This window comes from Brachyistius frenatus, unplaced genomic scaffold (genome assembly GCF_029030835.1).
Source record: "Brachyistius frenatus isolate BFR_SWC_R1_liver_20210118 unplaced genomic scaffold, ASM2903083v1 Contig_15, whole genome shotgun sequence".
NCBI classification, from domain to species: Eukaryota; Metazoa; Chordata; class Actinopteri; family Embiotocidae; genus Brachyistius; species Brachyistius frenatus.
In genome coordinates this window covers 1,622,022-1,881,772 of record NW_027210614.1, presented here as the reverse complement: position 1 = coordinate 1,881,772, position 259,751 = coordinate 1,622,022, and the positions used below count along the sequence as shown (strand labels likewise).

General features: G+C 40.2%; 9 protein-coding genes across 17 annotated transcripts; 5 read left to right on the top strand and 4 right to left on the bottom strand.

Moving 5' to 3' along the window:
* Nucleotides 1-6,112: 6,112 nt before the first annotated feature.
* polr2m (RNA polymerase II subunit M) lies at nucleotides 6,113-22,368 on the top strand. Its single transcript, XM_069693399.1, has 19 exons — nucleotides 6,113-6,528; nucleotides 7,285-7,365; nucleotides 10,618-10,713; nucleotides 11,771-11,935; nucleotides 12,055-12,147; nucleotides 12,260-12,373; nucleotides 12,482-12,634; nucleotides 13,235-13,360; nucleotides 13,582-13,710; nucleotides 14,165-14,259; nucleotides 14,840-14,945; nucleotides 15,499-15,582; nucleotides 15,795-15,901; nucleotides 15,994-16,644; nucleotides 18,810-18,831; nucleotides 18,959-19,077; nucleotides 20,079-20,675; nucleotides 20,835-21,057; nucleotides 22,225-22,368. The coding sequence occupies exons 1-19, from the start codon at nucleotides 6,451-6,453 to the stop codon at nucleotides 22,366-22,368; spliced, it is 3,183 nt and encodes a 1,060-aa protein (XP_069549500.1). The 5' UTR covers nucleotides 6,113-6,450.
* A 36,496-nt stretch (nucleotides 22,369-58,864) lies between these two features.
* On the bottom strand, nucleotides 58,865-81,646 carry aldh1a2 (aldehyde dehydrogenase 1 family, member A2). 2 transcript variants are annotated; one of them, XM_069693521.1, is made up of 13 exons: nucleotides 81,395-81,646; nucleotides 73,375-73,479; nucleotides 72,681-72,821; nucleotides 72,164-72,293; nucleotides 69,997-70,058; nucleotides 69,155-69,283; nucleotides 67,483-67,596; nucleotides 62,928-63,030; nucleotides 62,091-62,275; nucleotides 61,790-61,954; nucleotides 61,229-61,386; nucleotides 60,157-60,231; nucleotides 58,865-59,909 (listed from the first exon to the last, which is right to left on the bottom strand). In XM_069693521.1, exons 1-13 carry the CDS (start codon nucleotides 81,509-81,511, stop codon nucleotides 59,837-59,839), a joined length of 1,557 nt encoding a protein of 518 aa, XP_069549622.1. In that variant the 5' UTR covers nucleotides 81,512-81,646; the 3' UTR covers nucleotides 58,865-59,836. The 2 variants fall into 2 exon arrangements, with proteins under 2 accessions (XP_069549622.1, XP_069549624.1); XM_069693523.1 differs by lacking the exon at nucleotides 81,395-81,646 and adding an exon at nucleotides 81,198-81,262 and having other exon boundaries at nucleotides 58,868-59,909.
* A 3,210-nt stretch (nucleotides 81,647-84,856) lies between these two features.
* aqp9b (aquaporin 9b) lies at nucleotides 84,857-98,103 on the top strand. The gene is made up of 6 exons (XM_069693520.1): nucleotides 84,857-85,024; nucleotides 85,852-85,978; nucleotides 89,026-89,163; nucleotides 89,327-89,445; nucleotides 90,776-90,993; nucleotides 95,490-98,103. The coding sequence occupies exons 1-6, from the start codon at nucleotides 84,923-84,925 to the stop codon at nucleotides 95,647-95,649; spliced, it is 864 nt and encodes a 287-aa protein (XP_069549621.1). The 5' UTR covers nucleotides 84,857-84,922; the 3' UTR covers nucleotides 95,650-98,103.
* Nucleotides 98,104-101,807: 3,704 nt separating this feature from the next.
* On the top strand, nucleotides 101,808-110,958 carry lipca (lipase, hepatic a). The gene is made up of 9 exons (XM_069693369.1): nucleotides 101,808-101,889; nucleotides 104,673-104,851; nucleotides 105,107-105,286; nucleotides 105,426-105,543; nucleotides 105,710-105,943; nucleotides 107,217-107,459; nucleotides 109,171-109,285; nucleotides 109,722-109,940; nucleotides 110,683-110,958. The coding sequence occupies exons 1-9, from the start codon at nucleotides 101,808-101,810 to the stop codon at nucleotides 110,834-110,836; spliced, it is 1,524 nt and encodes a 507-aa protein (XP_069549470.1). The 3' UTR covers nucleotides 110,837-110,958.
* Nucleotides 110,959-112,886: 1,928 nt separating this feature from the next.
* On the bottom strand, nucleotides 112,887-139,455 carry adam10a (ADAM metallopeptidase domain 10a). The gene is made up of 16 exons (XM_069693519.1): nucleotides 138,509-139,455; nucleotides 134,422-134,572; nucleotides 125,849-125,967; nucleotides 124,260-124,418; nucleotides 121,333-121,433; nucleotides 120,837-120,995; nucleotides 119,846-119,938; nucleotides 119,386-119,569; nucleotides 116,863-117,026; nucleotides 116,556-116,739; nucleotides 116,319-116,469; nucleotides 116,034-116,217; nucleotides 115,814-115,925; nucleotides 115,430-115,650; nucleotides 115,152-115,278; nucleotides 112,887-114,652 (listed from the first exon to the last, which is right to left on the bottom strand). The coding sequence occupies exons 1-16, from the start codon at nucleotides 138,558-138,560 to the stop codon at nucleotides 114,546-114,548; spliced, it is 2,268 nt and encodes a 755-aa protein (XP_069549620.1). The 5' UTR covers nucleotides 138,561-139,455; the 3' UTR covers nucleotides 112,887-114,545.
* Nucleotides 139,456-144,349: 4,894 nt separating this feature from the next.
* mindy2 (MINDY lysine 48 deubiquitinase 2) lies at nucleotides 144,350-162,512 on the top strand. 2 transcript variants are annotated; one of them, XM_069693518.1, is made up of 9 exons: nucleotides 144,350-145,337; nucleotides 145,728-145,785; nucleotides 148,916-148,980; nucleotides 154,596-154,754; nucleotides 155,302-155,404; nucleotides 156,623-156,765; nucleotides 157,696-157,869; nucleotides 158,990-159,181; nucleotides 159,740-162,512. In XM_069693518.1, exons 1-9 carry the CDS (start codon nucleotides 144,426-144,428, stop codon nucleotides 159,923-159,925), a joined length of 1,992 nt encoding a protein of 663 aa, XP_069549619.1. In that variant the 5' UTR covers nucleotides 144,350-144,425; the 3' UTR covers nucleotides 159,926-162,512. The 2 variants fall into 2 exon arrangements, with proteins under 2 accessions (XP_069549619.1, XP_069549618.1); XM_069693517.1 differs by having other exon boundaries at nucleotides 159,737-162,512.
* A 1,782-nt stretch (nucleotides 162,513-164,294) lies between these two features.
* On the bottom strand, nucleotides 164,295-176,093 carry sltm (SAFB-like, transcription modulator). Of its 2 annotated transcripts, none has more exons than XM_069693515.1 (20): nucleotides 175,949-176,093; nucleotides 174,713-174,800; nucleotides 174,549-174,604; nucleotides 173,827-173,854; nucleotides 171,738-172,476; nucleotides 171,097-171,140; nucleotides 170,863-170,972; nucleotides 170,618-170,767; nucleotides 170,388-170,500; nucleotides 170,157-170,308; nucleotides 169,952-170,052; nucleotides 169,787-169,843; nucleotides 169,526-169,677; nucleotides 169,241-169,421; nucleotides 167,864-167,988; nucleotides 167,115-167,288; nucleotides 166,620-166,931; nucleotides 166,378-166,516; nucleotides 165,801-165,955; nucleotides 164,295-165,710 (listed from the first exon to the last, which is right to left on the bottom strand). In XM_069693515.1, exons 1-20 carry the CDS (start codon nucleotides 176,081-176,083, stop codon nucleotides 165,599-165,601), a joined length of 3,123 nt encoding a protein of 1,040 aa, XP_069549616.1. In that variant the 5' UTR covers nucleotides 176,084-176,093; the 3' UTR covers nucleotides 164,295-165,598. The 2 variants fall into 2 exon arrangements, with proteins under 2 accessions (XP_069549616.1, XP_069549617.1); XM_069693516.1 differs by having other exon boundaries at nucleotides 166,620-166,922.
* A 1,667-nt stretch (nucleotides 176,094-177,760) lies between these two features.
* On the top strand, nucleotides 177,761-205,749 carry rnf111 (ring finger protein 111). 5 transcript variants are annotated; one of them, XM_069693511.1, is made up of 16 exons: nucleotides 177,769-177,843; nucleotides 178,159-178,221; nucleotides 181,769-182,728; nucleotides 186,490-186,622; nucleotides 194,595-194,749; nucleotides 196,434-196,628; nucleotides 196,827-197,191; nucleotides 197,782-198,025; nucleotides 199,094-199,457; nucleotides 199,551-199,676; nucleotides 199,845-199,962; nucleotides 200,491-200,571; nucleotides 201,572-201,667; nucleotides 201,951-202,037; nucleotides 202,438-202,541; nucleotides 204,198-205,749. In XM_069693511.1, the coding sequence occupies exons 3-16, from the start codon at nucleotides 181,846-181,848 to the stop codon at nucleotides 204,313-204,315; spliced, it is 3,069 nt and encodes a 1,022-aa protein (XP_069549612.1). In that variant the 5' UTR covers nucleotides 177,769-177,843; nucleotides 178,159-178,221; nucleotides 181,769-181,845; the 3' UTR covers nucleotides 204,316-205,749. The 5 variants fall into 5 exon arrangements, with proteins under 5 accessions (XP_069549613.1, XP_069549612.1, XP_069549611.1 ...); XM_069693512.1 differs by lacking the exon at nucleotides 178,159-178,221 and having other exon boundaries at nucleotides 177,761-177,843; XM_069693510.1 differs by having other exon boundaries at nucleotides 177,769-178,221.
* A 672-nt stretch (nucleotides 205,750-206,421) lies between these two features.
* Nucleotides 206,422-256,671, bottom strand: myo1ea (myosin IEa). Of its 2 annotated transcripts, XM_069693507.1 has the most exons (29): nucleotides 256,394-256,671; nucleotides 240,613-240,756; nucleotides 239,457-239,546; nucleotides 238,534-238,628; nucleotides 234,085-234,172; nucleotides 232,426-232,515; nucleotides 231,198-231,329; nucleotides 230,772-230,906; nucleotides 230,355-230,487; nucleotides 226,824-227,020; nucleotides 226,623-226,703; nucleotides 225,992-226,078; nucleotides 225,824-225,907; nucleotides 223,911-224,078; nucleotides 222,794-222,879; nucleotides 219,986-220,067; nucleotides 219,650-219,756; nucleotides 218,345-218,443; nucleotides 217,950-218,094; nucleotides 215,316-215,430; nucleotides 215,056-215,225; nucleotides 214,803-214,948; nucleotides 213,190-213,336; nucleotides 212,926-213,083; nucleotides 212,295-212,384; nucleotides 212,003-212,207; nucleotides 210,658-210,693; nucleotides 209,478-209,647; nucleotides 206,422-209,399 (listed from the first exon to the last, which is right to left on the bottom strand). In XM_069693507.1, exons 1-29 carry the CDS (start codon nucleotides 256,394-256,396, stop codon nucleotides 209,323-209,325), a joined length of 3,360 nt encoding a protein of 1,119 aa, XP_069549608.1. In that variant the 5' UTR covers nucleotides 256,397-256,671; the 3' UTR covers nucleotides 206,422-209,322. The 2 variants fall into 2 exon arrangements, with proteins under 2 accessions (XP_069549608.1, XP_069549609.1); XM_069693508.1 differs by lacking the exon at nucleotides 210,658-210,693.
* Nucleotides 256,672-259,751: the final 3,080 nt, after the last annotated feature.

The following is a 259,751-nucleotide window of genomic DNA, read 5'->3' as shown; positions in this document are numbered from 1 at the left end:
TGAATAGGAAGGTTAAAGTGATCAGAAATAGTTTTGACCTGTGGTTAAGGAACTATTCAGATGTTAAGTAGGCTATAGGTTTTAACTGAACAATCAAAAGTAAACTCATAATGCAGTATGGTTTATTCGGAGTGTTTTTAATATTAGAGAATCATGTTGATTTTGAATATATACTGAGCATTTTGTTTCTTCTTAATGAATACGTGAAGAAAGTCTACTAGTCTAGTTAAACTATTTCAACATGTTTCTAACAAATATACTCATGACAGGAACTTTTTACAAATGAGCGACAGAAAATGTCACCATATTAAAAAATATTCACCAAGGTATTAAAAATAGTTAAAACAGGTTGAAGTTCTGTCTCTGCAGTGGCAGATTGTGAACCAAATACTTGATAAGATGAAGTTGTTGTTTTTTACCTTGTTTGCAGAAAGTAAACTGTTATAACGAGTTATCAGACAAATATATACAGCAGTAAAAAGAACAATGTTTTCACATAGAAGTAACAAATAACAAAAAAGCTAAATAGTAAAGTTAAGTAAAATTACCTTAAAATTGCACCTACAAACAGTACTTGAGTAAATATGCTTTTTTTACATTTCACCACCGGTTTTGACCGAGTGTGTAATGATCATCCTCAGGTCAAATCTGTCTAGGGTGAAAGCAGCTGTCAGTAGCAGCTCTCTTTCACTTTGTGCTCAGCAGGTCGGTATTTTTCCTGCTGCAACGAAGCATATGCATCCTGTGTTTCACCTTCCAGCGCAGAGTTTTGTCCTCCTTTATTCTCAGGGGTAAAATAGCAAAGATTTCCAACATAGAGCAGGAGCACACAGTTAAAGTGTTACGTATTTCAATATAGATTTCTATGGAGAGAACTGTTTTTACTTTCAAATTAAACAATATAAGAAAAGACACATTAAATCTACTTTTATTGAAATTAAAATCATGTTTTATCTTGTAGAAGTCCCAGTTTAAAAACTTCACATTTGTTGCTGACTACAGCAGTAAAATGAGGTGAATAGATGGGGCTCTCTTATTCCCACTGGCTGGCAGACTATTGTCATGAGGGCATGACCTTCATTTGTTGCTATTCTGTGTGGAACAAACAAATCAACCTTTCAAGTGCCACAGCATTATCTCTCTCTCTCCTGTGTCAAGCCAAGCAGTAAACTAAAAGGGGCTGCAGAGCTGAAGAGGGAAAAGTTGTGTATACTTAACAAGGTGATCATTCTTGGGATTCCTTTATGTGCTTGAGTGACTTCAGCCAGAGTGTCTGCTGGGAAATCTAGAGGTGGACAGCTGAGAGAGTTGTCTTCGAGGGGAGTTGTGGGTGTTTAGTGATGTGAAGCAGTGGATTTAGAGTTTGAAAAAGATTATCTTATTCACACACAGCTCTCTGTTTCACAGTGCTGAATAGAAAACATTCAAGTTTTACAAGTCTTACAATCAATCATCTGTACACAGCTCTGAGGAAAACAGTGAAAATGAGACAGTGCCATGCTGCCCCCTAGCTGAGAGGCGCACAGATACCAGATTTACTTTGGGTAAAAATGTTGTTTTTACTAAGAGCTGATAGATCAGAAATTATTTTTTTTTAAATAGAATAAATATGATGCAATATGATTACCCAGCTATATTTAAGAAAATAATGAGGATAAATTTTTTCACAAAAAAGTAGTGACTCTTATTGAACTCGTCTGTTTCTGTGTTCCATCACTGTTCTGCAGGTTTGAGCATTGATAATGAAGAAGTAAACCGTTTGTATGTGGGAGTGATGGCTGGTTTTAATCACCCTGTTGAGCTGTCAGGTTTCTGCAGACACACAGAGACATAAAGGGTGAATTCTCCAGCTCAAACAACCCTGTAACCTCCACATACTTCCATCCTGATGATTACTAGCTTGCTTCAAATTCAGCAACCTTTATATTCTGCTGTTCTCTGACTTTATTGATCACATTGTTAAACCAACAACCACAATGTTTAATTGTGTTTTTGTTTTAAGCAGTACTGCAACATCAGTCAGGATCTGAACAGGGACAACAGAGTAAACATCCGGAGGACGCATCGGGCGTTGAATGTTTCAGTACAGCAGGACAAACCTGCTTACAATGTTTTGTGTTTTGAGTCATTGTCAATGGTTTTCAAGAAGTTTTCAGATCCTTTATTTAAATAAAAGAAGAAATGCCACAGTTCAAAAATAGACCAAGCACTGTATTATTAGCAACGGTTCTTAAAGTATTGTAAGTAAAAGCATGATATAATGATTAAAAGTAGCCTATACTATCTAATACTTGTAATATTGTAGTATTATATAAGCGACCATTGTGTTTCGTTAATATGTTATTTGATACACTAATGAGTAGTTCCATAGTAAAGAAATCTTTTATCAGTTTTTATTACAGTATGTTTCATATGTATCATATTTTGACATGTATCTTAATTTGAAAAACAACAATAAAGGTCAAATAAATGTAGTGACATATGGGGCTCTACTCCACTACATTTATGTTTAAAGAAGCAGAAAATGGAAATCCCCCAGTATGAGCACCTCAAAACTGTACTTGTAGTTTATTGTGCACCGACACGTAAACACCATTACCCAGGGGGCAGCGCGCGACGCTCACCTGTTTCCTCGACCGCCTGCTTGTTTTTAGCAGCGAGTTACAGTACGGTGTCCCTGAAGGGTCAAGGTTTCACTGCGTTTTACACATCTAGACCACACCGGTCCTGGTCCAGATCTAAAAACTACTATACTTACAGGTCAAACCTGGACTCCATGATCATAAACAGTGTAGCTCAGAGCTCAAAGTCATTTCACTTCCCTTCATTGTCCTGGAGAAAAAAAAAAAAAAGTCATCCCCCTTGACCCTTTAGGGGCTCCGTACTATATAACTTTACATTAACTTCACAAAAATGTCAGCCTTTGTCTGGCACCACAAACTCAAAGAAAAGCACGAACAGAGTCAGATGAGGACCTTTGAACGTCAAATCCTTTCAAACCAGGACAAAATGTCGGCCGGAAGCAGCAAGCTAATGTTAGCACCACTGCAAGCAGCGGGGAGCCTGGTGATGTCATGTTAAAACACCTGCAGCTTCAATTCAGCTCGACTCCAGAACAGAGAGTGCCATATATGTAAGTAAATGACCATCCGGTTATTTTTTTTATTTTTTTCCTCTAAACATGTCTGCTACCATAAAAATCAGATAACAGAACATCACTGTTTACTGTTTCACCGAGTTCCCAAATTAAAAGCCCTTTTGGTTGTCCCCTTGATTATGTACAGTTTTTGTCGTGAACATCAGCAATATCTCCAAGTACCTTTTACTCAAAGGGGAAATTTACCCATTAAGATGTGCTGATAGCAGCCAATACACACCAAAGTAAATAAGGAGAGAATTGGCCCTTTTTTTAAATTTTTAATTTTTTTTTTTTATTAGTAATGCATGATTAGTTAATAGAGTTGATCTGTTTTAGTCATTTCAAGTATAACAACTATGAACTACCTTGTCATAAAATGTATGAGAATGTAACTATTTACCAAATAAATGTATTGGTGCATAAACTACATTTCTAAGAATTGGCAAGAAATGGAAACACAAATACCTCAGAAGTAGTGTACTGAGCTGACCACTGACTGAACTCCAGAAGCAATGCACAAACACTCCAGCTGTCATTTGTATTTGCTGGTTGCAGCACATTTCTGAAGACAGTGCTGCATTGTGACACTGTGTCATTTCATCACAGACCGCACATTTGCCTGTCAACAGCTGTAAAGGTGCTTTCTTTGTAGCAGTTACTATAACCCAAATTCCAAAGCTGCAGACAAGATGCTGAGTAGACATCAACCACTGTGGTTGGTTTCAACACCAAAATCCTGCACAAACAACTGGTCCCACACAGGAGAGAAGATCAAACACTTGGACTGTAACCTGCATGCAGCAGCTAACAACATGCTCACCTTACAACTATAGGGGAAAAATGAACTCTACTGTCCTTCAGTGCTAGAGAAAGTACTCTTACTTTACCAAAGTCAAATTGGCAATACCTTTCAGGAAAAATTGCAAGTAAAAGTTGTGCATTAAAAATGTTACTTACATAAAATGTGTAAGGATTATTAACAAAATGCACTTAAAGTATCAAAAGTAAAAGTATCTCAGTGCATAATAACTGATGCATTAATGTGTAACCAGCATTTAACTGTTTACGATTGATCAATCTGCTGATAATCAATCTAGTATGACTCAATTCAGTCATTTAAGACAAGGAAAAGTCACAAGTCATCCCGTTTAAGAAACTGCAATCGTGAAATGTGCACAAAATTAACTTCTGAAACTCAGTTATTAAAGTTTTATCGATCCGTTAATCTTATTCTGAAAAGTAACTTGTAACTATAGCTGTCAAATAATTGTAGAAAAAATAGTAGGAAAAAAAGGAACATTTCCCCATTTGTTCTATGGGTAAAAGTTAAAAGTACCATGAAATGGAAATACTCGGGTGAAGTACCTCCCCTGTGTGCTGAAGGACAGTTTGAGTGAATGTACCGTCTGCTGCTTTTCTGATTTAAGTTGTCGTGAAGGAGCTCTGTTCAAGAGCAGAGACAATGAGTGACAGTTTTCGCTCCTTTTCTGTGAAACTGTACGTACGCCGTAAACCTAATCACAAACAATGAGAGTATGATCCTCATTGGAGTTCAATATTGTATGTTTATGAGAGAGGACGTCCACATGGATTTCCACATGACATTGGACTTGGACAGATGCTGGGCCGGGTGACGGGGTCACTGATTGCAGATGCAAAGAAACACGATTTGTTTGACGTCCAGTTACTGATTAATTTCACAGTCCTGTAGAAGAACCTCCCATATTGTTCTCTTCGTCTTTGCCATACGTATTTTAACATGACGTAACCACAGAGATTTGTTGAAGAACAACATACAGCTGAACAAGCTCTTGCCAGGCAACTTTATTTAATACAGGCAAGTATTTAAACTTGATTGTTTGGTGACTCTAGTTTCTATTAACAGGGAGTGACTGCAGGACATTCAGAGGAGGAATGTGATCCGGCTGTGAGGATGACTGCCTGTCTCTCCTTGACAAAATCAGGAAGTGTGAACAGATGAGCATGAACTCAGAGTGATGTGTGTAGTGGTTTGGCTGTAGGTAACAATAATATTACAAAATAATGTGTGACGTGCCTTTTCATCACTATCAATAATTTATTAACTACAGCAACTCCTGTACCACAAGACGCTATCTGTATCTGTTGTATAAATAAGTTTATGACTTTTTGAATCAACATTTATAAGTTTATTTTAGTAAGAGTAGCAACAGCACAGTGCAAAAATTACAAATAAATGCCTTGCACTAAAAATGTCTCCTTAGTTAAAGAAATCTTAGCAATTGAATGGACTTAAAATACAAAAGTAAAAGTATCAATTTTATATGATTATATAATGAGATCATTATTCTACATGTATTGATATGTAAACAGGACACAAATGTAGAAGGTCAATGTGGAGGTCATTTTAACTTCTTCACAGTGCTGCGTCATTTAATAATGTTTCACGAGCTCCGAAATTGATCATTTGTTTTGTGTGTAAAAATTTTATGTGAAAAGATTGTCCAATAAATTTAGTGGAGTAAAAATCTCAGTATTTCCCCCTGAAGTGAAGTGAACTAGAAGTCGAGCATAAAATACTGAAGTGAAGTAGAACCAGCTCAGACTAGTATTTAAATTTGTACTGAGTTAATTTGCACCACTATTTGATAAAAGAACAAAAAACTAAGTTTTAAAGCTCATTAAAGCGCTGAAATAGACCACTAATATTCTGCAGAAATGTTTTTTTTTTTTTTTTTTTAAATCTATTATAACATTCATTTAAATGTTTGGAATGTATAACCTTCACAGGGAGACTTTGTTAAACTCCTGTGTGAAGTGAAGCGTGCTGCTCCTCCTGTTAGCCACTCCTGTTGATAAGAATTGCCCTACCTGTCCCAGCTCAAGTAAAAGAACCCGCCCTGTGAAACTCCTGCTCTCAGGGCAGCAGGCGCAGAGCAGGGAAGCAGGGGAAATGTGGCCTGACAGGTCTGATGGGAACGCAGAGAGATGCAGTGAAAGGCAACGAGGTTGCTGAGTGACTGTCAAGCCTGTCAGTCAGGTGGATGTAGAAGCAGTCTGGCAAAACAATGACATAGTTGTGTTTGTATTGCTGAGTGTTAAACTGGATTGCATTTGGTCATTTCACTGACAGAGGAAACCTTGGGGCCCCGAGGACTCCCCCCACCACCACCACCACCGGACTTAACAGAGTGGAATTCCCCTCCTCTTCCCTGGCCGGAGCTGGGGGCAGATGGTCGCTCTGAGAACTCAGGAAGGAGAGTGAGAGGAAGGGTGGGAGGCGGTCTGGAGAGGGAGAGGAAGACAAGCGAGGAGTGGACAGAAGAAGAGACATGCTCCGCTACAGTTCAGGCCGAACTGTCTCCACCACCACCACCACAACAGAGGATTCTCCAGGGTCTTCAAGTGAGGTAAGAAGTCCCAGAGAAGCCAGGACAGTAAAAGGTTCCCTCTGTCTCGCCCACTTCCCCTCTTCTCTTTCTCCTGTTTTGCTGAGCAGTGTTTTTTCCTCCCCTCCTCTGTTTGTCCTCTGTTGCTTTTAAGTCTGCAGCCACTTTTTTCTTGTCCCTGTACAGTGAAACACATTTTCTCAGTGCCGCCTACAGTTTTCTGTTCTCTGATCTTAGAGTTTGTGAGTTTTTGTTCATTGTAGGTTGTGTGGATGTGTCCACTTACACAAGCGTGTAATGGGAGCTGAGTGTTCAGGAGGCCGGACTGTCATGTTTATTTTAACAGCTCTCTGATAAAACGGGCCTTTGTACCAAAGCAGCTTTTTTTTTCCTATGGTTGTCTCATGTCGAATGACACAACATGTTACATAATATTCTGTGAACTGTGCACGGTGTGTTTGTTCTTGCAAATTTCAGTGACATAATGTTTTCAAATAACATCTTTCAAAAATATCTGATTGTATAGAATCAAACAAAATCACCACCTGAAGTGTAAACATTATGTAACATACACCAGTTTCACAGTTTCAGGGCATTTACATAAACTTTGTTTGCTTCTCTGTTGCCATTGCCTATAAATAAACCCACAGTGGATCATTGTCTCAGTTTCAGCGACATGCTAATGTAAACTCTTCTGTCTTTTCTCTGATGAGATTAAGCTAAATTCATTTGCTTAGAGAACATAATTTATTTGCCTTTTGTCTGTTTGTTTTTCAGAGGAGGATCCAACGCCTGAGGTTAACTCTACATGCGGGAGATAATGGAGACAAGGAGCCAAAAACTGCAAACTCAGACACAGTAAGTCTTGCATAACCCTAAGTGAAATTCTACAATTAGCCGTGCTGTCCGGCTTATAAATCTCTCTTGAAAGTCCTATTTAGATTTAGCTAAACTTTAATATATAGAGTTAAATTAAACCTTGAAATTCCTCCCTATCAGCTCAATTTGACTCAACTGCTCTGGCATGAAATGTACCCTCACCAACCCACTCTCAAAAACAGTGATGTGGGGGTATTAGTAAGCTTTGAAAATATCACCTTAATTCATCTCATAATACAAAAACCGTGAAGCAAAGCTGGTTGAGCCACTGAGATTTATGTGTTTTTTTTATCATCTGGTCCAGTTACACAATCATGACAGGCAGGCGTGTGCGTGTGATAATGCACACACAGCTGTTTCACATTTACTTCAAAGCTCTGCTCTGACTCTATTGTAAATTTGCACCATGCAACAGAAAATATTTAAAGATACAACAGCTTAGCTGGAGCTGTATTACCTCAAACTCTGGTAACTAGAACAAACACAGCTCATAAAATTTGTATTTGCTTACTGAAGGGCAAAATTACACTCAGACCTGTCTGTTAGTGGACATTGTGATTATGTGAATTATGATTGAGTATACGCTGCAGGCTGTGTGGGTGTTTGCTGTAGGTGGTTCTGCCCCACCTTTTGTTTGTGTTCAGGATTTGGTCCAGAAGCTGATGCCAGAGTTTGACAGTGAAAGTGTGAGAACTGAGCGCGATACTTCACTTATTGTTGGCTCGGAGGAGAATTTTTTTGGTCCTTTTCACGGTCAGAAAAAATGGTGGCCTGTTTTGTATGAATCTTGGCCAGGCAGCATGGTGTTCGTTCCGATAACACACCTCCACGCTCTCCACTGATAGCGCTGTGGTTATCTCTGAATGGACTTTCCTCTGGGAGGGCGTGACTGTAGGAGCTGATGAAAGAGAGCGGTCTGGTCAAGAGCAAACAAGTGGAGGGAAACACGCATATGCTCAGTGCTGATGTGTACTTCACTGTGTTTGGTGAGGATGCAGTCTGTCCTAGGATGGACATCAGCAGCTCGATCAAAAGAGTGGCAGTTCTTACAGATGTGATGAAAATGATGTGAGAAAATGTAGAGTAAATGAAATGGTCCATAGAAAATGAAACAGAATGATGAGTTGATGATAAGATGGAGATCAGTCTCACATCTGTAAAGTAAATATGTTGCTGCAGCCTACAGTTGGTTTTTCACACACACATTATTTCTTGTTTGTTTTACTTGTAATATTTGACACGTTTTTTTTTTTTTTTTATGTTTCCACTCAACAAAATTCTGCTGTTGGCTGTCGTTAAATTTTTAGAGTGAAACCTATCTTATCAGGAAACTCAGTGAAGGACTATATTTCTCAAGATGTTAATACTGCATCCAGAATCAAAAGCCACAAAACTTACTCTGACTTAATCACATGAAAATGAGCAGAAAATCATGAACTGTAGCTGATTCACTGAAGTACTCAAATTAACTGATGCATGAAATGTCTGTGAAACCGTAGGAAACTATATCTGAAGGCCCATGAGGAGAATCTGAAGAGTAATATCAGGGTTCAAGAGGTTAAAAACTCACCTCGTGCCCTCTTCAGCATCATTATGTATTCAGCTCTGAGGTCCCCGTGGGCGCAACGACTCTGCTGTTGTTGTAACAGTTCAAATACCTGCAGTGTTTAAAGGTGACACAGCATGAAATGGGCTCGATTCAACTGTCCAATCTGCAGACGTTTATTAAACTCTTGAGTATTTATGTCCCTTTTCAGACAAAATTGCCCCTGAAATTGTTCTGTCTTTAATCCCAGATGTAAGCCTGAGGGAAGGTCAAATGTAGGTCACTCAGGACTGTGATGAAGTTGAGACATGAAATTCATCAAGGAGGAAAGAAATGAGTAAAATATCCTTGTCAGAGATACCAGAGACACGATGTTTCAGCAGGAACACTGGTTGTAGTAGTTCTTCACCTTAAAATTAGAATAGGGTGTGTCCTGCAACCTGACACATCGTGGACACAATATGACCAGTGACTGACCTAGATAGGATGTAAAGCATCTGCTCTATGACACACACACAGGACACCGCATTGCTACGTTAAGATGAACTCCACCTGCAGCTTTGGATTTCATCTCCATAATGACTGAAAGTGTCTTCAAAGTGAACATGATTCACCCCAATGAAAGGGTCTTTGGGTGGTGACCTCATATGATCAGTGCATGTGCTGCAAACAGATGACACCGTAGGATGTTTGACACTGCACTGACATGATCATTTCAATGGGACGTCTCAGCAGTTTTTACTTGTTTACATAGTTCAGGTAGTCAAAAACATGTGGGAGCAGCTCAAACTCCTCGAGGCCACACAAGACAAAAGAAACTTTGTTTCCTTCCTCCAGCAAAATTACATGCTTGCTGCTTCACCTGCTCCACCACTGTGGTCAAATATAGGCATTGTAAAATTTCAAAGGGGCGGCACATAGCGCTTCGAGGAGCCGCTGCAGTGTTGTTAAAACATAGATGGTTGTACTTTCCTCCCATATGCTGGAATTCACATCCGCCTATTAGCAGGCCTTCAGCATTTCTCAACAGCTTGTCCTCTGTAGATGAAGTGGTGCAGAAATGTGAGGCTCGGCTCCGTCCATGAGACAACACTAGCGTCTTTGTTCTGGTTCCTCCTCACTCTTATCTCTGTGAGATGTGGAGACTGACTCCTCTTTCTCTGGGCAGTAGGTCCTGACTGGATGTTTATGTTGAGTGGAGGTTTTAAAAATATGTTTTTCTCCTTCTAGCTATCTATCTGTCTGTCCGTCTTTCAGTCCATCTATTTAGTTCAAAAGTTCAAACTCATCAACAGACATTAAATAGTGGAAAAGACAATCAAAGCACAGAAAAAAGTAGATTATTTAATCTTTTTTATATATATATATATATATATATATATATATTATTGTCTATGATACAGGCAAATTACTAAAAGTTGCCCCGCACCTCCACCCTTGAGATGAACACTGTGATATTCACATAAGTACAATTTTAAAACTGGTGCAAAAGTTTGTTTGCTTGCATTCTTGTTTAGAAAGCAGCTTTTCTACCTGTAAAATGACAGTCAGGTGCATTATTGCAACAACAAATGAGTTGGTGCTGTGGGATGTTTGCACAAAGTAAAAATCACACCTGGAACGAAGTGAATCGTAGACAACATCAATCTTGAATATTGGATTTTTTTTTTTTTTTTTTTCTGCAGGCTGAAAAGAAAGCTAAAGAAAAAGATGTCAGTGGGAAGAAGAGGAACGGGCTGATCCACAGAGAGAGGCCAGCTGGCAGCGAGACGCCTCAGCAGGTAGACGGACGCGTCCTCATCTTGAATAATAGGCATGAGACTGCGACGCGTATGCTGCCACTGCTCCAGCGTGTGTCACTGACAGTTAAAGTGGTTTCTGTGCATGTGCTCATTGGAGTCATTCATAATGTATTCACGGACTTTCAGCATGCACAAATGCTTGCAGGTGACTGGAACCAATTCCATGTCTCAAGTGCATCTGTTTAAGTCTTAAGAAGACATGCTTATTCATCATGGGATGATGGGAAATTAGGTCTTGACTTAATTCAGAATTAATTAGTTAAATAATCTATTGATTAGTTGAAAATTAAGTGGCTACAATTATAATAAATGTTAACCAGAATGATCGGGTTTCAGCTCCTTAAATGGTAATATTTGTTAGTTATCGAATGTTGAAATCATTTGAATAAGTTAAAGTGGGCTTCAGGAGATTATAATAGACATTTTTATTGTTTTACTTTCTATAGTCCAAAAGGATTTATTGATTAATCAAGAAAATAACACACAATAATTGAAAATGAAAATAAGCAATAGCTGTAGAATTGATTTCTCTTTCTAATTTCCAAACAAAACATTTGCCTCTTATTTATATTTATATTTATATTTATATTTATATTTATATTTATATTTATAGAAATGTAATCTCCACAATTCTGTAATTCATCTGTGCCCATGACCATAATTGTCATTTGTTATTTAGTTATTGCATTGTTAGAAGTGGCACACTGCTCCCGGTCTGGTGTGCATCTGTTTTCGCCGGCTATCAGAGGTACAATAGGCAGAAACGGCAGTAGCTCATGTACTGGGTTGCAGAAACATGACACCTTCAATACACTCTGCACCTTTCTTAGCCGTTCGTTCCCAACCTCCTGTTTCCAGTGCTCAGCAGCGGTGCTGGAAATACCTGATCGAGGGTACATACATAGGCATCCACACACCAAAACATGCAATGCACCTGCATGTGTGCACGCAAACACAGAGAAACAATGACACTATGAGTTAGCTTCAGCGGAGGGTGACTACAGAAACCTGACCGGTGTGATCCTGTCTCCCTCAGCACCTCGGGGACATGACCAATGGGGTGCCGGGGACCTCACTGCAGCATCATGGGCCCAAAGTGTACGGCGTTGTGCAGAGGGCAGGCTCGAACAGACAGCAGGAAGTGATGGCGCGCGGGTGGACAGTCAGTCACCTTCACGATGAGATGAGGTATATCAGAGAGGTGAGGGGAGACACAACAAACAACCAAGCCTTCAGGTCAATTTTTGTTTCAACATCACGCCATCTGTGCGAAGCTGTGTGTGTTGCTGTGTAGATAATACCTGTTTGTTTTGTATATAGGTGAGAGATTCTCTGGAGAAGGTGAGAGAGCGGATGTACGGGCAGTTTGGAGGAATGCAGCAATCGATGCAGAAGCTTTCACAAGAAATCAGGGTAATTAATTATGTAACAGCATGTGACCAGATGCTTAGAAATCCCTCAACAAACTACAAGATGTGAAGCTGTGAATAGATCTGAAATTTCAGTGTGCCATGTGTTTGTGCAGGCTGCCAACACACACCAGAGGAGCCTGCAGTCAGAGGTGAGGATCCGGACGGCAGCCATGGAGAAATTTGATCAGATGAACAGCTCCCTTATTTCTGCTAACATAGGCCTGCAGGTAACAATTCAAAATCCCTGAACATGTGAAGACCTTTTTTTATATGGCGCAGCTGCATGCTATTATAGAGAGGGTTAGCTTGTTAAGTAAAAGAAGTTTCCTTCGCAGAAATCACTCCTGGAGAACTGTCAGAACAGAGTGGAAATAAGAGATGAGGTGAAGAGTTTGCGGAGCACCTGTGAGAAAACACAAGAAAAACTCAGAGACAAGGAGCGAGAGCTGGCTGCAGCTCAGGCTGAAAACCAAACTCTGAGACTTCAGGTAATCCGGCGCACATACATAATCGCTTTGTATGTGACAACACACTTATTGTACTTGTTTACGCACACCCATGTACATCCACAGATTTAAAAACACAGTAGTGGAAGTGCCTGCTCAACAAATTCAAAGAGACAGTGTTCACCCAGCTGATGTCATGAGTGGGTGCTCAACTGGCCGGTGGCAACAACGATGGCGAGGCACAAGATGAACAAAGAGAAATACAGGAACGCTTCACATCTAGAATCTGTTATTCTTTACCTGATACTGCATCAGTTTTCCACCTGCGGCAATTTACAATGAAATCAAACTTCACTTATTGTCAAAAAGTCACAAAAGTTCTGAGAACTCGTCTCCTGTAGTCTGTGATGATAAAACAAGTAATGATCATTTTTCAATAGAGAGCAAATTGCCCACATTTCAAATAACGTTGGCATCTGTGAAATGCTAAATGAAGCAGCTTTGATGCAGCAGGTTGGCTTACATATCATCTAACTGCAGCCCAGCAACACATCAGCTGTATCTGCATCTTCTATTCTGGTGTCAATATGGAATAATCAGCTGACCACAGTCCTAATTTTCGCTGTGCTGTGGATTGTCCAGGTGGAGTCTTCACGGGAGGCCAACAGTCAGGAGCTGCAGGAGCTCTCAGCAAAGCTACAGAGGGAGTACGAGGAAAAGCTGCAGGAGGAACAACGGAAACACAGGGAGGAAATTGAAAACCTACAGGTCTGCATTCTTCACTCCTCATTCACACATCACTCTGTTTCTACTGACAACAGAAACCAAAACGTACACGTCAGAGACGTGTAACGTGTGATGAGACGCTGATCATGCTTTTGATTTTGACCCATTTTACAAAGACTGCTAATTTTTACTCTAAATAATAATTTAATTTAAATTCTTGATAGTGTGATGAGCCATTTTAAAAGCAGTTCCTGTTCATACAGGCTCAACTCGATGAGTACATCAGGCGACTGGAGGAAGCAGAAAGAAACATCCAGATCGCAGAGGCCAAGATTACTGAGAGGGACCTGAGGATTATTGAAGTGGAGCGTCTCCTGGACTGTATGGGAAAAGTAAGACACATTTTAACATCAGACAAGATATCTAATTACTTCTGCCACTCCCTTTGACCAAACACATGGTATACAGTATACTTTACAAGGTCTGTTGTTTATCTACGGCACAAATGTGTTCGAAAAATGAGAGCTTAGCTTTTACACGTGGCGTTGTGTTTGAAGGGATTTAACAGTTTGATATGTTTATCCATAAACATGTCGATAGTTCAAAAGAAAAGTATTGCAATTCATTTTGATCGTTAACTCGATGCCCCACTGGGCAGCTGAAAATATGTTACTTGTACATTTGACTGCCTCAAGCGACAAGAATGAAACATACTGTTTATAATAAATAAATGATAAATAAATATACCTTGGATTTAAGAATTCCACAATGCTCTGAGAATCATGATTTGAATTCAACTATTGTGTCAAAGAAAAACTGAAAAAAACTGTGATATAATTTCCACAGGAGAAGAGCCAACTGCAGCACAAGCTGCAGGAATGTGAACAGCGTCTCCGCTTGATGGAGCTAACTGACAAAACAGATGCAACTGCAGCCAAAAGGTACAAATTAAGGTCCAGAAATACAAACATGAGTTTGCCCCCCAAAAAATACCTGTAGGATCGATTTATTAGCTTATGGCAAAAAAAGGAACGCAGAACTCACGGTTCAGGAAAACGGGATGGGTGCACGGTTGTGACAAAAATGTAGAAAAAAGGCAGAAAACCGTCACTTGCAGAGCAATTTGCAATGTGCAATAATTTTCAATGTGGGCAAACAAACCAACGTGTTTCAGCAATAAGCTGACGATGGCTTACGGCTGAAACACGTTCGTTTGTTTTCCCTCAATAAAAATGATTGCATATTGCATAATGCTCTGCGAGTGTTGGTTTTCTGCCTTTTTTCTGATTTATTAGCTTTTAATTGGCTTTCAATCTATCATTCCTTCTTCGTCAGTGGATGGAGTTTGGTTGACATGGCGTCGGATGTGAGGCAGTTATTAGTCTTTGAGTTGGCATCGCTCTGTCAAACTGCTTTTTCCAACAATAAGAATAAACTTTATTGGCACTCAAATTTGAATTGATGTTTGTATGTTACTCGGGGTGCTGCAGCGTTGTGGGACTAAATGGAGGTTGTTTTTAGGTCCAAAGTGTTGCAGGGTGAAGTTGGGGATCTCCGTGAGAGAATCAAACACTTGAACGACATGGTGTTCTGCCAGCAGAGGAAAGTCAAAGGAATGATCGAAGAGGTGAGGAGGCTTTATTTATCCATGTGTAGATGCCGTTCAGTCGCATGGACGCGGCTCCTCTGCTCTGCCTAAGTTTTGATAACGGGAGTGGCCGACATATATTTATCAGCTGAAGTAATAGATGTTTGTTTGCCATCCAGAGTGTGGGTGGATTCAGTGCACACAGGAATATAAAACGTCATCCAACCGACAGTGGTTAAAGGGCGGGGTGTCTGATCCACATGTATAATTAAAATACCCGTTTGGTACTTCTTACAGTCATACTCATTATATTGGGCCAACAGAGACGGTATTCACTTAATACACTTCAAACCAATGCATTCTTGTGTATATTTTTTTCTGGGCGGTGCACAGCAGGTTATCTGAACGTGCAAAAATGTGATTGACGTGAATGCTTTCCATTCCTATCTGGCCTGTGATTAGCACCACATTTCTTGGTTATTTTCAGGAAACTACAGAGAAAATTATTCAGAGATTAGACTCTCTTACAGTAAAGCATTGCTGGCAGTAATTCATATACAGTCAAAACAAATGTTGTCTTGAATTTATGAAGGTTCAATCCCTGCGAGCTCAAGTAGCTCAGAAGGACATGTTCATCTCGGAGCTTCTGGACAGGATTGCCATTGTGGAGTGTGAGGTAAGACGTTACTGTGTGTTCACTGTGTGTTCACTGTGTGTTCACTGTGTGTTTTGATTACGGTGTGGTGTGGTAATCTATTGCATGGCTACAGTTGATTGACTGGTTTCCTCGTGTCACTGCACCTGTCAAATCACTTTTTTCATGAGAAGTGACTGCAGCTCTTTGCATGTATCTGACCTGACTGTTGTTTCCTGTTTTCCTTTTCCCAGAATAATGAATTAGAAGACAAGCTGAAGTATTTTGTGTCCACACAGAATAGGCCTCAAGAGGTTTTGGAAACCAGGGAGATAGGAGTAGACTGTGATCTGCTCCCCAGGTAGGAGGCATCATGTTAAGTAGCATCAGGTTGTATTCGGTGCTTCATTTGGAAGCAGTTTCTCATTCTGATGTCTAACTGTGCATCTGCAGACGTGAAGTACAGAGGCATGACGTAGAACCTTTTCAGGGTGAACCAACTCATCTCCATTCCATACACCTCCCATCACCAGTCCAACCTCCAACACCAGTGAAACATCCATCACCCAGTCCACCTCTATCACCCATCCAACCTTCATCACCCATCCAACCTTCATCACCCACCCAACCTTCATCACCCAGCCAACCTTCATCACCCACACAAAGGACTTTCTCTATACAACCCTCATCCCCGACACAACCTTCACCCTCTCCATCCATTCAGCATCCATTGCGCTACCTAACAATGCCCACCCAATCAAGGTCGTTCAAGCCTAATAACCCTCCACCCAGCAGGCTGGAGTCCAGTTTACTGAGGTACACTCCTGTTGAATACAGCCGTCTCCTGCAGTCTAGCCCCTCAGCACCTGGTGGGACGTTCTCCTACAACCACCTGTTTGATTCACAACCTGATGTGAGTCCGGTCCCGTCTGGGAGAGACGAGGTGGATGCAGAGACAAACACAGATACACGAGCAAGTTTAGAGCAGTCCTCTTCGTCCCCGTCCTCTTCATCACCGTCCTCTTCTCGAGCAAGATCAAGAGCACCTCAAGTTTATACACCATTCATGAAACTCATGGAAATGACAGCAAAGATTAACATAGAGTAATCTCAAAGCAAATAGTTTGACATTTTGGGAAATTCGCAAGCCAAGACTCAAAAAGGGGAGATAGATAGCAGTCTCACTTTTGCTGGTATCTATGAGGCCACAACTAGAATCTGGTTAGCTTATTTTAGCACAAAGACTGAAAACAGAGGAAAACAGCTCATCTGCAGGCTTTGTCCAAAACTAACAAAATGAGCTTCCCAGCACCTCTAAACCTGGGGAGAAGAGTAAAGGCAACAATTTACCTCATTATGGGATAATGGGAGCAAAAGCCTGAAAACTTGAGGAAGTCACTGCTCCCAGTCAAGAAATAGTTTGGTCTAGAAACTCCTAAATTTTTGAACTCTTCCTTTAAAACTCAGTTGCCTTAATTTGGTCTAATTTTCACTTTTATTATCTTTTAAAAAAAATGCCCTCAGTGACACAGAAATCAATGTTTTAACAGTCTGGAGATTGCACGTAAATATTTTCCTGTCGTGTGTGGAGGAGAAGGTGATTCTGGTTGATGATATAAAAAGTCTTGTGTGTTTTCAGCTGATGTTTGCACATAGATCTATTATTGATAACACATGTTGCTTGCTGTAGCGTGTAAATAATCTGATGCTGTGTACAAAAAGTTTTTTTTAGATAATGAAGGATTGTATTTCTTTTGTTTACAGTGAATGTAGCCTACTTATATTGCTCATGGAGCTAAAAGCATCCAGTCCTATATGAAGGTGAATATGGTATTGTGTGTATTTTCCTAGCATTTTATATTTGCTCTGTACAAATTAAATGAATATTATTTTGTTATTGTCACATTATGTACATAATATTTATTAACATGCCTCTGTGAACAGCTATCTGATACTGGTGATGGGAATGAATCTCTTTATACTGGCAACAGGGTAATATGATAACATAAGATTTAGTTTCTGTACTAATTATGAAACTGTTCAATCACTTTAAAGATATTAATGTCAATGAGGTGACTGCCATTCCTGAGCCAGGCACAAGTATTATCCAGCTGTTGTCTGTACTGCCACAACTGTGTTTGAAAAAGCTTTACGATGTGCCTTTTCCTTAATGATACATATCAAACTGCGACTAATGACGAGAGGCCGGCATATGTTTGGATAATAAAGACTATACTGTGCAAGTATCCCGATTGTGTCAATAGATGTCCACACTTACAAAAAGAGCTTTTAAAAATGGTTTGCAGTCCTTCCATTTCAAATTATTCACCCATTTTTACATAAATATCATGCACAAACACTAAAATTCTAAATATGGAAAGGTTTGATGTCTATACTTTGAGAAACTGTTTGGGCATTTGATGATATCAGTGATGAAAATCTGGGGATTCACAAAAAAGCTTTCCAACATCTCCAAAGCTGCATGTAGTGGATTAAAACAGGTGAAAATAGACATTTGGCAGAAGAAAAAGGAAAATGTAATTATTTGTAAAGTATATCAAATCATTCAGATGATAGCAGTACCAAGAAGTACTGTATATTTCCACTTGGATTTTGATTTAAAGGACGTCTCATGAAGGCCTCATCCCTGCTCTCATTCACTCTTAGTGGGTGAACAATCAAATGCTTGGTAAAAAGAGTTGACACCGAAAGATCATTTGGAGAAAAAATATGTTTTACAGTGTCTGGTGTGATCTGACTTTATGGATATGGAATTTAGATTCAAAGAATGACACATTTTGGAAAAGAAATAAAGTGTATGGAGACTTTATTCCAACTGAACGGTTGCAGCCAAAATAGATTTAAACTGTCTTTGAACTCCGATTGGGGTTGGAGAGGACACAGCTGGAACTCACTGGTTGAAGTTTGGGTCATTGTCTGTTGAGCCAAGTGAGAAACGGGTTGGCCCAGTGGTTGAAAAACATCCGCACAGGAAATGCAGCTGTGGAAAATCTGAGACTGTGAAGCCTGTTCAGACTAGAACGAAATAAACAGAATAACAAGCCCATCTCTAATATTCATATTGGTGCTAGTGACTACATTTGACCAGCAGAGAGCAGTAAGTCAGCGTCAGTAGCTTTACGGTGAAGAGTTGCAGTACAGCGTCCTGTCCAGTGGGGGCGATAAAGGCGCCACCTCCCTCATGTTCGATTTCCGCTCAAGAAGAAGAATCCTACTTTGAAATGTTGTTGTTGTCTCGTGTGTTGAAGCAGTAAGACTGACACTCAAGAGGTTTCAGAAGCTCTTTAACAGTAAAAGAATCAGTGAAGTGGCACTTTTTGGAGCCGGCTAAGTTTAAAGGTTCAATTTTTACCCGAGCTCGCGCCGTTTGTAAATGGCTGTAGCTAGCTGTCATTAGCTAACAGGGATGTCCTCGTCGTGGACAGCACCCCAGGGACAAGTGGGAGACCTGGGGAACCAGAGCAGGGAAGAGCTCCGGGAGCTGCTGCTCCGACAGGAGAACATACTCTCTAACAAGTAAGTTTAACACTCAGTTTATGTCCGTGAGAGGCACAGAAGTTCAAACATGACTCAGTGTGGCACTTCCTGGCGCGAGGACACCATAACAGAGTAGCAACATCACCAATGTCTTCTCTCTGTCCAATAATACGACCTGAAAACACGACATATAGAGTCGAGTTTTGTTCAGTGTGTACTGTTGAACATTGAACGTACCACAGATGTCAGCCCCCAAACCACTCTCCAATGTTACCAATACTGTATGTCAGCATGTCATGTAATAGTTTTTATTTTTTTATTATGGAAGGAGCAGACAAAATATTCTTCTCAACAAGTGTGATTATGCTGTCAGATCAGAGAAAGAAACAAGCTGAACAAACGAGTGTAAAAATATAACAAATGCAGATTCTTTCATACAAGGTCAGTTAATGGTTAAATGAGTTTGCAAGTTATGTAAAATGCATCTTGTTTTTGGAACAACGTCAGCACCACCATCATCATCATCATGTACACAAAATTAGAGAATACGTTTTGGAAGAATGATGTTCACTCCATCAGTAGAGTTCAAGACAGAATCGATGTGTCTGCTGAAAGATTTATGGTGGTTAATTAGTTAAACAAAGCATTGATCTCCAGGGCTGGGAGATGTGGCCAGAATCAAATATCACACTGTTTTTGATGTTATTGATATTGCAACAATGTTGTAGGGATGACTACTGGTGCTTTTGCAAAATATTTACATAATGAGATTTTTGATAAATAATCATCCGTAATGTGGATATAATGACGACGTGGGTGATAGAACAAGTAGAGTGGCCTGGTAGGTTCAGAAAATGAGATGACTTCATCTTTTCAGCCTTTAAAACCAGGAGAAGACAAATATTATACATGTCACTATTATACAAATGCCCAAAATCTAAGACAATATCTACTTTCATATCAAAATGTAATAAAATATTGATATATATATCGCCCTTGTCAAACATATATACTGAATAATTGCTTTGTGTTGTTTGCAGGAGGTTATTACAGTCTCTTCCTGACAAAGGAAAAAAGATCAAAGAATTTGCAGACAAAGTGCGTCTTGCCATTGAACACCGCAGTGAAGAAGAGAGGAGACAGAGTTTGGTTTGTGTTGCCAGGACAGAGTTCCAGTCCAAGTACCAGCTGGCTTTCACAGCCCAACAACGTGCTGTCTCCACCACACCAGAAGCCTCACACCAACACAGGCAGGATGAGGCTGCTGCAGGCGATGGCGCTGTACAGGAGAGGGAGGTCTTACCTGTCCCAGCTCACGTGCAGGAAAACGCCACTGCGGACGAGCAACAGGACACGCGTGTCTCCAGAGTGGCTGCTTTTGAAACAATGGAGACGGCTGCTGCTGGGGCATCTCTGAACTCTGGGGAAACAACAGAAGGTGACCTGGCGGAGGCCTTGGAAAGGGTCACACTGTCTGAAACTGGTGCTGGTAGCGAATCCAAAGACCCAATAAACAGCGGGGCGAGAGGCAATTACTTTCTTAGAACGCAGATACCAAAACAGCTTCCCTATGAAGTCATTCTGGAAAAAACACAGACATTTTCAGCCCCCAAGAAGCAAAAATTCAAACTAAACCAGTGAGTGGACTTTTTTTTATGATTACTTTTCTGAACCTTTATAACAACAAAATACTTAATTAATAATGCAGATTTTATTCAGAATTCAAGTCATTTTGTCTTCTTCTGTTCTTCTGAGTTATTTAACTGTAAATAACAGCTTATTATCTTTGTTTCCAGTCTACCTCATAGAAATGACATCTCTTCATCAGGATCCTCGTCACCTGGTCAGTCCTCTGAGGGCTCATCGCCGCTCAATGCAGAGGCCAGGAAGGAGCGGGACAGAAAACACCTGGATGACATCACTTCAGCCAGACTCCCTCCTCTCCGCCACAATCCGGCCCAGCTTCTTTCTCTGGACGAGTCGGCCGTCCTCCTGAAGGAACAAAGCAAGAAGCAGCAGGTCAGTGCAGCCGAGCCACTGAACACACTCACTCTTCTGTTGCACACAGTGTACATGTTAAACTGTAGATAGACGGACACGGTCGGACCCTTCAACTTACCAAAAGGACATTAATAGTCTTTGAATAAATATGTAAGGCTGCTCACCTTGTTGGGTGGTAACATGTTGAGCTAACAGTATTTGAATGCCTCGGTTAAAATCAGCCATAGTTGTTTGTAACATTGTACAAGCATTTTACAGACTTTGTGTTTAAAAAAATGAAATGCAACGGACTGTACTGATGTGGCTGTGCTGCTTCCAGTTCCAGCGAGACATGAAATAACAATCCAGAAAATCCAGCTTGTAACAGAGTAACACATTAGTTTTAAATGGCAAACCCTGCTACTGCTCAGTCACTCTCTGTTGTTCTATTAGCAGAATTATAGATTTTGTTGCGATGATCACAATCAATTTACCAGTAATGTGGATTTGCACATATTTTATTAGCCACCACAGTTCCTCATCAGATGAGGCTTTAATATGATGCACCAAAGGTTGAACAAGTTCAACTATTTTGCTGTACAACCTGCTATTTTTTTATTCAAATGAGTGAGAATGTGTTAAAATTATTCTGAACATTTATTTTATACAGTAAACAATAATACTTTCAAATACACATACGTTGTTTTTATTTCTGTGAACACAAAAAGTAACAATAATTATTTTATTTTTTTACAGTAATATGTATTATTTTTTAAGATCTTTATTGAATTTTGTTCGTCATGTTCAGAGTGTTTCAAGTGTATTTTAATAGATGTAAAATGAAACTCAGTTATTAAAGCAGACTCATTGATTTGTTGATTTTGCAATTAAAACAAATGTAGTATAATAGTGACTTGTAACATTTTCTCCTGTGTTTGGTTTTAAATAGTTAGAAGTCCACGTCAGGTCCCTCCATCAGCTCTAGAGGGCAGCATTCAGGCACCGTGTATCACTCCACATCCAGCAGTGACTTTAGAGCCAAACGTCAAACAGTGTGCTGTTGACAACTCACGGAGGCTGTTAAGCTTATTATCAGTCATACTTTTGTTAAGAGTTTAATAGCTATGGCTTTGCTGCTTTATAATAATGTGCCTGTTTACCAGCCTATTCATGTCAGTTTTTCCTCTGTCTTGTGTTTAATTTCAGGAGTTGCAGGCCAAGCTGGCAGCCCAGAAACTGTCTGAGGGACTGAAGATCTCCACGGGGAGCTACACTCCTGACGGTGGCCCCACGGCTGCCTACAGAGAGCTTCACGATGAAGGAGCCCAGCTCTCCTCAGAGGAAGACTGATCCTGGAAGGCCAGCTTGGGGGGACCAGTGTGACCTTGGCCCTGAGGGAAAGAGGCTTTGGACCTCGCGATCAGGACCCATCAAACAAGATTTTCACTCCAAGCGCAGGAATTCTTAAGAGAGGAAACCGTCTTTGCATGGTGTGAAGGAATAGTTGGTAACCCAGACTCAGCTCAGGAAACTGAATGGCAGGTTGAGAAGCGAGCTCACTTAAATGTCATTCAGTTTGTTTTGGGTTCAGTCGTTTCAGTGTCCTGCAGGAAGGGTAATACCTTCTGCTGGCTAAATGCTAAATCTGAAGCGTTTTTCACGAGGGCACTGTTTGTCATCAGGATACTGAAACTAATGACGTCATGTCTTTCTGAGCCTGAGAGTTTTGTGTGTTGAGGTTTTTATTTTAGCGTGTTAATAATTATACGCACGTAAAACTCATCAGCAGACTGTGTCAGTACAGTGGTGACTGTTAACAGCTTTGTCTGGAGAAAACACACGTGAGCCTGCAAATTGTTGTGCTATTTTTAAATGTTGAAGAATGTGTAACAGAACTGAATAAATACATCTGATTTCCCACCTGGTTGAGTTTGTGTAAGGTCAGGAAACAATCCAGTTTTACCCAAACTACAGACGCCATGAATTTCCTCATCAGCTTTCTCAGCATGAATCAAAAAAAAAAAAACCTGCAAGAAAATATCTTTCATTTGTCTTTACTAGCGTGACACTTCTCACCAACGAGAGCGTCAAGAAAATGTTTCCCTTGTCAACATTTAATTTGCTCTCCAATCTCTTCGTACCTCTGTGGTGCAAAGCTTAAACGTTTTTCTTCATAATTTTAATGACTTGAAACTCCGTTATACGATACAGCTTTAAAACGGCACTAATGGTGTTATTTGCTCGGTGCGCTGCTGAATAAAACACCCCCAGGTCACTGTCGGTGCGTCTCACAAACTGCCTTCTGTCAGCTGTAACCAGTGTGATGTTTTTATTACAGCGGGCTTGTGGAGAAGTATGATTTAAAGAAACTGAGCCAGCAGGAGACGGGAGTGTGAGGGCTGAAGGGAGCTCTGAGCTGATGCAGCCTGGTGTCAAAACTGATCAAAAACTGCACAGCGTTTGAACCGTTCCTGAGTTTTTATATGAATGAATCTATCTGCCACCATTAGTTGTAAATATAAGAAGAGAAATTGCATTATAATTTTAAAGTAAAAGTGTAATGTAGTATAATGTGCCATATTTTCAGGACCTATATGGATAAAACGGTTCGTGTTTGGGACTAAATGTACATTATTTTATGCTGAAACAAGAATCAAGTCTAAAAAAAAAAAAAAGGATTTAATGCACCACAAAATTGTGATTAAGTACCAGACTTGAGTTAACTTTGTTATTTTCCGCATCTGGATAAGAAAATTGTGAAGCAGCAGCACATTAAAACCGCTCTTTATATCTCTCTAACCTTAATATTTGTGATTAACGGTGATGTGTTGGCATTTTGAATCTGTATGTTCACTTAGAAAAAAGATCCAGTTGCTTTCTTTGCAGCTTATTTAAGTTACACAATTTTCTGAGTATAGATAGATGCGAGCTACTTTATTGTCAGGATTCCAACCCATTAATTGTTTTATGTGCAAAATAAATCCGCCAGGTGATATAAATTTCTAGTAAAGCTGTGGTCAGCAGCAGGCTCCGATATTCTAAAATCCTGCGGGATGTTATCAGGCAGGGATCCGTCACACACTTGATAAGATTAATGCCGGGTAGTGAACTATTAAGACTTGACACATCTGGACTGCATTTGGATCGTGTTGTTGCTGGGAATGGCAGGCGATGATGGGACGGCAGCAGGCTAATGCAATATGGCAAATACCGTTTCTCAACTTTGCTAATATGTGTTAGATAAGAAGTGCCAGCTACGTTCAGCATCTTTCCGAACTGCCTTTCCCATCGTCGGTCTTCCAGCTCTCACAGAGGACCGCAGGCCATCTTAATTTAAACAGCCTGATTCGGGGGTTTTAATGAGGGAGAAATGAGGCACCTTTTTAGGGGAAATGAGGGTGAGTTCATGCAGGTCAGAGTCTGGTGGTAGATGCTCCCTGATAACCTTTAGTAATTGTTGCTGAGGCATTGGTGGGAGATGAAAAAAAAAGAAAAAAAGATGTGATTGCTGTGTATTTAGACACTGTATCTGATGGGCTCCAGAGTGGCCCCGTGGTGACGTCCAATAACAAATACATGAGCACGCTCCGCAGAGGATCCTCATTGTGCTGGGATTAATTACAGCCTACCTTGCTTACATAGATTCAGAGACTGTTACCAATTATGGGGCACATTTTTTTTTTTTTTGCCGTAGATTTTCTCTGTGGTATCTGGCGTCAAACCTGACTCTGAACGTATGTTGATGCTGTTGAGGTGGAACCAAGCACACTCTATAGTCAAAGCTATTTTTTTTTCTTTACGTTGTCCATTGATGAGGAGGTTGTTTATACTTCAGTTTGAATCCCAGACCCCTTGACTCAGATTAATAAGCTCCTCATGAAGTAGTCTGCAAGTGATTTGCTCCAACTCTTGAGTCCGAAATCACACGTCCTGCGGGAATAGAAATAATTTGCTGTTTGGGAGGGGAAACTGGAATGTGATTTCAAAACTGCCTCTTCAAAGAGCAGTCAGCTCAGCCTTAAATTAGATGTACAGTATGATGTATAGACTGGCGTTAAACACGAGTTAGGCCCTCAGCAGAATGATTTGATTATATCTGCCAGGTTACAAAGTCTGAGCTCATGCTTTTTCCATTCCTTGATGTTTTTGTCATATTTTTTCAGGGCACATGAGGAGATGAAATAATGCAGCACACAGCAGCTTTCTGCAGATAAGGTTACAGCCTATCTTCCCATCCCAATCAGAACCAGCTCTCCCTCCTCGTACTGCACCAAAACTGAATCAAGTGAAAGAGGTTTTTAGTCAAGCCAGTGGTCTGTCACACGATCCCAGACTCAAACTACTCGATGGATTACTATGAAATTTTGCACGGATATTCATGCTCCCCAGAGGATGAATCCTAACAACTCTTGGGCTCTTCTGATTGATCCTTGATAGCAGCTATGTGGTGAAATGTCTCAATAATCATAGGATGAGGTTAGAAAAATATGAAAAAGACATTCATGTTGCTTTCAGGATGACTTGGATTAACTTTGTTGCTCTCCTTTTTCCCTCTTTTGACATCATCAGGTTGAATTTGTCACCATGTTTTAACACGTGGGAGACAATGCTGCTCATAGGTGTTTATTTCAAGTGTGAAAGGTGAACAAATGTTTCATATGCAAATGCAATACGCTGTGAATGACAAACAAACAGCCATGCATGTGTGACTTCGCCGTGTTACGGGTATGTGCGCGCGCGCGCGCGCGCTCTCTCTTGACAGGGCGACGAGGAAAGTAAACACTTTCCTGACAGGACAGAGGTGCTGAGGTCTCCAGTTATCTCACCATGAAATGTGTGTGTGAGAGGAAGCTTGCACATAGTTCATGTCATGGATGTTGACTGCCTGAGAGGAAGCATGATATGTGGCTGCAACTTTCATGAGAGCCCTGCAGCTGTCTCTCCAGCAATGTGGACAGGAAAATATTCCCCTACCGGTGGGTTAATCTATTGGAGGGGAAAAAAAGACAGAGGTGTCTGGAAGTGAGTGCTGGTTGTAAAACATAGCCATGGGAATGATTTATTGTATTTTTACATTCTTAAGATTGTTTTATTTTATTTTTACATTCAACAGACGTGAGCAGTTTATTGCACATGAATGCGGTCAGAGCACAGTATTTCCTGTGATCGCTTGTCTGCTAAATACTGAACTCATACACTGGCATTACAATAATTTCTGTTGAGTTCATTGTGGCCTGAAATGTGGCTGAGTGTTTCATAGAGATTTGGTTCAGTACATGTTGGTGTGGATGCTTTACCACAGTTTTGTCAGGTTTGTAGATGATGCGTCATATTTTTAATTCACTCTTATCTCACTGATATTCTGTGCTTGTGTAAAAAAAAAAGAAAAAAGTTTCTGCCTCTCCACAAAGATGTGAACGTAGAAGATTTTATATATATATATATATATATATATATAAAAATTTAAATGGACCTCTGACCGCAGAGTAGATATACACTCCATGTTCACTACAACATCCTGCTGCACATCAATACCTGTTGTTATCTCCATATACTCTTGATTCCATCGTTCTTACCAACTTCTGCTACATATTGGTCATTTTTACCAATCGCTGCTTATTAGTAACATGTTCTGTATTTCTCACTAAAGAGGTCTCAGAAAATGAAAATGTCTGTTATAACTGAATCACTACCATCATCTAACATATGCATAAGTTAAATATTTTTGTTTGTTATAGTCCCTTATAGTCTATCTGTGTGTGGTCACTGGCAGCCGTATCCGGTGTGTGTTTTTGTTTTTACACATGGTAAACTGTTGAGTGTGAAGATCTCAGCAGACCTGCCTTATTTCACACATTCAAATGTTGCTTAGGGTAAAGACCCAATCCTTTATTAACGGCAGTCCGTGTCTTATATCCTTCACAAAAGTCTTCTTCATCTCCATCTTTTTTAAAGATTTGGATTTTATGTGTATTTAATTAAGAATTGTCACTTTAACTTGATTATATTTTTGTTTCAAAAGGAGAACACATGCTTCTAATACTCAGCGCAGCGCAATAAAATGCACATGTACTGTTATTTTATTCTACACACTGCTGTTTTAAGTATAATACAGAATTTAATCCTAACTTTTTCCACCATTTTTTTCTGCCGATGGTTAATTAACCACCAGGTTTAACGTAAGCGCAGTAAACCAGTGCGTAGAGTTTCTGTGAGATAAGAATGTCACAACACAAGCATTATGTGTTTCCTTTTCCTTGGAACAATGTTTACAGTTCAAAAGCCATAAAACTGACCACAAATGGAAAAGGCATGGTATAGCTGTAATGAGTTATCCTTGTGTAGTCACATCTTGCAGCAAGCAGATGGACTATGTGTTTATCTTAACTCTCTCCAAGTAGTACTCGCAGAACAACACTGGATGGCGGTGGTGTATATTTGGTCTTTGTCTCTGCGGCTCGAGCTTCAAGTTATCAGGACATATCTAATTTTTTTTTAATTTATTTTTTTTTTAAACCAGTTGTTTTACTGACACATGGCACATCTTTGAAACTGTTTTAAATTTTTCATATTATCAAGAGCCATCTAACTATGAGGAACTTATATCGACCAGAAGATGGTTACAGATCGTGAAGCCAGAGTCGCCATCTCCCCCGGGAATCTGGAGAATCAACAGCTGTCAGCAGTTATTTGCGACAAAGAGCTAAAGTTACTGTTAGATTCCAGATAGTGAGTCTCCGTGTTTCAAAGGTGTGGGTCCCAGGTGAGGCTGCAGCCTTGCACCTGGCTGCTCAGTCTCAGCGCAGATAACAGCTCCCAGCCTGGACCCACATCTCTCACTACGCCGGGAAATTGTACAAATATGATCTGGATACATCTGTGCTTGAAAGCACTCCCACAATCTCTCCTTGGAAAGCTTTGCATAACAATCCTGAGGCACTAGAAAGAAAGGGTGGAGAGAGAGAGAGAGAGAGAGAGAGAGAGAGAGAGAGAGAGAGAGAGAGAGAGAGAGAGAGAGAGAGAGAGAGAGAGAGAGGAGGGAAAGGAGGGGTAAAATGGGTTGAGGCCCGTGATGCATGGTGTGGGCCAAGAAGCTGCCAGCATCCCAGCCGCTCCATGTCTGGCCTGGCACAGTATTAAGCAGGCTGTTTTGGGGCCTGTCAAAAGCTCATCACGGCAAGGAAGCCGTCTCTGTGGGGATGCTGCAGGGGTGCCAGGGCACGGCAGGGGGGAGAAACCAGAGACCCTGCCCGGCAGCTTGGTCATAATGAGGAGGAAAATTCTTATTCCTGTATCCCCATTAATGTTACAACAACAATGAACTTTTGTCCAACTTTTTTTTTTTTTTTCGAGCATTTTTATACTTTTCATTTGCTTTATTTTTTCCCCCTAATTTTATATTTGGTGAAACTGGAGCCCTCACCCATTCATTACAGTAAAATAATGTCATACCCTTCCATGTTGTAAGTCATATAAATTGATAGCTCTCTGAGTGATCTCTTTACTAAATGCCATCTTCCACATTTCCAATATGTGTGGAAACTGTTGAGTATCTAGGTGTATTGTATTCAGTAGTTACCTGATTATAAATCTGGGTAATATCAGAGCAATCAAGCAGCGCACCGTAGTTTTAGGTTTAATTTCTTGGCCAGTGTTGTTTCTGACATCAATCTAAAGTTGTCCAAAAACAAGGGTGGATCAAAGTAACATATGATTATTTTACTACGAGTGAAATCATGACTTTTGATTTCCTGACTAACAAACAGCAGAAGTGTAAATTCAGCTTTTTTGCATCCTGCAAATGTCACTGGCATTATCATGAAACGTAATCTCTAAAATATCAAAAATGTGCTGATGCCAAATCCTTGTTTTATGTTGCAGGTGTGAAATGGATCCTGGAAAGGACATTTTATTTCCCATGCAAGGCAGAGTCTCACAGCTCCGGTGGGTTTGAGTAGCGCAGCTCTCTGGGAAGTTCCTATTTGTTTGTAAAATTGTATTCATAAAGTCGGTATTGGACAGATACATTTGGCCCTGGGTCTTAAGTGTTACAACAATAGTAAAACCATGCAGTAAAAGAAGAAAAAAAAAAAGAAATCCTCTTCAGTCCAACAATTATGGGGCCTCTATATGGAGCAGTTGGCTCGTTTATATGCTGTAATGTTGTGACCATTCCAAGCCCCGAGGCCAGGTGTTTTTGATTGCAGTGTTGCACATTGGAGCGCACACTCTGCAGCACGGCTCTGGCCCCATAGGATGGTTGGATACAAGCATGATAAACCAGAGGAGACTGAGTGGGAGTGGGAGGCCCAGACTGTTTTCCTTATTTATTTATTAATGTTTTGTTTTCTCTGAGAGAAGCTGACAGACAGACAGGCAGCTACACCCTCTTATTAGATGACTTCCTTTGCTGAGTAAATACATTCCAGCTGAGATGTAACATTTCACTGTGCAAAGTGTTTTGGATAAACACACACAGACATGGACGACTTTGGATTTTATAGCCCAAAGAGGCCACACTCTGGATGAGTATTATCACTGCTGTGGGTCTATAGAACATAACTGAATAGACACAACAATGACTTCACTTTTATTCTATTAAAAACAACCAACATTTTCTATGTAATGTCTACTTCAGAATATTTGGGTGTGTACCTTCATCTTTAGATTTCCTTCCCTGTGAATGTTCTTCCAGTCCTCTGCTGGTTTTTGTTCTAAACAGCTCAAATGTCACTGAATCACATGTAATGTTACAGACTAGATTAAAAACAACCTGATTACAATCCTCCACTTTGCATTACACAAAACTGAAGTCCCTGTGAATAGTTAGTGAGAGTTGCAGGGATATAAAGGGACAGTGATAGTGTTGCCCTCTGGTGGTAGCATTTCTACCTGAGATGTGGCTTCAACTGTTCAGAGAAATAGATTTCAACATTTTCATATTGATGAGTAAAAAACATGGGTCTTATCTTTCTCCATTCCTAAATATTATATTAACATTTTACATGCCATGTTTTGCAGACCTGCAGGAATGCAATGCCACTGCTGGAACAAAGTCCATCTTTTATCATATCTAAATCACTGATTTAGACCGAAGGCAAGCACATGTGAAGTATTTGCCACACTCTTCCATTTTACTAAAAAACTTTGTATGTGCCAAGTTCAGCACAAAAGAAATCAGCAGTGAGATTGACATGCACAGTAAATGTGTGGCTTTCTGCACTAAGCAAAGGGAACGCTTATTAACTCGTCATTTATAGCTAACAATAAACTTGAATTAAAACTGAAGTTTACTTTGATGTCAGTGAAACGGTCATTACACATCCAAAGTAATGACAGTGTGTAGAGAAAAGGTTGTGATCACACATTTGTGACCTTTGAAATAAAAGAGTAAAACTCTCTTTGCACATGTCCCACCAAGTTACTATCAAAACCTGAAATCCAAACCAACCAGACCCCATTTAGATTTCTCCTGACGTAACAACAGTAATGTATGTGTAATGGCGGGCAGAAGATTTTCATTTCTATTGAGGGTGTGGTGTTATCCATGCAGTCGCTTGACTGCATTCACAAAGGCTGTTTGTCTTCCTGTTATTCTTACTTATCTGTCAGCATAAAACATAACAACATGACAAAGAGGGCCATGACCAATGAAGAATGGATCACACTCTGACAAACATTTACAAGCTGCATATGGTCCTGGTTCACTTGTGTATACATCCCTGTGTCAGGCCCTGCAGGTGCCACTGCACCGGGTAATAAAAAGCAGAGAGTGGAGGAGTCCTGGATGCAGAGTGAGGCAGAAGAGAGAACAGGGCCGCGCTCCTCTGTTTTTTACAGACATGCCACAACTGAACATTTATAAGTTCAGTAAGAGTCGATTTTATGGCAGAACTGTCGCTGTGGTTTGAATTTGGTTGTTCTGGTGTTCCTAACAAAGTGGCCTCTGAGTGAATTTGTACAAATCTAGAATCTAAACCCGCTGCGTGATCTTTACTGGCTGTGGTTTTGTTCTTAGTCCTACGATGCATACATGATGATTTTCAAACTGTCAATGACTAAACATGGTTTAAACATACTGACTAGACTGTGTTTAGTCAGTATATTATAAGGTCAGTATATTATAAGGTATATGTTAATGTTCTCTGGTTTGTCTCACAGCAGGTGCTCTGCTGTTTCAGTGCTTTCTGTCTCTGCAGCGCCGCAAGTGGTGACTGTCCGGTCTGACACACGCTGGGAACAGGTAGTAAATTCAACATGACTCAGCTGGGTAATTACTTTTGTAATTTTGGTGTCACCACTTCAAAGTCAAATCCCCTTCTGATGTGGTTTTCCCATTATTTTGTTCCCTGGGTCCTGTATACCTCACACACTGAGCTGGTTGAAAACAATGTCGTGGGAGTCTCCACATTTCTCTAGAGTGGGAAATTTAGGTTTCTTAATATCTTGTCTGAAATGTTTACCGTGATTCAATTCACTCTTGAAGACTTGAAGCCATCTTCTTTTCTCAAATGATCTTTCAAATCAAATTAAACCCCATACAAACATAATCCAGATAGGGCAAAGCGATTGGTTTCTGTGTGTAACATTGTTTTAAAGGCCCTACTCACCCACACAGGTGTTTTCACTTACACTGATTAGATCTCTGCTCACACTGAAGGTGGGTGGTGCTATGATGGGAATCATGATGTCACTGGGCTCTGTGTACTGACAGGGATGAGGAAAGTGATGATAAAGATATGTCCCTCCCTAACAGGTGCAACAAAGCAAACAGGTGAGTCTGGGCCAGTATTTGAGATGACTTTCCTCCTAAGAAGAAGAACAGCATCACTGCATTTACATCCACTTCAGCCATCTGATTACTGGAAGAAACCTGGTTACGACAGAAGTCAGGTACACACCCAGTTACTGTAAATATACATGCACACGTTGTATTCTGACCCTCCAACTTGATATGAGGGCAAAGCGTGCAATTCACCTGCAAATCCACTAGAGTGTAGTGAGTGTTTAGGGCAGCAAAAATAAAACTGTACTTGTTTTACAGAAATCCACATCATCTTCTTGTGCCCTAAAACCCAAGAAAAAAGTCCGGGTCGTACACACCTCCCACCCTTGCAGCCGACTTACACAAACTTTACTGCTTTTGTACTTTGTCTAATCACCTCTGTTGCGTGACATTTGTCACAAAGACATGCTACCCTCTAGTGGACTAGTGATTGTGTTACACACTTTGCTGATACTGGGCTGGACCGTCATGCATATTTTAACCCATAATAATCATATTTCCCTGATCCAGATCAAATCTTAACCATAGCGTTGTTTGCCCTGACAAACTATGTCATCCTGTGGATGAACTTCATCCTCTGTACCCATCTCCTCATCTCTGCTTGAAGCTAGCAGCTTGAGATTACATTACCTGCTACTGGCACATCACCGATCACTTGTGCCCAGCCTTTAAATTGGAAAAAAACCCAAACACAGCGAGAATACATTGTTAACATTGTTATAATACCGTTGATGTGGCAACATCAATATAGCTTTTTAATTGATAGGAACAATGATTAAGTGTCAAATCTGTCAAACATCATTGTTGTTTATCAGTCGATAAACAATGTTTAATTAGTAGAAGAATTTGTATTTATTGTCAGCATGTTACAGATGCTGTGTTCAAATGGAACTCGGGAGCTCGTGGTTACAACATAGGAAGTCGTGTGCACCATATGTTTGGCATTCAAGAAGTTAAGTTGTAAAAACACCGTTGCTAGGCAACGGCAACATGGACGGTGGCTAGAAGCCACAGAGGCTAACAATTTAGCAAGCTAACAGGCGGGTAATGCAGAAAATGCAGAGACACAGAGGGAAAAGGTGAGGCTGTTGGGAAGATCAATATTCTCATCAGACGTAGGCTGTTATCTAAATTCTGAAGACAAACTCTACATGACTAAAATTACAATGTATTAGCTTAACATCCAACTTCCATGTCCTCTGCCATTTCTGTAAACGCCTCAGCAAACACGTCACAGCTCGTGAACTCGAGGCTTACAGTAAACTTCGAGTTCAGAGGTTGTAAATACCATGAGGGGGTCGTTCATATGGACTCTTTCCGTGTACACGGAATATACGTCCCCCTTTGAACGCAGCAACACACAGGGATTTGACCTTTGCATTTGATCCATCAATGCGTAGTGAATACTAAGAGCATTTTTCCCTGATATGGCTTCCTATACTTAGTTTTAAATGGTGAGAACTGGGACCTTACTGTCTGTGTAAAAACAAAAATCAGTGAACTGAAAGAAGCGAAAAACCTGTGTGGAGCTGCACAGTAGGGCGTTAACTCTCAGTAGGTTCAGTAAACGTGACCTGTTTGGATACACAGTTGCTCCTGTATAATTATAACCATGTTTAATGCAGGTTTACTGGTAATTAGCATGACTATTATGGCTTCATTAAGTAAAAAAATAATAAAAGTTTGACAATATTTACTTAAATGAAAAACAAACACTTTGCCCAGAAGGAGCCTGTTGCGAGGAATGCAAACTGAAGGAAAACTCCCACTTACTCTATTTAATCTCTGTGGATATCCACTTTCACCTTGGCCTTGCAGGACTGGTGTGCTTCACTGCTCAGCAGCCTCATATAATACCTCACAGTGGTTTTGGACTCAAGGTGCAAGGTAATCGTAATTATAACTGTGTTGCTGAAGTGTGATAAAAGCAGGGCAGGCACTCTGAACACTCATTTTACGTCAGACTTGCATGTCAAGTGTGGCTGGTACGTGCTTGGAACAGCTCTACACTATATACAAGCGGTCCAACAAACTGCACTCAGCAGCCTGATCTGCTCTGTCTCATTTCTCTGGCACACCGAACTCCCTCAACAAATCATTATATTTCCTTCCCGCTTTCAGAAGTTTTGAAGGAAACGTTCGTTCAAGTGTCATTGATTAAGAATGATTTTGTGTTTTTATGACATTCTTTTTAGACGTTATAGTGTAATCCACATTTACGTGTATGATTTTACACATGACGCTGTTGTTTACATATGGACTAATACTTTACTCTGTTCATCGTTATTCAATAGACGTTACTCACAGCACTTCCACTTGCCAAACACAGGTGTGGTTAACAACATTAATGATGGCTTTGTTACATTTAGCCACTCCGATGCCAGGCCCGGGGCTCTGCTATTGTGAATGTTGGCTCACTGTCATGGCTTACTGGGCCACCTAAATGGAACAGAGCCATCATTAACATTATTAGTTACACCTGACAAGTCAAACTGACTGCTGTGAGAAATGTCTATATCAATGGCTGTGATCATTTCCAGTTTGAGCTGCAATGTCACATGTCGTCTGTCACAAACCTGAATTAACTTGCATTATGTATTTCCAACTCATATATCATTGAATTATTTCTCATTTGGTTCAGAAAAAAATGAACAGGCCTAAATCGAGTTGCTTGACAGCTCATGGCAATCCAACGAAAATTTAGAACCTAAAATAAACTTTTGGATTTTATATTCATAGGTCTGTCCATCAGTACGTTATACTCATTTGAAGTGGATGATTTTAATTTTTTTATACTAGCCGTGGATCATACCACTACTTTTACTGTAATTATACTTCTGTTTTTTAGCCTCAGCACACAACTGTCTTTTGTATCCCATGTTTCCCTCAAAAAGAAAAAAGTAATATTGGACCTAACTCATCAGATGGCCAGAGACAAAAATTCAAACCAATATTCATACTTGATGTACAGACATCTAAGTGCATTTCGGGTTCACAGTTTCTTCTACAGCTCCCAAGTGAAAAGATTAATTATTGCATTTTTTTTTTAAACGCTGGGATCGAAGAACACAGCAGCATCATTAAAAGTAGTTAGACTGGGAAACAGGTGTAAGGAATCACACAGTAAGACAAAGAGCGAACAAGCCAGCCAGCTTTGCAACCTTAGCTACCACTTCAGTTGGAAGTAAATCCAAAAAAGAGCACACTCATAATGTCACTAATAATCCGTGATTGTGCATAAAAACAATTAATATGCACAATTATCATTTAGGTATGAGGAGAAATCAAAAAGGGGGAAAGATGTAACCTTGGTAAGTAAGTTATGTCCCTATATCAAAATCTTTTTTTGCAACCAATGGTCCGTGCACACTTGAGATTTCTCCGTTCACCTGAAACTTGAGCAGTAGGGGTAGTGGGCAGCAACAATTGTTGTGTGGAGGGCGAGAAACGTGTGTTTTCAACCTGCTGTGAGCGGCGTATTGCCATGTTGGAGAACCAAAGTGCCACCTTGCCACAGTTCAGGTCATTTACGGCAAATCTTTTCCCTCAGATGCCTCAGAATCTCACAGCTGAACTGAAAGTTGACAATCTGAACCTGGCGGATGAATTCAAGGTGCACAACCCCGCGTATGTCAAAGAAAACCCACCTGGTTGTGCTCTTTTGACGTTCCCTCCTCAGTCTTGGACAGATGTTCAGACAGACAGACCCCTTTTAAAAACACTCGTCCGGCTCATTGCTTTATTACTGGAGACTTTCAGTATGATGATTTTCCGAGTGCGCTTTCTGCTCATGTCCGCGGTGAAATTGCAAATGCCATAGTACTGCTGGTCACAAAAAAGTGTGTAACTCAGGTGCAGTTTTTGACTAAGCGTTATAACTTGGAGTACTTTCTCACAAAGATTACAGCCTCCCCCTGCTGCGTGCATATCACAGTGCTACACTCCGAACCTTTTGATTGCCCCTTGTATTGTGGGTCAAAGTTGAACCAGGAAACTTTGATTCATGATTAAAACGAAGTGCCATCTTTTTTTTCTTCCTAATAAATTTAAACTTGAGGCTTGTTTACAACCTATAGACTCTAAAGATGTAGATTTGATGCCCACGCTATAACAATGAAGCTCAAGTTGTAATAGACTGAAGTTTTACCTAAAGAAAAGGGCACTCAAAGAAACTATTGAGCATAGGAGACATTACATTTTGGTTATTTGTGAAGGATGCAACGTACAGCGGACACCAAAATGACATCAAGATTACACTTTTCCATTTTCCATGTGCTCATCACTGCTGAGTAATGCTGGTTTACAAAGAAAATTTTAAGTTAAAATTTGAAAAAGATCAAAGACACTTTATATATACAGACAGAGATATAATACAGGCTGAAATAATTGGAGGCTTTTTCTTTCATCAACTTAAACGACTCTACACACAGAGAAGTTACTGTATGGAAAAGCTCCATGTTGTCTCAACCCTCTGGAGGTTGGCCTTTGGTCCAACCCAGCACTGGTACTAAAAGACCATCACACTAAACAGAAAACAAATAGCAATAAAGGACCTGGCAAAAGGAGAGAAGCAGCTGTGCCTCCGTCTGTGGCCCAAAGTCCTTTGAGAGTATTCTTTAATCCTGACACCTGCAAGCCATTTTATCATGATTTACAGTGGGGAAAATGTAGGCTGGGGGCAGGGAGGCCACCAGAGGAACTGTTTTCACAACAAATGATGAGGAACACACTGCTGTTCAGGCTAGGCATTTGTAGTTTGTTGTTCACTGACATATGGCGCTTAATCTGACAATGAAAGCTTTGACAGAAAAGACCCTGTATGAATGCTTATTTGTATTACTTGCTGTTTCGTATCTGAGAAGGGCAGCAGAGTAGAGCCCAGTGTGAGTGAATGAGCATTTAAAGTGAAGATAGAGGCAGGAGGTTAAGGGACAGGATACGGAGTTCACTTGAATAATCATCAGCAGGATCTCAGCAGACCAGAGCTGCACCGTTTAGTGTCTGACAGTCGCCCAGCTGCTCACCCAGAATATTTTGATATTATGGGATTGTTCATATCAATTCACATCCTGTCACTACATGTGTGTGACTTTACCACATGCTCAGTTACTTAGGGATTGGACATACGGATTGTGTTGTGTTGTGTAATGTAGCAACAATAATGTGACCAACACTGTTCAATGTGACGAGAGGGTTTTGTCCTGTCTAAGCACATTTTTGAATTTGTGTGTCAACATTATAAACAAAGTTGTTTCCCGAGATTGCAAGGATTTTGCAGTCTCCATTCAAGATTGTGAAATTAATTTTGAGACAAAATAGGCTGTTATTTATTCCTCAGCGGACAATTTGAACATTTTTAAGCCTTTTTTACACAAATAGTCTCTCCTAGGTTCTAGCCTTGTTGCCCTTTAAATACGACATCAACAATAAGACCAGAAAACAAAACGACTCTGAGGAACTGAATGAGTCAGAGTGCCCTTTAATCCCCAACTGTTGCAGGAATTCCTCAAACTCTGCGCAGTAAAACACGTTGTGTGCAGAGTCTTTTCTTTGACACTCGGCTCATTCAAACCAGAGAGGTGTGGAGGAAAGAATGAGCTGAAAGTGAGATCCTCTGGTTGCAGTGGCATCACCACCTGTTGAGCTCATTGTGTGTCCTTCATCCTGCCAGCTCTTTCACACACGTGCTCTAAAAAACACCAATCCTAAAGTTATAAATATATCACTCACTGTTTTATTTAAACAAAACCTGACCCTCTACTTCCATTAAGACCTTCAGAGAAGCAGGATTTTTCTCTTTTTAATTTTTTTTATCCAAATACATAAGGAGGAATGTTACAGGACTGGTACATAAGAAGATAAACAAAAGAAAAAAGAAATAAAAAAAGGCACAGCACTTAGATAATAAAAGACACATGGTAAAATTAAATAGTTATTGTATACATGGATGTGATTTGTGTCCCCAGTTCAGTCCGCCCTCCAGTCCAGACTATATTTAAGTCTCAGAGAGTCCAACGGTACCTTCCAATTCTGCAGGCAAAGATGAGTCTTTTCATTTTGTGTTTTCCAGAGTCGCAACCTTGGAGATCAGAGATTTCCACATGGAAGTAGAGGGAGGATCATCGCCAATCTTTCCTCATCAGCATTAGAAGGGATTTTTCAACACAGCGGTGAGTTTACCTCCATTGGAGATATCAGTAACAGAGATTTTAAAACTAAAAGTGTCTGGATGTGTGACCACATAGTTGAACAAATAGTCTTGCATTTATCTCCCCATACAAACAAAATCCCATGTGTCTCAAATCATGTATACTCACTTATTGGAGTGCATAAGTGGGTTCACACTGTCAAGTATAGAAACAAGCAGTGCACTATAATTACTTGGATGGTGTACTCAATTTGGTCCAAACATTGAGTATGAAACAATGGACACTTTTTTTTTACCCTCAACAGGTGCCATTATTGGCTAAGTAGCAGAAAAGAAGGGAGCACATACGTAAAGTATTTTCAAACTGGAAGTTGCAGCTGTTGCACTGCACAAAAGTGTTTATTTTTCAATAAGTGCCATCATACTACAGTTGGGCAGAAGCTATCAGTGTGTTTATTGTGTGCGTTAAAAATGAAAAAAAAAAATGAAAAAAAAGAACGTTCATTTCTGGGTGAAATAATTAAAGCCGGCCAATATGATAGGAGGTGATGCGTTCAAATGTTACGGTTGTTTCTGATAAGTGCAGAACGGCAGTGTGAGGTGTGAAACAATACAAACCTGTTGACATTCAAGTACTACAAAGTAAGTATACTAACATGTAAGTGTGCTTTATGTGAGTGTACTAAGGCGAGTACACAATTTGAGACACAGCTTTGAACTTTAGCACTGTACTTTTATCACATGACCTCTATCTCATAACTATACAAGTTTTGTGTTTTTTGCACATTTTTACAGTAACAAAAGAAGTTGAAGCTGATGCCAACAGGTAGAGTTGTATCTTTTCTTGGCTTATTCATAAATCTTCTATCTGAATAATATTTTTATTAAGATATTCTTAGTTCCCCATGGTTGCTTCTCACTGTACCCTGGGCTTCTGATTACAACGATTATGTTTCAAAATGTTGGTGACCCAACTGGTTAGGGCACCATGTGGGCAAAAATCAGCAGCTGAGATTCCACTTTGACTTCTAGCTGGCTGGACCTTTGTTGCATGTCATCGCTCTGCTGTTTCCCCACATCTCCTTCACTGTTTCACTGCATCTTTCCAAAAAAAAGGCAAAATGCCAAAAGACAATCTTGCCTTCAAGACTAGGATATGTTTTGGTTTATGGAGAAGCCTTTAGTCCAGTTGGAATTAATGAACTGACCTCTTATTTCTAAAGTGTTGTTTGTCTGAAGGTCAAAGTCTCCTGATAGCTTTTCACTTGTTTGCTTGCACTTGTTTCAGTAGTTGTGTGAGAAATGAAGAAGGAAAGTTGGCATGTTGCTTGTTGGGGTGTCAGTTTTAGAAAGTCTTCAATTTTATCAGCAGCACCCCCCACTATTTTATTATCAGAAAGGTGTGAGGGCAGGAGGTCCCACATGCTGTTTGATCAGCAGATACGCACTGTTTGAAGCAAAGTGATGCCTTTAGACACTGTAGGTCCTCTGACACCCTCCAAAGTGAAGATCTAAAATGTGCTGTGTGAGTGAAACTGTATGATTATTATGGCTATTACCCAACACAGGGTTTCTTAAGCAACAAACAACAACAGGTATCCCTGCCTCTTCTTCCTCCTCTGACCTCCTGATCACCAGTCACTAGCTAACCTGTCATACACTCTATTCCTGCAAAATCATGGGTTAGATGCTGTCTTTAATCTTTGATAAGAAAATCTTCCTCCTTACTCAAAAATGAAAAAAAAAAGAAAAAAGAAATGTGCCAAACTCCAAAGCTAAATTTACCTTCTTCCTGGAGATAACTCCATTTGAACCCTTTTCCCCTTCTGTACCACAAAACTCCCCAAAATCTGGTTTCATCAAACATTGACTTTCTGTATGCAATTTACTTTATGTAAAGTATTATTATTATTATTATTATTATTAGTAGTAGTTGTAGTAGTAGTAGTAGTAGTACTAGTGTCAGTCATGATGTCCCTTACCTCTGATGGAATATTCATGGCCATGGTAGTAAATTAAATCACATCAAACCTTTTTTTTTATTATACATTTGTATTTTCCAGGGTTTCATAACAGATTATCAAATAAAATATGTAGAAATGTTGCAGTGTTAAACAATTAATATAATTACGGTATCATAAATCCAAATGAGACAGAGAGAACTGTTAATAGTTATGATGTCTACCCAACAGACTTAAGGTACCTCAGCTGTAGTAATGAGAGAAAGGCTTTTCATCACAACACTGTGGCTCAGATGGTGAATCAGACATTCTGGGTGCCCTGCAGATTGTTTCTTTCCACCACTTCTCTTTCCCTTCCTTAACGAACTGTTGCGTAAATCACAGAAGTGCTGATATCATTCAGCCCCCTAAAAAAGTTCCATAACACAAAACATGTTCAGGACATTGGATTTCTATCTTGCGACCTGGAGATCTTTATCTTGCAAATTCGAAATGAGCCTGATGGCAGAGAAGGTTATTTAATATCATCAGCTGACACATAAATCAACCAGAAACAACCACAAAAGACCAAAAAAATACAGCAAAAATGCTAAGCTGCAGAGTCACTTACTGTTTTGTGAGGCAATCAGCAATTGTAAATCTGTTGTAGTGTATGCTATTAATTCTTTGTCAGAGTTTTTTTTTTTTATAGTTTTGTTGTAAACTTTTAGAGGAGTCTGTTATTCTTTGGCTTAGAGTCACAATAAACTCTCCATTAATAACAAAAACTGCATAAGCAAAATTGGTTGCTGTTTTTGGCATAGCAACAAGTTATGTTTAATGTCTTTTTTGGCATATAATTTCTCATTTGTTTGGTTTGAAAGCAAAATGTGATGTCTTATCTCACCAACACGTATTTAATGTTTTTATTGCTGTATTTTTTGGACTATATTTTATCGATTTGTAAATGAACAATTATGAACATATTTGGCTAAAGTAATAGATAAAACTAAGATAAATTAAATGTAGCACCATTCTCCTCTGGATTTAATCCCTTCTTCGCTTATATTCTCTATATTTTCATTAGTTAAAAGTTTTAAATTGACCCTCAGCATCATTGAACTCACCACAGGCTCAGCTCGGTGTATTGCTTTTCTTTACACACTTTTTTTTCTTCCCTCTTGTTTCCCTTTTCTCTTCTTTGAGCTCCCTTCCCAGAGATGACACTGTCATATTTTGAAACATCTCTCTCTTGGTTGGCATCGCTGTGCTTCCCTCTGTCTCTCTGTTTCTATTTTGTTAAGGACCACACAGAGGGATGACATGTTGGAGGCACATCCAGGCTGGGTGGCCCGGCTGCAGGAAAGATGTGGGTGACAGGATCAGCCTTCAACAGACTATGGGAGTAATGCGTGTAGACAGTGTAAAACCAGTCTTTTGGAGACCTGTAGAAAGACCAACGCTGGCAATTCTGAATAAATGCACATTGAAAAAAGAAGTAAAAAAAAGCTCTTTGGGAGCCTTGTTTTAGCTAAAGCCTCATGCACCGGACTCCCATGCACTGCTAATGTCTTTAAACATCCAGGCAATAGCAGTAACTCTAATCTATCGAACATTCAATTCCCACCACTCATTCAAAGGAAAAATCATTCAGCAGATTTCAGAAGCAAAAAAACAAAGATTAGGAAATTAAATGATGGCTTTTCCATGAAATGTTTTCACAAGACTGAACCTGAACTATTACAGATAAATACTAACATTTGCTGAATGAATGAAGCATTCGATTTTTAGAAAGGCATGTCCAATTTTACCTTTCCGGAATTCCCTACTTGTCCTTGTTTCTTAAAACTACCTCCAAATTTTTATATGCAGCATTTTTTTTTTTTTTAAACAATATATTTTTATGTCTGTTAATTTTTTTATGAACAGAATGCTGACAGTCATTTTATGTAAAATGGTGAAGGAAGTCTGGGAACTCCTCCAGCTGAGGTGTTGACTATTAAAACTCTTTGGTTCCTGCAGAAAATGCAGACGATCACTCCTTTCCTGATAATCAGCTTGTAGCATTTAGCTAGTACTTAAAAAAACAAATGGCCTTTGTGTGTGTGTGTGTGTGTGTGTGTGTGTGTGTGTGTGTGTGTGTGTGTGTGTGTGTGTGTGTGTGTGTGTGTGTGTGTGTGTGTGTGTGTGTGTGTGAGAGAGAGAGAGAGAGAGAGAGAGAGAGAGAGAGAGAGAGAGAGAGAGAGAGAGAGAGAGAGAGAGAAATCCACTGATGCTGGACTTTGTCAAAGCTGCCGAGAAAATAGATCAGAAGTGTCATCACTAACAGGCCCCTGGATCCCAGCGGCCCCTCGGCTTCTAAATTCTTGCTTCGGATGAAGAATGGTGCGACTGCTGATTGTTTATTTTGTTTCTCTATCTTGTCCTAGCAACCTCGTTTTAATGAGAGTGTGCAGTTGCATGTTAAGGTCTGGTCTCCCTTCTTTCCCTGTTAACTACTTCTGAGGCTGTGAGAGAAAGATAAACACAGAAAACACCGTTTGGTTTTTGTAACACCACAGCTGTGGAAATGTGGGAAGCTGGGAATCTCGTACGATAAAAAAATACCAAAACACTTCATTAAAATGGCTCAGTTCATTATGCAGTCCAAAAGTCTCTAGGTTGCACCTGAAAATCGGTTATAATGTTATTCTTAACTGCAGAGATAATGTGAGTCATGAATGTCCCAAGTGTAAACAAATCAATATGAAACTTCTACACCCACAGGCCTCCTATCTGAAGTATATTATGAGCACACAAAACATTTTCAGATTATAATAACATGCCAGATGAGGCGGATGGAAATAAAAGGGTGGATAGTATTACAAATGGAAAAAGAGGTACAGTTAATGAATGTGCAGACTTAATAATGGACAACAGCTTTAACATTTCAAACAAAACTGAGAAAGAAGTCTGTGCATTAGTGTTTCAAATAATCCTCTAAGCAGGGACCAGTTAGTTGGGACATGTAAGAGCCTATTACACATTATAGTGTATGTGGTTTTGTATGTCAAAGTAGAATAAAGCATGTTAACTCACTCTATAGCAGGGGGAGGAGAAATAAAGAAACTTTCAAACAAATATGCTGTCAGTAGACAGATAAAGACACAATCAGCAGTGTGAGTGTATGCGTTCCCGGGCACCAGTAGGCGGTCAGGTGGTCCTCTGTGCTCTCCAGTCAAGCGCCTCACCACCCCACCAACCTCCCCGATGCCATTGTGCGACACAGAAGCTGCATGACTGATGCAACAAAAGAGGAGACATTGATCTTCCAAGACAAGCTCTACTCTCAGCACACTGTGCTGTGTGCTAAAGGAAATGAGCTGATCCTCTTGAGCAGACCGCAACTAAGCTTGGCCTTTTTTTTTTAAACTGTAGTAGCACTTAATCAACAGCTCCGGGAGGAAGGAACAAAATAAATTTGTGTAACAGGCCTTGTAAGACCCAAGAAGACTGTGGTAATAGTCTGTAATGGAGCCTACTAAAGAAAATTCAGGAAACTGGAATATGAATCTCAAAGGTCAAGTTTTATGTTTAGTTACAATAATTTACTCGCTGCAAACACAAAACGTTTCATAACTTGCGGCCAAACACATATAGCACACTGCACTGACAGGTGTGGCATTTCTAGTGTACCCTTGAGCATGGTACTTCAGCTCACTTATCACTGCTTAATTCAATTGTTCCAATAAAACTATCCAGCTGCATAAACACATTACAGAACGTGTGAAATCTAAAACAGAGACCATCTTTAATGCTCCCTGGATAACGCTGTATGCTGCAGGGGCCAATAAATCATTTCCCTCTGTAATTTAATGATTTAGGAGCTCAGTATTTGTCACATTGTCAAGTGGCACCATGCTGGGCCGAGGTGTCGCTTTCTTAAGTGTCCATTACTGTGAAAGTCCACTTTCCCAAATGGCAAAATGGGAGGCCCCATTTGGGGTGGTTGGTTGAAGCTGTGGCAGCATGAATCTGTGCTGAAGGCCTGGGCTTTTACACCTGTGTGTGACACAGGGGAGGTTCAGCAGCGAGTGGGAGAGTCAGCCAGCTGTGCTCTCTTGTGGTAGCTTCGGGGATAGCCTGAAAAATGGCAAAGGTAAACTCCTTTTCACTGTTTCAAATTCTCTGAACTGATATAAAAAACTCTTTACTACTTCTGAAACACATGTTGTTGTGACTCAACCGTCCTGATTTAGCTGCTTTAGACTTTTTTTTGTAACGTGACTGCAGATGTGCGATCAGTTTCGAGCACTCGCACTTAACATGAAACTTCGTGAGATGAAGTCACAAGATGAACAGTCCAGCTGGTATTTTTTTGGATAGTGGTAGGGGACGGGGGCTTATTGCTCTTCTCAGTGCTGCGAGATGTAATTGCTCACTAAATAACCATCTCTCAAGGGTGGCCAGCTTGCCATTCAGCACAGGTCTGCACAGTGTCCTCTCCCCCTCTGAGCCCCGTCCAACACGTACAGTGGCTTTCCTCTGTCTCCCAGGACAGCTACACCATCCGCTTCATCAAGGCTGATTGCTGGAGACATTCTTCTCCCAGCGATATATTCATCTGATGTGAAGCAGACCTGTGTCCTGTACACTTACATTAAAATGGAAACAAGAGTCCCCCTGCTGCGGAAACTGCAGGGTATTTGGTGAAACAAAGACAACAAGACTTTTGCAGTAGCAATTAGCCCGTAACTCCACAAACTTACTCTCACACACACAGGCCCACTCTGATCTTACAAATATACTGACTCATCAGTTGAGTAAATTGTCAGCTTTGTCAATGAGACGTGCTACAAATACCCTGCCAGACAATGACAATAAATGTTGTTTTTACCCTTGAGTGAGGCTTCTTTCTGTTTACACAGCACCAAAAGTTGCTGTAGTGTTATTTATACAGAAATCATTTCATCAGAGGAAAAGAAAAAATCTTTATTTATGACCCCGGTAGTGACACAAGAATAGGTTCAAGCTTCTCTCCATCTGTTTGCAATCCCAGTGTAATGCTATCATCACCTGTTTCCATGGTCCCGGTCACATCTGGCTTGCATTACAAAAGAAAAAAAAAAAATCACACAAGGTGCATTTTTTCTTTCCTCTTTCTGTGTGCTTTACTTTAGTATTTGGCTCATATTTCTGAAATACGCTACAACAACAAATTAGGATTTAAGACATAAGGTATGGAGAAAGAAAAAACACTTATATCAATCTGCAATTTGCTTTAAATTTCAGGACCAGACTCTCTGGGGGTCTGAGCATGTTAAATGCGGGAGTTTAAATGCTCTGTAAGGTTTACTGCAATGTAAAGCTATTTTGCTAAGATAACAGAGCAGCTCTCAAAGCTGCCCATGGATGACTTCAATTTGTTTGTAGTTAAGCCCAGTTACTTGTAAATAAAGTGAAATCCCTCCTGGTAAGTGTCAAATTTGAATGTGCAGCTGTTTTGCAAATGGTTGTTCCAACATATCTACAACATACTTGCTGGATTCTTTTTCATCACACCACCAGGGATCTGATCGGTGTAAAATTGTTTTGCACCATGACAACAAGCTCAAACATGCAGCCTTGAAAAACTGCGTCCAATTGTACCAGGAAGACTGGTGCTGCTTTAAATAGATCGTCCTCCCCTAAAACATGGCCGTATAAGTAGTCTGTGCAAGCATTTCGTTACGACCCATATTTACATTTAATGGCACCTCTAGTGGCTGTTGTAATTATGACAAGATCGTTGGGGGAAATCAGATGACGTAGTATATAAAATGATGAAAGAGGTCTCTGTTTCTGTCTTCTGTGAAAACAAAATCAACATTGACTTTAACTTGCTTACGTAAGTTAAATTATGTAGCATATTTAAAGCTTAAGTGTAAAAAAGTTGAGACAGTGCTCATGTTGTACGCAAACGTAGTGGAGCATTGTGACATACACAAAGCAGGGAGAAGCTAACCTTCGGGAATAACTTTTCCAAGTTACTTCACTTGATCGACATCTGTACCTGAGTTACAAATGTTTTTGTGACCACTAGCATTTGCACATTTGCGATGTCCCTGTGGTCCTGAAACTTGAGCAGAGAGCACGCAACAAATTTTATGTCAAAAATTTTGGGGAACCGAAAAAAGTCGCAGGGAGCTGAATCTAGTGTTGGTGTATGAGATGGGGTAGAGGTCGAGGGGAGCAACGATTGTATTGCCGTCTTTGAAAAAACTTTCAACACGCTGTGAGTGGGTACATTGCCATATTTGAGAAACAAAGTGCCAACACCCCACAGTTCAGGTTGTTTGCACCAAATGTTTTCCCTCAGACACTTAAGAACATCCCAGCAGATCTCTGTTGACAGACTGATCCAGGGGGACGAATGAACCATGCACAAACTCATGACTGTCAAAGAAAACCCACCTGGTTGTTCTCCTGACCTGATGCATCTTTTTTGGTCTTGGACAGTGACCTTTCACCCCTCCTTGAAACAATATGCCACTCAAAATACCTGGCCTCGTTCATTGCTTCATTGTCATAGATTTTCTGAAGCATTTCAAGGGTCTCTGTTGCTGATTTCCCAAGTTTTACACAACATTTGATGTGCTCTCTTTGCTCAAGTCCATGGTGACATTGCAAATGAACGCATGCCAGTGGTCACAAAAACACACGTACTCAGGTGCTCAGTGACGTAACTTGGAATACATGAAGGTTATTGCTTCCCTCTGCTCCGTACACGCCACTGTGCTGCACTCTGTTAGCACGCAACAAGATCAGTCTCAAAAGCTTTTGATGGCCTTATAAGTTGTTTTGGCAAGTAACCTTTTTTGTTGTTTTGTTGGTAAAGTTAAACGGTGCTTACACCAAATATTGAACTTCTTTTTTTTCTTTGGTTTAATGCAGTTTTTATGAAGAAAATCACTAAATAAAAAATATTTATGGTATTATTTTTTTTACGATTTCTGACCTTATTTTTTGTCCCGAAAAAGTATTTTCAGGTATATTTGGTATATATTCAGCCACAACCTCATGCACATGTTTCATGGTCTCATATAGTTGCATGTCTGTGGTTTAAGAGGAAATAACATTTGCCATATGATAAGGACACATATCGTAGGGTAGAGTCCTGTAAGAAAAATCTTGCCCAAGGAAATATATTTCCCTGCCTCATAACAGTCTGGAATTTGTGTATCCGCTCTGTCTCTCCCATGGACACCAGCTGTGCAGCTGTTGCTCGCTGGAAACTGCAGTTAGCCTGCAGTCGTGTTGGATTTTTTTAACACAATTCTCCCATGTGCATTCAAGGAAGCAGTAATGTCATGCAATCGGGGCCGTGTTATCATTGTGTGGATCCTGGAGAGTGATGTCAGAGGAAAAAGGAAACTAGCTAACTCCCAAACCAAAAGAGCAAAGGTTAGAGGCAGGTTGGCAGAGACCCAGAGACCCAATACTTTCCTAATTCTCTTTCCATTTTCCTTTTCTTAAAAGCATGGTCAGTCCATCCAAATGGCTTACATGAAGAGGATGCATATCTGGTTATGAGCTGTGAATTATCATTATGGAGTAATAGTTGTCATTTTGGGGTTAAATATAACAGCTTTATTAAATGGAACATCCTGTGAGATGGCTCTGCATTGATGAAACACACTGTTGTAAATGGATGAAACTGAGACAAATGGCTGGATGGACAAACTAATTCATCCGCTACATTAACGCAAGCTTTTAATCATCAGTAATGAAAAATCAACACCACCCAATCTATTACTTGAGAGAGCATTTTGTATCCCTCAAAGTATCCTATTGTATGACTCTGTTGGAGGGAAGGATCAAAGCCCGGTTTATAAAAAAAATGTGCGCAGCAATAATTCATCTGAAAGTTTGGCACTATCAAAATGGGTCAAATGTCACTTGTCAAAACAGGACATAGACCTCTACTGTGACACATTTTCACAGTATAGGTCACAACAGCAATGCTTTGATCGTTGGAAAACTGAAGTATTGAATTACATCATTTCTATTTAGCAGCATCGTTATTGAGTAGCTGTGTTGTGGTTGGGTGATGACTCAGCTCGGCCCTTTAAAGGTGATAGATGGCCATTTTTGTTGGAATATGTTTTAGGCAGTTATCATTACAAGTGTCCCTATTGTATGGGCTAGTTGGGGCCTACTAAACCTACCAGTACTAGAACCAGGAGTACTTGGTGAGGTCTATGAAAGGTTGGTGCTAGATTGGATGAGCCAGAGGGATGCATGCTTTCAACTCTACGTTGCTGAGATTGTTTTTTTTTACTGTCAGACAACTGGTCCTCCAACCCTTAACCCTCCCACAACAGTAACGACTAATCAGAGGCACCGCATCTCTACTACTGATCCAACACGGTACATTACGTAGCGCTGCGCTGCTTTGCGTTACATTACGATAGAATACAATACGTTACGTTATGTTACGTCATGTCACATCTCATCACGTTGCATTTCGATATGATGCGATACGTAATGAACGACACATAATATGCATAAGTTAACGTGCGTACATTACATAAAATAAGTCAGTGTTGACTTTTGTCACAAACATCTGTCGTGAAAGTCCTATGTTTAATCCATCTAAATTCCCCCAACCTCCTGCCTATGCGGACGTTGTCCCTTTTTAACACCTGACGTCCTCCTTTGTTTCCATCATAATTCCTGTGGCCTCTAGAAGTCGCAAGAAATGCAACCTTAAGTCCTTCTAGTGGGTTTAATTTGCCCAGTCTGATGACTGGATCAGGGAATGGGTGATGACAGCCTGGACCTACACAGTTTGGAAGTCTTATTAGCCCATATATTTTGGACAGATGTGTGATAGTAACCGTATATTCAATAGTCTGATAACAGTCAAATTGGTTTCCTGCACTGTGTTGTAATTCAGACTAACACTTATTACAGGAATATGAAGTATTGATTTCAGGAGTGTGTTGGAAAGGGTTTCAAATTTGGATTATTGAGTTTGACAGCAGCATCAATATGTCACCTCTTGCATCACAAATCACAACCCACCTTTCCTTTCTCCAGGGTTTACAAAATGTACACAGATGCTTGTGTCAATTTTAACTGGCAAGTGACCTCCAATGCTGATACATTTCCACAAATAAGCCTTCATCAGAGTACTGTGAGTGGTAAGAAAAGTGGTCAGATATATACATACATTGTAGAAAGATTAGTTGGTTTGTGGAAATGTGAAAATAAAATGTTAAACTGAGTCAATGGACGTAAAAAAAAATAGTTTGTGTTTTTGGGGAGCCTTCATCAAAGTACACAAGTTTTTGTTACTTTAGCTGAGCACCAGTTTAACTCTGAGGAAGTGCACCTGTGTTGCATTGGATGCACACTGATGCTCTGAGTATCACGACTAAATTACTGATAGAACCAGATGGCCCCAAGGCCGCAGGTTGGCCATGTGTCAGTCACATTTAATTTGATTAAATGCAAATTTGTTTGGAAAATATGATATGAACCGAATAGAAAGGAGCCTTCCAGCAGTAAGATTCTGGCAGAGGACTGTTGTTTGGTTCCTGGCGACCTGCAGGCCTGCCTGTAATTTTGGCATGTTCTTATCTGAGTCTTGTACCTGAAAGGGACTCGGATGCCGTGCAAACAAGTCATGCACCGTGTGCAGATCAGTGTACAGTGTACTATAGCAGTTGTGGGGGGGGAGGAAGGAGTGATGGGTGTTCATTATTGTGTACTTTAACTCATTTCTGTGTGAATGTTTTGGTGGCTCACAGCTTGTTCTTGTGATGTCTGTCTGCAAAGACAGAAAGGATGAGAACAACTTTATTAAAGACCAAGACTACTCTTGGGCCTTATTATGAATAAAAAGAAATTGTTCTGTGTGGCACAGTAAAATCTGCACTGGAGATCAGCTCCTTCATGCTCTGTTGTAACATCCAAACATGTAAACAACGTCAGTTTCTGTCTATGGGCGAGCACTGTTTGGTTTGTGGAGTTATTCTTTAGGTTTGGAGGACAGATTTGTTTCTTTTTAACTTCAAGGATTAGACATTTGCCTTAGATGTTTGAACAAAGCCATAAAAAAATTAAAATTAAAAAAATTAAAAATACAGAGTTTTCATAATGTTGCTTTACAATTTTTAAATTGTTTAAAAAAAAAAATAATGAAGACAGTTGACAAAGTCTTTGTGAAATGTTTGATTTCATTGGGTGCTTTAGACTAGAGTATGAAGAGCCTTTTTTAAAAGAACAGATAAGGTCTAATTTAAAAAATTTACATTATACATGGTTAGAAATTTTAGTATAATATTCTTGTCATCATGGAAAAAAACTTTTCATGGTCATACAGTGGGTACGGAAAGTATTCAGACCCCTTTAAATTTTTCACTTTTTGTTTCATTGCAGCCATTTGCTAAAATCAAAAAAGTTCATTTTATTTCTCATTAATGTACACTCAGCACCCCATCTTGACAGAAAAAAACAGAAATGTAGAAATTTGTGCAAATTTATTAAAAAAGAAAAACTGAAATATCAAATGGTCATAAGTCATCATTGTAAATGAGAATTGGTTCTCAATTGATTTTACCTGGTTAAATAAAGGTCATATATAAGTATTCAGACCCTTTGCTCAGTATTGAGTAGAAACACCCTTTTGAGCTAGTACAACCATGAGTCTTCTTGGGAATGATGCAACAAGCTTTTCACACCTGGATTTGGGGATCCTCTGCCATTCTTCCTTGCAGATCCTCTCCAGTTCCGTCAGGATGGATGGTGAACGTTGGTGGACAGCCATTTTCAGGTCTCTCCAGAGATGCTCAATTGGGTTTAGGTCAGGGCTCTGGCTGGGCCAGTCAAGAATGGTCACAGAGTTGTTCCGAAGCCACTCCTTTGTTATTTTAGCTGTGTGCTTAGGGTCATTGTCTTGTTGGAAGGTGAACCTTCAGCCCAGTCTGAGGTCCAGAGCACTTTGGAAGAGGTTTTCTTCCAGGATATCTCTGTACTTGGCCGCATTAATCTTTCCTTCAATTGCAACCAGTCGTCCTGTCCCTGCAGCTGAAAAACACCCCCATAGCATGATGCTGCCACCACCATGTTTCACTGTTGGGATTGTATTGGGCAGGTGATGAGCAGTGCCTGGTTTTCTCCACACATACCGCTTAAAATTAATTTCTCCCATCTCCCTACTGCATCTCTGGAGCTCAGCCACAGTGATCTTTGGGTTCTTCTTTACCTCTCTCACCAAGGCTCTTCTCCCACGATTGCTCAGTTTGGCTGGACGGCCAGGTCTAGGAAGAGTTCTGGTCGTCCCAAACTTCTTCCATTTAAGGATTATGGAGGCCACTGTGCTCTTAGGAACCTTGAGTGCTGCAGAAATTATTTTGTAACCTTGGCCAGATCTGTGCCTTGCCACAATTCTGTCTCTGAGCTCCTTGGACAGCTCCTTTGACCTCATGATTCTCATTTGCTCTGACATGCACTGTGAGCTGTAAGGTCTTATATAGACAGGTGTGTGCCTTTCCTAATCAAGTCCAATCAGTTTAATTAAACACAGCTGGACTCCAATGAAGGAGTAGAACCATCTCAAGGAGGATCAGAAGAAATGGACAGCATGTGAGTTAAATATGAGTGTCACAGCAAAGGGTCTGAATACTTATGACCATGTGATATTTCAGTTTTTCTTTTTTTAATAAATTTGCACAAATTTCTATATTTCTGTTTTTTTCTGTCAAGATGGGGTGCTGAGTGTACATTAATGAGAAATAAAATGAACTTTTTTGATTTTAGCAAATGGCTGCAATGAAACAAAGAGTGAAAAATTTAAAGGGGTCTGAATACTTTCCGTACCCACTGTATATTGGCAACACCTTTGAAAATACTAAAAAAAAAAAAAAAAAAAAGCTTTTTTTTTTTTCTAAAGTTTTCACTTTTTAAGAATACAAAGGGGATTCATTTGTTTCTTTTTATTATCAAGGTTGTGAGAGAGTGTGGAAAACAGTACGAACATGATAGGCTCTATGACGAAGTTAAAATTAGTTGTGGGATCTGTAAAAGCAATTCCAAGTAATTGCAACTTCTTTAGATTAGCAGATTAATACTCTTGACACGTCCATCCCTGTAAAAACATATGCAGGCATAGGCATAGGTCCTTTCCAGTGTCTCCAATTTATTTTCCACATACAGACATAAACATCCAATCATTTGTACATCCTTCAGAGCTTCTCTTTTCCTTAGATGACATCCAACATTCAGGAAATATTCCACTTGTCTTCATTAACAAAAAGTTGCAAATTGTATAGTCAAAACCAATTTTTTTGTCCACTCTTTTCCAATAGGTAATCAAACAACTGACATTCATCTTATTCTGTTCACATGGCCCCATACGATGCATGTGCAGTGATTATATGGGCCATCGCTAACCCTAAGCAACAAAAATATAGAGCCACCAATCACATTTTAAACTTATTATATTACCTTCTCATCTTATCGTCAAGGATAAATCAAATCTTCTTTTACCATAGAAACTTATTTGGCTCTTACAGTATCATTTATTTTAAAATCATGATATGCTTAGAAAGAATTGCTTACATAATAGTGTCTATATAGTGTTTTCTTATAATAGTGTGTAATAGTGTTTCTTGTTAACAAATAGATAATCAAGAGTGTACCTTCATAGCTGTAACCATACAAATATTTTACATTAATGTTTTACAATAAGAATGTATCTATTTAATATTCTTGTTTTATGAGTCCTTATGAGTCCTATAAATATAGGCTAACCCTGCTGGTCCCATTGATTCAAAAGAGATTTTGTGAATTTGAACAATACATACAGTGTGCTTTATTTCAAGGTCATTGCTCCCAGCAGGCAGGTACCCACAAGAAATGTACACTATAATTTTAGCTTACGTCACACCCATACATCCTTCTTTGACTCATACTCAATCAGATAGACAGATGGAAACTATTTCAACATCATCAGTGACTGTGTGCATTACGCTCATTACGCTGACATCACACTGAACGCAGCCTCGTGGTTATTTTTGGACTCCTTGGTGAACAAATTAACACTTCTCCCAACTTTGAGAACCACTTCCTGACAATGTAAAATATGAAACATATGATAAATTTGCTACATTGTGACATTTACCGATCGGAGAACTCATTTCTAAATCAGCCAAACCTGCACAATTATGCACCTCTGTCTTGAGGAGGGAAGAACTGAAGCCTCCCTTTGGGTTGGTCTAATTGGCGTCATCCTCTATCACTCTGCGCCCAAAGAAAAAACATACACTACTCAAGCTTGACCATAGACATGTCAAGCACAAGTTTTATGATGACATTCAGAGCCGCAATGTCACTATCTCATTTAAGTCCTTATGGTACAAATGAGTCATTTCATTAGTCTTAGAATGAATTTGGCACACCATGGAAAACCAATAGATCACCTCAGTAATTCTGTTCTTAAAGAAGTTATATCTCTGTGGCTGAATCTTAGAAACAGTGCTGCAAAATTGAACCTTTGAGGCCATTGAGCAGATGGAGAGATTAGCATGAAAATGGCTGCCATAGATCATCTTTCTGAGCATAGGGTAATGGCTGGTGAATGATACTTATCAAGCTCCATAAGTGCTCCTTCCAATAAATACATAGTCCAGGTCATTTGTATTGGGATTCAAGTGTTGATGGATATGGGATTACCACTTAACCTTGGAGTAATTCCAAGACACCGCTTAAATCATCCAATACATTATCTATCCCATAACGACTTGACCAGTCTTTAAGGATATCACTTCTTAATGCAAAATATGTTTTATGTGATAAATTAAACTGGAGGTGTTCGTGACCTATTAATCACCTGAATGCACTTATGACAGGGCACTTCTATCCTTTTATTTTTCAAAAGGTTGCTACAAGAATATTTTTATTTTCTCTAGTCTTTTATGGTCCAATGATTATCATCATTATCATTATCATCATCATTATTATTATTATCATGATTATTTTGACACTAGGATGTGTTACAGCATTGTGAACAGTACTTATAATGGGCCTCTGAAACATGTTTAATCTTCTTCAGGTTTAAACAGGTTTGAATCTGTCTTCTAACAAAGCAGGACACTGATATTTGAATGCTGATTGTGATCATGTGCTTCTTGTTGAAGTCTGGCTCTTATTTCCGAACCAACACTTGACCTTGACCCTGCCTACCATAATTACAACTAAAAAGTTTCACTCCTCAGATGTCAGCCACTCCTTAAAGCTGTAATCTTACTCTAATAGTTTCTGACTTTAGTTTTTTTTCTTTCATAAGTTTACTGTTGCTATCTTAATACATTATAAACTGGTCACACATATTGTATGTTGAGAGTTGTTGGTCGCTGAAATCCTGTCCTCTCCACACTGGATAAATATGAAAATAAAAATCCACCCCAAAGAGTCAATTAGGAGACCAAATCCACTCTCCTCATTCTCAGCTTCAGCTGTTCAAGCTGATATTTTCAGTCTGTGAATTATTTTTTGTCTGTTACTGTAACTAGGGTGACCAGGTGTCCCATTTAATGTGGGACTGCACAGCATTTTCCTCTCTTGTCCTGTGTCCCACATATTGAGACAATGTCCCACATTGTGATTCGCTCTAGTTTTTAACAGACACTAAAATGTTCTAAAATGTGGCTTTTGTCCAAAGACTGAAGAAAGTAGGAAAGGCAACGATACAGGTCAGCAGACTGTGGTAGTGAGCTGGTACCGCATAAGACCATTTACTGTGAAACTTCAGCTTCTATTTATGCTTGATTTAGCCTACTGAACATATAGGGTTTGGGAAGTTGCATTCAAGTTGTATATATTTGTTAAGTCCTTCATATGCTTAAACTGTAACCTGCATAGTATAATGTGTGTTTATATTCTTAGTTGGATAGACATATCAAAATCTCCAACTACCTCTCCGCATTGGTCAGACATTGTCCCCCAAAGACCTACACTTCGCTCCACATTTGCCTTGTTGGGATTATCTGTTGTCCCTTGCTGTAACTGTCTCAGAGACACGTCCCAGGGAAGAGTGTTCAGTTAGATATTCATGATTATTTTAGTTCATATAGTCATTAAAAGGGTCATAATTAACAGGCTAAAAGGGTAGCATGCGATGATAAAAATGTGACTAAAATATGCCAGTGTAAAATGTTTGACTTGAAATGTAATCCTTAATGTACCGGGTCACGTGACCGCAGGTAACTTTGCATAGTGGATCAGTGGTAATAACACTGATACAAGGGAAGGAAATACAAGCTGATATTATTCTGCATGATTATGCCAACATTTACTAATAAGTACTAAACACAAAGTACAGCTTAGTTTGATGTGAGTGCCAATAGTCCTCTTCTGGGCATCACGAGTAGATTTCAAATATCACGGCAATTCAGTCAATAGAGATCTGATTGTTGAAGTAAAAACAAACTTGTGGTTAGTCAAAGGAAAAGTCAATCTGTAGGATCCTCTGGGGACAATGAATGTCTGTACAAAATTCTTAGATCAGTCTGGACATGTTTGGATGTTTCAGTCTGAACCAAAGAGCTGGACAGATGAAAACACCGACACACTGGTGTTGCCATTCATAGAGTCGAATTGTTCGTGTAGCTAAAACAACTTGATCTGTCTTTTTCAGCTTTGCCTGAACTTGTTATGCATTTTTTGCTCAGGATGGCGGCCATGGATTTTTTACCTTCATCCTTTACCCTTGATTTGCACCGGACGTGTTCCTGACCAGGATGGACAGGAGCTTACAGCAAACATAAACTCTGTGAAATGGGCATGTGAATAATTAGTTCAGATTTGGAAACTGTGATGGATATTCCATTTTTGACTAACTCTTTGGTTTTAAATGTAAAGCTAGTAGAAGTGGTGCAGGAGATAGTAAGGCTTCATATTTATCTCTGTATCCAACAAAGAACTTAGGCAACTATAGAGCTGCCAACAAGAGGAAAAGGTTGGAAATCTAGTCTTTACTGAACTTATAAATGAAACCCTATTCCTTTAAAAACAATATTTGAGTTGAACATTTTAATCCAACAAACATTTGTGCTTTAAAGAAGCCCCTTTCAATTGATTGGACCTCCTGTTGAACTGATAAACTCTTGCTCTACGACTGCACAAACCTTTCGGTTTTATTAGCTCTCAGTTTCTGCTCGTCTGAATGTCAATTTCATTACTTCAAGTCAAGTAATGGACAAAAAACTCTCATGTGATGAAGGGATTTAGAGAACTGTTATTTTCTGTAATAGTAAACAGTCATGTTCACTCTCATGCAGACAGTAACTCGTCACAGCATCACTGTTTGGAGGAGGCTCTGCTCTCCAGATCTGTTCACTCAGTGGGTCCTGACTCACACTGGAATGAGAAGCATGTACAGAGAAGCTTGCACAACATTACAGTGAAGAATCAGACATCTCCTGCACGCATGCACGCACACACAAACACACACACACATATACACACACACACACACACACACACACAGTGCTACAATGCAACCTCTATGCTAAGCTACAGGCCTCTAAAATGTCACTGAAAAAAAGTCATTTCGGTGACAAATGAAGAGGACCAGACAACACTCAACAGCCAGACGCAGAAAGACGTCCCTGTTTGGTTCGTTAAGTCATGAGAGAAAATATCATGAAAGAACAGATAATAGGAAAAGCAGCGCTATCTTTCTGGAATATTAACTGAAGCTATAAACAAGGCTTTTGAAGGATAAGGGTCCATCTGGACAAAGGGTGAATGTCTCTGTCAGTGTGTGGTCCGTTTCCAAGCTGATGTCCTTAACTGTGGGGTTATGCTTGTACACACTAAGAAAATAAGGTGTTCCAAAGGGTTCTCACGAAGGAGATGTGGACTCGAGGAGCATGTTGTACTCACTCCTCAAACAGGGCTCAAAGAAAAGGTGCTTGTTCACTAGAAGCTAAAATAAATCCTAAAAGGAAAAAAATCAGTTCTCGTCATTTAAGTTCACATTCTGTGATTTAAGTGTGTAAAAAGTGACAGTTATTTACAGTAGATAAGAATACCGGCAACTTAATTTAATTTCTGTCTTGTTAAATGGGTATTTACTTAGAACCCTAAATCCCTTTTTTTTTTTTTTTTTTTAACTACTGAAACGAGTCAGATGATACAGGGGGTTCATGGATGTACTTATAACTTGAGAGTGTGCGTCCATAGTCTGTGCTGACATTCCCTGTTGTGATAACAGAGTGCTGCAATAAGGAGATCACTTTTTCATCTTCTCTTTGGAAAGGCTGCAGATACCAACTGGGCAGGGAATTGTGGGAAACTGTACTCTGATCATTTAAAAGCTGCTCGCCAAAGAAAAGCTGCAACGCAGTGTCCTCACATCTGTTCATCTCCAACCAGAACACCAACACGGACCTGACTCATATTTCTGTTGTTTTAGCCCCTCTCAATGGGCTCATGTCCTCACCTCTCTATTTTATTAGATCAAAGATGGCACTGGATTGATGTACTTTTTGTTCACAGGCAAATCACATGTAAGCAAACACTCATGTGGAGGAGCCCAAAATGTATTTACTTTATTTATTTTAGTCACAGAAAAACACAGGTCAGAATAAGATTATTGATGGCTAAGTTTGCTGGTTAGTTTTACGGTCCTGGTATTGTGCCTGCTGGCTCACTGTCAATCTGTCACGTCTGACTGGGACAGTTGAGGACAACAATGCCATCATTAACGTGAGGAAATATTATTTCTCTTTTCAAAAGTTTTAACTGAGACTTTGCGAGACAAAAATATGTGTATTACTATACTTATTTATATATTCCACTTTCCTGTATTTTCCAGTATTTGTTGGCTTTAGTCAGTCTAAATTTAGACACTGATACAGTTAAGTAACTTGTTTTTTTAGGTCATGCATGTAAAGGTCAGAAGTTATTAAGCAACAGTTGTCCTTTGAACTTGCTTGTTCCTCCCTCCTCCCTCTCAATATGGTTGTCACTCATCTCGCTGTCTAAATGCCAACCCACAGACACTAAGTTTACTTTACAGTCAGAAGACACCCTTGTGTGTCCTAACAGCTGAATGTTTAGCTAATGTCTTTTTTTTCTTAATTTATGTAGCAGCTCCATATAATTCTTTTTCATATTTTTGGACATTTCATAGAAGGAAAATTACAGGCGTTTCTAACGATGGTAACAATACCAGAACCTGAAACTGAATCATTTATACCTATGTTTTTCTGGCTGCGACACGTCCCAATGTCCTCTGTGATAAAAGGCCACTTACGTTGAGGTAGTCATGAGTCTACCTGTCCAGTAGGTGGTGCTGACAGAAGAAAACAAATTCTCAAAAGGTTCTGCAGTCTTGACCACTCCATAAGTACCCAAAAGGACCAATTGAAATTCATAACGACGTTTAATTTTGAACAAGTGTTTTAGTACTCCCTCAATTATTAAAGAAAATAAAAAATGTTTTAAAAAAAAAACCTCTGAATTTGAGTGGTTTTTTTCCCCCCATAAAACTGGTTAACAATTCCTGAAATGAGAATCTACAGTCTATGAATTTATGCACATATTTTTTTCCTTTCATCAGTTAGTAAACAGTATGTCTCCTATGTCTGCATTTTGAATGTTTGTGCAATCAGGCTTCAAATTTCTACATCAATCCAGTTTGCTATTGGAACTCGATTGGCTTCCACACTACTCATACCACCTCAATCAATCTACGCCTTAAACTCAGATATTAGAACAGGTCAGTCTTCCTTTGTCAAACTGTGAATATGTCCATAAAGAAGCCCAAACTTCAGGAGAATGACTAAATGTGCATATACGCAACATAAATATTTTTTTCAGCCAATTTATTTTGGTATGAGTTGCATTAATGGAAGACTCCATATATTAATGATTTAATAATCGTTTAACTCAGATCTGTGAGGTTCAGCAGCAGAGTTGTCTCCCAACTGATTCATGTGATATGTGACCTCAGCCTAAATTAAAGTGTGACCTCTCGAGCAGCAAAGACAGGTGGATTGTGAATACTACGTTCTTATAATACAGTGAACACCCAAAAGTTTTCCAGGAAAAAAGTTTTTACTGAGAAAAAAAAAAAACATGGTCATTTTATAATTTTATAGCATATGATTGTATAAACATAAACATAGATGGACATCAATGAAAATCAGTTACATAAAGTTTAAAATACATCTACTCCTCTTTTAGCAGGTGAGAGTAAAATGCTTTTAAGAGGTTAAAATCTTTCACGTTTACATCAGTCAAAAGTTGACATACAGTGTTAAGTCATATGAGCTAAAACATAAACAAAGACAATTAGAAATCAATTTAAATTCAGAATTAACATTTCATCCATTCATGTCTGAGGCTGACAACATCAGTGGTCTTGAATGAGCTGACATGCTCGCGTACAATGACACATGAGGTTTTGACGATCATACCGCACAGTACAAAGAAAAACTGCCTCCCCACACATAACAAGTTGCTAGTAAAGGGTCGATTGCAAGTGCGGCCACTAAGTCTTTGAGCATCCAGCATCTGGGTGAAGATCAGGGTGTAGTAGCTGGGAAGGGTGTTGTTTTTGTTGGGTTTTGCAGTCAGAGTAGCCTCCCCCATCGTCTCACAGAGTGCTTTAGTGTAGTTAGTGGAGGAGGTATATGGTATTGGGGTAGTTCAGTGGTTGCCAGTTAAGACTAAAGGCAGTCCACCAATTTAAGGCGGGTGGAGAAAGCTAGACAGTGACTGGCTGACTGTCCGTGGCTAGCAAAGGCCAAGTTGATGAAGGGAATGGAGGCAGCAAGTGGATACAGCCTGCAGTTACCGTGGAGATAACTAGTTTTGATAGTCGGGGTGGTTTGTCACTGCGGACGGACTGACAAGAGGCGGGACAGTGATGAGGAGGACGCTACCTCCTCCCAGAAAGGTGTGGCTACCTTAAGAGTTCTTGGCGACCATCTTCATCGTGATGGTCTTCACTTCTGAGTACTCCTTCAAGCCGTTTTCTCCCCTGAAACAGGAAGCAGTGACAAAGCTGCTCAGTTTGTTTAAACTGTGAGGCCGACAGCAGCATATAAATATAATGTATACACTGCTGGAGACTCTTGAAGCAGAAACATTGCAAGATCCTCTTATATAAAGATTGATGTGATGTTAAGCAATTTTGAAAAGTAGGTTTTCAAAACACAAAGTCAGTATTAGTGACATTGTGGGTAATTTGTGTACACTCAGCAGACAGACGACCAAGTCATACTCACAATTCACGTCCATTGCCAGACATTTTATATCCTCCAAATGGACACTGTGTGCTGAGAGCATTGAAGCAGTTTATCCTGGGAAATACACAAAACATTGATCACTCAAGTGTATTTCACTCTGGTGGTTTGCCGAATTAAAGCTGCATTTAGAAAGGCTGAAGTAAAAACGTGTTGTCATCATCACTGCTATTTTTTAAACCCTCTGAACTTGATAAAATAATTCTGTTACTGTAAGCAAAAAAACGCTGTTGTTGACAGTTTGTTTTTTTGTGAATGTACAAGTTACAGCTGCCTGGGAAAGAACTAGTGAGAAGATGCTGTGAGGAAGAATTAAGAAAGTTTGAGTAGTGGATGGAAGTGAGGAAAGTGTGTGAAATAACTCTGACAGTAAACCTTCACATAGAGAAAACTGTGTAAATGTGTGTTTGAACCAGTTTGCGCAGGAGAGTAAAGAGATCTGAATATACAGTTTCCTGAAAATAAGGTTGAAAGAGCAGAGAACAGATTTATGGTGTGATGGAGCAAAATATTACATTGCATGTTTTGTATTTGTGATGGTGGTGGGATGGTGATTGGGGGACATCAAGGATGAAGGACAAGGTAGAATAATGTTTCTTCAGCAAGCAGATGGTTGTGGTCAACTTTGACAAGTGGTGTAAATTTTCTGGCAGATGCTGTATGTTAGCTATACTTTTAACCCTGCTCAAAACCATCTGTAGGTAATTACAAAAGAAACTAAATAATTTTGGGTGAACTCATCGAGGAACATTTTATGACCATTTCATTTCTACAAATTATAAAATTAAGGTGTCCGTTTACATTTACAATTTATGGTTTGAGTTGTTGTCGTCTACTTGAATATTACTTCTGATATTTCAACATCTTGAATGTTTGAGCTGTGGGGGAAAAAGTAGGAAAAAGGAAGGAAAGCAATTCTTTGTGGCTTGTATGATGGTAAAGTGGCACATTGCCAGGTTAAAGTTTGTGGATGGTGGAGTCTGAAACCGTTGATACTTCCCACATGAAAAATATTACTGATTGCAGCTAAAGAAACCCAGCAGATGGAACTCACCAGACAGTGCCAGCCTGCATGGCTGTGGATATGGTCATGGCTTTGTTGATATCATTGGTGAATACAGCAGCAACCAAACCATAATCTGTGTTGTTGGCTCTCTCTATCACTTCGTCAATGGTTTTGAACTTCATGATCTGCTGGACTGGTCCAAAAATCTGTGATGAGATGAGATTAAAAATAAAAAGTAAAAACTTTAGCACTTCACTTATATTTTTGACATTTATTTCACAGCTTTAGTTATCTATTTTTCTGCAGTTCAGAAAAAAACACAAGATTAAAGACCCCAACAGTATTTAAAGTAGTTGAAATTCGTGACAACTTGACCAGCTAAAACATGAAATCCTTCATGGTATTGCCATTCGAGGAGACTAACATAATATATTTTTGATATATTTTGCTGATAATACTTCAGAACTTCGACAATAGAACTTTGACATTTTTTGGCATTAATCCTTTAATTTAAGAATTATAGTACTTTATCCAAGAGTGCCTTTCACACAGATACACATGCGTCACTTGTGTTGGGTCTATCAAAATCCCTGGTCTTTCCCATTATACCTCCTCTCTGGCGATGCGCATGTCATCCTTCACATTAGAGAAAACCGTGGGCTCAATGAAGAACCCTTTCAAGCCCAGAGCTTTGCCTCCACACTCTAGCTTGGCTCCTTCACTGATGCCACTCTGGACGAACTCCAGCACACGACTCTGCTGCTCCCGGCTGATCTGTGGAGGTGGAGGACACACATTATGTTGGAGGCCAGGACAGAGAAGACAGGAAAAACAAACACTATGAAAGTGGACAGAAAAAAAAAGCTTTTGCTTGAATGAAGATTCCTAAAACTAAGTCTGTTCACTTCACCTGTGGACCCTGCTCAGTCGTGGGGTCAAAGGGGCTGCCGACTATCCTCCTCTTGGCTCTTTCCACACTCCTCCGAACAAACTCATCATATATGGGCTCCTCCACAAAGATGCGAGACCCTGCCGTGCAGCACTGGCCTGCATTGAAAAACACACCCTGGTGGGCCTGTTCGACAGCCAGATCCACTAGGGAGACCAAGAGATATGAGTCAGTTAGTAGTTACATAAACCTGCTTGTTCATTCAAAGAAACTGCTGCGTGGAAATCATATTACAGCAATAACGCTAATAATTACGTTTTTTTTTTTAAAAAAAGAAGCTTTAGCTGAAATAACTAAGAACTACCATCATCAGACACACACATAAAAACATAATCTGGTTAGAAAACATTATGCACGCAGTGTTATTGGAGCTGTCCTGTGCAAATCTGATACCTGACACCTGAGAGACAGGATCCTGCTGTTGTTCACAAAGGGTTAACGGACCCCTGTGATTTATGGGTCTCGGCTGAAGCACCCGACTGAGTCAGAGTCCATTCTCCTGATTTACAGGCCTTAGTGAGCCCCTCTCACGACTGCTGAAGGCATTTGAAAACCTTGGCACCCCTAGTTTGGTGCGCCGCTTAGAATTTATATGAAACCCATCCATCCAGAGGTTTTCATAGCACTGCAGAGCTACTGAGCATTTTTTAAATCCTCAGTCAGTGAGTGTTTTAATCCACCATTTGAAGGCCCAAAGAATTAGTAAATAAATAAAACAGTGATAGAGGCAGACCCACCACATAGTGAGGGTGACAGGTAAATAAAGCTACAGATAAAATATTACTTGATCAAACTTACAATCCGCATCGGCAAATATGATGTTGGGATTCTTTCCTCCCAGCTCCAGTGTCACTCTCTTCAGGTTGCTCTTCCCGGCTGCCTCTTGGATCAGCTTGCCGATCTAGCAGAGGGAACAGATCCAAGGTTTACTTATAGAGATACAGGCCTGCGGCCAGATCAGTAAATCAGCTGGACCCATTAAATATCTTAAAAAGGTTGGTTAGCTCCAAACATGGAATGTACCGGTCGGCCAGCTGAAACATGAGTTCTGCAAACACACAGGGTGAATATCTATTACAGGCTTTTGAAGACAGCAACAGGAAAACAAAATTATGTTTCAGCCAGGAACAGCATCTGATATGTAGTGAAGGGCAGGAAGAGGCAACCACAAGGTGTGTGGGTGGTGTCCACGTGGTGAGGTTGTTTGCTATGAAACGGTCTGGTGTGTTGATATCGAAGACGACCAGGGATTTTCTGTGGTTTTACCTCATCTTCATATTTCCAACTCTCTCCTTATCGTATAACCAAAATTTAGGAACCATGAATAACACACTCAGATACAAAATTCCTTGATTAGATATTTAGGAAAATATCAGTTGCTCAAAAGAATCACATCTTTACGATTTTCAAATGCATACTATAAAGTTTCTAAGACTCTTTCAAAAGGTTTTCATACGATAGAGAAATTAATGGAAACCAACAGATGCCTGAAACAGCGGACAAAAATACATAAAGTTTGGCAGATGGTTAGTTGTGATGTGAACTATAAATAATTGGATCGATAGGCTAAAGCATGCAAAACCACTGGTGATATCCTGTAAGGGAATAGAGCAACATTTTGGAAAATATGCTCATTCACTTTCTTGCCAAGAGTTCGAAAACATTGATACCACTACAGAGATGCAGCTGGAGGCAGCAGCTGGTGTACTGAGCTGTACAAAGACTGAACACAGGAGGAATTAGCTAGAACTAACAGTGACAAAATCCAACAACCAGAACCTCCAAAGCTCACTAATTAGCATCTCGTTTTTTTTTTTAATCCGTACAAAAGCTTACAAAATGACAACTGTGACTTTGATGAGGGGGACGGGGGTTGGATGTTAATTAGTGAGCTTTAGAAGTAAGGTAAGATAAATGTATTTTGTGTGTGTACCTTTTAAAACAAGGGAACTCAAAGGGCTTTAAATGAGACATAAGTAAGGCATTAAGACCAAATATAAAAGAAACACAGCAGTATATAAACAAACTCGTACATAGTATTTACATAAAACAACAAGTAAAAAGGTTGGTTTTGTTACCATTGGACAGAGACTGGCTAACTGTTTTCACCGGTTTCCGGTCTTTATGTTAAGCTAAGCTAAGTAGCTGCTAGCCCTACATTGGACAGACATTACAGGTGTCGTGTAACTCTTCACAAGAAGGTAAATGTGTTATTCCCAAAATGTCTGACTGCTGCTTTAAGATTGATAAGAGTCAGTCCGAGCCTACGAGGGGGCGACAGCTGTAGTATATGTACGAGATCTTTTTTATTTTTTTTAGGTGTGAAAAAAATGAAGGGTAAAGTTGCACAGGAAACAAAAGACACTATTTCACTTACGGTAAATTTAGGGAGACACAACTTTAAGGACTTGACTGAAGAATGAACTAGCTGATTTAAATGATTTTTTTGTGGTTTTTTTGTGTGTGTTCTGAAGTATTGCATTAACTTGACTGATAACGAGCCTGAGAAATCTCACACATCTCCCTCACAATCCTGCACCCTAAACAAGCATTCATCTTCCTGTTACTCATACAGCCTGTTTTATTTTCCAAGAAGAATGACAAGATAAAGCCAAAAAAAGTCCCGCTCAGTGTCCAAAAAAACAACAAAAAAACCCTCATGTTGTTTCACTATCGTCTTGTGTCTGATTTGCTTTTTTATATATTGAAAAAAAAAAAAGACAAGAGGAGAGTTAACGGCTGTGCTGTGGTACTGACGCTGCATAAAAACACCATACTTGGCTTGCCGACATTTTTTTCTGATGCGTTTTGTCTGTCTTTGATCGGAAACACAAAGTGGCTGACTAAGGAAGTTTAGCGTGTGTTTATTCAGGGTGAAGGAAACACGCTGAGCTGCTAGACTCCTCCATGTGGACTCACAGCCACATGTGAGTCAGTAAGAGGATCAGTTGTGGTCCTAAAATCCACCTGTAGCTACTCCACCACCTTCCACCATGTGAGGAGATGCTGTGGTGGCTAGTATCCCCACCTCTGCTACTACAGTGCAGTGACTCACTGTCTGGGCATTAGCCGTCTCTGACAACACTGGCTCATTCTCTCAGTAATTGACTCCAGATCACATGAAACAACAAGAAAACTAGTAAAAAGAAAACTGGGCCACTTACAAAGGAAATGTTCAATCCCAACGAGATGATAAAACAGAGAAGATGTGCAGTCATGCAGGTGCAATCATGTAAGATGGTGTGCTCATAATACATGAGTGTTTATGACAACAGGAAAATGTATTTCTATGTTATACTGGGCTGAAGAATAAAAAAGACACAATGTTAAAGCCTTTCATTACAGATTAAATATTAGTAAATAGTTTACTTAATTTTCTAGTAATATTGAGGTCAATATTTCTACTAGATAGATAGATAGATAGATAGATAGATAGATAGATAGATAGATAGATAGATAGATAGATAGATAGATAGATAGATAGATAGATAGATAGATAGATAGATAGATAGATAGATAGATAGATAGATAGATAGATAGATAGATAGATAGATACTTTATTAATCCCACAAGGGGAAATTTTTTCACTACAGCAGCATTATAGGTACAGGAAAGCAATAAAACAACAGTATGAGTCCGATCAAAAAGTTCAGAGAGTGCTCCTGATGCACGCAAACGCATCGCAGCACCATGACGTGAACGGAGCAGATGTAACCTTTAAAACCTAAAGTTTTGTCACTTCATCAACATCAGCACCCGAGTTAAACACGTTTTTGTGTTCACTTGTCTGGCACATCAGCGATTTCACCGTGCACCTCCAACTTGAGCAGAGGGCGCACATCAAAGTTTGAGTGAAAATGATGTTGAAAAGAAAGAAGTTGTGGGAAGCCAAATCCAGCAAGTCGGGGCGGCGATTAGAGAGCCCGCTCTCAACACGCTGTAAGCAGGCGTATTCTCATGGAGGAGAATGAAAGTGCCATCGCGCCACAGTTCAGGTGATGTGCACCTCAGAATGTCACAGCAGAACTCGGTGTTGACTGTCCGACCCAGCGGGAGGAATTCACCGTGCGCTCCTGATCTGACGCTCCATCTTCGGTCTTGGACAACGTCGTTTGGCCCCTTTTGAAACCTGAATGTCACTCAAAACTCCCCTCCAGGCTCATTGCTTCATTGCCATAGATTTTCTGAAGCATTTAGAGGGTCTCTGTTGCTGATTTCCCGAGTTTGACACAATATTTGATGTGCGCAGATACGCTCAGACCAATGGTCACAAAAACGTGTTTAACTCAAGTGCCGATGTGGATCAAGCGATGAAACTTGGAATACTTACTCATGAAGGTCATTGCTTCCCTCTGCTCCTGGGAAGTCAGGGAGCTGCGCTCCGTTCACATGCAACAGGAGCAGAACCTTTTGATCACCCCTCTTCTGGTATGTTACATGGACCAATAGACAGCTGTCAGTTTAGCTAACTGTCTCTGAACAGAAAAGATGGCGCCGACCATAACCTGCAAACGGCTACATCCTGTTTTGGCGGGAACACAACAGCAGGGGCGGGATCAACCCTATCATCATGAATATCTGTCTTTGAGTGACTGAGTGATCAAAGTTTCGCCACTGGTCGGCCGAGTGCCAAGACTATCCATTTCAAATGAAAACCTTATCTAAGTGTCATTACAAAAAGCAGAGCAGCCCAGATGTCCCTGTTCCTGCAACTTCCTCCAGCTCGCCTCAGGGGATCCCGAGCCGCTCTGCAACCTCATTCTCACATCAAAATATAAACTCCACATTCCGCTTGTTGAAAATGGTTTTACCAGAGAGGTCAGTCTGGTAGAAATGGCAGACGTTTATAAATGATATACTGTCCCCTCCGGCCTCAGGAATGACCTCAGATCAGAACACTCAACACCTAACAGGGCACATTACATCCTTTAGTTTCCTATTAACTGCCTCCCTGTTCTGCAAAGCTACAAGGTTCCATCCTGTGTATGTCCTAATAGTCAGTTAAATGAAGAGCGCTGTGGAGGTACATTAATACAGCACAGACAGCAGAGGGAAAACAGATGAGAGGCAGTGTTTTCAGAGACGTGTTTGTATACTCTTGACAGCGCAAATATGTGCATGTGTGCAAGATAAAATCAGAGCCCTGTCATGAGGAGTAATGACAGGGTACGCAGCTTATGTAAGACCCCATTTGTTTGTCATTTAGACTTCAATGCAGGCACACAACATCTCCTAATTACCCAGTCCGCTCTTATGCTCTGCACATGTTGGTCACTGTGTCACTTGTGTTCAATGACAAAAGCGAGCAGTAAGCAGCTGCCGATCTTAGCCACTTCACGAGAGAGAAAAGTACCTCGGTTGATCCTGTGAAAGCCACTTTGTCTATGCCCATGTGCGAAGCAATTGCAGCTCCTGCTGTTGGCCCAAATCCTGGCAAAATATTGATGACTCCCGGTGGAAACCCGGCCTGTCAAAACAATATGAGAGGAAACAAGCGTTAGCGGAGATGACAGCAGAGCCAAGCAAAACCACAGGCAGTGTGGGGGAATCCGGACCCAACCCAACCTCCCTACAAACAGAGAGCAGAGGGAACATCAAAAAGAAGAGGGCAACAGACAGATAGTCTCCAAATAGAGGCGAGGCCAGGGAGGACAGGGGGAACACAGAGAGGATGTGGACACTCAGATTTGTACATTATTTGGTTTCACAACAGGACCGTGTGATGCTGCATTGTCCCAATCCTGTTTAACTTACCTATGTGTTTACTCCTATTGTACACAGCTGCTCTCGCTAACTACACTTCAATGCACCGCTACACAGATATCTCACTTTGTCTTTAAATTGACCATATACTAAATTGTCTGAATCATATTTTGTGTTGACTCAACTGTAATAGCTGAACTGGATGTGGTAATATGTCCTTTTCTTCATGTCTCAGCACTCCTATATGATGTGTCAGCATTTACATTACGTTCATATTAAGTCAGATGTAACATTTGCAGACAACTTGACGGATTCACTTTTTTTTCTTCCCAAAGCTAAATTATTAATTAGTTATTAGTTCAATTACACTAAAACGTGCACATGATTAAGCGCTCATCATAGTTTATTGCTAGCTAGATATTTGGAGCAGTTTGTTACCAAGTGACAAACGACCAATAATAGCTCCTCTAAAATGAGCTAAATGGACTCTTTTGATTGTCATGTTAGACTATATTTTGGAGAGACTACCAGCGGTGGTGTGGTGCAGCCATTCTGCCCACAGTTTGTCAACATGTATGTAGTTCTTTTCACTGAATGAGCTATAATGTCAGTGTCACAAATTCCTGATATCTCTGACATGGGATTACATTACTTACGCACATAATAGCTCAGCAGCAAACCATTTGCAGCATGTGTGTGGCTGAGCTGACGGGTGCTCCAAGTCCCCAGTGAGGGGAGCTCCACTGCTAAGAGCTACAGAAGTTGTTTAGTGATAACGGCTACTCAGCACATTCGGTTTACTTTGAAGTGTCCATGTATCGTTTGTACGGGTAAGTGATGTCTTTTTTTCATCACAGGCCCCATGAGTTTCTGGGTAATCCGAAGTATCTAGAGCACTTTCACATCAAGAACACACTGAGTTTTTAGAGTGAATATTAATTTTGTGCTTTAAGGTCTACAAATTAAATTCTGTTGACCTTAGTTGTGTTAGGTTAATAGCAAGTCATAAAATGTGAATAATGTTTTTGTATTTTAGACGAACTGACCCTTTAACTTTAGCTCCGTCTTGGCCGAAGTTAACCTAAGAGTCAAAATCAGGATTACAGACTCTGAATTTTTGCAGATAATTGATACTTTGCTAAACATCTGTTTTTTGTCGCCTTGTGGTTACATTAACATTGGAGAGTCCAAATGAAGTGTTGCCCAGACTCATAGTGAACACTGTGTTCTTGGCAAAATGATACCTGTAAAGGATTCTGAATCAGTCTGTCAAGTACTAACGTTCGATTGTCTAAATAAAATGTTTTCTGTTATTTGTGTACCTCCTTGATGAGAGCTGCTATGTAAAGGCAGGTGAGCGGCGTCTGCTCAGCAGGTTTGAGGATGACAGTGTTTCCACATGCGAGTGCTGGACCCAGCTTCCATGCTGTCATCATCAGAGGGAAGTTCCACTGTGAATGACACACACACACACACACACACACACGCACGCACACACACACACACACACACACACACAAGCAGGAAAAAGACATCATGCATCTGACACACTGGGTGGTCACAAGTCAAGTTCAATAACTCATCGCTCTTAAGTCACTTACTCTCATTTTCACTTTGTCTAAACATAGTCAAGTGAGAAAATGTTCTCGGCACTTGTACAGTATTTTTTCTTCCCACAGTATTCTGAGAAAGTCGGGAAATTGCAACACATGTGCAAGAGACCCATATCACTGTACAACACACAGGCCTGTGTTATTTCTGCTTTGCACAGGAGCCCATGGGGCTCAACACAGAACCACACGCTTTCTGCACTCTTGCACAATCACCAATGTCTCCTTCTCCTTGATCTTTTCCTCCTTTCTCATCACTCTCCTCAAACCCACCATGTTAAATCCCTCAGCTCACTCTTCTGCTCCTCACTTCTCATTTCCTATAACTCAAACTCATCGGAACGGTGATTTTTTTTTTTTTTTAGGGTTTACCAGCAGGATTTACCCGAATAAACAATGACTGTCTGGAAATTACTGGGAAATGTAATGCAATAAACAGGCCACTATCTCTCTTAAACTCAACCGACTCACTCTTATCAGTTTGTTTTTCTTCTACTCTTCTATGTTCATTTGTATCAATTGTGGATGTCACTTGTAGGAAGGGTTATACTCACAGGGATAATTTGTCCACAGACTCCAATGGGCTCATATCTGGTAAATGTCAGATACTCTCCATCTGTGGAGGAACACACACAGATAAGCACACGCGCGCGCGCGCACACACACACACACACACACACACACACACACACACACACACACACACACACACACACACACACACACACACACACACACACACACACACACACACACACACACACACACACACAAACACAAAGAGAAAACTATGTTATTCATTTCTAGCTTTAGCATGCACTAAAAAGCTTGAAAAATAACTCAAACACATGAAAACTGTCAACACCTGACACCCCCGGTGTTGTTGACTCAACATGTTAATTTGTAAATGAATCCACAGGCAACATTCCTGGTTCCTCAACCCTGGTGAGAGATTACATTTCGTCTCGAGCCTCCAACAGCACAGGCCTGTGTGTAACTGTTTTAGGTCATAGAGATGGGTGTTATGCTGGAAAGGTTTGTTCATTCCTCTTGCATTACTTGAGTAAAAGGAGGTACTTACTGAGGGTGTGCCATGCTTGTTCATTCTCCATAAAAACAATTCATATTGAGAAATGTGTGTATGAATTTGTTACAACAGTGGTCAGCTGATGATTGCCCAATGTTGCATTTGGACTGGAATTTTCAGTGGAAGATGACAAGACAAATGTCTTAAATTTCACTGGGAAACAGTAAAAATATGACAATGGACAAGAAACTACAATAAAGTTTCCATATGTCAAACTTTTTCCTTAACTTTAACGTACTGTATATGTTGGGAAACTATTATTGTTTGCAGAATGAATCCATGAAGCTGGTAGACATGACATTTTCTTTGAGGCTTGTTTGAAAGTATGACGCTTGTAAATGACTTATATTTCAATTTGGAACGAGCAATGTAAACGATACCAAACTGTGTAGCCAAAGATGCTCCACATAATGAAACTCCCCATTCATCAAATTTAACACCACAATCTCAGCATAACAGGCAAGACAAATAGATGCTAACGGCGTTGTTGATGTCTTGCACCTCATCCTGCAGGTGAACAAACACGATTACTTACATCATTGCAGCTACAGGAATACCCTTGTTTATTTCCTCTGAAAGTCTACAAGAGGAACAAAGCTTCAACCAAAGCCCTGGGAAAAGGCTCACCATGGTTGGTTTGGCACCAGTGTACAAGAGAAGCTTTGAGAGGGACAATGCAGTGGTATCAGGAGGTTTCCCATGTCCTCTCTCTTATTCTCTTTTTTTCTTCCTGTTGAAACAGACAGCCAACTTTCCCCTCTTCCACCCCCAAATTCAAATGCATTAGAGGGGCGACACTGGCGACTGCCTCTTCGGGACAATAAATGGACAATAAGTGTTTGCATTGATTAACAATGTGTTACCTTCCTTTGCTGAGTGTAGGCGTACTTTTTCTGCAAAATCCCCAAAACACCAAATTTCTTAGAGGAGCTATGACTTATAGTGTAGTAATGCGGTGTTTGCACAAGTTTTACATTAATAAAATGATGCTTGTGGCAAAACCTTTTTGCAAATTTACTATTATATTAACTTTAAAGTTGCACTCCTGAAATGCTTTACATTAAGAGTTGATGTAACGTGTAATTCTCATAATGATAAACCCACAGAGGAAAATTACCTGCTGTTCTGAACAGTTCAACTGAGAATTTTAGTATCTTTCAGCTCATTGTTTTGTTTTTTCCCGTCCACAACTTTACTGTTTTCATTTACTCACAGTCTCATATTACCAAGTTTGCCTGGCAAAAAGCAGTCAGATACATCCAGTCAATCCTATGGATTAAAACTAACCATTAGCTGAGAAGTTTGTCATAGCAACGTAAAAGATTTAAGAGTTGTGTTTCAACTGTTCCCAAGAGGCCTAAAAAAGTTGCATTACTCATTCCTTAACAAGTAAACAAGATTAACAATCTCATAAAGCAACAAACTGATGGTATTTGATAGTTTTTAATACAAGCACCAATAACCAGCCTGGGAATTTACCAAAACAACACCTCTCATCTCTAAAATGTCTCCAAAGGAAAACTCCAATCCAACTAATTGTTTCTTTTACCTCCCACCACCATTCTCCCTCATCACCAATCTGCTTTAGTCCATTTCACTGAAACTCTGCTGTAGTACTCAAAAAGGGCTCTTACCCATTGGAATGGATGTGCCGTGGATCTTGTCTGCATATCCAGCAAAGTATCTCAGTGTCTTTATAGTTCCTTGGAGGTCCACAAACAGGGTGGGCAGGAAAGGCTTCCCACTGTTCAGCGACTCAATAGTCTGAAGAGAGACGAGGTAGACGTATGAGAAATATGTGATATAACCTTGTGATCCTCACATAATTCCATACCTTTCTATCCTTTACACTCACCCAAGGGTGAAATGTGACACTAAGATAACACTAAACTGCAAATACAGCCCCTCAGTTACAGTTATACGCTCTCTATAAGGCAAAGCAAATATGTGTATTTTCAAACAGAGGCAACAGAAAGTGCTTTGCAGAAGGCCTAAAAAGTATTAAATACCAAGAGAAACATTGAATTAAATGAAAATAAGAAAATAAACAGACAAAAGTTAAAGTACAATTTCAGTGCACTGATGGAATCGTCAAACAGATTGTGTGTAAAAACCTTTCTTCGTATTAATTAAAAGTTTGTGTCCACTTACTGCTAGATAGACGCTGTCCCTCTCCACCAGGTCAGCTAGTTTGGACAGCAGTCGACCCCTCTCAGACGCATCCATCCTTCGCCATACGGAGCCAAAAGAAAAGGCGAGCCGAGCCGCCTGCACTGCTTTATCAACATCGGCCTTCATGAAACAGAAACATTTCAATCAATTGTCAGCTAATCAAATGTCTTGCTGTCCCTTAGACTTATGAAATCTGTTTCTCCACTTCAGAAGTATGTCTGCATATTTACTATTGAATAACTGAACCCTGATGAAATAAAGGAAATCTGAACTGAAGGCAAGACTTCAAGTCACAGTGATCAGAAAAAAACAAAACTGGATTTTTATTATCGTCAAACTAACCAGTGATAGAAAGGTTAAGTATGTTTACTCAAGCAATTTGTGATACTTTATACTCTACTACCATTTCAGAATATTTTCGAGTTGCTGTTCAGGTTTGTCTGCAAAACATTTGATCAGTCTATGAAACATAATCCACAGCACAAAATACATAATCAATGCTTCATTAATGATCCACACTCATATATATATATAGCTGAAGAGGGACATTTTGCACAATGAGTACAAAATGTACTTTAAGTACCATCATTTGAATAAAATTGGCAATGCAGGAGAATTCATATCGTCTGGTCGTGCTACTTTTACAACCTCGGTTTTGCTGCAGAGTATTTACCTTCTCTGCCTCCTGGACCTCACAGATCTGCTCTCCAGTAGCCGGGTTGCAGGCGGGGAAGACCTTCCCACTAATAGAGTCCTGCCACTCGTTGTTGATGAAAATCTGCAGAAGAAAGTGCAGATTTGAGTATTTCAGGAAACAATAACTCATGTTAAAGAGATTAAAAGTCATGAATGTAGATGTGTTTGCTTTTTAACAAATTAATTGCACAAAATGATTATTAAAACATTAGATATTTTATTCAAAACTGAATTATTTGACTTTGCAAACATACTGAGCTTGAGTGAGATATTATGACTACCTTTTTTATTTTGTGAATACTTGTGTTATCGAAAGTAATGATTTCATGACATGTTGGCTGCAGTAATGTGCTTGTAGACTGTGAAAGACTAACAGCTCTCAGGCAGCAGGCCCAGCACTCTTGTGTAAGGGATATGGGAGAATCTCGGGAAATCTGGACAGAGATTCCTGCCTGTCCAGCATTGCTCTCTGGGGAGTGCTCCACCATCCAGACAAAGGGGGTGGGTGGGAGTGGGGGTGCAGATAAATCCCTATCAGACACAAGACCCCCACCCACCTACCCACCCCCAAGCACACAGACACACGTTTCACAACATCACTGCTCGTTTACGAGATCATAAAACACGTGCTGCGCTTGGTTTCTGTGATGCGTTAAAGCAAGTCTTCCGTTAAACAACCGCCTGGGATTCCAAACAGGACATATTCAACATCTATGAAGACCAAAAGAAAGATAAATGTTTACACAATCACAAAAACCAGAGTTATGTCACTGAAATAAAAGCCGACCTCAGGAGAAGTGGAACAAAATGCAAGGTGTGATTTGAAATGGTAAATATATCTTATTGCATGATAAGTCAGCAACAAAAATCTCCCTCCTCAATGACATGTTTAGATTCATTAGGCAGACTACTCACACACTGTTTTTAATGGCTGTCAGTCTGTCTGATAGATAGTGTGCAAGGAGAACATCTGCTGGCACAAATCCCTCTGTGTATACATATGCTCTTACCGTCCTTTGACTTTAGAGGAGCTCTGATGCACCAAGAGCAAACCTGAGAGCAGGGTTCAAGTATCCCACTGGCCTTAGCCTCCCTAAACTCTCCAACATGTTTACCTCCATAAACGCTGGGCTTTAAGTACTATTTAATTGGCTGTAAACTGTTCGCCGTGTTTACTTTCGGGCTGGTATAAAATGCCAAGGAGTCTGAAAACTGTTGGAGTCACTCTGCCTCCCTCCTCCTCTTCATTCCCACGGCTCAGTGCCTCACAATGTGGACTCTGCGTATGATTAACTCACATGCAGATGTTTAAGGTGTACAGTATCTGTGTGTACCACTCAACAGAGCAATACTGTAGAGGCCCATTCCTCTATGATTCCTTTGTAGTGGTCACCCCCAAACCATCCCCCACACACCTCAGCACACACACAGTTAGACGCAGGCCAGAGTGGCTTCTCTCTCTCTACCAGCTCAGTATTCTCAGGCGCCTTCCATCAGAGGCCACCTTTAATCTGCTGCTCATTAAGAGCACTTCATAAAATTGTCAGTAACGATAAGGAGCAGAGGGCCAGCTACAAAAACAAAAAGTCCTGTAGAGCACTGAATTAGTTTTTAAATTTATAGGGGCCACTGAAGTGGGGCGCCCTAAATCAGAGGAGCCCCCTGACAGCCTCAACAGTCCGAGCAAGAATGCAGACCATGGGTAGCTTTATGCATGGCGTAACCCCTCTCACAAGATGCTGCTAAAGGAGAACGGATGAAGCACGAGAACAGTGGAGCAGGCCCCACCTAAATCACGGCCAGAAAAGGACAACTGTCAGCCGCCGCTTGGCTCGGCCCTCTCGCTGGGCTCGGACTGGTGTTAGACTTTTGTTTCGTTCCATTGAGAGACTTGATTAAGATGACAGGCCAGAGACGTAAATCAACTCTCAAGGTTTCTTAAAATTGCTTTTAGGATCATTTGGACGAGGGGCAAAGAACGCAAGGATGAAAAAACAAGTGCAAGGGTGCATGTTTTCAAATAACAAATAGTGTTTTCTTTCCCATTCCCGGCGGGGTCATTACTATCACATCACATGATGGTTGCATGTTTATGAAAGTCTGCACAGCCACTCAGTAGAATTAACTCAGTATCCACAAACTGCAGAAATGAAAACAACATCCTCAAAGTAAACATGTTCCTACTCTTACAATTAAGCCGGTACTTGACTTATCCGATATTTTCTAAACTGCAGGTATGAAAAAGTTTTGAAACATAAAGTTTTGCACATTAATTTGAACAAGCATTAAAATTGACACGGAGCTGCGATATGTGACGCCTGACGCATAATGAGGGGCCTGATGTGGATGAGAGTTAAGCAGTAAGCATATGGGTCAGGACTTTGTGCATGGGTCACAGGACAGCTGCAAACATTTAGCAACTCCCATACTTTTCTGTAAAAGCTGTCAATCACATCATTCAGTGAGAGCCTGGCCGTGGCGATGATGAAAAGATGAGACACGATGTGAACAAACACGTTCTGAACTTTTTCTGTTCATTTCAGATCAGCTACAAATTGGCTCCCGCGTCATCCAAAACCAAATGTTTCACGCATGCTAAATTAAAATCAAGACGTGTTCATCTTGTAACAAAAAAAAAACTAGGATGTTAATGTCCTGCATTTTAACAAAACTGTGCGTGATATTTGTGATCATTCATTATTTTTTCCGCCTGAACTGCAATAGGAAGTAAGAAACGCCAAAATGTTTTCTGCAGCCAACAAAACATCTGTTTGGCTCTTCAGCTCAGATGCTAACGGCTGAAGGAATATGTAAGACTACTCAGTTCTCGTCTTATTTTGTAAAGCGGGGGGACGGGTGGGGGGGTGTGTGTGCATACGTGTGTGTTTATACACAACAAGCCAAAATTCCACAGCCAGACAAATCCTACGGGCACCTGCAACACTCGTCTGCTCAGGAAGTTTCATATCCTCCCCTATCACAGGACCTCTATTTCCTTTCTGGTTCTGGATGGGTTTCAAAACTCTTATAATTACTACTGTTACAAGAGAGTGGAGAGCATGTGAAAGTGGAGACCAGCTGGTGTTTTTTCTCCTACTCCTCTCCACATGTCTGACACCATGGAGCCTTCATGTTTTTCATTCACACACCCACAGACAATGCCACCCTGCGCTCCTGGGTTTGGCAAGGGCGACCTCGCTGTCACCGACTGGCAAACGTCTTTGTCTCGTCTGTATGTGTGGGCAACTCCTTAAAGCTCTTCCTCCTGACTCCAAAGTCATGTGAGAAACAAGCTAATTACAAACAACTTTTTTTTTTATATATGTTTTTCCAAATCCCAAAATAGATACCTGCTTAACAAAATTTCAGGTCAGATTCTTAATTAAAAATGCGTATTTCAAATTGGTAGTCAGTCATTTTTTCTTTTAGAATTTATGAAACCCAACACTTTCACATCTGAGTTGAGGCAAACGCCCAAAAAGAAACTTGTTGTCACTACTTAATAGGATATTATTTACTACACAAAAATATATGAGAACACAATCTACAGTCCTGATGAAACACAGAGCAAAACACCCAGGCTACATGCAGTTAAATTTTCATGAATCAATAATAAAACTGACCTCTCCTCTCACTAGTGGGTGTTTTTTTTACCATCTGAGGTTTGATGGGTTTCCTGTGTACTTAACCATTCTTTAAATCTCAGGTCAAGGGAGTGTTTAAAGAAGGTTTTTACATAGTTTTACTCCTGGGATTAGTGTGGACAAAGAGGAAGTAATTTATAATGCTTTTCCACAGACAAATAAACATCCAGATAAGCACTCCCGTCTTTGTCGTATCTTGTGCTCACTCGTTCCAATAGATTTATGTGGCCAAGTGTTTTTCATAATGACACCGTAAGGATTTACACGTTTCTTGTCAAGAGGGCTGCAGACCGAACGTATGGGAAGTTAACAGGGTAACCTCGCTGTCACTGCTCTTCCTTAAACAGTGATTAAGAGACAGGGGACATGATGTTGACGTGTCTGCTAAGATGATAATTTACACTCGCTGCACAAGTAGGCATTTCACACCGATGGACATATTAATGGCGGTGCACACTTAGCCTGTCACAATCAAAGAGATGTGTTTTAGAGAGTATGTGGCCATGTGTGTCCGAACAAGGAGATTGTGTAAGCAAAGGCATAGAAGGAAGGGAGGAGTTCTCGCTGTGCTCATTGTGATAAATCATTTAGTTGCACAGTATCCGCTAACTTTGACTCTGTTTGATGTTGATCGCAGTAAGATGGTGGTTTTGAAGTGAAAAACTCCAGAACTGCAGGTCAGGCTCGGGCAAGGCAGGGCCACTAACCCACACAGTGAGACAGGGTCATAATTTACACCCCGGTGGACAGCACCTAGCATCGGGGAGCCCCAAGCCTCCATCTGTACTATCTCAATCAGTGACAGATTGATGGAGCCTCTTATTCATCCAAACTGAGGGGATGTCTCTGCACAGACTGCTTTACAAATACACAGGTCTTCAGCAGACAGATTCTGCACATCGGTTCCTATGGTGAAAGTGCACTAATGCCACCATGAGCAAAGCAACAAAGAAAATTTATAACTGTTGATTAGATTAGGAGATCTGTAACTCTGACAGTGAACAAGGCCACCGAATGTGATCCCTGAATCTGGTACTTGTTACTTCTTTACATTTGTAGCACTATCTTCTATGTTATCACCCTTTTTAGTGCAACAATACAGACAAACTGGGACACATTTTAAAAAGATTTTTTGAATTCAAAATCTTATCAGTTGACTAACTGCGCTCATTTTTTGAAGCGGTTTCTTTAGTTTAAAAAAAAAAAAAGACGTTACAACAGCCTCTGTTATGTCAAATTAAAAGGCTGAACATGTTCTAACTTTCACTTGAATTTTTACCACGCAAAAAACATTTTATAGACTGTTCCTTCACAGCTAAAAGCAACAAAGCCATGCTTTTATTTCCACTCTTGTTAAATCCGTCCCTCTGAGTGTCTCGTTTAACAACTCATTATCACTGAACAGTGTGAAAAACCACAAAGGCCAGATGTATCACCTGCTAAAAAGAGCAGGAAAACTCTCTCCTTAATTCTACATAAAACACTCTCTTTTCCGCTTCTGCCACAAGTGAAAAACATCAATAAATAGCCATCATCGCTCTCTTATTTATGGCTTCCTTTGTGGTCCTATCAACCTTTAAACTGTTTCTGTCTTGTAACCCAGCTGTTCGACTCTTCCAGCGATACAAAAGAGGGGGTAGGGGACACAGAGAAAACCTTCCTCCTCATGCTTTTAGCAACAAGAGAAAGTGTGTGTGAAAAATGATCACGGGGAAATGAATTAACTAATATAAGAACTACCCTTTTTCATGTAGATGCATACAGAAGGGAGATATCGCAACTGATACAATCATACGTGTCTTTGATGGTGAACAGTTCATGACTCGGTGGAAAGGACAAGGGGCAATTACCCTTTTTTTTTTAATCACACGCTTCCCTGTTGCAGAACGACATCTGTTAAGTCCCGATATTGTACCAGCCATATCTGTTTCCAGGGACATCTTTGAATTGCAAAACAAAGACAAGTCACGTTGAGGTAATGACAAAATTTGTCAAGATTGTTCGAATACTCGTCAAATTAGAAAAAGTTTCATATTGCAGAAAAGTTGCATGTACTGAATATACATCAGTTTAAAAGCAATATCTGAGAAAAAAGGACAATATCAGAGAACAACGTTGGCTGTTTCCTTTGCAGTTAGCAGGGTGGAGAACAGGAACAGGGTGTGAGGAGAGCCCACGCCAGGGGTGCCCATAAATCAGGGCCCTTCTGCCCCCTATGTCCACCAAACCAACAGGGACTGGATGATCCAAATTCCTGGGGGTTAATTCACCAAGTCGCTCCCTAAATTTCCTCCTGTACACCGTTGCTTCCACCCTTTTAACCAACACTCTGCACTGTGAAGGAATGGAAATCTTGCAACACAACAGAGCCTATGCAACATGTACTGTCCTCTTTGCGGTGCAGCAGCAGCAGCATGCCCTTTGCACTTAAAACCATGAGGTATGTGTTAACACAGAGCAATTATAGCAGTGAATGAACTTCCACCATGCTATCATTAAATTGTCCTGTGTGTGCCCTTTTTATCTTGTAATCATAAAAACACTTGTTCAACAGCCAAAGGACCTTTTCAGTATCAACAAATTGCAGCAGGCTACACCCTGACTGTTAAGACTGACGAAGTAAAAATCACTGTTAACGCTACAACAATCCAAGACCTGATCTTAAACTAATGATGTCAATTTACTTGAAAGTGAATGAATTGGAGCATGAATAAAAAAAAAAAACTATCAAAATGTTTAAGACAATTTATCAAACAGAAACAATACAATTTGCATGACGGCTATTTTTAATGTGAGTGGATCAACATTTGTTGTGGGTGAGGACTCACATTCAAAGGTAGAACGCTTGAAATGAGATTGACTTGTATTAATGTACTTGTTTTTGCAAAAGTATATTAACTGTTATTTACTTATCACGGCAACAAAAAGTATAGATTATCAGGGTTTTTTTTGTGGTTATTTGCAACATTTGTTTCATGACTGAAATTTATTGAATCAAGTTCTTTGTTTGACTCATGCTTCTTTCTGCAGCTGTTGCATCCTCTTTCTCTGAGTGTGTCCCACCCACACACTCAGAGAAACCGAAAACTGCCCTGAAAACACATTTTTGACAAAACACATTTCAATTCTAAACCATTTACTCTTTAAACTAAGTTTTTGTTTTGTAATAATTTGATTCAAATAGTTTGACCTGTGTAATTTTTTGGACTTAAGTGTCTTGTCATTACTGATGTCATTAAAAAGAAAATAGAACAGGCTGAGAGGATTTTTTTTTTTTTTTTGTATTTGTTTCTTCGTCTTCTTTTTTTTGGGAGGCCGGGGTGGGGATGAGGGGGTTGGGGGGGGGGGGGGGTACTGATGCCTATTATGACTGTGAGCCAAAATAATTACAGCAAACTAAGAACTTTACAACTCAATAAATATTTAAAAAAAAAAAAAAAAAAACACCTATACCCTAGTCATATGGGAATAATTTAAAGACAGAAAGTTTGGGTTTCAGTCTTGCAGGATTAAGTACCATTTTAGTTACTTACTTACTTATTATGTCCCTTTAAAAACATGTTGTATTAATTGGCTTCCCACAGTAACCTGAAATGATGTTGGCCTGGGTCCTCAGTGAAGCTGCACTCCAGGTGCAACGTGGCACAAATATAAAATAATATAATAACAGTGGGGAAAAAATGACCACGTGACTCATTGTTATAAAATTGTAGTCGGTCTGGCACACAACACGGTCAAACTATGACATGCTCTTTATCAATAGTAGCCTACGTTACTGCGTCTATTAAAAAAAATGAACTGGCCATTTTGTTGCACGAGCAATTATAACTACCAGCCAAATCAATTAATTCTAGGTCTGTGCAGTTGAGCAAATACTCACATTTAATAAAATTATAAATCAACTAAATTGTTTCAAGTAGTCAATTTGTTGTATTTATCACCTAAAGTGGTACCACCAAAACACAAACAAACTTTAATACGTATAAAAAGTGTTATATCAGTTATATTTAGTATACATTATTCATTAATTACAACACTTTGCAAGAGTTATGGATGATGTAATGATAATTTACACTGAACACGTGCGGATGAAAAAAACTTTATCGAGACTTAAAAACGTGCAGCCGTCAGTGATCCAGGTCCGTAGGCTACTTACAGTTATAAAGGTCTGTTGTGAGAAGTTTATCAAGGTCTGACACTGAAGCTTCAGCTGCTGACCCACAGACTCCGTTTGGTTGTAAGAGAGTTCTAAGTTTTGGTTTCAGATCAGACATATCCTGCGTGCAGGAGCGGGGTTGTTAGGCAGAAGGCAAACTCGAGTCGGTCGGCGGCGGAGTGTGAAGACAAACAGACCTTAGTGTACTTGATCTCCGGGTTGGGCACCGGTGAGGGCATCAGCTGGAGGGATGCCATGAGAGCAGCGGGGTCGCTCTTCACCTCTCCGGGGATCTCGATCTTACTGGAAGTCATCACGGCCGTCTCTCCACTCGTCTGCCTGCTGCGCCTCTCTCGGGGGTTTTTCAGCGGATTTCTGATTGGGATTTTGGGCTCCTTCCTGGGTTTATAGCCAGGTGTCAGCCGCGGTTCATTTTCATTGGGCAAAGAGAAGGGCTGTCCTTTTGAAAATTTAATTCAAGCATTTACATAAACGACCTCAGCCATGCGTGTTAAGGAGGAGGAACACATCCACCCCACCCACCTCACACTCCCGGTGCACTCAGTTTCCACTGTTTTCACTCACCAACAGCTGACGCTTTTCTTCACTAATTCAGTTTTGAATAGGCACATATCATGCTCAAACTCAATGCCATGAATTATCAAAGTAGTTGGGAACTGATCAATCACAAGTATCTTAACTCAATAGAAATAATAATTTAGTACTATTTTTCCATTAGGTAACTTTACGCATTTGGCTAAAAAGTTTCTAAATGGGCCCCTTTGATGAAACAGACTATAGTTACTCAAACTTCCTGAAGCATAATAGCCTAATGAAGCCAACATAACTATTTGTTTGGCAAAATAATCTTCTCACAAGGTCCATTTAGTAGCTCTGGAGCTTATCGCATGATCTTCCTCTGCAGATGGAGTTTGCCCTGTTGACATGCAATTGTAGGCTAAGTATTCACATTTACATGTTTCTGAGCACATTAAAGACTTTCAGTGTAGTTCAAAAGTTAATTATTTTCCTTGGAAGCGGCAGTTAACAAAGCAACATCACACAAATGCATTAAAATCTAAATGTAAACTCTCACACTATTATCAACCATCTTCTAAGTGGATAAAGGTGTCAGAACACTTCTCGGCTCGCTATCACCCTGACTGTAGTCTTATTTGCCTGACACAACCTTCCCACAGGTCTGAGATCATATGCAAATGTAAACTACAGGGATTGCTGCTACTTTGCTGGGGTTTTGTTGGCAAAGATTTGTCCCGCAGGTGATAATTCCTTCCAGCGCCTCCTTTAAACCTCCTCAATAAACATCCCCCAATTAGCTGTGAGCGAGCCAGTCTCAGAAAACTGAAGGAATTAAAGAAAACCATAGTACATCAGAAACAAAGGCTCACACTCTAATGAAATCACTCGGGTAACAACAGCCGGCAGTTTGCGGGTAAAGATGTAAATAATGTTCATTTGTGGATTAAAGATGGTGAAAAATGTGAAGAACGAGGAAATTAATAAAGAACTGTGGTTAATACAAATTATCTTATTTTAGCAAGCTCAGGTTTAATAACCCACTTGAACCAGCCTTTCCATTTTAGATTTCATAATCTGAGCCTCTTGACAGGACAAAGGAGTTTGGAGACAGATGTAGGCACATCATTTGCAAATCCCCGGAGGATGCTTTTTCTCCATCAGCACATCACCCTTTTTTCACAGCATGGGCGACACTCTCAAAGTGTCTGTTTCACATCAAAGAGGACGTGCCTGAAACGGTGACACTGATTAATGGATTCAAAACATCCCGTCCTCAGCCTGTCGCCTCACCTTTTCACAAAGCGCAGTGAACGGAAGATAAGACATACCGGGGAGACGGTGGGACAAACTTCGGCCGGCATCTTCAAATGTATTCATGGAGCTCCCTCTGTTGGATGAAGCGAGCCTCGGACACTGCAGGGTCACACTCCCATCCGATGAGATCTGCACATTATCTAGCAGGATCAGCGGTTTAATAAGCTGAACTGGGTGTTGATGGTAACATGAAACGATGCAAAATGGAAATATGACTGACAGGATGTCTGGAAGAAGTTGATCTGGGCTCACAGCATGAAGGAAGTTGAGTGAGAAACGTTTACAAACGTGGTAAAAGAAAAGTGAGTCTCCCCGGCACGCACGGTCTCTGATCCTTTGCCCCGATAAGTTTTAAAACATATCTACGACAGACTATTGCAGACAACCGGAAAGAGTTGAAGAGTTGGTGACTTTTTAGAGTTGAGACATTATTTCTGTTGTGACTTTATCAGCAATAAAGTTCTAAATAACATTTAAACCTGTACAGAGAGAAAATATGAATGGCCTGTCATAGGTTTTTCTTCTTTTCCTTTAAAAAAAAACAAAAAAAAAACCCAAACGTTTACTTTGTGTGTTGCACACATTGGACAGTTGCATTTTCATGACCCTACAGTGATAGAAATAAAATCAAAAACTAGAAAGAAAAAGCGCGTGAAAACCGACTGTCTGCACTGACCCACAAAATGTTCAGCAAACATTTCTCACGGTGGCGAAATTACCCTAATGTTTATATGAATATCAAACTGCATTAAATAATATTTATGTTCACAAGTTTTCCTGAATTTATTTCAACAGTGGATTTTTTTGTCCAGTTTGCTTTGATGATTTTAAAACGTTTTTAAAATTAAAAATAAAAAAAACAAAATTAGACAGCATATATACATATCATTTGAAGTTACTCTGATTTATTTACAAAATATGAACGCTAGCACAATGCTCTGTGATCAATAGAGAACAAAATAGAAAAAAGAAAAGCACATTATCCCCCATAAACGTCTGTTCAAGATAATCCAACTATAATCTAAAATATAAAAAGCTTTCAATGGACCTGAAATGTTTTAATACAAAATAAAATATATGCGTGTATTTTTGTTGTTTTTCATTTACACTGAGCCGTTCAAAGAGTTTATTTCCACTAAATTGTGTTTGACCTCTGAGAGAGCAACAGAAAATCTACTTTAGGCCTGTATTTTACTGGCAAACGTATCAAATCAGAGCTTAATACAGCAAAGACTTTTTACAGAACAGTTCTATCGGTGAGCCGAATTTTAATGGTGTAACAGGACAATATTTGAAACTTTTAATGTATAGAGGATATTTTATGTGACAACAGTTGCTTTCTTAATTCTCATTTCCTATGGGACGTTGTTCGTGAGTCCGTCCACGAGTCTTTATTATTGCTAGTTTATTGATCTACATCCAAATAAATATCCTTAATTGTTTGTTTGGTATTTCATCTCCTCGTCAAGGTATGCAACTAATTGAGGATCTTCTAATATAGTGCTATAACGGCATTTTAAAATCGCATGTCTAATGTCTCCCCATTGTGCAAATGTGTGCTTTGCATCTACAAACAAATTTGAATTTAAACAGGATCCAAACAAATATTTCCACCAACTGCACGATCTGGAAGGCAGTGTATTAATGTGGAGTCCATATTGTAATAAAAAGTAGACCCCTTGTGGCGATAAAAGGAAACAGATGCAGAGAGCTTAACGTGCTTGTCAGCCTGCCGAGGGTTGCACGGTCCGAGCGCACCGAGTGGGAGGCGACAACCTGCACCGACTCTCTCTGAGACGCCCTCATAGTTGTTAGCTGTTTGTTGTGGTCGGAGGAAGACATCAAGAAGCCGCAGGGGAAAAAAAAAAAAAATGGAAAATGAGAGCAGGAGGAAGATGAAGGATAAATTTGGCCTGAGGCGGGACATCTTTAAGGAGTTCCTGGCGGAATTTCTGGGGATATTTGTCCTGATAGTGAGTACCTCCCTCTGCACCTGTCATCCAGCTTAAACAGCCGCTTTAAAGATGTGAACCAGTATGCTAATAAGGTGTCAAACTGGGCCTCTGGGGACTCTGACTGCTGTCTCTCATATGTCTCTATTAACAGAGAGGATATTCCAGAAATAACAGTCTCTCTCTTTCATGTGCTCAGATGTAATTTGCTCCTGACAGACTGTTAGTAGGAATCATAATAAGATATGACTGATATGGGACTGTTTCATTTCCTCACCACTCATCCAAAAGAGAAGGCCAACTGGTCCACTCATTTTGAAGGATTATAAATATATTATATCTTTGCTTCACAATTATGAACTTCTTAATAACAATAAATATGAGATTACATTAATTAAAACGATTAGTTCACTTTGCAGGACAGTTCTTTTAACCTGTTTTCATTTCATTCATTTAAGGAGATGTCTGCTTTTAAATTATTGTGTTGGTAGTCTGAAGTGTCCCCGCCTCCACCTGTAAACCCTGATCTCCACCTGTCACTTCTGCTTTAATGCCTGTTATCCACCATCAGAGGAGGGATGCAGCTTCCAACAAGGAACCCTTTTTGTTTTTGGATGACTGCTCACGTCTCCACACTTTTCCCCCCTCTAAATTACTTGTGCCTTTTACTTAATAAGTGGGGGATTAATTATTGTTTCGAGCTCCAACTTGGACAAATTGTCTATGGCAGTCGGAGGCTCTTGGTGGACAAGAGGGCTAGTGTTAATGGCGGGTATAATTGGAATAATTAAAAACAATGAGCCATTCTACCTCCACTCTTTGTATTTTTGTTCTTGTCTGTTTCCCAGCTCTTTGGATGCGGTTCAGTGGCCCAAACGGTGCTGAGTAAAGGGGCTCTCGGGGAGCCACTGACCATCCACATTGGTTTCACTCTGGGAGTCATGATGGCCGTCTACATGGCAGGGGGGGTGTCAGGTAAAACTCACTCACATGTGCAGCTCACATTCACTATATATTTAAACCATTCACTTTCTTAACTCCTGTAACTACAGATCCTTTTTACTCTCATGTATTCTGTAGATTATTTTTCTTCATTCAACAACTCCAGTTTAAACTTAAAGATATGGAGTTTAAAGTGACAGAATCAAAGAAAAACACACATTTTCATAATAATCTAAGACACATTTGGCATTTTGCTTGAAAGAAAACAACTAACAATTAATAAATTATTCAAGTGATTGCTGATTAAATGTTTGTCAACTAATAGATTAGTCCCAGTGTTTCAGCTGTCTGTCAGCATGCAGTTGCAACATGAGTGCCAATTTGTTGCCAGTTTGTCTTCTCATTAGTTCAGTTGTTTTTTCTGTTCAATGGTTTCTTAGCAAAAGAGATTCAAGAAAAAACAACAACCGTATAGTTCTTAATATTTCAGCCTTCAAAAAGGTACAAAAACAAGCTGGTGACAAAGGTCGCCTCTCAGTGTTTGTTTGATGGAGATGCGATCTTTGGTCATGGATGTCGTGTAAACTCTCTGCCTTTGTATTGCACTTTCTCTCCTCCAGGTTACTCTGTGTCACTGTTGTCCCCATCTTCAAAGTATAAGTATATAACTATATACTTGCATTTATGAAGAGCATAGCATGTAGTAAACCTCCTCTCTGACCGAGATTGTAAGAATTACTGATACGAATGTGAAAATGAGTGAAACCTGGTAAACCTGGTGGCATTATTTAATTACTCGCTCTCTAGTGGGCTGAATTTCAGCTTAATGGTGGTCGAAATGTGCTTGAAGGCTGGAGATATTGTGTCCTGATGTCCAAATGGGACACGCATTCCTCGAGGATTACAAGAAGAGCACTCTGTGCTTTGCCAGCAGTGATAGGGATAGTGTTAAATGTCACCGTGCTTCTCATGGGCTTTCTGAGCCAAAATGGTTCATTTATCAGAAATTAAGGCATTCGGCATGTCAAGGGTTGTACAGACTCCACGAGGTGTTGTATAGCTATTTCATCACGCCTGTGAGGAGAAAAAGCCTCATCAGAGCTATAACAAGGGATTAGATAAATCTAGTGGTGTCTGATGGCATAATTACTTTTTTTAAAACAAGGGGAAGCAGTTGGCAGCACCCCTGAAGCTCAATTCTACTACTACTACTACTACTACTACTACTACTACTACTACTATTATTACTACTATTACTTGTTTGGTTAATCTCTGCAAAACCTGAATTATAAAAGTGACTATTTGCAGTTTTATTAAGGTACATATCTGACTGTTTCTTGATTGTAAGCGGTTATATGAATGTAGTGGTCCTGGACGAGATAGTCTGACAACTAATTCACACTTTGGGTTTTGCACAAATTACACAAACAAGCTATAATATGTTAATTGCTTCATTTGGATTTTTAGCCACAGTTGGATTTTTTTGGTCATTTTGGGCGCGCTAACCGTTTCCCCCTGTGTACATTCTTTGTGCTAAGCTACGCTAAAGCACTGCTGGCTGTAGCTTTATGTTTCACAGACAGACATGAGAGTGGTGTTGATCTTTTTCAAGTAAATAAGTATTCTTTTAAAACATTTAAAAGTCATTTTAATATAGACTTATGTCTCTGTGAGTGGTTTAGAAGAACTGGTATGTTTGGTGTGTTTGAAGATGTTTAACACTATCTAGTAAACATTTTCAGATTGACTGGGAATTGAACATTATTTTGTTGATAGGATGATAGTTGTGATCACTCCGGATCATGGTTCAGGATCACTCGGGCTACATGTTTAATAAGAGGAGTTGTAAAGCTTCAGAAGAGTAGTAGAAAAGCCTGAGGACAGGGAGGTTAATATATGGAGAGCTTTTGCTGCATGACTGGGCCATTCAGCCCTGGGGTCCACCGCTCAGTGGGAAGCTTCTGTCCAACGACATCTCTGAAGATGATCATAGGTATTGGACTAATGAGCTTTACTGGGGCATGGGTCTCTGGAGAGGAGGGGGGTCAGGTGTGGCAAGCCTGGCTTTCTAGGCTTCCCTGGCAGGGCAGCCCCATAGGAGAAGAAAACACAATTGTTTTCACTTTGTAGTCTGAGATTTTAGATGACAGTATACCGTAAGTGTGACACATCATGGTCACTCTAATGACCTGCAGTCTACGTGTGCCTTAAGCAGATTTGAGCAGATTATGTCAGATGCAATTCAGACAGGCAGGTCTGGCTGGTTGTCGTGGGCAGTGTTTGTGAACAGGACGGGGAGATTAACAATGGGCGCATGGCTGATACCCCCAGTGGTGTTACCACATCAAGGTCAAAGCCAAGATCCCAGAGTGTTAAATAAATGACCCCACACTGCCATCACAGCCCAGTAACAATTGGCTGGAATGTGTTCAAACACGGCTCTTTGGGACAATGCAGAATGTAGGAAAACAGATCGACTCTGAAGGCACACAAACCCAGTGCCCTTTGTTTGAAGGTATCCCGAAACTTTTAAGTGAATCAATGACCATCAGAAGGTTTGATCACTGTACGACATGATCAGCCAGCCTGTCTCTGAATGTTTTAATCCTCTGCACACTGAGTTTATCTCAGCTTGTAAGAGAAGAGACTTTTAAAACGCCTACCTCCATCACCTTGGTCTCAGATGTTTTAGATTTGTTTTAGTGCTGAAATTATTAATCAATCAGTTAGTCAGTCGACAGGTTCTGCTGCATAAAAAATGTCAATGTTGAGTACAAGAGAGTACTACTTTATAGTGAAGAGAGAATGCTATTTATTTAACGAGGTAGAAGAATGCATGAAATAAAAATATATGTCTGGTTCTGCTGAATTAACTTTTTTTTGGGGTGAGTCTGACAGTTAAGTAGGAGTTTAATGGTATGCAAAATGCCAAACATCTGCTTGCTGCCTTTCTTTGTCTGAAGGGATAATAATCTGAACGTTTTCAGGTTGGCCAGACAGCACTGTCCTCTCTTTTATGCGTTGTGTAAATTTTATCCAAACAGTACTTCATTTTGCTGCTTTTTATTGCATTGTTCCAGGGGCACACGTGAACCCTGCAGTCTCTCTGGCCATGGTGATACTGGGGAAGCTGCCTCTGAAGAAGTTCCCTGCGTATGTGGTGGCACAATTTCTGGGGGCGTTTGCTGGATCCTGTGCTGTATACGTGTTGTATTATGGTAGGTTTAAATGTCTAAATACTATAACTACCAAAAAACTGTCTCCAATGTTTGTTAAATTTGGATATATTTGTCAGATAATACTGTTTTTATGAATGACTCATAAGAGGATCTTGTTGCTCATAGCTCAATAAATTCATATTTATTGTCTCATTTTCCACAGATGCTTTGATGGACTTTACGAATGGAGAATTTGCCGTCACTGGTGAAAACGCCACAGCCAACATATTTGCATCATATCCTGCAAAACATCTGTCAGTCCTAAATGGTTTTGTTGATCAGGTAGGGCTTAAGACTTACTTGTAATCTATTTCATGATTTACATTTTATTGACTTTAAAACATCACTTATAGATAAAAAAAAATGGTGCTCAACCAAAAAACATGCATAAATCGTGGATAAACAGTAGATGTATCTTGAGTATGTGCTATACCTGAATAAGATTAAGCATAAACTACCTTAGGGAGCACTTGGAAGTAAAGAGATGAAGTGTTTCACAGTATTGCATTCCTACAACCAGACACTACAAAAATCCAAAAGACAAAAACAAACAAAAAAAAGATGTAAATCAAGAAAACCAGGCATGATATGCAGGTTATACATAATATAAAACCTGGTGTCACAAGATGCTGAGCTATAGATATTATAGATATATATTTAAGGACCTACATTGTAGTAAAGAATTGTTCTCCATTACATATAAATCTTGTCTAACGTACCCGTTAAGGAAATGGACTGTCTACTTTTACAAACGATGTAAACTGAACGATAACATGAAAGTAAAATGTGATTTTGAGTCTCACGTGAAATATTAACTTTGAAGGGCTTTCCGTCTATTTTATATTCAATTATTGGTGTGAGATAGCAAAGATTTCCCCAACAGGAAACTTTGTGTACATGGAAACCACTAGAGCATACAGAGACGTGAGCTCGCATTGAGTGCAGTCGTGGGCACGAGTGTGAGAAGAAATGGACACGTGAATTGTTCGCGGATGTATGAACAATTCTGCCTCGATGCTGAGAATAACTACCATCTGCTCTGGATGTGTATGAGGCGAGATGAGCATGTTAGTTTTTGTATTTGTGATATATAGCTGCTTGTTAGGCAAAGCATAACAATATATATGCATAAACAGAAATACCATTAGAAGTATAATCAATAAATTTACAGTTTGTTGTTATGAGTTATTACGACATTTGTAAAGAATAACAGTAGGTTCTTATGGTGTGTTTTGGTATTTGGGCATTTGGATCACAGACTGGGTGTCTTAAAACCGTCAAATTAGAATCTGTAAAATTAAACAAAATAAACATTTTTAACTCATACTTGACGTATTATAATAGGTGAAATTATGTACCTCTGTGCTACTTTTTTTATTTTAATTTTTTTTATCAACAGCCATATGGGGCTGTATATTAAAGCTGTCTTATATGGACTGAAACCAGGGGGAAGGGGAAGCCCCTTAATAAGCTTAGATAAAACACATGGCAGATGAGGGAGCTCAAAACCATCCTTTCAAAAGTAGCAATAAAAATAAAACAAAAAAAACAAAACGTTTTACGCTGAATACAACTGATGTTATGCTGAATTCCTGATGCGTCTGTTTTTAAGGTAATTGCAACTGGTGTTCTGGTCCTGTGCATCCTGGCCATCACTGACAGGAAGAATATTGGCGCTCCAAAAGGCATGGAGCCTCTGTGCATCGGCCTGATCATTATGGCCATCGGGGTGTCCATGGGTCTGAACTGTGGCTATCCAATCAACCCGGCACGAGACCTCGGCCCGCGGTTCTTCACGGCTGTGGCTGGGTGGGGCATGGAAGTCTTCAGGTACTTTTACTGATTGAGAAAATTAAACTTGGCTGCTTTCACCTGTTCAGTACAGTGTTTGAAAGTTTCTACTATCCAGAGTCATGTTGGGATTATGAACAAGAAGATTCATGAAAAAAAGTGCAAAAAAAAAAAAGAAACAACTCAGTCCGCCTGCCTGGTCCATCTTCTGCTGCAACATTTACACTCACCAGCGCCTGAGACATAGTAGATGTGTGATGTAAGAAACCAAGTGGCTGCTCTTCCTCATCCCATGTAAAGAGCAGAATTTGTAGCACCATCTCTGCTGTCTTGACAATTTGAATTAATATTTCAAAGACCTTGCGTGTATTTCCTGCATTTTGAAAAAGGGCTGTGGGATTTCAGTGAACAGGAAGAGATTCCATGCAGATAGATATGAAATATTCAGCGCTTCATTACTGAAATGGCACAATTGTATGTTGCTCAGTCTGGTTTTCTTCCCCTTGACATCCCAGTTGTGCTTGTAGTCCTACTTTGTGTCAATGTTTCGTTTATGCTCGCTAAAACATCACATCTTGATCAGATTATCATAAATTTTGCTCTTGCAGTTAGCTACATAAAACTTCTTAAAAAAACACAAGTTAGAAATTTTAGTATGTATGAACTTTGCCATCTTTTGTTAAAGGCTGTTAAGATTTGGACCACTTGAACACAAAAGAGGATGTACTGCCACATTAACGTTGGTCCGTCCATTCTTTAGCTAGACCCACTTACCCTTTAGAGCAGTGGTTCCCTAAATGGGGTCCCTGGATGCCAAGGGGCCCATGACACTTTGTCATGGGGTCTGCAAACTATTTTTAAAAATGGATTAATAATCAATAAATCTATAGTGACTCATAAAAATTTAATTTATGCACATAAAGAGCACTTCTGCTTTGCTGTGCAATAAATGAAACAGATCGTTAACCATATTATCTCATGCTAGCTTTGAGCCAACGGAAATTCTGATATGTTCTGAAACATTATATCAATGTTCTACGGCTACCCTGTCAATCAATCAACACCATGTCAGCCGCTCAGTAAGCTGTTGGCTATCTACCTGGACGGATGCTCACCACATTCCTGAGCCACAGTTGTCATCAAGTGACACAATTCCAATGAGTTGCATGCTGAGTTCGGCTTCATTGGGAGGACTGATGGGAGACGACAATATGTGATCTGTCTTCTGTTGCTGGCAAAGCGAAGCGAAGCCAGCCAAGCTAAAGCTCCATCGAACAATACAACACCCGCAGCATCCAATTAAATCCTTTCATTAATCCTGGAGATTTTTCCGACAGAAGGGCATGAGCCAGGAAAAGTGAACAGCTAAGCTTGCAATGGTTTCAGAAGAAACAAAGTTATTTAACGGTTCAGTGGATTGAAAAAAGGAAGAAGCTGCACACAGTTGGAGAGAAACTCTATCCGAGGAGGTTAAACATCCAACCTGAGTTATGCTGCAGAACAACAGAAGAGGGAGTCACGGACATGTCTCCCCAGCTGATGGATCTTTACAGGTCCACCTGTCTGTGGACACAGTGACCTCACTGTGCTGAGCCAGCACTTCAGCTCAGACTTCTCTGATATGAACACTCATGTTTCAGACTGGTTGATCCTTTTGCAAGTCTCCATCAGCTGCTGAGTTATCCTTTGATCGGACACTGAAAGTGAAATTTCAGCAGGTGTGTTTTAGCCTCCCCTTTAATGGGATTATAATGAATTCTGAGGCTGTGAAAATTTTGCTCCTTTGTCTCAATCTGCGTAATTCATTCACAGGACAGGTTCACATCTGGAAAATTAAGTTGCACAAAGAAATTGGGAGAGCTTGTTTTGTCTCTGCTCTTTCTTTGTCACCATGGTAAAAAAAAAAATAACTTTACCTCACTTTGACCAACACTCCAAACTGCAGCCACAATTGAATAAAATTAAAAAAAGCAATAACACAGAGGAGGAGCCAGTCTAATGCCACTGAAATGTACATTTCAGATACTTTCTGTGTGCTGCAAACAGAAGAGGGGACAAGTTGCACCCGTCTCACTTTAACTTCGGACTTTGTCAAGAGTGCAAACAAAGCTGTCACGCTACATGTACATAAACTAAATGGTTCACCACAGCAGACTTTTTATACCATACTTAAAGAGGTCGCCTCAGAGAACATATCCAAGTTATAAAATCACACAAAGGATGTCAAAGCAAACTTATAGAGTCCTCAGGGCTTTTGTGAGACCTGGACAGAAACCCTGCTGTTCTTCTTTAAACTGAGTAACACAAAGCAGAGTCAGTTCCAACTTTCTTTCCCCAAAATCTCTATAATAACGAAAAGGCACGTCAACTGTTGCGCCCTAAAATATTTGAATCTTTTAACATTTCCATTTCTGATCTAATCATCTCCTGGCATATTTCCACTGAGGAGCTTTCTCCGGTGAACTCATGCCAATTAGATGCTGTCGGATTCGAGCCTCCAGAGTCACGTTTAGCTTCTCCAAATGTTTCTTCCACTCTCCTCCAACCTCAACTGGATAAAGTCGGCGCTGTCCTGGTTTACCAAAACATCTTTGATCAAGCTCAAAACATGTTCTCTGTCACCTCTTAAAACTCTGCAGTGGAGACTTTCCAGAAGTAACTTTGTAGTTTGATGGGAGCTCTCCGCGGCTCTATTACTGTAACCTTCACTACCTTCTGACCGTACTACTTTCCGGCAGAAATTATAACTTTTTGTGTATTATAAAGGCAGCGTTTACCTTTTTACCAAACACAGCTTTGGTTTGCTGCCTATTTCAGTTTTGATTGGTGGAAAGTACATGCGGTTTGTGCCTTTGCCCTCAGTACCCCATCATTGTTGGCCCTGTCCTGGACCAATCTGTTTAACCCCTGCCCCTGAAAGTGTCTGTGCATGTCACTGCTTAAATGTATTGAGAGTGGCTGATGTGGTTGTCAAGCTGAGAACAAAACACTGCTTGGATAATGATGGTGCCTTTATAAAGGCCGTTTTAAGTGCAGATCTGATTTAAAAGTTCAATACAACTAATAATTTTCAAAAGCAGAAGTCTTTTTCGAACTTGAAAGTAACATTTAAACAGTTTCTCAGCTGTAACTAGCGCCAGATGGCTCGTACGACTTTACAAATATAAAGAAAGACTGCTCTAATGCACAGATAAACTCTTAGTATCTAAGTATGCACTAAATCTGATGTAATCTTTTACATTTATTATATCAACACAGATACTTAAAATGCAGTGTAATGTAAAAAAAAAAAAAAAAAGCTTTAGTGAGGCTGCAGGATTTCTGTACATTACATTTCTTTTCAGCATGTACACATGGTTTCAATGTGACCCGCTGGGTGTCTGTCTGCTGGCCTGATCATCTTAGCAGCAGCTGTAGATTAAAGTCTATAATCCAACCACCTCCTGCCTCTAGTCTACTTCCCGAATGCAAACAGGAGAGAGAGATGACCTGTTTGGATGCTTGTTTACGCTCAGGCTTGTGCATCAGCTGTGTTAACTGCAGCCCTTTCACCTGCTTTAAAGGCTCCGTGCAGCCACATTAACCAGCAAAGCTCTAATCTCCCTCATGAAAAGTTTAAGAGTCTGGTTGAGGGGGGGCAGAGTGACAAAGAGGACACATGCAGGAGGTCTAACAAACCGAGCTCCTTAAGACTTTACTGTAATCTCTGACTACAGTGTATAACTTGTTTAAGGTGGGATGATAGAAACAGAAACACAGACACGGTAGAGGCAGTGTACATAGCAGTGCCGTAGCAATTTAATAAACTATTGGAGGACTTGCGAGAGACAGATTCAAAACAGAAATGTCAGATGGGTCAAAAGTGAAGCAGCAGTGGCCAAAACATCCTGTCTTTAAGTCTCTAGTAAGGGTCAAGCTGTACTCTACAATTCCAATGTTTCTTTTATGCTTTAGTTTCTGGACCAGAACAAGTATTACATGTTAACTGGTGGGATTAAGAGCTACAGGTAGATTTAATTACCTTTGGACAGAGTCGGCTAGCTGCTTCTTCTGTCTCCAGTCTTCGTGCCAAGATAATCACCTGCCGGTTCCAACAAAAAAGTATGAAACTATTCCTTTAAACCAATAATCTTATATTGTTTGTGCATAGTATTTTGTAACTGACGTGAGCAACTCTACAGTCAGCTGTCTTGTGTTGTTGATAACCTAAACGCTCACATTTTAACATGGACATTTCCTGTCTCCATCCATCTACTCTATGACATGAGTGTTACATTGGGCCCCCCCCTCTCTCCCCGGTAAACCTTTGCCCTCCATGCCTCATATTTTGTACTGCACACTATCTGTTAAAGCTGTGCAGTCTGATGCAGCTTGAATAATCGTATACGTAGCAAAGCTCCTTCAGGGCCTGTGTGTTGGACCGCTCAGTGGTGGGTTAAGGGTTAAATTGGGCAGGAAACTGTGAATAACCACAAATATTTGTTGTTAATTTATATTTCATCATAATGATTTATGTTTATGTGTCCTACCTGCAGAGCTGGAGGCTGCTGGTGGTGGATTCCTGTGGCCGGGCCGATGGTAGGTGGAGCAGTTGGTGCAGGCATTTACTTTCTCTTCATCGAGTTGCACCAGCGTGAGCCTGAAAAGCAGGAGAACAATGGCCAGGACAAATATGAAATCATAACTATGAGTTAAAAATTTTAAGGGTTGTAGACTGAAGAAACACAACAACAAACTGATGTAGAAAAGCAGTTTGAGATATTTACTCAATAAAAAAATATTTTATACAAACCATTAACCTGAGAAACAGTTTCATGGTCATTCATACATATACTATATATGCATTCATGTTTTATGAAGCCTTTAAAGCCTCTTTGTGTGAAATGTGAGGTCTATCTGTGTGTCAGGTTTTATCTTTAGACCTCAGGCTTTTCAGAATATTACACCCTTGTGAGTTTCTTCTGCATCATAGTTGTGCAGTATTCTTTTTAATTTCTTCTTTCCTAACTGGGATCATCCTCTCTTGTTAGAATTGTTTGCCAAGTTTCTGTACAGTGTTTATATTTTTACAACTGTTGACCTAACAAACGGGCATTAAATAAATGTAGCACTTAACAAACAGTCGATTTAATGTGAAAATGAAGCAACTTATAATATTTTTAGCCATTATTGCAGATTTGTTTTGTGGAGCGACTTTCTTTTTCTGTTTCACTTCATCCTTTTTCACGAGTGTAAATTTGAGGACTTATTGCTTTAAAGTGTAGGTTTTTTTTAATGATGCATTTATGTAGGAAATCCAGCCTTAAATAATTATACTGGTCTTGCTTACTTTTTCCACTCATGTTAGTAATTTTGTGACACATGGACCTTAGTTATGAAGCTGGATTACAAAATTTCTCATTACAGACGATCTATACATTGAAAAGCCATAACTTGACATAAAATTGCTTAAAAAATGTTTACTTTGTTTCCAGCACAGTGCTCAAAGTGGGCCGGCACTCACCGAGACGCAGTCCTGCATTTAGCTCTTAGGTGTACCGGGACATTTGCTTGTGATACTTTTTCCTCCAAATCAGCTTATCTGAGCCATTTATAAGGGCCCTACCTAAACTACATTTCCCAGGGGGCTCTATGTGACGCTCAGCTGTTGTGGTTCTCACTGGCTGTTTTCTCTGTTAATGCCAGTCTAACTAACCTTTCAATAATGTTGGCCTGGCTCCAAACGGGCACAAAGAGAACAAGAACAGAGTCGGATAATGACACAGCAGAGCTTTGAACATTGAATCCTTTCCAACTAGAACTAGGCAGGCCGGGAGCAGCAAACCAACATTAGCACTACTTGCTAGTAGCAAAGAGCCTGTGGATGTAACATTAGTGTCAGCTAAAACACCAGCTGCTACAACTAACCCCAGAACAGATTCATTTTTTTTACACTTTGAGCACTGTTTCAGCAAATACTTCTGCAAATGTCACTGAATTCCTTGATGTACTTTGTTTGAGTCGGTGCACATGCTGTATCAGGAGCAATATGCAAACACTGACTGTAACTGTTTACACTAAACACTCATCAGAGCTGAGGTTAAAATGTCTGATAAAACATGAGTTCAGAAAGTTCAACAGTGGAAATTGAACGAGAAAAGGAACAACACTGCTTGAAAATAGAAGAGTAAAGCACAATTTTGCAAAGACAACCCCAGTGTCAAAACGCTGTTTTAGAGTGAAAGGACTTCAACTTAGCCTTGAGGAATGCTGCAGGCACCACTCTCAGAAAACAGGAAGCATGTAGAAATGTTCTGATGTGAATGTGGATCTTTGTTGTCAGTTGAATGCATTCATTGTGAGACTGTATTTGTAGCATACTAAATGTTGTTTTTCCGCAGCACAGTGGTTATGTAAAACACGAGACACGTATTTGGCACAGAGACAATCACTTAAATTAAGATTTTGTTAGTTTTACTTTTGTGAAAGAGAAAAGAAATGTTGGCATAAACATCAAAGAGTGATTTTGCTGTGATGTCCGGGATTAAATATGCAGCGCATTAATTGGTCCTGATTTCACCAAAACAAGTTGGTGCGCCCAAACCCTGGACTGTCTGTGGCCTCCGTCTGAATCTGAATAATTACAGCACCAAAAAGCAGCTGGACTTTGTTACACTGAATCTACTCAGCTGTTTTTCAGTGAAATCGCTAATATTTTGGTACTTTTCTCACTTTGTCCTACACTTTGATGTTAATGCTTTTGTCTCGAGACGCAGGAAGAATATCTTGATCTTTTCGTCATTTTTGTTCAGTTGCTTTTTCCAACATACAGTAGTAGTATCCAAAGATTATCTTCTCACCTATCTGTGTCTAAATCACCAGTTTTTCTTTTACACTGCTCAGTGTATCTTAATATTGAATGAAGTTTGTTTGTTGATGCTTGTAATGTAGGTGTTTTAAAGAATCAATGATTAGAGATGTTACAATGTATATGATGGCACGATATTTTATGATACGCAAATGTGGAGATCTGAGAGGTTGCTTGTTAATAAATGTTTTTCAATTGAGGTCAATTTATTTTCACTGCACGCTGAAATCTGGATTCTGGAAAATATAAAAAAAAACAACAACAAAGAAATATTAAATAAACCATTACACTATTTGAGACAATTCCTGTTTTAAATCTCTTTTTTGATCCAGATTTTTTCAAATTCTTGAACCTGAATTCATGTTCTCTCCAACAGATATTTGAATGAAACACGCACAAATACAAATACATTGCTATCTATATGAGGACCCTTACTGATATTCCTGATAGCCCCTAACATGAACTTAAAACCCTAAAACCGAGTCCTAACGGTCATACGGCTCTTTGAAGGTGTCAGGAGATGAGGATCGACCAACATGTCCTCACAAAGATAGCTATACAAGTACACACACACAAACAAGCTATGATGAGCCAATTGCAGGCACTATACCTACAAATAAAACCTTCAGTCATTCTCAGGTCCAGGGCATTCATCCACGTAAACCTATGAATGATCATCAGCCATTAATACAAGCAGCAAAAGCACAGCAGAAATACATACAAATTTAATAGAGGACAAGTGAGAAACTTACATAACTTCATAGAGAATAGATGAAGAGTGTTTTGCGGTTCAATGCTTTCCAAGCCCCCGTGCCCAGACATATAAGCAAATACACACACACGCACACACACACACACACACACACACACACACACACACACACACACACACACACACACACACACACACACACACACACACACACACACACACACACACACACACACACACACACACACACACACACACACACATATGAACACACATGGGTCATCATGTTTGCTGTTCAAAACTGTTCACCTGCAGATGTCACATCACACATTAGACTTCAACCCTTCTGCTGCTGGACTGAAACAAGGATTTAAAGAACATGTTTTCAGTTTAAAAGTGTATTTTGCTCCAGCTTAAACTGGCAAACAGAAGAGGACACTCACTGAAGTCTGAACTATGGAAACGATGCATCTGTGCGTGTTTATATGTGTGTAAACGTTGACCTGATTTGAGACTTAGCAAAAGGCTCTATACTGACGTATTCTATAAATATATCTAATAGGGAAAAATACAGTGATTCATCAGTACTGCCTTCTACAGTATAACCCATCACACAGATGCCATAATATACACGCCTTGGTGTAAATGCATTTAAAGCTTTTATATATTACCTTAATCATAGAAGTCGACATAAGAACACATATTGTACAACAAATAGAACAGAGCGGATTTAATTGTAATTTGACTTAAGCGTTAAATAATGACACTCCATCATAGGCGAGGAATAATTTGAGATTACTAAGAGCTTGGCTGCTGTCTTAGATTGTCTTTCTGACATTAACTGTTGGATGGCTCAAAACTTTCTTCAGCTCAATAACTCAAAATCAGAAGTCATATTGTCCAATTCCCCAAACAATAACGCCAGTCTCATTGAGAGTGAACTTGGTCCCCTGTCTGCTTATTTAAAACCTGTTGCCAGAAACGTGGGAGTAATGTTTGACTCTCAGTTAAGCTTTGAAACACAGATAAAAAAAAAATGGTCCAGTCCTGCTTCCTTCAATTAACCATCTCCAGAATCAAACCCATACTGTCAGACTCTGACCTGGAAAAAGTAATTCATGCACTCATTTTCTCTCGACTTGACTACTGCAACTCCCTCCTTTCTGGCATAAACCAAAAATCGATCTCCCGCCTCCAGCTAGTCCAGAATGCAGCAGCCAGGCTTCTTACTGGTTTTAACAGACGACATCACATTACTCCAGTTCTGGCCTCTCTCTACTGGCTCCCGGTTGGTTTTAGAATTGATTTTAAGATTTTGTTGATCACTTTTAAGGCCCACCTCGGTCTGGCCCCGAGCTACATTACTGAAATGTTAGCCCCATATGAGCCAACTCGCAGCCTTAGATCCTCCGGTGGGGCCCTTCTGGCCGTTCCAAAGTCGACACTTAAATCAAAGGGTGACATGCTTTTGCCATTAAGGCCCCTCGACTTTGGAACGACCGACCTGAGGAGATAAGGCTTGCAGAATTATTAACTTCTTTTAAATCACTTCTTAAAACACATTTTTATAGAATTGCTTTTAAGTGATATCGTCCTTTTATGCAGTTCTTTTGTTCCCCTGTTTTTGTTTTTGTTTATTTTATTCATTTATTTATTTGTTTGTTTTCTATTCCATTTGCTCGTTTTGGTTATTTGTTTGGTTTTGTTGTATTCATTACCTTTATGGCATGGTCTTTTTTGCCTCCTGTTTTCTTAAATGTTTACCGGTATTGACGTTATGTATGACTATGCTTTGCTTCTCTGTAGAGCACTTTGTAAACTCTGTTTTTAAAAGGTGCTCCATAAATAAAGTTATTATTATTATTATTACTGTTTAGAAGAAATTAGAGCTCCATTTTAGATTTCTTCCTAGTTATTATTTTTCTTTTTCAAATTATAGAGCAAGTCAGAACAATTTAAAAGGCAATTCTCTTCAGGAGCTATAATTTGCAAAGTAACTTTCTGATGGATTTCTGACAATTATCAGACATAAAAACGTCAAAACAAGGTTAAAAGTCAACAAAATACAAGACAGTCTGCTGCTTAAACACCCAGCACACATTAAGATCATTTGAGTCAATAAAAAAACAAAAAAAACAGATGTTGATCCAGTTAAATTTGAACAGGTTAAGCCCAGCACAGAGGCGACTGAGCGTCTGTGTACTTGTTTGGAAAAACAGAATTCAGGTTTTTTTTTCTGTCCAAGAATTAAAAAGTAGTACCAGACCTGCTTCTGTGTTGTCGAAAGGTCTCCGTGACCACTGGGCGAACATTAACCTTGTTTGTGTAGTGTTCTTGCTCACACCATTTACCGCACACAAACTGATATTTCAAAACAGTCCAGTTTAAGGAGATGTAACCTGTAACATGTAATTCACTGGTCATAAACACAAATGAGAATTGGGATTGAATTTATGAATAATTTCCTGAAACAGAATGCCCGAATGTTATTTATCATTAAAATGATTGATTTTCTGATCGCTGGATATAACTATTTATTCATTAGAGGTCAATGAGTTCAAACTGGAAATCCTTGTAGTACCGATGCTTTACTGTGTTGTTATGACCCAACATAATCAGATCTAAACGAGCCAATGTCTCGGGTGTTTTTACCCACACTGTGTGCAGCACCGATCCATTGATGAATCACTTTTAACCCAGTTATTATTAGTTTGCACATGGTACATTAAGAGCTGCATTTCAACTGTTCAAACAAGTGTTGCAGTAATGGGAGAATTCCCACATTTAGTTCTTGGATGGACTCACTCGTTCATGTTTTGTCCACCGACTAAATTTTAGTCTGAAACAGGTAGTCCTGTAAATACTACATATATAAATATCACATATGTAAATACTACATATCACATAAAGAAAGGCATTTCTTGTACTAATAGGTGGACTTGGAAAGGGACTGAGTCAAGGATCTTGGGTCATTTTCTACCTTTGTGGCACACTCAGCACATTATACCACATCCCTCCCTGTCCATACCTCTACTCTTTCACAATGTGTTCGATCTACACAGCCCGGCCCCCAGCCAATCAGGATACGACTACATCCCCCTTATCCATAAATCGTTACTGTGGCTGTGCCCTCTCTCTATCTAAACAGTACAGTAAAATGATCTGATTTCAGTCCTTGGGACAGAAATGCTACTTCTTTGAAAGAACTTCTCCATCCGCAGACAAAAAGATCTCCCCTTCATAATCCACATTACCTGCAACTCCTGGTTCAGAAGGAGTTACCAAAGTGTCGGCATGTCAGTGGCCAAAATCCTGTTGTGTTTGCTCTTAATGTATCATCTCAATGAGGGGAAGAAAATCAAAGGAAACAGAGCGGGTAAGTATATATCAAATGATCATCCAAAAAAAAAAAAATGGGAAAAGGCAATTTGTTGCATTGGTTAAACTTCTTAATGAATGAATTGATAGATAAATGAAAAACCTAAAAATCAAGAATATAGCTGACTGATTGACAGTTTGGTGTTTTGTATGGAACTGGACTGGCAGATTTGAAGCACTTGGAGTGACAGACTTACAGTTTAAATATGAAAACTTTAGTACATTTTAAATCTAACTGTGTACATCCCAGTCAGCCAGGCCTTGCTGCCAGTTCATTCATTAGTTACATAGTAAATTATGTCATTTAAATCAAGCTACTGGTGACAGTTTCCAAAAAGGGGGAAACAGGCTACAAAGTAAAAACTGGGATTTTAACCTTTTGAATTTAAATTTCACCTTTAAATTTACAAAGAATTAGTTTTATTTGAAAATGTTTGCATCTTTTTTTTTTTATCTGAAACTATATAGCACTGAGTGAAGTATTCACTATGAGATTTCAGTATTTCATGGCTTAGACATTACTCAGAAATATCCAAGATATACTGTCTGCTCTCCTCTACAATGCAAAACAAACCTCTGGTTTATATGAAGCACAGCTGCACAACATGTGCTTATCTATGACCTGACCCAAAACCTAACTCTTATAAAGATGAATTTTGACCCAAGTTGCACAGTCAAACAGTCCCACACTGTTTTTGGTTGTGAGAAAAAAAAAAGAAAAAAAAAGTTTGTTTAAAACATGGTGCCTTGTTTGAATTAAGTGATATTCTGTGATTTCCACTTAGCTGTGCTTGATGTCCACAGCGTAAATGTATTTCATCTCAGGCACAACCCTTTAAATTAGATTAGATTAACAAGACTAAATCAAAACCTGGTAAATGGCTGGACCTTGTGTCAAAGTCAAACAGAGGACAAACAGTGTTATTAATAAAGAATACGATGCTGTAATACTTAGTGTACAGTGTGATAGTAGCTGTGGCTAAGATACATCCACAGGCTCAGTGGTGCTAACGTTAGCTTGTTGTTTCTGGTTGGGAAAGATTGGACTTTTGAAGCTCCGCTGTTTCATCGTCTGTTCGTGTTATCTTTGTTCCGCTTTGGAGCAAAGCCGACATTGTCATTATTATCGGTTTGAAGTAAGGCAACAGAGGAAAGACTGGCAGGCGGGAAAGGAAATAGGTGAGCGTCGCGCAGTGCCCCCTGGGTAATGTAGTTTATTCAATCACTCCGATAACCTGATATGGAGATTGGTAATGTGCAAGAAAATCTCACATTCAACCAAAGAGTCAAATGCAGAAGGGCGTATCCTGCACGTATTGAGTACCGCCCCACTCGGACCACTGCTTTTTAGGTTGTAAACATGTTTTTGTCTGCCTTAGCCTCACCCTATATATATTTTGTGAGTCTGTTCAACGCCCTTGATTCAGATGGCATATCAATCAATTTGTCAAATCTTGTCAGTGTGAACAGTATATGAATAGCTGTTCTTTCTGTGGTCTCAAGTAGGCCTATTTTAAATCTTGAAAAATATATTTTCATGCATTACTTTAGAATTTTGCAAAAAAAAAAACATTTGAAAAATGTGTGATAGGCCTACTTGAATTTTTTTTTTTTTTTTTACAATTGCTGGGATTTATATTTCAGATTAGTTTAAATTTATTTCTCTAAAATTTCTTACAGTTGTCATTTTTCTTTAATTCTGTGCTTGTTACTCCATTTTGTCTCGTAACTCTGGGGTTATTACTGTGCAAATTTCACGAGCCATTTAGTAACAAGTTTTCCTTTAATCAAGTGTCATGTTAAGTTAGGCTACTTTTCTCTGTACTTAGCTGAGTTAAACAGAGAGCCGCTCCTCAGTCACCGCACGTAACACTGCTGCGTTTGTTTTTTCCATTAATGGCAAAGTAGCACTGTGCTAATGACAGTAAGCATTTTTTAAAGTACACTCAGTGTTTAGTCAGTACATGTTTTTTGAATTATAGTTTGTGTGTGCTCTGTTAGCAATGAGTCAGACTCTTTTTAATCGCTCTCCATGTTCATATTTGTTCAACCGTCATCACAGTGAAGAGAAGAGACACACCAAAGAAAATGTGGGAGTTATAAGCAGAGGGATGGAAGATGGATGATGGCTTAATGATAACTTCTATTACTTTCACTGCTGAGACGTTTTTATCATATCAACAACCAAAACTCATCTGAAGGCAAGTGTATCACTGGGTGTTTAGGCGCCTGGGTTTCTGGCATTCTTAACATTATCATTGAAGAAAAATAAATATGCTGAACATGAATCATTTACAAACCAAAGGAGATGTAATGATGAATTTCTTTGGATACGGATCTGTGATGTTTCCGTGGGAGCTTTCTGAGCTGTGGTTTCAGACATGGTGAGGGCGGAGAAGTTTATGTAAGAAATTTGGAGAAGAGTCTGGCAGAGATTCACTTGGAGAAACTTCTTGTGTGTCATCTGTGTGTGTCTGCCAAAGAGGTCTTCATGACCTGGAGGCACAGCAAAGTGCCTCTGAATGGGCGTTAGTCAGTTGAGAGTCCAAATTGGCCTGAGCAAGAAGTGGCTGTTGGGATTTTTTGCACATTTACTGTCAGATAGTAGTAACAATGCATGAATTAAAATACTTCTGCTCTTGAGTGGACAGATTAAGTGAATTTATTTGTAATTATTCACCTTAAAATAAACATAGCCAGTACCTAGGGATGTTCTGATATGCAGAGTAATCATGAAGAACAAACAGATAACTCTTCTGCTGTTTGATTTCTGCGTTGTAGTGGAAACAGAGCAGAGGGGAGTCCAGAGGGTGAACGAGCCATACATCAGCGGTTCAATCTTCAGGCTGTTTTTGGGAGGTGAGGACACCTGCACACTGGACCCTCTGCAGCTGCACACTCTCACCTCCTGTGGCTTCAACAGCAGTAATCCCCTCATCATCATCACTCACGGGTGGTCGGTAAGGTCAACTCCCGCCTTCCTTACACTTCACTGACTTTAGCCACTGAATACAAAACATGGAGCTTGACTACAGGAAAGGAAACTTGTTCAAAAGCCTCAAATATATTTATATAAGAAATCATGGAGTGGACCAATAGAGGCATGCTGAAATACATGCAGAAAGTTAGTAAAATCAAAGATTAATGAAGGTACATTTATTTTTTTACGCTTTCACATTTTTAATACATTTTAATCTTTGCCTCTTGTTCTTAAGGTGGATGGTGTGATGGAGAGCTGGATACTCAGGCTAGCCACAACTCTGAAGACAGTTCTAATAGACGTCAATGTGGTGATCACCGACTGGCTGCTACTGGCTCACCAGCACTACCCCAAAGCAGCACAGAGCACCCGCACCGTTGGAAAAGACATAGCTCACATGCTGTATGCTCTTCAGGTCAGAGGAAAATTATGTACATTTTTGTGCATTTGAATGAAGAAAAATCTGCCTTATTTTAATCTACTGAAGAACCATGATAAACCACCTTGCATGTAAATAACCAAAATTTATTGTACATTTGATAAATCCCCAACAGGACCGGTTTCAGTTCCCAGTTAGAAAAGCTCATTTGATTGGCTATAGCCTCGGCGCTCACATCTCTGGATTTGCTGGAAGCTATTTAGAAGGCGCCGAGAAGATTGGAAGAATCACTGGTGAGTTTTTTTCACAGTGTAAATGTATTAATTGTGCAATATTTCACGTTTAGAATTTACTTACCAAAATACACATAATTTGCAAAAGGATTATTTTTCAAATAACTAACGTATATGTTGTATTCCAAAACCAGCGGATTCTTGATTGCATGCTGCATCTGTCCAGGTCTTGATCCAGCTGGGCCGCTGTTTGAAGGCATGTCTCCCACAGACAGACTGTCTCCCGATGATGCAGAATTTGTGGATGCCATCCACACCTTCACCCATGAACGTATGGGCCTCAGTGTGGGCATCAAGCAGGCTGTGGCACATTATGACTTTTACCCTAATGGAGGAGATTTCCAACCAGGATGTGACCTGCAAAACATTTATGAGCACATATCCCAGTACGGGCTCCTCGGTATGATGAATACACACACTACAACACCTAAGAAAACGATGTATGACAGAAATATGATATGAACTTAAAAGCTGAAAAGTACACCCCACATATAAACAGCAATAAAACAGTGCAGGTGAGGTTGGAGGAAAAGGTCCTCTGGTTTATCCTCTGGGGACTATATATATATATATATATATATTCACAGCAGCTATCACAGCATTTCCTTTATCGGTTTTTGATATTTTCACAATCCAAATGACATTGTGGAAAGTGGAGATTTGAGCCTAATGGCAGCATTAGAAAGATCAGCTGGCAGCTAAAATATCAGGATTCAATCTCTGTAAACCGGTTGTGGCTTAATTAGCATCTCATCCACAGCACAGGATCATGATATTTGAAGATTGTATCATTTTAGGTTGGTTGTGAGTGATTCCATCCAGTTACTTAGAAAAAAGAAGAAAAAAACTAAACTTAACATTGTGATGAGACTAAACCTCAATAACTTTTTACATTTCTCCATTTTTTTCTAAAACAAATCCAGATAAAAACTGACAATTTTAATGAATATTAAAGTTCATTTTGTGTGATTAAGGTCTGTAATGAGGATTTTTTTTTTTTTAGATTAAAGGAAGTTCTTGTTCAGTCTTTTTCCTGACTGGTACCTCTGTGCCATTTACAACCCACCTCCAATCAGAGCAGGGTGTTCTGCTGCCTAAAGGCTTACTGCTTTGCCTCTTTGTGCTCTATCATAACAATTTTTTTTCTTAATTGGTCTTGTCACCTCAAAACACTGGTTTAGAAGCCATAGCTTGGGCGGCTGTTCATCTTTTGCTTGTTGACAGTTTCTCGTTCTGTGTTCAGTCAGATGCATTTAATTCCCTCCAGTCTAACAGAAGTGGCTCTGGGATTTTATTGCTTCTCAGTCCAAAACACATCCTCATAATGTGACAGTGAGAACCACATTAAAGCATCTGTCATCCTCAGGAGTTAATGAACAACATGTGCCTTTACTCTGTCCGTCCCTCTGAGCTGAGCTGCCTCCAGGCTACGAGGCTCTACTCAGACGAAAGGCCTTGAAGAGCAGACCAGTGTCAGGCATAATGAGACACTTCTCAGAGATGTGACAGGAGAACAGGCTGATAGATGCCAGGATTTGGTGATAATGAACTCAATCCACAAATAATGGTCAGACACTGGGATTAAAGCCACACCATGCTCTGTTGAAAGTCAGATCCAAGTTGTTAAAGAAAATCAGTTTCAATTTTCACCATGTGTTTATTTCTTCCCGCAGGTTTTGAGCAAACAGTGAAATGTGCTCACGAACGGTCTGTCCATCTGTTCATTGACTCCCTGCTGAATAAAGACAAGCAGAGCATGGCCTACAGGTGCAGCGACAAAAACGCTTTTGAAAAAGGTGTCTGTCTGGACTGTCGCAAGAATCGCTGCAATACACTGGGCTACAATATCAAGAAGGTCCACAACGGCAACAGCAAGAGGCTCTACCTGAATACACGACCCCGGATGCCTTACAAACGTATGTAGCTGTCCTGATCAGTTCAACCAAACAGCCTAAACATACATTTCTAAACGTCTTGTCATTGATAATAATCTCACCTTTTAGTCTTTGTTGACACCACAAAAATATTCAATATCACCTAAATACATGATTTGATTTTTCTAAAATATTTTAATAAAATATGTCCTCATCTTGTGCAGCCTTCTCAGACTTTGTAGCCAGAAAATAAGCCAGTAAAACCAAACAACAAGTGAATTCTAACAAGTCTTAACAACACAATGATTGTATAAAACAACCACAAAAACAAATTAAAACAAGATATTAAAAAAAAGAGCAAAGGCTCTCTGATAAAAGTATTTTTTTATTTTTGCCTGTGTAATCAAAGCATGATATAGCAAAGCATTCTCCTGTCGTAGAGCACCGTTGTTTTCCAAACATTTTCGAAACACACCTCAGTGAGCCTCATCATGACATTCAGTGACATGTTGCACTATTATGATGAACATGGACATTAAAGTTTAGCTCAAGTCAGTCCTCCATACACTGTTATTACCCATTTATTACTCCTACAGCAATAGATGTATATTAATGCGCTACTTACAATAGTTCCCAGTATATTAATATATGTACTATTTACAATATATGTAATATGTAATATGTAATAATATATATATGTGTAATAATATATGTAATGTAATAATATATGTACTTTTTTTTTGTTCTGAGTGACATTTGCTAACTGCTACACTAACATGCAGTAAACTATATACTGTGTGTGCATGTGTGATGCAGTTTACATCTTTAGTGAGAACACCTGTCTGGAGCTGGAAAATTCAGAGACGCACCAAAACACATTGTTAGTTTTGGTCTTTTGATATCATTTGCAAACAAAAAGTAAAATATAAAACAATATCAGTGTTATCCTGTAAAGCTGCTGTGTTGGTTTATAAAATGTAAGGCTTTGGTGCCCCCAGTGTTAGAATAAAAAAAATGCACTCCACACTCAGCCTCAACAGACCTGACCTGGGATCAGCAGTGGTGCAAAGCAACCAAGAACATTTACTGAACAACTGTTTATAAGACCAGTTTTGAAGTATTTGTATTTATGTTAGTTTACTCCAAGATATTTCTATGATTACTTTAGTTCATGGTTACTTTGCAGATTCATAACGATATAAAATATAATCAATAAATACATTATATATAAGGTCATTAAAGCCACACCTTAAACAGCTGCAGCAGAAAAGTATTCACATTATTGTATCAATAATTATAATCCAATAGTATAATACATTGCATTGTTCTACAATTGTCCAATCTGCATAACTCGCACATATATTTTTGGTACTTTATATTTTAATGTTGATTCTTTTGTACTTAAGTAAAAACATCCTCGTGTATGGGCTTTACATGTAATAGAGTATTTCTACACTGAGAAACAGTGAGATAAATGGGCTGGATATATAGAACATAGATTACAAGTGACTCTTTTTGTATTATGATATAAAGAGATGTGACAGTGTGGCTTTTTACATCGTTTTGCAAACTCTGGCTCTCCGGCACACATCAAAACTTCGAGATTTTAATTCATATATTATGTGCACTTTTTAAATCACTGCATATGTCAGATTGACAAACGGTTCAGATGGAAAAAAAAAACCTCTGTGTTGGCAGTCTTTTTTCTGTGATCATCTCTTTTTATCCTTCTGCTTCTGGCTCCTTTTTGCAGTCTATCATTACCAGTTCAGGATCCAGTTCATCAATCAGATGGAGAGGATCAAGCCCTCGCTCACCATCTCCCTCACTGGAACAAAGGAGGAGAGTGGAGACCTGGCCATCACCTTGTGAGTACTGTACCACCCCCCCCGCCCCATCAGGCTTACATCACATCACATCTACACACACTCCTTGACACATGCAATATGCAGCTGGGCTCTCAACTCTACAAACAAAGAAAGCCAGTTAAGGAGAGCAGCTGACACACATGGAAACAACTCAAGCTGCTGCATGAAAGAGAACTATAAATGGGGATGATGGAATAAATAATTTAAACAAGACACTATTTCCTGACAACTGTATTATCCTTCATGTTCTGTGTAGCAAAGAGCCTCAGGCAAACCAGTGCAAGGAAGTCACATCTGCTGTCCTGCTTTAGTTGCTGTCCACCACAGCAGCAGGATTATAATGATAATGAAACTGTGATAAACAAACAGTGATGTCCAATTCAACTCTAATCGAACTTGCTCTGTTTCCATCCTTCCTTTTTAAACTCCCCACCAGCACTGAAAACATTTCAGAAAACACAACATTCACCTTCCTGATCACCCTGGACCGAGACTTGGGGGAACTGATGATGCTGAAGTTGCACTGGGAGGGACCGGCTCTGTGGAAGAACGTGTGGAACCGGGTGCAGACCATCATTCCTTGGGGCAGGCAGAAAAGAAAACCACAGCTGACTGTGGGCAAAATCAGCATCAAAGCAGGAGACACGCAGGACAGGTACCTCTTGTTGTAACAATGCAGCAGTGGGGGAAGAAGTGAAAACCTTTTACTCAATGTAAAAATACTCCAGTACAAGTTAACGTCTCACATTCATAATCTTACAGGTACAAAATCATCACCAATAACTGAAAATTTGCTTTACTCCACACATGCTGTCAGCTATTCAGCCTCTTTGTTGTGTTATGAGGATGTTTCTAGTTTCCTTTTTATACTATTTGTCAATTAGTCGTTTGATAATCTCTTTGAAGAGATGCTTGTTAAAGCTGTGCGTGTATTTTAGAGGGTGGTCATCAAAAACAAATGAAGTAGACATAATTATATTACCACTATGATATGTAGTGGAGCAGAAACGTACAGCGTCACAACACAGAGCGAGTCACGTACACTACAAGTATCTCAGAAGTTCTCTATATGAATAAATGCCCTGTGCAGCAAGGCAGGAGGGCACAGAAGCAGCTGGAGTGACATTATTAGACCAGAGGATCATCACTACATGAGTATTATTTATGAATATATTGAAGGCGGTGGTCACATTTCATGTAGAGTAAACTAATACAGTATATTGCTTCATCCAGATGCAACACGCCCTCTACAGTACAGCCACACCATCACGGCCTTTTAATGCCATCTAGTGGATCGTTTCCCCACACACAGAATGTGAATGGTTCATTATCAAGGCCTGGCTCACTCCACTGTTCTCACTCTTTGTTTAACCTGCCACATTGTCTCTGTTTTCTAGGACATCTTTTTGTGCCATGGCAGATGACGGACATGTTGAAGTATCTCAAGATAAAGCGTTTGTGCGCTGTAAAGAAGACACACCGAAACAGCGCAGAAGAAAGCACAAATTCAAGACTGATTTATCTGTGCAACAGACTGGAGATCTCCGGTGAACGGTCTGGAAGATCACTGAGGTGAGGCTGTGCAGATTCAAGGAGGAAATTAGAAATTATTGTCAGTAAGATTCACTAAACTGTGAATAGTGTAAAAGTTTTGGAAGAGAATTTGAACCCTGGAAAAAACAAGCAACTATTGCAAACTACGTTTACAAAAAACATAATTGATTATGAGATCAACTTCTTAATAAGCCATGTTTTGCATGTGCATTGTTTTCTCACCTGAAGCAACCAGTGATGTTTTAACTACCAGCCCAGATTTCTGTTTGTCCTCAGCGGTCGCAGCTGAAAGTTTCAAATCAAATATTAACCACAGTCAGAAGTTCAGTGACCCTCTGATGACGTTAATTCTAAACGGTGTAAATGTGCTATTTTTAAATTATGTGATGTTATTACTTAAAAATCTACATTATTTTTTGAAAATAACACCTGATAAATACACTTTTTGATCAAACTCATGCCAGAGCAATAAACATTCACTCTGTTCTTTTCTATACTATCTTGTGTTTGATTTTTTTTTTCTACACATGCATCGAGGTTTATGTTTCTTACTGACAAAATGATTCGGCCCCAGAACAGGAAGGAAGAAACCTTCAAATACAGCCAAATATTTAGCAGGTGGTGACTCCACGGGGCAGATAGCTTCAATGAAAAGCAGTAAACTCAAAAGCTAATGTCAGAAAATTCATTGCAGCTGGATCTATTTCTATTGAACCAGGGGAGACAACAGCTCCAAACTCTGGCCAATCACAATCATGGCTGTGAAACCTCCAGGCAGTAATAAAAATAACTTGATGAGTAACCTTGGCTTAAAAATGTACTCAAAACTATCAAACCATCACAGTGTTTCCTTCTGCTACTATGACAAACTGCAACCATTTGATAGATTCTGGTTTTATTAATGCATTTCAAGTAGTTCAAAAGAAATTATATCGTTGCACAATAGCTTTGCAAATTTAGTAAAATGTTCAAAGTAAGCAGGATGGGAAACAGAACAAAGAAAAAGTAAATAAAGACCAAAAAAAAGACTATTGAAGACAGTGTATAAAACAAAAGACAATAAATCAAGACAGTAGTACTGAATCTACACCATTTTGGATGCTCTGTTCACGTCACTTACACTTCAGTGCACATTTTCTCAACATCAAAGCAACATGTGAAAGACGGACACATTTCCCAGAGTATTAAACACCCAACATACCCACATCATACCATGTCAACTAAAAAAGGGAAGGATGATTCCAGAAAACAGTCCACGCTCTCTCTCGCTCACTCTCTCTCTCACTCTCACACACTCAAGCTTTAAAAGTTGCCAAAGACAATTAAAAACATACTCAGACCCATAAAAAGCACTACCAGTAGCACCAAGAAGACAAACAAAACAAAATCTGTAAAAGAAGCAACAGAGATTTCCTTTCTTGTCAGTTTAGAAACCTTTCTGGAGCACATTGGAGTAACTATTTTGTGATGAAAGCACCACAGCATTTTCAATGTACACATTCGGGAGAACACATTGAAGGCATTTCTCTGTGAAGCGGCCGACTTGTTCACTGCATAGACTGTCTGATCAATAATGCAACATCCTGGCACAGAAAACAACGTTGAGTTGCAAGCTGTGCTTGATACAACTCTTTTGCAAGTGAGTAAGGGTGTCTTTGCTCGATAACAAGTTGTTCCCTTCTAAAAAAAAATGTGAAGAAACTATAGATATACATTTCTGTCTTTACCAGTAATTCAGCTTGGGGTACTTCGCCCTCTTATCCATCTGTCAGCGACATTGACCTAACATTACCCTGGCTAAAGATCAAGTTAATGCTAATTAATTAATCTCAGGACAATGTGTAGAATATAGTTATACAACATTTTTCAAGTGTTGGCTGTTATAGTATATGTGTATCAATAATTTCCTATAATTATCAAACATGGCTACGCCCTAAGTGACATCACTTACAATGCATTTCTCCCAATTTCAGCAGTGCTCAGATAAACTGCCACCTCATGCATTGTTTCAGCCCTGGTGAAGACTACTGACACTCGTACACCAACGTCTGTCACGCTGCTCTGAGTAGGCACATTTTTAATGCAATTACACAAACCACAAACCCCAAACAGCAGGGAAACAAAAAGGGCAGAACAGTTGTGGAACACAGTGATTGTTCGCTCTGATAAAAGGTTAAACAGCAGCAATGAAGCAACAATAAAATTAAGAGTCTCGTTCTTCCCAAGTGATTCAGTTCCTCCACATATACACAGTCATGTGAACTGCAATTCAAATCAATGAAAGCATAAATCCACACTCACATTAAAAGCAGACACCTTCCATATTTGGCTGCAGAGGCCTGGAGGATCCAACTGCTTCCGAGTGGTTATATTTAGTCTTTTTTTTTTTTTTTTAATGACTCCAGGTGTATGAAATTGAAAAGGTAGACAGGTCGCAACAAGTGAGAACATAGATGGAACAATCACACCAGAACACTTCTTTTCTGTAACAACTCCTCGGCTACGTCGGCTTCTTTGTCCGCGGAGTTTCATTTTAACACGTTCTCCTTTTATACTTTGGCTATTCTCATTGTGAATGTAAAGACACATATATGTCGCACAAAGCGGCTGCTTTACAAATATGCCACAAATCAGTGCCAAAGGAAGGACTCTGTGGAAAAACAGCTGTGACAGAATCAAAGTGTGATACAATCAGGTTGATAAAAAGCTTATTTTCTCACCATTTCTTTCTGTGCCACACTATATACCTTCATATAAACGCAATCCCATATCACAACAAGAAATACACATATCCAATTATTTCTCCCCCTCCATCTCATAACAGATACCACTATATTCTTATCAAGCACATGTGTCTACATTCCTTTCATACAACCTGTCCTTTGCAGCGCACGGCAGCTCATGTGAACTCTTCTGTACAGGCTTCAGCCAGGAGGGACGTTACCCTGAAACATGCATGGAGCCATCTTTTACACTTATTTGCTGTTGTTGTTTTATTGATCCTGAGAAGGTGAATTCAAATAGTAAATAATTATCATACAGAAAATCTATTTCATTTGAAACACTGAAGAAAACAAAACAAAAACAAAAACTACTGCAACATCTGTACAATTGCACGCGTAAAGAACATGTAGGCCTTAGAAATGAAAGCTTCTTTGAACTTTGATTAAAAACAATCTAATCACATTGGCAAAAGACAAGTTTTCCTCCGACACAATGTCTCCGCTGTTTTTGATTGGCAGCAAAAACTAATGTGACTTGCAGTCCCTGCTATCGTGCTGATGATGGCAGCATGTCAGAGAGGAAGAGCAGGAAAGAGAAAAGTTTGCACAAATGGAGGAGAGAGGAAAGCAACTCTGACAAAGCTGCTTCTCTCTCTACCACTCTGATACAAAAAAAGCATTCAAAAGAAAAATGAAAAGATTAAGACCACATAACAGAGATCAGTAAATTTCTCTCCTTGTCCCTCCTTGGAAAAATTATTTATTTCCTATAAAAGCTATGTGAACCACTGCTAAGCTGGCTCTCAGAGCAGAGTTGCGTGAGTCTGTTAGGTCCCCAAAAAACTTTGGGCTTTGTCCATTAAAATTGTTTCAGTTGCAAGTTCTTTGCATTTTGCAATATGTGATAAAAGTAACTCTTTGGAGTGAAGTGCTCCTATATTGTAGGCACTAAGAAGAACCAAGGCAAAGAGCAGACCAGCGTCTCAGCGTCTCATCTGTCCCATTTGATAGTTCTCTCTGTGCTGACGGTTGGACCGTTGGCCTTGTGACTGCTGGTTCGCCTGCTGCTGTCTTCTCCTTTTCAGTGTACCTACGAGACATTGACATTTCCGTTAGTCTCAAAAACAGGACTATGAATTCTACACACTGATGATACTCCTTTTGTACACTCTTAGAAGCGAGCCCACAACAGAAGACAACGCCATTACATGTAAAAAATGATTATAACTCAGTTCTTTCGATCCATTGATCTTTGTTTTCTCCATCCCATAAAGCTGCAATCAAGTCTTTCTGTTAACAGTGAAATGTCATTGTACTGTAAGCATACGTTTAGAATGCACTGTATGAATAAATGAAACAATGAGGCAATAAATGAATGAATAAATTATGAAATAAATATTTGCAAATGTATTACATGCAAATATAATATACAAATGTACGCTACTTGCATTGAAGTCCATTTACTAAAAGCGATTGTCGTTTGTCCCCGTCTTATTTTGATCTCAAATTGAAATGGCTGACGTAGCAAAAACATGAATTTCACTCTCCTGTAAAGAGCCTTTTGGAGAACACTGTTCTATGTACTGTACCTGGCAGTGGCTTTGGTGGGGGAAGTTTGGGGTTGCTGCTGGGTGTGTGAACGCTGCAGATCTTGATGAAGCCAGCCATTAGCATAATCAGAGCGATGCCCATCAACAGCACTGCCCACCAGTGAGCCTGAACAACACAGAGCAAGAGAGAATATATATATATTTTTTTTAAAGGCGGAAATCACTGCAGAAAGAGTATCTTTAAGTGTTTGCGTCATTCTGCGGACAGATGTTTATTGTCAGCTTCACTGCAAATATTCCTCTAATGGGACACTCACCACTATCCACTCTGCAATGTTCTCATAGAGTTCTGCATTGAAGATGGCTTTCTTCAGCCTTGCCAGCGGCCCGTCGGCGTCCACCAGACGACACCTCTTGAACACATCACAGTAGCCCTTAAAGTCGTTGCAGGGTGAGCCGGGCTGCAGCGTGGTGATCTTCTTGTTGAAGAATGTAACCCATTTCTCTGAGCCTGTGCTGCTACAGGTGCTGGGATTCACTGAGGGCAGAGGAATAAGAAGCAACCTCTGAAACACTGACAGGAACCTCTTATTTTGAAGAAGTGCAAAACACAAAACTAACAGCCACTGAACTGTATCAGATAATTCAAGTTTAAAATTCCTACAGGTGATCCATGAACAGTCTCGCAGTATGCCACTCACTTTTTTCCATGCAGCACACATGGCACAGCTCAGCTGCCTCATCTGGGCCTTCCTGGCTGGCGCAGGTGCAAACCTCCAGATGGTGCTTCTCACAAATGGAACCGGAGCACACCTATCCCAAACAAGCAGGAAACAAGAGGAAAAGCTTTTGATGTTTTCTTTCACTTAAAATATAAACTCATGACATGAAACAGCTAAAGGGCAATAAATATCAGCATACCCCATTGAGGCAAACTTGTGTTTCTGAATGGCAAGAGGTGAAGTTTTCCTTTGGCTTTGAGGAAGGACACATGGCAGTAGCTCCATTGCAGTAGCCTTCGTTGGCACATTCGGACTCAAATCTGCAACTGTCTGTAGCACCTTTGAAAGTGCACAGTGGTGTACAACATGGGCCTTGGCTGGGACTGTGCAAAAAGAATCGCAAGAGTGTATTCAAAAGTCAGTCAAATGTCAAAGTTGTTTTGTGCTCAATAGCTCTTTCACAAATTACTGAATGTATTCTGACCTGCAGGTTTTGCCAGGTTTAAGTTTGCACTTTTTCCCATCCTCTTCATTGGCATTAAAGCAGCAGGGGTCTTTACACTGATCGCTGTAGCCACAGTCACACTCCTCTCCAGGTTCCACAAGTCCATTACCACAGATAGGCTGGCCAGACTCTGCACACACAGACACAACAGACTGAAAACAATCTCTCTCTCAGGCAAATAAAGGGGAACAGATATGTTTATACGAGGTAACTTACCGACAAAACACTCGTCTCTCTTCTTTGTCAGAACAGCACTGATATTGCGGATGCTGCAGATGGAGAACTTGTTATTGTTGAGCTTGTCCCCTGATGTAGCTCTGGCATACATAATGTAGTTTCCCCGCTCCTTTTTGTCCTGCAACTTAGACTCTCCAGGGGTACATTCGATGCCAGAGTCGTGCTGTAAAATAGTAGGCGAGTAGAGGTGAGAGGTTTGAGAGAAGGTTCAACATAAAACACTGCAAGGTTTAGCAAGAGAACGTAGATTACTAGCAAAGGGTTGGTTTTAAATCATAGTACTTACAGGGGAGCCAAAGTTGTGCCCGACCTCATGAGCGAAGGTGATGTGTGACACCTTGGGAGGGACATGGGAAGCATAGTTCTGCACAGTGATGATTCCAGTGTTCAGAGACTTCCTCTTCCCATCAGAGTACAGTTTGCTCTTTTCACAGATGCCCCCAGAGCTTCCTGTGGCACGAGTATGAAAAATAAGAATGCATTGTTATTATTTACATACTGGACACATCTTCCCAGTTGTTTTGGTATTTTAACAGTAGGAAGTTTCACTGTTGCAGATAAAAGTAAAATAAACAGGAAATAACTGCTTCAACAAAAAGCATGTGAACTGAAGGGATCAATTGAACAAACATTGTTCTCTCTCTCTCTCTCTCTCTCTCTCTCTCTCTCTCTCTCTCAAAAAAAAAAAAAAAAAAAAAAAAAAAAATATTTCATCCTTGTTGTCTCATACTACACAGGAGTGCCCAGGAGAGAGCAGGACTGACTCTGGTGGTCTGGTGTAGAGCAACTCTGCATGTTGAAATGCAGGATGATGCAGAAATCTGTTAGATGTGAGGATTCAGGAAATGTCTGGTTTTCCTTCGCCCTATAGTAAACCTGAATATACGGAGTCCTTTTCACCTCAACCACTAAGCCAACTGATTAAATGATCTTCATTGGTTGCAGAAATGCAAGATAACATCGAGTAGCATTAACGAACTGAAAAACAGAGCATCAATACGGTTTCATATTTTCTGATACCATGCATGTGTCACCCAGCATTTGTTTTCACATACTTTTTGGGGTTTAAAAGTGCTGCAAGAACCCGGCTCATTTCCATTCATCAATATTCATGAGTTGCTTTGCATTGACTATCTATGGTTGAGTGTGAGTGTTTAGAGAGGGGGGGGGGCTATAAGGCTGATCTACATGTGCACATTTCCAGGTGACCTTGTGGTGTATAATAGGGGGACGTTGCCTGCAGGTGGTCAATCAAACGGTTTTATGAACCCGATATATTTTTTTCACATATGGATCCTACACACTGTCTAATAAATGAGGCTTCTGGTCCCTAAAGTTTGTTGCTTTTCTGTACTTTGAATTATCTAAAATAAAAGTGCCAAAACCTAAATCAACTTAAAAAGCACAGCGAAACACTGAAAACCACTTACAAATCACTCAATAAGCCTGCCTGCAGTGCTGCTGCTTTTCTCGTAATCCAGTCGTTAAGAGGCAGCTTCTAGCTGCACAGAGACATGAGACCAGAGCGCTTCAAGCAATAAACAAACTGTCCATTATGTGTAAGTGTACATAACTGCACATTTCATGACTCGTATACATTTTTCAGTTTGTATACCGCATGTATGTATAACCCCTCCACTGAAACCACTTGCGTCAACAAACGGTCAGATCAAAAAAGACACACATTAGTTGTGCTTCACCAGTGTGCCTGAAAGTCATTTGTTCCCTCTGTTCAAACATTGACCACACAGCTCACTACCACCCAGCTCCTCTCCACCTCTTCCACACAATCAATACGGGCAAATTAGCAAAGCTGTAAGCCAAAAGAATCGATTGCGTGTGTGTTGCTGTATTCTTCATGTCGAGATTGTATCTAAGCTTATTCAAAGGCATAGGAAGAAGGGCCTGCCATGACTATCTGTCATAAATGTTGATAGAAGATTTCTGGGGGATGAACACTGCATGAATCCTTACAGAGAAGCAGAGATGAATGCCTGCTGGCATTCACTACGACATAAAACTAAAGGGTTGCCCCTGTGTGTAGCTTCTGATGGTATCGTATAATATGTGAGAATAGGTTCAGTTAAATGTTCCCACTCAGATTACACATTGTAAACTTCAGAATAGTTCGTAACGCCTTACAGCACAATTTCCTAAATACTCAGTTATCAAAAATTAAGCAGGTGATTATCGACTCAAATATAAATGACTTCTAGTGTGTAAAGTATTAGGTGTTTCTTTGTTGCTGGACGGACAAACTGACAATGACTTTGCAGTTATACACATTGCTCAGGAAGTCAATTTTGTAAAGGGAAAATGTTATATTTGTTTTTTGACTCACTTTGAAGTGAGGCTGTGTTTGTGTGTCCATGCAGGCGGAGGGGCAGTGAGATGGTGATGTGATAAATGAGATAGTGAGGATTATCAGGGTCTGCTGGGGTTAATGGAGACACAGTCCTATTTGAGATTTGTTCAATTTTTCAGGGAACATCAAAGCCCTGATAAGAGAGACCAGACTATGTAACCAGCAGTCCAGACTCTGCTTCTTCTGCTCAGCGCAGCAAGTCTGCCACTCACGCTGAGATCTGGGGTCTCAAACTAAACTCATCTCAAGTTAAAAATAAACTGATCAGACTAATCAAAAATGTGTAGTATCCTGCATGACTGGTATCTGGTCATTGTAGAAAAGACAGTACTGTTAAACTCCAGAAAAACGTCCCTGCGTTGCAAAGCAGCCAACCAGTTTACATGCTTCTAAGTAACACAGGAAGTCAGGCAGGCTCTGTGTGTGTTTGTGTTTGGTGCCAACCTGAGGGAGCCCCAACCCAAGCCAAGCCAAGAACCCCATCATCAAAGTCCCTGTCAGTGAAGACGTAGGCCAGGCAGTAGTCATCATGGTTCTGCTCAGAGTTCAGCTCCAAAAACTTCTCCACTCCGATGTTGGCAAAGCGGAAAGGATTGGTCCGGTCCTTTTCATCGTCCGTGCTATTTATCTGAAAGAAAGAGAGTTCAACAGTTACAGGGGAAAAAGAGAAAGGAAAGACACCTCTACTCTACTAGAGGGAACTCAAGTCTGTCCCACAATGTTCACTGCCAAGCAGACAGATCAACAGACTTGTCCACTCAAAATATTGACAGGTTGATCTCTTTCAGGTCAGTTGTTATATAACCTGATCCTGCAGCACAGCCCACATGTTCAGACTTAAAATGGATGCCGACATGCACCAATATAGGTTCCAGACACTTTGACACATTGAGAATCAACTCACCCTGATCCTCTTAACCATGAAGCTGATGTTTCGTATGCCCATGAAGTCTGTGGCCTGGTAAATGGAGTCGATGGCCTTCACATGGCTGGAGATCTGTAGAGAGTGTCATTGTTTATTAGCATTAAAGCCAGTACAACACTAACATTATGGCTATTTTCTGTCATTTCCATTCCAATGCGGACAACCGGCTTTTCCACATTCTGCTACATTAAAGGGGAACTCCACCGATTTGACATGTCACAGTTTGTTTACAGGTCTCGGGCAGTTCTACTGCGTGAAAATAGTGGTATTAAAACTTCGTTAAATGACGAGTTTCCATTTTGGAGACACAAATTTGAAAAAGAAAACCTGTTAAGGTGATGTTAGACAAAAATGAAGTCACCAGATGAAGTGGATAAAGACTACATTAACTGCTACTAGAATGACAGACCTGATTCTCCAAACGAACTGTCAGAGATGTGGGTGCATTGTGGGTAATGTAGGTTTTGTCAAGGAAGAAGAAGTCTTGGAATAATAACCACAATATATGTAGTTTTTCTGTATAAATGTTGACCTTTTTTTTAAATGTTTATAAGTCTAACAATGGTAAAGGAGTTCATCCATCTATTTTCTGCTGCTTATCCAGAGTCGAGTTACGATGCCAGCAGGCTCAGCAGGTTCAGCAGGTTAGTCAAGACATCCATATTCCCAGGTGCGTTTTAGTGTGATGGTTCAGCATGTGGGGGCTGCGCCTTTACTCTCGGGCCCCGGTTGAGCACAAATTAAAAAAAAAATGACTGAGCTGCTGCTCTGGAAGCCCACCACCTGTGGGATAAAGGCTTTGAGGTCGGGTGTAGCAGCCAAAAGGCGAAGACGGAGGTGAGTCGACCGCTGGCATCAAAGATGGTACAACAGTGCAATGCTAATCAGCACATGAGCACACTAAGCTCAGGAGTAAAGCATTCTTTTGCAGCCTCAAGTGATATTTACATGCTGATGTATGTCTACATACCTGGGCAATGACAGCCTCTCTCGTGCCATAGTATCTGAAGAAGAGGTGGTCAGTCTGGATGAAGAGCTGGCAGGTGTTTTTCTCTTTCCCTGTTGCCCTCTTCCTTCTCAGAATGATGGGACCACGAGAGCTGTCCTCTTCCAACATACTGTTCACGCCCTGTACAAACGAGGACGGTTAACGCATTTCCCAGTAAAACAATCAGTTCTGTTCTCATCTTTTTCTTTCATCACATTTCCCTCCTATTTTGCAAGGCTATCGCTTTCAGACAAAAACTCCTGGAGAAAAGAGTTTACATGTAAAATGGTTGAACATAACCGATAATCAGGTGTTAGATCAAAAACATGTACACCAATGCTAAAAAGTAAACATACTGTTTGTGTGAGGTAGGTTGGAAATGAGAAAGGATCCATTAATCTCCTGAGCCTTGCCCATCTGTGTGTTTAATTATGAGTGCAAAGGAGGGGTGGAGTTTTGATTTGATGCTGGCACTTACTTCGACTGGCTCCTTTACTGCGGACGCCTGTTTCTTCCTCATCCTCTCAAACACAGAGTGGTCAGCGCAGCCGCCCTCTGAGCCATACTTATGAGGATAATCTGGCAGATAAGGGGGAGATAAGGGAATGATTGTGAAGAGCTTATACTGCATCCCAGATCTATTTAGAATTATATGTGGTGGACTGGAGGAGGTGAATTAAGTGCGAGTTTGGTGCCAGAGTAGCTGCATTAAATAAAAAGCTTGAGCGACCGGGTTTATCACTCTCTACAAATCAGTTATCGCTCTCTCGCCTTTATATCTTTCTTTCAACTCATCGTCTCAGAAGAGACAGGAAGTACCCATGATCTGCCGCCACTAACTGAAAAAAATTGCTTCTCTGTATGTCTCAGGTTTTTTCCAATTTATCAAGAAATTCAGGTCAAGAAATGTCAAACAATGCTATGTTACAGCGAATTAGGGAATTCTCACATTAATTACAATCAAATTCATAACAATGTACATGTCAACAATAATATATGAATCGGCGTCTCGCTACAGTATGATCATTTGGCAACAGCAGCTATCTTTAGGGGATCACAGAAACAAGATTTACAATCCCCACCATAGATAGCTCAAACACAGTCCACCACTGGCCGCACCCACATGAAATAATGTTTGATTTCCCTAACGTCCCTGAAAAGCAGTTACAGACAACAGCGGTATGAATAAACAGACCAGATAAACAGAATGACTGCTGATTGAATTTGAACTATGACATACTGCTGGTAAAAAGGGCCTTATGATTACGCGTGTACTTTTTTAGCCAAGCAGCTGGTACAACCCCAACTATAAAATTGTGCTATAATGCTACCAGCAAGAGTTTCTGCTAATAGTGAAAATAATCAAAAGGAAGGCAAGTGTGCTGGTGTTTTCTATTAACTTAAAGCAAGTGATATACAAAATGTGTTTTGGGAAATATAATCAGATTTTTCGGACGAAATATTTGTATTTGTTAGGCCTGCAAATCAATGTGTTCTGAAATTGCTGGTTTAACCAAAGTGCTTTAAGCTAGAGGGTCGCTTGCTTGCGAGCAGCTTGCATTTGTAAAACTCATGATCCCACTAATAGCGGTGCAGGACATCAGCCTGGCTGTGTCACAACCATCATTGGTCATTCAGCAAAGAGAACAGTGCTGTGCTGCTTACTAAACTGCCTGAACACACACTGAAACGACACATTCAACCTCTGACAATGTGTTTTTGAATTTTTTCTGAGAAAGACGCCTTTGTCCCCACAGTGAATGCTGTCTCATTCAACTGCTAATCAAAAGGCCTTTGCATTTTAGGCAGAAGTATAAAAAAAAAAAAAAAAAAAAAAAAACTTGCCAAAAGTCAGAAGCAAGGACTCCTGTGTCTTGTTAAACATCATCCCTTCAACTTTTTCCACTGATACCATCATCAAATACGAGAAGAGTTCCACAACAACATTTCAAAGTTGGTCTGAGGCATTACTCATTACAGGCAAATGTGAGTTGAATTTTGAAATGGAGTTTTATTCTGAGAACTATGTTTTATCTGTAAAGATTTAAAACTATCATAAGAAAAAAAAATAGTTAGAGTGAATTTCAACCATCTTAAAGAATGTGTATAAAATAAGCAAAGATTTTGAATTGATTATAGCCTAAATATTATGGTACATTTGAGAAAACATCCACGCAAGTCTGCACGCCCACCACACTCCACTCTTACTCAGCAATGATTCGCAAAGAAGTCTAATAGACATGAAAATAAAGCATTCAGATCTGACTCTAGTTGTAACAGGTAAGGATGAAGGCCAAATCTCTGACAAAATAACATATGTTCGAAAGAAAAATACACAAATCTAGATGTTCTGTTTCCTATGGGTAATAAGAAGTCCTATATATTCTGTAAAGGTTTAATTTTTCTTCACTGTCCCAGCCCTCCAACCAGCCTCTTCTCCCTCATTACTGACAGATGGACATGCTCCTGCTGTGAGCACATGACTTAAACACCTCATCAACCCCTACTGGAACATTAAATTAGGTGCTTTCCTCTAAATCGAATCTGCTGGCTGGTTTCAGATGCATATGCTTAAATAAGAACATCTCCGTGTGTTTGTGTGTTCAAGAGAACAAACCAACAGGAGGGAGTGCAGTGAATGTCAGCCAGCCTTAAGCCAGGGCAGGGCTCCTATCAGACTCCCTGCCTGTCTGCTAAATGCACCTTCTTAGGCTGGAATCATGAGCGTCAAGTTACTGAATTGTGTTTTGACTCATGCAGTGTTTGCTTCACTGTGTTTTCCCCACAAACACAGCTTGCCTGAACTCTACCAGCTACTTCCAGACATGTTCAGAGTTGTCTATTGTTCAGGAAAAGTTTGAGAAACTTGCAGTCTCCTGAGACTGAATCTCTGAATCAGTTGTAGTCTGACCATAAAAATAGCTCAGTCATGCCCATGCTGTATCAGGCTCTAGTCCTGCTTCCAGTATAAATAGTGACCACCGAGCCAAATCCTGTTGTTGCCAGTCTGTCAAACATAACCTTTTCTCTTGAACTAATTTACCATCAGCCTCACATTACAATTTTGTTGCTGGTGTCAAATTCAAAATAAGTATATATTTTTTTATAAAACAATACAATTTCTCAGTTTCAACATTTGATGTTGTCTTTAGTCTATCTGCAATAAAATACAGATTTTTGCAAATCATTGCATTCTGTTTTTATTTACCTTTTACACAGCGTCCCAACTTTGGAACGGGGTTGTACATTTCTACAAAGACAGATTTCAAAAGGTGCCAGTAAAACCACTTTACTGTGACTTCTAGTCCAAAAGCTAAATGTATGATTATACTGAGCCTAAGAAATCAACCCTTTTCCCCTTGTATTGATGTAAATGTCTTGCCTTTTCATTAAAAGTATACTTACTGATGTCATCCTCATGATAGATAACCGAGTGGAAGGGAACATCCTTGTCCTGCAGGTACCTCTCTGAGGGTTCAACATAGTACGTTCCTTGGTGGGTTTTAATGAAACCCTCAAAGCGCCCATCGACCACAGAGCCGTGGGTCAGTGTGTCCTTTTCTCCTGAAACACAGCAGAGGAGGAGGTTGAGCAGAGGCAGGCAAAACATGACATAGTGTTGGTCTGAAAAGAAAGATCAGAATTTTAACAGAAGTAATATTGTTGCACAATGAATAGATGATACAAAACCTCTGGTCTGAATATTCAAGAAGGTACCTGTTAGATAGGCCCACATTTTGAGTTATAGTGGTATAATATAATAACTCATAAGCACTTCATGTCTCTCATAAAGACTGTCTTGATAGGTTTTACCTTAAGCTACTTGAAGGATACTTCAAAGTATTCTTTCTATCAACTTAGACAGTGTTCTCAATGAGAAAAATATAATCGGTCCCACCGGGATCTCATGTAGATTTATTTGCTGCGATAAATGCTTAAATAAAATATATATAAATGCGAAATAAAAAATGCTTTATTTTGGTTTTCCCAACGTTTGCAAAGCAACTTGTGGAGTTGAGATTTTCTTGCAGCAAAATTGCAAGAATTAAAATGAGTTCTCATCTCTTTATTCTCTAAATTTAAAAAACTTTTAAAGCTTCAAGTTACAAAATATAATCCTGCGTGATAGTAGTCATGTAACTTTACAAAACAGTCTGTGACTGTAACATCGAAGCCACATCTTCTGTAAAAAATATATGCTTCTTAAATAATATTAATTCCACTTATTAATTTCCAGAAGAAAAATGAAGGGCAATTTCTTATAACTAAAAGAGTGTGTAAAACTCAGATATTTTTATCACAGGGAAGTGCAACGATTGAAGGCCTAATGCCCATGAGAAGACCACATTTGCAATGAACCCAGTTACTTCCTGTTAGGCAGTTTTTTCCCCTGATCAACCAGCATGTGGTTTTATTACTTTTAAGAGGAAAGGCTGAAGAGCAACGTTGACTGTGAATTGAGTTGTTTTTTGTTTGATAAAGTGAGTTTTGTTTGAAAAGGCAATTTTTGCTTTAATGCCTTCAGCAGAACTTCTCTTACGGACCTTTAATGCAGAGAAATTGCACGAATTTTGCAAAACTGTAAGCTTCCGCAAATATCGTGGAGTTAGATTTTTCATTTGTATAATTAGTGATCGTGAAATTGCGAATTCCAGGAGGTACTGATATACTGATATACATTGCTTTGCTCCCCTTCTCTTTGTTTTAAACACACTGATCTTAGCAGAACAAACAGCCTTGTTATTGGCCATGTTCATTTGAACTCTGACGGAGACGGGCCACAGGAAGATATCCAGGAAGGGAAAGGAATGAGAACGGAAGGAAGAACAGCTAAAAGCAATTCCTGTGTGATTTGGGTTGTGCGCTGTGGAATCTTGTTCAAAAACATTTGATTTCGCTCTCCGACAAACTGCCATGTGTGAGATGTTCGTCAAGAGATGACTTGGAGTTGAAAAAAAGAGAGGTGACAATGCAGACTTTTCAGCTGGACTCACCAAAAATTTCCCCACTGTAAATATGTGATGTATCAATGGGTAACTCCTCCCCTGATACATCAACAGTGAGATCTGGAGAAAATACAGTTGTATCCCTCTTCAGCCGCAAGTTAAAATACCTAAAAAGAAGAACAGGAGATAATGTGCTGTTAGATAAATCATTAAACACCAAGTGCAAAGTTTTACTTTGAAGCATTTACACGTGGGCAACGTGAATCCCAGTCCTGCTGACAGTTTCAAACTCAAACCCTCCAACCTGGCACTCCTGAAGTCCTGCTCCCACCACAGACTGTTAGTGTAAATAGCACACACACACTGGAAAGCTGAGACAGGTCACAGAGAACTTAGCAGAGAAAGCAGCATCATTTACGAATCTGTACGGAGCTTCACCCTTCAGCTGTGCAGGTTGTTGCTCAGTACTGCCGTGGTCAGTCAGATAGAAGAAGAATTACGTCACAAGGAAAACTACACGAACATTGCTCCACTGTCATTGTGCAATTTTTCAGAATTCTTGTTGATGAAATTATGTCAAAGACAAAAGGGCAAGCACCACGAGTTGCACATGAGCCACAAGCTTCCCTGGAACCCGAGGCAATGTAGTGCGGGAGTAGTTCAGAGGAATGTTGCCACTCACCAGAAATCTCTGAAGGAATCACATGGTTAGGTTTCGAGGTGTGACGCTTCCTTGTGATAACTCATTACTACCTCATGCTAGACCCTTTATGGATTGTACCATTTTAGTTTTGTAATGTTACATTACATCAACGCTGTCTGCAAGAAGGGGATAAGTAGACTCTTTTTCTTGAGGAAACGTCGATCCTTCAATGTGTGCAGCAAGATGTTGGAGATGTTCTACTAGTCTGTTGTGGCCAGTGCATTGTACTTCGCTGTGGTCTGCTGGGGGAGCAGCATTGGAGCCGGTGACACCAACAGACTTAACAAACTGGTTAAGAAGGCCGGCTCCATCATCGGCTACAATCTGGATAGTCTGGAAAAGGTGGTGGAGAGGAGGACGCTGAACAAACTATTATCCATATTGGATAATCCTGACCACCCTCTCAACCACCTGCTGCAGGGACAGCGGAGCACTTTCTCCAAAAGATTCCTCCAGCTCCGCCGTCACAAGGACAGATACAGGAGATCATTCCTGCCGACCGCAATTAGACTGTACAATAACTCACCTCTGGCAAAATCCATCACATAACAATAACACTGTTGTCTGTGTTTCTTGGTTGTTTGTATATAATATATATAGATATATACTGTACTGTATATACTGTGCATTTTATATTTTATATTTTTACTGCTATTTTATTGCTTTTCTATTATTCTATTATTATCTTATTGCTTCTGTATGCTGCTGTAGCGGAAAAAAAATTCCCCTCGGGGATTAATAAAGTAACTACCTAACCTAACCCAGCACAATCTGAAAAAAGGAAAAAAAGAAAAGCTGGCACTCTCTAAGGCTTGGCACTTTATGACAGTTTACAGGTAATCAGATTTTTCCCTACTTATCTTGTAAGTAGGCTACAGTTTGCTCCTTTTTTTAAATCACATCTTTTTGTAGGCAGGTGGTAACCTCATTTAATCAAACTCTGCAGTGTCAGTGCATATTTTTCATCCCCAGAGTTTGTAATTGAGATTACAGCCTCCAAGCCAAAGTTTTACAAATGAAGGTGAGTTTAGGAGGAAAAATAGTAACGCTGTATAAACAGAATTACGACTGTGAATGCGTACGTGAAATCATTAATGGATTAAAACAAAAAGAAACACAAGAGGCACAGGAAACAGATGATTGTGGTGAGTCTCGCATGGTTAGGAGAGTGTTTGGGAAAATATTCGGAGGCAAATAATGTTTTATGGGTCAAACACAGAGCAGGATTTCCCCGTCCAGCATGACTCTCTGACCTGTACCAGCATTCACGCTTTCCTGTCATTTCACCAACAAAATGTTCCATTTATATGTTTACTGACTCCAAAGACACAGATGATTATTATCATTATTATTATGACTATTTTGTTCCATCAAATGACTACGCATTGGTTTACTTTGATTTATATTCAGTTTGTTAATGATTAGGTATCGAGTGTTCACAAAAACTCTGTTTTTTATGTATTTAGTGCGCGATCTGTTTTTCAAAATATAAATAAAAGGATCAAGTGGATTTGCAGCCTCACACAAAGTGATCTCATCGAATAATTTTCTGTCCAAGGACCACTTCAATGGAAGCCAAGAGAAAGGTAACAGAGAAAGAAAAGGGACTTTCAACAAACAGGAGGAAGAAGACTAAATAGAACTGCTGAACAAAGGCTGCAGTATTACCTGCTGTTTGAGGTCAGCGTTGTGAGGTCAGCAACTGGCAATAGATAGAATATAAATTCCTCTTCCTATTATGCATCCTGGCACAGCCTTTACAGTTCCTGGCCTCTCGCCACCTTATTAATGGCCCCTGCAACAATCAATATGACCTCATACCTTCATCTTTACCCCATCAAAAGCTTCATCAACCCATAATACCACCACGCCACTGTGGTCACGGCCACAGATGAATCCTTAAGATTATTTAGTTAGAAATGTTCTACTATTGGGGATCTGTAGAGCATTCAAAATGTTAAGAGATGTAATACTGTCCATGAGGACAGTTTCAATTAAATAGTTTTGATAGAGAAGCATCTCTCAGAAAATGCAGTTTATGAAACAATACCCAACTAAAGGCACCAAACCTCCATACCTGGAGACCATAATTCAAACCTAAACTCCAGCCCTGTTTTAAGAGGCAATTCCTCAACAAGAGGCCAATAAGAATGGACACCTACAATGTGAATACAGGAACAAAAGTTGAAAATCCATCCTGTCTGACCGTTTCAAAGCTTTTGAACAAAACAACAATAAAGACCCTGACACACAATTTGGGGTTTCACAGACTTCTCCATCATTAATCAATGTTTTCAAAAGCCTTGTTTTCCACTTGATTAAACAGAAAGATTTCACTGTTTAGGGTTTACGCTATACTTTTATACCCAGTGGAAGTTATTACCCGCTAAATGCAAACTCTATTTTTCAATGCATCACTTTCCAGACAGAAAACGTGCGGACGAATAAACATGGCATACAACCGACAGGAAGAGAGGACGCTGTGGATCAAGTCAGTGCTGTTCATCTCACAGAAGCAGCTGACTGATAAATTATTCAGACATATCCAAAATGCTGAACATACTGACTCCAGCATCTGACAATCATATACTTTGCTCAGTAACAGGTCAGCCTAAAGAAGAATAATGCCCTCAAGCCACATCCAGAGATGGTGGCCCTACAATATCTACATGATGTATATCTTAAACATGTTTTATTTCAAATATCAAGCAGTTGACCATCTATGAAAACCACAGTATGTCGACATTACTTCTATTACCACAGAATATCTTGTGTTTATATTTTTTGCCTGCTAACTACACCTGTGCTTAGCCTGCGGCACTAAACACACAAGTTCTGTGTGTGAGATCCAGTCATTTCTGATCTTACAGTACAAGTATGATAACAAATAAAGAACAAATTATTGGTGCGCACACACGTGTATGTATGTTTGCTCCCAATAGTAACTCAATTTCAAAATGCGTGAGGGTCCTGTTATGTGAGCCTGGACTTTCCTTATGTTTGCCAAATATTTTCCAATCCTGATATAATGCAAAGGAGAAGAACACATCTCACAAATGAGTCTTGTTTTTGCAAAGTTACACACCTAACTGAAATGAGAATTGTGTCACCTGCACCAGCGTTGTATTAGCAAATGATTGGGTACATTTTTGGCACCTCTCTTTGTAAAGAAGCCCTCCACTGAGACCCTGAGCACTGCCTTGTTCTGTCACCTGATCCAACCACAAATACTCATGTGAGTGGGCATACACAAGAAAGCTTTTCTCTTGTTACAACAAACCTCTATAGTGCAGCTCTGCCTTGGGTTCTTGGGTTCTTACAGAAGGGAGAGTGTTTGTCTTTGTTTGCACGCGCGCGCACACACGCACACACACGCGCGTGCACACACACACACACACACATATATAAAACTTAATGAATTCAGTGAGGTGAGGATATAAAGAATAAGATAACCTCTAACTCTAACCGCCTTGCCTCACCCTCACGGTGGCCGTGAATCTCGCCGCTCTCTGGAGTGTTTGTGTGTTTGGTTTGTCTGTTCTGGGCTACTGTAGAAACATGGTGGAAGAGGACCCACTCCTATGTAAATATTACAGGCTCATCCTTGGGTTATGAAAACACAGTGATTGTTAGTTCCAGGTGATTACACACTAATGAAAACATAATCATGAATATCATGTCACATTTCAGCTAATAGATATCATAAAATATTACAAATTGAATCTTTAACTATTCACAAATCTCTCGTTGCGTACTCATTGCACGTTCAGTGAACTGAACTTAATTACACTATATTAAAAACTGGCCTGCTCCTCTCGGAAAAGGAGCATTATCCATGCAGTACTAACACTTTTTCTCCTGCTACTTATTGATCCCACGGGAGTTTGTTTACAGCAGGTGTGCTGTACTCCTTTTTAGACACTACATTAGGCTCAGACATTGAAAATGATTAGTTCACCAATACAAGCCTTAAGGTTGGGCGATATATCAATTCAATTCCAAGTGTTGTTTGAGCAAAATGTGAAAAACATGTAAATTACAAAACAGATATGTTCTAAAACAACCCCAACACTCGCAGTGAGGATCTTTGGAGATACCCACAAGTTTAAGCTTTGCTTATACACACTAGAACAATAGCAGCAGGAACTGAGGACAAAAAAAAGATCCAAGTCTAATTACTTCACTAATACGGTAATAGTTCCTTTTTTTTTAAGTCTGATGCCGAAAAGACAACCGTGCTGTGTAAAGTTTGTAAAATCACAGTTCAAACTAAAAGTGGCAGCACGACCAACCTGTTTCAGCACACGAGACAAAAGCACACAGTGGTGTGTGTCTCTTCACGATGAGAAGCCAGCCTACATCCCAGTTCTACAACCACAGTTAAAGAGCAGCTAACATTAGCTGCCTGCCTTTCCACAGTCATTCTGTATAACAAGACAGGGCGACAGTGGAAGGACATCGTCATTGGCATTTTATATCGGCAAAGACATGGTAACCATTAACAGTTAGACAGCTCTGTTTTACCGGGATACTGAAAACCCTAATGGGGTTTTATTTATAATGTTTGCTACATGTAAAAGGATAATAATCGTGAATCTAAATTCGATATGGAATCTTTTTTGTCCATGTCATCCAGCTCAATGAGGCTGTTTCTCCAACGACAGGTAGGAGCACAAAAGCAAAGGAAAGGGATCTGTTTGACAATCCACAAGTGAAGAGAAAAGGAAACAGTGCGGCTGAGGTAAACTATTCTTACACATTTCAATGTGGCAAAAAAAAGGAAAAAGAGCAAAAAGGAAAAACAGATAGGAATGAGAGTGAGGCAGAGAGGGACCAAAAAAGGGACATTTCCCATTAGTAAGAATAGCCCTTTCCCATTAGTAAGAATAGCCCAAGTGCTGCATTGGGATTATAAAACAGTATATTAGGATATATATATATATGTATATATAACTATAGCAACAATATTTGTGTGCAAATTGAAGGCAGCAGAAAACAAAATTCTATTGTATACGAGTGAAGACAACTATAGTCATGAAGACCATCACTGCATTCCTTCTTGATGTTGAAATATGCTGCACAAATACGCTTTGCATTACTTTAAACACCTTAGAACAGGGGTGTCAAACTCATTTTAGTTAAGGGGCCACATACTGCCCACTTTGATCTCAAGTGGGCCAGACCAGTAAAATCATAGCATAATAACGCATACATAACGACAATATTTCTCTTTGTTTAAATCATTGGTGAAGGTTTTTGGATGATAAACCCTGTTTTAAGGTCTTTCTACAATAAACTAGAAACATAAAGACCAAAAACTCAGAAAAACTCAGGAAAAACTTGCTTTGTGACGCGTTTGACGTCAAACGCATCACAAAGCGAGCAGCGAGCGCGGCTGCCTGTGGCACCGAGCGCTTCTTCCTCCGGAGCAGACGTCGCATGTACGCTGTTTTTGAAGCAATTTCTGGATCGATTAAAAAAACAAAAAACAAAACGTTTGTACTCATAAACCTCCATATTCTCATAGAAATGCAATTTATGTCTTTCTGTAATTTTCACACTTAGCAAAGTCATCCGGCGGGCCGAGCTGGACCCCCTGGCGGGCCGGATCCGGCCCGCGGGCCGTATGTTTGACACCCCTGCCTTAGAAGAAGAACTGATCAATTAGCAATCAGCTAATTGCTGGAGCTCAACAATAATATTACTGTTGCTTGTTTTTAATGTTAAAACCTTGCAGATTTGAACTAACAGCATTTCAGGTAATTTAATTTTCCTGCTCCAGCACTGCAAACAGTTTACTTTATTCACACACTCGGTTGCAGCCTCGTCTCCTTTATATACAAAGTGAAAAGAAATCAGCAGACACTAACCTGAAAACATTTAAACAGTGTTACTGCCTGAAATAACCTGTTTCCAAAAACAGGGTTGGAAGTAGTGTACTCAGACAACTAAAATGTATTCTCAGCACAATGACATTTACTATACTTTTCTAACTAACTACAGGTCTGGTTTAAAAAGGAAAACAGCATAACCAAGTCATAAATGATATGAAATGCCACAACTGAAGTCATTAGGGAACAGAGTAATCCTTTCCAAATCCATTTCACAAGCAAATACATTGCTTGCTGATTATTAATGCAAACAGTTATATAATCTTTTGGAGACGATATGGTAAGTAACTGAGCGCAGTGAAGCAGAGCACAGCACAGCACAGCACAGCACAGCACAGCACAGCACAGCACAGCCCATAGGTGAAATGAGTGGATAAATTGGATAAATTTGGAGCCGGTGACACCAACAAACTCAACAAGCTGGTTAAGAAGGCCGGCTCCATCATCGGCTACAAACTAGATAGTCTGGAAAAGGTGGTGGAGAGGAGGACGCTGATCAAACTATTGTCCATCTTGGATAATCCTGTCCACCCTCTCAACCACCTGCTGCAGGGACAGCGGAGCACTTTCTCTAAAAGGTTCCTCCAGCTCCGCTGTCACAAGGACAGATACAGGAGATCATTCCTGCCCACTGCCATAAGACTTTACAATAACTCACCTCTGGCAAAATCCATCACAGTACAATAACACTGTTGACTGTGTTTCTTGGTTTCTTGCTTGTATATTATATGTATATTATATGTATATTATATATATAGATATATACTGTACCGTATGTATATATATATATATATATGTTGACTGTGTTTATTGGTTTGTTGTATATAATATATATAGATATTTAATGTACTGTATATATACTGTATGTACTGTGCATTTTATATTTTATATTTATATTTTTATTTTATTGCTTTTCTATTATATTATTCTATTCTATTATTATTTTATTCTATTGTTTCTATTATTGCTCCTGTATGTATGCTGTTGTGGCGAAAAAATTTCCCCTCGGGGATTAATAAAGTATATACCTACCTACCTACCTACCTAAATGGCATCAACCCAAAGGCATCACATACAATTAATGAAAAGAAATTGGAAGTATTTTATATTATTCAACATATTCTTGAGTAAAAATGAATATTTTCTGATGTTTATTCTTACGTCTATATATGAGAGCAGCCTAATTTGGGGCCGCACTTTCTTTGTTTTGGCCAACCACAGCATTTGACAAGCTTGTACTTATTCTCGTTATTCTTAAATGCGGTAAAGCCTTAACCATAATGGCTATGAACAGTACATTTTGTGTAGCTAAAAAGTACATAATATGAGTTTTACAGCAATGTAAAGCATAGTACTGTTAAGCTTCCCTATTAAATTGCATTGGCCTACGTCTTAGCAATGAAAAATTATGGTTTTCTCTCTCTCGTGCTGATGCTCATGTGCTGCTAGCTTGTCCTGCATCACTGACTTTGGGCTGCTAGTCAAGATGAGAGATCGATTCAGTGGCACACTGACAAGACAAAATTTAGAAAAAAAATGGCAAGACGACTGTTTTTGACATTAATTTCTCCTAAGTAATCAAATTACTACTAAGCAGGTAAAAGGGTAGTGTTTCAATCATTCTGAAATTTTATTTTAGATTTAGAACCTTAATTTTCTGTAAAATATATAACATTTTAATAAAATTTATTTTCACATAACATAAACATTTATTTTTGACCCAAGGCCTTTCATTTAGATTCCTTTTTTGGCCTTTCATAGGAAAGAATTTGAGCATCTGCGGTCTACATTATGAGTTATTGTTCACTGCAAGAGTGCATGGAGCCGGACACAAATTTATAGAGCAGAGTAAGAAGACAGAGAGAGGGAGTGAATAAGTGAGGATGAGTGTGTGTGTGTGTGTGTGTGTGTGTGTGTGTGTGTGTGTGTGTGTGTGTGTGTGTGTGTGTGTGTGTGTGTGTGTGTGTGTGTGTGTGTGTGTGTGTGTGTGTGTGTGTGTGTGTGTGTGTGTGTGTACTTAAACTGACCTTCCGTGAGCGTGGAAGTCCAGGTGAACCATCCTGTCCTGAGGAGAGAGCGCCCTCTTGGCTCTCTGGTGATTGTTGTGCAGGGCTTCTGTGTCATATGATAAACCTTCATAATGGCGAATATATTTGCTCAAAGGGTTCCCAAACTGACCTGAAAGAGAGTTCAATGGATCATTAATACTTGCCAACAACTATTTGTAACTATGGGCCTTTTTCACAAATATTTTCAAGTCTCATAAGAACTATTACTATTTTTGTAGTCCTTAACTATTATTATTAATAATAACAATAATAATTATGGCTTCATTCTATTCAAGTGTTCGTGTAAGTCATGACAGGACCCTGAAACTGAATCAGCCAATTATAATTCAACCATATTACATTTGTTTTATAGTTTACCTGTGCTTTTCCTACGTCTGAATGTCTTAATGGAAAAAGGCCTACAAAGCCCTGCTGGGAAAACAGTGATGAATCTCTACAATAGTGACCGGCTATAGTACAAGCCGTCACTCACTCGACATGCTTAACAGGCTTATTCAGCTTATTGCCAGGACCCCACAGAGGTAATCCAGCCAGCTTTCATACCAACCTTTTTTTTTTTGTTCTTTTCACAAAGACAAAGAAAGTGCTCAGTTTGAAGCACAAGTGAGGAACACATGATGCACATCAGGTGACTGAGTTTCTGTTTCAGTAGTACTGGATATCATTGTGTGAGCTGAGCGACTCAGTTGGTTGCAGCCTGTTTAAATGCGGTTGTACATTCCAAGGGACATTGAACGCTACCAACCAAACGTCAGTCTGAAGTGTTTGGGTCGTAAAAGGAAAGACTAAGACTAAAAAAAAGTTCTCACTGAATGTGAAAATAAATTCTAAGGGAAGTGCTCCATTTAAAGAGTGGGGACTGGCGCTGAGCTCTACCATGTATCATATACCATGTATCATGTATCATGTACCATGTACCATGTATCATGTATCATGTGCCATGTATCATGTATCATCCATGATAAGCTCCACCTTGCCTGTACTTTTACACTGTACTGCTTTGTTCATTGCTGTGGGACTTCCATTTGGTGGGAGTCACAACTCCCCAAACAGGGAGAGGCTGTACCAAGCTAGCAGCAACTTGTCCATGAACGCACTTGGAGAATATTCCAACAATCAGCTTCTTTAGCCCTTCTTCATCCTAAAATAATGACAGCAAACCAGATTGAGACCAACAACCAGCCTGAAGAACAACAAGATGGCTATGGGATTTAGGGTAAGCGTGAGGCTGTAATGAATCAGGGAAAATGTTGATTTTGGACAAAACCAAACACTGGTGGCTCAGATTGCCCAGATCAGCCTTCTCAGGAGGATGTTACGACTCTATTAATGTGTAGTTGTGACAGCACAAAGCTGATTTGTCAACAGAAAGTCATTTGAATAGTAACTTGGCATGCAGCCTGATATCTCTAGGAAGCGTTTTTTCACATTAACTCAGAAAGAATTAACATATGTTCAAAAAATTAGGAAACTACGGTGTAATTTCTTGTTTTCAAATAGAGTACAGTTACATGCACACAATTTTTTATTAAATGACACATCTGAAAAATGTATCACTGCACATTAAATTCATAAGTTTGCTCTCATTTATTTCCATTAAATTAATTGCAATTGTAATATATCAATTCAAAACTCATCAAAAGGGATTGAAGAAACAATATACTAAATAATTGTACTTCTTTAAAAAAATATTATTTTTGACAATTCTTTCAAACAAGATTACAAATTTAGTTTTTGTGTCGATAAATTAATGACTAATTCTTTTCCATTGTTTTCTGGCAAGTCATCCCTCTTTCTTAGACATTCTTTGTTATTATGGTACTAAAACGAGAACAAATGTAATCATGACCTGACAGAATCATCCTACTGTATTTGGAGCTAAATTGATTACCTCATTGGGATAGATGACATTTCTGGGAAGACAGCAACAAATGCTGAAGAAAACTGGCAGCCAGATTTACTGTAAAGACGACATCATCATAACTGCAGTGCCATCTGTTTCAGCCCCGGTGGAGTGACGGAAAGGAAACCGCTGACAGAAACGGAGGAGGTGGTAACAGCATGCATCAAAACTGATCTGAGCCTTGCATTACCATGCATGCTGGGTGGTGGCACGAACAGCCTGGAAACCCAACACACTGAGCACCCCACAGCTCAGGGCAACTTAAATGCCTCTCCTTAACATTGTGTACTACACAATGCTGGAAAAATAACAGAAAGAGTGCTGCCTGAAACCTACAAGCATCAGGGCTGACAAATATGGTCAATAACAAAACTCCATGCTACATTACTCAAGACAATTCTCTGCAGCAAGCCAACCCTGTGAGCTGGCCAAGTAACAGCAGCTGTGCCAAAAGTAAGATAACGTACTTTATCTGAATCACCGGCTCCATCAGAAATGCCTGGGCATGATAGCAGAGAAAAAACTGCATTGTGTGTCATGTCATCATCACTGAAACACACCAGGAAATGAATCCAAAACCAGCCATAAAATAACTTTTTTTTTTTTTTTTTAGCTTTATGATGAGTTTAAACAAAAGTTATAGCTGCTACAACAGTATTTCCTGTAGAACCAAGTCAACATCCAAGACTTAACTCAGACATCTTGTGACTTTTTTATGAAAAAGTGATAAGGAAATTTGCCTGTGAAGTGTTTGATGGAGGTGATGAAGTGAAGCTTGTCTAATAACCTATTGCCTAAGCTGCTTGTTCACGGCCTATGAAACAAGCAGGTGCTCTGTAGACATATACATGGTACAAAATTAATACAGGAACAAAAATAGTAGTTGGTTTTCCTGTCCTATCTTTTGTTGACTTGTGCTGTTCGGTTTCTGAATCTGAAAATCATCCTTTGAAAAATCTGAAAAACATCAGTGTTCTCAAAAGTTAGAAGAAAATAAGGAAATACATTTAGTTACTGGTATTTTAGCATATTCATATTGTTTACTTGGATTGCCAATATCTATTTCTCCACAGTTTAAACAAGGAGCTTCAGCTGTCACTCATGGCTGTGTTTTCATGTTTCGAAATATATGTAAAGCACATTGGTGGTGTAATTGAATAAAATCGGGAACTAAAGTAAAAAAAAAAAAAAAAAAAAAAAAAAAAGAAGATTAAATTACTTCATTTGTATTTCTTTTCTTCTACTACAAATTAGGACTCATTGACGCTTGAAACTATGATTAAATTCATATCTATTAAAGTTTTTTCTCCACTGCAGAACAGTCCTAGTTCACATTATGATACTGTTACAAAACATATTGAGAGTTTAAGTAAGGTGGTTGAGCAGTAACAAGCACCCAGTCATACCCCATCTTTCAGTACGACTAACGCAATACACCCCAAGTTGTTACTCATCCCAGCTGTGAACAGGAAAACTGCATTAAGCCATAAGGCACAAGATCACGGTGGATCTTTTTCGCCGATTGTAAACAACAGCGGACCACAAAAACCTTCTGCTGGGGGTCAATAGAGGTCAGCGGTGGGAGAAAGGACATATATTTAGCTTTTGTTTCTAACAGATGTTGGAGCTGTCAAACGGAGCGCAGCATATCATATAACCACTGAAGTAACCTGCTTTAAATGCATTATCCCGCGGGCTAAACTTCAGCGTTGAACTAGTTTGAAATGATCCAAACACTCGTAAACACTCCTGCTACTTCCGACTCTCTCGGCTGAACAATCGCCATTCAGATTTATGTTTGTGGACGTAAAAACCTTCTAACGTTAAGTTTCCCACTCAGGAACTGTCAAAACCACAAGCTGGGTTTTTTTGTTTTTTTTTTTTTTTTTTCTACCGAAGAGTATTTAAACATTTATCACCCAGACGTAATTAATTAAACTGATACAAAGCCAAAGCAGGCTGGCCAACCTGGCCCGGGTCCGCACTGGCACGAATAAACACCGCTACGATCACTACGGTGAACATTAACGTTAGCCAGCTAGCTAGCAAGTTACAGCCAGTAGTACAACTGCCTGATCCGATTAGCGCCGCTGGTGAACACTGAACACTTTCCTTTCCCTCGGAAGTCAATGGCAAACTTACCTGTGATATCCTGTAGGCAGCAGACCATCAGAAGTAGTCTAACAAATATCATATCGAAATCCCCTGTAATCCCAGTGAACGAGCTAAGCGACCCAGCGACACCGCTGACTGCTGCTTCTTCTTCTTTCGTTTTCTTTCACTTAAAGCTGTAGTCGCTCTTCGTCGTCAGCAGGCTCCCATCACAAACACCGGGCGGCTCAGCCTGTCTCCAGCAGCGCGACAGACAGACAGACAGACAGACAGACAGACACATACACCGACAGACAGGCCCTCCTCCCTTCCGGCGTATTTCTGCAAAGGCAACCCGGACACACCCATCCCTCCCCCGGGGGAGTCACAGGTCGATGAACTTCTACAAAAACAACTACAAATCGCCTCTAAAAGCACCAATCAACTTCACACGAGAGCATTAAGTAGATGTGGTGAGCATGTGTCCGGTCCCAGGCTGAAAACACGCACTGTGTGCAGGCACTGTTTTCATTTATCAGGTTGTTCATCTCCGCGAATGAGGACTTCCGGCTTTACAACTGGAATATTTTTTCATAATAGAGCAGCTATAAAGGGGTCATCTCCACTTTATTTTAGTCTATATTCTTTCCAGTGTTACTTTAATGTTTTTGTATTACTTATTTTTGATAGGCTAAATGTTCTTATGGTTTTCATGAATGAGTTACGACAGTTTTAGAAAGGTTTGAAATTTGTAAAACCAAACCAGCCTTGTATGTTTACAAAAATATGTACGTATTAATTTCTTTCTTTAATTAGACCTCTGACCCTTTTATTTATTTATCTTGTATTGTTGTTCTTTTTGATTTTTCTGCCAGATTCCTATTTGATATAATAAGATTTTTTTTTTTTTAAATACACATATTATTTAATAGCTCTCTTATTATCATGTGTACAAGCTGGGTCCCCATGTAAGAGACATGCAGTGCATCCGGAAAGTATTCACAGCGCTTCACTTTTTCCACATTTTGTTATATTACAGCCTTATTCCAAAATGGATTAAATTCATTTTTCCCTCAAAATTCTACACACAATACCCTATAATGACAATGTGAAAGAATTTTTTTTGAAATTTTTGCAAATCTATTAAAAATCAAAAATGAAAAATCACATGTACATAAGTATTCACAGCCTTTGCCATGACACTCAAAATTGAGCTCAGGTGCATCCTGTTTCCACTGATCATCCTTGAGATGTTTCTACAACTTGATTGGAGTCCACCGGTGGTAAATTCAGTTGATTGGACATGATTTGGAAAGACACACACCGTCTATATAAGGTCCCACAGTTGACAGTGCATGTCAGAGCACAAACCAAGACATGAAGTCCAAAGAATTGTCTGTAGACCTCTGAGACAGGACTGTATCGAGGCACAGATCTGGGGAAGGGTACAGAAAAATGTCTGCAGCATTGAAGGTCCCAATGAGCACAGTGGCCTCCATCATCCGTAAATGGAAGAAGTTTGGAACCACCAGGACTCTTCTTAGAGTCGGCTGCCCGGCCAAACTGAGCGATCGGGGGAGAAGGGCCTGAGTCAGGAAGGTGACCAAGAACCTGATGGTCACTCTGACAGAGCTCCAACGTTGCTCTGTGAAGAGAGGAGAACCTTCCAGAAGGACAACCATCTCTGCAGCACTCCACCAAGCAGGCCTGTATGGTAGAGTGGCCAGACGGAAGCCACTCCTCAGAAAAAGGCACATGACAGCCCACCTGGAGTTTACCAAAAGGCACTTGAAGGACTCTCAAACCATGAGAAACAAAATTCTCTGGTCTGATGAAACAAAGATTGAACTCTTTGGCCTGAATGCCAAGCGTCATGTCTGGAGGAAACCAGGCACCGCTCATCACCTGGCCAACACCATCCCTACAGTGAAGCATGGTGGTGGCAGCATCATGCTGTGGGGATGTTTTTCAGCGGCAGGAACTGGGAGACTAGAGGGAAAGATGAATGCAGCGATGTACAGAGACATCCTTGATGAAAACCTTCTCCAGAGCGCTCTGGACCTCAGACTGGGGCGAAGGTTCATCTTCCAACAGGATAATGATCCGAAGCACACAGCCAAGATAACAAAGGAGTGTCTTCAGGACAACTCTGTGAATGTCTTTGAGAGGCCCAGGCAGAGCCCAGACTTGAACCGATTGAACATCTCTGGAGAGATCTGAAAATGGCTGTGCACCGACGCTTCCCATCCAACCTGATGGAGCTTGAGAGGTCCTGCAAAGAAGAATGGGAGAAACTGCCCAAGAATAGGTGCCAAGCTTATAGCATCATACTCAAAAAGACTTGAGGCTGTAATTTCTGCCAAAGGTGCTTCAACAAAGTATTGAGCAAAGGCTGTGAATACTTATGTACGTGTTATATTTTCCTTCTTTATTTTTAATAGATTTGCCAAAATTTCAAAAAAATGTATTTCACGTTGTCATTATGGGGTATTGTGTGTAGAATTTTGAGGGGAAAAATGAATTTAATCCATTTTGGAATAAGGCTGTAATATAACAAAATGTGGAAAAAGTGAAGCGCTGTGAATACTTTTCGGATGCACTGTACATCTCGTTAGAACAGCCTGTGTGAATAAAAATATATTATTACTGAGTAGTTAACCATGGTTTTCCATCTCAGCAGAAATATTCTGGCCGTACTGAGCATCATTTAGTACACATTTCTCGGAAGTTGATATGTTTAATATCTGGCACTGAAAGGTCACTATATTGTAATAGTTTAAAATACCAATAGGGACAACTTGCATGTACATGAAACGAGGGGGGAAAGAAAACAAATACAAACAATACAGTTAATAAATGTAGACATGTAGTAAGTAAACAAACAAAGACAACAGCAGTAAAGAAGTGTTCAAAAAGTTAAAAGCTGTGAGACTCTGACATCGCAGAGAGTGTTCAATAAGATTGATTTCCTGCTTTGGTTTCCTTTCTAAACCACAAAGTTCTTTCAGTGCCTTCACGTCACACAAATAATCTGTTTGTTGGACTGTTAGACTTTCTCTGAGCTGACTGCCATGCTTGGCTGGGTTTAGATAAGTGTTTTGACGCAATACATTTTATGGTATAACATGGTTTTGGTCCTCTGAGCCACTTGTGTCTGTCTTTGTGGACCCACAGCAGGTCAGGCGCTTTAGAAGACGGCAAAGTCATGCTTGTGACAGATGTGCTGATGGCTTACAAGTAGGTATTGACACCTATTTGAAGCAATTTCCATTGCCTACTTCAAAATTAAAATAGAGACAAACTCTTTTTTTCTGAAATCATCACACTTATTGAGAGTTCAGAATAAGAATGGCTAACATCATATATAAAAAAAACGTTTTTCATTAAATTATTGTAATTGTAGAAGGCCTATATCCTACTGTATGTTACACTGCGCTCCTCAACAATTGAGATCATACACCTTGTGTAACATTGAGAACCATGACTCCTACCTAGCTTTAAAAACTCAAAAAATAAAATAAAAACTGCAAGCAGTGATATGCGGACCCTCGCACGCTGCGTTTCGGGGCCACCGGCTCCCCGACGTGCAGCACACGAGGGTCTGCATATTTCCCCTTGAAGTTTACATTTTTTTCTCAATCTCGTTTCTTATTCTTCTTTTTTTTTAAATTACCTTTTTTTTGGCGGCTTTAACATCTTCAAAAACAAATGAAAGTTGGTGCCTGACGCAAGTTTCATGAGGTTTGGAGCATCGTTTGACCTTCAACATCAACTTCCTGTGTCACGGCGAAACATCAAACTTGGCTGTAAACCTGGCTATACTATATACTATATACTATATACAATATATACTACATACTAAAATGACTGGTTGGGTCACTTTTTGGATGACATGCTATATGACTTTGTTTGAATATTTCGGACGACATACCGTATGAATTTTTTTTTATTTTTATCACTTTTTGGAGTAAGACTTTTTTCTGAAATGACATGTGTGTCAGTTACTTCTCACTGAGGCAAATGCTAACCACTGGTGTTAACCACTGGTGTAACCACTGCACCACTCTGTCAGACTTTGTCGTCCGAAATATGAAAGAAAAAAAAAGTCATGTCCAAAACATGATAAAAAAAAAAAGTCATACTATAGCATTAAAATGTATTAATGGGATTTTGGGGGGAAACGTTTGCGGTAGCTCGGACAGAAATCAGTCACACCCTTTATTTTTTGTTTGAGTATTAGGTATTTTATTTTTGTGGACTTTTGGTTTGGTATTAGTACGACTGCTTTTACAACGCAAACCTGAAATCCCAGACCGGCAAACCTGCAACCCGAGTCGCAGCGGAGAAAGTGTTTCACGGAGTTCACTCAGAGCTTCCAGAGACTCAGCCGACAGTCTGGTTAACTCAACAGGTCAAATATCCTACTTCACCAAGGTTGATATTAATGGTTTAAGTTCCACCTTGGCCTGTTGGTGGTGATTCAACTTTTAGTGAAGTTGAAACGTTTGGAGAAATTGAAAAAGTTTTGCATACAATACACATTACAGGAAGATATTTAATATCACTGCAGACTCCCTTGAAAACACGTTTATCTACTAACCAAAGAATGTCTGCGGCAATATTGGTTGCCTTTGATTTAATATTTGTGGACGGTGGAGTTATATGTTGCAGTGAACCAAAGATTTGTCACGATGCTGTCTGACTCCTGGAAAGATAGGTGATGCAGTGGTTGGTGCTGTTGCGCCACTGAAATAAGAAATGTTTCGTTGGGAGAGACACGTGTACCAACTTTCATGAGTTTTTGAGTGTGATGAAGCCTCCAAAAATGCAGTTGTTTACGGAGAAGAAGAATAATCGCTTGAATAACAATAGGGCTTTTGCACCATCGGTGCTCGGGCCCTAATGAAAAAAACTAAACATGTTTCAACTTTCTCCTGGGAAGCATTTAATCTGTGCTGTCACTATATGGTGCTGTCCCAGGGAACTGCTCGGTCGAGTATTTGCTGCCACCCAGTGTCTTCAAAGTGTTACTGCATATGCCAAATAAACTGTCAAATGACGGTTAGTTGTATGACTTTTCTTGCATCCCGATCCCAACCAATTCTGCACGAATTTAATCCCCCAAAAAGTTATTAGTATTATTATTTTTAGATAAGAGCACATAATGGTTACAACAGGGCGGATACTTAGTAGGATGTCCAAAATAACCAATTAATTACATATGTATAAATTAGAAACCTAACTATACGGGGGTAAATAGGCTACTTTTGTTTTCAAGTGTTTAAAACATGAATGCTTTAAACTCACAGTCAATAGCAGCCTTGTTATATCCAAAGTGGTAGGGACTCGGGAGGTCATGCTACGGGAGATTATTATGGCCTCTCAAATGCGCGTGCACTGGTACGCAAGACGGTCACGGCGACGGCAGGTTCTTAATCATTTCACCTTCAGGAGTCCTCGGAAAAGAGGCTGTTTCAACATTAAAACGCTTTGAAGATGCAACCATCTTTACATATTTGGTTAGAGCTGGTTCGTTTACCTTTAGGTGTTTGTTAATAAACTGTTAACACTCAATCTAATCTCACCTCTGAGTTTGGGGAGTATACAACGTAGGTTTTGGAGTGGAAAATGTGTTTTCATTTGCTTTTGTTTCGATGGATCAAAAAAGTAGGAGCTAAATTGAGCCGTTTGTATGTCATTTAGTCAACTCTGTCATTAAATAATGTAAAAGAAATATATCTAATTTAAATAATATTTCGCATGGGAGCGATACATTTTAGAGTCCCCAGATTACGAACTAACCCAAACGCATCACGGCCTGGTCGTTGCTTCTTTTTTTTACCGCCCCCTTGCTCGGCCTGAAAGCTTTTCACTCTGATGACGTCACTCGTAGAGTTGTCATGGCGTCTTTGGGACCGAAGCTGCTGCTGCAATTTAGCTAAAATCTGTCGACAGGCTGTATCTCGAAATGGAGAAAAATGCAAACTTGCATCGAGACACCGACGGGAGCTCTTTGTGTGCCACGATTGCTGGAAAAATGGGCGATGTTAAGGCTGTCGGCGGAGTGAAAGGAACAGCCGACAAATGCAAGAACAGTGAGGCGGCTCTCAGTACTTTGGTTAACGTTACTTGTAATATCAGCACCACTCATGTTAGTGCTCCCAGCGCCGTTAATGTCGTTTCCATTGCCGGGAATTCTGACGTGCCAGAAGTGATCGAAGTCCTGCCTGTGCAGGAGGACAAGAAGAAAGACACCGGGGCTAGCGGATCGTGGTCGGGGTCCGGTGATCAGATCAGTAACGGGATGGGACATGACTCGGTGCTGGCTGCAGAAGACAGCCAGGGTGGTGCCTCAAAGTTAGTAAACAACGAACCCGGCGGCCCGTGCTCACCTCCCGCTAAAGGGAGCACAGCTGTGCCTGCTGAGGGTTTGACTTGTGGAGAAAGTGAACCGACAAAACTTGCCAAACCGACTCATCTGTGTCCGGACAAAGCAATCATAGCAGACGTCAAATCGGGGCTGTCCGGTGATCACACCTTGTCGGAAGGATTGCCGAGTGGGAGTGACCCCGATCCCAGCCTCGGTGGAGAGTCCAGAAGCATAGATTCACTGGAGTCCTTCTCCAACCTCAACTCGTGTCCCAGCTCCGACCTGAACAGTGAGGGACTGGAGGACAGGGGACTGGCTTTGGCCTTGCAGAGCGAGTATGGGGCTGATGGGGCAAAGATTTCGTGTGCTAAGGACCGGGCCGCCGGCCAGTCCATATACCACATTAAGTGGATCAAATGGAGGGAGGAGAACACGCCGATCATCACCCAGAACGAGAACGGCCCCTGTCCATTACTGGCAATTATGAATGTCCTTCTGCTTGCGTGGAAGGTAAAAGCTGATGAGCATCGGTCAATAAAAACTTACTTCTAACTTGATAGAAATGGGCATATTTCAGGCAGCTCTGAGCTTTCTCATCACTTATTTTATCATGGAGCATCTGTTGTAAGAGTTGATTTAACATGTCAATTTGCTGGTTAACAACACAACAGTACAGTCTCATACCTCAGCACTTCCTCTTTAAAATGATTTCTGTCAGGACATGTTCATATATGATGTTTCCGCATCAGATGAGATTATATTTCAACCTGCTCATACATGTTGAATGACGGCAAGGGATGTTTTGCTCTGCCAGTTAATGACCATTTGTCCTGTTCTTGTGTTGTTGGAGGTTGTTTGATAAATAGGTAACATATTAATGAACATATGTCTCTGTTGCAGGTTAAGATGCCACCTATGATGGAAATAATAACTGCTGAGCAACTGATGGAGTATCTTGGTGAGTGTTTGAAGCTATTAAACCCAGAGTTTTCCTTTTGTGAAAGAGGAGCCTGATTTGACTTTGATAGTTCTCAAAATGGACTGGGAGCTGCACTTAAAACCCTGACTAAACCTGTTACACAAAATCAAATTAATGTGCAAAATAAAAATGTAATGTTTCTAATATAAAAACATGTTACCTCACTGAATCTGAACCTCCTGTGCTTGGCTTTTTTTTTTTTTCTTACCTGCTCTAACATGTACCATGTACAATAATGGCCTGTTTTCTAGAAAATATCAAATGTACAAAGTAGGTTACTACTGTAGTGGCATGTGGGGCTGTTTTAATAGAGTCCAACTAACTTGAGGTCCATACTTGTAAACGGAGTAGTCCATAAAGCCACCGCCACCGAGTTTCACCATCCTAGTAAACACTCTTGTGTTTCATGTTCCCTCTAATGAGCGTTTCCATATTTAAAGGTCAGATATTTAGTGTACATTTGCCAGAGTCAACAGGGAAAGAGACTAGAACAGGGGAATCCCCTGTCACTCAATCTTCTGCTGCTGCAAAGGAAACCGGAGCTATTTCTCCTCTCTGGTTCTTTATAACCAAAATCACCCTTCAGAATCGAAGTATAGTGTTTGATTAACAGGAGTTCTTTGAAGGGAGAGCTGCCAGCGGTGGTGGGAGAAGTATTCAGGTCCTGTCCTTAAGTAGAAGTACTAATACCACACTATGAAAATACTCCACTATAAGGAAAAGTCCTGCATTCAAAAGTTTAAGTAAAAGTATGGTAGTATTATATGTATAATTTGCTTAAAGACTCAAAAAGAAAAGTACACAGTATGAAGAAAATGGCCCCTGTGAGTGTTTTACTGTTATGTGTTATGTATGATGTGTTTGGATTAATATGGGTGCCGTGGTTATCTAAGGTTGTGATCATTTGAACAGCTTTGTACCCTGTTGGATAGTTTGGATAGCCAACACTAATGCATCATATTCTATGAGATTATCATATGTTTGTAGCATCACTGTCCTGTGAGAACGACCTATTTTTTAAGTCAGCAAGCTCTGAAAACAATGAATTTTTTTCAGCAAATCCAAACGGGGTTTTAAATCATTTCTCTATCTTAAGAAGGAGGATAATTTTCTCAACACAAAAAGAACATTTAACTTTTTACTTTATCAGGAAAAAATTATATTTAAAGTCATCAAATTTGGAGATACATGGTTTTCACTGGGCAGGAAGTCACCAGTAAACAGCTGTCAGGCAAATCTAGTAGAGTAGAAGTACAGTATTTGACTCTATGTAGTGGAGTAGAAGTCTAAAGCATAAAATGGAGACACTCGAGTAAAAAGTACCTGAATTACATTCCACTACTGTCCAGTCCTGACTAGACTGGCATCCACACTCAAATAATCCACATCACAGCACTGTACATTTTTCTCTGACTTGTTTGTGTATGTTGGCTAACGTCGCACTTTAAAAAACGAACTAAATTTTGCAGTTAAAAAAAAAGAAGTTTTATCCAAGCTGTGTTCATTTGTTTGGTATTTGGGAGGATGAGTGTTTGGGGGCTTCTGGATCACTTCTAACCTCCGCTCGACTCGACTCCCTTTCTTTTTGTCTTAACACATCGAGAAAGGGTGATGAAGCTCAGAAGTGGAGTTTAAAGTGGTTGGTGGTCATCACTCAGCAGCTCAGCAGTGTAGCATGCCTGTGATCCAGAGGGAGAGGCTGACAGATACAGATGTTAAGGGAGTACCAGAGAGAGAGAGAGGGGAGTCAACAGCTCACTGATTGTAGAGAGCAGTGAGGGGTTTTCCCTGTTGTGGACACATTGTAGTAAAACCACTCAGCTGGCCGGCCTCCTGCTGGAAAAAAAATCTTGCCTTGCGCTAAAATCTTCATCTATGGTGACAGTGTAGAAATCAAGTCAAAGGCAGTCGTAACACTGCAAGCAGTTTGTTGGTTCGTCCAAACATCTGCCCAGACAGTTGGGAAGTTAAAGTTCATGTTTTATAACAGCAGACCGTGGTTACAGAGTTCATGAGCCTGACTGGTGCAACAGTTTGGATTTAGTTAGGTTTGTAAATAATTTGTTGGCCACACAAATTTATGAGAAAAGAGAACTTAAAGGCCTTAACTGGCTCATGGAAACATTTCTTCTGCTGAGAAAGCCAAGTTTAGGATTGAGCAGTTATTTCTCACTATGCAGATGAAGAAAGTAAATTTGGTGGTGAGTCATTTCTATTATAAAGCACTAATCACAAGAAAGAGAACATAAAGAACTTTACTCTGGATATATCACACTACTTCTATTAGCTTGAGCAGGATACATATGAAAGCAGTTATTTTTTGTCTTCATGCATATTTGTTTTTAGTTAATGCAGCTGTTGATGATAAAATGGTCGATGACTTTCCTCTTGAGTAATTTTCAAGAAAAGTATGTGTTGACAGTGCAGCTTATACTCTCGCCAGTTCCTAATAAATTAATGCTTGTAAAAAATACGTACACATCAGTTTTAAAAGTGAGGAGAAGCAATAACTGCAATAATACCTTCACAGCAATGGCGAGACACAGCTTTTTCGTTCCCCTCAACGTGTGTGAGGTACTTGAAATGATCATCAGTAGTATACTATACTCAGAAGAAAGGCAAACAAACACCAACAAAAGCAAACATGTGGCCAGGGATGTTGTGGTCGGCTGTGGTCGGCTGTGTTCGCGGCGTACACTATGGATGCACTGTGAAGTCTAGATTTGTTTCGTAAAGACTTGGCAGTGGGGTTTGCTGTGTTAATGATAAGAAAGCCGCATGTTTGGAGCGCTGATTGGGCCGAAACGGCAGGAGCCAGACATCTGCCAGTCTGTGCCCTCTGCTGCAGCAGCAGGGACGAGTCGACCAAGCTCTCAGGTGACACCACCGTGGACACTGATCCTACATATCTGGCACAGCCTCTTCTCGGGGAAACAGCTGGCCAGTGTTGAAACCCACCGATGGGCATTAGACACATTTTAAAGCATCTGTCACATTACGTTCGAATGCTTTAGCTTTAAACTCATTGTGATAATCGTTGACAATTGAGGCCTTTGTCCCTTTGCTCCTTCAATACAATCTGGCTCAGCATATCTTTCTGTCTCTGCAGGTGACTACATTCTGGAAACCAAACCCAAAGAGATATCGGAGGCTCAGCGGCTAAACTATGAGCAGGTAAAGTCTGCCTGCACACCGTGGGCTCTCATCATTAAACAGGCGTGTGTTTTTGCTTATGTGTGTGTATTAATAAGCTGCTGAACTGTTCATGGTACTTGAGGAGCACAGGGCTTTTGGGATGAGCCCCCCCCCTCTCTCTCTCTCTCTCTTTCCTCCCCCCTTCGCCCCCCCTCTCGCTTTTATCTCTCTTCCTCTTTCCCTCCCTCTTCCCCGTCTCTCTCTCCCTCCATCCACCCCCCCTGTCGCTGTCGAAATAATAACAGTACAAGTTTAACATGGAGCTCACATTTGCATTGAGGTAGCAGAGGTCAGCGGATGTTTCACAATATGGAAATAAGCATCAAGTTGATTGCAAACCACATAAAACTGTAGCTTGTGTTTTTTCCACTGCTCTATAGAGTACATAAAATGTATCTTGCAAGGCCCAGAGAACAACAACGGTCAGGAGTGTCAGATTATGTTGTTTCACATGGCGGTAGATGCTTAGAGACACATGGCTAGCTGCCGGCTATTACTCAGGCTGCGTGTGCGCGTGTGTGGCACTTGGAGTTGGAACTCCAGCTCTCCTGCTTCCTCCCATCTCCATGCCTGCCTACGGTGTGGGAGGGGCCCTGCCTCTGCTGCTCTTGCGTGGCAGAGCACCAGCACATCTGTGAATGATTTGAAGCCACACTTGTCCCTCATTCAGAGAGCAGAAACAAAAATAATGTGCAGTTTCCTCAGAGAAGCTCACAGGAATGGTGTGTCTAAATTTAAGCTGAGCTGAAATACAACCTCTTAAATAAATCAGCGGTGTCTTCAGCATGCAAAGTTGAAGTAAGGGAGTGGCTGGAGTTTGTGTTGCCTAGTTATTATGGTGGTCTAATCCTAGACACTGGCCTGGGAGTCGTTTTGCATGTGGGTGTCCTCATGTCCGTGTGCCGTCTGTGTCTGTGCTGTGGTTTGTTGACACACTATGTGGAGACTCCAGTGGGCAAGCGCTCTGGGATGCTGGAAACTGGGGTTCAAGAGAGCGCAAGTGTGTCCGTGCATGTCTCACAAACCACGTCCCATTTTTAATGTGTTGGAGATAAATGTTTCAATAGCCTGTAGGATTGTTATAAAATGTGAATGTTTTGTCTTGACTTTAAAAAGAACTGTAGGAGTGCATAGATGTATTTCTATTTATAAATTCAGTTTTAAAAACGTCAACTGTCACAGGAGTGTGCAAGGATTAAAATAGCAGTTACACAGCTCCTCTTTAGCTACTGTTAAATATTTACTTGGAGAGGCTGAGGAAGTGAGTGTAGTTTTGCTCTGCCTTTGTCTCAGTGGGCGCCGCTCAACAAGGTGATTCATCCATGTTGACTGCTCACTCGTGGGAGGTAATGGGTTATCGTGTTTAAGAAATGTCTTTTGTTTTAACTTATTGTCATTCGCATTAATGGCAATGTTCACAAACCTTTTTTTTTGTTGTTCTGAGTAAAGCATTACAATCTTGTCCTATGACCGTAACACTGGCTTATTTGAAGATATATGAATACACATTTTTCATACATATCTGTTGGGTGCCTTAAATTCTTCTCTAAATGAGCAGGCAGATAGAGTAACTTTGACTAAAACATGATAATAAAAAAAAAAGCCTGTACGCAGAGCAAGTCACTGAATGGGTGACGAGTGGGAGAGACTGTGCTATCAGTTGTGCTGTTTAACACTGATTTAATTCAAACAGGAACCATCTTATTATAAGATTTAAAATGAATCTACACACAAGGTCCATTACCAATCTATCTTTCTAAAGCCTGTAATCAGTTAATGTTGACTCTATTAGAAAGAAGTTGATTCATCTCTGTGATCTTAGTTAGTGGTGCTGCTGTGTTTGACTATATATTGACTGTTGTTTTGTCCTCCTCTTGTATCTAATTAGATGTTGGCAAACATTAGACACATTAGATTAGCTTGATGATACATACAACAAAAATGTAGAGCAGTAACAGCCACTGATGTTTGCCAGGATCTATAAACATATGACCCACATTGTGGGACATTACAGTAATGTAAACTGTTAATTATTTATAGCTCCCACTGATATTGTCCTGCATTGATTGATGTTTTTTTTTTTTTAAGGTTCATAGATCTGCTGTTTTATAGACATGCCTGCAGCCAGACTCATAAAATATGATCAACATGCATGCACATGACATAAATCTGACAGTTGCATTCAGTATTATGATTTTCCTTTTGAAACCAAATAAAAATCAACCTTTGATAGTGTAAATCTACCAGCAGGAGATGATATATTATGTTGCTTAACAGTAACATTGAGGTTTTTACACTCCGGTTACAACATGGGGAAAGCAAATCATTCCCACCAAATCTTCTTTCCATGACATACGCGTTTACAGTGTGGCACTTAAATTATAGTTTGATTTCTTGGCTGCATTATGTTTTAACGTAGGCACTTCTACATGTTGTTATCAACTGGGACCATCAGAAATCCTTGCAGGAATCATATCCCTCATCTTGGCATCGTTGCACCATATTCTGTCAACCACTGCCTAATTAGATATACTCAGGGTTTTGTTGTTGCTCAAATTTGGGGTAAAAATCAACCAAGAGAGAAGCAGAGAGTCCTTCCTTTCCATACCAACACTGAAGAGTGTGAGTAAAAACACAGAAAGGCCCCAGCAGAGTAGCACAGTACTGTGCTAATGTTACAGCCAACACAAGCCCAGCTGAATGTGAATGATGCAGTGCTCATCATCTGATCTACAAGCGCTCATCTACTGTAGAAGCACTCTGCCCTAAAGTGAAGAGCTGTGGTCCATTACACAGCCCTGCTAATCCTGCCATCACTGCTGCTCATAACTGTCCTAATCCATGCACTCAGATGAGCCAACTGTAGGCCTTTCACCTCAACTCTGTGCGCCAAGCGTCAAAGCTGGAGCAGCTCACTGCTCATAAGACATACAGTATCTCTGCTGTAAACTGAAAAGTCCACACACTGCTAACACTTGAACATTTATTTTGGAGTGACTGTGCGACATTTGAAACCATTGCTCTCGTCATTGCACATGACAAGACAGTAAAATAAAATGAATCATAATATGTAGACATTGGGATTGCGATAAATTACGGCAAATAAAGACACATTCACAGTAGTGGTGTTTTTGACCACTCTGCCAATGTAAGCTGAGCAATATAAATGAGTTTATATTGCTCAGCTAACTATAATAATAAGACTGTTTTTGCAGCATTGTGAAAATGTAGACAAAATCATCTACAAAACAATTGACATGTAGCAAATTGAACTGTGTTCCTATTATACTTTACAACAAACAAAAATCTCCAAAATAAACACTTCCCCAACTCATTCAGAGGGTTTTTGTTAGATTAGGCTTGGACTCATTATTTTGTATACCAGAATTGTTCAAATGATTATGATGACACAATTATGATACACCTGAGAGTCAATAAACAATTAAATTTAATCATCCATCCCTATTTAAAGTCAGTAGACGGAAAGTAAATTTGCTTTATAGGCTCGAGTTTATCGCTCAGGCATCTGGTGGATATCGTGTTTTCTCTGGGCTCTTTTTTTTTTCTTGTATCTTCATGGTTTCTCGTGATGTATTGTGAAAGAGTTGAAATCGTATGGAAGTCACTTACAACTACACACTCATAATAGAGTCTTAGGGCTCAGCTGTGAGGCTCATCTTGATCTCAGAGGGAAATGGCAGCAGAGGTTCAGAGCCAGCTGGGAAACATTGCTTTGAGGCTGAATGCAAGAATTAGTCTGTTTCAGTGGGTTCTCAGGTGTGCTGCAGTTATGTATGTGAAGTATTTCTGCTAATGTTCATACAGTGCAGTGAAAGGCCGGTTTTATAATTAGATAGTCAATTACTGTTAAAAAAAAATAAAAATAGACATATTGAAAACGGCTCATTCTGTGTAACCAATTAGTTACCGATTCAAATGAATGGATTTTTTTTCTGCAGCCAAAAGATTGTTACTGACTTTTAGATTTTTTTTTTCTGAGATTCTTTTCTAATGTTTTTGTCTCAGTAAATAGGAAAAAGCAGCATTGAGCACATGAATACTGAAAAAGACAGAGACAATTAAAAGCAGTGCAATTAAAACCTGCAGGATGCTGGTGGCACATTTATTTTAATGACATTCAGTGTTTCCCCCAGTCAGACAGCCTTGGCGGGGCGGGATGGGTCTCTGTGAGCTGAGGGTCCGCACCGCCCTTCATGAAACACTGACACTCAGCGGAGCAGAGAAACAGACGAATTGGCACGACTGTCAGTGACAGAACAATGCATGGGCGACTCTCATACCGAGCTGCAATGAAACGGTTGCACAGGAAGTTTGTGAATAAATAGTAGTTACAGGACAAAACTGCAGTTCTACGAGTTGGTTCGTATTTCTTGGTTTATTTCAGACGGGACGCCCTGCCAATATAATGGTAGGGCACACACTGACATTCGTAAATGCTCTGCAGGTGAAACAACTGATACCTGGGGTGGTATCATGTGAAAAAGTGATGTCAGCGTATACCTTCTGCTATAGTGATCCATCATCCTGACATAAAGACATGACACGTTAACAAAGGCAAAGCCATTCAAAATTGAAATTACCAACCGCATTAACTTACCAAAATCTAGCAAAATACATGACTCATCTATTAGCGATAAGGTCCTCCAACATTCTTGACTATTTATAGCTTAAACTAGAGATATAAGTCAATTGAAACTGCAGGATGAGCACTGTAGTGGTTTGCTAAAATCTGGAATGATTGTGTAAGTCAATGTTAAAGCCTCAAGAAAGTAAAGTAAAGATGGACACAGATTTTTGTGGTACTTTGTATATAATACAACTCAAGTTAACATACCACACCCTTAAAAGTGCTGCAAAATTTAATAATCTGTCTGAAATGACGGCAGAACAAATTGAGCATTTGTGGGGCGGTCTGTTAAGCTAGGTAGGGGTTTGGCATTTTGTGTAATCATGATGTCCACTGCTTGAATCCAGCTGGGGACTTGAATTGCATGCCATCCCGACTCTCTCTCTGTCCCCTCATCTCCTTTCATGTCCCCATTTCCCAACCCTTAAAAAAAAAAAGCAAAAATGCTCCAAAAGTCTAAAAGGTAGTGGATATTAAAGGGATATTCAATTGCATTAAACTGTCTTGTGTTCCTGTCCACTCCTTGTTAATATTATCAAAGGGAAATGTCATGTCTCATGATGATGATGATGATGACTAAAAGCTGACACAGAAATGTAATATCAAAGGTTTTCCTGGCAGAAAGTCCCCTTTCTTCCTGTGGCTGGAGTTTGATCGGCCATTAATCTGTGCAATACAGTAAAGTAGTAAATGTAAAAACAACTCAACTGCAGTCAGTAAAATAACTATGAAGCAGACTAATATGACAAAACCAAATGAGGACATGAGTGTTTTTGTAGTTTTTTATACAATCATAAACGGCAGCGAATGGTTTATTTAAAGGTCCATAAATCAGTACTGTATATGTATATATATGTTTCAAATGTGTCTTTTAATTTGCTTCTTTCACTCTGCTGCTGTTTTCAGAGTTGTTAACAGGAATCTGTATCCTTTTTATGTTTTCCAGAACATGAGTGATGCCATGGCAGTGTTGCACAAGCTGCAGACGGGTCTGGATGTGAACGTGAAGTTCACAGGGGTGCGAGTCTTTGAGTACACCCCAGAATGCATCGTGTTTGATTTGCTGGACATCCCTCTTTACCACGGCTGGCTGGTTGACCCCCAGGTGGGCTGGACCTCATTTTCTCTTGACCTGCCTGAAACTCTGCTTGTTTTATTCACCTGTCTGTCCCCAACACGTACACGATGAAGACTGATATATTCCACCAGTCAGTTCTTGCTTGCAGTTCGTGGCTGTGTGAAAACAGACATGACACACAATGTGTTTACATATCAAAAACGTCAAAGAAAGGGTGGTAATAGATATTTGAATAAGAGTCAATGTGTGAGTACATTGCCTGTGATTAGTTTGAAAGAGTGTGAAACAGAATAAATAACCTCATTGCATGTATAGGGCTATGACATGACTCCCCCTCTGAATAAAGTTGGGGGTTTTCATGGTCTTACTGCGCTGTTCAAGTGCATCTTTTGGGATAAAGTAAGGGTTCATTAATCAATTTCTCTGATTTTACATGAAGTACACATAAAACCAATCGGGTTTAGACGTGGTAACAGTCTTAGTTCAATTTTGAATGAATCTTCTGTGGCTTTCAGTACAATGGCACCAAAGCGTGGTTGATGTTCTGTCCTACAGTTTTTATCTTTGTTTGCAGATGCAGGACATTGTCAAGGCAGTGGGCAACTGCAGCTACAACCAGCTGGTGGAGAAGATAATATCCTGCAAACAGTCGGACAGCAGCGAGCTGGCAGGGGAAGGTGAGTGCTCTCTCTTCACTACTAATGTGTGACCTGCCTGACTGTCCCTCCTGTCTCAGATTGTCTTCCCCGTCTCCCTTGGGTACTTGGAGGTGAAGAAAAAGATTCGGTGAAAAATAAAAAGATTTAAAAATGTTTTTAAATGTAATTCAGTGGCTCTTACGAGATATGTTTACTGGACTGTCCAGTGCAAACGCATGCTGCACAAAACCACAGCCCGAGTTTAAATAAAACTAGGACATACAGCACATGTGACGACCCATCAAATGACCTACTTCCTCGGCTCAGTTTTCTTTCCAGCTGTCAGTAACTTTTTCAACTAATTATTTGCTCATTCTACACTGAACTGCCTGAGTAGTTGTCAGCCGGGCTGCTACCAAGTCAACACATGAAGGCCTTAGACACAGATGATGTACTGATCTGGGACACGGGCTCCCTTCTATTGTATTTCTGCATTTGTAGCCCGGAAAGTCCTTTGAGGGCCGGTTTGATGCCGATGCTACCAATCACAGCTCTGAGTTTTGTTGTTAAGCTTTATGGTGCTGAAATATTACATTCTTAGTTTCTTTTCCACCAGTCTCTGGAAGTTGTGGCTCATTCTCAGGTTTTGCTCCATCACTGCTTTTGTGGGTGTTTGCTCCAAATTGAATACTGCTCTCTCTTCCAGATATCAGATGCCCAACCATTTCTCAGCTGACTTTGGGTTTACTATAGTAACTGTTAGCAGGTCTCGCAGCAGAGACTCAGAATAGTTAAAATAATGACTAAAGACATTACAGCAGGTTTTCCAAAAAGCTTTCCAAACAGTGACCAAGGTTCATGAATGAGCAGGGATCGCTTGATTGTAATGTATGTGACTCATCCAGCGGTCTGTGGTCTGATGAAGAAAATATCTGTAGCAAGAGTTCATCTACAGTAACAAATGAAAGTTACGTTTGCACCGTCCTTAGTCGAGTTAAATAATAGACAAATCTCAAGAACTACTTTAATTACTCACAGATTATAAAACAAAAGGATCATAATTACCAGAAACATAATATGACTCCATTTCTAGTGAAATTTAAATCTGTCTGTATACTTTACAAAATACAGGGACAAAAAGATACTTTAAAATCATGTAGAATGGCTCCATATTTCCTTATTTGCTGTTCAATCACAAATTCAATCTCTCCTCCTGTTTTACAATGTGTCTCTCACTCCCCTTCTCCCTCCTCGTAGGCATTGTAGCGGAGCAGTTTCTCAACAGCACAGCCACTCAGCTGACCTACCATGGCTTATGTGAGCTCACATCCACTGTACAGGAGGGAGAGCTCTGTGTCTTCTTCAGGAATAACCACTTCAGCACCATGATCAAATACAAGGTAAACACTAAGAAGTACTGCAACTGTTGGTATTTTGTACGCGAGTTACACTGATATGCATGTGTGGAGCTTAAACTTCAATGCGTCAGGAGTGCATGTTATTGTCTGTCCTTCAGGACAGTGACAGTGACACTTGTTGGGGTTTGTATGTGACATACTGTAGGACCACCAGGTGTAATCAGATTTCTTTCTGTTTCCCTCCTTATTCCTACAGATTTAGGTTTAACTAGTTTTGCAGGGTTAAACTGACTGCACTCTGTTTATGTCTGTGAACTAAACGTTGTGAGGTTGCTTTAATCCGATGCTTGTCTGTTCACAAAGAAATAGTTCTGTTGCTTACTTGTTTTTTTTATTCTCGTACAAAAGCCTTTGAGTGATATTTAATGGCGTTTCAGTGTTTGCAATTATTATTTGGATTCAGAAAATCTCTCATTTCTTTTCTTCGCACACTGATATTCCATGACACAGATTTTGCCATAACTTCTGATGAAAGCTACGTATTTATGCATAGCAGGTATACAATATTGGACCCATCAAAATGACCCACTATTCAATACATATGTATACTGGTCCCATCTGTAACAGCTCCTACCCACAGCTGGCTTGCCATATAACTGCAGCAGACCTTTCCTGTTATCCGCAGGAGGGGAAGTGAGTGTGCTTACTTTCATTTTGAGTCGTATACCATCGTTGCCAATGTAAGCAAAGCTGTGCTATGTGTCCCATAACCCTCAGACAAGCTGAAGTTGTCTTGTGCTCACTCTGATGCAGACTTTTACATGGACATACTGTCACACATGATAAACAACCGTAAATGTGTTAAGATTTAATGTGTGTACTAACAGTAGAACTCCATGGGCAGTGTATGTTTGTATATAATGTGATACAGTTAAGATGTGTACATAGAATGCAGATGTGGTTGTTTTCTAGGGCCAGCTGTACCTCCTGGTTACAGACCAAGGTTTCCTGACGGAGGAGAAGGTCGTCTGGGAGAGTCTGCACAACGTCGACGGAGATGGAAACTTCTGTGATTCGGAGTTCCGGTTGCGGCCTCCTTCTGATCCGGAGACTGTGTACCGCGGCCAGCAGGATCAGATAGACCAGGTCTGAGCACTGAGCTGGCAAGACTAGATAAACCAGTAATGATTTATGCGCTTTTACACAATCAGTGTCCCACAAATGACAAGACAGAATGCAAAACCAGTAATGGCATACTGGTCCTCATTCTACTTTCCGTGTGTACTCTGTTTTTAAGTTACTGAACAGAAATTATTTTTCTCACATGACATCAATTTCCCGGAAACACCCAGATTGTCAAAAAGACTGAATACAGAAAACAAAACTAGAATGACCTCCTCTTGTTGTACGACTCCGCCAACCAGGCAAGTCGCAGTTTACATCCGTTTACAGATGATCGTCATGAAGACATTAAATTAACTCTGCATCATGCGATGCTAAAAAAAAAAAGGAAAGTTCCTAAATAATAAATGTGTTATTGCTCCCCACACCAATCCCTTAGACAGACAGACAGACAGACAGACACACACACACACACACACACACACACACCCACAGGGCAGGGCTGCATGGTGCATTCTTCTGTTCTAATCCATGCTTCACTGTACTACAGTGGTCCCTTATCACAGCGTCGGGTTATGTCTTCAACGCATTTTTACTGGTTTCACAGCGGTGTTCTCGTTAGCTGGCCCACGTGGACCAAACACACCTCGCTGACAGACTATCTGTCTCGCACCCACACACAGACTAGACAAGAGCAGAGGGGCTGTTACTTTTTATTCTTCTTGCTTACTCAGGCCGAGCCCTCCTTATCTGCCATATAGGTTTAATAAGAAAAATATATTTAGGCATTTTATGCATTTATAATCAATTCAGTTAAATTGGAAGGAACTTGTGATGACATGGAGAAGAAAATACTGAATATAAAACATTATAGGAAGTTTGTTTATCACACCACAGTTAATTACTAAAAAATAATACAACGAGAGCAAGAATGGAAAATTAAAGAAGACGGATACAATGAGCTCCATTATTAAGTAAGGAGTTGTGGATTGTGACTGTGCTTATGTGTGGCTTAGCTGAGGAACAGCCAAGTTCAGCTGTTGCACAATCAGAGCACAATAACTATACTTAAACATCACAATGACAGCTCTGCCCATAGATCATCAAGTCTTAACCTGTGTGTTTGTGTGTGTCTGTTTTTCAGGATTATCTGATGGCGCTGTCACTGCAGCAGGAGCAGCAAAGCCAGGACCTGCAGTGGGAGCAACTCCCTGAAGGCATCAGCGATCTGGAGCTGGCGAAAAAGCTTCAGGAGGAGGAGGACCGACGAGCCTCCCAGTACTACCAGGAGCAAGAGCAGGAGCAGGCGGCGGCGGCGGCAGCAGCACAGGCACAGGTAGGGAGGGAGGATGGGACTGAGGGAGGGAGGGAGGGGGGAGAAGCAGAAGAGTTAGAACAAATCTGGGGCGTTTAATGAACCACAGAGGGAAGATGCTGCCTTTTGGAAACAGATGGATGTCTGCATCAGAGAGTTTGAGCTGTAAAGGAGGAGCTGACGATGAAAAGGGAGAGAGGGATAAATCACTTATTCCAACAAATATTCATGCCTTTTCCTATCATGTATTTCTGAACACAAAATAGAAATTAAACGGACAAAAACAAAACTCGTCCCTGTTACTGCGTTCTTTTTACATATGTGTCAATGATGAATACTAATAAAAAGGATTTCCAATAACAATGATTCAATCACAATAATTCATCAGGCATCATCAAAACAGTAAACTAAACCATAGTTTACATGTTGTTTTTTCCGATTTCCACAATGTGCCCATTTTTAAGCTACGCATTCATATTTGGCTGATATGAATTCACCAGTTCAATAAATAGCCCTGTGCGGACTGTAAATTTGCACTCCTCTGCTCCCTCTCTCATCTCTGCCGTGTTTGTGCAGCAGGGCCAGCAGGAGCCCATTGAGGGAGGCGATGCGGACAGAGGAGGTCCCGGCGCCGGCGGAGCAGCAGCCGGCGCCGGGACGGCAGCAGCAGCTGGAGCCACAACCAGCCCGGGAAAACAGTCGTGTAGCGGGGAGCGCAAAGCGAAGAAAGAATCGAAGGATAAAGACAAATGTGTTATTTTGTAACATACAGCGCGCGTCTGTGCGAGTGTGCGTGTGAGTGTTTTGTGCATTTGCTTATCTGTGAGAAAGGGGACAGCATTTGTTTCTCAATGGACTGGACACAACGCGCAGCCCCCGGCTTGACGACAAACAAGGGAAGGAGGTGATAAAGTAGGATTTGCTGTTCCCAAACCACTGGTGCCTGCTATCCTTTATCCTCAGTGGAACCTGGACATCAGAGGAAGGGACACTACAACAATAACTACCCCTTATCTTTCATAAAAGTCGGCCAAACTTTGTTACAAGTTGCACAGTGCACTATATTTGTGATGTGGGGTCAAGTTTATCTGGGGTGGTATATTTTATAGCAAAAGAAGAAACAAAATGTCACCCTCTCACTATGTTCTTTTAAAACAAATCATTTCATTTATTCTTCTGTAGTGCAGCTTATAAGCTTTTTTTTTTTTTTTTTTTTTTTTTATGCCTCAATATTTACAAAACAATAGAAAAATCCACTTTTTGTTTTGAGTTGAGTTTTTTTTGTTTTTTTTAAGTCATCCATTGATGCCAAGATTCACATCAGGTAACTTTTGGGAAAGATTTTATTTAGTTTTTCTGTAAGCCAAAAGGGATTTTCTTTCACACCACTCGTGTCCCCTCTGAAACACGATGTACTAAGGGTTCATTAACGCCAGATAGCTGCCAGGTACTGTAGCTACGTAACAATACTCATCATAGCTTGTCCTGTTCAGATTTGCCTTACCAGAGTATGGCAGTGTTGCATTCTGCTCCGTCTGAATGTGAATGTGTGCTTGTTTTCATGTGTATGGTGTGTACAGTACATGTATGCTATGTGGTATAATGGCGTGTGGTATAGATGGTCTCATTTACTGAGCTTCACTGATGTAACAAGTTTCAGTTTGGGAATAGCCAAATCTTGTATGCATATATTAGTTCAGCTACACATTTTGGACACTTTTTTTTGTTGCGATTCTATTCCAGAAAAAGTACGTTCGGGACAGTCAAACTGAATCAGCTGTTTCTGAGATACATCTCGCTTTTGGCAGATTGGATTTCTATTGAATGGAACCCAGTTTAGAGTTTATTGTAGTTTGAAAAGGCCCTTTTTCGTTCTCGCAGTCTCTTCTGGCAGCTTCCTTACGAGGGTTAGTGTGTGTGTGTGCAGGAACTATCATGATCTCTGCCGTGGATTTGGTTCCACTGCAGTCACAATTTAAAATATATTCAGTACTGCACATGTAACATTTCTCTAAAATGAGGGAAGTTTTATTATTATTTGTGAACAAAAACCATTTTCCTCAAACCTGTATTTTAATTTAACATGAGTTTCAACTCCATTTACTTCATCATGAACCTGCCTTGTTTCATGCTGTAGCTGTGTAGATGTTCTTCCTTGCCCTCCACTATTTTGTTTTAAGTCAATTTCACCTTTTCAAGCCACCTTCTTATTTTCCATCAACCCGCCTGTCAGCTTCAGAGAGGGGTCAGTCAGTTCATCTGTTATTTATGGATCGTAAGGCCTAATGGCAAAAGATCACAAACTGAGCTGTCCTACAGGGTATAGGATAACCTGTGTGCATTTTACTGCATCATTGAGCATGCAAACACATGATGTACATATTTACCTAATGCATTCTTATAATGGATTTAGCTCGTGGTTTGGGCCATCACTGTACCATGGGACTGCCTCCGGAGAAACTTTTCTATCTATACATTCCAGTTGGATGCCTTGACTCGAGCCTTCTGTTGCAGACTGAGGGAGATGGTTGTCACAGGAGGTCCTTTGCAGTGCTGGTGAAGTGGTCTCCATTATTTTGTTCTGAAAGAACAAACTGAGTGTCAGGCCGGGACAATTACATGGAGGCAGCAGGCTACCTACTGTGTGGGAAACCTTTCCTATGGGCTTTGTGTGATGGCTGGAGGTTGAGCTCCGTGTTTGTTTGGCCCTAACAAGGCTATGTTTAGGCTATATATTTTCAGTATGTGTGTTACAACATTTCAACATATTTTATAGGACAAAAGGAAACGGGCGTGATACCAGAATGAGACAATCCATACGTTTTTTTCACATGAACATCAGAACTACTCTCAGGCCTTTTTTTGAAGGGACGTATCCTCGAGTGTCTTTTCAAATAGTACACTTTCTAATGGCACAGTTCCTCGGCCTGTAGTCACTTACTCCGTTTTTAAGTATATATGTATGTAAACACACACTCGCGCACACACACACAACTATGTTGACACTTTGAAAGACTTAACACTATGTTATTTAAGAACCTCATTGTCAAACTTCACACAAAAAAACCCAACCCAACTAATTAGCTGTTTCTAATAAGAATACAAACCTCCGTGGACAGGGTTAATAAACATTATGATGTACACTATTTTTCTTGCAGCATAAATACCAATATGTAATCAAAAGGTAAAAGAAGAAGACAGAGAGGAGGCTTTCTGGCCACATTGTGCTTTTTTTTTTTTTTTTTTTTTTTTTTTTAGGGGGGGGGGTTCATTATGTTTGCGTTTCACCTCATTTATGTCTCGGCCCATCAAACAAACATGTTGATTAAACATTCCAGTTTAAAAATCTTCATTTGGGAAAGTTTGAATTGATTTGGATGATTTTTACGTTGGTTGGTGTTTGTACGGGTGAAGAGAGTGTTGAGTGGCACACGCTGCACATTTTTAATATTATTTCAGATTTGCTACTGTGCATTAGCTTGCTATTCGTAGTCATGATTACCAGAAATTGATATTTTTTTGTTGTAATGTGTTTGCTTCACCCTAGTTCCTATGATGAATTGATCAGAAGGATATCGTGTTCAATGTCTCAAAGTGGTTTCTTGTATGCCTTGTAAAAGTGATGGTGGGGTAAATGCTGTACAATTAGTATTTTGACAAGGTGATCGTTGAACATATAGCTGTTGTAATTGGTTTTGCACTGTTACATTGATATGCACTAACAGAAAAGAAACATACCTCATTTTCTACAGAACATAAATTGTGCAAGAGTGCTATTGTTTTTTGGGTACCTTTAAAAAAAAAAAAAAAAAAAAACAATAATGGCCAAAATAATTATTTCCTGTTGGTAGCAGTTGCTCTTAAGCCAGCTGAATAATATTAATTTGTAAAAGTATGAAAGGGCTGTTTAAATGTTTTGGCTTCAAAAGAAAGAGTGCATTTGTTAAAAGGTAGTACCACTTCAATAGAACTTGCTGCAATTTGATATATTCAGGTTAGTGGTCCACCTATACCAGACTTAAAGGCTGCCAGTACAAAAGCCTGAGTAGCTGCACACAGCTCACAGACGATTAGAAAATACAGATGGACGTCATTTGAGTTGTCCAACGAAGGCAGTTTTTCTACACAGTGAAGAAGAAAACATGTAGACAGGAAAAAAAAAAACTGGTACTCGATTCCATCAGCAAAAACATGGTGTAGGTGCACCCCTAATTCAGGTAGTTCATTCTCCAGTCTAATCCATCATTTAACTAACATACAAAACAAAAAATGGGAAAAGGCTGCTTTGTAAGGCTTGAGTGTTCATTAATGTAGCAGAGGGAAATTCTTGTTGTTTGAGACACTCATCCAGTGCTGAACAATCGAAAGGGAGATCTTTTCTTTCATGCAATATCAAACTCCCAGATTTTACTTTGTGATGCATGTATAGTGTGGACTGAAAAGCTAGGCGGAGTAAAATTTTATCATTGACTACCCCAAGAATATAATTTTCACTATAAGGCCGATTATGTTTATATTTTAAGTAAAACAAAACAAGCAAAAGGAACGTGTTTGTGAATACGGGAGGTTACTCATTTGTGTTGATTTCAATGTTCATCTATTTACATAAATGACCAAATAATGTATGTAGCCTTTCACATTACAGTCACATATTGTATATGGTGATATATATATAACAAATGCCTTATAAACGAGGGACATTCAACCTGATTAGAAGTTACCAGGATAATAAAAGATTAAGATCAATTGTTGGTTTGTTGTCATTGTTTGAATTGAGTCCTAATCACCTTCAAGACTAAATTAGAATTATAGACAGAAGTTTAAAGTCCTAAATTTTCAATTTACTTTTTCCTTTATTTGAAACGGAACAATTCAGATGAAGGTTTTGATATTTCGTGGGCGTCTACATACATAGAACTTGTAATGTGATGACAAAATTCTGCAAGTTACAAATTGAGTCTGAATGTCCTCGAAATGTCTCCGAACTTGATGACGTTCATGTGTTGACAGTGTAAATACATGTCTGAGACACCACAAATGACTGCAAAAGCCACAGCAAACTTCATGGAAACCCAAGGACACTGTACCAGATAGTGGTAAGTGAGTTGTGCGGCACGGAACGAGTACGGAAAGAGACACGTTAAAACTTATATTTCAAGCCAGACATTGAAGGAAAATGAAGAAAATCAAAAAATGCACATTACATCAGGAAAAGAAACTTTAAATTAAATTCTTCCCTCTGATGCTGCTTCGTGAGATTTCCAAATGCGTCATTACACAAGGTTTAGGGTGAAGGATTCGCCTTGGAGTCAGGAAGCAGCCATAACCAACCAATCAGCAAATTCAGTTTCTTATATTTTAATTAAACTTCATAAACCATTTACAACCTATGTGTGGGTAAAGAATGCGTGATGTACACAAATGGTCCAACTGTAACAGGATCAACAAGCTTGACAAGTGTGAAGTGAAATTAAAACAAACAAAAAATAGCTCTGAAATGACAGATTTAACAGTGTAGAGGTTCCTCCTCAGAGGCAAGGTGCTGGTTGAGTCACAGCTGACACGATGCCTGTTCCTCTGAATTGTCAGTGTTCAGTAAGTTTCCTTTCCTACGCCACATTTCTTTTAATGTGTACCACATTTTCCAGATTCAAACATTCCACATGCTGCGATTGATGTCCTTCCCGTTAGTATCACAGGGTTTAATGATGCCCACGTAATAAGCATCCCACTAAAGTCAAAGTGAGCTGAGATCGGACTGAAACGCCCAAACTACCAGAACCATATTTAACAGACTCAAATTGAACTATAATATAAAATAATGTCCCATGGTCCTTTTAGGCACTCAGACCTGTAGATACTTAAACTTTGGAAGGTGACAGCTATGAGAGATTTTTGCGAAAATGCAGGCTATTTTATAGATCGATGTTTTAACAAATCCCGCTCATCTTAAAAAACAAAAACAGGAAATCCACACAAAGTATGGCTTTACAAAAAAAAAAAACTTTTATCATCATCTGATTCCTGAGGGAAACATCCAAATTAGTATATCCCTGTCATCGAGTTCCATAATACACTAAAATAAGACATATTACACAGGAAATCTGAGTGTGATGCTAAGCTATTGAAAATGTATATACAACACTCAGTAAGAGAAGTTGTACCATCACTTCAAAACTTGTTACAAAGACCTACGGCTGTACAATATCTTCCTATATATATCAATATTAAAACTTGTGCACAGGGTTGTTTGATGGTAACAGTACGTCAGGAAAAACCCTACACTGAGGTAAACACTTGTCTATACAAAATAAAATGGTATTATTAACCATATGGCCAGAAACGTGCCACCAAAAACAGTTGATATTCTAAAAAATAAAGAGTTCAGAAAAGTCTTCTAATTTTCCGGTTTTTCAGAGTGGCAGAATTTGGCTGTGGTTAGAAATGCCGCGGCGCTCCTTTGAAGGGCTTGAATCCACCCACGGTGCCACCGCTGGGAATGGAGTTGTTGGTGATCTGTACAATTCGGCTCATTCCGGACGAGGAGTGACTGCAGAGAGACAATAGGTAATGTCTGAGAGGGCTGCGAGCGAGGCACACTATTCAGCTTCCTCATCATTTGTTGGCATATTTGATATACCTGGAGGGAGCCATCATGCTGCCCCGAGTGTCTCCCATCCTGCGATTGTCCGGAAAGCCCCCGCCTTGGGAGCTAGAGCCACCGTGCCACTCCTTCCTCAGTCCCTGGTCCCTGCTGTGACGTTCCACCACGACCTGGCGGCCGGAGCTGAAAGGCTGGACAGACAGAGGAGACTTGGGAGTCAGGGCTCTCTATGAAATGGGAAATATATGTCTGAACTCTGACTAAAGACTGAAACTTTGTTTGCAATACCTCCGCACGGAGTAAAATCTAACGAATCTGACAAGTGTAAACACCAATATTTCATCAATGAAGAATATTGGTTATTTCTACAGCAGAATAGAAAGGATTACTTTCAACAGTGATACTGTAATTATATTGTCAGAGTCAGAATTTTTCAGAATTGTCAGAAAAAGGGACAGACAGTAAAGCAGCAAATCCTCACATTTGACTGGATTCCCTGAATATTTGTGATTTATCGAAAATGGGGAAAGATCCAAATGGAAGCAGATAGTGTTTCTGTCTGACTAATGTTAAGACTTTTAGGAGAAGCTCTTATTTCAGAGGATAAGCTGACCTGACTGCTCATCACCATGGATCTGCCTTCATCTCTATCATTGAAGTTGCTCCTTCCCCGGCTGACTGAGGGACCTCCTCTAAGTGCAGGACCTGGACCGTCTCTGCCCGATCGCTCTGCACGCATGCGCATAGGTCCTCTGCTCAACCCACAAAGACAATTTCAAGTTAGCTCTCAAAAACAACAGTCAACTAATCATGCTTCATGTAAAAATTTTTTTTTAAAAAACTGGATTTTGTTACCGTATATCTCCCTTGTTGGAGTTCATCCCTCCATCATTCTTCCATCCATGCCCTCCGTCCCTGGGTGCGCGGTTGTGCGACATGCCAGGCATCGTGGCTCTTGCTCCCACAGGGCGGTCGTGCATGGGCGCGGGACGTCTCTCGTCTCGGTCCCTGCGGTCGGTGTCCCGCAGTTCAGTGCGTGGAGGAGGAGGTGGCTCAGCTCTGCGGACTGTTTCAAAGTTCTTGGGGTAGCGATCAAAGCCAGCGGCTTCTCTGTGAGGGGCAGGCCGACTCTTCTTTACATCTGGCTCACCATCAAACCTGTTTCGTCTCGAAACAAGAAAAGGAACCAAATGTGATTGGCAGAAAAGAGAACAACACTAGCAATAGTACAGACACATCACCCACAAGTCTATGACTGCTCTGATATCCTATTAAACCCTCTTTAGTAAACTGAAGTAAATGTTTCCCTTTGAATCCTCATTAAATTGCTTCAGTTTAAACACCCTGTACCTGTCATACGTGTTGGGCTGTACGGCTGCAGCTTCTGGAAATCGACCTCTCTCTCTGGGGTTGAAGTTTGAAAAGCGGTTCTGTTGCCGGCTGTAGTTGGAGCCTTGGTTCAAACGGACCTCAGACTCGGACTGCATCTTCTTGTTGCCGTTCCAATAGGGATTGTCTCTCCGACTGAAACATGAAGTACCGACATCCCTCATGAGTCATGAGCTTGGGTCATACTGTAGTATTAGCACGTGATATTTTCTGTCACTATATAAACACAATATCATGGATGGGAAGTATGTGGAAAAACAATGACATAACTGATGATGACAACTAAATGATTAATTAATAAAGTGATATCTTGAACCACAATTGATGTGAAACTTCCAGACAGTCGGTTTAAAAACATACTGTACATTTACTCAAAAAGGGCAATTAGCTTTGGTACAAAAACTTTAAATGAACAAAAATGACCTTTGAATAAAAAAAAATAATAATAATTAAAAAAAAAAATCTATTTATTCACCAATATTCATAGTGAAATTTTGACCTATATTTGTCTCTTGCAGAGTGTTCTGGATCCGAATAGACCGATATCTCCGTTTCCCTTCCTGTTACTTGACTTCCCAGTTCATAGGCAATATATATTGCTGGATTAAAGGTCCGGGTTAAATGCTACAACCATACAAGTTTGAAATGTCCAAAAATTCTGGTCATAATCTCACATCGTAAAACTGCTTATGGACAAAAATTGCATATACCCGTGATCCACTTCACGGCCTCTCTTGAGGTTGTTTCTCTTTTCTTGCTCATAACGAAGCTGCTCCTGCTGCCTCCGCAGCTCCTCTCGCTCACGTGCCATGCGCTCGGCCTCTTTACGCCTTTCCTGAAAGGGGCAATAATAAAAATGATTAGAGAGACGTGGAAATCGTTTTATTACAAGGAGTAATATGATTCATACGGTTTAACACCGCTCTAAAAATTATTTCATAAACAAGTCATCTCTTCGTCTTTCTCACTTAACAGGCTAGTGCTGTCTTTACATCACAAACTCATTGGAAACGGAGCTGCAGAGCAAAATCTCTGCAGAGATTAGGCCACATCCTGTTGTGGTCCAGGTTTAAAGTATCAGGCTTTAACTTTGTTGAGGCAACTGCTGGGAACACAGGAGCCAGCACAATTCAAAACAGAGCATCTTGATGAAGCCATGATGTTTACGAGGGTAAATCAGTAAGTTCAGAGGCCACCACGGAGCCCAGCACCATGACATGGACGGAGCAGGATAAAGATAAAATCCTGATGAGTAACTGGTACAAATTTCGTCACTTCATCATCATCACTTCCCGAGGTAAACACATTTTTGTGAGCATTGGAGCGGATGTGTCGGCGATGTTTTACGCACCTGAAACTTTATCAGAAAGCAATCATCAAAGCTTGTGAACAATTTCTGGGGAACAGAAAGAAGTCACAGGGAGCCAAATTTGGTGAGTAGGAGTGGCGAGGAGCTACGATTGTGTTGTTGTGGGTAGAAACTTGTGCCTTTTCATTGCGCTGTGAGCAGGCGCATCATCATGTTGGAGAACCCAGTGCCATCGCCACAGTTTGGGTCATTTGAACTCAACGTTTTCCATCAGACGCCTCAGAACATCCCAGCAGAGCTCCGTGGTTTCACTCCGATCATCGTAGGGATGAATTCACGGCTCACAGCCCCGCCAATGTCAAAGAAAACCCGCCTGGTCGCTCGCCTGAACTAATGCGCTTTTTTCCGTTTTGGACGGTGACGTTCTGCCCTTCGGAAACGTGAATGTCACTAAGAAGATGTCTCCAGGCTCGTTGCTTCATGGTCGCAGCCCTGCTGAAGCATTGCAAGAGTCTCCGTTGCCGATTTCCAGAGTTTCATACAAAATCTGACATGCGCCGTCTGGTCACGTCCACGGAGGAATCGACGACGCACTCGTCAAAATGTGGGTAACTCAGGAACTGATGATGATCGAGCGACCAAATGTCTACCAGTTACTTCTTTAGGGTTAAATCTTTTTCCTGTCTCGGAACCTTTTGATTTGCCCTCGTGTTGTGTAGAAGAAAAAAAGAATATGGTTGCAGTCTGAAGCGGGGGAATTTGTTCATGCTCAGTGTACCTGCACTATACGCAGACTCTCTCTCTCAAGCCTCTCCCTTTCCAAGCGCTCTCTTTCCAATTTTTGTCTTTCCATCTCCAGTCTCTGGCGCTCTCGCAGCAGGTTCTCCCGTTCTTCACGTTCCCGTATCAGACGAACACGCTCCCGCTCCCGCCGTTCTTGTTCTGCGATTTCCCGCCGCCTGAAGACAAAACAATCCCTCATCTTAGAACAACAATCAAAACATCCAGGGAACTCTTCATTTTAAGCCCACTACACGTGGCAACTATAATTGTTCTAGGCTACCTGCGCAACTCGACGGCTCTACGGACACGTTCCAGACGAGCCATCCGTTCACGCATCCTCAGCTCCTTCTGCTCCTTCATTTTCTCAAAGGGCAAGATGTCTCTCTCATCCACCCTGTTAACAAAAGGACGCTTGTCCTTCATCATCTCCAACTAAGAGGGGAAAATAGAAATTTAAGTTAAAAAGCAAAACAACTAAATGAAACTTGTTAAACACAAATAGTACAATATAGAGTAGGTCCATAGTACCAAGAATTTATACCTCTTCAGGAGGAATCAACCATTTTGGCCGTCTTTGAATGTTGGTGTTGATAAAGGGCTGAAAAATTAGCAAACAGACTCTCATTTAACATCCTCATACAACAAATTAAAAATATATTTTAAATAAAGAAACATATTTAAATCAAATACAAATAAAAGCTCTTACTTTATCAAAATACCTTCCCCTTCTGAAAGGTCTCATTTTGCCAAAATTTGAATCTCCCTTGGTGTGATCGATCATCATAATCTTGCCTGGACTCTTTGCCCCTAGAAAACAAGCAAATATTAACCAGAGAGAAGAGAAACCTGCCAATTAATAAACTACACTTGATTCTCTAAATGAAAATGTTGAAAAGAGGACTAAAACCTACGGCCATGTTTTCTGTCATCTTTCTTTGAAGAATCTGGTCCTGAGCTCGATGAAACGGATTCAGATTTCACGCTTTTGGGCTCCTGTTTCTTGGATGCATCTTTGTCTTTTTCTGAGAGTTTCTTGTCTTCCTTTTTGTGAGACGGTAGTGCTCTAAACGCAAAATTAACAAAAGGTTAAATTGTGTTTCGGTCAACAGAGGATTAACATTTCAACTTTTCCTGACACTCACTTGTTAGTTAACTTTGTCCCAGCGGAGCTGCGCTTATCGTTTGATTTGCTGGAACCCGCTTTGTCCTCTGCTTCCTTCTTTGAGGGCTCCTTTTTGAACGGATCATTTTTGGCCTGAAACACACAGACAGCGAAATATTACTGACACATGCCCACAGCTTCTTCCATGAATAGAGCGGCATCAGATCAGTTCAAAAACCATTCTGACTCAACATCGGTGTCCTAACTTACCCTTTCAACGTATATCTGCTGTCCATGGAGCTCCGTACAGTCAAGGTGGGATATGCACCGCGTCACCTCTGTGCTGGAGGACATTGTCACCAAGCCGTAACATTTTGAACCAGGACTGCGAGCATTTGTGACCACCTTGGCACTTAAAACCTGTTGGAAACAGCTTTCTGTGACACGGAGTATAAAATTCCTCCGATTTTTTCAAAATAAGTAATTCAAACCCCAAAAACCTGCAGATTATTTACCTTCCCATATTTGCCAAACAAGTTCTTTAGATCAGCTGCTTTGGTGTTTGAAGACAGGCCGCTCACCCATATGTTACGAGAAGAGCTGCTGTTGCTGCTGCTGACAGCTCCTGATAAAAACATTACCCACAACACATTTAGCAGTAATTGATGATTAAAAAAAAACTGCATCATGTTGATGGAACAAGAAAAGTGCTTTCTGTTTTTTTTAAAAACCTTTGGACAACATCTTACCCTTTTCATCTTTTGCAGCTTTTCCATCTCTGTCTCCAGAAGAGCTACAAAGAAAATGTTGCAACAACAAACAGGAAATGAGGGAAGGTAAATAAAACCTTGATGTGAAGTGACGCACATACATCTAGCAGAGCAAAACAACATATTTTGATTTGTTGAGGGGGAAAAAAAAGTCCTTTAGGCAAGGCGTGGATCTGAACCAATGGCTCAAAGGCGTCATTGCTTTTTCCAGTGGTGAGATGGGTCAGGTTGTCAGCCAATTTATTCCCTGGACCAATGAAATCTTCGGAGGTTTGTTCAACTTCAGTGAATCATTTGACCAAAAAGAAAAAAAAAAAACTGTCATCACGGAGACTAATGCTCTTTTACAGTGCCTTGGGTAGAAACTGGAAAAGGCTTTAAAACTGGTGTGAAGGTCAAAGTAACAAAATAAAAGTTGTTTTCTCAGCTCCTGGTTAACGTCACAATTTAACCAACTTCAGAGAAATAAACCAAAGTAGTAAATGGCAGGATTAGGTACATCAGTGAACATTTCCCTTATGGCAAAAAGAAAAAAAAAATCTTGAGGCTACCCACAATGTTGCGTTCTTAGTGAGCTGGACTTGGTAGTAGTATCAAAGAACTGACATAGAAAGACAAACCTCTTTGCTTGACCTGATGCCCCAGTAGCGGAGGGGCCTTTCTTCCCAGAATCCTTTTCTTTATCTCCCGTTTCAGCTTTCTTCAAGGCGTCTCTGCTGTCTTTCTTCATGGGCTCACCTCGGGATCCATCCTCTTTCTTACCATCGATCTCTTCCGCCTTCATGTCATCATCTGGGCCCATCTCAGCAGAGGCCTCTGGCTCATCAGTGCCCTTCTCTGCCTCTGGATCTGGAAGTTTCACATGTTTACCTGTTTCCAGGAGATCGTCGCCATCAACATCTAGGGTGATGGCATCTTCATTTGGGATTGAGACGGACAGGTGATCATCCTCGGCTTCTTTAGAGGAAATCATGGCTTCAGCATCCATCTCAGACAGTTCGGTCTCCAGCTCTGGCTCAGTCTCCTCATCCATCTCTGGGTCAGCGCCCTCATCCACCTCTGGATCAGCCTCCACGTCTGCCTCTAGGTCAGCCTCCTCGTCTGCATCTGGGTCAGCCTCCACGTCTGCATCTGGGTCAGCCTCCACGTCTGCATCTGGGTCAGCCTCCACGTCTGCATCTGTGTCTGCCTCTGGGTCAGCATCCGGGTCAGCCTCCGCGTCTGCCTCAGTCTCAGGCTCTGAATCAGCCTCAGCCGTCACAGCTTCTGATTCGGGCTCAGCCTCAGAGTGAGCGAGGCTGTCCTCACATGGTGCAGGCTTAGAATTTTCACGAGTACCATCATCTGTATCAGTTACATCTGAGGGATTTAACAAGGATAAACATGGCAAAAACACAACTTTTAACATTGACATGTCGCATGTTACTTGACTTAAAAAGTAGAATATAAAGCACATTTAGTGTTAATGGTCATCGAGGGCGTAGACACCACAGGAGGACACAAAACACACAATCTTCATTGAAATTGGGGGATGATTCCGTGATCTTCCTCTCTTGAGAAATGTGAAGTATTGATCCATAATTCATCGTGAACGTGAAGTTCCAGATGCCTCCTGCGATGTTTGACAACTCTCCAGAAGCAAATCTTTTGACAAAGTCCCAATGAGACGGAAAACTCAGCAGTTCATCCTTCGGTGTTCTCCATTATGTAAAATGCATCTCCAGCTTGCCAGTCCATGGAAAGTCGCCTCAATTTTGGGGGAAATCTTCAACATCCTTCAAAATGTCTTCATCAATTAACGTCATCAAAATGATATTTAATCGTCAAATCCAACCTGCTCTCATGTATCCAGTGAACAGTACACACAGTGTGCAAAACGGTGAAACGGTCTGTCCATGCCAATCTCAGGCCATGTTGTATGTTTTGTAAAATGTCTTCACTGCACACATCATGCTGCAGCTGCAGTCAGCTGTGTGGGAAACATCAGTTTTTTTCATGGAAGACATCTGCGCCAAATTTATGAAGTCTCTTGATCTTTCTGTTGCCTCCCGACACAAGGCCTCTGCATCTACACAGTGTTTCGAGGAGTTGAGCAGTCCTTGAGCTAATCCAAATGCCAACCTCATTAACAGGCCGTCTCTCCTGACAGGACCTGTAATAAAGGTGCCTGATTCCTGTGGCAAAGGGTGTGAAGTATTCAGATTTACCCAGTACACTTCTCACTGGTCGGTCCCACCATGTTCCCAATCACAATGTCAACAGGAAAGTACAATGATCCTCAAATCCTGGAAGTTGCTGCTTCTTCCAATTCATTGGACATAACCAAACGTCAGCTTGTAAATTCTTCATTTCCTTGGGGAATGTAAAAGGTTGAATCCCAGAGGAAATCCAATGAAGCAAACAATATCTTTACAATATGATGAGTAATCCAAGGAAATTGGTTACCTAAATCAAGCCAACCCAGATCCAATAATTAATGTGCGTAACAACAAAAAAAACCTTGAGTCGTAATTCAGAAATGTCTCCATTAATCATATCTTTGTTTCTCCATTTGATGACCTTTTGTGACCTAGGTAGTGCAGTGGCATGAAATACCACTAGATACAAGTTATACTTTCTACCAGGAGTTTCTTGTCATCATATGTGTTAGCTGTAAAAAAAGAAACAACCTAATATTAGCATGGGCCATTAGTGTACCGGCATACATACCCTTTTCTGATTCATATTCTTCATTTTCCTAGAAGAGAAAACACAGAGGTGAGTCAACAATTTTTTTTCAATGCAGCATGCACAAGAACAAAAGTTAATCACAGCTATGCATACAGAAGAAATTGTTTTAAGTATTTTGATGGTTTTCTTGTACAGAAGTGTACATATTATAAATGTATTAAGTCCCACATAAAAGTTCAAAGAATTAGTCTTTTAATTTTCCAAAAGTCAGAATTCTCCTCTGAAAACTACAAGATGTGTGTTGATAAATTTAGAGTCTCAACTTTTCCCAATCATTTTTCAGAATCACATGAAGGAAGTTTCAGTGTAAATCAAGTTTGTGGCTTTGTATTGAATTATCATGTTAAATAAGACTGAGGAAAAGGTCTGAATTCAGGTGGAAGAAGTTGGTAAACAACATTTCTAAGTTTGACCTACAAGCATCTTAACTGCTTCCTGTCAAACATATTTTCAGACTGTGATGCTTGTTAGAATGTACATATGTTCATGTGGCCTCCCATGGGGAGCCCAAAATTTAGATAAATTCAGGTTTGCCTTGGATTGAAACTAACCATGGGAACAGCAATCCTTAAAGCACACACTTAAACAAGTCACTGCTGATTTTTTTCATATGCTATACTATATACTAATATCTAGACATTTTCGCAAAAGAGAGCGAAGACGCAACAGCTGTGGTCAACAGAAACGCATGGCACAGTCACCTTGGACAAAACATCTTCTTCTGCTGTGGTGTCCACATCTGAATCCACTCTTTTCCCTAAAAGATTAAATAAACAAACAATGAAAATTCAGCATGAAAAACTTGAACAACATGTGAACTTTCTTAGATAACCTGACTCCAAGAGGAAATTAAAACCAAAATTACCCTTGGCTTTTCCACTTTTCCGAGTTGATGCATCAGTTGAAAGCTGGATTTGAATGTTTTCCGGGTCACCACCTTCATCCTCAATAGCCTAAAAAAAAAAAGTTATTTAATGAAAACAACTGGTTCACACACAATGTGAGCTAGATATGATCAAAATATCATTGAATGCAGTTAGTTGGGACCTTAGCCACGTTTGCAGCAGCGTAATGGATCCACAATTCACCACATCACTCTTGAGAAAAAGGGGCAAGTTGTTTTTGCTGTGTCATATAATGTGCACGCCTGAGCTATCACTAATTAAAGTCACACACTGCTGATTCTATTTCAACTGCTGATGGTACACAAATTGCACTTTAGGACAGAAGATTAATGGTTTTATTTTGCAAAAGTTGATTAAAGATCATAATAGAAACATGCATTTCTTTGAGACAACAGAAGAATTTCAATCCAAAATGTTTGGACAGCGTTGTTTTTTAAAAACTGCATTAAAAAAAAAAAAAAAAAAAAAAAACATTTTCACTCCCAAATTTGGACTAAATTGACAATCAAGCTAAACGATATCTATTATTTGATTCATCTACACTTACGACTTCATAAGATGAAAACATTTAATCTAAATTCATATACGTAATGCAACATGGTGCAATGTGAAAATTGTGAATCGAACAAATTGCAGGACATCTTTGATTTAAATTCACAATATGAGCATGTGAGCGGACCTCCACGCATCCAACAATAAGAGCTACACCTCTTTCTCAGCAGTTGATGTCGGTCACGTGCAATCAGCCCAATCTGACACTGCAAGATAAGCATTGCAGCCAAGTGGTCCACAGTTTTGACATCGTGAAGCTTCAAAGCGTCCAGAAAGCCTCATTTAAATGTCGTTTGGAGGCACAGACAAACACGCAGGCTTTTCGTGTCTTGTTTTGACGCATCTCATGATTTAAGGTGAATGTTCAATAATGCGTTACATTACAGTGTCACTTTCTCTCGGTAGTCATTCAAGCCCGAGTAAATAACATTACTTATTTTCCGACCGGTGAATGTGTGTAGCTATTTACATCGCGGTGCAGTTTAACAGCCAACGCTAAACTAAGCCATTGACCAGTTTAAACCTGCCTTGTTACGCTAAAAGAACATCTTAAACAACATTGGTTAGCATTAGCATTAGCCACTCTGCATCGTGTATCCCAGCTTATTCACCATTTTCACACGAGTTAGCGCTGTTTAAATTACCTGTCTCAGTCTTGTAAGAAGAACGCTCTTTACACCTGAGGTGTCCAAATTCCTTCGTTTCAGCTCAGATTTTAGATCAACAACTCGTAATTCTGATATCCTCTTGGACTCCATTGAAATGGCACCCGACGCCATTTTACCTCAAGATTACTGGAGTGTGCGTGCGCAGTCTGTTTGCTTAGCTTCTTCTTCGTTGGTTTTGGTGGTTGTCGTTATAAATCGCAACCATAGACTGTATCGCAACGCCACCAAGTGTTAAGGCACCTACTGAGCCAGTGACTGTATAGAAGAGAAAGAATATGTCCATAGCCTGCTCCGGGAACCAATTGTATTTCAAATTTCCGTTTAAATGTCATTCATTTAATTCTGAGACACTTCACTGTCTAACTTTACGTCATTTAATGGGTAAAAAAAAAAAAAAAATAGCAGAATGCAGCAGGTTGATAAATGGCAAAACTGAGAGACTTGCTGTCACTGTAACATGCCAGAGACACAATTACATTTTAATTCCATAACTTTGCACTTAACCATGAGCGATACATCTCACATGCACACCAAACTCAGTATGCACCGCCCTAAATTTAGCGATCTTACTTAAACTGAACAAGAACTGTATTTGCATAGCTTACTGTGACATCACCAGTTTATATTCTACAAAATAAATACATCAACAATTTTGTTGTGTAATTTGTCAATTTTCATGCGCTAATTAAATATCATTGTATTTGTAGTTGGCATAATAATTGTTCCAGCAAAAGTCAGCACACACAAACATTCATGAGGACCACATCCAAAGTGTTTGGCAGTGCCGTTAATGGTATCACAGACAAAAAAAAGAGTTAAGTTTTAACAGTGAGTTCTTTGTTGTCAACACTTTACAACCCACTCTGTGTTGAGACTTGAACACTGTTCCTAAATACTTATATGTGTCTAGAAGTTTAACATTCACACAATGTATAATGCTCGCTTTTGGTTTGTTAGTACTTTTAATCAATGATTAGTTTCTTAGTTTGTGATATACATTAAGGAAGTTATCCTCACACCATTTAACAAAAGGCAGGTGGGACTAGAACTCTTTATGTACAACATTATTACCTTATGTGCTTGTATTTATCATGAAGGAAGGCATTTTCAATTTAACTTGTTTCTGTAGTATGTTCATGATAGCTGGTAAAAAAAAAAACAGTCAGTGTATGGGTGGTACCATCGATTTTCAGCAGCAGCATCTCACCCATTCAAAAGTGACCATCACCCTCATCTCAGATAATGACTCCTTGCAGTCTGGATAGGCATTGTTATTGTATGTTATTTATGAATAATTTATAGTTTGGGGGATTATTCATTCGTCTCAGTGCCAGTATAGATAATGAGATGTCTGCCTTTCATTGGGTTTCTCACGTCCACCGCGGATTCTTGTTAAGATAACTCCATTGCTGATATCAATTTTGCAATTAATTTTTTTTGAGAATCTTCTATTTGAGTTTATCAAACATATCCACTAGTGGGCGTGCTGGTATTTAAAATCGAGGATTTAAGGAAGGTGCAAAATAATAATGCACAGATTTACAGAATGATCAGTAACAGGAGTACAAACCTACAACTACACAGTGGTTCTTATGATCTCTTCTTGACTCAAAACAAGGTGACACTGAGCATTTTTTTTTTTTTTTTTTTTTTTATCATTACCACTGCTTTGAAGAGTAAAGGCGATTATGTCAAGCAGTCGTAAACTGTCGTAAAGAAGCTGAAAACTGGCGGAGATCTGGCGCCCCCGTGAGGCTCAAATAATATCGACTGTGTTGTAGCAGTTGGCAGCCAACAGTCAGACGACCTGCTGGGTAAACAACAGTGGATGCCTCGGAAAGCAGGAATGGGAACTTCGTCGAGGGCCAATAGTGAGACATTTCTACCTTGTCAAATAGAGAGATAACGGAGAGGGCGTGATACCTTTCGAAAGTCGATAGGATTCCTTTGCGAGTCAAAATGGCTGAATATAATCGAGTATTTGATGAGTGAAGTGGAGCTAGCCTTAGCTTAGCTCGTAGCCATCCAGGGCCCGTTGCCGTCGACTTCGCCTCCGCTCAGCTCGGACTGTTGTCAGTTTCACAATCGCAGCCACTGCCGTCCTCGGGTCGCGATTTCTGTGTAGGCCTGCCTAGTTGACATTCAGATAAGTGACAGTTTTCAACGTTTGTCGTTGTGTTCAACAGGATTTGACCTCGTATGTTACAAAAAGGACGGTGACACATTTTGAAAAACGGACTTAGACCCAGGTACGTGTTGTCTTTGTTGTCTTCTGTCTGGAGTATTTGTCAGGCTACATGGCTAGCTGTCCAGTCTGGTTTCTCTTGATTCTCTATCGGAATAATCACCAGCTCTGGATATTATTTTTTTTTAATGTAGTGCTCATCTTTTAACCTGACTTTATCTGGCCTCAGTCACTTCAGCAGCGTTTGTGGGACACCGGCAGACAGCAGCTGGGCTTATTGTAATTGTTAAACGTTGTAGAAACTATGCTTAGCCTCAGTTTCAGGCTCGATACTGTCAACCTAAATAAATGTATGTTGTTGTTTTTTTGTTTTTTTTGCTTGCCTAATCTGAGTGGTTGGTGGTCGTTTCCCAGTCAGAAAGTACACGGGGTATCGTTAGAGCTCATCAGTTCCTGGCTCAGTCGTACATCCTGAACTGCTTTACTGTTGCCATTTCTGGTACACCATATATTTTGTTTTATAAGTAGTTCAGACGAGATAATCCGGTAGTAGACGCACTATCTCTTGCTGATCGTTTTCTGTTTTATCATAAAGAGAAATCTGCATTCAGCCTTGATGCTTTGGATTTTTGTTCCTTCAGGGCTGCCCTCTGAGGCCCCTGAATTCATGCATGTCATTGCGCAGCTCTTTCTGTGGCATCTGAAGGACCCTCTCTTATCAGTGAGGTGTATATAAAGGCTAAAGAGAGCTTTGTTGCATGTGTTATTGCTAAGTTCACCAAATCCACAAGCTCCATCATACTCGGGAGCAAACCACCCCATGGCAACATGAACCTCTGCCAGCGTCCCTCTTTCACAGAAGTCCCATCTTCAGGTCAAGTGACACCCAGCATGCTGTTGTGAAATAGGTAGTGAATGAAGAATGCAATGGCAATGCTTGGTGCATTCCCCCCTCCACCCCCCTTCTCTATCTCTTTGTTTGTAAATGAAAAGCACTGCAACATAAATTAACATGCACAAATGTATAATGCAGTCCAACACAATTAGCCTGCAGATAATGCAATCAGGAATGCTGTTGTGTTACATTTTCACAGTGCCAGAGAGGTGGTGGCCTCTTCAGTAGTTTTTGTAGCTTCATCCTGTATATTAAAGATGATTACTTTTACATTTGCTAACAACTGACCTGGAATGACAAAATAGAAGATGTTAAAAATATCCTAAATGCAGTAGTTGGATGATCTAATTTTCACCATGTTTTACAGGCAGGTTTTGTTTATATGAAGTTTAAATTTGATGCAGATTAAATGACATGGCGATCTTGACAGAGTCTTTATAGTGACATATAAGCAGAAGTGGACATCCACATTTTGTTTAATGTTATGAGTTGTGTGGTCCCCAGTGAACAACATGGATGGACCTAACACAACACTGGTATTCTTTCCTCGTGTTGTGTTACATCACTTGTACTTCCAGATGGCCACATACACAGTGTTGGTACAATATGTTCTGAAATCACTTACTGAAATAATAGCAGCAGGATTTTGTTTTTCGGGTGGCACTGTCACTTCACAGCAATAAGGTTCTGGGTTTGAACCTGCTGGTTGGCTGGGGGCCTTTCTGTGTGGAGTTGGCATGCTCTCCCTGTGCCTGTTTGAGTACCTGGTACTCCGGCTGTTGATTGGAGATCCTGAACTGGCTGTAGTTGTGAATGTGAGCTTGGATGGTTGTCCTTCTGCTTTGGCCTTGTGATTGACCCAATGTCAGCTGGATAGGGTCCAGGTCCCCTGTGGATATAGCTTTATATGATTTTGTTTCATCATATCAATAAGTGTGGTCGGCTTGTTGCTGTGGGTGGTATTACCACATGCATATAGCGCATAAGGTTTGCTAGAAACCAGTGCATTTACTGCATATATACAATGCCCTTACTTAGTGGTAAAGTGCTATCTGTAATAGATACATCGACAAAAGTGTTGATCAAACCTATTAAGAGTGATCAACTGTAATGTTTCTGCTTGGGAATATTTCGGAATCATATATATTCTTGACTGTGAACAGAAGAAAATATTGATTGGTGTAGGCCAAGATCAAAGCATCTTTTAATGGATTACTATCAGTTATACAAAACCTGGTGTGTTACAGATCTTTGGTGTATTATGTATATACCTTTGCAAATCTGGGTAATTTGCAGGTAAAAAAGAATAACACTCCACTGAAATACTGGTAATGTTTCCTAACACAGCGATATCCTGATATCTTACCATTGATAGCAATTACATCACTATACAAGTAGTGGATATGTGATATATTTGGCAAGAAAGTCATTTACTTTATGTTTGGTTTTCTACAATCAGAACTAAATTCATAAATTGTTCTAGTTTCTAGTTTTATTGTCAGCTGATGGCACTGAGTCTTTTTCTTTCTTGCCAATTTGGAAGCACAAGTTCTCCAGTGTTATAATCCATGTCAGTGCAAACACCACAGTTGACTGGGAAATGGTGCAGTCAGCCATGTGGCCTCCGAAAGTACATGAGGAGTCTTGGAGACAAACTTTTGGTTGTATTTACAAAGTAGCCTAATTTTTAGAAATGGTGGAATTTGGCGTTGTTCTGGGATACCTTCCATCACTGTGAAAAGTCTCCCACTGCTTAAAGAGTCTCTTTCTCTTGCGATATACTTGGCAGTCATAGTTCCAACTCTATCAAAGTCATGGCATAAACATGAGATTTACTTTCACGGTGGATATAATCTTGAGGATGTCATTTTGATTTGGTCTGATTCACTCTTTGACTCATCCATTACTTTTGACTCAGCCTGTGGGTATCTATTTTCTCTCTTTATTTAGCAGCCTCGGGTAACGCCGTCTTATTTTGTACTAACAAACAAAATGACTTAGTGAATGAACATATTGCTCTACTCATAACACCACGAAATATTGTTTGGGTGTGTTGTTTGTTTTTGATTGGTCAGTAAAATACTAACAAATTTGGTGTTAAACTTCTGTTTGCTTGTAATTCTCTTGCTACATTTTGAGATAACCTTGTATTTACTACAAGAAGGCATATGTATAATGATTCATAGTTATTTATGTTGTTGTTTTTGTGATTGCATGGTTGCATCGATAGGCTTTCCTTGATAAAGCATTGTTTCCGCTGTAAGAGAACAGTGTCTGATGCTTTTTGTTTCCTGCTTCCTCTGTCCCTGCTAAATGTTTTAGAAAGACATTTAGCTTTAGTAAAGGTAATTTAAATATTGTTTGTAGTGATATTAATGGCCTCCTGGATTTTAAGATATATTTATATTTATAACACACTTTAGCAGCTCAATAGCTCTGTCTGATCAAACAAATGTGATCACATTGTCTTATTTATTTTGTCTATTGAGTGAAGTTGATAATTGCAACTGGCCTGATCTCTGATATTTCAATGGGCCGTGGGTGACTTGCTTTTTCATTTAGATTTTCAGCATTTAATTTTATGAATGAATGAGAACATAGAATATTTTTAGTTCATCGTTCAGACCTACATTTAGATGAGGACGCTCTTTTGCTTTTTATTTTTTGTTGAGTGGATGGTGCATCTGTAACTCCTTCCCTCTCTTCTTTTCTCCAGGTTCTGCGAGATGCAGTGGGCGTAGGACTTAATGCGAATGCAGTTGGTGTTTGCCCTGTGAGGACAGACCTGCCACCATGAAGAGTGAGGTGCCATCTGAGGCCGCCAGCAGACAGGAGCACCTGAAGGAGCCACTGGTGAACCCAGAGCCCATTGAGGCAGCCAAGAGCTTCCCTAACAACATGGAGGTGATTGGAAAGGCAGGTAGCGATTTTGAAACCCTGTGTGAGTCAAGGCATCGGCCCCTAAGGGACACAGGGACACACAGAGACTCAGAACGGAGCCTCCCCGGGCGCAGGAAAAGAAAAGGCCAACAGGCAGGGCCATCAGACTGCTCTTTGAAGGAGGGCCACATCAGTGAGAGTTCACTGACACCTCAGCGTCCCAGAGTTGAACTTTTACAGCACCCTAGTGAGGATGAACATAATCACGAGTCCTCTTTTAGTGACTGTGCTTCCTCCCCCTCATCTAGCTTGCGATTTGGGGACTCGGACACTCTCAGCTCAGAGGACGAGGGGGAAGCTGGAGCAACAGGGGGCCAACACAAGGCTCCTGCCCTGACAACAGGAGGAGCCACTGGAGTTGGCCTGCGCCCTGTTTTGGGTCGAACTCGGGGGAATCGCTCTCATAAGTGGGTGCGGTCTGAGGCTGAGCCTGTGCCTGTGCTGCTAAAGCGGCCATGTCTGAGCAGCCGGCGGCCGCTGCATAGGAAGCGCTTTGTGAAAACGGCTCCTGGGGGAGGTCAGCGGACTCAGAAGCAAAAGGAGCGACTACTACTGCAGAGGAAGAAACGTGAGGTGATTGCACGTAGGAAGTACGCTCTACTCCATAGCACCAGTAGTTCCAGCGAGGAGCTGAGCAGTGACTCGTCCTCCCCCTCTTCCACTGAGGCAGAAGATGAGCTGTATGTAGATGTCAGCAGCACCAGCAGCCAGTCCAACAGTGCGGCTGCAGCTACAGGTAATTACAAACGCTCACTCTGTTACAGTTATCTTTGCATTGTAATCTCTGTATTGTACCTAACGTGTGGTTTTACAGCGTGAGGTTTTAGGCTGTAAAGCGGAATAGTCTATTTTACGAATGGACAGTCAGAAAAATTCAGTAAAATTTGAGATGCTTTTGTCCATGTGGGCCTTATTTAACTATTTTCAGACAATATGGGTTTTTATAAACATCAGCAGGTAAAATTTACATCACAGCGTGGGCAGTTATTTGTGTGATTGTTTTTGGGATATGTAGGTCTCATCTTGTGATACCATTTTGTACGTTAAGTGACAATTGTGCGACATCGTAGCATCCAGTCTGCCCTCAGTCCAGCTCTCACTATGAGTGGTTAGATTCAATTCAGCATTTTCTTTCTCTGCCGCCTGTTAGAAGTTTGCTTTTGCTTTTTTAAATAACTGATAAAAGATCAGTTTGACCTGTTCAAACAAGCTCAGAATGCCTGGTTCAAAAATGTGAAAATCACGACCCAACCCTAACTCAGACAGTATGGTCCGGGGTTACTGGTTAGCATGATAATTTTGGTAGAAAGGTTTGCAACACAAACATAGATCTCTTTTACATAACATCACCACTGCGATTTCTTCTCATTATTTTGATAATTTTGGTATTTTTCGATGTTTTAAACTGAAAATCCTACATATTATATATACGGATAATATATATATATATATATATATATATATATATATATATATATATATATATATATATATATATAATATAACATAACCGAAGTTCCATCACAGTAAGGAAAAATTATGTCTTCAAAAGCTCACAGGCACCAGGATGTCTAATGCTGCAAGATAAACGCACTCCAGCATGAATTAACATATTTTATTTGAAGTACGTTGATGCAATGTGCAATTAACATGCACTGAAAAGCAAAGCAGAAAAGGCTGCTGCTGGAGAAGAGGTCAACTTGTGTTGTGCATTCTGCTATGACAGCATTTAACACAAAAGCGCTTGTCAGTGTGGTACATGTTTCCTTCATTGTACAATCAGGATTTAATTGGCTACAGCAGAAGTGAGATGATTGTAAACTATGTCAGCCGGGGTGTTTGAGCTGCACATGCACAGCGTGAGTGTTTTGGTAACTACATTGGTGAGCAGCAAACAGCCTCACATCTTGTTGTACAAACAGGAACGAGTGCAACTAAACTCCAAACCACAGAGGTTCAGGTAGAAGCTTCAACGGTACTGAGCACTGAAAGACTTTACAAACAGATTTTGCGTGAGTCTTCAGCACTATTATAAAAGTTTAGCTGTAGACCGTGACAGGTTGGTGATGCTACCAAGAAGGACCACAGCAGCGCAGCTTGCCCCCACTGTGAGGCTGTAGTGGGAATGCATGTCCTCCCGACTCTGCTTGGCACGGCATGGCTAAAGTAGGCAAAGAACAATAGAAAACCCTACTAATGCTTGTTTACTAAAGTATGATCAAGTTATTACAGGTTTGTTTCAGTCCATCTTTCTGGTCTGCTGCGGAAGGAAACAAGTTGGTGAAAAATGTAATAAGTCATTTTACAGTTTTTGAATTCAGCAAGGTTGCAACATGCATAAGAATCTGAGGCACCTCTAATAGATAAAATAGCTACTCCTCTCTGCTTTTCAGGGTCCCGCACCTGACAAAAGTTAAAGGAAAACTCTGTCCCCTCTTGATGCAATTTCTAAATTCCAACCATAACTTTCTGCTCTCATGCTCAGCGAGTGAGAGTCAGATCCCTTCAAACGCCCAACCTCTACCTTGGTTCGTTGTTTCTCTCATTCAGCCTCGGCATTATTTCTGCTGCTGTGGTCCTCGGGGAGAATGGAAAGTAAGTTGTTGTGCCTCTGTGGTGAGAGGCAGGTGGGAGAAAACTCAGACACTGTTGAGCAGGAGCCTTTGCATAAAAACAGTAGGTCTCAGAGGAAAAACAAGGCACATGTTTACAACAGAGCAAAGCAAGGAGGCAAGTGATGAAACCTGCTTTGTAAATGTCCAGGTTTGGAGTAGGTGTGATGTAGGCAGGAAACAGTTTAATGTCACCTCTAACATGAGGCCAACTGAGTATATGAAAGAGGGGAAACCAATATTAATATCTCATCCAAATTTATTTTGAATGCATGTTACACTTGCGTTGTTTTAGATTTTATTTTTTTTATTTTTTTTTTAAATCCTAAACACACATCTGACCAATTTAGTGTGACCAATTGACATACTAAATTGGTGGCATCATAGATAGCAGCTGTTCACTCTCAAGCATATTGCATGCCCTCATACTTACAGCTGATCAAGGAGCTGCCTTGGCTGGACTTCAGAAAGTGATCACACGTGGCCTTTTAATATTTTCATTCCGGTTTTTGACATATACTTATGTTAGGACTGGTCGTACTTGGTGTTGCTTGCCTCGCTAAACAGTGCACATTTTGGTTACAATTGTCTACCAACTTGAAAGCTGTTGTTGTTTGTGTGACTATATGAAGGCTTCACCCGAGTGCCAGGCAGCTACACTTGCCGAGGGTGCTAAGCAGCAGCTCTCGTGAGACAGTTAGAATAGAAATGTCTCTGAGGAATCATGGACTTCACTAGCATGGCAAGTTACTTTGTGATGTGAAAAAAACCCAGTCTATACTCCCATTGCATACAAACTACACAAATAAGCTTTGTTACTCACTAATTTAAGTAAAGTACCAGTTACTTCAAGATGTCTGGTCTGAGTTATTTTAAAATGTTTTGACTTGCTTCCACAGACTTCAGTGGATTAGATTTTCTGCTCAATTCTAGATCAAGTGAAAGCAGTGCTCATATTGATTACATTAGGAAAAGGTTTCCTCTCAGTCATCCCATTGGTAACAAAAAAACAAATATATCTCAATGTCAGCTATGTGCTATGACGATGATATTGTTGCCATCTGCTATATGCCATGAAGGTTTTTGCATTAGATTTACATGGAATGCTTAATCCTATGGGAAACCATTTGTAAGCTTGACTCATGCACCCGATGCATGACTCAGCAACTCTTACTTACAGAGAAATTGTGACAATAATTAGAAACAGGCATGAGACCGTAAGCACATATAAACCTATAATGTCTGTGACTGCATGCTGTGTATTATCTGCCCCACTTCATAGACTTAACCCTGAAACATAAACCCATAGATCAAACTGTGTTTTCATTTATTAACAATGCAGAATCTACTTCGGGAGGCACTGCTCTCATTACCCCCCCATCCCCCACCCCCCCATGGCACAGGCATGAAGAAGGCTGAGGAGAATGATGCATTTGTCTCAAATTAGTTTGCAATGACTAACTTGTTTTAGCAGTGCCTATGATGAACTGGGCTACTTGTGTTTGATGAGAGGGGACATTAATACACTCTAAAATCCTCTGCAGATGAATCCAAATGGATTGGTATTTAGTCCAAGCAGAGATAGTGACATCTTTTGCATAGGTAACCAAATACAGGGAAGATGTGGAAAGGTTGAGCACTAATGACTTTTCAGCTCTGCCCAGCATTAAACTGAGCAAATTCTAATACTAGAGGTCACCTTAAATTTATGTGACTCCTTGTTAATTAAGTGTCAAAATTGAATAAAGATATGTAAACATGTCTGAGTGCAGGCTGCAGCATGTGTTTGCTGTTTGCTTCAAGGTAGTGTGAGTCCTTCTTGGGCTTATCAGATTGCGTGTGTGGTGTATTTTAGCACAGTACTAACTCCCACTGGTCTATTCAGGTGCTCTGGATGAGGACGTGGTGGTGATTGAGGCATCTCCAGCTCCAGCTCCTGCTGTCCCTGCAAGCGAGGAGATCAATGTCACCTCAACGGACAGTGAGGTGGAGATCGTCACGGTCGGAGATGGTTTCAGGTAGGCACCTCAGCTTTTTCCCTCAGCAGTGAAATAAAGTGTCTGATGATATGACTTGGCCTAAGGTTGTGTGGAATAAAATAGGATCTAATATCAATTTGACCCTGGCTGCACATTATGCTATTTTCCATTATGTGGTTCGAATGTAATACTGTTTTTGTCCTTTTCAAACACATTTTGGAAGAATCAAACGGAAAGGGAGACTGTGACCATGTGGTGACGCTAATCGTGAGCATCCACCTTGAAATTGAAATTGTGGTGATCGTGTAGATCTTGTTGAAATACATTTATTTGATATTCTTACTTGGTATCAAATTTGGTGTTGAGAATCTTGCAATTCTCGTAGTAGACTGTATATAAAACGGTTTGAGTACCAAATTCCTGTTATTGTGACATCTCTAGGAAGGAAAGCACAACATGCTTTTGTAATGACCCAATAAAGTTTTATGGCTTTTAGTCCAACTTGAATCCAACTTGGCTTGGAGTTCCAGTGGGACAAAAATGAAAGAACAGCAGACTGATAAGGGAGTTAATTTATAGAGCTATAAATCAATCAACAGCCAGACTAAAAGTGTCTGAAATTTTATTGATTTCCATAATTGTTCAGAGCAATTTTCTCTTGTGAATAGTCGGGTCTGTTGGAGCCTGGGGCCGAGGAGAACTCAGTAACTTTTGCATGATTGGTCATGTGGTGTTCTTCCTCTTTCTGTAGAGGACTAAGAACCCGCTTTCCCTATACTCGAAAGCCATATTAGTTATTCTGTTTGTGTGTGGCTTACTGCTATAATATTATGTCTGTTTGCTTTCATAAGATAATAAGTTGATATGTTGCCACATTGCTAATGTCAGCGTTTCATGTGGTGCGCTATGTAAACTTGGATGTTAGTCAGTAGCGCTCATCCTCTAACTGAGCACCAGTTTATGAGCTTATTGTGTTCGTGAGCCTGTCACACTGGAGATTGTGCCCCCAAACAAGCAACAGACAGAAGCAGTGCATGCTGCAGTAACAACAAAACAATCAGTTTGGAAGAAGTGGTCCATCTGGATATGCAGTAGAGAAGTGGATGCTGCTGCTGCAAGAGCTCAAAAAGTAGATATGGCCATTTGAAATTATTTTCTGTTATGAAACCTCTTCTTTGGTATATATCTTAACTTGAATTATGAGGGAGGAAACGGGTTGTTAAGCCTTTCAGTGTGTGAAGTCTTGATACCAAAAGTATACATTTTAGAGCTAAACATTTACATTATATTTAGAGTTAAAGCAGCTATCATATTACAATGTGAAAATGTTTGTGACATCATACACTGGGACAACTTTCATTGTTCGTCTTTTTGGAGTAGCTCACTGTCAAACAGGGGAACTACTAGTTTTAGGCCTTTGTACTTTCTGCTGTCTCAGTCCTGTGCAGGCTGTAGCTCACTTGGTCGAGTGGGTTGCCAACTAATCACAAGGTTGGTGGTTTGATCCCCGTTTCCTCCCAGCCACATGCCAAAGTGTCCTTGGGCAAGTCACTGCAGTCCAAGTTGCTCTTGATGGCAGGCGAGCACCTTGCGTGGCAGCTCTGCCGTCATTGGTGTGTAAGTGCATGTGTGAATGGGAGGCAAACTGTATTTTTTATTTTCTGGGTAAGACAGCAATAATAGATCACAACGTTGTGCCGTTATAATCATTCCTATATTAATGGCTCTACTGATATTATGGATTTAAAGACTATGTAAATGTCTCATCCTAAATAAGACCTTAACCTGTCTTTGGCCATTAGCTGTGTTAGGGCCTGATTTACTGAAGGTCTGCATGTGTAAAATCACGTGTAAACTCCAAACCGCCCGCAAAAAAATGTCCAAGCTGATCTACTAACAACGTGCAGCGAGGATTGCGTCTTTCAAATGTGTAATTTAACACGTTGTCCATTCTGCGTGTTTGCCTGCATGTGTATGTAATATTGGGCGTTTCTGCTTGAAGGTGCAAAATACTGAGAGGGGACATTCAAATAGAACAATTTAGCTCCCGCAATGATATTTACTAAACCTGGAAGTAGAAACAGGAGAAGTGATTGATGTGTATTTTAGTAGGACTGAAAGAAACATATTAATCAGATGAACATCAGGAGAGACGGCTGCTTTTATTGTGGTGAGAAGGAGACGCAGGAAACCAAAGAATACGTAGAGAACGTGGTTTTACACCCGTTAAGCATTTTTGAGATGAGACGCAAACATTATTCAGACATATCGTTTGTCCAGCGATGACACTTCTGAGTTATTGAATGATCTGAATGATGATTGACAGCCAACAGCAAGGAGAAGCCACGAAATACCAGCAATTCAAAAACTCAGCATTTTGCTGCCTCTGGGTCGTTCCAGCGTGTCTCTGCTTGATATCCCACCAGTCCTGTTATTCAGGTGAGCTGTCACATCCTGAATGAGTCCTGCAGAATTCACAGGTAGCGTCATCAGGTTCACGAGCACTCAGGAGACACTGAAACTAATTCACCTGCTCATCACAGAAAGATCTGGACCTGCTGATCGTGTTTGTTAGAGGATCTCATCCACCGTCCCTCCTCTTTTATTTGCCAACATTTTATTATTAAGCCTTATTTTATTTTTTTTTTTTTTTGCCTTTTTGTTTTCCCCACAGTATTGACTTTCTTGCTGATAATCTCCTATATAGGGTTTTGTTCTTGTCATATTTATATTTCTTAATTTCAATGGGATCATATGTCCTTTTCATTTTATGGTCGTTCTCTGTTTTCCATTGCTGGAATCACTTTAACACACACAAACACCTCATTTAAATACAGCGATTTGCACCTGATTTCAATGACGCAATTACTCAGTAAATCACCCGCAAAACGGGTGCAAAAATTTGCAAACTTTTGGAAGGAACACGCAATTTAGTACCTTTTATTTGAGATCTTAGTAAATCAGGCCCAGAGTGCGTGTACGTAGATGGAGTCATTTGGACACAACTAGAAGAGGTAAATGCTGGCTGCTGACTTTGTGTGTTTAAAGATAAGTTGTTGGGTGGGGTGGAGAGCTTCATCTAATTTGCTCTGGTCATTGATACCATAGCTTTGCTTACATTGCCCAGAGAAAGTTGCCATAGCAGAGCTGCATGCCTACTTGTTTATAGCCATGAAACCACATCACTCTAAGGGGACCTGCGCAACACTTCTGTTATTTAACTCTTTGGAGAAGCATCACAAATACTGTAAAGCTAACTGATCGTCTGAATAAAGGTTCATAATTAGCCGGTGTCATCAGTGAATGGCTTGAGTGGTGGGGACAGAAAAAGTCCCTTTGAGCAAGTCACTTTGTTGTCTGGCATACATATTAAAACCATATGTTACCGATAAAAATGATCAACAAATGCCACAGGAAATGAAATACATTTGGTGATTATTATTACAGATTTATAAAACTGTAAATCATGTTTACTTTTCATTCCTGCAACCCATTTTCCAAGATATTGTTTTTTGTGTTTTTTTCAACCTTTAAGCCTTTCACGTGACTGGATTTTTATTTATTTATTTTGACAAACAGTCTGTAGTACTTTCAAAACTAGCAAGAAGCAGGTATACAGTTTTGTAAAACTCCTGACAATGGTAGTTCAGATTTAGTTTTTTTTAGTTCTTCTTCTCAATTTATGATATTCCAACTATTCATGAACTATCCTTCATGGATATCTCCATGATATGGAACGATTTAAGCAGAAGATGTCTGACAAACTTCCTGAGTCACTGAGATATGTCTGACCACTAGTTCAGTACAGAACTGATCCGAACAGTAACTCCCCCCCCACCTCAATTGAGGAAATGTAAACCCTAAAGATTTAGTGACAAATCCACCTGAACAAACTGTACAGCACAATTCATTGAAATAATAATACAGTCCATGGCTTTATACAATACAGTGAAACTGCTAAATATTGATAATGTGAGAGCAATACATTTATAGAAGCTTCATATCCTATTGTCATCCTGTGCTGCCGCCTCCATTTTCCTCACCCCTTTGACAATCTTATTTCCTCATTCTCATCATATGACTTCCTGTCTCAGTACTGTCCTATTTCTTCTACGTAGGTGATTATGCATCTCCATTCACAAACCGCTGCCTCTGTGTTAACCTCCATCTGTTTCCCCTTTTTGTATCTCTCCTCCCCCGCTACCCACTTCATATTCATCTATCAGTAATATCTGAACATAGTTAGTGGAGGTGAATACTTGGTGCCTTGGAATGTCACAGCTTGTCTAATCTGCCCGTCTTCCTCACTTTCAAAGATGTCCTGTCTCGCCAGAGAATGTAGGGATGAGGCTTGTTGAAGGGGGGATGGGCCGCATCGGAGCAGGAGGGTGGAGAATCAAAGGCCAACACAATGAGCAATGAAATATTTGTTAACGCTGCCAGTGGTCCAGTTTGTGAATGTGCATTTGTATGAAGTTTATATATCAATATAGGCACAGTGTGTCTGCATACACAAACCCACACACGAAGTGTATCGTGGCCTTTTTGGTAATGTTTAGGAGTGTCCTTATCAAGTACTTATCATTTACCGGTCAGTTGGCTGCCTCTGACACCATTCATTTAATTTTGCCCATGTACACTTTCATATTTACTTATAACCAGCTTCAATATGCATGTCTCAGCTGAATTATCCTTATTTTGCTGAAGTGAACATAGCTTATAATTCATACAAAGTGAAGTCTGCATCATAGTTTTTCCTTTCAACGGTTTCCTTTTGTATTTTGCGTAGTGACTAATAGCATTTCTATCAAATCTATGGATGGAAGAGTGTCAGTCTGTAACTGCTGCAGCGAACATGAACAGGATTTGGACAGCCTCGTTTTATTTCTACCTTGTACAAAATGTGGATGTTTAAATGCAGGTTTAAAACAATAGCAGCACCTATTTTTAACCCAAACCATTGCTCAATGACATGCTGTCAGTGTAGTTATCTCAGATTTGAACTGCTGGCTGTTATTTATTTGTTCATGCGGCTCTACAATTGACTCACTTGCAAAGCAGTGTGTTGTGAGAAGTTTCCAGTGTTTCAACAGTGCACCGTGGGCTGTATTTGGCAGCTGCTTTATCCAGAGCGCAGGGAGTTACAATAAACAAGGATCATGTCGCTGACATGGATTAATCAAAAAAGGCCTTGATCAGTCCCTGTCCTCATTCTGCAGATCAGCTCAGGACATGGATATTAGCAGGGTCACAGAGAGGGAATGGATATCATAACACTTTCTGTGCTTACATACATTGCATACTATATTTCTGTCTTCAGGATTCCTGGAAGTTGTGGCACTCATGGAACATCTTGATTTTCATTTTGGCGCCCATATTAACAGGTTGGAGCGGCCACACAGCCTGTATGAGATACTTGTGTCACATGCATGTTTGGCTCCGCATCTGCAGGGCTTCATCTAGACAATAGACACGACTTCTGTTTTTCACACGCGATGTGCATGGTTTCCAGCAAAAATAGACATGGAAAAAGATCTGTTATCACATGTGTCCTGTATAATTATAGCAGAAGGCTCTAATTCCATTGTGTCAATAATTTAACAGGTGAAAGGGCGGCACGGTGGTGCAGTGGTTAGCACTGTCGCCTCACAGCAAAAAGGTTCTGGGTTCGAATCCGGTCCTGGGCCTTTCTGTGCGGAGTTTGCATGTTCTCCCTGTGCTTGCGTGGGTTCTCTCCGGGTTCTCCGGCTTCCTCCCATCATCCAAAAAAACCCAAAAAACAAACATGCACTTCAGGTCAGGTTACCTGGCGCCGCGGTCGTGGCAGCCTGCTGCAGCAGCTCCCCCCTGAGAGCCCCCCTGCTGTAGTGAAGAAATTTCCCCTCGGGGATTAATAAAGTGTATAAAATAAAATAAAAAATAAAAAAAATAAAAAAAAAAAAGAAAGGCTTTCCGTTGCGTTGTATTTGTTATGGCTTTTCAGACCTCAAACATTCGATTACTTATAGCCATTATCAAAGGGAAACTCAATGTAAGGAGGATAAAACTGCTAGCTGCAGCACTGCAGCAGACACACGCACACACGCTCGCCATGCAGGCAGTGTGTCCCACGTGTTAGTGCCAAGAGTTAGAGATCCTAAATTACCAAATACAAACTGTATACTTTTGTCATTGCAAAGCTTGACGCCTCAGATTGTTTACCACTCGTACACATTGCTGTTCTTGCCTTGTATGATCTCCTCCCCTGTAATTCCCAAACTCCCAGCCTTAGCTGTCCATAGCATCAGTCCCAGCAGTTCCCTCCACATTAGCACAGAGCTCAGCTCCCTTCTGATCCCTGGGGTATTTGGCTCATATCACTTCTGCTTGGCACAACCGCAGCTTTGCCAAGCCGTCCATTCCCATAGTGTTCATATTTACGGTATACTGTTTTCCTCTTTGCCAACACTCCCCCCTCCCAACCCTTCCCCACACACAGGGGGGTCACAGTGGTAAACAGATATTTACAAAATAATCCCAGGTCTGCTTAATTAGGAACTCATCCCCAGTGGCAAATACTGCTCCTTGGGAGCAACCCAGAGCTGGGAGGCTGTCCAATTAGACCCCAACACAAACACCTTGTGCACCCCCCCCCCCCCCACCCTCCTCAACATCACCCTCACTGCTGTGTGTGTAGTGTTGGGAGTGTGTGTATCTGTGTGTTTGTATATTGGACACAAGTTTGCTTCAGTGGTTTGTGCAGTCTGAAAGTTAATAAGCTTTGTCCCCTTCTTCCACTTGTATTGTGCAGAATGTGTCACAGGAAACTGAAGTGGATGCAGACAGTCTGAGCTAATGGGACCCCGCCCCCCCACCTCCCACCCCCACCCCTCCCTATCACAAACAGCAGTTTTCTGCATTTTGGGGGATTTGATTAAAGCAGACTCTTTAAATGAGTATTCTGCATAATGAGGAATTTATCAATAATTGAACCAGTCCTTAACATTACATAGTATTATTTATATATATATATATATATATATATATATATATATATATATATAAACTTAGCATCTTTTAAGGCAGGACAGAAATTGATGCAATTCATGTTTTCTATCACTTCTTTTATTGTACCCTTTATGAAGTGCATTTTTCCTATTGACACTTGACCTGTTCCCACTGCTGCTGTTTAAAAAAAAAAAAAAAATCCCTCATTTAGCAGTTGTGAAATTCCCTCGCTACAAAGCTCCATGGTATCCAGCTTTACGGCACTCTCATGCAGCCTCTTGTCTCCTGTCCCTCGGGCTCATTCCTCCTCCCTCTGATCGCCTGGCTTTACGGCACCGTGGAGGGAAATGTGGCTATTCCCTGGCCTCTCACTCCAGAGGCAGAGGGGTAGAGCGACAGGAGGCTTTGAGAGAGAAAATTAAAAGGAAGAGTAGAAAAAGGACCAAAGGCAGGGCGACAGAGGTGCAGAGCATTTGAGCAAAATGTAGGAAAAAGAAAGGTGCTTGGAAAAAAGAAAGATTTAGATGGAAGTGGTGGGGTGCATGTGGATGCTCCGTGATGGCAGTCCTGAGAGAGTAAGCTATATTTTCGGACAAAGTTTTCACACAGGTGGCTTAATTCCCTTTAAACATACCTGATCACAGGCGTGTGCCAACCTAAACATTTCATGATTATATTGTATTCACTCCTCATACCTTTTTATTAGGCCTTTCTGATGCGTGCAAGGGAATTTAAATGTTTGTATGTTTGCTCATTTGATAATATACTCCTGCCATGCACTGTCTTTAGAGAACGCAATCAAATCAGTGTAGTAAGACCAGGTCTAACTGCTTTTATCACACATCTCTGCTGTTACTTCCTCCACCAGCATGCTTTTGTCCAAGCAGCTGCTGTCCTGGAAATGAACTTTGAGCATCTGGCTCTGAAGAAGCAAATGCTTCACTGAGCTGAGAATATTCCTGGTGGTCCTGCACTCCAGTATGCTATAACAGGTGTTTTCTTTTAAATGTCTGTGTGTCTGCAGGTCACGCTCAGTGGGGGGTCTTGGAAGGATTTGGGCTAATAGTTGCTCCCAGAATCGTCTTCAGGAGCCACGTGGACGTCACAGGCTCTCCACCGTCATCCAGCCACTGCGTCAGAATGCTGGCGAGGTGGTGGACCTCACTGTCGATGAAGATGGTAACGATGAACCCAGAAAATATCACTATTCTGTACACCAGCATGTCAATGATCAGGCGAGGGATGGGCATTTTATGCAAAAATACTATTTAATCATCGCTGGAAATAATTATGAGAAACTATTATTCATTCATTTTTTTGAAGGAGTTCTACACGTAAGGTTTTTGACGGTTGGAGTTGTCTTTGCATGTTTCTGCTGTTTGTACCTGAGCCTGGTAGTAGCATGTTCTTCTTTTATTGCTTAATGGTGGTTGACAAACAGCTGTAAGATACATTACCACCACCTTCTGGTGGTAGTAATGTGTTGCGACTCGGCACCGGTAATAACAAGAGAACATTTATGTTTTTTTATAACAAGATAGTCGTGTAAACTGAGATTTGTCAATGCTTTAATGAAAATTTGAAAATCGTCGCTCGTTCCTAATTTGGACATCCCAGTGCAAATTGCACATTTTGTCAGTTTTTGAAGTGAAAAAAGTAAATACAATCCCTTCAGTAGACATACATTAAAAATAGAATAGAATTGTAGAATAGAATTGTATTAAAAAATAATCCACACATTCATGCAAGGTGAGAAAATTCATCTGAAGATTGTGCTTCATGTGCTCGACATCGAGCTTTGTTTGGGTCCTTTTCAACCTGGATTTAATTGCCGAGTCGTTGCAGAGCTTCAAGTTAACTTGCGTGCCAATCTCTGCAAATACTGTAGATACGGGATGAACTTGCATTAGTTATTATGATCACAACACTGACAAGAGCATTATGCAAGACTCAAGTAAGTAAACATTTGCAAGAGACATAGCCTTCATAAAATGAGATTCTGAAATGTAGATGGATATAAATAGTTTGATACATTATTTTGTAAAATAGACATGGTTTGTTGTTATTATTATGCCTTAAATATTCACTCTCATTGACTCCTCAGTTATGTATTGTTGTCTATCAACCATCAACATGAACTTATATTAACCTCATTTCTTTTCACATTAGCCATGTATTTTAGCCATTAGTGCCTTGTGTAAGTCTGATCAGCCCACGCCCTTGATGAATAGCAGCACGGTAGAGCGCTGAGCATTAGAGTATTTGCATTTCTTAGGAGAAAGGGGGGAAATTAATTTGTGAATATGAAAAGCAGATGAAGTGTACACACTGGCATGCTAATAAGGTCTGCTTCTCTACTCTGCTGCTGCTCACACATGTTCCAGTGGGATTCTTCTTTTGCACACAAAGTGTAAAGTTGAATTTTAGGTGGTCATATGAACTGTGAAAATCCTGCTTCTAGACAGAGACTACATGTCGATACCAGAGCTGATACATCTAGGTGTTTTTGTTTTTTTTAATTCATTTTTTAAACCAACACAGCGTAAAAGGAATTTAATTAATAAATAGTATGGATAGATTTGGGCTCAGACACAGTGACAGAAACTGCTCTTTGTAATAAGTTTAGATGTTGTTTTGAAATGTTTAAAGAACAAAACGTTTTTTAGTAATTCTCGTATCTATCGGAAATGACTCAATGAAAGAAAACCTCTTCTTTTCTTTTTTTCTTTTTTTTTTTACAAACAGCTGTGTGCTCTTTTATTTCTCATTTTTAATGCATAGACTCTGTAAAAAGAGCACTCTGAGCACTTTTGTCATTAATTTGCCTTTTCTAAAACATCACCTGCTCTTTTTTTCTCCCCAGATCTCTCAGTTGTGCCAACGACCTCTGGCAGTATTCACCCTCAAACAGTCAGGTCGTCCTCGTCATCATCTTCCCATCATGCCTCTACCTCAGAGCTCAATGATGCCGCAGGCCCTTCCACTAGCTGCCCAGGTTCAATACCTGAAAGTATGCACATACAGAGGCCAAATGGCTCGGCTCGCACAGCCACAGAGGGTAAGGCAGGACATGGCATGCTGTCACCTGCTGCTGTCGACCAGTCCTTTTTTAACTCTTGCCCAGAGGCAGCGTGGGTCAGAGATCACTTCCTTTCAGCTGCTAATTCATGTTTACACATTAAACCATGCAAAATTCTAGCCTACTATCTCATTTGTTTTTTTTCATTGACTAATCGTATATCTTGACCCTCATCAGATGACAACAGACCAGGATTGGCAGGAGAAAACGCAGGCACAGCCATGCCCAGACTCCCATCCTGCTGTCAGCAGCACTCCCCGTGCGGAGGCCCCTCCCCTGGTCACCTGTCCCTGAGCCACTCTCATTCAAGCTGCTTGCAGGCGTCGTCCTCTCACCAGACCAGTGGCTCTCAGCACAGCCACGGCAACGCTCACCACTTTCTCCACCACGTCCACCACCCAGCACCGCAGCCCCCGGGCACTGTGCCCTTTCAGGAGCCGAGCTGCCACGTGGAGCGACCCAGCGCTCTGCCCGCTCCCTGCGCTGTTGTCAGCAGCAGCAACAGCGGTAGTAGCGGCAACACAGCCCACTACCATGACCAGGTATCCACGTACTGTAGTTGTACAATACTTTTGGATTCATTGTTGTAAGTGGGGTAATGTCAGCACCCAGTGCTTCTACATAAACCTGATTTCCATGACCATTAAATTACAGCTCTATCTAAATGTCATTATTGTTGCATCATTAGCATCCTCTAACTAGTCGACATGGTACATGTTATTTTGAAACGCAATAACACAGTCACGGTGATGGGACATCTGTTTGTTTAGGTTACAGTCTTTTATTTTCTCAGCACATGATCATTATTTACTTATTGAGGTTATCAGGCGGATATTTGGAAGTACGACACACACGCCTTGACCTGAAAAAGTTGTAATTACATTCCTTCACGGTTTATAACCTTAAATAGAACGCTGTGTGAATGAGGTGAGAAACTTCATTCACACAGGAAGTAACATATTTTGAATGGTCTTGCTATGATTCATAGCAAGCATGAGTTCAGTGCTAAATTCCTCCTCTGCTTTGTCAAATCTTCACTATGCATCACTAATTACTGACGGGAGTTTCTTTTTTTCTATGAAGAAAAATACATGTAGATTTCATTGCACACATGTTTGTCTTCCTCCCACAGCAAACTCTGCCAGTAGACCTGAGCAACAGCAGTGTTCGGGGCAGTGGAAACGGGGCCAGTTTTCATGGCAGCACTTCGGCCTTTGACCCGTGCTGCCCCGGCTCCACCTCACGGCCTCCTGCTTACGTTTCCCAGGCAACCCCTGGGACCAGCCAGCCAGCTGTGGTGGACTCATTCAGCTCCTCCATGGTGGCTCAGCCACAAACACAACCCCAGCCATGCAGACATTTCATGCACCCATCTTGTGAGTACACTGCGGTCATGTAGCACAGGAAATCAGACATTCACTATTGGTTTCATTTCCCCAAGTTGTTTTAAATCTGAATTTTGAGTGCCTGCAGCTGTAGTTGGAAAATTCACTCATTTTTGGTGCCATAGTACGAGAGAAAATTGGCAGACAGATGCACTCCTAAAACCTAATGCTAATAGTAATTAACAGAGACTGATGGTTAATGTGCCAAGTGCTGAGGGAAATGTACCAGGCAGAAGAAGTTAATTGCTACTCAGAATATTTCAGTATGGAGTGTGACAAGGGTCCCTGGTGGGAATGTAGTAAGAGTCAGTGGCCACTGGTGATTATGCTCTCTGTTGCCTATCACTACTCCTCATTTCACTGCTGCTCGGACAAGGAAGTCTGCCTCAAGAAGAACTAAAAACAAAATAGGAATATTTTTTAAATGATGACTCACAACTCAAATAATTCTGTTTTTGCCAGAAACCCGTCAAAATACAATGTTTATGTTAACAAGAACAAACAAATCCTGCTACAAATGCATCTTCTGTTACTCGATGAACAAAGGTATTTGTCCACTGGTATAAAGTATAAATTAAGAACCGTTTCGGCCAACATTTGACTGATGCCTGAGGTGAGAAACATTTCCAATTTGGACTTTTCTTAAGAAATGGTGACATATCAACACCAAAACCAAATTGATCCTTGGAACAAGTATTTCTTGTGTAGCCAAAGCTTGATAAAACAAACATCTGTGACCAAAACCTACTGCAGAAGAAATCAAAACCATAATGAAATTATTAAAAACACATCAATGAGCAGCGTCGTTGACATGTTTCTTGAGTATACCAATGTATTTTTTTTTGTTTTTGTTTTTTTTAAATGACACCTTCAGTAAGAACGAATAGGCTTGTGTCCTCGGCAGGCTGGAAAGTCCTGACGCACTCGAACATGATCAGATTTGGCCTTTCCATGAGACTTGTTAACAAGAACGAGAATATAACATTTGACTTGTCTTATTGTTTTGTGCTGAACAATGTTGCTCTTACTTTTTCCCCTTTTCTCTTCTGTCAAACCCAGATGGTTCTCTAACACGTTCGCTGCACCATCAGCCCTCTTCTGCCTGTCCCCATTCCCACGGGAACCCCCAGCTTACATCTCAGCCACCTCCACAAGGCGATTATGTCATTCCCCACACTGTCACCTTTCACCCACCGCTGCCATCCCACCCTGCGGGTCATGCTGTGCCCCCCGCCCCTCCCCCGCCCCTGTCTACCCACCACCTCTCGACTTCAAGTGCCCCGCTGGCCCAGCATCTTCCCACCGACCACCAGACCCTGCCGCACCATATGCCGGCGCTGGGGGCTTCAGTGCAGAGGCTCCATCAACACGAGATGCTGCAGCGGATGGAGGTTCAGAGGCGCAGGATGATGCAGCACCCCACGTGAGATCCGCCGCCATCCAATGCAGATTAGAGTCAAAGATAAGAGTTGTAGACCGTCATTTTGTGGAACTTGTATTTTCCTTTTCTTTGCAGACGAGCACATGAGCGTCCGCCTCCGCACCCCCACAGAATGCACCCCAACTACGGCCACGGTCACCACATCCATGTGCCACAAACTATGTCTTCCCATCCTCGCCAGCCGGAGCAGAGAACAGCGTGGTGAGTATCAGCAGCTCGAAGACGCCTTTCTTCTCAAGTCCACCCAAGTTTCATATCAGCAAATCCAATTTTGTAAATGTTTAATGTGACTGCAGTTCCTCGGTTCTATCTTCACGTCAATCAGGGAAAGTATTGATGTGATAAAGACTCCTCATTGTTTGTCAACAGGGAGCTTGGCATCGAGGCTGGAGTACCCGTGGCACCGTTCCCTTCAGGGCACCTGCACTCCCACCTGCCCCACTACCACCCTCCCCCTAGACTGCACCACTTCCCCATCCCCTTCATGGTGAGACAGACCCTCAGCACACATGCAGCCATTAGCATACGTGAAAACCAATCTCTTTTAAATGAAGTCTGGCTGAGATTAATGGTGTTGGCCCCTTATTTATAACATCCGTTATTTCAAGGATGGTTTAGTGAACCACATGAATAATGCATTAGCAATTAATAGTGGCTCATCGAGCATTTCAAGTGCACACTCAACAAATCCAGAATTCTTCAGTCACATCCAGCGCGCATGTAGTCAACAGTTTTCTGACGTTATTATATAATTATTGTAGAATTCATTAGTTTTAATACATCTGGTGACCGTCATTGTTACATATTTACCATTTGAACTCTTTCAGAAGCCCTTCTGATTTGTTTTGAAAATAGATTACAGGCAACATGCGCCTCGTCCTGAGAAACGGAGAGTTTGCAGATGTTTGTCATACAGCATATAATAAGTAACCTCTGGTGAGACCATAGGAAATTGTACACTGCTTCCCAGGACTAAACATGATGTGCTGTGCATGCTCTGCTTTCCTCCTCATAGCACACTGGCATATCTGAAGTGACCTACCCGCACATTAGGTACATCTCATCTAGAATGACTGGCTTTGGAAGAACCTATGAGGTGAGGACTGTTTCTGTTTGTTCAGAAATGTGTTTTTAGAAGCCCGAAGACAAACCAAGCAAATATTTCAACAAAATGTTCAGAGAAAAAAACCCTCAACAGAAGTGTATTAACTGAGCAACTTTTTGGGGAGTTTTCAACTCTAACCACGTCACACTCAGTTTAATGTGTTGCAGAGCTCAGGTCAGCCACAGCTCAGTTATATTCAGAGCAGGTCGGCCATTACCCCCCGATGATGGTGGTTTGACCCCTGAGCTCTGGTTTGCATTTTCAAAGATGCTCCCAAAACACGTCTGTGAAAGTTGTTTTGGACAGACGTGAATTTCATTGCAGAGCTGCAACAATCAATTCATTAATCAATTAGTTGATCGACAGAACGTTATTTCCCAACTACTAAATAATCTATGTATTGTTGTCATTTCTCTAATTCCAGTTCCTTAAAAGTGAATATTTTCTGATTTCTTTTGTCCTCCATGATAATAAACTGAAAATCTTCTCCTTGTAGACCAAATGAGACATTTTAAGCTGCACTTCCGGTTTAGGGAAACACTGGTCGACATTTTTCACAAAAACATCTAATCAATTAATCAAGAAAATAATCATCAGATTAATCGATAAAGAACTAATTGTTAGTTGCATCCCTACTTGCCTGTGCCTGCTCCATTTCCTTAACCAGTTTAAATGTCACTATGTAATCCCAATCCTAATGCTGCCGAGTAGACGGGCAGTGATTTAGATTTTTTTTTTTTTTTGCCTTCAGTATATTCACACCTGCATGCAACCATAGACTCAACTGAAATATTAATCCTATCAATACATCTTAAGAAACAAGGCTATTTTAGATTACCTATTGAGTCAAAGGGTTTCATCGGTGTTGGTGGGCCTTATTGAGAGAAAAGGTGAACTTTAGCCAGGTTCTCATGTTTCATGTAGAGCAAGAGAAAGAGGGCGTGTGTGTATCAGTCTGATGTCTGTCTTTATTAAATACCTCCTCCATCAGGACCTGCTGCATTTAGAGGAAAGACTGGGGACTGTGAACCGAGGAGCCTCTCAGGGAACCATAGAGAGGTGCACTTACCCACACAAGTACAAGAAGGTGAGAACTTGTCGGAGTGTGTGTCACTTCGTTTGTACTGTTTGATCAATTTGAAGATGCTGTACATATTGGTGCATGTCTGTTACAGTTTATTCTGGGACAGAGTGCGCAGTGGTCTTTTGTGCTCATTTCAAACGTTCTGATGTTTTGCCAACATTTAGAAAATACTGTAGTGTCTTTTTACCAGAGATTGCAGCTGTGAAGATTTTGTTGGGGAAAAGTTTCCTTAGCGGTTTCCAAATGTATCTAAATGAGCAATCTAACACCCTGCCACCCAATACAGAAGGTGTTGGAGAGAGACATTGACCAACAGTTAACACCTGAAGCTTGGGCCTCTATTGGGAAAAATATGCACGCAACCCCAGAATCGGTGAGAAATAATGAACAAATCAATTTGGAAACATGTCTCTGCTCACATGTACAGTAGATGTTAGTAGTAGTCTTGGGGGCCTGGGAATTCGGCTAATAACTTTGATTTGTTTAGCGTAGAGACAGCAGATAGAAAGTTTTTCTGTTTCAGGACAAAATGACCATTCTCTCTGTCCCCAAATTTAAAGTTTGTTGTTGAAGTGTTTGTTCTAGTTAACCTCTTTATGGGCAGTATTTATATTTTGGAATAAATGTAATATGTACTTGTAATGTTACCACATGTTTTAGTCGAGCAGTTTAACAGAGAGTGAATTGATAGGAAGATAAAAAAATAAAAAAAATCTGCTGCTTCACTGATCGAGGCCACGTATCAAATGTTTCCACATGTTTCTCACAAACAGAGAAAGCTGCATGGTAAGCAAGACGAAGACGAGGGGGCAGATGAAGACACGGAAGAAAAATGCACCATCTGCCTGTCGATACTGGAGGAGGGGGAGGACGTCAGGTAAATGTCTGCCCTCCTGGGTGTTGGGCTGCTCACAGGTTTGAGTGTGTTCAATTACGCTGAGGGGCGTGTCTGTGAGCACAGACAGGTGGGATGGCAGGTGTACTTATTTTATTTTGCCGCCGTCTCATGAGAGTTGTTTGTTGTTGTTTTTTAACCCAAAGGATTTGGGTAATCAGCAGAAAATCCCAGAGTGCCTTAAAATTACCGGCCTCATGGAGCTGCGTTTTGGCACTCACTCAGGTTTTTGAAGAGGATTTTTCTGCCCTCTGTTGGAGATGTTTGTCAGGTTTGATGTTTACCTCGATTTTTTTTAAATAAATAAAGATAAAAAAATAAAAAAAATTTAAAAGACAAAGAAAAGAAGATTTAAAGTTATCAACTGAAGGCATTTTAGGAAGGTTGTATATAAATTACACTTGAATTTGAATTCAATTTCAATGAAACGTTTGAATGAAGATCAGAGGACAACAGTCTGTTCACAGTCGGGAAATGAAAACTAAATCACATGAAGAGTTTAAATGTTTGAAGACTCTTCAATGACATTTTTTTTAAAAAAGGAGCAAAGGAGCAGGAAGTATTCTGTGTTTTATTGTCTACAAATCCCATGAAAAGACTAAAACCAACAATGTTGTGTTTTAACTGTAACTCTCCATTTGTTTGTCTGTGGCTCTCAGACCTGAATCCAGTGGTTCCTACTGAAGGCTCAAAGACCCCCACATATGAGAATCTACTTTTTAACTTTCCATTTGGTGTTTTTTTTTTTTTAAATATATTACAAGACATATCATAAGCAAAATAAGCCATCAACATCATGACTGTGCATTACATTAAGCATTGCATTTTACAGTAACAGTCTTAACAGCCTTAAAAAAAAAAAAAAACATTCAATTTTCAGATTGAGGGTTTCATACATCACAATCCCATCAACCTCTGGGGTGGAGTTTACACATCGGCGAGTTCGAGTGAGGGAGGGCTGCAGCATATTTACAGATCCGAGCGTACTGAATGAAGACAAAGATGTAGTCAAAACTAAACCACTTTAAGGAGTCTGGATTTTTTTTTTCTTGGAATAAAATGCATAATTTTGATAAATTGAGTTTTTAATCAATGCCAGGAAAAACACTTAGATCTGACTGAATCAGACAAATGTGGTCACAAACATATAGTTTCATTTTTACAAATAGTAATTTCCTAAAACAGGTTAGCAGTGTGGCTTTTAATCAAACTTTACTTCAGCGGAAGTAACGGGTGTATTTGCTGGTGAGTTTTTACAGCAGCAGGACGATGTTTGTGGGATCATTTCAAAATAAACACCAGTGTGTTTGTGTTTGTTTGTGGTAGCTGTAGCTGGTGGGAGCTCTGTGATACAGATGAATAAACCCTCAACTCAAAGATTGGATTAATTCAGTGCTGATTTTCTTTTTTCATGCGATTTGTCAATATAACCAGACTTCCTCTTTATTCGAACAACAGGGATAATGAGGGAACCAACAGTAACGACTAGTGAAAGAGAAGCAGGCAGAGCAGAGCAGCTGGACCACGCTGTAACTGCTGATTGGAAGTCAGCCTCACCGTATATGCAGGTGGATTAAAAATGAATTGAATTACATGTGAAAGCCCCTCATGTCTCTCTTCGCTGTGTCTCCCCTGCAGACGCCTACCATGTATGCACCTCTTCCATCAGCTGTGTGTGGATCAGTGGCTCCTCACCAATAAGAAGTGCCCCATCTGCAGAGTGGACATTGAGGCGCAGTTGTCTGCTGAGAGTTGATGCTGTTTTTTTTTTCTAACAACCCCTTTTTGTTGAAAATTTATTTTGAGATCATATTAATTTTCTCTTCAGTACTGCAGTCAACCAAAGATGGCATGAATTACCTGCGCAGCTCTACTACGAGAAAATGAATCTTAACAAAAAACACCTGACAAAAAAGCATTGAGCCTAGAGTGCCAGCTATCACATATTACTACAACAGCTAGAATTCTCCATTAAGGGTTTAAGATTTTATTGTATTTATAAAGCTTTTATGTAGCTTTTGATTGTTTCCTCAAGTGTCATTTTTGTTTTTCTCTGCATGTTTCCTTGCAATGCATTTCTTTGCACATATAACGTGGGCTTAACACGGCCTAACAAGTTGCAGGTGAGGATAGCTGCTCTAGTAAAGACGCATTTCTGTAAACCTAATGCCTTGCTTTACTAGAATAGAATGTCAACCTCCAGTTTAAAAAAAAAGACATTGCAGGATTCATTTTACCAATCATTGTATTGATTAGTTTATGTTTAGAAGATGTGGATTGTTAGTGAAAGATGTTTTTTAAGTAAATCAAAACATTCCTAACTAGGGAAATATGTTAACAGATCAGCTGCTGTATTAGTGCACACCCAGTATTTCTAGAGTGGAAATAAACTCCGATGTTCACCTCACTCCCAGAATATGCACATGCTTTGCTACGATCACATCCCCCTCCAGCACCTTCATTTGACGAAACCACCGTTGTCACCGCCATCTGATGTATTTTAGAGAACAAGAAAAAGAATGTCGCGTCCCTCTCTTGACTGTTCTTTCTAAACTGAACGATTGTCGGGACCTGCTGTGAATCTTTTCTTCATTTTTGTTGGGGTTCCTTCCCTTGCAGACAGGCCTGCGATGCTTAACTCGGTTTCTGTCAGAGGATCTCAGGTCCACATGTGTTTAAGAAATTTCACACGAGCCTGCAACCTGGGATCAACTTGTCATTTTGATACTGGCAGTGGCGTTGACTTTTTATTTCCTGTGTGTGTGCGCGCGTGCTCAGAGGGAAATACACAGCTCAGTTCCAGATCAATATTTACTGTTTGTTCTCACACTTCAAACCGTTTTAGCCACCCTCCCTTTTGTCTCTCTGTAGTTGAGCAGCGGCGTCCATTTTGGCTGCCGCGGACAGAAAAACACTAATACTGTTGACTAACTCACTCGCATAGACTTGCACAAGAGAGAGAAAAAGGTAGAAGAGTAGTAGTGAATATGACAGTGCGCCGAGGCCATGTATTTCCACTCTGATGAACATTAAAAAAAGAAACAAAAAAACATATTTTGAATGGAGTGTTGAAATGCAGTACTTAAAGCAGGTATCCATGCATTCATTGACTTAAAGGCACCAGGATCATATTCTGTGGGATTTATATTAGTTTTAAAAAATAATATTAATAAACTTGGATAACTCTTAATTGAGTCCTTTCCTTCCTCTTTGGGTGAATGTTGTCGAAGCGCTCATACTGATGTTCAGCGGTGAAACGTAACCAAGTACGTTAACTCAAGTACTGTACTTAAGTAGGATTTTGAGGTACTTGCACTTTACTTGAGTATTTCCTTTGGATGCTACTTTATGCTACATTTCAGAAGGAAATATTGTACTACTACTTCACTACATTATTTATTACCATTAGCTACTTTCAGATAAAGGTTCGATACAATGGCTAACATAACAATCTTTTAAAATACATTGTTAAAGATGACCAGCGGTTTCCAACCTTTTCAACATCTGACAAAAAACAGCGTGCAGTCGAGTTCACATTTCAAACTGTGATTTTTAATTTCCAAACCTCTCGCATAGTTTCATCATTAAATGTTAAAATGACCCAAAAAGGAAAAAAATCCACAATCTGAAAACAGATATGTGGATCAGAACTTAAGTTTTTTGTTCTTTGCTCTCCCAGTAATCACCTGATGACGGATGATGGATGGATGGATGGATCTGAATACTTCTTCCACCACTACTAGTGTGTGGATTCTCAGAGCTGAGTGATTACAACACAGTGATTACTTCTTCTATTTCTTCTATTAACCAAATATATAGAGTTTACATTTTTATAAAGAAAAAAATGCATCAAATTCTCATATTTGAGAAGCAGAAAATTTATATATTTGGCATTTTTGCTAAAACAATTGTAACACTTGAAGGATTCTTTCTTTTGCAACACTGTCTTCTTAAGAAGACTCAATTTATTCTTATATGACCCAATATGATATGACCCCCGGATATAAGTTAATGATTTTCAATAGATAAGACTAAATACATCCTGAAGTTTAAAGCAACAGTAAGACCAGGTGCAGTACCAACTGTAGCCACAAGGTGGACATGAAGCACCAGACAGATCACAAGAGTTGTACCACAGTCTTTTAAGCAAAGATACGTCAGTGAATGAATACAAACAAACAATATTTAGAGTATATTGTGTTCTTTATCCAGACAGTCCAACACGTAAACCGAACCTACAAATTAATGTGATTGCAGCTGAAACCTTATTTGTATATTACGTTGAGCAAAGCTGTTGAGTAGCTTCAGGTTGGGGTAGAGAGATGTTCAAAGTCCCATTACGACTGCAAATCTCATCTTGATTTACGGTTCCCTGCACTGCTGCAGGTACACCGCAGTGGCATGTCATAGGAGGATTTGTTGCTCTGCAGCAGCCGGTGAAAAGCCAGTAATATAGCACAGAAAATGATGGTGCGCTCAACTACAGTCTGTACTGTATAATGCAGGTGGACCCGATGCTTTATATGGATTTTCCACAGTAGACATTTGAACTTTTCATGATTAGGAAAATCACACATTAAAGTTTCTACTCAAATGTGATGAGCTGTGAGAGTGACAGCATTCGTCAACTTCATTAATTCCACCTGTGCTGTGGCAGAAAAAACGTCTTCCATCATAATACCTAGTCTGGTCCAATGGGAATAAAATTCCTTTATCAGAAGAGAGAAATGTATGTATTCTCTCTTTCTATGTTTGCCTCCAATATTGTGGGAGCATAAAGCTAGAAGAAGCAAGGTTTAAGTTAAAACAATGACGAAGACAATCCCAACAATCACCAGAGGACACTCACATTATGTTCTCTACTTTTTGTCCTCACGATTGTCAATATTTTACCGTTTCAATATACACTGATATGGATATTTGTACCATAGTATTATATGTTAGACTAAAATGTTCCTAAATTTGACATATTTACTCCCAAGACATAAAGAATAGTATAAATTCCCGAAAATACAATTTAGCGATTTTCTCACCAGAACTTTGTTCCTGACAATGTAGAGAAAGCCCTTATTAAAAGTTCTATCATACACAATCACCTTGTGGCACTGTTTCTATATCTTTGACCAACATCGGTTAAATGAAATGACCAAATGTAGAAAAAAAAAAAGACGTCGTTCAGTCCAAAAAATATTTGACTTATTGGGTCAAAATGTGTCTGTCGGAGTACTTTGAACTAAAGATCTTATTAAAATCTTACACTGCAGTCCTGATGTCATGTGAATATGGTAATAAACATTAACATCAGATGTAATGAGTTCTCTGGTAATAAAACAAAAAAAAGCTGTTAAATATGCAATATTACATGCTTTATTAAAAGACTCACCTACTGTTGTGTATTGCACAAGGATGTTTAAACCATCCAAGATCAAACTGTATTTGATGATGCAGAAGTTGTCAGACAGAAGTCCCAGCAGTCTTTACTGACAGGAGCATATTGTGGTTACTTGATTTAAAAAAAAAAAAAAAAAAAAAAAGGAATGTGTAAGTAATGCAACAGCAGTGCAAACAGAAACAGTCGAGCAGAAGCAAAAGGAATCCATTGTAGTGCCATGAAAAGAAAAAAAAGTCAACAAATTTCTTTCACCTAAAATAACTTTTGCACTTGACAAAACAAAAATCCGTCCACCCTCATCGTGATAGCCGTTATTAAGTAGCTGTAGCTGAGCTGGAAATAAAGCAGCCCTGTGAGTATCAAAAGCAGGGAGAAAAAAAAACAGCATACTAAGATCCTTCAGAGAAAATACAAAAAAAAAATGTTATTTAAATTCTAACATTTGAACACATATACAGAATCAGATCTAAAATAAAATGCCTGTTGTTTTTTTTTTAATCATTTCATGTAAACAAATTATTCTCAGTAACTAGGCTTGGCAATCGGTCCTTCATAGACTGGACTTACTGGCTGTGGCGTGAACGGGTGACGATGTCTGTGTCGAAGGTAGTACCTGTACCAATAAAGTGCTAATACACCACAGACAGCATGCTCCGGTTACAGTATACATAATCTAAAATATACTGGTGTGAGAGGAGAGCAAAAACAACAACAGCAAGACAAAGCTGAAGGTGGTTTTCCAGGTGATTCACCACTTTACCGCACTGCCTGAATAAACAGACTGATGGTGTGTATTGCTTTGGTATTTGAGATCATTAAAAAAATCACTGCGGTGATTTACTGAGTGGAAAGAAGTTACAGTTTTACACCATAAAATAAATATTCCTGGTAAAACAGCAGTCACTTCAGTTCTGACACCGAGACAACCACGTTTGCTTCAGCAATCAAACCTTCATCTAAAACTGATATGTTGAGAGTTAAAAAATAACAGCCTGGTCCCACAGATTTAGCAGATTTCATTCCAACGCTTCAAAAATGTTTGAGCTCAAACTTTTAGCAAGATGTAAAATGACACCAAGGAGAACACGGAAAGCTATAAATACAATAAATAGTTTTGTTCATTACTCAAAGGGACTGTGGAGGAAAACTGACCCTGAGGTCAAACAGTCTTCTTGTCTTTGGAGAAGAGCCTCACTTCAAAGCCCGACGGTCTTTTGGCCTGGTGGTGTAACCGAGAGTTACATTCATTTACTGGAAGGCAGTAGTGGAGGACAGTGCAATCTCTCTCCGACTAGAAGCTCCGTCCCGTCCTCGGAGAGGGTCGGCAGGGGCGCAGCAGGCTCGCCTCCTGGTGCTGTGAACCGGCAGCTCCTAGATCTTGGTGACATAGTTGTTGGGGAAAAGTCCCTGCTTTCCACGGAGCCGGCCCGTCCACCATCCAGATGCATCTGCTCAACAAATACGACTAAATCAGTGGCCCATAAAAATGATGAAAAATAAGCCTACAAATGTTTTGTGCGCTTTACCCTCTTTGATGATGTCGATGATGTCGTCAGCGTTGAAGCTGAGCTCGTCCGTGTCCTGAGCGTCGTAGGCGTACAAAGCTTTGCACTGGGGCACCTGGGGTTTGGGTTTGGGTGCAGGCTTGGGTCGTCCTCCTCCCGGCGGAGGCCTGGTGGCCGATGGTCTGTGGGCTCTGAGGTGTCATGAGACAAAGAGAGAAACCACACCACTGTCACGGTGAGATGCATTCAGGGAGACCCTGACTGAAAGATTGAGCTCTCTGTGCTGCAGTGAATCAAAAGACTGAAGGTTTTAATGGGATATAACAGTTTCAAAGTAGATCCCAAAATACAAGCACATGCATGATCACCATCCTGTTTTACGGTAAGAAAACCTCACGGTTTCAATTTGAGTATTTAGATTGTTTCATTTTTGTATAGATATATTATAATCAAGCTGAAAACAAACAGTTTTTGTTTTTCACCAGACAGCGACCACAGATTCATATATTCATAAATCAGCAACGAGATGGTGATCTAGCACATCCTATACAAAACTAAACAGTGTTTGTGAAGCCCTTCAGAGCAGAGAGGGTTGATCCTGAGTCAGCTTTGCCTTTTAGATCTCAACTTATAATGCTGCACATTCATTTACTGGTTAAACTCCGTTTACTGTTTATAAAGTCAATAGCTCCTTCAAATTAGTCCTTTAAACACAATACCAACACAAAAGACTATTGAGAGTCAACTATTCAACTCGACTCGACTAACTGAGGATCAAATAATTCAGAACAGTTGATGGCATTACTTCAGTGAGCTGTAAGCAGGTAGTGTAGTCGTTAGTTCATACATATGTAATATGCTGAATATGTACTTCCTCCAGTGATGTCTGTGTTCCTGAAAGCAGCTTTCATTTAAAAAAAAAAAAAAAAAAAAAGAACCAACGGAGAAGCTGCACAGCAGGAATTCGTTCACCGTGAGAACTCTTAAGGATCTTTCTTTGCAGAATGAAAGATCGATCAAACTAAAGGGAACTGCAAACAAATTCCCCTTTCATATCAGCGTAACTGAGCAGCAGCAGAAGATAAAATATTAGATGCGTACTACAGTCAGGAGTTTGGACTTTAAAATGTACAAGAGAAGAAGCATCAGTGTGCCCTGCTGCTGAACCACCACCCAAAACACTGCAAACACTCCAACTCACATTCCTCCATTTGACGCTGGCCGTCTGTCTCCAGTGCTACAAAAGAATAAATTATCCAAATTATGTCAAATTACAGCAACACAACTTTGTGTATCAGTGTGTGTCAGTGGTGTCCATTTCTATGTAAAGGTTTATAACTGTGCTGCGAGGTGAGATTGAATTATCACTTCACGAAGGTCGGCAGGTCACTATATTGTTGATAGATGCAAATGTGCGTCCGACCATTTGGAAACAAAACCTATATAATGTATAAGGTATTCAGCAGATGTGTGTGAGATAATATATGTATTAATACAGAGTGGACAGAATGATGGGACTCGTCCTCTGAAAGGACTTTGACTAATTGTGCGTTCAGGCAGCTGGGAATTGAGAAAGTTCCTGTTTGAGGACAACATAAGTTCACATGAAGACAATAAACAAGCAGCCCAACCGCCCCTCGGAAATCTGCTCTATTTCGGCTGTCAGAATACAGAGACGTGACAAACAATATGAAGCAACACAGCGACCACATGGAGCTCAGGAGGAGCTCAGTGTTATTTATACGCTGCACATCTACACATTTTGATGTCCTGCCTTTTTTACAACAGCAGCAAACTAGCTCGGCTCATCAAGTCTGGATATTTCACCTTATTTTCGAAGCCAGTACACCTTTTCCTTTCACCATAAGCGCTGCCATGTCAGTGACATCAAACCTACTCTGCGCTTTAAAAAACCTCCCGCTTTCCTTCTCAGATAGCCCCAGTTCAACAGTTGTATTGTCCCACCCAAAGGTTGGAACTTTCCCACTTCCCAGCTCATGAACGCAGCATTACTGAATCCCAGTACTACAGTGTTGGGTCACATTAGGTTCAAATACAATGAGAAGCATTTGTCAGCTATTAATTGATTGTTGTGAAATGAGTCATATCTTTTAACTGAACTGTACAGGAAACAGAAAAGAGGGTCTGGGCTTATTGGAACTTTGTTTCTATTGTTGTCTTCATGACAGATCAGCATCTGATCTCACACTTTTTATTTTCTAATTTTAATGTGACAGATTTGATTTTTTTACCAAGCTGTGATTTGTCAACAAAGAACATTAAGATGTAAAATGTCTAAAGAAATCACCTGCTTGGATTAGAAGAAAACTGTTTACTGTCTCTAAAATCACAACATACTGCCTAACAGAGACGAACTGTCGTTACATAATGAAACTAACCAACAGATATGATTTGCTGCAGTATGTAGAGCTGATCAATTTGTCCTTTTCCATCACATGTTGTGTGTGTGTGTGTGTGCATGTTGTTTGGTCTCTTCCTGCCTGGACTGTGTGGGTTTCTGGATCTGTCTGTGGTCAGTCTCTCACCCTGCAGCTCCTTGATCCGGTACTCTAAGACAGTCCAGGTTGGGCTGCTGCCGGCTGCTGCCTTGCTCCTTCACCTGGTTGATGTTGCTGGGCAGGAAGGGGCGCGTTGAATTGCTGGATGACGGATGCCTCTGGCTGTGATGCTGCGAGTTCCTCTGATTGGCAACGTGGTTGGTGTTTTTCAGGCCACCGTTCTGGTGAGCAACTAAAGAGAGGAATGATATGAATCAGCGGTTCTTAGATGTGGACAGAAGACGAACTGCTCGGACACTGTGAGATGTGAATGTTGTACCTGGAGGTCCCGGTGCAGCTCGTGATGGGATGTTGTGGTGGGTTCTGGACATGCTGGAGCGACTCTGACTGAAGCTCTTCCTGGTCGGGCCTAAAGGAGAAACAAAATTAAATGAAATTGAATAAGCGCATCATACAAACAGCAAAGCCATTTAGATTAACTTAACAAGTAATATACAACAATAAAACGCTGTAAATCGTTACAGCTGAGAGTCATTTTTGTCAAAAGTAAAGGTGCTGATATTTAAAGAAAACTATTGTGTTTGAGGGAGTTTATTATCAAAGTAGATGCTGTTTTAAAACATTAAAACCAGAAGAGTAATAGTTAGTACGACTTCAAAAAAATTTAAATCATGAATGCTTAATCATTTTTAAAATGATGATACCACACAGATGTTTCTTAAAAAATGACATCTTAAGTGTACAAAAATATAAAAATAAGCGCCACTGAAATCACTGCTTGTATAGATTATAAATGTATATTTTGAACACTGGGATGCTGAGTCATCGACTGCTTTCATTGTGTTGGTCGAGTCTGATGACGTCAAAGTCATGACTCCACCTCAGATATATTTATCATGACTCATTGTGAGAACAGGTCACTTGCATACTTTGCATCTGCTAATACTCACGTGTGTTCTTGGGAAGGCCGGGCCCGATGCTGACCTGCAGAGATTTGCTCGAAGGCTTCAGTACAGGCATGTCGCCCTGACCCTGGACAAACATGACCTGCCTGGAGCCGCCTCCGCTCAAGAAGCCCCAGTTCTCCTTCTTCAACTTCATCTCCAGTCTGACGATGACATTAATCAATTATTTTAAGTCGATTGAATTTTAAGTCGATTGTGATTTATTTGTCTCGTTTGTTGTATCTCCGACAGTATGTTGTGTTTACTTACGTGTTATTAAACTTGAGTGGTAGCTTCCTCTGAGTTTTCTCCTCAAACCTGCGGGCCAGTAAGCTGATGAACTCCGTCTTAAACACACACTGCAGCAGGCTGTCGTACTCCTGCTCATGCAGAATCATGAAATCATCCTGCATTGTGCTGAAAAAAAAATGAAAAAGTGCTGAGTAAGAGGCTTGTAGGACATTTAAAAGTCTGACATTACATGTGATAAGAAACAAATCTCACTAAGAGTAAGCTCAGAGAAGTGGCACTTGATCTGCTCTCTGTTGTGCTTTGAAGGAAGTTAAGATGGGGAGTCAGAATCAGATTTCACATTTGCATTGAGAGCCTCACAAAGCAGCTCACATCTGAAGAGGGAAGACAGCTTGTGCCCGTAACCCACACAAGGATACTTTGTTCCTCCGAGTGAAGTGGAGTTTTCTTCTCTGATGAGCTTTTTACAACTCCTGCTTTCACTCATTGCACCACCTGGTCCGTATTACCCCACCGACTCATACGCCACATGTTGTACCAACAGCTCTACCTCCGAAACAAGTTATACATCAACAACAAACGGCCCACAAGTCCGTCAGTTATTTTTACTTTGTTCTTTTATTTGTCCTAAACTGATCTTTATTCTGTCCATGTTTCTGACAAAACTGCTTTCAGTCCGACCTGCACACGCAAACATATACAAGTAGTTTTAATATACTCCACATGTTTTCAGCGTCCCTTGTGTGACATTTACAGGAACATGAGAACTTGTGTGATTGGAAATCCAGACTGTGGCTTTGAAGCAGACTCATGACTTTTCTGCAGCGCAGCGTCTAGATTATATGGTCGGCCCCTCCATGACATTCAGCCTCAACCATTGTCTTGTTTTGGAAAACAAGTGGTAAACTGCTGGTAACTGCCTGCACTCATCAGAGCAGAGCGTCAGCTTTTATTCTTTCATTTGACTTGTTGAGTCCCAAGTTGGCATTTGTGTCTCTTTGTCAAAGGAGCCTGGGCCGGCAGGCGACACGTTGCGCCTCATTTAACACAGAGATAAGAATAAGATATCAATGAAACAATTACACCACTGTACGTCGTCGGGGCACTCTTGTCAAAGTTGTAACCATTTGTGGCAACAATAACATGCGGTTTAGTTTGGCAGGAGGCTAAACAGCCGATCTGTGGAAGCGTGACAGAGAGTGTCCGAGAGCTAGAGATGCTCCTAAATGATCATACCTGAGAAAATACTGGAAGAGTATTCCTTACTGAAATACACCAAAGTGAAAATATCTTGGTTGTAGCAGCAGGAAGTAACACTTAAAGTTGACTTGTGGATAGAGTGAACCTCAAATTTGTTTATATGGACTGTATCTGTTGGTTCATTGTATGAGGACCTCGTGGTGAAAAAACAAAGACTTGTGTGCCTGCTTGAACCTCCATTTAAACTATGTTAAGTAATAAAATACTCACACAGTAACTAAGAACTTTATTTTCCAGCTGCATGGAGGAGTAAAACAAAGCTACAAGCGCTAAGCTCTGCGGACTGACAAGGATTTGTATTTCGGTATCTGATGGAGATAATGAAGGATGGAGATGTCTGAAGGAGCTGTGCGTACTCAGACAGTTTGTACCTGAGAGACAACGCCAGGATCTTCTCCACATCAATCCTCCTCTTCAGCACCTCTGTCACCTGCCCTTTCTCTGGTCCCTGTTTCACCTTGTCTCTTCCAATCAGGTACACAGATTTTGGGGTCAGGATCAAGTCTCTCTTTATTCCCTAAAAATAGAAGAAAAAAAAACACGCAACATAATAAATGTTTTGTGCGTTGTTGAGCCCAAAAAAACAACAACAACAAAAAAAGGCTGCACACTGAAGAAACCAACCTTGAAGCGTCGGTCATATTTTGTGATTTTGTCTGCGAAGTCGATCTTTTCTCTCTTGCCCAGAAACTGTCGCAGCTCCGGCCTGTCGTCCATACCGAGGTAGTCACCTACAAAGTTTCTGTTCAGGCTGTGTCGCCGCCTCTCTTTGCGGTTCAACAGCAGGTCAGAGGCTGAACAAACCCAGAGAGAGAGAGAGAGAGGGTGAGACGTGGAGACAGGAGCAGGTAGATGATGAAGCAGCGAAATGTCACTTCACTCACCTTCTTCCCTCATCTGAACATACTTCTTGCGGGCCACATATTTCCTCCAGGCCTTTTGGATGGTCCTGGCATAGCCGTCAAACTTGCGCTCCCTCGTCTCTTCCAGCAGAAAGAGCTGTGAGGACAAACAAAGAGACTCAGCACGACACACACCTCAGAGCACAAGCCCAAACACAGACACACCTAAACACACCGAATGGAAGGAATGACAGCACGTACTGAACACGCCTGAGGACAGCTGAAGTCCTCCGCTGCCGACTTCACTCATCAGTCTTATTACTTTTCAGGGAAAGCAGGAAGGTTTTCCTCCTAACGATGGCACAGACAGTGTTGTTGTCTGCTTGGATTGTTGCGATCAAATAGTTTTGCACTTGAATAGATACAGTCATACAGCTAAAGTGGACGCGAGGACCCTTTTTATTTCACTGCCCTGTATTTTATGGCTTTCTTGCCACTTTGTTTAATTTTCTCTTTTTGAAATATTTGATCAATTTCATTGCATTTGCTGCGTCACATCTGTAGAACTAAAATAAACCTGGAAACGGGGAATCCCATGTGATTAACAGCACGACAAACAATTTTTCAAATCTGTCTTAAAACAATAGTCAGGTGGCCATACGAACATTAAAGCAGTTACTTAAATTAATCTTCTTGTTCATACAGGGCATTTAGATATCCTGCCTGAATGTGATTTCAATGTAAGTGACAAATTCCACAGAACTCATTGTGTGCAAACATCTGTGTAGCTTTTAATTCCACACTACGAATTAGATAACTCAAGTAAGTATCTTCTAAAGTCACTTTTTAATAAATTCCCCGTTTGTGTTTTTGTGCAGCAAAAAAAAAAAGAAAAGAAAAGCAAAGAAGGATTTTTTTTGTATTAGAGTAACTTTGACCTTTGGCTTTATTTCATTAAATCAAACCGCTGAAGCGTCATATTAACTGCACATGAACTTTATATTCAGAATATTTTAGGAAGAGAACTTTTCACCATAAGTTTGAACGGGAGGTTAAAATGCGAACCTGCCCTTTAATGTAAGATATCTTATTGATATTTTGCTATTAGGTTTACTGGAATTACATTGCAAATGTTTTTATCCTATATAACACTTATCCACTCAGTCCATATGGTTCTGTGTAATTTATACAATAATTACAACACTTTCAAAATAATATTATTTCACTCTTTGGTTGTAAAGTCTGACTTTGTGACCACCGGTTTTCTCAAACAGTCTATGTCACTTCCTGTTGGGCCTCTTGACATGCAATCACGCTCTGTGCCCTCTCCCTGCCAGACTAAACATCCTGCCCAGCGCTGGAACAGGCCTGGCATCAGTGTGACGGAAGAGGAGCGAACCACTTACACGACCACTACACAACACAGCAGATCAAACTTCATGCACAAAGGCTGAAGCTGCGTAGAGTCACCAACTGAGACAGCGACACCACAAAATCACTGAGGCTTCAGTGGTTTCCACTGGAAGAGTGACTGAATTCCTATGTGACAAACCCAAGAACAAACAGCAGGTGATGTTTTGGTTCAGCTGAAGTAGGAAAGTCAGTGGCCGGTCAAAGGAAATAGCCTCAAACTTCGTAATATCTTTATCAAACAAATATCTGACTTCCAACCAAGACGGTAATGATAATTATTTATCACATTAGCACTGAAGACAGTAAGCCATCAGCTCGTCTATCATCACGTTTCCAACATTTGGCCTGGATTCAAACAAACTCTAGAGAAACGCTGCAGTCATACAACTAATTAGCTGGTGTCAGTGTCTTATCAGACACAGAGGCTTGTTTTGAGAAGCCTGGCAGCTCATTTCAACGCTCTGCTCTGTGATATTTACGTTTCATAACCACACCTCAATGACTTGGACTCTCAGTCCCGCTGTGTGTGTGTGTGTGTGTGTGTGTGTGTGTGTGTGTGTGTGTGTGTGTGTGTGTGTGTGTGTGTGTGTGTGTGTGTGTGTGTGTGTGTGTGTGTGTGTGTGTGTGTGTGTGTGTGCTCCTGGCAGTGCATGGCTGCAATAAATAAGTAGAGACATACTGGATCAGCTGTGAGGTCTGGATTAAGACTGAGATGCCTGTGTATGAGCCACTAAACATACATCTGTGCGTGTGTGTGCACGTGCACGCTCGTTCATGCACGATGTGTACAAATGTTAATAAGTCAGAGCACAAGTGACGCTTTCATAAGGACCATGAAGAAGAAAAAAAAAGTAGCGATGGTGGAAAAAGACAAGCCTTTACGATGTCCCCCCAAACTCTGCAACCACAGCCTGCGCTTGTGTTTTAGTTTCAGAGCAGTGTTGACTCATTGCTGACGTGGTACAAGGGTCGGGTTCAATCTCCTCCCCTGCATCAAGGATTTGAGCATGATTTGGGACACTACTGCCCTTTTATGGTGTTTAGTGTAAAAATGGTGAGTTCAGTTTTCCCTCTGCTAACAGCAGACTTTCCCAGCTGCATTCTGACAAGTGACGTGAGACTTACATTGGCACAAGTTGCAGGCCTCAAAGTTTTTGCCTTGTAGTTCATTTTCTCAGAAGGTTTCTCACAGAGTGCCGTATTATAAAGATTTGCCCTTTGACCGAGCTAAAGAACAGAAGATGTGACGGGGGTGAGACACACCGACTCGGGGGCTTTAACGAAGATCTTGGTGCGACCAAGCTGGAACTGATCCTGGTCCATGTTGACAGACTGTAACAGATGAAGGACGCCTTGTTTCTCGTCTCCTCGCCACGTTGGCCAGGACTCTTTGGTCAGGATGGCGTACCTGCGGACCAAATGGTTTAGCGGTGATGAAGTATTTTACATAAGGAAAGGGAGGGTGTGTGAGTTTGGATGTTTTTTTTTCATAATGTAACACAAGTTAAAAGCAACGGCACTAAAACGATGACTGAATGAACAATCACGGACTTTTCTAATGACATTGACAGAGAAACAAATCTAATGTGGATCCGTCGTGTCATCACTATCCCAGAGAGAAACAAACATGACGGCTCTGTGAGTGTGAGGCTGGATACCTGTTGAGGAACTTCCTGAAGACTCTGCGGTAGGCGTAGCCAGCACGCCTCACCCTGATGTTTTCCTTCAGACCCAGATACTCCACCTGGTGCTTCACTCTGAGGAAGAAAAAAAAGATTCACCATCAATATGATATTAACTGGAAAATGTGTCACTGTACAGATGTACATAATTTGTTTTGTTCTCTGCTCTATGATATTTTTGTGTTGTATGTACTGTGTGTGAAGAAACCTGTGACAAATATCCTGATTTAATGCGCATAATGTGTTCAAATTATAATTGCTAAGTATGACTGCCTTTCTCATCACCTCTCAACTCAAATCCCCCCCCTCACCACCCCAACAGCTCATGAAGCATCCCCTTCACTGGCGGAAGAGATGATTGCAGGTCATTGTATGTAAAACAGCCAGTTTAGCTAACGTTTTCCTCACACAAAGACCTGAAGCACTACTTAGCGCGCTCACACTTCCTGTGAACTCAGTGGTTCCGGTGCTAATTAATGAGTCAGCCTGCACACGGCTCACAACAGGAAGGTTATAAGCTCTGAACAATACAACATCACTCTGAATCTGAACATGTAGTGCCCAAAACCTGCAGTCAGGGGGGAAAAAATGAAACAAAGGGATAAAGAAAGGGGAAATGTCTCAAACACGTCTTCGGACGGACAGAAAAACAAATTGGCTGGATGCTGAACCCATCAGAACAATGAGCTAACTTTCAAACTGCTGGGAAATGTTGGAATTAAGTGAAGATGTAATACAGCTGCTCATGAATGAGGCATCAGTGGCAGCAATGTTTGTTGTGGTTTGGGTTGTTATGGATTTGATATGGATATTTGATAGGATATCAAACCACATTTATTCTCTCTGTTTTATCAGGAGTGTGAGTAGGGAGAATAAAGCTTATATCAATTAATAAACAATTTCCATGAATATTTCTTCTGTACACTTTCAATATGGTTCTAAAATGCCATTATTATCTGTTTTTTCAGATCAAGCTCTTTCACCAGCAGCAACATTTATTCCCTTCTTGAGTTTCAGTTTTTCAATCCATTATCTATCATCTCATACTTTTTTATGAATCATAAAAATATTTACAAATTTTCTTCATTTCATGTTAACTGCTATTTCAAGGATTTAAGGAGAAATCATTGTGGCGAATGTAAAGGTAAATCCTTGTCACTGGCCGTTGCTGCTGTTAAATGCCTGTTGTAAATCCTGTGAGGAGGAAACCACTCGATGAATGGGTCTTAGTCTTGAACTGTTTGACTCGTGCACAGCGGACACAGCGGATCAGTGACTTACCGGCTCTCTTCCCAGTCTCTGGGCTTCTTGGTCTCATTCGGTTTGATGCAACGGATGTAGTGTGGAGTGCACTTCATCAATGTGCTCACCAGATCATTGGCTTGTTTCTGAAGGGTGAAATTGGATCAAACATCAACAACGTGGAGGAGACAAGCCATGACGTCCTGAAAACCTAAAATGAATCCCGGCCTCTGTTCCAGCTGGGAATGCTGAAGGTCACACTGAACAGTAAACACACACATTATCTCAGCATTGGTCTTTTCCCACAGGGACCCTGATAAGATACATACACGCACACACACACACACACACACACAAACACTTCACTGAACACACCTTTATTTTACTGCCTGCAGTTGTGGGTCGACCTTTCTTCTCAGCATTGAGGTTTTCCAGGAACAGCGCCCTGATGAAGGCACTGTCAGAGAACAAAGGTGAGGAGACTAAGTGAGAACTGAGGGGTATCATCCTCGCATTAACAAAAAAACAAAAGTGTTGGAGACCTGAAGTTAATACTGGGTTCCCCTGGCAACCAAAAACAAAAATGCAGTTAATGATTAAAAAACGGAGGACCTTTTACGAAGGTCATCGGTTTAAATTCCTGAACCATTCAGGACGGTCTGAGGAGGGGGCGGTTAGGAAAACAAGAGAGGTGTGTGTGTGTGTGTGTGTGTGTGTGTGTGTGTGTGTGTGTGTGTGTGTGTGTGTGTGTGTGTGTGTGTGTGTGTGTGTGTGTGTGTGTGTGTGTGTGTGCTGTACTGTACTGTACTGTACTGTACTGTACTGTACTTGTGGAAAGAGCTTTCGGTGAGGCAAATCTCCCCGAGGCCACAGAGAGGCATGAATGCTTTTATTTGACATAATGCTTGGTTTGAACATTTTTTGAGTTACTTTCAACTGACTTTTGACCTTTTGTCTCGTAAAAGAGAGAAAATTGGAAGAATGTTAAAAAAGGTCAACAATACGCATGTGTTTCCTGAGAGTATTGATCCCATTTCATCTGGTGTTTTCCTCCTTTATCTTTCTGCACTTGAAGGGATATTAATTTTTTTTTCTATGAAGTGTAGATAGCTTGCAGGATTTATTAGGGAGGGTCATTATGGAGCCAGTTTTCTTTTGACTTGTGGAGTGGATATTCAGGAGGGAGATGGCGGCTGGGAGGCTGTGGCTCAGTCGGTAGAGTGGGTTGCACACTAATCGGAAGGTTGGTGGTTCAATCCCCAGCTCCTCCTGTCCACATGCCTAGGTGTCCTTGAGCAAGACACTGAACCCTAAATTGCCTCCCGATAATGTGCTCCTGATGGCAGCACCTTGCATGGTGAACTGTCTCATTAGTGGGTGAATGGGAAAACCATGTTAAAGCACTTTGAGACCATTTAGATGTCAAAGCAAATTATTCATATTAACACATTAAGTGATCAACCTGTGCTGAATTACACTCCCTTAAGCAAAAATTAGTGGGCCCAAGTTTATTTGTGTTTAAACAAATAAGACCTAACCCAGCCTGAACTTCTAATGTGTACATGTGGATTCATGTCATCATCCCTGCAGCAGGATGTCTGACTGCTGCTCAGGATAGCAGATATTTGTGAAGTTTCCAGATCATCAAATTTCTCTCCTGTAAAGAGACATGCATCTACTTTCAAAGGACAGTTTGTACTTTTGAGCTACATTTAATTTACAGCAACACACACTCAAGATCAATTTTCATTTTTTTCTTCAAACATGATATAATATGGAGAAGGGAACTGTGTTTGTTTAAATTGTGACATCTGAAGCATCTGCACTTACATACTGAGCCACAATAAGACAATCAAATAATGAATCATCTCATCAAAACTCACTAAGACACCCTCTTTACTCTGATCACACGTTACTGAATTAAAGAAGTGTTACACCCACTTTTAGATGAAGCAGCTCAGCTCTTCTCCATAGAGAATAAATTAAGTCACCATTTTATTTTGTCGTTAATTAAAATGAATGATGGCGTCTTGTTGTTTTTCTAAGCAGCTGTGCAGTAAATGTCCTATTTATGTAGCAGTTTATTTAGAGGCTACACATTTAAAAGGCTTTTATAGATAATCTGATGCAGGTAAATCAAAATAAAATACAGTCATAATCTTCAGGTCTGACCCATTTACCAAAATTACGTTTCACTGATCAGCACATCCGTCATTCAAGTATTTGGCTCCACCTGAACTGTGCTGGCTGTGTTTGCTTTGAAAAGTCACATAAAATGACCTGACCTAAAGCTGACACGTACTTCAGCTCAGCATTCGACTTACAGCGTATTTCAACTTGCTCAAGTCGCCACCTTCAGTGATTATTATTTTATTGTTTCAAAGTGCTTTTTCATGTTACTGTTTTTTTTTTTCTTTTAGATGTCTTCTCCTTTCTGGCTTTCTCCCACTTTGATATTTGTTTGGTTTTAAACTTCTGACTCGAGCGTTGGACACAGAAGAAAGGACCAGCAGGTCGTGTGTACAAATACACCAGGAGTCTGCTAATACTGTCCAGCTGACAATACTGCTCATTCCTTTCTTCTCTATTCAGAGCTGCTGCTCAAAGGAATGAGGCGGCTTCCTTCCTCCTCATGCTGCCCTTGTATGACTGCGCCAGACTCTTTTATCAATGTGTGTGTATATATATGTTTGTGCGTCTGTATGCGATGTTGAGTGCGTGTACATATTTTTTAGCACGTGTCTGATTGGGACTTTGGCATAACCTCCTTTCACGCCTCACAAACCGTGCACACAAAGGGGGCCTGCGGGGGTTACACAGACAATACAGGCTGTTTGCACAGATGGCCACTTTGACACAAAAAAAGCCTGAGAAACCATAACGCTGGGGGCCAGACTCCACCACACAGCCCCACAAGGAGCTTTGTAAGAGCAGCTTGGGTGCCCCCCCCCCGAAAAGTCGCATAATGGGACATCAGCCAGACGTGATTCGGGGCAGAGGGCACGACGTAACAGAGCCCTGCGCACTTCTGCGACGTCCCACCAGTTTCCAGATGCACTGGAGCGTCTGAAGCCTTCATTTCGATGTATTCAATTATAAACATACGCATCACAAAAGACGACTCCCTTTAAGTACGCACCATAGAAATCCTCATCACATGATTTGCAAATAGGAGCTACTTACATTTCACTGCTCTGCATCAACTCAATGAGGTCAGTAAAAAGGACGTCTCGGTTCCTCTCACAGAAACCCTCTGCGTCGTAGGACACCTGGAGGGAAGCACACCGAGGGATTTCTAAAGAGTCATGATTATCAAAGAACACTACCAACAAAAATGGAACTTGACACCTGTGTGAAAATAATAACTGGAACTGATATTTTGACCTAAACCAGTGGTTTGAATTTTATAGGCAGAAAAAAAATGAAGGGCTTCAGGTCCAATACTTTACACCTACGGATTAGCGTCCCTATAAAAGCAGCAGTAGTTTAAAAGTGTACAGATGAAACCGTGTTATTTCTATTCTACTGTAGGCCGAGACTGGAGGAATGTTTTGAGCGCAGTCATGGGAGCCCCTCAAGTCTTTATGGCACGGCTCATTAAGCTTGTGGCATGTGTGCCAGGCTGAGGCCACCACACATCTGGAGAATGACACGGGACAACCTCCACCCAGACCACCAAAATCTAAATAAATGCAAAAAAGGATGTCTAATTAACTGTATTGTTAAAAAATAGGAAGGCTGATGAACATGTATGACGTTGTTAGTTCTTGTTTCATGTGCGGAGGGAGCTGCAGCCGTAACCAGCCAAAGAAGAGAGACAGGAGGTGCAGCAGCGAGCGCTGTCAGTGTGGAAGTGGAAATCCTTAAAGGACAAAGATATCGACAGACACTCCAGAAGTAAAGCACCAGCTGCAGAACTGATATTTATGACGGATCATACAAGTGGGTAGGAACAGCTCCTATACCAACACCATAAAAAAGGACCGTTAAATAAGTTTCTATTTCCAGAAGTTACCCGTCAGCTGCTGACTGAAGACTGTAACATGTTCTTTTACAGTCAACACCATGCAAAGACAAGTGCACAGAGATGCTGCAAACCTTATATTGAATGTTGCAGTCTTTCAGTTTTGTTGAAAAATGCATAGAAGCATTGGTAAGAAGAGATGTTTTTCTCTTTGTTAATATCCATAAATGTTTATGTTTATGAGATATGGATGATTCTCAATTCGAGCAGAAAGGAATGCTGTTTGTCAAAAACAAGCTGATGAATAAACTCCCAGAAAATGTGTGCAGCGCTGACCTTGCCCGCGTAGTGGTGGATGATGAAGCCCTGGTTCCAGCTGTTGAAGTGCTCGTGGGTGTTGATCTGGACTCGGAGCTTCTGCAGCATGGTCTGGTCGGCTCCCTCACCCACCGCGTGCATGGTGGCGCACACATCATCCAGGATGCTCATGATGCCGGGGGGATTCTGGGGTCACAGGGAAAACAGCTCTCAGTCATATCATCACCGGGTTTAAAACATTGACTGACGATGTATTTATTTATTTATTTTTTTTTTTTTTTAATCTTTTTCTGTTTGGTCTGCAGGATCAATTGAGGTACTGGAGATGAAACTCATAATCAATTAAGTCAATATATAGAAAATTATTCAGCAACCTCTTTGATAAATGAACAAACATTTTAAGTCATTTATCAAGCATAAAAGGCAAACGAAGAAATCACTAGTTTCAGCTTCACAGCTGCACTTATGAGCACTTGTTGGTTGTGTGATTGTTTTATAAGACTAAATTGAATAGCTTTGGGATCTGGATGGTGTTTTAGGGGTTTGATTTTCATATTAAAAGGACGTTTTCATACATTTTATAATCCAAAAATTGATTATTTGATAATGACAATGATTATTTGCAGCCATTTTGCTTTTGACATAATGAATTATCACAGAAAGGTTGGTTCCAGCTACTATAATAAATCATACTGCATTTATTAAATCATATTTGTGATAAAAACTGATCATGAAGAAACTTTTCCACACCAACTAAGCATTTGAAAAATGATATAAATCTAAATCTAACGGTGGAGCTGCTTAAGCACGGCCTTTCTTAAACATGACTCTCACACTCTGCCCTGTTTGGCTCCATTATGTCCACAGCTGATCAGCGGACTTCAGACGCCACAGTAGAAACAGTGGAAACAGTGTCTCAGAGAACAGTGTTAAAAGGACACATTTGAACTTGTCAATGGATTAACCGAAGAACTGAACTGACAGGCACCAATACAGATCCCCCGCTCCTCTCAGATGGAGGCTTGTTTTAAAGCCCTTGTTGTGGATTTCATGGATTAAACCTCTCGGTAGGACAGATAAATCAAATTAAAAGACATGTCGGCACGTTGGAGGATATTAAGCTGCGAGTCAAGGCAACACAGCAGAAACTTGGCAGGAAGTTGTGGAACTCAGTTTACAATATTAGGAAATAAAACCAACAACTGTTTATCATAAAAAAATTATGACTGATCTAATCCTCGTTTATCCCGGTTTATGTTTTCAGCCTTTAGCCTGTTTGTTATTGATGGAAAGAAAATAAGATTGTTTCATGTTATTTTCATGTGGCTCCAGAAAGTTTCTATATATTCCTCTTATTTGCATGTGGCTCCAGAAAGTTTCTATATATTCCTCTTATTTGCATGTGGCTCCGGAAAGTTTCTCATCTTATTTGCAAGTGGCTCCAGAAAGTTTCTTTTGTTTTACTTTCCACATCTAATTTATGACTCCCCTGTGTCCTTATCTTGTGACCTACAACCAACTCAGTATTACCATACAAAAGCAGATACAAAGGGAATGGGGGTGACTGTCAACTGTTTGTCACACTGTATAAAAGCTGCCCTACGGAGGAGTGACATTGAGCAATGCTGGACATCCTTCTTTGAGTGTACATGTATTTTGCTCCTTCTTGCAAGAATAAATGTCCGATGTGTTTGATTTTGAATCAAGCCTCTGAGTGATTTTTCTAACAGTTATTAAATAAATAATTTATAATACCAATTCATTTCAAAGAAGTTTGATTGACTGTCTGGTCATATTGTTCAGAAAATCTTTTTTTAATGTATTTTCTGTGATGGTCTGAATCAGTATATTTTCTTCTGTTTCTAATTCTTTTTGGAAATAATTGTGTGTTTTGTATGTTGTTTATGACATAATAAAATCAAGTCATTTACTTTGCTTTCGATGAGATCGCATACGATCTTGTTGTTGAAGTACTCTATCTGAGTCCACTTGATGCCCTCCTGCACATACTCCTCCTACAAGACATGAAAAGAGAGTCAGAACAAAAAACATCCAGAGGAGCAGGAAATAAAATAAAAAAAAGAAGAGAGAAACATTACCTGCTCTGCCTTGAGAGTCAGCTCAATGAATATCTGCTGTAGCTTCTCATTCACAAAGTTGATGCAGAACTGTTCGAATCCATTTTTCTGATGAAAGCAACACAGTTAATCAAATCCATACTAATGAGCTCTATCTTCAGTGGAGTACGGATATCCTGTAAGCTCAGTGGGCTTTGTTCAACCTGAACTGTAAGTGACGGTGGTTTGCATCTTCCTGTCTATTGACCTGCGGCCACCAAGCTGACCTTTTCCGACATTGTTTATAGAAGGAAAACCTTTAATCTGACAGACAGATAAAGCTGTAGGAGCAGATACAGAATCCAGAGGTCTTTGCAAACCAAATATTACGAAAACACTTCCATCTAGTTTGTTCAATCCTGTCAACAAGTCCAGGACCTCGTATTAAACAAACAAAACAAACAAGTAATCAGATTAGAAAAGCATGTTGAAGTCTGCTGTCTCAATCAGGAGATGGGACTTAATCCACATACTTTATGAATTAGTGTTATCCTTTGTGTTAAATCTGTTTAAATGCTCAATGTTAATACCAGTTAATCTAATTTATGTGTTGCTGCTGAATAAAAATTCCAGCAGCCATGTGTCAGCTTCCAAACCCGCCAAAAACACTTACTTGGAAAATTTCAAATCCATAAATGTCCAATACTCCGATATTTAACTCCTGATGATCCTTCACCATGGCTTTGTTGATAGACTGAAATCAAAGGATCACTGTTACCCAAATATGTTTATTACAGGCTGTCATAGTTTTACAATCTTTGGCAATTTTGTATATTTATGAATTTTAAATACAAGACAAAACATGTAAACTCACCTCGACCAGGTAGTCAAACACACGTGAATGCAGGGCTTTGGAGAGAGCGTCACGCGTGTAACACGCCTGCTCCACGTTCAGCGTCACGTCAATAGACTCCACTGCATTTCCCCACTTACTGTCCATCTTTCGGCTCGTCAGTTTCTCCTTCAGACGGTTCTGGTCAATTCCCAGCAGAAACGCAGGAAAGGCTAAAACTATTAAAAGACAGGAGAGAAAGGAGCGAATAAGAAAAAGCAGGTAACTTTATAAAAGTTTGTTTTCCTCTCAATCTGTGTTTGTCGGTTTTTTGTCCAGACTAAACTGATTATAAGAAATGTATGACTGGATGTTAGCACAGGACAGTGAACATACTTTGGCATGAAGTTAAATACAGAAAACAGCTTGTTGCAATATGTAACAATAATAATGTCACCAACATCACTAACAATTTGGCAATTTGGTACTTTGAGTGTGTAAATGTGTATTTTTGCAATCACTGACATTAAAGCCCTCCTTTAGAGCTCAGACCATGAATGTATTTATCAGTGAGTCAGTCTTAAAAGGCTTTTTTTTCACAAAAATTTCAAAAAGTAGGATGACTTGCTGCTTTTCTCTGTCTTATATCATTTTAAATTGAATATCTTTGAATTTGGGAGTGAGTTTGATAAAACAACACATTTGATGATATCACCAAAAACACTAAGAAATTGTAATTACCATTTCCTGACATTTTATTGATTTACTTATTACTCAAGAAAATAAACAGCAGATTAATAAAATTAATATAATCGTTGTATTTCATACTGTTATGGTGTATTAGGCTGCTATTGCTCTGTTATGACAAAGTAAGAAACAAAGCAAAACGTTAGTAACAGGTCCTGCTCTGAAATACAAGAGACATTTCTATGAACCTAAGTATGCAAATGAATATGCAGAACTGGACTCATTGGAAAGGTAGCCTCATGTGACCGTAGCAAGAGACCGCAGCAGCAAATCCAGGGCTTATATCTATCTTTTGTACTGCAGTTATTCTTATCAATCAGTAGTGAATCTGACGAATTTGAAAAGGTTGTACTCATAAGCCCAATGAATGTAACTGTGGTGTAAGGCCATAAAACTGTGGTGACTCTACAGCTGCACCTTCTGTACAAAATTCAGAGCTTTGAACTTCAAAATAGAAGAATAGGGCTAAATCTTTAAAAAAAAAAAAAAAAGTATTTAACACGCTACAGATCATTTGCCACGACCTGGCGTTGATATTGTCCCCTGAGGACCCCTCCCTGCCTCATTACTGTGACTCACTTCCCCTAAAAGGAAATAGCTCTCAGGCCTCCAGACTCACTGTGTCTGGGAATGCATCAGACCACTGCAGTAGCTCCCCTTTTGGGACATTAGGGTGTGACTGACCATGCGCCTGCTTAAATCATGAAGAAAAGTTATTCTTTGTGTTGGGCAGGAAAGGTATGGATTGTATACTGTGGTCTGGAGGCTTTTACACATTGTGAACAGGAATTTTGAGAACAATGCTCATACAAGCACAAGCTTTCCTGCAGGAAATTTGTTAGTCAAAGCAGCAGTGGATATTGAGAGCAAAAGGCGGCAGTGTTGTCAGGACAGAGGTTTGTAGAGCATGTTGCTTCACTCCAGTAAAATGTGATGGGACCAACGACCCTGCCACTCAACATTTCCCGTCTCCAATGTTGACTCTGCTTAGCTTCTGCTTCAGGGTTCTTCGGTCAAGGTTTTGCAGTGTAAAAAGAAACCGAGGCAAATCTTGAAGCAGTAAAGACGTGACGATAACATGGGAACCCTGCTATTGTTTGGAAAATGAGGAACAATGAGATTTTCCTGGAAGATCATCTCGCCTTTAAAACTCTTATACACTACACATGCTCTATGCTACATTACCTGAATATGCTACATGTTAACAAAAAGCAGCTGTCTAGCTTAGCATAGAGACTGGAAACAGGGGGAAACAGTTAGCCTGGCTCTTCCCAGAGGTAATAAAACTTGCCTACTGGCAACTTTACAGCTCACTAATTAACACATTATATTTCAAAGTGAAACAAGGAAAAGTGGTTGTTGAAAAACAGCGTGTCATCGTTTGGATCAAATAATGTTGTCACCAACCAAATAATGTCCAAATTCTTTGTCTCCCCTTTCCTTTCAGTATGACGCCAGGAGCCGACTCTCCTTGCTGAGTGTGCATTAATGTTGGTGGAGTTTAATTTTAGGAGTATGGCTGAATATGTGCGAGGGGAACAGGAAAGGCAGAGATTATGAAGCACCGCTGTTACGTGTGCACAGAACAAACCGAGGCTTTGTACCCTGGGAACTGTACTCTCATCTCCATCATGCAGACATCATGAGAAATAAGGAGAAAGGAGAAAGAAGACAGGGGGAAAGGAGAAACTGAAACAGGAGGAGGAAAGAGAGAATTGAGACAGAAGGAGAAGTGTTTTTCCAAGTAATTTCGGTCTCTGACAAAATACGTCCAAAACTGCAATAATAGCATTTCCTGGTAATCCAGCATGGCCTGGATTAGTCCAGATAGCTGGCTGCAGCCCTGCATTAACACAATAAAACTTTAGGGAGTGAACGTGGTGAGAAAGAAATCTCCTCCAAAACCAGCCCAAGAGGGGCAGCTCAGGACACTGAAGAGAGGAGAGACATTCAGAAAGAAAAGCTTCGCCACAGCCCGGCATCAACCTGAACATCAGCTCCTTCACCTTTTAATACTGTTATAGGCTAACGGTATCTTTTAGGAATGTGACTCTTTGCGCGGCAATGATGGTCATAAACCACTTTAATTCAGACTGAGATATCTCATCATCCTCTGGATGGACGTCTGTGTCATTTTGTGGAGACATTCATGATGAATCTCATTAATGTTGATGTTAATATCAAGGAGGATATCTAAAGATAGCTAAGAATTAGCGCAACATTTGGTACGGACATTCATGATCCCCAGAAGATGAACTGTAGGATCAATGGCTGACGTTAGCAGCACAGCATCACAAACAGACTGTCTATGAACATTAGCATTGGAAGAGTGTTAACATGTTAGTGCACAGCTCAGCTAACACTGACCATCTTAATTACAGCTGCTTGCATAATTGTAGGCTTTTAGTCTTGTTTGGATATAACTTGATACTTGATTTATTTGAATACTATGTGCTTTAAATTCCCTGAAAATTGCTTCCCATAACCTATAACTTACAAAGGTATTTCTGTCAAGCTGAACAGCCACATCACCGTTTGAAAGGGCAGTGAAAGGTTATCGGAGCGTTGAACATTAAACAGTTTAACTTTCCCTTTCATGCTCACTTAACTGATTTGTTTTCACTCAGAGACAGCAGGAATTAATTGCCAACACAAATAAAAATGTGTCCTAAAAGGTCTATTTTTGTCAGTCCTTCCCAGCTGAATGTTTAACAGCAAACTAAAAATAGCCCAAAATACATAAAAGTTTTAACGTGACCATGTTGGTGTTTCGGTGTGAATCACAGAAAACTCAGAAGCGTTCATCTGTCTTGTGAGCCGACTTACACTCTTCACTCTCCACAGCAGCGTAGTTGCCCGATTCCTTGAAACTGATATTTCCCAGGTGCAGGACTCCGGCCACAATCTGGAGCACCATGGCGCGGTCCCCCGCTGAGATGCCGATCACATCCATAGCATGCTGGGGAAACAGAGGGAGAAAATCCTGCTAAATTGGGGCCTCGGTGTGGGTTTACTCACTCCTGTGGTACCTCGCTCATGTCCTCTAATTACTCCTGTTGCGGTCTCGCTGGTAAACAAAAACAGGAGGAGATTGTTGAAAAGAAAACAAAAGAGGACTGCTTGGGGGAGAGAGAGGAATGTAAAGAGAAGACCGTGACCCACATCGGCTGGTATGAGATTCACAGATGCACAAAACACCGCTGAGGGTGTTGCGGCCAGTTAAACAGAGGAAATCTGACCTACCATTGTCTCCTGGAAGTCACTCTTGTCATTGATGTCGTCCACTTTGTAGGAACCAGACTGATTGAGGTAAGTGTAGTAATCCAGGCTGGTGATTCCCAGGCTGCTCTTCTGCTCTCCACTGGCTCCTTCTATCAACTGTAGAGCAAAAAGCACGTGACGGATTGTGTGCGCAACTGGGAAAGATATGCTTTTATAAATATTTCTTATGTGTAGTGTTATTTTTATATATTTTCTGTGCTCATCTGTGATTGAAATTAACTGAACTACCAAATTTTTTCCAGGGACTGTGCACAATAAAAACAGGTTGACCTTCTGCCTGCAGCCAAATGGCACGTTGAATCCAATGTGTCCTGAAATTCCCTCACGGACCCTTTTCACGAGTCAAATGTGTCCCATTCACTCTTCAGCTCAGAAAATAAGTCTCACCTGATAAAAAATATGGAAACTCCTTTCTCCAGGATTCCTCATGACGACACGTGACTTCTCCAGAAGGAAGTTGGAGATTTTCCCTCCATCTGGTTCACCACCGGAGCTGAACTGGATCTCAAAGTATTTCCCCTGATGGATCAAAGCACGTTTTTTTTGTTTAGGTATTGAACTTGGCTGCAATAAAGCTGAGAAGCCAGAGAAATAAGGTCTAAAATACTGACACCTGACTCTTCAAGGGTTGCTCATGGTGTGTGTGTGTGTGTGTGTGTGTGTGTGTGTGTGTGTGTGTGTGTGTGTGTGTGTGTGTGTGTGTGTGTGTGTGTGTGTGTGTGTGTGTGTGTGTGTGTGTGTGTGTGTGTGTGTGTGTGTGTGAGAGTGTGTGTGTGAGTGAGTGAGAGTGTGAGTGAGTGTGTGTATGTACACATTTATAAAAATATAAAAATCTGATCCTGCTTTTTGTCTTGCTGTCGTCTCCAAAAGAGCTTGCAATGTAATATCTGTTCCAGTCAAGTTGAGCCAAAGCTGAACAGAGACACTATTTATCCAAAACTAGTAATCTCAGGCCACAACTGGATCTAAAAATATATTTTTAGTATCTGCTTTGGATGCAAACTTCAACATTTACCCAATAAACTCTGAGGAAATACATTTTCTAAAATAAAACAAGCTCACTTTCATTTTTACGTCCTTGCTGACAAAGTTTCTTGGTAAGCGGTAGAGGACGTGCCTCAGTGGATGTGCATGTGTGTCTTTCTCTACAGTGTGTCCTTACAGTGCTTTCTGGTTAACCAGGACACACATGAGGTTTGCTGCCTCATGCAATAAAACAGAAAACAGACAAAAAAGCCGTTACTGTAAATTTTTGTTTGCTAAACTCTCGACTTGGAGCCAAAGGTGTGCCACAAAAAAGTTGAGTCCTCAAATGATCCCGCAGTAACTCGCCCTCGAGGTTCGTAGTCTTCTGCGAGTGGCACAACTGAACAGTTGCATTGTAAGTTTTAATACCCTGAAGTTGTTTAGCCTTATTTTAGAATGCAAAGATAGTACAGAAAAAAAGATGTGGAGTATTTTCAAAACCACTTTTCAATTTTCTGCTTCTGTTTTTAAATCTTTGAAAATGACTTTCATATGTTTTCTCAGTTTAACAAGAACCAGTTATGAGTCAAGCCACTGTATTAGCACTCTGATTCACAAAAAGGGGAAAGGCCAACTGAGAGATCCTTACAAATCTGCTGGAGTTGTTGTTCCTCACGGTCTTGGCGTTGCCGAAGGCCTCCAGCAGCGGGTTGGACTGCAGGATGATGGCTTTGATGTGCTGCGAGGAGACAGACGCAGTGAGCTGTTAGCTACGATAGCTACGATAGACAGCAGGTAGAGACACCACACACTCCACACCCTCACTGACAGGACGGTGCCTATGTCTCTGAAACGTTCCACGCACGCACGCACGCACTCACTCACACACACACGTACTCACTCACTGGCACACACACACACACACACACACACACACACACACACACTCACACACACACACACACACACACACACACACACACACACACACACACACACACACACACACACACACACACACACACACACACACACACACACACACACACACACACACACACACACACACACACACACACACACACACACACACACACAGATACAGTATGTGCATCTACAGACAGACGCACAAAGTCTGGAGGACATTATCTTTCCAGTGAGCCATGTGTGTGTCAGAAACACATGAGTTTTAAATCTGCACAGCAGACAGAGATATCCTTCAAGAAGTTATGCGGTATTTCTGGGAATTTTTTGTTGTTCCTAAACTTAGTGCTGAATGAAAGGAAAAGATTCACACCGCACTTTACACACTCAGACATCCGTACAGTTATTTTACTGCTCCGAGACAGCCCCTGCCAAGCATTATTATCTTTTTCCAACATGGTCTCAAGATGTTAAAACACATGTTTACTTAAATAACTGTGAATAACTGTTGATGAATATTAACAGATATGATTAAAAAGTGATAATTCTCAGACAGCTAAACAGACATGTGAGTGGCAGGGATTTATTATCCGTTCAAAACTATTTTCACACATGTGTGAACACACACCGTCCACACATTTCATAAGAATGCTTTGTGCAAAGCTGAAGGGAACAATGGGAATGAGGAGCGATGCTGAACACGGAGCTGGAAGAGGCGGAGGAGACAAATTGTTAAGTATGCTTATGTATGCGTGTGTATCCATTGAAGCGGCCACATTTGTTTAAACAAAGAGAACCATGTAAATAATTTTAATAGCTTGCTTTTGACTTTAATACTGTGACTCGCAACTCTGAACACACAAACAATAATGCTGTATAGGTATAACATGTGGAATTTAGTTGAACCAGTCAGACTAGCAGCTCCACTGTTAAATTAAAAAATGATTTCCAATGTTGCCTTGGTGGAAGCAGTTCTGTGTGGATTAAATATAAAAATCCCACTGCCATCATGGTGCAAGCATTTTCTCATCAAACTTTAGATCTTTATCGAGCTTAGGAACTGGACATCTGCTGGTTTAGGGGAGCTGCCAGATGGCTGAAGGGGGGCTCGGTGAATAAGAGGCTGCTGATGGGCTGATAATAGGGTATAAAGGATGAGGATGGTAAAACAAGGATTGGGGGGCTGAGCGATGAATAAGTGCAGGAATGAAGTAGCAACAGGTTGATTTCATGCATGTATGCAGCAATTGTTACAAAACACGCTCATTTTTCTTGAAGACAAAAGGCCCTGAGAGTTATCATTCGATCTGTGCACTTAAGCATCTCAAGCATTTCATGCATCTTTTACATACTGTCCTGATGGAGAAAAAGCAGCTCCTCTCACCTGTACTCTGGGTCCACCCCCTGACACTCTGGAGATGTAGCCCATGATATATTTGGCTGCCACAGTCTTGCCTGCTCCGCTCTCTCCACTGAAAAACAGATAAAAACTTAAGCACGTGTTTTGCATGCTATAAGAGCCTCTGAGACAAAACTGCACCTGACAGCATTGGACACCTGATCACAGCTCAGATGTGTGTGCAGATGCAGTGTTGTTGTATGATATTTTATCCATTCAGTGGGGAGAACCGGAAAGTTATGAGAGCTGCATGTGGATTTTCAGTCTCAAAAAGCAACAGTTGTTATTTGCCCGGGCTACAAAAAAGCTTCTCTGCACGACTGATCTTGACATTCGTTACAAAAACAGAGACTTTAATGTAATATCCATAATTTCATTTGAAATTGAAACTGCAAAACCATGGAGCCTGAAAAACAGAAGATATACAACTGTGCAAATACTTACAGGCTGGACTGAACAAATTCTTCATACAAATAATCAAAATCCTGATTTAAATAAACTTGTGACCATATTCATGAAGTTAATGTTAACTTAAAATGGGTAAAGATTATTGCAGTTTACCAACCTGGAGGTTTACGTATGCGTTAGTGTTTGCATTTGTGTGAGTGTGTTTCCACCAAAGCAAGTCACTCTGAATCTGTTGAATAAACAGGTTAAGTCCCAGCTGCAGATTTTGTTTGTATAAACTCTGTTTACGGTATCAACCAAATTGTGTTTGGTGCAACTAGAAGCACATTTCAACTCAGAGGCTGAGTGACGGACTCTAGCACATCAGGGCAGATAAATGCTACAGTAGTAAGAACATTTATTCTGCTTTGTTTACATATTTTTTTCCCTGGTCTCTTTTCCTCACCCCACACTTGTCTATTTTCCTCCTTGCCATTCACTTTGCCAGGGTCATACTTATTTTAACATATGTGGTTTGGCGGCAGATGACGATGGAGTCTGTTTTTTCTTTCTGGGCCTTAAAGTAGAGTCAAATTCGTAAAGACTCTGAGAAACACAGCTGCAGACTGTTAGAGGCTGCCAGAGGAAGTCATGGGAGCAACTCTACTACACAGCAGCCTCTATATGGTTGTACCCATCCCCCTATATACCTCCTGGTCTGCACCAGATCCCTCAGCATTGTCTGGGCTTCATCACTGCATGGCTAGGAGTCAAGTAAACAAGAAGCTGATCAGCTCATTTTTAGTGTAACTTTAAATGTCAGATACACTTTCTGATCTCATTCTGAAAGTATTGTTTCTCCTGCAAGTTCTCCCTCTGAAGACTTATTTTCAGCATAAGCAGCAACGGGAGTTTGAGTCCTATTTTGAGCCTCCAAAAGAGCAGGACTCATTGTTGTGGAGTTTAGATGCTGAAAGCATTGTTAACTTCCGCAGACATTTATTAATCAAACAAGGACAAGAGTTACTCCAATGCACTGCAGGGGCAGGGAGGTTTAAATATTAACTTTCATAAATGATTACTGACTTGAGCTGTGGGAAAGATGCACAGTCACCACTGAGTTTTAGTTTGGGTGGTTTTGAATCTAATAAGGCGTTTACTGCAATCCCACAGAACTAGTTGTGGTTGTATGTTGCAGTCTGTACAAGAACATTCCTTGTGTGATAATATGAGAGTGTTGTGTTCCCAGGGCCTTTAAAACATCTACTTCTTTATGTAATCAAGGCTTTGGAGCCTTTGTGTTTTAAGGTCAAAAACTTTAATCATACACAACCATTCGGTTAAACAATTTAGTGATTGAATAACATCTGTACACTTCTGAGGTTTTGTGTCTGATGATCTTTGGTTGTGTGCCTGAATTGTCTAAGGAACACTGATATCATCTGGGATTTCAAACAGGGTAATCTATTGTAATATATGTTTGGCAGCACATGTGTTCAGTCCATATGCTATCCTCACTTCCTTATATTTTTATTTTACATACATGATGAAGTTCAGTCTTTGCTGACCTGCCTCGGAAGCCAGTGGGATTCAGGTGTCTGACACTTCATCATGATACCATATCTGAGCTTCCAAGCGGGCCATTTCAAACTACCACAACCAATTGTCCGTTCAGCCTAAACTAACTGTCGTTGCTGTCCTCAGTTCCTTGGAGAGGAAGGAGAAAAGTGCAGCTACATCATGGACAAAAGACAGAATGAATGGGGTAAGTAGCAACTGTGACAACATCAGCTCTCGTTAATTAGCTTGAGTCACAGTCATTGACCAAAAGTCAGTTGACAAATCAAGGAGGTCACATCACACATGTGACTCCAACAGACACAGCAGTTACCATCTCCCTCCCCATGTGACCAAGTGTTATTACATATAACAAGTTCCATAAATTGGTCATGTGATGATAGCTAATCTATCCACGGTCACTAAACGAAGGCCATGAGATGTGCTTAAAAGATTCAGAAGTGGACTCTTCAATTCAGATCACAGGTAAGATCATTTTGTTATAGAAAAATAAAAACATTCAAGATAAAAATTGGTGAGTGAACAGATAGTGAGACCGACATGGGCTGTAGTTGTTGGCCTTTGTTTATTTATACAAAAATATATAATCGAGCCTTGTTTCATTATTTTTCTTGCATCAGGATAGATTTATTCCTTAAACAGAAGTGGATGATTGATGTGCAAACCTAGTTATTTTTATATAATGGAGGTTTTACATGTTCAAACCAAAGGGACATTATCAAAAGGTCAAAAGTACGATGATGTGCCACCCAATGACAAGACTGCTTCAAATGGTCATAATACAGCAGGTTAATTTAGGCGGGAAATTGCAGGTAAAATTTAATGTAAATGAAAAAGCCTGAATTTAATACAGTGTTCACCTAAGTGTATGATGCCGGGCGCTGTAAATAACATCCTAAATTTTAATTTTTCACACTGGTCTAATTATAGCAGCAACTTGCTCTAGTGGCACCTGTGAAAAGAAAGGCACAGGCATGTGTGGAAATCAGCTCACAGATAATTATTTATAAAAGAAAGCAATCATGGGAATAAGACTCAAATACTCAACTGTCTGCTTTTTGTGGGATTAGTTTTAAGGAGCTGTTGCTCTTGTGACATGTCGACTGAAAGACTGAAATTTAAGCCACAAAATCGTATAAAACTGCCAAAAAAACTGAGAGGTCATGTATTTCTCACAAAGCAGGTGTGATTGATGGTGGTGCAGATGTGAAGCGAGCGGTTCTTCAATGAAAAAAGTCTTGGAAAAAAATGTCACGAGCCGAATTCAATGTAATAGTTCAATTGGAAATCTCAATCTGATAACATCAATGACATACTGTTGCTGCTCCAATTCAGCCTTTTCATATTGGATCCAGATGTCAAAAGAGAGCCAGTCACATGATGACCGATTAGCAAGAAAACTTACTGCTGCTCAATCTCTTCATGCTGAATTTCCCTCGCCGTCATTTCACACATTTTCTTAGTAAATGTGAAAAAGCGTTAACACAGGCCGGTGCTGACCACACTGCGTGGCCAGCAGTTCACAGCAACCTTTGTTTACAGAGACCTGGTTCATCATAAAAACCACTTCCATGCTTTTGTTTGCTGATTTAGTCGATCATGAAATCCACCTCAGAGCTTTTATGCTGGAAACTGAATGAGCAAGTGCTGGCTGTCCAAACAACAGGACGAAAGTGCTGAAGCAGGGGTCATTCATCATGAGGTAAGCACTATAGTAACCACGCTGCTCAGATGACTGCAGCATAGGATAAAGCCCCAACCATGACACCACACTTTTCTCTCTGCAGCTTTGTAGCTCCAAAACATTCAACAACAAACAAAAACAGACTGTAAAAGCACCGAAAATGTCACTAAAAATCCTGGCAGCGAGCGAGTCTGAGACAGAAATCATGCAGGTGGTCTTTTTTTTTAAATTTTAAACTAGGAAGTTCTTCAAAAATAGACGCTGTAACAGCTGCGTTGTTTCTATCTCACATCCTGAGTTAACAGAGGCCAGATCCAGCTGTTAAATACACATTGTTCTCCTGTTTGGGCATTAGAAATGTTTTTTTCCCTAATTTGCACATCATTGAAGCTGAAAATAACATGATGGAAAAACACCAAAGAAACACGTTGCTGTCAGTCAGTCAGCTGTGCTAAATGATGTGGTAGAACCTGTTCGGTTTGTTCTCCTCCCGTTTATTATCATGGCCTGGAGAAGTTCAGCTTTGTGGTTTCACAGATCACGTTGCACAGATGACTATCGCCTGCCTTTGTCTCACATCCGGGACATTCAACACAGAAATAAAGAGCTGAAAGTTGCTAAAACTTCAACTTTTATCACCAATCAATTTCAAAACAATCCTATTAAATCATATTATTGCAAGAATTTAATTTAAAAAAGTGCTGCTCTTTCAAAAGGTTCTGTTACATAATTTGATGGCCACAAAGAAGGCAGAGAATGAAATGATAAGAATGTCATAGTCTTACCTGATGATGACACATTGATTCTCACGATCAATCATCATGTTCCTGTACATGTTATCTGCCAGAGCGTAGATGTGAGGAGGGTTTTCATACTGAGCCTGAGAGTCAATAAAAGAAAGTTATTGGTCAAACAGCTTTCATATAATGCAACAGAGTCCTAGTGAATCCTAAAAATAAATTACACGTCTGGTGACACTGTAATTCCTTTTAAAATTTAAAACAAATCTAATGAAAAGACCAAAACCAACAATAAATTGCTCATAAAAGAAAATTTGCCACTTTCTATGGGGATGTTCAATCACTGTTGATGATCCAGTACATGTAAACCATTGAAACATGATTAGAACTACTTGCTTTCTAATCAATAATCACCTTTGCTGTCACTATCGTCTGCCTTCTTATAATGTTTTTGTTAAGTGGTGCTTTTGTGATTACTACAAACAATTTCTGAAACTAATCTGAACTTTCCCCTGGAGTTTGAATCAGTTAATTATGCAAACAAAACCCAGTGCACTCGTGCACAAATGTAATCTGAAAAAGTCAACTGTTAAATTTGGCATGTGTGACGCTGAGTGTTTTCACAGTCTGTCGGACTTTTAAAAGCCTTTCAGTGTGTTCCTGGCTTAAGGAGAAGAACACTCTCAACAGGCCGGCCAACAGAGGAGGCAGACTTGAACAGGCTGTTCTGTGAAGGTGCTGCCAAGCTTCCTCAATGGTAGAGTCAAGTTTCTGACAGCAACATCTGCACTAGTATGCTGGAAAGTTTGCACAGCATCTAACCCATTTCCTTTCAAAAACCTTTGTCTTTCAGACTGTGACCATTTTAAACCCTCAGATACTGCCATCACACATTAGTGATTCTAAAATGTGTTTGTTTATAAGTTAAAGTATCACACATCCTTTAAAATTAGCTAAGATCTACTTACTGCGCCTTGATACATCTCAATTTCTTTATCCCCAAAGTACGGCATCTGTTTGAAGGGGTTGACAGAAATGAGCACAGGACCGATGTATGTCTGTTGACATTATGTGTTAAAGATTACACAGTTAAGACAAATACATCTGTAAATAACAAATAATACCACATTACAATCACCTCTTTGAAGTAATAAAACTGTGTAGGACAGAAATGATTTCATCTTTGGCTGCCATGATGTCAAGAGAGTGCAACAGTGCAACAGTGCAGCAGTGCAGTATTTGGTGATCAGGCCTGAGCCTAAATAAGTATCCAGTGCTTACAAATGACAGAGAATAGACCGGCCATGTAACACTGTGAGGTTTTATGCACTGAAGCCAAAACGGCGCTTAAGGCAAATAAAGCTGCTATTGTGGGTGGCCCACAGTGACCCACAGCCTTGGCAGGGAGACCTCACAGTTACGGCTATTTATTGACCAAAATCAAAGGCCTGACTCAGAGCTGTCGAAACTAAAACTGCCAGCATTTACTGAGCTTCATAATCCCGAGCGCTGCCAGAGCGTGGATGAAGTTTATGTAATGAGCTGCTTTGAGAACATTCAGCATTTCTTCTCAAAGCCGTTATTCATTCATTCATTCATTCATTCATTCATTCATTCATTCATTCATTCATTCATCTCATTTCACGTCATGAACAGCGTACGTGTGCGCGTGGCCACAGCTGCACTTTAAAAACCTGAATCAAGCATTTGTGCGTTAAAGTGTATGAAAAGGATTCTTCTGAGCACATCATTTTAAATCCCTGAGACAGTTACAAGAGAGCAGCAATGCTCTGATTTAAATTGATTTCTCTATTATGTAATACGTTACTGCTTACACCTTTTCTTTCACATTTTGCAACACAGTGAGACAAAACTACATAACTAAGTCTGACTTTGGTGCAAGAGCAGGAGTTTTAGTTTTGGGTGAGGGTACGTACAAAGAGGCCCTTTCCCCCCTGCTCATGGCCGACTCTCGGGGAATGTGTCACCTTCCAACACTGACCTATTACTCACTGCTAATATGTCACAGTGAATGACCATTCAGCTCTTCTGGGAATAGCAGGGATGAGACGGGCTCAGCTATTCCTCACTGGGCTGTGAACTGCAAATGTGAGCAAAGGATACAAAGATGTAGTCATCCATATATCTTTTCTTGAGGTTGTCCACGATGGCGTCCTCATTGATCTTGCTGAGCAGCACCATGTCATCCACTCCGCTGTGTTTGACATTGTGGCTCTGCCAGTGGTACCGGTAGTGGCCCCGGCTCCCCTGCAACAAAACACACATACACACACACACAGTGTACAATTGTTAGTTCACTCAGAAAGACACAATGAGATGCCATGGACAAATCGAGAGTCTCACATCAGGGTCACACAAATGCCCTGCTAGAGTAAATGAACTGTGGCTTTTAAGCACACTCAGAAGGCTGAGGTAGTGTGGTTTTATCACACTGCTGAGGTAATCAGACAAAATGAGAGCCGAGAGGAAACCGGTTATTATTACTCCAACAAAAAGCTCAAAGTGGGCACATTTTCTGATTCGAGCAACACGGTGAGACATGTTTACTTAGAAGTAGTGCAAGGTCAGATTCCCAGAAGTGCTTTGTGTTATTTGTCCAAGTGTTAAAGGTGCTCCGACCTAACTTTTGCCCACATCCTAATACTCTGGTTTCTCCCGACAACCCTGTTTTTCTTTTAGCTGAGCGAGTCTCCGGAGAACTGAGGTCATTCATCATGTGCTATGAGTCAGTATTGTCTGGCTACTGTGGACGAGGGTCACAATGTGTTGTGAGGAGTGAGTCTCTTTCTCCTGGATGGAGAACCACTCAAATCTACAAAGGGCATCCAGAACAGTCATTAATGCACAAGTTAACTCTTGATTTCCTCCCTCTTTAGTGGGGAAGTATGGGGAGAGGAAGGAGCCGAGCTGCAATCTAAACAACAGTCAGAGGAAATAAATCACTCACTCAGTGATATTACTACAGCCAGATATTTGGAGCAAAAGTGTATAGATGTAGACATAGTTTCCACTGAATACTATGGTTGTTAATGGAAAGGTTCACTCTTTAAACACCAAAAACTACGAATAGAAGTCAGTAAATACAGTTGGTTTACATTAAATGAAACAAAACTAGCAACTGGTGATATGACAGACCACAAAGTAACAGTACAGCACAAAATAAAGCAGTGGAAAGTCATTGTGCTTTCAGTAATTAACTGTAAATTACTATGTCAAGGAGGAGGGCCAGAAGCATTTAATATCCTCCAGGGTGACTTTATTCTTTACAACAGCAAAATTAAAACCACTTTACAGACTCGGTTATAGCACGGGAGATGGCGAGGAATGTTAACAGCCCTTCAGCCTAATTCAGCGGGTGTTTTCCCTTCGGAGGGAAGCAGTAAATTGTTGCTTGATTAATTCTTCAGATCACACAGATTAAGGTGTGTTGCAGTTTTTTGGATGCAGCAGAGAGATGCTGACCTATTTCCTTATTAGTGATGATACGGTGATGTCACTCTCAGGGACAAAAACACTTCCTACAGGGGGAATCTAAACATCTGAGTTTAAGTAGTTGTTGTGAAGAAGACAGACATAAAGAGTAACAGGGGAATCAACGCAACAAACATCCAGGGTGGAAAACACAAAGCAGCACACCAAAAATCTATTTTAAAGTCATTTTAGCTTCTCTGACCCAAAATCACAAATTTAACTGATAGAGCTCTAAAATCTGTATCAGTTCCAACACTTAAAATCCTCCCATTGGAAAAAAGGGGAAAACTCTGTTAAAAGGGAAAAATAGAGAAACATCAAAAGAAATTCCTTTTCTTCGTGTTTTCTCATACAGAATAGACAAGTGGAGAGTGTAGAATCAAAATATGGACACACTGAATGACAATATTAAATATCACATTCAATATTATCCAATACTGTTTTATACAAAGCAAATAGTATGTTTAACAAGAGAGTTACAGGCAAAAGGGAAAAGGGAAAGGACTATAACATTGTAGCTGTAGATCCTGAGCCACTTCTTCGGACCAGCCTTCTTTATGACCCTGTTCACATCTGCCATAAGCATCTTTTGGCTGATCGGATCACAAATGGACAGTTTAAGGACGTCAGCTTATACTTAGCATTAGAATGTGTCTCACTTGTGAAAATGAAAAGTGATGAAGAGGAAACCAAAACAGTTGAATGTTTCTTAATCTCAAGGATGCTTCTTTAGCAGGCTGCATTTCTATGATGTTTCGTCGCCAAATCCAACAAAGGACTGTTCTAGTGTGATCCTTCAAAGGTCTACCAAGAACAGAGTCCGTCATTCATAACATTTTCAAGAAGGCATTAGATGTAATCTCAGGGTCCTTAAAGCACTCAGTCCAGTGCACACATTTAAAGGAAGGACCTTTTGAATGACACACAGCTAGAAGATAAGGACTCTATAACACAGGAGTAGATGGCAAAAACGCTCCACCTGGTCACAATTCACTATTATATTGAGAAGAGGAAGAAGAAGAAGACAGATGCACACCTGAACAATCGCTACACTGTTCCAATAAGTGCTCTACAAATACAAGGAGGGAGTCCTACTGGCCCTCTGATGCTTGACAATGAAAAAAAAACACTCAATTAGCTTCTTCTTATTGTTGACTGTATTGTTGACTATGTACTTATACTTATTCAAAGGATGCCAGTTGGGTAGGAGATCCTTCAAAGTCCAACACGCTAGCGTACACACTGTCAAAGAAATGTGGCCACATACATCCCAGTCCACCTCCAAATGAGGTCTGAGCTATTGGATCTCAATGCTTCCTGGGCAGATTCATTATCATTCATTCCTTATTTCGAGGGAACCAAGGCACATGATGAGCCTACATGGCCCTATGTTTTAGGGCACTATCCTGCAAGAAAAGCCCATAACCTAGTCATATATATATATATACAGATATACAGTATCATTATTACCAAGACGGTGAGGCTAATTCTTCCGCGCAGACTTTCTTTATCTGAAATTACTCAATAATGTGCAGAACCAGCCCAAGAATCTTTTACTGTATTCATGTTTTTTATACTGATAAACTCAAATGTTCTTTTTAGAATTAATTTGGCTACCATCTACCTATCAAAAGTAGTAGTTTGAAAGATAAAAAAAAAAAAAAAACTTTTCTTCAGCAGGGAAGCAGATGCAAGAGTGCTGACCCAACCACAAAATGAAAATAATTGAACATGCTGTATTTAACTTCTCTGCTATGTCTGGAATGAAAGCGTGCCGATTCAAGAAGGGAGAGGTAATAAGCTGGAGATGTAGGAGGTACAATAAATATCAAATATTTGGAGGATTGTTTCATCTGTTTTGACTCAGGCTCTGTTTAATGAGGCAAGTGGACTGAGAAAATATCCTGACTTACTGCAGTGGACTGAGGGAGGAGTTGCACAAGGGAGGAAGGTTGCATGCATACACACAAAGACATCAGGGAGGTGCCTGAAACAATCACACTCCTCTGCTGCTGGCCACTCAGCAGCACAGCAGCCAGGTGTTCAGGGTCATTATACTCAGTTGATTGCAGTAAAGCTGTTTGGTTGAACGGTCACTTCCTGTACAAATTGATCTGCTCTGTGCCAAGTCTTCAATCAGAAACAATTAATGAATATGAAATGATATAAAATTTTTAACTGTTCCACTGGTTTAAATCCAGACACAAAAAAAATTACAAGCGTTGTAATACTTTGTACCAAGAGCAGATATTAATGCAGACATTACCCTTTACATAAGTGTTTTAAAGAATTCTGAACTTTCTTGTCATGTGTCTGACACAGTAATCAAACAAGCATAACAGAGTGAGTTATCAGCAGCTCCCTTACTCCTGTATTTCTTTTTTTAAAGCTATAGTCACTGTGATGTATAATTTCAATACAACCTTAATAATGCTTTTAAGAGGAGTTTCATATTGTATAGATGTTGCACTGGTTACACAACAAATGTAAGTTTTGGTTTGAAACAAGGCACAACCAATATAACGGGACATATTTTCTGACGATTGCCTAAAATAGGTTTTATTATACAAACTGTTGTGAGCTCAGATTAAAGGAAATCTGAGTTATTGTAGGTCTGTGGTGTGCAAATATAGACACACACACACACACACACACACACACACACACACACAAACACACAAGGGACATCTGGTACACAATGAGGATTCTATAGTGGCCATAACAACACCATCACCATGGAACCGCAGACTTCCCTCTGAGCACAGCAACACACAGATGCAGTAAATAAATGAGATATGACAACAGGATAACATGGTGATAAGAGGATCTAAATGATATTTTTATCAATAATATAGCAACAGTTGTTTAAAGGAAGAAAACCAGAGAAGACAGCATTTTAGTTTCCTCTCATCAAATATAATCAATCAGATCATCCAAAACCAAAACGGAACCAGAACTTTTCCCAGAAGCGGATACAAAAGAATTCCAACACCAGTCCTGATCCATAAGCCCAGGCTTTCCCTCCATGCAAATACCATTACCATATATGGAGAGTGCTGAGCAGCTCTGGCTCAGGGTACAGGAAATGGCTGGGTTTGATTCAGTATCATAAGCGGCACTTTTCCCCTCATTTCTTCCTTCTGTGCCATTTTCCTTTTCCACGCCAGAGTTTGACACACAGTCCACCATGTGTTAGGATAAAGTTTCTGCTCAGCCTTGTGGGCCAAATCTAGACCAAAGCCATTTTCCTCTCTTCTAAAATAAGAAGCAACTATAGTCGTTTATCGCTCTGTGCTGAAAGTCTGGAGAAATGGTGCAACTTTGATACAAGCACATGACTAAGAAGTAAAATATGGAGGCCCGTTATACCACAAAACAGTTGAGTTTCTGTACAGAATCACTCCTGGTTGTCTTCATCTGATTAGAAAAAGCATTTTTAATGAAGTAAAGCACAAACTGCAGGATGTTCTTTGAAGCCTCTGAAGCTAAATCTAGATTAAAAACAGCCTTCTTAGTGCTGCAAGGCGGACTAATACTGTAGGTCACGTACTAAATGTGACTGCAGGAAAATGGCCAAAGCATTTTAGTGGATATGACTTAAGACTTTTGGCCTGAAAGCAGACTGCTTTAGGAGAGACCCCACATCTCATAAGCCCTCAGGTATTAGATTAGCAGTGCCGCTGTGTACCAGTTTACTTGGCCTGATTTCTAAAGTCAATGCTGCCTTACAATATCATGTTCAAAAAAATGTGATTATAAAGACTCTCTACACCTAACACCTTTAACCATATACACATACGAGATAGAACTTTGTATTGTCAGGAGTCCAGTTTTTTACTCCGTTTTTTCCGGATCACCTCTCCTCCTGTGTCCCCTGTCTTTGTCTGTAGCCACGCCCCTCACCTCCCGTGACCACGCCCCTCACCGGTCCCAGCAGATGCAGCCACTCACCCCTGATCACCACCTGCAGGTGTGCTGCATCTCCCTGATCACCTCCCCACACTATATGTACCCTGCCCCACTCTGGTTGTCGGTTCATTTTTGTTAGCCCCCCGTCCGTCTTCCGTCTGCTCCCCGTCCGTCTTCCGTCTGCTCCCCGTCAGCTCTCTGTTAGTCCTGTTCCCGTTCCTCCGGCCTCTGTGTCTCCTGCGGATATCCCGGTCAAAATCACCAGTCGGTGGAGTTGCCCTCCCGGCTTGGAGGATTGTTGACGCCGTCCCTTCCGCTGGTCTGCCGGCTGCCCTGTTACCCGTGTCCCCCTGGAGCTGTCGGTTGAGTTGCCCTCCCGACTGGACGTAAAGTGGACACGCTCGGTGCCACGTTTTGGTTTGTAGTTTTTTCGTTTGTTTTTTGGGACAATAAAGACAGTATTTTTGGAACTTATACCTCGAGTCTGTGTGCTTGCATTTGGGTCCTGGAAAAATACACCCACCACATAACATGTATTTGGTTTGATTGAGAAAAAGCAGCAGCAGTGACTCAGGTGTGATGTCCATTATTATCAGGACAAGGATCACTGTGGAAGAAAAGCCTGATGGTGAAGTCAAAAAGACCCAAATAAGTTAATTTGGTAAACATGTCACAAATTATAGCACAAATTAAGGATAATTCCAGTCATGATGGAGTCCAAAGAGATTTCATAGAGACTCCCGGGCCGATGGAATTAATTTTGTTTTGTTTTGGTAACCTGAAGCTAGAGGGATTTTATAAATTGGACAAACATTTTGTAATGTTTCTAATGGGCTCTGCAACAAGTAAGGCATTTTTTAAAATCATCAATGACCCAACCTGTGGTACAAATGTTGAAAAGGGTCACCTGCCCATCATAATTGAAAACACCAGACTGGAAACTTATCACATCAATAACAGGTCACTGATCTTTTTTCATCCACAGCAGATACATTTGTCATGATGCTCAGCTCAGTTTCAGCTACAACCTCATCTGAGGCCGCTCTGAGATATTACTGCAGTACTTCCCTGATGCCTGCTGGAGATCACAGTGTGGCGTGACCACTAACAAATCTGCACACATGATATTCTGACAGAAAGATATTAGTGTTGGTGCAGAAAGCAGGCTGAACAGGCTTCAAGCACCATACTAGTGGTTTTGTGTGTTTTAACCCATTAACTGCAAATGATGTATTCTTTATGCTACTGGCAATCATTTTCCAAAGTATACCATAAGGATTTTTTGTGATCTCCAGACTTCAAGGCAGCTACAGCCAGCAGTTCATGTCAGTCCAGTTTGAAATTCAATGCACAAAGGACTGCTTGTGATATCCAGTCTATCATAATGAACACTGAATCTTGACTTAATTTGCTTGACAAAGTAAAGTTAAGTTAAGATTAGTGTCACCAATTCAGTATCTGACCAAATGTAAAATATTATCATAGTCTACCCTTCTGCTCCTGAGTAAAGGTGTTGAATTATGGCCAGAAAACGTGTTTCCACCCAACATAACATTATGTTGATACAGTCAAGTTGACCTTTGACCTTTTGGATATAAAATGTCATCACTTATTTTTTTTATCCTATGAAACATATCTGTGAAGTTTTGTCCAAATTTGCAAATGAATGGTTGAGTTGTGGCCACAAACAAAATCACCATGACCTTTGACTGCCAAATTCAAATCAGTTCAGCCTTGAATCAAAGTGAATGTTTGTGCCATATTTAAAGACATTTTCTGGAGGCATTGCAGAAATTGCTGAAGTTCCTGAAATGTCACAGGTGCAGAAGCATCACATTATAGAATGCTTCAGAAAATGGTATGCTGTAAAGAACTGTACATGCACACATACAGTAGATATAATTAGCAGTACAAGGTCTGACACATACAAAAACAAAGAAGACTGAACATTGGATATTAATGTTGGGAGTCACTAAATTGTCGAGTACTATTACTGGATATTATTTCAAACTACTAGAAGGGCTGTACTGCTACCAAGACTGTCCACTCTGGAACTGGACCAAAAGAAGTCAGGGAATAGCTCCAACACACATTCACACTGGCAATGTGTGGGTTGATGTTTTTCCCAGATCTCTTGTCAGGATCCAAAACATATCTGGTTTAATCTAAACTAAACAGAGCTTAAGGGGGTATTACTCTCTAAACAGCATTTGCACCTGGTCTCTGTTGCTTACGTTTGCACTTTGTCCAAAATCACTCACTGTGTGTAATCGGGCCAGATGCGGGTAAAACTGCTGACTGAGATCACTGGCCTTTCCAAGGTAGTGGCAGAAAATAAACAATGATGAAACACAGTGTATACACTCAGTAGACGCAGCAGAGTGTGTGTGGTGTCAGAGGAGCAATGACCCACAGTGTGAGACAGTCTGATCCGGTCTGAACATCTGAGGGATGGATGCTCATTAAGGTCGCACCGAGTCCTGTATACAACACACACACTCATAAAGTGAAGTTGAAAAGTACAGATGAGGCTGAAACCTGATTAAAGAGTAAATCCACACTGAATTACACAGAGCAGAAAACTGTTGCTGCCTCCCGCCCTCTAAACTGAGACTGTTCACAAGGTTGTAAGTCTGGACACTCTAAACTTTAGAGTGTCCAGTGTGTCTTTAAACTCTAAAGACACACTGGACACTCTAAAGTTTAGAGTCTAAAGACACACTTACAAAAACAGACACATTACAAACATAGATTTTCATTTTGTCTGGTAGCTGTCCAAGATAAATCCAGGTTCTGCTGCTGCATTGCAGATCAAAGAGTTAAAGACTAACAAATGTTTGTTTGTTCGTAGTGAATCCACATTTTGAGGTGCTGCGGCCAACATGCAGTCACGGTTGGTTCGACACAATACAGAGAAGGATGAGAGGAGGCAACCTGTCACTTCACCTGCCAACAGACTGAGGCGAAACGTCCGTAACGTCTGTTCTGATTATATGGAGAAATATAAAGCCTCTAGCCTCACATGATTCACTTTGGGAATAAACTGCTAACTTAAAAAAAAAAAAATGTAATCTTACTTTCCTTATTGAATATCACTGACAGCATAAATCCATCGCTCTGCTTTGTCCAGCATTAGAGATTCAACTGGGAATTGCCAGAAAAAGTTAAATCGTAAATTTGTGGAATAGCAATACTGAAATAAAAGCAATGGACAGTTTGTTGTAGCATCAGTTTAGAATCAGTATGGGATGTTATTGGGAAATAACAGCAGATTTAAGCATATCTCTCCAAGTCAACAACCTCTGATTGAGGTGTAGACCGAAACTGACGCAACCAGCTTTCATTTCTCTGAGTTAATTTATTCTTTGAGGAAAAGTTAATTTACTCTAAACTCAAAACGGGGGAGACTGGTGTTAATCAATATTTACTATTGAAATGAGCTGTAACCCAGCTTGAAGTTAGAGACAGTCATTCCTTTGTGTCTCTTTTTGTAAGTGTTTGTGTTTGATGGTTGTTTTGAGAGAATATTATGTGAAAATTGTGAGTAAAACCAACAACAAAAAATTAAATTTTTGTTCATACCTGTTAACATAAGTTGAATAGCTATATGCCAACTTATAGCACTTCATTGCTCCACATTCACTTGAAGAAGCCTTGGACATCACTGTGACAGTGTCTCTGACATCTAACTTAATGAAGAAGTGGTATAAATACAAACACATGGACTGAGACACAGACATATAACAATTTGTTCAGTCTTAAAATGTTTGGCATTCCTCTTTAAGCTATAAATCACAGCCACAGGGCCAGCAGCCTCTGTTGGAGTCACTGCCAAACACACAGAGGAGCAGCAAAGCAGTCACTGCAGCGAGACAAGCCAAGACTCACGAGAGTTTGGTGAAGTATTGCCTCTCCAATCAAAGCTGACCTGGAAATTATTTGTATATGGTGGTAATAATAAGTTGAATGCAAAGGCTTGGAGATACAGGCACACTGAATAGCGCATTCAGCGGAAACATGAAATGTTTGGAAATGTGAGTTATTCTGAAGGTACATTTTTCTGTAGATGATCCACACCTGCACATGCAGCAGAAGATGGTGGGGTCATCTTTGCACTTCACAGCTTGAAAGATGACAGCGGCCACTTGGATGCAATTGGGACACCAACATAAATAATGCAACTTAACAGGCCTGCCTTGAGTTTCCATGATTTCTTACGCTGTTATGGATCTGAGCTGCTTGAGGTCACATGCAAGGGAATAATACAAGAAATATATCTTTCTGCAAGGATTTGGAAACATGAGCAGTGGCTGGTTTTGATGGCGTTACAATGCTGGGCCTGCAGGGCAGGACAGAACACGGCACCTCCCACAGAACAAGGACATAATGATCAAGTGTAAACAGATACTGTATGACTTCTAATGCATCTCAAACTGAGCTACACAAAGTCCCAACTTTTCAGTGGCAGCATTTTCCTTCTTCCAAGTACAATAAAACTATGGAAACATGTTAGCTGCTGATTTTAAGCATCTCAAATTGAATCAGTCTCATAAATACATGACAACAGCAGTAAGGGTGCCAATAAAATAGAATATCAAAGACCATGTGGTTTAGGGTGGAACTCGGCTGAAATCCTAGACAAGACACATGTCAGAAAGTGCTGCGATTTCTTTTTCAAGTAGCCTTATTAGTGGTTAAACGTAAACAAACTATCTGCAGTGGAAACTAATTCATGGCCATGCCTTGTGCCACAACTGGATCTTAAGTTTCAATCAGTAATATCCAAACCAGCATCTATCCTAACTGAATACATACAGATACAAGTAAAAACACAAACTCCAGACTCTTAATCTGAAACTTGAAGCTTGACAGTCAACCCCGTGTTACAACAAAGCAGAAGATAAACCTGGCAGAGCTTCTTAGAAGAGGAGAATCTTCAACTTATAACATTTGAGTTTTGACAAATATATTGAGCTGAAAAAGAGTCAGTCTGGCATTTAAAGAGGAAATCTTTTAAATTGGCTTTTTTCAGCAATTCATCAAACATGGCTTTCATTGTATCAAATAGCAGTTTGTTTTTGACTACAATAACACCTCAAAACAATACATACTGTACATGACACAAATATTCTCTAACACGTACTAACACGAAGAAGATACAGTTGCAACTCACTCTATCAAACAGGTGCCCGGAGAGAAGCAAATCACTTTAGTCAGTGTCTCCAAGAGAGCTTCCAGCTGAATCAGAGCAGTGTTACCGCAGGCCTAATGTTTCTGTTTTTGGTACATATCTCTCCTTTAGATAAACTTGAAATTAACTTCAGTTGTTAGAAAACAGAAGTACATCTCTAAAAAACACACCGAATTATAGGAATTCTTTCACTGCATGCCGAAGCTGTTTGGATCTTGTGTACTGTGTTGCTACAGTCTGAAAGGCGAACATGTGGTAAAAGGTTCATCATGCCACCGTGAGAAAAGTCGCTCAAGGTCAGACATGGTCAGCCCTGAGCTTTCTCTTCACCATGTTTGTTCTACAAAGAGAACAAACAGAACTGTGATATGACAGCATGATTGTTGTCAACAATATTGTTTTCTTGCAGTAACTGAAACTAAACAAAAAGCTTTGGATGGCATATTTCAGACTGGTCATTAGCGTTTTCTGCTGAAGATTTATTGCATGTGGTGCATGCATAGGATAAATGAGAGATATTGTCTCCACTAAAGTAAACACATTAATAATGTAGCTAAATGAATGACTCAGCGTTTCAATTCATGCACTGATAGCTTAGAAAGTAACTGAAGTGTGGTAATGAGAGCACCAGCCAGCACTGGTTCATCAAGCATACTGCTTTTTCCTAAAGAAAGATGAATTTGCCCAAAACTGCAGAAAATGTCTGCTTTTTAATCAAATAAATTACATAAAATATGTAGATAGAAATGTATTTATTTCCTCTTCATTCATTTAAATGTAGTGACCCCAGCTGCTGCAAGTGAACGGCTCCTGTCAGATCGCTGATGTTACTGACGAAGCAGCCAAACACAACAGTGATAATGTCCAAATCAATATTTGTTTGGCCTGCGAGTGATATTGTTCTCATACAAATAGAAGGGGTTACATGACAGCATTGCAATGCTCTTACTCTGTATTTATAACTACTGTATAATATACAGTCGCCAGCCAGTTGATGTGTTGTCCAATAAGTAATAATACTCTAAACTGATTGGGAATTGGTTGATCATTTTGGAATATCCCCTACATTAATGAACTGTTGCAGTACAACACTTAATGGATGATCATTGGGTTCAAGTAGATACTATTTTGACACTTGAGTCACTGCATGATTCCCCAGTGAGAAATGTGATGACTCAGCTCTGCCATGGGAGACATGCCAGAAAAGACAACTACCTCAAACCAGCTAATTCTGACTTTGTTTCCACCAGTTAGTTCATGTCTTCCATTCAACAGCTGACAAGCCTTTTAAAAGCTTTGACTCAGCTCTTGTTTCTTTTGAATTCTGTGGATTTTCCCACGTGTTTGTTACCTAAAAATATACAAAGTGATATGTTGTGAATATCATTGTAAGTTAGTCATGTAAATGCCTTACAGCTCTCCTTAAGTTGCTTTTTAAATGATGGTGGATTTAAAAACATTTTTTTTTAGTTCAGCAGAGCTTCAAGAAAAAGTTGAAGCATTATAATACAGCTTCTTGTGAGGTCATCCATGAAATCACAAATCCTTCTTTGGATTAAAGCCGGCATTTTGATTTTCCTGTGCCAGTACAGCTACAGAGGAAGTGAGGTTAAACAATAGAAATCAACAAGCCAAACCTACTTCATCTGACAGCATTAAGACAAATTAAGTTTCCACTGGACAGTTAGAAGCCAGCCACTGACTCAGAGGCTGGACACTGCCTGGAAAATGACAATGGGATGCTATCAGAGCAGATAACTGGAACACAGCCTCATGACCCCGACCTTGTTCCCGGGCCACAATGAAGGAAGTCATACATGCAAATATGCAGCCATGATCAGTCGTGGCTTGGTTCAAAATGTAAGAACAGGGAAATTAACCTAAACGAGCTTAAAAGGACATTACACTGATATGTGCTTACAGGATTATGTTGACATGGATAAGAGCATTTACAAAGTTCATTTATCCTTTACTTTATTAACCCTTTAAAGTAAAAGAAGGGTCTGTTCATGCTGGAAAGAATGATCTAATAATAGCTGAGCAAAACAATTTGGTTAAAGCCCTCCAGCTCTTTCAAATGTTTGAGACAATGATGTTCAGTATAGGATGCCAAAGGTAAATCATCAACTCTTCATGGCCACAGCACAATAATTTCAACAGAAACTTTAAACATGTAGAGGAGAAACTCAAATACAAAGAGAATTGAATGTCTACATTCAAATGTGAAGAGTGTAGTCATGCCAGAGGGTCAGTGAGGTCTTAGTGGTGGACTGGCACACTGACTTTAGATGATATCAGTGTTTACAGTGATCATCTCGCTTTAGCATGGCAAAGATTTTTCTAATTACCAAGACAGAAAAATTACAGCTGAAGTTGATGGAAATTTTACTCGTTTTTAATTTCTTAATAAACCAAATTGGACACTATAATTTTGACTTGATTATGGCAAAGTTCAGGGATCACCAAAGAGATTACAATTCATCCCGACACAGAAAAGAGTTTGTGTAACAAATTTTATGTCAATTAATCCAGAATAGTTGAGACATTAAATTTAAAACCCACAAATCTTAATCTTAGAGGCAATGCTGGTGGAAAAATCAGAGGATACTTGTAATTGAGAGGAATCACACTCTGTGCACCATGGAAACCTTTTCTAAATTCAACGGCAATTCATCAAATACTTATTGATATTTCAGTCAGGAACACAGTGGTGGACTGACCACATGACTATGCCATGCCAAGAGCATAACTAAAAATGGTATTACTGTCATAATACTTCATTAAATCTAATTAAGCTTTAGACCCCATGATGACTCAAGAAAATATTACAGCTGTGTAATGAATGACAATAATGTTGAACGAGCTTTCATGGTTGTTTTTTATTTGGAAAACAAGGTTGAGGCAAACTGCGCAGCTGCACAGGACTTCTGGACACAGGAGGGGTATCACACTCTGCTCAGGGAACACAGTAAACAAGCCAAGTCCCAAGGAAGAAAATAAAACTGCTGGGTGGTCCTCACTTCACAACTTCCAGGGTTCAAGTTTTGCAAGAATACTAGATTTCATTAAGAAACAATTAGAACATAGATATAAAAATATGCTTTTTGTAAGTCACCGTCAAACTCACTTTCAACCTTAAAATGTTTCACAGAAGGCAGATGCATTGCTCCATAATTGAGTTTAAGAAAAATAAAAGATATTTTGGCCATTCACAAGATTAGTGTAAGTGACGGAGTCAATAATTGAATGTGTGACATCCATCAGCCGAAGACTACTAAGGCTTTTTGTTGCATGAATACTTAATGTGCTAATGTGCAACAAAACCATAAACAGTAAAAAAAAAAAAAAAAAAAAAAAAAAATACAAACATCTGCTTGCAATTAACTGAAAGATGAAATAATAAAAGTGGTGAATAAGTTACATTTCCACTGAAAATACAAAAAACAGTTTAAAATCAGACAAATGCACGGTTAAGTGACAAGTTTAAAAACTTGACAACTTGAATTTACAATGTGTTTAACACATTTATAAGCTTCTCTCATCCAGAAGGATTTACAACAAGTGCAATGGTCAAATAAGTCAACACTCATGACATCCATCATCACAAACAGCAAAGCAGTGAAAACATCGCTGCGGCTTCATAACAAAGACGTATGGAACTGATCAAGAGGAGTGTGTGAGCGTACTGAGCCACAGCGACAAGCCTAACGAGTTCCCCAGGTCCACAGAACGGGTGTTCGTCCTGTTTTCAGAGACACGGTTTGAATTCCAGAGCAAATCTCTACAGCAGTGAGATGGGTATGAAAATGGAGCGCCAGCTCCGAGCTGAAGGGAGTACGCACCTCCCTGTTGGAGAAACTAATGCAAACCATCTGCTGTCATAGCGACTTGCTATTCCGCATCTGGCAGAGGAGGAACCAGCAAACGATGTCTGCTATTCCAGACAGTTAGGATGACAGTCAGACTATTTTCTCTCTCCTACTGTCTACATGAGCTGACGCTCTCCTTAACCTCCACTGCAAAGACAAAACCAACAACAGCTTTTCATTTATTTTGAAATCGTAAAAGTTATTCGGCAAATTTCCTTTTCTGTCCCTCAGCATCATTAAATTCATAACTAATGTCATGGCTGAGTATTTGTTCTATAGTATCCGTTTGTCATCACTCATTAAAATCAACATAAAGCCATTCATGAAAGAATGCATATTATGCAACCTATTGGTCTTTCTGGATGTAACCTGACCTACAGGTTCAATGGGATGGGAGAATGACAACTGCTTTCAGTCCTTCCTGTTTTATATAGACAGTTTCTGTGGATGTGAACAAAGCAACAGGTGTCTTGAAATGCACGAGACATACTGCAGACACGTGATGAAGTGGTTAGCTTGAATGGTGTTCACTTATTCAGTTCATTTAAAGGACTTTTCTTCACATAAGCCCAAACAAACTTCTATTTTGTGTTGTCTTGAGTGACATTACACCACCTTCGGTTAAGCAGGATGCATTAATTAACAGTGAAGGGAGATTGGGCTAAAAACTGTATCACAGCTGTATTATTGTGCTCTACGGCCAAAGTCGGAATTCTTCCTTAGAGGATAGTTCTTGAATTGTTGTCAAAATCTAAAAGGTGACGCCATTCAACCTCCTCTGTTGCTCTAGGTGTGTCTACTGCTCGGATGGCATGCAGACGCCAGGAAAAACCTGTCTTTGTGAAATGCACGGACACACAACAAGCTGCACACATAACAGTATGCACATACTCCACCTGACAGCTCCCTGGCTGCCTCTTCTTCCAAGAACAACTGGTTTTCAATAATCTGACTCATGTTTTTAAGTGACATTAAATCTCCGGGTGTCAAATTCAACTGCTCAGGGTCAGTGCTTAATAATTACCTTCACTACAGCTCATACAAAGCTTATGTCTGTCAGAATAACAGTGACACACAGAAGGCGAGAAGGAGATTGTTTGTAATTGTTCCTACTTCATATTAGTGAGAAACATGGATAAAAATCACCCAAAATGTATCTCAAATTATTTTTTCCTTAAGGCAACAATAAAGGAACCCGACAAGTAAAAGTATGGAAACTTTTGGACAAGAATAACCTTAAAACGAATAATAATAATAAAAAAAAACAACTTTTAATTCCGGGACTATTTCAACAAAATATTGTTCATAACATATTGATTAGGCTACATGGGTTTTCTCACAGACCCCCGATTATAAAAGCGGCCCTGTGGTAAATATTTGAATAATAATAATTATAGAAAACAAATGGTGCCATCACATCTGAGCCAGCGTACACATCACTTACCATCCTGTGCCCTCACAACAGTCGCAGCTTTCTCTGTCGTGTTCCCGGAGATCCTGTGCGAACCTCAGTGAAGTCCACACTACGTCCAAAAACAAAAGAAGTCTGCTTGTTTACCCAAAACCAGAGGAGAAAAAGAAAATCCAAGTTTACAGAAGATATCCCCGATAAACTCCGGACAGCATGGATGCGGCTCGTCAGCGGTGCCCTCCGTCCATTGTGCAGTCAGATATGAGTCCGACACTGACAGCAGCGGAGCAGTGATCAAACAGCGGGCTGGATGGGAATTTACGGAGCGAGCAGTGCCCTCGAAAACGGAGTCTCAAACATAACACAGGAAACTGAGCCCGAGGGTCCAATCAAAGGACGCTGAACGCGGACACTACTTAAATATTCATGACTTACTGGGAGCGAAACCACTGGGCATGCGCAGCTGTAGCACTTCCTAACAACAAACACCAGAGGACAAAAATATTTCAGCGTTAGTCTTTTAGAAACCCGAGCTGCCACGGCCAGTACTGACAGCCCAAACACATCCTGGTGGATGTGAATTTGTCAGTGGTGCAATATGTCCTCAGTACTCTTATTTCTTATCTCTTATATTATACAATAACATTTCAATAAAGTGAGTAATAAAAGCAAGATAAAAGTGTTCATCATGCAGATTTTAAAATAAAGTATATTATTCGACAATAGTCACTGATGCATTCATGTGAGAAACTTTTTTTTGTACTTTATATACTGCTTTGTAGTCTAAGAATTTCCCTTCAAGAGACAATAAAGTCTGATTTCATTTCAACCTACTGCATCAGAATACAAAAGAATTCATGTTTGATGAGTTTGCACATTCAAGTTAGTGATACATGAGTACTACTAAGTTTAAATAAGCTAACTTGGTGGTTTGCTTATAAGATAATCAAATGAATGGAGTGGAGCAAAAGTACAAAGTATCAGAAAATGAGATACAAGTACCTCAAAACTACAGTTTCTTTATAAATGTACTTTACGCTTGAAAAACAAAAGTAAAACGGTGTCATGTAATGTTTTTACTGTCACGTATATAAAAAAAATAATACCGCTTGTAAAAACATAAATGTTCAAAGTCCTTTTCCTTTTTACATGTTGCATGTGAAATCCTCATTTGAACTTCATGGGTGCAGTCACACTAAATGTATTCACTGCTTATAGTATTTATCTTAAGAGGATCTGTTATTAAAACTCAATTCTTTGAGAAGGTTGTCCCCAAATTATGTACAGAAATTCAGTGGTGTTTCCTCTTCAGACAAATAAAAATGCAACTCAAAGGCCCTTTAGGAAACCCCTTTTGAAGTGTTTGGGTGGCACTGGTATCCACTCCTCACGAGCAGTCTCCAGACAGACTGGGGCTTGCCTTGAAATGATGTTGGGTGGTGAGGCGAGTCTCTGGGTGTGACCCATCAAACAGGCTGCCTCTGTATGCACAGACATGTGTGTGTGTGTGTGTGTGTGTGTGTGTGTGTGTGTGTGTGTGTGTGTGTGTGTGTGTGTGTGTGTGTGTGTGTGTGTGTGTGTGTGTGTGTGTGTGTGTGTGTGTGTGTGTGTGCGCGCGCGTGTGTGTGTGTGTCCTGTACTCATATTTAAGACTTATTCTAAATATAATTCAAACATTGAAGATGAGTATTAAGAACATGAATTGCTCACTACAGCACACTGAAAGGCTGAAGAATATTTAATATAAATGTCCTTATATGGGTCTTTGAACTGAAGCAAAACAGTGTCTCCGCCTGTATTAGGTGACAGAGATAGATGTGGTAAGTAACACTGTCGAAAGCAGCACCTATAATGTATGAATAAGTTAGTGATCCTTTCATGAACAGAGCTTTGGTGATTCCTCTGGTGTGGTATTTTGTCACCACCGTGTGGACGACAAAGGACATTACATAAATGATTTAAAAAATATATATATATATATATATACAGTATATATATATCAGACAAACATGGTGTTGATTTAGATCAGCAATCACACCAAGTGTTTAAAAAAAAAAAAAAAACGATACAGTTGTTCACCATGGAGAAGGTCTCCATGAGATATATAAATATATCTGTTGTAGCAGATATAAACACATGAAATGCATTTCCAGCACATAAGAATGGTGCTATAAATGTATACAGAAATGGATGCAGTCAGCAAATGACACATTTTTGAGTAGTTTAAACACACATGAATTCAGGAGAACCTTGGGATGCAACATTTGGGCTCAGGTATGGGTGAATTAGAAGTGTGTGTTCATGTTTCAGCTCAGTCTGTGCAATAATAACCGCTGATGCTCAAGCTTTCTCACATTTCCCATCTGTCCATGCAGACAAACACATGTTCGAAATAAATGTCAGCCACTTTCGCTGCTGCCGGTCATCTGGCTGCCTTTGAGCTGCTGACTGTAAGCTTGGCTTTAAACCCGAGTAGAGACTGTTTTACTCCTGTTCTTCGTCACTGAGACGGCTTTTTGGTCATCTTTCCCAGTTGTAACTTTACTGTGATAAACACAGCACAATAAATAATATAGCTACAGGAATGTTGGGCCTAACCGCCTGTGGTATAATTAATATACTACGCTTACCTCTTGACTTCCTGACTGAATATTAAGACATCAATTTACATTTATTTTGTCATTCAAGATGCTTTAAATGTATGACGTACAACATATAGTTGAAACTTTATGCATGTAGTTCTACCCTCATTCACATGTTGATGTGTGTATTGGCAACTATCAGTACATCAAGTATTACATTCTGACTTTCTGAATAAAAGGTACAAGGAGATATTGCTGACGTTCGCAACATAAATTTGCTCATTTGAGGGGATGACCATTTCAATTACTAGAGGATAAGACAAAGCAAAACCTAGTATGTGGTTGGACCAGGCTGGACTTTGCATAAAACCAGAGGGCTTTCAATTTGAAACAGACATAGGAAGTTGCAACATTGGATGGGCCAATGGGGATTTTAGCTGTTTTCTCGCATAAATGGAGTTCACAAGAAACAGTAGATAGAAAGCTTGTATTATCGAATTGAATATTTGATGGTGGCATAAATTCAGAAATAAATAAGACATTGTTTTGGGAAGATCAATACTGTTATTCATAATGAATAAGATGTTCTCATACTTACAGTGTGCTCTGGTTAAACTTGAATTTTAGCTGCAGGTGTTACGTTTGTCTCCATCAACAGACTCTTTGCTGCTATCAGTGGTGCTGGCCTGCATGTAGTTCTGGTTGGGAAGGATTTTTCTTCTGAAGCTCTTCTGTGCCGTCGACTGACTCTGTTCCTGTTCCCTTTGTGCATTTTTTTTTTTTTTTTTTTTTGAGCCAGGCTGACATGT

Coding starts and splice junctions, on each gene's coding strand:
- polr2m (XM_069693399.1), top strand. CDS start 6,451: ATGCTCCGCTACAGTTCAGGCCGAACTGTCTCCACCACCACCACCACA. Junction 6,529..7,284: donor CTCCAGGGTCTTCAAGTGAG/GTAAGAAGTCCC, acceptor TTTGTTTTTCAG/AGGAGGATCCAACGCCTGAG. Junction 13,711..14,164: donor TCCTGGACTGTATGGGAAAA/GTAAGACACATT, acceptor TAATTTCCACAG/GAGAAGAGCCAACTGCAGCA.
- aldh1a2 (XM_069693521.1), bottom strand. CDS start 81,511: ATGACTTCCAGTAAGATCGAGATCCCCGGAGAGGTGAAGAGCGACCCC. Junction 73,480..81,394: donor CGGAGATCAAGTACACTAAG/GTCTGTTTGTCT, acceptor TTTCTTCTGCAG/ATTTTCATCAACAACGAGTG. Junction 62,276..62,927: donor CATATTTGCCGATGCGGATT/GTAAGTTTGATC, acceptor TGGTCTCCCTAG/TGGATCTGGCTGTCGAACAG.
- aqp9b (XM_069693520.1), top strand. CDS start 84,923: ATGGAAAATGAGAGCAGGAGGAAGATGAAGGATAAATTTGGCCTGAGG. Junction 85,979..89,025: donor CATGGCAGGGGGGGTGTCAG/GTAAAACTCACT, acceptor GCATTGTTCCAG/GGGCACACGTGAACCCTGCA. Junction 89,446..90,775: donor TAAATGGTTTTGTTGATCAG/GTAGGGCTTAAG, acceptor TCTGTTTTTAAG/GTAATTGCAACTGGTGTTCT.
- lipca (XM_069693369.1), top strand. CDS start 101,808: ATGTCAGTGGCCAAAATCCTGTTGTGTTTGCTCTTAATGTATCATCTC. Junction 107,460..109,170: donor ACCCCGGATGCCTTACAAAC/GTATGTAGCTGT, acceptor TCCTTTTTGCAG/TCTATCATTACCAGTTCAGG. Junction 109,941..110,682: donor GCAGGAGACACGCAGGACAG/GTACCTCTTGTT, acceptor TCTGTTTTCTAG/GACATCTTTTTGTGCCATGG.
- adam10a (XM_069693519.1), bottom strand. CDS start 138,560: ATGATATTTGTTAGACTACTTCTGATGGTCTGCTGCCTACAGGATATC. Junction 116,470..116,555: donor GAGAGACGAGTGTTTTGTCG/GTAAGTTACCTC, acceptor CTGTGTGTGCAG/AGTCTGGCCAGCCTATCTGT. Junction 115,279..115,429: donor ACATTGCAGAGTGGATAGTG/GTGAGTGTCCCA, acceptor TGTGTTGTTCAG/GCTCACTGGTGGGCAGTGCT.
- mindy2 (XM_069693517.1), top strand. CDS start 144,426: ATGGAGAAAAATGCAAACTTGCATCGAGACACCGACGGGAGCTCTTTG. Junction 145,338..145,727: donor TCCTTCTGCTTGCGTGGAAG/GTAAAAGCTGAT, acceptor TCTCTGTTGCAG/GTTAAGATGCCACCTATGAT. Junction 156,766..157,695: donor GCACCATGATCAAATACAAG/GTAAACACTAAG, acceptor GTTGTTTTCTAG/GGCCAGCTGTACCTCCTGGT.
- sltm (XM_069693515.1), bottom strand. CDS start 176,083: ATGGCGTCGGGTGCCATTTCAATGGAGTCCAAGAGGATATCAGAATTA. Junction 170,768..170,862: donor TGTTTGGCAAATATGGGAAG/GTAAATAATCTG, acceptor TGTTTCCAACAG/GTTTTAAGTGCCAAGGTGGT. Junction 167,989..169,240: donor AGAGTCTGCGTATAGTGCAG/GTACACTGAGCA, acceptor TGCCCCTTTCAG/GAAAGGCGTAAAGAGGCCGA.
- rnf111 (XM_069693512.1), top strand. CDS start 181,846: ATGAAGAGTGAGGTGCCATCTGAGGCCGCCAGCAGACAGGAGCACCTG. Junction 186,623..194,594: donor ACGGTCGGAGATGGTTTCAG/GTAGGCACCTCA, acceptor GTGTGTCTGCAG/GTCACGCTCAGTGGGGGGTC. Junction 202,542..204,197: donor GAGGAGGGGGAGGACGTCAG/GTAAATGTCTGC, acceptor TCTCCCCTGCAG/ACGCCTACCATGTATGCACC.
- myo1ea (XM_069693507.1), bottom strand. Junction 219,757..219,985: donor CTGCAGGCAGTAAAATAAAG/GTGTGTTCAGTG, acceptor TTCACCCTTCAG/AAACAAGCCAATGATCTGGT. Junction 212,208..212,294: donor AGCTGCACCGGGACCTCCAG/GTACAACATTCA, acceptor TCCTCTCTTTAG/TTGCTCACCAGAACGGTGGC.